This window comes from Mus caroli, unplaced genomic scaffold (genome assembly GCF_978045245.1).
Source record: "Mus caroli unplaced genomic scaffold, Mus_caroli_1 scaffold_9, whole genome shotgun sequence".
NCBI lineage: Eukaryota > Metazoa > Chordata > Mammalia > Rodentia > Muridae > Mus > Mus caroli.
The window spans coordinates 41,218,087-41,453,409 of record NW_028227264.1 but is presented as its reverse complement, the minus strand read 5'-3'; the positions used below and the strand labels follow the sequence as shown (position 1 = coordinate 41,453,409).

General features: G+C 44.8%; 1 protein-coding gene and 1 long non-coding RNA gene across 4 annotated transcripts; one reads left to right on the top strand and one right to left on the bottom strand.

Moving 5' to 3' along the window:
• Positions 1-20,325: 20,325 nt before the first annotated feature.
• Sobp (sine oculis binding protein homolog) lies at positions 20,326-193,774 on the top strand. 2 transcript variants are annotated; one of them, XM_085842802.1, is made up of 8 exons: positions 20,326-20,571; positions 20,830-20,942; positions 34,270-34,408; positions 37,026-37,211; positions 71,244-71,395; positions 124,746-124,841; positions 174,326-176,267; positions 192,695-193,774. In XM_085842802.1, the coding sequence occupies exons 1-7, from the start codon at positions 20,493-20,495 to the stop codon at positions 176,249-176,251; spliced, it is 2,691 nt and encodes an 896-aa protein (XP_085698928.1). In that variant the 5' UTR covers positions 20,326-20,492; the 3' UTR covers positions 176,252-176,267; positions 192,695-193,774. The 2 variants fall into 2 exon arrangements, with proteins under 2 accessions (XP_085698928.1, XP_085698929.1); XM_085842803.1 differs by lacking the exon at positions 124,746-124,841.
• Positions 187,427-188,742, bottom strand: LOC115032153 (uncharacterized). 2 transcript variants are annotated; one of them, XR_003837801.2, is made up of 3 exons: positions 188,442-188,742; positions 187,963-188,083; positions 187,427-187,595 (listed from the first exon to the last, which is right to left on the bottom strand). It is a non-coding gene; the product is annotated as an uncharacterized LOC115032153 (long non-coding RNA). The 2 variants fall into 2 exon arrangements; XR_003837802.2 differs by having other exon boundaries at positions 188,574-188,742.
• Positions 193,775-235,323: the final 41,549 nt, after the last annotated feature.

Genomic DNA, 235,323 nt, shown 5'->3' with positions numbered 1-235,323 from the left:
TTTGAACTCATAGACAGATGCCTGCATCTGCCTCCCATGTGCAGGGATTAAAAGCATATACCACTACACAGTGTCTTAAAAATTAACTACCCCGATGTTTTTAATTTTCCCTGTGGCCTCTAGGGGGAGATTATCCTTCTCTTCAGCTCAAAATATTCCTCCTCATTTCCTCTTTAGAGTTGGCTTAGGAATATATAAAGAAATAAAGTATTCATTTATAAAGGAATGCATTAGCTAGGTATAGTATTTTAGATTGAAAATTATGGTGTTCTAGAGCTTGGAGTACATCCTTCCAAGCCTTTCTGGCTTTAACCTTTTCCATCACATACACAGCTGTTATGTGATTTGTGAGTTGGCTCTTTTCTCTAGCAGATTTTAGTATCCTTTCACTATTCTGTGTTTTTAGTTTTAACTATAATGTACCATATGGAGTCTTCTTTTATGGTTCTATCTATTTAGTATTCTTTAAGCCTCTTGTATGTGTGTATGGGTATCTGTTTTTCAAATTTTGAGGTTTTTCTTTTAAGTTTTTTTTTTTTAATTGAAAGCATTTTCTATGTCTTGACCTGGAATTACTCTCTACTTTTCCTAATCATAATTCATAGGTATGGTCTTTTATGGTTCTCTAAAGATATTGCATGCTATGTTCATGAGTTTAAAAAAAAAAAGATATCATTTTATTTGAGTAATTTAATTCTTCTACCTTATCTGTCTTCCAGAAGATCCATTCTGTTGGTGTGGCTTTCTACTGAGCTTTGTTGAAATTTTTGTTTCCAGTTTCAGTTTAGGTTAGGTTTTTCTTTAGTGATTGTATCGTCTTCTTCCTCTTCCTCTTCCTCTTCCTCTTCCTCATCCTCTTCCTCATCCTCTTCCTCTTTCTCTTCTTTTTCTTCTTTTTCTTCTTCTTCTTCTTCTTCTTCTTCTTCTTCTTCTTCTTCTTCTTCTTGTTCTTGTTCTTGTTCTTGTTCTTGTTCTTGTTCTTGTTCTTGTTCTTGTTCTTGTTCTTGTTCTTGTTCTTGTTCTTGTTCTTGTTCTTGTTCTTGTTCTTGTTCTTGTTCTTGTTCTTCTTCTTGTTCTTGTTCTTGTTCTTCTTCTTCTTCTTTATTTTGGTTTTTTGAGACATGGTTTCTCTGTGCAGCCCTGGCTGTCCTGGAACTCACTCCGTAGACTAGGCTGGCCTCGAACTCAGAAATCCGTCTGCCTCTGCCTCCCAAGTGCTGGGATTAAAGGCATGCACCACCATGCCTGTGTTTGTATCTTCTTATTTAAGTAAATTTTCATATTATTGTTTCCTCTATTTCATTTATTTATTTGTTCATTTGTTTTTTCTGTTTCAATTAGTTCATTTCCAACCTCTCTCAAGTCATTTGGGTATTTGTTTATGTTCTCTATAAATTCTTTGAACTCTTTGAACATTTGCAGAGTTGTTCTTTTGAATTTTGTATTTTGAATTTCATCTATTTTTTTTCTTCTAGGGGACCACTACTAGAGGTCAGTGATGTTTTTGGAGGAAGACATACTGTCTTGGCTTTCCATATTGCTTATATTTTCCCAATGGACTTGGGTATCTGGACTTAGGCAGTTAGTTGTGTCTTTTGCTCACTGGGCCAGAGATTGGAGATGGGAGGCAGATTAGGTGACTTAAGGGGAGACTAGACTGGGTGAAATTGAGTCTGGGGTGATGGAGCTGCTTTCTGGGTCCCTGTAAAGTCAGGCAATCTGTGTATGTGGCTGTCCCACTGGAGGAGGGTCTTCCCGGGCTCTACTATTTCCTTTAGTTAATGAGCCATACAGATGTAATAATCGTTGTTGCTTTTGCAAAATGAGTTATTACACAATGAACTCTATTATCCAAAATATTAATTTCATTGTTGTTCCCATAGTATAATAACAGATAATAATTCCTATAGATTCTATCAATAAGGTACTTATCAGGGGGGAACCTCTCCCGATCACTACCTCCTAAAGTCATCTGTTGCCTTCGGGACTGCTGCAAATCCATTTATGTAGCTTCTTGCTTTTGACTTCTCCTTGTTGCCTGGTTGATCTTATTAGATTAAGTCTGTATATGTGATTGTATTAATCCCGTATTTTATTTTACTTTGCTTATTTACTTTTGTAGTGCTTGGGATCAAACCAGGACTCCCTTGATGCTAGGTAATTGCTCTACCACTGAATTACACCTACTTCTCACTATGATATTTTAATATTCACTGGCTTCAAGAAGTTCCAGGACTAACATGTCCACAGCCTGTTAACATGAACTCACTACCAATCTGCTCTTATCTTACCCATGGACTCCCTTTGACACATTCACCACTGGCACACTGAATGATTTTGTTTCCCTTAACTCTGTGCATAGTCAAATCTTGACACCTTTGTACATCTGCTCCTTCTGTCTAAAACCCTCCTTTTATTCTTCCTCATCTGACAGTGCCCTACTCATTTTGCTTCCGGGTTCCACTCAGATGGTCATCACTGCTATCTGTGACTCAGAATCAGCCTTCTGCTTTTTAAAATGTGCATCATACTTTACCAGGCCGACTAAACATCACAGAGTGGAGTGGGGAGAAGCTCAAGGACCTATGCCTTACTGAGAAACTGTTGGCAGGTGATGGCTGCTGAGATGGACAGCCGCTTTTCTTTACAAGAGTGGCCACTATGTGTAAAGGAATTTTAATCCAGTAGCATGGCTGCTCTGACAAGGTGTCATATCCAAAGACCTAGGTCTGTGTGATCCAGCTGGAATGGACACTTTAATACCTCTGGCTGGAATACAGACACACACTCAGTACATGCCTTTCATCCAAAATAATGAAGGTAAAATTAGTTTGTAGAAGTGGGCAGCCATGTTTGTAAGTGACATCTAATTGAGGGACAGAAAAAATGGCAAAAGATTTGACAGAATGAGTCAGAGATAGGCTCTGCTCAATTCTCATGAGAACAGCCAGGAGACACAGGCTACTTAAGAGCAGCGCAGAGTGAGTCAGGAGGGGGTGATAGTTCAGTGAGTGCAGTGCAGTTGAGTTTAGACAACTCAGTGGAGTTCAGTTCAGAGCAGCTCATGCAGTGCAGTTGAGTTCAGTTTAGTTTGCTGTGAGTTCCGTTTAGTTTGTGCCGTTCAAGCAGTGCAGGTCAGCAAAGGCAGTTGGAGGGAAAGAATAAGAAGGAGCCAGAAGATTAGAACAAATTGCTAGACTTAGTTTGAGGCCAAGCAGAGCATTTCAGTGAGAAGCTGAGAGAAGTCAGATTGAATCAGTCAGTTTGGAGAAGAGTTTGAGCCAGAACCATCCAGCCAGAGTCCAGAAACAACCAGAAAGGGTAAGCTTATTCAACAGTAAATCTCAGAGGTTGAAAACATTTTAGGCCCAGGTAAGCAGATACAGAGGCTAGAAGCTTCCAGGCTTAGGCCTATGAATAATCAGAACAGAAATGGAAACACTGGGCTCAGCCTAAGCCATGTATTTGTAAAACTTTGATATGCCTCTCATCTCATCTCAGTATCTGGTGAGTAAAAGTTACTTTTACAAATGTAGTGTATGAACCTATGCCTGTGTGCATATAGACAACACTAACTGGACTCAATAGGTTAAAAATAAGAGGAAGAAAGTGTCCCTGTGGAGCATCATTTGGATGTATGACCAGGAATGGTATATCTAGATCTTGAGGTAGAACTATTCCAGTTTTTTGAGAAACCACCCAGTTGATTTCCAAAGTGGTTATATAAGTTTGCACTCCCACCAACAATGGAGAAATGTTCCCCTTGCTCCACATACTCACCAGAATGTTCTGTCACATGGATTTTTTTTGATCTTAGCCATTCTGACCAGTGTAAAATGGAATCTCAGAGTCATTTTGACTTGCATTTCCCTGATGACTAAGGATGTTGAACATTTCTTCAAGTGCTTCTTGGCCATGAAAGACTCCTCTGTTGAAAATTCTCTGTCTAGCTCTGCACCCCATTTTCCCACTGGGTTATTTGCTTTGCTGGTGTCGAATTTCTTGAGTTTTTAAAAAATATATATTTTGGATATTAGCTCTCTGTCAGATGTGAGGTTGGCAAAGGTCTTTTCCCATCTTGTAGGCTGCTGACCTGTCCTGTTGATGTTGTCCTTTGCCTTATAGAGGCTTTTTGGTTTTTGAAGTCCCATTTATTGATTGTTGATCTTAGTGCCTGATCTGTTGGTGTTCTGTTCAGGAAGCTGTCTCCTGTAACAGTGCATTCAAGGCTATTCCTATCTTTTCTTCTATTAGATTTAAAGTATCTGATTTTATGTTGAGGGTTTTTTTTTTTTCCTACTTGGACTTGAGTTTTCTGCAGGGTAACAATATGGATCTATTTGCATTCTTCTACATGCAGACATCGAGTTAGACCAGCACCATTTTCTAAAGAAGCTTTCTCTTCCCATTGTGTGGTTTTGGCTTCTTTGTCAAGAATCAAGTGTCTGTAAGTGTGTGGGTTTACTTCTGCATCTTCACTTCTATTCCATTCACCAACTTGTATATTTTTTTTATGCCAATACCATGCAGTTTTTATTATTATTTTCTGTAGTCAGCTTGAAATCAGGGGTGGTGATACCTTCAGAAGGTCTTTTATTGTACAACATTGTTTTAGTTATCCTAGTTTGTTTTTTTTTTCCATATGAAGTTGAGAATTGTTCTTTCAAGATTTGTAAAGAATTGTGTTGCAGTTTTGATGGAAATTGCATGAACATGTAGACTGCTTTAGGTAAGATGGCCATTTTACTATGTTAATTCTACAGATTCACAAACGTGCAAAAAATTTCCATCTTCTGATATCTTCTATTTTCTCCTTCAGAGATTTGAAGTTCTTGTCATATAGGTCTTTCGCTTACTTGGTTAGAGTTACACCAGGATATTTTATATTATTTGTGGCTATTGTGAAGGGTGTCGTTTCCCTAATTTCTTTCTCAGCCCGTTTATCATTTGTTAAAAAGGGGACTACTAAGTTTTTTGAGTGAATTTTGTATCCAGACACTTTTCTGAAGGTGTTTATCAGCTGTAGGAGTTCCCTGGCAGAATTTTTGGGGTCACTTATATATACTATAGTATCATCTGCAAATAGTGATACCTTGACTTCTTCCTTTCCAATTTGTATCCCCTTGACCTCCTTTAGTTGACTTACTGCTCTGGCTAGAACTTCAAGTACCATATCGAATAGATACAGAGAGAGTGGGCAGCCTTGTCTTGTTCCTGATATTAGTGGAATTGTTTTAAGTTTCTCTCCATGTAATTTGATGTTGGCAACAGGCTTGCTTGTGTGTAAACCCTTTTAGGGTTTAGGTATGCGCCCTTTATCCCCTATCTTGCCAAGATTTTTATCATGAAGAAATGCTGGATTTTGTCAACTTCTTTTTCAGAATCTAATCAGATTGGAAACAACCTAGATGTCCCTGAACTGAAGAATGGAATCAGAAAATGTGGTACATTTTACATGATGAAATACTACTTAGCCATTAAAAACAAAGACATTATGAAATTTGCAGGCAAATGGATGAAGCTGGAAAATAACATCCTGAGTGAGGTATCACAGACCCAGAAAGATACTCATAGTATGTGCTCACTTGTAAGTGGATATTAACCATGAAATACAGGATAACCATGCTATAATCCACAGACCCCCCCCCAAAAAAAAAACCTAAGTAACAAGGAGGGCCCAAGGGAGAATGCTTGAATTTCACACAGAAGGGAGAATAAAATAGACATTGGAGGTAGGGGGAGGGAAATGGGCAGGAGAAGGGGTAGAAAGGGGAGCAGGGAGAAATCCGGGTGTGTGGAGAGGGGGTGGTTGAGAGGGCTGGGAGAGAGAAGAGAAATCGATGGGGGGGGGGCATCTCTGGGATGAGCTGGAGACCTGAGATGTAGGAGGCTCCTGGGAGTCTATAGGGGTGTCCCTAGTTGAGACTCCTAGCAGCAGGGGATATAGAGGCTGATGGCCACCTCTTGTATAAATGAGGCACTTCCAGTGGAGGGAGGGGAACCCCAACTCATCCACAAAAACTTCAACCCAAAATTTGTCCTGCCTAAAAGATGTGCAGGGATAGAGATCAGGGGATGGCCAACCAATGATTGGCCCAACTTGAAACCTACAGCATGAGAGAGAGCCCAACCCTGACACTATTAATGATTATCTGCTATGCTTGCAGACAGGAGCCTAGCATAACTGTTCTCTGAGAGGTTTTATTCAGCATCTGATGGAAACAGAGGCAGAGGTCCACAGCCAAACATTAGGCAGAGCTCAGGGAGTTCTGAGGAAGACTTGGGAGAAGGATTTGAGGGAGCTGGAGGGGTCAAGGACACCACAAGATGGTCTGAGCCCATGGGGGCTCACAGAAACTGAACCACAAACCAAAGAACATGCATGACTGAACCTCACCTCCCCCTTCCCCCACATATGTAGCAGGTGTGCAACATGATCCCCATGTGGGTCCCCTAACAAGTGGAGGGGATGAAGGGGGCTGACCCTCACTCTGTTGCCTCCTTTTGAATCCCTTTCCCCTAGCTGGGCTGCTTTGTCTGGTCTCAGTGGGAGAGGTTGCATTTAGTCCTGCTGTAACTTGATGTGCTAGGGTAGGTTGGTACCCATGGGGAGTTGGGGGAGGACTTCCCTTCTCAAAGGAGAAGAGGAAAGGGGAATGTGGGGGAAGGAATGTATAGGTGGGATTGGGAGGAGAGGAAGGAGGGGAACTATGACGATCTGCAATCTGAATATAAAGGGAGTGTGATGGTTTGCATTGGTTTGGTTCAGGGAGTGGCACTATTAGGAGGTGTGGCCTTGTGGGATTAGGTATGTCACTGTGGGCTTAGGGTTTAATACCATCTTCTTAGCAGCCTGGCCGTCAATATTCTTCTGTTTGCCTTCGGAACAAGATGTAGAACTCTCAGCTCCTCCTGCACCATGCCTGCCTGGATGCTGCCATGTCTTGGACTGAACCTTTGAACTTGTAAGCTCCCCCAATTAAATGCTGTCCTTATAAGACTTGCCTTGGTCATGGGGTCTGTTCACAGCAGTGAAACCCTAAGACAGTGAGTAAATAAATTAAGGAAAAAATAAAAAAAATTGAGCACACACACAAATAGAAAGAAGATTTAATGGGAAGACCTAGGGTGTGTTGAAGGAAAGAATAAGGGTTGACATGCTCAAAATATATTTATATATACATATACATATATGTGTGTGTGTGTGTGAGAATTTCAAAGAATACATTTTAAAGTATTATTAAAACACATTTATTATTTTTATTTCCACAGTGCTTACTAATGTGCTTGTGTTTAGTAGTCTCTCAGAACAATGCTTGTTTTTATTTTTCTTTATTTTGTTTTATTTTATTTCTATACAGGTCTCTCTACATAGCCCTGTGTGTACCAGAACTAGACCAGGTTGACTTCAAACTCACACAAACATGCTTGCCTCTGCCTCCCAAGGTCTGGGATTTAAAGCCTGTACCACCATGTCTGGCTTTATTTTGTTTTGTTTTAATTAAAGCTCTATTATTAAAAAAAAAACTTTCAAATAAAAAACATCACATACCCAACTTAATCAGTCCCAAAGTCTATACATCTCAATGAATGTCCATCAAATGCATGTTTAAATGAAATAAATCCACCACTTTATCTGCTGTTTACACAGTGAAAGACCAAAGATAAGCTTCTACCAGAAGCGTAGTTAAATTCATAAATGAGCACACACCCTGGGACCTGGGCACATTTAGACCAGCCCACACCCGCCGCACGTTACAGTTCCACATAGTGGCATTAACAATTCTGAAGCACTGCAAAACATTCCCACAATTCAAATATGTGATTAGGAATTTCAGTGGCAAGAACTGAAATATATGGGTCTGTGTGTCTTTTTAAGCGCTTAATCACCGCCAGTCAGAAACTTAGGCTAATAAGAGCATTTCACTCCTTAAGCATCCTAATTAATTGATGCTTAGCATATGGGTTACCCAATTTGCCTTTTAAAGTTTGCATTTAGAGGTTGCAAATATATCTATTAGTATGAATTTCTAGGTCAGTAAGGTTTTGATTTGCAATATTTAATGTTTGCATAATTTAACCTTTGCCTGACTTTGAAGAATTATTCCACAGACCCACATCTCCTTCTTTAATGGAATGATTTGCTACAAAGTGGCCACAGGGATGACATTGTCATGATCTTTGGGGGCCACTTCTCATTGGGTCTGGTCTAGTTTGAATCTTGAAACCCTCCTTTCCATTCTAGAAGCCAACTGATTTCAGTCTCACTCTCCTCACATTGTGGCACATGGAATGGATTCTTTGATGGTTTGACTTCTCCTGAGTCTTGCCCCTTAAGATGGAAAGAGAACATTTAAGGCAGCTTGTGAGATGGAGGAGTGTGTTGTGCAGGTTCCCAGGGAGCTGCAGAATTGAGGCTTAGATGAAGTCTTCCTGTGGCCTGGCCTCCTGAGCCCCTCGACCTGCTCTCCAATCTCCTGAGTTCCCACTCCCTTCCCATTAAAATAAATATATGTACCTGTCTGTGTACATATATGTACACATATACTCCTTTTTAAATTAAAATTATATAACACACACATATATGGGGACAGAGAAAGACAGAAAAAGACACAGACATACAGAGAGAAAGATAGAGAGAGACAGCCACAGAGATAGCCATAGAGACAGAGACAACCAGACAGCCAGGAAAACAGAAACACACACACACACACATACACACACACACACACACACACACACACAGAGAGAGAGAGAGAGAGAGAGAGAGAGAGAGAGAGAGAGAGAGAGAGAGAGAGAGAGCTAGAGCTTCTTGCTGTGTCTGTAGCCCTGGCTTGCTTAGAACTTGCTCTGTAAACCAGGTTGGCCTCTGCCTATCCTTGCCTTCTGCATACTGAGATTAAAGGCATGTTCCACCACACCCAGCTTAAAATGTTACATTTTAATTAACACATATTTATGGGGGTCAGTCTGACATTTCAATATATGTATACAGTGTTTAATAGGCAGACTAGAAAATGGCATATCTATTAACTCATATGTTCATCATTTCATATTTATCAATTTTTGCATTGGGAATAATCAATATTCTCTCCAATAGGTATTTGAACTGTTCAAATAGATAATTGTTGCCAACCATAGTTATTCCACAGAACTATAAATCATTAGCTGTTAGACTTCTTAGGCCTATGAGGAGGCTTGACAGGTAAGATATCTGTGAGTTCCAGGCCATCCAGAACTATAAAGTGAGACTCTGACTTTAAAAAAAAATATTGAGGCAAGAATTCTTCCTTAACATCTGATATATGAATTTAGTAGCTGTGATGTAATGAAACAACAACAAACATACAGTTGCTATCCCAAGATAGCTATTGAATCTTTAACTTATCTATTTAGTTTTTGATGTTTTTTTTCCTACAGAAATGTATAACATAGTCTTATACTTAAAACTTGGAAGTCATTTCCGTTCAACATTTTCCCTCTAGGGTATAATAAAAGGCAACATATGGCTCAAGAGCACACTGAAGACAAATCTTATGTGGTAGAAAAGTATTTCTTGCTACACATAATGTTTCTCAGAGGAGGTAGGTCAAAACAGATCTCTGTCCTTTGTAACTGTTTACTGAACACCATGTTTGATTGGAAAATATTAAAATAAAGTATGTTACTTCTGAAGTGTTGAGTATTTTGTTATGGATAATTTAGTTTCCATAACAACCATGCAAAAATTAGAATGAAGATGAAATTATAATTATTTAACACATCCATGAGCTTGATTTCCACCCCAAAAGTGTTAAAATGTCTGTGCATGGAAGAGCAGCAGTGTGGTATGGGTCAAACTGCTTCATCTCTTGAGGAGTCAGCAAGACGGAATTTGTTCAGATCTCCTTTTTTCCCCCTATGGTGTGAAGTAAGTAAACCTTTTTTAAAAAAAGATTTATTTTATGCATATGAGTACTCTATCTGCATGTACACCTGCACACTGGAAGAGGGCATCAGATCTCATTATAGATGGTTGTGAGGCACCATGTGGTTGCTGGGAATCAACTCAGGACCTCTGGAAGAGCAGCCAGTGCTTTTAACTGCTGAGCCATCCCTCCAGCCTGTAAGTAAATATTTTTAAGGCTTTTTAAAATTGGTTCATATCTGCAACCTCAGAACTCAGAAGGCTGAGGTGGGAGAACTCCAGAATTCAAGAGTAACTTAGGGGATATGTTGGTTTAAATATGCTTGGCCAATGGGAAGTGGCACCATTAGGAGGTGTAGCCTTGTTGGAGGAAGTGTGGCCTTGTTGAAGGAAGTGAGTCACCATGGAAGTAGGCTTTGAGGTCCTATGCCCAAGGTCTACCCAGTGCAGAATAGAGACCCTCTTCCTGGCTGCCTGCAGAAGACAGCCTGTCTGCCTTTGGATCAAGATGTAGAACTCAACTTCTCCAGTACCATGTCTGCCTGCCTGCTGCCATGTTTCCCAACATGATGATAATGGACTGAACCTCAGAAACTGTAAGGCAGCCCCAATTAAATGTTGTCCTTTTAAGAGATGTCTTGGTCATGGTGTCTCTTCACAGTAATGGAAACCCTAACTAAGACAGGCTACATAGTAACAGATCTGGGCGTGGGGAGCTGCTACATAGCAAGACTCTATCTCAAAATCAAACAGGAAGGCAGGGAAGGAGCAAGAGTGAGGAGGTTTTATCAATGAATGGCATCAGGGAAGCAAAGGAACTTAAAGAGAATTGAGATACTAAGGTGATATTTATATTTACTAGAACTTTAAACCTTTTGATTAGTTAACAATGTTTTGTGCATAAATTAGTCTTACCATATTTATTGTTAAAAGGTTTAACTTTATTATTTTTCATTATGTGTATATGTGTATGAATTGGATCTTCTTGGAGCCAGTGGTGAGCTTCTAGATGCGGGTGCTGAGAACGAGGCTTGGGTCCTCTGAAAAGCAACATGCTCTCTTTTTTTGTTTTTGTTGTTGTTTTTTGTTTGTTTGTTTGTTTGTTTTGAGACAGGGTTTCACAGTGTAGACCTGGCTGTCCTGGAACTCACTCTGTAGACCAGGCTGGCCTTGAACTCAGAAATCCACCTGCCTCTGCCTCCCAAGTGCTGGGATTAAAGTCGTGTGCCACCACCGCCTAGTGCAACGTGCTCTCTCTCTCTCTCTCTCTCTCTCTCTCTCTCTCTCTCTCTCTCTCTCTTAAGTTTTTTAATTTATTTTTTAAAATTAGGTATTTTCTTCATTTACATTTCAAATGCTATCCCAAATGTCCCCCAGCACCCCCCCACACTTCCCTACCCACCCACTCCCACTTCTTGGCCCTGGCATTCCCCTGTACTGAAGTATATAAAGTTTGCAAGACCAAGGGGCCTCTCTTCCCAATGATGGCCGACTAGGCCATCTTCTGATACATGTGCAGCTAGAGACACGAGCTCCTATAGGGTTGCAGACCCCTTTAACTCTGCTCTCTTAACCACCGAGCCACACCCCTAATGCCAAGCTTTGCCTTAGCTTTTTTCTTTCCTTTTCCTTTCTTTTCTCTTCTCTGTCTCTGTCTCTCTCTCTCCTTCCCTCCCTCTCTCTTCCTTCCTTTCTCTCTTTTCTCTTCTTTTCTCTTTTTTCTCTTCTCTTCTCTTCTCTTCTCTTCTCTTCTCTTCTCTTCTCTTCTCTTCTCTTCTCTTCTCTTCTCTTCTCTTCTTTTCTAGAACGGATCTCTTTAGACCAGGCTGGCTTCAAACACTCATCCATCTGCCACTGACTAGGCGTATAGTACCACGTATGTTGGCATTTTCAGTCACCTTTTAATGGACAGAATTGTCCTTTGAGATGGCACAAATATTATGTGTTAAGGAATATGCTTTTCTTAGACTTGTAACAGATCCGTAAAATCTCAATTAACTTTTGATTAACAATATTTTGTGTTTCAATGGGTCTTATGATATTTTTTTGGAGCCATAAGCTATTTTCATTTCTATTTATATAGAAAACAATGAGGCAAATAATGCCCTGCAAATTTACTTAAGGAGATGGAAAACTCTATTTTTCAAACTGAAAAAAAGCAAATTTGAGTCGTAAACAAACACACAAGCCACATTGATGTAAAACCCACAAAGCATTTGCTAAATAGCATCTTTTTGTTTTTTATAATCAGAGTCAATCTATTTTCTATTGCTGACATGAGGAGGTGGAAGCGAAATCTCCAGGCAGCCTCAGGGACGTGGGCCTTGCTTGCACCTTCACGCTTTCCTCCCCAGGCTGGTCTGGACCTGGTCTGGAGAGGAGGTGTATTTGCTCCTTAGCCATGACATGTCATACACTGAGATGGGAGAATTCTCTGAATCTCTAAATACTGTGGGTACAGATTATAGCAATTCTATCTTGTCTCAGAATCATGCTTGTCCCATTCTCAGTCACACATAAAACACGGTGGATGGAGAGGACTTATAGTCACCCAGGACCTTCTGGCCAGGCTCCTTATATCGCCATGTGCCTGCCTGGACCATGTTGGGCTGGTGCATTCTCTATGGCTAGCTTCTGTTGTGGGTTCCATCTTGGAAGGAAGGTGTGAGCCACATCTGTTCTTTTTCTCCTACCTTCAGAGTCCTTTAGACTTGGCAACTGTTTCATGTGCTCTCTCCCTCTTGCTCAAGCGCTGGGACCCAGCTAGGAATACACAACGACAATCTCTCCAGTATCTGTGCTCCATCTCTCATTTACTACTGCTTTTTCTCAAACACAGGGAGCTGTGATCTCTTTCTGAATTGGAAAGACTCCCCTTGTGTCTTAGGGTAACCATTGCTGTGAAGAGACAACATGAACAACACAACTCCTGTAAAGACAAACAGTTAATGGGGACTGGCTTACAGGTTCAGAGGTTTAGTCCATTATCACTATAGTAGGAAGCACAGCAGTGTGCAGGCAGACATGGTGCTGGAGAAGGAGCTGAGAGTTCTACATCTTGATCTGAAGACATCCAGGAGAAGACTGGCTTCCAGGCAGCTAGAAGGAGGGTCTCAAACCCTATGTTAAAAGTGACATACTAGCTGGGCGTGGTGGTGCACGCCTTTAATCCCAGCACTCGGAAGGCAGAGGCAGGCAGATTTCTGAGTTCAAGGCCAGCCTGGTCTACAAAGTGAGTTCCAGGACAGCCAGGGCTACACAGAGAAACCCTGTCTTGGAAAAAAAAAAAAGGTGACATACTTCCTCCAACAAGGCCACACCTCCTAACAGTGCCACTGCCTAGGCCAAGCACACTCAAACCACCATATGCCCTAACCACGCCTTGGTTTCTCTTTTTTTTGTAAATGTCATTTCACACAGACTTTATAGTCAAAATCCTTCCTACCACTGAGTCCTGATACTCAAAATCCAGGGTTTCAGACTTAAACAAAAATAGTTTTTTCTCCTAACTTCTGCTATTGCTTTAGATTTCACAAGCCCATTTTAAAATTCTAAAGTCGCTTAGCAGTGGTGGCACACACTTTTAATCCCAACACTTGTGAGGCAAAGATAGGCAGATCTCAGTGAGTTCGAGGCCAGCCTGATCTACAGGGGATGTCCCAAGACTGCCAAGGCAAATCAGAGAAACCCTGTCTCATTTCCCCCTAACTCCCCCCCCCCCAAAAAGCCCCTAACCAACCAATCAAAAAACTTGAAAGTCATATGCAAATCATTTTGTCTGTGGATTTCCTGAATAATAGCCTTCTCCCGAAGCCATAGACGCCGAAGCCTCATTTGAATGAAAGGATGCATGGGATATAAAAAAAAAATAGCAGGGACAAACAAAACACTTTTCAACATACCAAAACGTTCGTTCGCCACAGATGGGAGCTGCCTCACACCTAGCCTTTGATCTAGTTTCTCGTTGATTTTCAAACTTACTTTATTTTCTACTTAATGATGCGAGAGATTGACAAATGGACAATGGCCAGCCCACATATGGCGATAGGACTCATACTGACAGGCTGCAGCAAAACCCAGCGCAGCCAAGCCACTATCTCTGGCTGCCAGCAGAAAGGTTCAGACTTGGTCAATGCCTGGCAGCGTTCCAATTCCTAACCAATCCCCTTCTAGCTCATAGCAAACCAGGACAAGCCGAATATGCTCTCTAAAGTGATCCTATAGTATACCTTGATTCCACTCAGCCAGTTCTTCAGTTAGCTTGCCTGCAGCCTTCCCTTGTGAGCAGCCTTCAATCAGAGAACACCTGGAGCCTTTCTTTCTCTTTTTTTTCCTCTTGCCACTATGAAGCTTTCCCACTCCCATGCCTGCCTTTGACTCTCTGCCAAGTCCAAGTGATGGTGGCTGACTCCCTTGATCTAAATAAATAGCCTTTGTTCTCGTTTGGGTGGGCTTCACTTGTATCCCTGTGCTTACTACACAGAAAGCCACACATTCAGTTGTGTGCTTCGATGGCTGAGCTTAACTCTCTTTATTTATTTATTTTTTATTTTTTGTTTTGCACAGAGACATTTGGAGTAAATAAGTACTTTGATTTCCACTTTGATGAATAAGAATTAAAAATTATAACTCCAAATCACTTTGTCCTTGAGTTTTTAGGTTCTGTCATGCTTGTCTCAGAAGGGTACAACTATAATATTCTCAAAGGTGTATCTGAAATTCTCATCTTTGCAAATTAAAATTAATATGCTTTAACAAGTTAGTATCCAGAGGGACACTATTATGCATTAATTTGGAAATGAAGGATGTTTTTTATTACACAGACAATTGTTCCCCATGTGTCAGTTTCTTTTGGTTGTCATATAACTGCATTAGTATGTACAGATAAGCCAGAGGCCTTAGGGAAATAGTAATAGCCTTTAGAAGAGCAAATTACGCAGTTTTGTATACAGAAAGCTGTGGGTTACTTCCAAGTCACTGAAATGCACAGTTTGTGGTCATCACAGCACTATTTTGAAATATCAATTACAATGTTCGTTTCACAAATGAAGAACTGATCAGTAAACTAGAATGATGTATTTGAGGCCCCTCCCCTGCCAGAGAGATGAGGCCCCTCATTCTACTGTAAAGTACATCACGTTTTCACAAAGCTGATCTGAGACGGGGAACTTCTTACACGCCAGTGAAGAAGGGAAGCCCATCCTGTCTCTTCTGGCTAGGGGGTGGCCTTCACTTGGAGTGGCCAAGGATATTCAGTGCTCCTGCAGCAGCAGGAGGAGGGTCCCCACTCAAGGCTGTGACCATTTGGGCTCTCTTGGTGTTTGGTGGCTAAGCTTATGGCCAGTTGTGCCACAGACACAAAACAGAAGTGGAAGGAACCTGGTCTTCCCAGGCACGGCAGAATGCCTTTGCACTGGACATCTGTCCAGCCACCCTGCCTTTCAAATCTCCTTCTTTTACCATGCTCTGCAGCCTCACTACAATCTTGTATGGATTGCTCTCTCCCACCTCTGAAGCACTGTCCTCAGCTGTCTCCACCTGGCTCCACCCCCCACTGAGCACCTGTCCTTCAGCTCCTCTAAAATCCTTACTCCAGCACTTTCCTCCTGGAGTCCAGCTCTGTGCATGGACAGGTCCTTCTCATTTTTTCCCTGATAGTCCAGACTTTCCACACGGAGACTTTTGTGTTTTAGTTAAAGCTGACTTACAACCACTCCACTTTGCACCTAAGAGGCAGATGTAGGAGGATTGCTACAGATTAGAGGAAAATTTAGATGAGCTACCAAAATGAGGGTAAAAATTCCATCTCAAAAATAACTGATCTGAAAAACAAAACAAAACAAAAACAACAACAAAAAAACCCAACCCAAACCAACCAACCAAACAAACAAAAAACTGGGCTGGAGAGATGGCCCATTGATTAAGAGCACTGGCTGCTTTTTCCACAGGATCCATGTTCAATTCCCAGCACCCACCTGGCAGCTCACAAGTATCTGTAACTCCAGTTCCAGGGGATCGGATACGCTCATGGCAATGCATAAAAAATAAAATTAAGTAAATTATTAAAAGTAACTAATTCACCAACCAGCCAATAAAATAACACCATTTGCTTTGTTATTTGGTTGCTGGTTTTCTTTCAGACTCTAAAGTTTGTGAGGATGGGGCATGATGTCACACACTATAAACCTAGCCCCAGTGATGCTGAGGAAGGAGAATCTTAAGTCTAAGGCTTGCCTAGGCTACAAAGCAAGATTGTCACAAAAGACATGAACAACAAAACGAAGAACCAAACATTGTGAGGTTTGAGAACCTGTCAGTGGCGTGTGCTGGTGCCAGGATCTCAGAACAGTGCAGTAAATAACATTTGTTTATTGGGTTAATGAATAAAATAATAAACCTAGACAGGAACCCACTCTCAAGAAAAATGAAACAAAAGCAAAAAACAAACAACCACTTCAACAAAAACCCATGAAGAAACAGATGCAAAGGAGGCCCAGGGCAGAGTTTCTGTGTGATTTCAGGGGGTCACAGATACCCAAGAGTGCCTCTTGCCTGGGTAAAACCATACCCCAACTAGAACTGTGCCATTTCTAGAATCTCTTCTTGAATTTCACTCTAGAATTTTATTATTTTCAGCTAAACACAATCTTGAATTCTGAAATATATTTAAATTAAAAAGACCAGTCATCAGACATTTGGTCTTGATGTTTATTCTGGCAGACCCTAACAACCACGTTTCAATGAACTGAAGACGTGTTTGTGATGCCAAGACTAAATGTTCGCCTCCATTTCTCCTATCCTTTGCAGGACTTGGAAGGTTTATACTTTCTAGCTTCCCTATGAGTTGGCCAGATCTCTAGGAATAACTCTAGGCGATATATATGTCCCCAAACCTCCATCTTCCCTACAGTGACTGTGATTATGTGAAGTACATCCCAAGCCATCACATAGAGGATAAGTGCTAAAGAGATCCATAATGATCCTTAGCTGACTTTGTTGGACATTTTTGTTGTTTTAAGCCTCTGGGATTTTCCTAAGAATGGTTGCTTCTGCCTAACTCAAGGAAATCTAATACCCTGCTGATTGGTGAATATGATGTTAGTTAGATTATGTACCATTGGCAAGAAATAGATACCACTTAAAGAAGTAAGAATTCAAGGTAAAAACATTATTTTAATCTGTGAAAATATGAGCCTTGGATAAGGTAAAATGTAGATTGTTACAGGAATTTACCAAATCAGATTAGCATAAACTTAAAAACTCCAGAGATGGGATAGGAAAGAAGTTATAAGTCCACATTTCAGTAATTCTTAGCAACTTGCAAAGATTCAGCTTCCTGATGTGATCTGGAGATAACTAAAGAAGCTTCACGGGATGTTATGAATATTAAGTGAGACAATTCCTATCATGTGTTCAACATCATAATTATATTTTAATCCTCACCTTTAGCTAGAGCACAGAACTTGTTCAAGATGAACACTCATTTCAAATATCACACAGAAAAACATTTCAAGACGGTTTTAGGCTACACTAATCAATTCTGGGTGATAGCCAATACATCCATAGAAGACCACTCTGGGGTCTTCCCATTGCTCTCTGATGTGTTTTCCAGGTGAAGCAGGCCCAGATTAAGATCAAGAAGAACTCTAAAGAAGGGAGAACTCAAAGAGGTAACTGAGGAATATACAAAAGCTTGGCCCTGTGCCTATCTTGGTGATTGGCAGGGCTAATGAGGGAGAGAAATGAAGACTAATTGTATACCAGGAGGTTGGGCGTTGTGTGTCGGGTGGAGGAAGGAAGGAGTCTTTTTTTTTTTTTTTTTTTTTGGTGGAAGGAAGGAGTCTTAAAAAACATATTTATGTTATTGTTTCTACCCAGAGTTACACGTTTACAAAGTATCCAGGGACCATGATCTGACTCAACGTTCTAAGTGCATAAAGCATCAACTCCTGGTGTAACTAACTGCCTTCTATGGTACATTTGGGAAAGCACACATTCAAGAACATGTAGCAATTGCAATTCCAAAGTTCAGGTCAGGTTAACGTTTTTGTTTTGTTTTTTTCTCAGATATACTTTCTGAGTTTCCAATGTCAGTAAAGATCTACTTCATGGGTTCTGGTCCAATCGTCTTACCTCGGTCTTGTAGAGGGCAGGAAGGAACAGGTGGCTGACCAATGTCACTATTTTCATTAAACCCCTGGGCTGTTTCTTTAAAGTTACTACCTTTGAAAGAAGTGCAGCTGTTTCTAAGTATAAATCTGGGCTATAGTTTACCTTTTCTGTTTATTTGTTTCTTAACTTGTGAAACTGTATCCAAGACAGGGTATATACAACTTGTTACTTGATATCAGCTGAACAACAATGAGTCAATTGTGACAGCTCAGGCCCCAAAGGAAACAGAGAAGATGTAAATGTTTCCAAGAGACAAAGGCTTCTTATTGCATAGTTTATTTTACAACATGAGTCTGTAGTTTTACAAAGTAAGGGGGAAAAAGTTTTCCTACCACCTTTTTAAAGCTAAACACCAAGAGGACAGAACAGAAAAAACAAACCTACCAACAATAGGATGATGGAGACACCCTCTATGTATAGTGTACCCATACATACCATGTATAGTGTAATCATATATAAGGATCACATTCCTTAGTGATCGGGGAGGAGTCTGGGCTTCTCTCAGCCTCCTTAACTACTGGGTCGCTGGAGGTTTACCAACGTCTACTGCAAAATTTGAGACCCAGCCAGAGGACTTGGGGCTCTGAAGCTGGATGCACATCTCCTTGGTTTCCATCTACCCCTTTTCTTAAATCCTTGACACCTTGTTACCCACGACCCCCTGGCTTTTCACTACGACGCCTAAAAGGCAAAAGCTGGCTTTTAGAAGTTCCCACAGGCCTTCTGGATGGCTTCGGGTACACAGGTACTTTCCCTTGCACCCCCAGCATACCAAAGAGAAGATGCGAGGCCTTGCTTTCCAGGGTACCCTCTCAAATATTTGTACGAAACACATTATGCTAAAATGCAAAAAACCAGGCCTCTTAGGGTTGTTCAGCCCTTCAGAGTACGCTCCCAGATATCTGTAATTCGATGCTTAAGAGACAAAACCATGCTAAAATGCAAATTAGGCAAGGCAACATTCAGAATGAACCCCACTTGATAGGCCGAACTGAGATTTTAATGAAAAGCTTACTCATACCCCCACACCGAATTCATTCTATCTCTTAAGTACTTAAAAATGTGTAATTTTAAATTCCACCACTGTCATAATGAACACTCCGTAATAACAAGCCGGGGAACAATGGACACCCCCATATCACATTGTGTCAGGTAATTACAAAGTGGAGCGGCGCGGGAAAGCTGAACTGGGAACGTCTAGGTGTCGTCCCTTTGCAGTGTGTGTAGGAGCTTTTCAGAGCTGTGTGTTGTCTCTGGAGCCTCATCAAACGGTTCACCCTGATACCTCAACCCAAAAGACAGGGACAGGCGCAGCCGACCTTGGTCCAGGGCGTGGACAGAGGCGGCCCAAGAGGAAACACGTGAGCGCATGGAGGATGAGCTGGGCTTTGGAACCGGCAGAAGCGAGTCTGGTGGAAGAGTGTGGAACCCGATGGAGAGGAGAGGGTCCTGTCGTGCGTGGCGAGGGCGTGGGGCTTCTGGAGGGAGGGATCCTGAGCGCACAACAGTACCCACTAAGCCCAACCCTTCCCATTAAGCTCAGGGTACGGTGAGGGTGCAAGCCGGGTCACGGGGTAAAGATGCTACTTTGTAACAGAGCATAAGCTTGCCTTTGGGGCAGAGGGGGAAGGGAGACAGAAAGAGAAAGAAAATCAGGGAGCTGGAGGCTGAGTTGTCCTACTTCGAAGTCCTTCTCAGGAAGGCGAAAGCTTCCTGGCAAACAGTCTGACAGCGCGCTGTGCTGGGGACCCCTCTAAGCGACATTCAGCCTCCACACAGCCTGCCGTAGTCTTCGGAGCAGGACACTGGTGCCTGAGCGGTGGGTCCGGTCTGTGTTTCCCCCGCTCCCGGGCGCTGCAACCCCGGAGCCGAGTTCTCGCTCTGCCTTCAGGTCCCTGAGCCCTTTCAGCGCTCCACCTCCACCCTTCACCCCGCTATGTTTTGCCTCAGCGGCCTCTAGGTCACCCTCAGAAGCCAACTCTGAGCCCACCGGAGCCCACGTCACGGAGCTCGGGAGCAGGCAGGGGTCGTCGCGGGGAGGTGGCGGCTCCGAGTAGGGCCGGTGCCCGCCGCCCAGGAGCAGGCGGCCGACAGCAGCCCCCGGAGCCGCACAGCATCCGCGTCTACAACGACCGGGAAGCCACGCCCGCTCGCGAGCGGGGGGCTGGCCTTGTCCCCCCCCACCCCCCAGCCTCCCCTCCTTCGGACCCCTCCCCGCTCAGTCCCTCCCTCCGCCCGCGGCTCGGCTCGCGGGAGGCGCTGGGCGCCGGGGCTGGCGCGCTCTCCCGGGCGCACACACAGATCCACGCACGCACGCCCAGAGCAGCTGTCTCCGCCGTGGCCGGCGCTCCTCTCGCCCATGCGGACAGACAGAGCTCAGGAAGATGGCTGACGACTCCTTCGGGCCCCGAGGATGCAGCCCGGCGGCGGCGGGAGCGGGAGCGGCGGCGGCGGCACCGGCAGCGGCGGCAGCAGGAGCGGCGGCGGCGACGGTAGGAGCGGCGGCGGCGGCATCCCCGAGACTCCCCGGGCTACCCTTCCCCGTGACGGCCACTGACGGTCTCCGCCGCTAGAAGAGACCCCGCTCCTCCCTCGCCTGTCTCCCTCCACCCCCCCACCCCCCAGCCCCAGCCCCGGACCCGCTAGCACCGCTACCTCCGCCAGCGTTGCCACCATCAGCACCACCTCCACCTCCGCCACCGCCACCACCACCACCGCCGGCGGCGGCAGCAGCCATTTCATCTCCACAGAAACCAGACACAAAAACATGGCAGAAATGGAGAAAGAAGGGAGACCTCCGGAAAATAAAAGAAGCCGGAAACCCGCTCACCCCGTGAAGAGGGAGATCAACGAGGAGATGAAGGTATTTTCGGACTCGGGGGCCGGGGAGACCGAGCTCTTTATTCCGTCCGCTCCCTTCGGGCTGTTGTGTAGGCTGCGGGGGGGGGGGGGGACAGGGGCGCGCTTGTCAGTTTCTGTTGGGTCCCTGGGACGCCTCAGCTCCCCCTCCAGGTGCAAAGCCGAGGCCAACTCATGGGCTGCATCTCCGAAATCTGCCAACCTCAGATTTGATGGGGGCGGGGGGGTATACTATTTAACCTCACAAACCCTAGACTGGTACAGATGTTGCCGGGCGAGGGCACTGAACCCCAGTGGCGAGTGAGCATGGTGCAGTGGCTTTCCTGATGGTCGGTGTAGTATTTCTCCCTTTTTCGGAAATGAATCTCCGGACCCCTCCAAAGTTAAGAGCTGCAGGACCGGGCACCCGGGATACCTGGATTCCACCCCTTTCCCCGGTCCATCCCCAGGCTTGGTGATCCCGCTTTGCTCCAACTCGCCAGCTGCAGCGGTGTAGCTGTCAGTGGCGGAGGCTTGGGCCGGCGCGGGTCAGGGACGCTGCAGCCAGCGGGCTCGCCTCGCCGTCCCCGGCCGCTTCTCTCCGCCTCTGCCCCGGGTCTCCCGCTTGCCTCTGCACGCCTCACTTTCCAGTTAGCAGACCCGGCAAGTCCGGCTGAAAGCCAGCTGTCTGAGGGGCGGCCTCCGCAGCCGCCTGCCCATTGTTCGCGAAGGCCAGCTCCGAGTCCTCTCTGCGAGGCCGGGCGCCCTGCCAGGCCAGCGGTGCTCCAGAGGTGGCGAGCGCAGCCTCCTGGCGCTCCAGCTGTTCGCGTAGAAGCCCAAGAACACGGCTCAGCCTGGACTCTTCTGTCACCCCCCCCCCCCCAACCCCCGCTTCTTTATTTTCCTCAAAGTTGTGTGTTTTGCCTGGCAAGGATTTTATCTTGTGTGTGCATTATGAGTTTTTTGATTTGAAAAAGAAATCACTTTACGTACATATATTTGTTTTTATGATATTAAAATATATAAGGCTTGTTTTTTTTGCGTTTCTTGGTGTTCTCCACTTCTGCATGGAATCTTCAATACAGTCAGGTGACTTAGTCAGCTTTGGTTAAGTTTGTATTTGAAAAGCAAACTGGTTAAAATGGTATGGGACTAATTCACTGTTATTGCGGCTTGGTCATCTTCTTGGTTATAGCAAGCGTATTTGGTGAGGGTGCTGCGAGGACGCCCGCGTTTAGAAGGGGCAAACAGACACACATCTTATGTGTTTGTGAAACTAGGTGTATGTTCCTAGCTTTGCCTCTCTCCCGGGAGTTTTACTTGTATTCCACGCTTTGGAAGTAGGGCTTTTATTTTGGGAGGAGGTGGTGGTGGTGAAGAATTTAGTGTCTGGAAGCAGGAGTTATCCGTCTGGGAAAGTTAGGAAGCTTTGCCTTGGAAATTAATACCATTCCCTGTAACAGAAACCACTATTGATTCTAATGATAGACAATTTAAAAAAAAAAGAAAGAGATCTGTAAAAGTTGTTTTCTCTTCAAGAGGCAGAGTGTGTTCTGCAGTTCTGGCCCCTCCCTCCTGTCTTGCGTTTCTACATTACTTTTCCGTGTCGTTTTTAAATGGAGAGTGGGGGACGACCAGAGAAGGCCACCAGGCAACCACAGCTAGCTCTGGCCCTTTAAGATGCTGCCTAATGCCCTCTATATGGATGGCAGCTTTTAAGTTTCATAGGTTCTAGAATTACAAATTAGCTAATTTTAATCAAAACATGTGAAATGTTATCCCGGCTGGATATAAAGGCTGACTGTGCTCAATGCTTGGGGCTGGTGCTGTTGGCTTTGGCTGCAGGCACTCCGTGGTTTGGGAGATAGTTGTCCTTCTACAGTATAACAGATGTTTGTCTGAACTAGCGAGGAAGAAACAAAAACAACATTGTGTGAAGGGGAAAAATTACACAGTTTTTAGCCCATGCTGCAGGACTGAGTATGGGATTAACCTGGATGCACAGAACTTCCTCTTTTTAAAAATGTTATTTTTCTTTCTCTAAATTGCCTTCTACTATTTGAAGCCTCAATCCTTCTTTCATTCTGTGGCATTAAAAGATTTTTTCTTTTTTTTTTCTTTTTCTTTTTTTTTCTTTCTTTTTTTTCAGCACATAATTGAATTGTGGCATTTTTCTCTCTGGTTTGGAACAAAATGAAAGGGTCTGGCAAATTTGTTCAGTCATGTCCATGTATACCATGCCAGGGTGTTTAATGAATCTATAGGCATTCTTCTAATAAAACATCATAAAAAATATTTGTTTAAAGTAGCTTCTCAAAAATCACAGACTTACTTTGAACTCATGAATATTTTTCCTGATTTTAATACTAATAGCCACATCAACAACTTCCACCCCCACCCCTCCTGGTATTATTATCCCTTCAGCTTCCTGAACTGAAGTATAGGGTAACATAATAAGTTGGTTGCCCTGTATAAAATGTGTGCAACAAAATGTCATCCAGAACACAATGTAGCCTTGTACAACTTCATATCAGTGCCGCTGGGGCTGCCTGGCTGTATTTGCCTTCATCTGGACCAGTGTAAACTAAGCCCTGGTAAGTAATCACTGCCCAGCAGAAAGAAAGGAATGTATACAGCTAGCGGGGCCTAAGCTGTAAAAACGGAAACCTGAGCCCCCACTTCGGATCACATATCAAGGCTTGAAGGTAGGGGAAATGAAAGGGGAAAGGAGAGAGGAATGGAAAAGTCAGCCTGGGAAGTGGAGATCAGGAGGAGGCCCCCCTCGGGGAGATTTGGCCCAGGGATTAGGGAATTTTATCGCGGTGTACAGTGACCTACTCAGGTTTCAACACTCCTTGGATTGAGTTGCTTCTCTGTGAGCTGAAAGAAAAGGGACTGGTGTGTATGTGATTTTTTTTTTCTCCTTTGGGTAATAGAAAGGACACTGGTACAAGTGTCTATTTTAAGTGCAGCAAATGCAGAGTGTCGGGAGCGGCCGACAGAACTGCCTCACTCAGACACTTCAAGATTTTTCTAATCGTGACAATCACATAGTTAGCTAAAAATGGCTGGAGAAGCCAACCTCGCTGAGGTTTCGCTGACACCAGTGATGGCAGTGGGGGTGGTCTTCACGAGGCTGTGGGCTAATGCTGGCTGCTGTTTCACTAGATCAGATAGAGTTACATTTTCCTTATCACTGGTTTAATGGACATGGCAGTTGTAACAAATTTAAAATTTGATACAATATAATTTTGTGTGTGAAAAGTACACGACTTGGCATAGCTTGGCTATGGTGTCCTTCAGGGGAAATATCCTCCCAGCTGGAATGTTTGTCTTACTGTGAGCTTTGTGGCGTTTCTTTATCTTTTCTTCTCTGGATGCTGATTTTTCCTGGCTTATAGAAGAACTGAGCAGATTCTTCTGCTGTACATCGTTATAATTACGATGCCTTACTTAATAGGCATAGTAAAGAAGTAAAGAAGATGCTAAAAACTGAGCTAGCAATCAAAAAGTTGTATAGCTTGCTTACTTTGGGCTTCTAAGATGACTATGGGGATTCTATGTAAGTCAATGTAACTCTGATAGGCTGTTCCTTACATGTGTCATAGTTCATGGAAGTCAACACAGAAATTCCAACATATGGAAGAGTTAATTAGCTCAGGAATTTCCCCAGAACGTGGTAGATACCATATAAAAGCTATGTATTAATGAATGTACAAATTATATGTATATGTATATGTATATGTATATGTATATGTATATGTATATGTATATGTATATGTATATGTATATGTATATGTATATGTATATGTATATGTATATGTATATGTATATGTATATGTATATGTGTGTATACACACACACATATATAGTCAAGATATGTATTTGTGCATATAAATCTCAGTAAACTGTGCTCAGCAGGTCCCAAACAACACAATTCAAAATTTTCTAAACTATAAATAGAGATAATGAGTCAAATTTTTATCTTTTAAAACTTTGACCAATCTAATGTGCTCAGATTGGGTGGGCGCTCTGACCTGGAGACCTCCCATTATTCTTAATTTACTTACAACGTTTGGCTTCTTTATCAAGAACTCAACTACAGGGCTCTTTGTGTGAAATGTCACAAGATCTCACTTTTGCTGAAGGTTTCTGTCTACAAATATCATCAATAACTAATTTGTGGCTAAAATTATACTTCGGTCTTGTCTCCCACAGTTTGAGGGGTTCACATCTGTTAGGATTAGTAGGAAAATTTCCATGGGATTTTCTGGTTGGTTCTCTGATGGTCTCTGTTGGGTTTTAGAAATGTTAATTGCTGGGACAGGAAAGGAAGCTGCAGAATTGAATGACTTGATGTTATAAAAGAAAGGGATAGAAATCAGAGGATGGCCTGGAAAAGCCCATGTGCTTAAGGCTGAAATGGACTTATGTCCAAAATAGGTATATCTTAAGGCTTAGCTTGGGAAACACCATTCTGGGGCCAGTTGCAGTATGCCTCAGGATCTTAGTAAGTGGATTTGGGACCAACCTCTACTGGAGACCTTTAACACATTATATCAGACTGAGCTGGAGCCTCAGGTGTGCTATGTGGCAGGGCTAAGGACTAAGGTAAGTGGGGCATAACCCTAGCCCCTTGGGAGCAGGGTTGGAATACTGCTGAGCACTTCTCCCAGTTACTCATTACGACTGGACCGACCTTAAGAGGTGGTACGAGGGCTCTGAGAGTTAAGCCTTCTGCTCTGGTAGAATGGGATTTTTATGAGTCTCCATTGGTGACTGGATGAGTATGGTGAGTGGTATAATACCACTCTCTAAGCCTTACACAGCTTGTAGGCTCCAGATACTAGGAAATGGAAAAGGAGCCCTTCACTTCCTCCCGAATCTGAAATAAGCATTTGCAATAGAAGAAAATGAGTCTGACAGACTCATTCCCTTCTGTGTTTCCTGCCTCGCGGCCTGCCAAGCGCTGCTCCAAGGAGCCAAGCCCTGCTTTTCTTCTGTGAAAGACAGACAGACTTATAGGAACGAAGAGGGAACGGAGTTCTAAGGAAAGTCCAAAACAGGGCCTCAATGAAGAGTAAATATTAGCGAGCACAGTGGTTCTCTAAACGGGGACTTTCGGAGAAAGGCCAGACTCTTTGGATCTTGATGTCCAAGGAAATGTCTGTGTTTGACTTAAGAAGGCTTTACACTTCTATTTTTTTTTTTTTTGGAAAAGAATAAGGTGTTAGATTAGAAATGAGAAGGTGGGACATAAACTATATTCCTGGGGTCTAAAACTTCCTCTTCAGGACTGAGATATTGGCCACACTTGCTTTCTCTAATGAAATTATTGAATATTTTCCTGAAAGAGAGGGGATATTACAGTGTAGAAGGAGGCAAAAAAATAGACCACTTTTTAAAAACAGTGCTAGTTGAAACATAGAAACAGACATGGATGCGCCTATGAGCAAGGTCTGCTGAATGTATATTTTAGGGTCTGTAGACTGATAGATGGTTGTTAGTATCTCTCCTCTGACAAAAGCCTTGGGAACACCAAACTTCAGGAAAGCCAATGTCTCTGACACAGACAGGAAAAAAAATGCAACAAGTTTTGGTGACTTAAGTTGTTTTAAGGCTACTTTTGCAGCTGTGATAAGACACAGCTGCATGCAGCTGTACACCTGCCGTGCCTGCCACTGTGCCAGCCCAGCCAGTAGCTATACGTTTCCAGCATTCCTTTGACTCTTTTAGGGCAGTTGATGTCTTGGCAGTAAAGTACAATGAGGCACGTGATTGTTTACTGTACATGTCATGGAAGCAAGACAGATTTTATATGCGGCAGCACATGATTTTGGTTTTATATGACAATTGTATAACTGTGGAGTTTGGAAAATATCAGTAGAGAAGAAGGACTCTTCTCAGTTGTTCTAGGTGTGTATTGGTGTTATAATGTATCCCCAGCATTAACTATTAAGATCATTGTGGAGATGGCTGGTAACAATGTTGCAAAGTAACCCAAAATAAAGCACTGTGATTGTCTGTAAAGGACTTGAAGCTAGGAAACTATAGCCAGACAAATAAAAACAGAGTTCCCTGTATACAGTCTATACCACTCAGGCCACTCAGGCCACTTGTCTTCATTGCCCATGGTTATGGCCACCTAATGAGTCATCCGTGGGGAGTCAATCTTCTGCCATCTGACCCAGTGGGACTATAAATGTGGAAGCACTTTGTAATCTGTGAGGGGCTTTTTACACATCTCTTCTGCACTATCTAAATTCCACTTCCTGACCTTTCTCTTAGCATAACCATAAAATAAAACTAGTCCACTGGGTCTGTGTTACGAGAGACATCTTAGACTCAGCTGCTGGCCCCTCCTCAGCACAGAGCTGAGCCTGATCTAAGCGAGTACATTCTTACTCCGACTGGAATGGAGCAAGGCTTCGCCTCTCTCTCTTTCCTTATCTATCTCTCTTAGCAAGTCCATGAGACTTTAAGAGTTGACCCCACAAGTCAGGCAGAACATACGGACACAGCAAGAGAGAGAAAATATTTTCCAAAACTAATTATCATTCTATAATGCTATGGTTATATCGATAACCATGCCTAGCAGAGACTATCAGAATCTCCTCTCCCCAGAACCCTCTCGCCCAGCTTGTGAATTGTTCTGGATTGGGAGTTTCCTTTTCCTTTGAAAGTGCTTCTCATGTGCTCTGCTTTTTGATAATACATGTCAGAATGTTGTGAAGTTCAGTAATGTAACTGACAGTTTCTTTTTTATTACCATTTAAATTGTGGGTGTGACGGATATGGTTGCCTATGAGTGAAACTATAGGTTAATTAATTTTCATTGAAATTAGCTTTTTATTTTTTATAAAAACAGCACACAATCATGGCAGAGATAGGAGAAGGAGGAATAGAAATGGGCCAAGAGTGGGCTTGGTGAGACGCTTAGCTCTTAGGGGCACACAATGCTCTTACAGAGGCCTGACTTGAGTCAGAACCACTCATGTTAGGTGGCTCACATCTGCCCGTAACTCTTGCTCCAGAGGATCTGATGCCCTCATCTGGCCTCTAAAGGCACTGCACACATAGGTACACATACTCCCACACAGTATAAACACACACATACACTACAGCACAAATAATAAAAGTCATCAAATAAATCTCAGACAAACAATAGAAAGAAAAATAAAGCTCTAATTTCCCCCACTAAACAAAATTATTGTCAGCATCTTATATATTTTTTGCTGGTTTCCATGTTTGATGTACAATTTTTAAAAAGCAATGGATTTTCCTTTAAAACTTATTATAGCTTTTCAAGTTACTAAAATGTATTTACCACACATATTTTAGTGGCAAAATAGTATTTTATTGTATGATTAGACTGAAATTTATTTAACAAAGTTCCAATTGTTTGACACTTAGGGTTTTTTTTCCCCTAAGAGAACAGCATTGAGATAAGAATTTCTGAACATATATCTTTTTGTACCTCTTTTCTTAGGTTAGTTGCTAATGGATACAAATAGAATTGCCAAGTCAAATGGTATTTAAATGTTTAAAGATTTTAATTCACAGTTAAATTATCTTTTCTGAAAGTTGTAGCAATTAGAGTTCTCAGAAATATGAGTGTTCTCACGAGTATTATCGTTTTCTTTGAAGAAAACAGAGATAGGCCTCACTCACATAGCCCAGGCTGACCTTGAAATCCTTATGTAGCAGACTTAGGCCTTGAGTTTCCGATCCTCCTGCTTCTACCTCTGCAGAGCTGTGATTGCAGGCATGTGCCACAATGCCCAGCTTATGCAGTGCAGGGGACCTGACTTGGGACTCTGTACATGGTAGGTGAGTGCTCAACCAACTATATTTCTAGCTCTGAGTGTTGACATTTGTATAAGACCGCTAGTTGAATGAGAAGAGTGTCAAAGGAACATTATGGGAATTTAGATTCAAGAAGAATGTACATAGTTCATATATATATATATATATATATATATATATATATATATATATATTAGAGAGGGGCTGAGTGATGTCTTAGTGGGTAAAGTGCTTGTTGTACAAGTCTTAAGACCTGAATTCAGATCCCCAGGACCCATATAAAAACGCAGGTGCAGCTGCATGCCTGTAACCTCAGCTCTAGAGTGCCCCGGGGGACAGACACTGGGAGACTTGTGAGGCTTTATACATGCCAAATCTAACTGAATCAGTACTCTCCAGGGCCAGTGAGAAAATTTGAAAAAAAATAATGTGGAGAAGCCACTGAGGGCACTCCCACTTCCTCCTGTTCTCCATACACACGTGCACATGCGTCCTCACACACATGTGCACACACAGACACAAGAGGCCTTGAGAAAGAGATGGGGGTGCCCATTTGAAGTGCAAAGCACTCAGCCATGTGTGATGTCAGAAAGTGCTAGAGCGAGAAGATTCAGTTTTAAGCGTCAATTTTGCACATCCCATCTCCAACAATGCAAACTAATTAGGGGAGTTCAGGCCAATGATTTGCAAAGGTAAGCAAAATGTCCACAGAGACAGATGTAGATGTGTCCTGGCTGGAAATCACTTGACAACACCCACACCCTGCAGTATGATTTCGTTGTAAGTTCTTGGTTGATCCAGGAGGTAAATTCTTTGGAATTGCTGGCCCCTTGCCACTGAATCTATAGTAGAATTAAGCCTGGCATAAGAATCAGAAAATTAATTGTAACAACGTGATTGCCAAAGCAAGACTCACATAATGACACTACCAGTTGACTGCCAGCAAGGATGGGGGAACTCTCACAAGGCCCCGCCCATAAGTCTTCACTATGCTCGGGCAGTTAGTGTCTGCTGAGAGGAGGGAAGCGATCTTCTCCATGGAGAAGCCCTCTGATAGTATCCCATCCCAGGAGGCCATGCCCAAGAACACAGAACACATGCACAATAGCAAAAGGAACATAGTCGTGTGTGTTTACACGTTTCTATATGCAACGATAATAAAGGAGAGGCAATAAATTTGAGAGGGAGTGGGGAACACTGGAAGAATTGGACAAGGATGGATGAAGGGTGGGAATGGTGTACTAATGTATGAAATTTTCAAAAACTATTAGAGGAAAAAAAAGAATGAAAACACCTCTGTTTTGGTTCTGATGTTTCATGATCTGCCATGCTCTGATCTTCTGTTGTCAATTGAGGACTTCACTTCAGTTCACCAGAAGTTTATTGTGGAAATGAAACACCCATCACACAGGGCTATTGAAAGGAACACTAGATTTAAAGGATGTGGTAACACTGCTAACTGCTCTAAGTCTCAGAAATTATCATTATAATTTTAGTGACCTATTTTCCAAACCCAAATTGGACCACATGGTATGAGAGAGGATTTTTGTGTCACTTCCAAAGGCAAGAAGCAGTCTGCAAAATATAATTCAGATGCCAAAATATTGCAATTTTTGGCACATTTTGATGGTTTGTGAGAACAATGATAAAGTATTTGAAATAATGATTGCTCAGTAAAATTTATGTTGTGTGAGCACCATAATTTTGAGTTTTTTGTTTGTTTGTTTGTTTTTGCAAAAACTTGATGGTTTTTACACATAAGTAGAAGCTTAGTTATTTCATATAATTGTAAAGCTAGGAGAAACTTCTGCAGAACATTTCATATTATGTATGTGGGTGTTTTGCATACATGTATGACTATGCACCACATGTGTGCCTGGTGCTTTTGGAAGCCAGGAGAGGGCATTTGATTCCCAGGGATTGGACTTACAGATGGTTGCTAGTTGCTATGTAGATGCTGGATTTGAACTTGGGTCCTTTGGAGGAGCAACCAGAACTTTTAACCTCAGAGCCATTTCTCCAGCCCTCGAGGAACTTTTAAGGGTTTCATGCCTTAGGTCTTCAGGAAATCAAAAGAAACACTGTTTGAAGGTAGGAGGCAGAAGCAGATTTCATGCCCTCTCCCCTTAGTACATCTATCTCCACTTAATACTGAGCATTACTATTTACAGTTATTCAGAATTTTAACTCTTATCGCCTGTGTCCATCCCTCCTTTTAAACAAACAAACAATAAACAAGAAGGAACATAAGAAAGGACTAAGAAAGGACATAAGAAACATTCATCAGAAAGGACTTTTAAATTGAAAATTGGTTTTAAAAGAACAATATTATAAGAACTTTAAAATGCAAAGCAAGGTGTGCCTTTAATCCCAGCACTCAGTGACAAAGGCAGGCAGATCTCTGTGACCTTGAGGTTAGTCTGGTCTACATAGTGAGGTCCAGGCCAGCCAGAGCAACATGGTGAGACGCTGTTTTGTTTTTGTTTTTGTTTGTTTGTTTAAAGCTGAAACAATATATATTGGAATTCTCTCCATGAAAAACTTGATATCATGCCTAGGCCATAAACATTTCACAGTTTACCTCATCTGGAATGTTAGAAAACAGTGGTAAAAGTGTATTTCATTTACTTCCGTGTAGCAACATAACGCTGTCTGGCATATTAAACTCTGTATAGAAACTTAGGCCATTAAATGGTTTACTCCTTGAGGATATTTGGCTTTCTTAACAAACTGTGGGTGTGGCTGAGGTTGTAGTCTATCTCTTTTTGGGTTTAGTTTTATTATTTGTGTGTGTATGTATATATATATATATATATATATATATATATATATATATATGCTTGAATGTATGTCTCATTATGTGTGCAGTACCCATAGGGGTCAGAAGAGGGCACCAGATCTCCTAGATCTGGAGTTACAGACACTTGTGAGCCACCTTGTGGGTGCTGGCAACTGAGCCAAGGCCCTCTGGAAAAGCAGTCAGGGCTGACTGCTGAGCCTCTCTCACCCCTACAGTCAATTTCTTATTACGCCTGTATATGTTCACTTTCTCCTTTTCAATGTACCCCCCTTCCTTAAACAGTTTGAGACTTACCACTTGATCTTCTATATGCCTGTTGTTTCTGTCCCTGCGCTCAATATATCAGAACAACATGGCATTTATTTTCATTTGCAGTGACAAGAAAAGAAACATTTTACAGTCACTTCCCTGACATTTATAGTAACTTGAAAAATCATGGAATCGATCAGATTCATACTGACTCTCCTGTGATGAGTTTCTATAAGAGAACATGAACAAAACAATTTTTTTTTGTTAAAATGCCCAAATAATGTGCTTTTATTGTGAATAATGCAGTTGAGGTTTTCAGTTTTTACCTGATGTCTAGAAATTCTGTGTCTGTCTCTCAGATTGGTTCTGAAGGGATGAATGGATTTGCAGCTGGACTAAGACAAACAAATTTATGTCCTCCGCTGGGAAGTTGACACATGAATTATGCACTTGTGGCCTTTGTGTGGCTGCAGAGCTTAGACACAGTGGGGGAAGTTGCATTTATCAAGCAGGGTACTGCAAGCCTCCTAGCCTAGACTAGGAAGGATGCACAAAACCAGATGTAGTAGCCGGGAGTCGCTATGCAGCAGATCATCTGTCTTATTGGCAAGATTCTCTTAGAGATTGGGGCAAGCAGCAAGCAGACCAGTGCTATGTCTCGAGCCCAGCTTTTAACACTGTTGGGAATTGATTTTGACGTAAGAATCACCTTTGTGTGCTGAGACACTGTCACTGCTGGGTTAGTGAAAGGATTGGGTGTTAGGGGACAGTGACAGTTCATTAAAGGAATCTCCTTTGGTGAATTGGAATAGCATTTAGCCCAGTCCTCCGTGGTGTCTGTCCCTGAAGTCCCTTTGCTTATTATTCATAGCAAGCATATCATCATCACGTATTCATGGAAGAATGTCTATTTAATGTGGACACGGGCAGCCATCAGAAAGAATAAATGCCTCACTAAAGTTTGATATGGCTGGCTGTTAGCCACATGGATGGTGGCACTAAATCAATCTGGCTAATTTTTTTTTTAATTACCAGTATATTAAACCATCACAGATTGACCCAGTTGGATCTTAGAACTTAAGTGGATACTAAACAACAACAAAAAGTAGCATCCTGTGGGTGGCTCAAAAGGCCAGGGTTCTTTCCGTGGTTCTGTTTTGTCTGCTATGGAACCCCTCTGAGATCTGAAGTCACAGAATTTAAGGAAACATGGGACACATGTTGAGGGTCTCGCCACTTGGGCTTAGCTTTGGAGTTCCATTTAGGTGTATAAATTATATACCCCGGTGGGATTCAGAAATGACATCTTCAAAGGAGAATATGAGATCCTCTGAGCTACAAAGATGTAAGGACATATGGTATTCCTAGTTTGAAAGATCTGTGGTACCCTGCCTGATAGCTGTCTAAAGCACGAAGGTCAGTAGCACAAATAGGCTTTACATTTTTGTTTCTGGACCTAAAATGGATAAATTGATAGACACAGTTACTTGGCATATGTATTTAATCTGTCAACCACACCTACTATTTTCAAACTTTGATATCTTCAGCAACAGTGACAACAACCTTACATTCACATATTAGTTTATAGTTCATAAAGTAGTTTTTATCTTAAATCCAGCTGAGTAGTAACCTTCAACTTTGTTGGTACTTTTATGACAGAATGAATCTGTCACTAATAAAATTTATAGAACAAAGTATCCATCAAGCTAACAAATACCTTAGAAAATAGTTAAGAGGGACCCTTAAAGCCTACTCATTTTTTTTTTCGGTATGATCCTGGTTGACAGTTGAGGTTTGTTTGTTTGTTTTGTTTAAGATTCTGTTCTATTACCCCGGAGCTCTTGACTCTAGCTGCATATGTATCAAAAGATGGCCTAGTCGGCCATCACTGAAAAGAGAGGTCCATTGGACTTGCAAACTTTATATGCCCCAGTACAGGGGAACATCAGGGCCAAAAAGTGGGAGTGGGTAGGTGGGAAGGTATGGGGGACTTTTGGGATAGCATTGAAATGTAAATGAGGAAAATACCTAATTAAAAAAAAGATTCTGTTTTATTGGCAGTAAGAAGCACGTTAAGTAACAACACCGAATCAGAAAGTAATTCTAACTTAAATTAGAACTACAAAAAGGCCTTTTATTTTTAAAATCCTTTCTTAGGTTTTGTTTTGCATGCTTCCTTTCAATATTTTTGTACTAGTGCAGAACTTAAACTTTGCAGAATATATACTAAAGCAAGACTTTCTATCCATAGATGAAACCGACAAGTGCTTTTTTATTGTCCTTAAATTGCGACTGTCTGAAGGCCTGTCACGATTGGAAGAGTCAGTCTGTGATTTAAATGCATCACAACTCTTGAACATGATTGAAAAGCGAGCAATCCTCTAGGGGACGTGGGGCCGGCATGAAATGGGATACGGCTAACAGAATTTAACGTGTACGTTCTTTTCAAATAGTTATTGATCACAGGACTAAGTAGTGGCTGATGCTTCTCTTTCAGAACTTTGCAGAAAACACCATGAATGAACTCCTTGGCTGGTATGGCTATGATAAAGTTGAATTAAAAGACGGTGAAGATATTGAATTCAGAAGCTACACTACTGATGGAGAAAGCCGGCAACACATTTCTGTTCTCAAAGGTAAAGACGTTTGACGGCTCTTTGCTCGTGCAAAGAGCCAGGGACCTTCTCCACCTGCCAGAACTGAGTCGTTGTGGGTTTCCTTGTGTTATGAACACAACTCGTTTAAGCCCCAGCTCCTCATGCAGTGGGCGGTGACCCCATATGATATTGAGTAACGAATGTGTGAGTTGTGCAAACTTTGGCAACAGTAAACAGTTTGGGAAGATACAGTGCCCCCCCTCCCCAGATTAATTGCAGATCAATGTGTAACGCGCGGAAGGCATTTCTGGCAGTGTGTGCGTGTGATGGATCATACGACTTCACTGTAGTCTTAGATCTGAGCATGTAATATGAGTGCTTTGCCCTGTGCGGGTTGTTGTGCTGAACAGTGCCCACAAAGTCCTCCTGAAACAGCTTAGCTTTCATTCAAGACTGTTATAAGTAGCAGTGTTCTTATTATACACACAAACTTCTCTGCTCTTACAGAAGTGTAATTGCTTAATTGTGGACAGCGAAGACTTAATATTTTCTAATGTCATTCCTCAGTATGCAAGTAGACTATCTGGCTTTTTAAAAATGTCATTTGAGCAGCTGACTTGAACTGCATGTTTTGGGAAAAAAAAATCAGTAAATGGATTTTTGGATTAGGATTAGGACCGAATTTCCAATAACTTATGAAATAACTTTAAACATACTCCTGCTGTTTTGTAGTGTATATTCTGCGTGGTGGCATTCTCAGGACTGACTATAAGTCAAAATATAGATCAGCCTTGAGAAATATTGATGCTATTCTACATCACACACTGTCAGATATTCAGCAGAGATCTGCTTCCCTCTGTGTAATTTTACAAGTGCACCCATTTCGATAACACACAAACAAACTTGCCTTCCTCTTTAATAAGGGGCAAACATGCTTGTATAATTATGATGGAGTTGGCTTTTTAGGTCATTTGTTTGTGACGTGTCATCAGCAAGTATTTGATGTGTGCATGTACTTTATATACCTGTACCCCTAGTGCTGTGTAGACATTGCTTGGGTGAGAGGGGCTGGAAGTGGAAGGGTTTCAGGACTTCTTTAAATGTATCCCAGTTGTGCTTTCCTGTAAGCAGAGTTCCACAGAACACCAGAGCTCAACAGAAAACAAAAATAGACACCGCTCTGTCTCCTTCCAGCAATGGGAAAACCAGGCCAGGGCAGAGGAGCTTAACTCTGTGCTCCTGCTGCAAGTTCAGGGAAGCAGTGTTTGCTGGCTCTGAGCTCTTTGTCCATTTGATGCCCTGTCAGGCCTGGGCCTCCTGTGCAGTGCAATGCTGGGTCTCTCCGGTCGGATAGCATGAGGGGTTCGTGGTTCTCTTGGGAACCCTCCTCCTTCCTTATGTTTGGATGGGTCCTAAAAGGAAGTCTTGTTTTCACTTTGTGTGTCAGGTTTTCCATCTTTCTCTACTCCATGCTCTCGCAGAGGGGAAGAAGAGCAGAATAAATTGTAGATGATCAAAGTCCAGCTAGAGAGTGGAGATTGTAGAGGAAGGGCAGAGCAGAGCCCTGCTGACGCTTAGTGAACAGCAGTGCCCAGGACCTGAGTGGGGAGCCCACGTGACTCCAGAATTAGTAAACCTAAATTTGGAATGAGAGTCTGCTTATGGATACAAGAGGAGGGATGTGTGAAGGAGTGTCAGTAAAATGTGGGTACTACTGACTGATCCTTATCACTGCCTGCTGGCTCTGTGTTTGTGTTGTGTCCAGACCTCTCGGCACAATACCCGTTCAAACATTTCCTTTCCAGTCTTTAAGAGAGAGCTTCTTCTTCTTATGTGCCAGGCAATGAAATGTAAATGAGCCGTCCTGCAGGCATGCGGAGTTAAATGTACATGACAAATTTTATGTTAAGCTTGCTATGAAATTGTACACATCACACTCTGAAGATAGTATCATCAATTTCACTGTAAATGAAAAATGCAAGTCCTGAGCTTATAGTGTATGAACTAATAGCCTTAGTAATACTTCTCCTGGGTGATATGCTTTGCCTCTGGGGAACATGCAAAGAGTCCCGTGCTTCTCTCATGGTTGAGATTGTGTGTGTGTGCATGTATGATAAAAGGATTTCCACTTTTTTCATCTTTAACAATATTAATATTGTTACCAATCATTAATAAATATTATTAATATTATATTACCAATACCCAGTGCAACAATAGGTTTTTAATCATTGGTTTATTTGATTATCCCATGGCTTAGATTTAGAAAACAGTGGGCATAGTTGTCACTCTGGGCATTTTCGGCTTCCTCCCATAGCCAGAGTGTGATGCTTGCTTTCTATCACTTTGTTCGTGGAAAACGTTAAGTACCTCTCAATTTGCTATGGGGTTTTATGGTGCTAGAATACGGTGCCCATGCTTCACCTGGGATATCAGCTATCGCAGTGGAGCATATTTTAAAGAAAAGCCCACTGGAAATGGTTGATAGCCAAACTCTAAAGCTTCAGGAAGGACTGTGGAGTTCTGGGAAACTGCTGAAAGGCTTGAAAGAAAGACTTTGTTCTGTTACAGAACCAACGGGCCTGAAGAAATAAGGGAAGATTTACGTGCACTGAGTAAGTTCTTGGTTATATTGGGTGATTTTTCTTTTCTCTTACAGAAAATTCTTTGCCAAAACCAAAATTACCGGAGGACAGTGTTATTTCATCTTACAATATAAGCACAGGCTACTCAGGCCTTGCCACTGGGAATGGACTCAGTGACTCACCTGCAGGGTCAAAGGACCATGGCAATGTGCCTATTATTGTCCCTTTAATCCCACCGCCTTTCATAAAGCCGCCAGCAGGTAAGCATGCCTGGGATTGCCGTCCATAGTGATCTGGTACCGTAATCTGATTGTCACTGTTTTAAGATAAAACGGTAAAGGCTCAACTGAAATAGAGATGTTTGAGGGATGCTATAGATAAGTGTTAGTGTACGACACATATTGCTTAGAGTATTGCTGCTGTTATCCGAAGCATTTCCTTATCCACTTCTGCTTGGGCTGAAGCCTCCCACTGACTCCACACCTGTTCTACCACTAGACTCAGGAAAAGAGAGTTTCCTTTTCTGAAAGTCACCTACTTTGTATCTTTTGTTTTAAGAATCAAATAAATACAAGGAATGGTTAACCAAAAAGTACATATAACCAGACAGGGTGGTGCAGGAGGACGACCAGGTCTTTGGGGCATTTTCTGAGGAAAGGGATAATTTTGTAAAAGACATATGGCAGGCATGTTCCTGAACATGCCTGCCCTAAATCCATTCAAGAAACAAGTTACATTATGTATCGTCTCTACAGAATTCTTCCTAATTCCTGCAAAGCTGTCTCTGAGCACCTAAAAGGAGAGACATCTGAGTTTCACTTGCATGGAAATGTAATCAGTTGCTTTATATTTCCAGAAAATGAGATGAGCGTGCATTAGACCTTAGTGGCAGGGAGCTGAGCAGGAGGGTGTTCATTGTGGCTTACAGATGTAGTTCAGGCGACAAGAGCCTGCCAATAAAACATTGTCAGGCTTGCTGCGAAATGTGGGGATTATGCTAGCACGCTCTGTTTTTATTATTATTTTTATGTGTATGGAATTGAACATTGACAGGTACTGTGCTATAACAGCAATATTTATACTAACTAACGCTGTGTTTATATTTGAGAGGATAGACATTTGTGTTTCTGTAACAGTGAGAGCATTTTCAGGTACAAATGTCTCAAGTTTGTGTTACATTTGGCCACATTCTCTTATTGGCCTATTAAAGTTTAACAAATAAAACTGACCTATCATATAGAGGTCATTTGAGATATTATTTAATTAAAACTTATTGTCATTAAAATCATTGTTAGTCCTAATTACTAATATAATTAGTGTATCATATAATATTTCCCTTATTAGTGATCCGATTTTTCTTTGGCTGATGGTTTGATGAAACAGAGGGAACCGCTGTTTATCTCCCAAATACATATTTTGCACAAACCAGTTGGTGAGAAAAGGGTAGGTAATTTCTTAACCTGTAGCGTTCCCGACTGGTCGCATATTCTGCGGCTTAGCTGAGGGTGCCTGCTGGGTGTATTGAGTGAGTTTGATTAAGTAGGAGGACCGAACAGACTTCAGACCGAGAAGCCCAGTTTAACTCTAGCCTGTTCACTCACCAGCTCTCTGAAAGGGGGCAAGTTCTGCCAGCTCTGTTTCTTTCAGGTTCCTCATTTTTTTTTCCATTAATTTGTTTATTCACTTTACAACTCAGGCACAGCCCCCTTCCTCCTGGTCCCCCATCACACGGCCCCTTCTCTTGCCCCTTCCCCTTCTCCTGACAAGGGGGAGGTCCCCCCTAGGTACCAACCCACCCTGGCACCTCAAGTCATTGTAGGATTTGGCACATCCTTTCCCACTGAGGCCAGACAAGGCATCCCAGTTAGGGGACCAGGATTCATAGGCAGGCAACAGAGTCAGGGTAATCCCCCTCTCCAATCGTTGGGGGATCCACATGAAGACCAAGCCACATTCTGATATGTATGTGTGGGGTGGGGGTGGGAGTAGAGGTGGGGGGACCCTAGGTCCAGTCTGTATATGTTCTTTGGTTCAGTTTCTGGGAGACCCCAAGAATCAAGGAACCTAAAGTAGATAGGGACTCCATAAGACACCAAGAGAGTAAGCTAACCTGGACCCATGGGTGCTCCCATTTCCTCATTTAAAGAATGGGCTTACAGTCCTACCTCATGGGGTAGTTGCAGAGTTGAGAAAATGTACACTTAGCGCCTGGACAGCTATGGCACGAAAGTTAGCGTACACCTTCCCTTTACCCCCACACCACCACCCCCGCACCTTCCCCTCCCCTTCTTCTCCTAATTCTGCACTAGAGTCTTCATGCACATCATCTTCGTGCATAGAAAGTTGTGCACCCAAAATGCAAATACATGGCTAACTTTATTTGAGCAGAGAAAACAGCTTGAGGAATTAGCATAGCTGAGGCTAGCGCTAGGGAGGCCAGAGAACCTGCCCTGGAGTTTCCTGTGGAGCCAGCCACGTGGAATTCAAGCACACAGCTTCCATTTAACTCTAATTCCACACCAGATCAGGAAATAAATATGCAAAAGGATAGAGGCCAAAAACTGAGCCTTGGAAGTCTGAGCCGGAGGAACGCTGAGGAATTAGAAGCCAGAGTAACCAAACACCAGTGGTTTTATGCTGTCTGCTGTGGAACTCTAAGGCACTAATCCGTGGAAAACAGAGTGTAGGGAAGGACATCTTTACTTTTCTGTGTGTGCTCTGACCCCTGGCCCTGTCTGTCTCCATGTGATGGGATCCAAGAACGTTCTCTGCCTTCTAGGTCTCCCCAGGCAGAGAGACGGCCCTTGATTCCATAACTAGGGCTGGGTTAGTAAACCTTTCCTGTGAAGAGATGGGTGGTACTGTAGACTTCCTGGGCCACAGTGTCTCTCACGTGCCTAGCAGGTCACTGCTGTAGCAGGGAACACATCCTTAGTTGGTGCATGCATCAATCACGGTGGCTGTGTCCCAATAAAACCCTATTTACCAAACAATGAAAATTAAAGCTGGTGTGCGGGGTGGGGTTTTGTGCAGGGATCACAGTCTGCTGACTCCCATGCGAGGTGGGATAAGCTCAATTGTTGCGGCAGCCTCAGGTGAGCAGGGCTTCAGAGTCTGGCTGTGGCTGTGGCTGGTGTCCTGCACGGTACTGGAGGTGGTGACAAGGCAGGGGGAGCAGTGGGTTCTTGTGCTTACAAAGTGATCTACTCTAGTATTTGTTGAATGGATTTTTTCTTTAAATTTTGGTGTGGTGCGTTTGTGTGTGTGTGTGTTTGCACATGCACACTCATGTGCATGTGTGTTTCTGTGTGTGTGTATATGCACGAGTGTGTGTATGTGTATATTTGTGTGTATGTTTCTGTGTGTGTATGTGTACCAGCGAGTGCGTGTGTGGTACATGTGTGTGTTTGCACACTCATACTCATATTCATACGTGCTTCTCTGTGTGTGTATGCACATGAGTGTATATGTGTGTGCACATGTTCCCATGTATGTATGTACACCTGTGTATGTGTATGTTCATGTGCAGGGGAAGGCCAGAGGTTTCTTCTTCAATTGCTCTTTTTGCTTTTTTTCTTTTTCTCTCACTGAGTCTGGTAATCACTGATTGGCTAGACTGGCTGGGCCAGCGAGCTCTGGGGATCCAGCCATCTTTTCTCCACTTCTGCATGCCCAGCTCTGAGGTTACAGGTAGCATACTATGCCTAGCTTTTATGCTGAGGATCTGCCGAGACTCAGTTCCTCCCTCATCCTTGTAGGCCAGGCACCTGGCCCACTGAAGCATGTCCCCAACACCTTCCCTAAGATGAGAATATTAAATCTTATTTTTTGTTTTTAATTATGTGCATGCCTGTGTAGAGGAATGTGTGTGCAGACAAGGAGTCCAGAAGAGCGTATCAGATCTCTCGGAGCTGGAGTTACAGGCAGTTTTGTATCTCTTGATGTGGGGTTGAGAATTGAACCTAGGTCTTCTGGAAGAGCAGTATGAGTGCTCTTAGCTTCTGAGCCAGACCTCCAGCCCCATAAAAGTTGTGTTTATTAATTATTATTATTATTATTATTATTATTATTATTTTGAGATAGGCTCTTGATGTAGCCCTAGAAGTTACTACATAGACCATAGGCCAGACTGGACTCAAGTTCATAGAGCTCTTCCCTGCCTCTCCTTCTCCCTCTGCTTCTGCCTCTGCCTCTGCCTCTCTGCCTCTGCCTCTCTGCCTCTGCCTCTCTGCCTCTGCCTCTCTGCCTCTCTCTGCCTCTCTCTGCCCCTCTCTGCCCCTCTCTGCCCCTCTCTGCCCCTCTCTGCCCCTCTCTGCCCCTCTCTGCCCCTCTCTGCCCCTCTCTGCCCCTCTCTGCCCCTCTGCCTCTCTGCCTCTCTGCCTCTCTGCCCCTCTGCCCCTCTGCCTCTCTGCCTCTGCCTCCTGAGTGCTAGGATTAAGAAACCACTAACCCTCTCCTAATCAGCCCTCGATGATGTAGAGTTGATTGTATTAGGCAGATGTTCACCTCTTAGGATAGAGATACCAGGAATTATATGTATACTTTGAATTGCCCATGTTCATTAGCATTCAAATTCCTGCTTATTGCAAGCTGGCTGTGTCAAAATGTGATACCTTGATATTACTATATTTAAATTATCTGCCCTGAATCCTTTTTAGTTTGTGAAATTCATTTAAATTCTTTTCTTAAAACATATGTATTGCTATTAACTATTGTGGCTTTGTTTTGTTATGAAACTTTCACTGTGTAGCTCTAGCTGGCCTCAGGATGGCCTGAAACTCACAGAGATCCACCTGTTTCTACTTACAAGGGCTGGGATTAAAGGGGTGAACCTCCATGTCTATCGTCAGTGTGTGTGTTTGTGGTGTGTGTGTGTATGTGTGTGTGTGTATGTGTGTGTATGTGTGTGTGGTGTGTATGTATGTATATGTATGGTGTCTGTGTGTGTGGTATGTGTGTATGTACATGTGTGTGCTATGTATGTATGAATGTGTGTGGTGTGTGTGTGTGGTATATATGTGTGGTGTGTATGTGTGTATGGTATGTGCAGTGTGTATGTATGTGTGTGTGGTGTGTGTATATGTGTGTGGGGTATATGTGTATGTATGTGGTATGGTATGTGTGTGTGGTATGTAAGTATGTGTGTGTGGTGTATGTGATGTGTATGTATGTATATGTATGATGTCTGTGTGTGTGGTGTGTGTGTATGTACATGTGTGTGGTGTATATGTATGTATGTGTGTATGTGTGTAGTGTGTGTGTGTGTGGTATGTATGTATGTATGTATGTGTGGTGTGTGTGTGCATGTGTGGTGTGTATGTATGTGTGTATGGTATGTGCAGTGTGTATGTATGTGTGTGTGGTGTGTGTATATGTGTGTGGGGTATATGTGTATGTATGTGTGTATGGTATGTGTATGTGGTATGTAAGTATGTGTGTGTGGTGTGTGTATGTATGTGTGGTGTGTGTATATGTGTGTGTTGTCTATATGTGTATATATGGTATGTGCATGTGTGTGCTATGTGTATGTATGTTTATGTGTTGTGTGTATATATGTGTGGGGTGTGTGTGTATGTATGTATGTATGTATGTATGTGTTTGTGGTATGTGTATGTGGTGTGTAAGTATGTGTGTGGTGTGTGTATGTGTGTGTGTGTGTTGTATATATGTGTGTGGGGTGTGTGTGTTGTTTATAATATGTGTATATGGTATGTGTATGTGTGTGTGGTATGTATGTGTGGTATGTATGTATGTGTGTATGGTATGTGTATAGTGTGTGTATATGTGTGTGGTGTGTGTGTGTGTGTGTGTGTGTATGTGTGTGTGAGAGAGAGAGAGACAGAGACAGTGGCAGAGACAGAGACAGCGAGCAAGCGTGCGTGCATGTACAGTGATGATGAATAGGAGGCTATCTTTGTGAAGCTGATTTTCTCCTTCCCCCTGTGTGGATTCTGGGGCTCAGACTTAGGCCGCCATCCTTCTGCAGCAAATGCCTCACCTGCCGAGCCATCTCGTTGATCTTCAGTCACATTCTTTTATTTAATTCAGTTTTAGGGTAACTGAGAAATAGCATGTTGGATGCCATTAAATATATGAAGTTCAAGCAGGTTAAGTAGCCTCCTTGGATCACGTGTCTTCTAGGTCCTCAGGGTTCTGACTCCGAATCCCACATCCTTTTCATATAAAACGGCCATTTCACTCTAAGCTGTATCAGAATGGTAGTGCTTATTAACTTGCCGTTACTTCCAGATTCCCCAGTGCCAGGAGATACAGCTTTTCCCTGCAAGTTCATTCTAAAAGCCCCTGCCGTTGCGGAAGACGTGATTGCCTCCCTATCCTTAAGAATCTGTGGCTCTCTGAGTCTGATGAGTTTTGGTGGGAACGTCCTAGCTAGGCTCTCGGGGGCTGCCATGTGAGGCACTTGCATCTCTTGCGGGCCTTAGAGTCTCTGTCTGGGCAGGCACTGGTTCCCGGCAGTTTCGTGAGCTAGGGCAGACCCTGGATCCCATTCACGTCTTGGCAGCCAGTGAGCCCAGTGGAGTGCTCCTGACTGGGAACACAGAGGTACCACATTCGCTTGGATTTCCACTCCTTTTGCACAGCTGCGTATAAGAAGCATGGTTGAGCTCACTTCCGGGCCCAGGGAGTTGCTTTTTTGGCCCTGCTCCACCCTCTTCCTTTCTCTGGTGAAGGGAGCTCCCTGTGTTTCCATGATTACCTCGCTGTTGACCCTGCTTTGGCCTCGAATGCTTGTGTCCATTTTCCAAGGCCAAGCTGCCCCTCCCCCTCGGAGACAGCTTCTGGCCCTGGGTGTAGCATTTGTGACATCACAGGCGTTACTATGGCAACAGACTTGTTATAAACACAGGATAATAGCCCTGTTCTTGCTTTTCTTTATTCCCCCATGCCGTGAAGGGAATCACCGTGATCCTTAAATAATAATCACAGACTTTTGCTGCAGAGTCTAGGAAGTGAACCGAGAAAGGCTGCAGTGTAGCCGTTCAGAATGCTGTTAAACTATATTAGAAAATATTAAGAAGAGGCAGCCGGTTCTTCTTATACTGACACACCTTTATCCTTTTAATTTGAGCAAATTCACAAACCTCTGAGGCTAATTTTTGAAATCACCCCATGAACACAGTCTAAACTGGCAATGCATATACACATACATATACATCACATACATATACACATACACACATATACATATGCATATACATATACATGATGTATGTATTAGCAAGACGTTTGAAGTATTACTCAGATTAATTGCGTTATCACCTTGGTGCAGTTCTCATACTAGAAACTTTAGCACAGGCTCAATCCTTTGAGATTTCATTCAGAGAGAATTACGTTCCGGAAAGGCTCTGGTAACCAAGCAGGAAGACTATACAGCATTTCTCCACTGCATCCCCCCCCTCCCCTTTTGAGAATGGAAGCAAGGCACTGGGGATGGATTTTTGAATAAAAACTGCTTGCTAAGTAAGACCTTATAACACCCCCTATCAATTACACACACACACACACACACACACACACACACACACACACACACACACACACACATCCAAGCCGCTGGCTAGACATTAGGCTTTTGGAATTGCTGAGCAGGTTTAGGTCTGTTGGTTGGCCTTATTCAGAGGTAGGTGGTTCAGTTGGGACCACATCTGGGCCCCTTTTTGTCTAGGCTTTGCTTCATGATAATATTTTACTCACAAGAATTAAAAAACAAAAAAATCAATGCAACCAGTAGTGTGAGTATTTTGTTCACCAGCAGATTCTGGTATGGAAAGTCTCACTGCTTTAGGAAACTCCAAGCGTGAGGGAGTCTTGACAGGCCTCCCCAGAGGCTCCCAAGGTCCCTAGTTTGAATCTAGAATTCCTCTAAATCCCTCAATGCTTTAAAATGGAATGAAATGTGAAAAAGAGATAAACGTCTCTGATGCATTTATGTGGCCCTTTTGAATAGAGTGAGTGACTTTTCCCTCAGATGACAAGTGCCCTGACTCCTATTTCCCACCATACTCCCCAGGGGGAGGTAAAGTGTGGATCTGTCTACACAGCACACACAGGGTTGTGTGGAGGAGGTTGGGACCAACCTCCCAAACACAGCGTGATTTCCTGTACTCAGGCACATCTTGCCTTTCTCTGAAAACAGTGACCATTTCCTGTCCCCCAGGGTGGTTCCCACTCAGTGAGCTTTCTCAGTTTGTGCTCAGGCAAAGTCATGGAAATGTGAGATATTTTTCTTTAGAGCAAATCTTGAAATTCCTAAGTGGTTTTAAGAACTGGGCTCCAAGGAAAGGTTAGCTTAGCTGAGAATGTGAACCCCGGGCATGTGCTCGCTAAGCTTTATGTATACAGCGGAGGAACCCACAGCTAATAAGCATGCTACTTTCTGGCTCTTACAAGTCTTACATGGACCTATTTTATCCAGAAAAGTGGGAATCAGAATGTGGTTTGCATTATGGTCATTATTTATTTTATCTGCTATTCAATAGTCTTGGGGCCCGCATGTGAGTGGTGTATTCCAAATAACCATTAAGAAAACAGGATTTAGTAAAAATTGCATTGGCATTTATTTATTTGTCCAACTCGAAATATGATTATTAAATAAAATTACCTAGACTTAATGGGATTTGGATGAGTTACTATTTTTATACTAGATATATTTATCGAAAGACAGAGGGAGAGAGAGGGAGAGAGAGAGAGAGAGTTAACTGAAATCTTGGATGTTCAAGTAACTTAGGATGGGCCAGGAGGAATCCCCATGAGTGGCAGGAACTGAAGAGCAGCAACAAATCACACAACATCATCTTGTCACAGTTAATATTTTTGAACAGCTATTATGGGCTGCAATAACACATGATGTCACTTACTTTTCTCCAGTGACTATAAAGGCACTGCTATTAAAATTGTTTTACAAATAAGGAAAAGGAGACACAGCAGCTTGGCGGAGGTCACGTGGGTAATGCTGGTGCAGTTGATATTTGAACCTACGTATTACGTTTCTTATGCTCACACCCATGGACGTATCCAAACACTATGTCAACCTGCCAGTTGGTATTAGCTACTTATCTTGTTGCTGGGACCAAATATCAGACAAGTAAGCTTAAGAGAGTTATTTTAGCCCATCGTACAGCCCAGCATGGTGGGGATGTCCCAGCCAGTCAGGAAACAGAGAGTGGCCAATGCTTTTACACAGCTTTCTTGTGCAGCCTTAGCCCACGAAACGTTGCTGCTCAGTCAGAGCGCACCTTCCACTTCAGTTGACTTAGTCTAGTAACTCCTCACAGGTATGCCCCCAAACCCCGATTCCTAGGTGATTTTAGATTCTGTCAAGGTGACAGTCAGTCACTATCCATTACTATATCCAGAATGCTGCTTACTTTGTAGCAGACAATATGGATACTACACTACAGTCCCTGGTGACCAGGAACTTAGATTACCCTGGCATATAATGAAACCATGCCACCAAGGCCAAGTGTTGCAGTACATGCCTGTAATCCCAGCACCTGGGAGAGGGAGGTAAGAATCAGGAGTTCAAGTCCAGCCTCAGCTACATAGTGAGTTTAAGGCCAGCCTAGGCTACATAAGATCCTGTCTTTAAAAAAAAAAACAAAACATAGAAACCATGCGAGATGAACCAAAACCAACATCAACAAAAAAAAAACAAAAACAAACAAACCCAAAAATAAAACAAACAAACAAACCAACCCAATATTATTCCAGCTTGACTTTTGAATGCATGGTGTCATTTTCCTGAGGTTGTAGTGTACATGGTAGGAGTGAAAATGCTCTGAAAGTCCTTAGTAAGGAAGAGCAGAAGCCGTCGTAGCAGATCGTCAAGGCCTGCACTGTTGTACAGTCGTACTGAAATGAGGCTAAGGCAGAGTTGTTTGTGTTTCAACACGGCTGGAAAGACAACCAGCACCATGTGAACCCTGACAGTCGTAGCTTCTCTGATGCAGGTCCTGATTTATCCCCTGTATTTTTTTATATTGCTCACTTTGTAGCCCAGCCTAGCCCAGCTCACTGTGTGTAGTTCTGCCTGAACTACACTCAGAGTAATTCTCCTGCTTTAGTCTCCCAGCCTTGGGAATACAAGTGTGAGTTGCCACGCCCAGCTTTTTGTGCAACCCAGAGTTCTTGGAAAGAGGTGTGAGATAGATTCTAGTGTGACTCTCCTTACTTCCGGAAGGGATGGCTAATCTGCTGGGCAGCATCATTCAACAGGCAGACTGTCAGGGGACATGAGTTGTTGACACCAGCTCTGCTGTTAATTGCCTACATAATACTAAATAGGTCACTCAATCTCCCTGATCAAATTCTCTTGTCACACAGTCACATGATCACCTAATGACTAAAATTCCCTATATTTGTCAGTCAGACTCCATCTCAGTCAGACTCCAGAACCTCAGAAAGGTGCAAAGAGAAAACTATCTTCAACTTTAAAGTTGTCCTGTGACCTCTACACTCTCCTTGTGTCACCTACACTTGTGTACACACTCACACACACGCCCACATACACACAAGTACATGCACGTAAGAGCTCACACACACACACACACACACAACACACACACATACACACACACACACAACTATAAAGTCCCAATTTTGTGGTTTACATAGCTGCTAACCTGGTTTTATTCCTGGAGGGAGAATATTTAAATATGCCATCACACGTACTTGTTAATTGACTGAGCAAGGTTAAATTAAACTTATCTATGGATGGAGTGACAGCAGCCTAAAGCCTGTGGGAATTTGTACCTCTTGGAAGAATGTGATTTTTTTTTTAAATGCATTTTGTATTCTTGCGTATCTGAGCGTCACACCTGTGGCCACCACAGTGAGTGTGTAGTGGCTAGTTCTCTCCTTCCATCACACCATGTGGGTCCTGGGGATTTAGCTCGGGTTGTCTGGTTTGGTGGCGAGTGCCTTTCCCTCTGAGCCGTCTCACTCTCCTCCCTTTAATGATGTTTTACTCTGTTTGTTCACTGTATGTGGAACTGTTACATAAGGACATTTTCCATGCAAGAATATATTGCATTTTAGACAGTCCTCCCCCTCTTGTTTCCTCTCCCCCTCTCCCTACTCAGTTTTATTCTATATTCCTGTCATCTATGTATCAGCATAAAACCTAGGGACCAAAAATGAGAGAAATAGACGATATCTATTGTTCTGAGACTAGTTCAATAATCTGTATGATTATCTCCAGTTGTATCCATTTTCTTACAACCAACATTATCTACATTTTTGTTTTTTTACAATTTTACTTTATAATAATTTTACTTTAATTAAATTGTTGCATTATTTTCTCCTTTCCTCCTATGGTCCCCCTTCCTCTGAAGCTCAGTTTCTTTTTCTTTATTATTGTTACATAAATACACAGACACAAATACACACACACACATACACAAATACACACACACAAATAAATAGATCTAAGTGCAACCCGTTGAATCTATCTATTGTGGCTTGTATGTATCTATTTTAAGGGTCGACCACTTGATATTGGATAGCCAGTTAGGGAGCTCATTCCTGGGGGTGGGGGTGGGGCTAATTCCTCCTCTCTCAGTGGTCATTAACTGAAGCTCTTTGTCTAGGGGTCAGGCCCTAAGAGGTCTCCCCCATCCGTGTTTCGATGGCAACTGGGGTTGGATTTGTTCAGGTCTTGTTTGGGCAGCCATATTGTCGCAGTATCAAAGGTACTGCTTCCAATATCACATCTGGTAAACAACCTTGCAGCAGACTTCCCCACCTTCTGGCTCTTATGATCTTTTTGCCCCATCTTCTTCCGTGTTCCTGAAGCCTTAGTGCAGGGGTTGTGTTGTAGGTGGATCAGCTGGGGTCGGGTAACCCAGTCGGGTGTTCTCTGCATTGTGCCCAGTTGTGGATTTCTGCAATCATGTCCATCTGCTTCACGATGGGGGCGAGAGCTAGGCTTACCTGTGGGTATAAGGATAAACAGGTAAAATGTGGTTAGGATTGATACTAGTTTTGGTAAGTGTCAAGAGTAGGTTATCTTCGAGGGTCCACGACCTCACTAGCCATGGGTATTTGGCCAGGTATATAGGACTGGGCTCAATTTCCCTCCTGTTAAATGGGCCTTAAGTCCAAATAGATAGCTGTTAGCCACTGCCCAAACCAGAAGTGACACTCTTGTACCTTTAGGATATCTACATACCATGCTGATCATTGCCATGGATGGGTTGTAGGCGTCATGGCTGGGTAGGTCTATTGATCGCCTTCCTTGTTTTGGCAGCCTGCACAGCACTTCCCAGTATGATGGGAGCTAGCCCTCAGGGAGGAGACTTTTGGGAGACACAGCTTCACTGTCCTGTGTCTGAAGTGCATGGTGTCTTCAGCAATATGGTCTTAGCATCAACATCTGGGAAACAACCAAAGGCAATAGCAATAGTCTTTATTGTTCAGGGACTCCCTTTCACCAACAATTCAAAGGGAGGTTTCTCATGTCTGGTAGCAGGGTTTTGGTGACACAACCGATGACTCTTGGTAGGAGCATTATGCCCACAAGTGGTTAAGCACCCTGTCTCTGTCTCCCCCCTCCTCTGTGTGTGTGCTCACAAACACCATGTAATTTTTTTTGTAAATATCAAATATTCTCTATGCCTTCTTCAAACATCTTTAATGTCATTTATCTTTCTTCCCCACTCCTGCTCCCCAATTAAAGTCCCTCCCATTTTCTCCTTTCCCATTCATATCGCCTGTATGTTGCTCTTCACCTCTTTGGAGTTGCTTATCCCTCTCCCCCGGCTCCCCCATTACTCTTCTTGTTTCTGTGGTTACTCCAGGTTATATACTCCCATCTGAAGGATTGGAGCTAGGATGAGAGGGAATATGTGTGGCATTTGTCTTTCTGGGTCTAGGTTAGCTCTCTCAATATGATCTTATTTAGTTCTGCCCATTTTCCTACAAATTACATGATCTCATTTTCCTTCGCAGCTGAATAGAATTCCGTAGTGTAAATGCACCACGTTTTCATCAGCCATTCATCAGTTGAAGGACGTTTAGGTTGATTCTGTTTCCTAGCCGTTGTGAGTAGAGCAGCAGTGGACATGGCTGAGCAAGAGTCTGCGGTGTAGGATGGCAGGTCCTCTGGGCAGATGCCAAGGAGCGGTATAGCTGGGTAATGTGATAGATTTATTTTTATCGTTATGAGACTTCTTCTCACCGAGTTCCAGAGTGGCTGGACCAGTTTGCAGTCTCGCTAACAGCGGATACGTGTTTCCTTTTCCCCGTATCTTTGCCAACATTTGTTCTCAGTTAACCACACTTTTTTCTTTATGGCTGAAAAAATTCTATGTGTATATATGTTACATTTTCTTTATTCATTCCTCTGCTGTTGGGCACCTGGGTTGGTTCTATAACGCAGTGCTGGAATAAATATTGACATGCCAGTATCTCTGTGACACGCTGAATCGGAATCCATTGGATCAATACCCAGAGGTAGGATATCTGTGCCATACAGCAGATCTATGTTTAGCTTTTGCAAAAATTACATATTAGTTTTCATAGTGCCTGAGCTGATTTCCGTTCTCCCAGCAGTATAAGGATTGCATTCTGTCTACATCCTGGTCAGCACTTGCCTGATCACATGGTCTCTCCCCACCTCCATTCCCCCTCCACCTGTAGGGTTCCATGAATTCCAGGATGGTCTCAAACTTGCTGTGTAGTGGCTGCTGACCTCAGACTTTTGCTGCCCCTTGTTAATGCTGCCTGAGTGCTGGGAATATAGGTGTGCACCATCATGCCTAGGTTTGTGCAGAGCTAGGGATTGACCTCAGGGCTTTGTCCGTACTATTAAGTACTCTCCCAACTGTGTTGCATGCCCAGCCCCACCCTACATCCATAGTGACTGCCATTATGTCTGAAGTGATCTAAAGGTTTGATATAATTCTGGTCTGTATTTCTCTGGTGTTAGTGAGGTTCTCATATGTTTATAGGCTATTTGTAATTGATCTTTTGAGAACGGTCTGTTCATTTCATTAGCCTATTCATTGATTGGATTGTTTGATTTCTTGCTTAGTTTGAGTTCTTTGTATAATTTAGATATTATTCCTCTGTCAGATATAACAGCTAGGAACTGTTTGTCCCTCATCCAGTAGGCTGTCTCTTCATTCCACTAATTACATTTAGAACAACTTTAGAAAATATTAGATTAATTATATATAATAATGAGTATCATTATGACCTTTATACACACGTTCATAATGTATTTCAGTTGTACGGGAACAACTTTTCTCTTTTCTGTTTGGAGCAGTCTTTCATGATTGTTGACTTTTACTCTTAATAACAGTGAGCTGGAATAATGGGTCTCCAGTAAAATACGAAGCATGTGTGTTAAACGATTGCCATTCTGTTAGGAGACATCAGTGTTTTGATGTTACATATGACGAGTGGCCACTGGAAGTAATCCCTAGGACTTCAGAAGAGAAAGCTCAGTGCATTTAATGTAACTTAACAGCCACGTGCACGAAGATAGAAAAACTAAATAGTCCTCTGTCTACTAACAATCAAACAAATCTTTTCTCCAAAGATTAGTCTAGACACAGATGGCACCAATGGTGAATTCCATGAAATACTTAAGAAAGGAAGACACCCCCTAGAGCCTAGGAAAAGAAGGCAGCTGTTGCTTACCTTACGATCTTAGCACGACTTTGATCACACTACATAGCAAGGGTGTTAAAAAAGAAAGAGGTACTTTAAAGTAATTAGGTGACATTGAAATGAACTACTTCTGTTTTACAATGTAAAAATACTAAACAAAATTATAGTAAGGCAAAGCCAGGGATATAAATGAAAGAATCATTAATTGTGACTTATTTCCACTCCCACCCCCATTCCCCCTGTCTTAGTTAGGGTTTCTATTCCTGCACAAACATCATGACCAAGAAGCAAGTTGGGGAGGAAAGGGTTTATTCGGCTTACACTTCCATACTGCTGTTCATCACCAAGGAAGTCAGGACTGGAACTCAAGCAGGTCAGGAGGCAGGAGCTGATTCAGAGGCCATGGAGGGATGTTACTTACTGGCTTGCTTCCCCTGGCTTGCTCAGCCTGCTCTCTTATAGAACCAAGACTGCCAGCCCAGGGATGGCACCACCCACAAGGGGACCTCCCTCCTGATTACTAATTGAGAAAATGCCTTACAGCTGGATCTCATGGAGGCATTTCCTCAACTGAAGCTCCTTTCTCTGTGATAACTCCAGCCTGTGTCAAGTTGACACAAAACCAGCCAGTACACCCTCGGAACACAAAGCTGATAGAATTGATATAGTTTGTAAAACTTAGTCAATATGGATACATTAAGAAAACAATTCAAAACCTTATAAATCTTAATAGATACAGAAAAATAATTAGATAAAACATATCACAATAAAATTCCGTGGCAAAGAACAGACAGACCAGAGCCTCTTTAAGATGATGAGAATCCACAAAGCATCTGCTACAACTATTCAGGAGGAAGCCTGAGAGCTTTCCCCTAGAGACCAAGAGGAAGCTGACCTCTGTCTGTGGCCACTACCATCATATGCATCAAAACATAAAAATACTAGAATTCACCAAAATCGTGTGAAAAGAAATAAAAACTTTGAAATGTTATTTTGTATGGAGCCACAACTTTAATCAACAATTAAGAATTATAATCAGTGAGAAGCTTTATCAAGATCTGTATAAACTAACCACAAAACAGGTTTTTAAAACTCACGTAAATACCATGTAATCCAGCATCAAACACTTAAAGAAAAAAAAAAAAACTAGCAAAATATATCTAAGACTACTTCAGAAATTTTATTGTTGAGAAAATTAAAGAAGACATAAATAATTGAGAATTATATTCTGTTTACAGATTAGAGACTAATATTACAAAAAGACATATTCTTCCTAAATTGATCCATATTATTAATTTAGGTATAATGAAATTCCAGCACAAAATTTTGTGGAAATGAGTCTTTTAGCAGAGAAGCAGGGTGGTGGGGTGGTGGGTTGAAGTCCTGGAGGTAAAGCTCTTATTGTGGTATTCGGATCCCTCAGTAGAAACTGAAAACTTTGTCTGTCTCAAGATGATGCAAAATTTCTTAAGTTGTGCACTTAGAACACTTATAATAAAAAGAGATTGCTTTGACAGATGTTTAAAATGAAATTTTCTGCTGGGTGTGGTGGCGCACGCCTTTAATCCCAGCACTTGGGAGGCAGAGGCAGGAGAATTTCTGAATTCGAGGCCAGCCTGGTCTACAGAGTGAGTTCCAGGAAAGCCAGGTTACACAGAGAAACCCTGTCTCAAAAAACCAAACGAAACCAAACCAAACCAAAATAAATAAATGAATTTTTCTGTTGATTAAAAGATACCCTTTGCCTGACAAGGTGGCTTACCTGGTGAAGGCTCCTGCCACTAAGGCTGATGATCTGAGTTTAATGATGAGAGTCTACGTGTGTGGTAGAAGAGAAATGATTCACATTGTCCTCTGACCTTCACATGTAAGGCCTGGTGAGCGCGCTCGCACGCACACACACACACACACACACACACACACACACACACATTGTGCGCGAGCACATGCTAAATAAATGTAATTTACAAAAGACACAAAATGTGTTTATGTCCTTTGAGACTAACCAAGACTCACTATATAGCCTTGGCTACCCTGAAGCTTGCTTATTATATACTCCATATTGGCCTCAAACTTACAACCATTGTCTAAGCATTCCAAATGCTGGGATTAGAGCGATATGCTACCATATCCTCACAATCTTGTAAGGATTGTGAATCCAATTTAGCCTGGGCTATGTAATGACCTTACCTCTCTGTTTTTTAATGCTATAAATAAATAAATAAATACATACATACCATATTAAAACTTTTATTTATATATTTAAATATATAATAAATACTTTAATATTAAATATACTACATATTAAAATAAAATATATAAATTTTTAAAAAAATACGGTCTTAATGTTGAACCTTGGATAGCCTGATAAGCAAACTAGCCTCAAATTCATCAAGACCTTCCTACCTCTGCCCCCCACCACATGCTGGGATTAAAGGCATGTACTAATATATATTCTTAAAGTTATCTTTAAAAGAATGGAAAACCTAATCAATGAGTAGGAGATAATGTTTTTATTCATGTCCCAACAAAGGATCTTTTTTTAAATGTAGAGAAGGCATACATAAAATATAAAAATACTCAGTAAAAAAAATGAGGAAAAATTATAAGCAAATAGTTTACTAAGGAAATTTCCAAAGAACCTATAATATTTAAAATGGTTCCCTCTCACTATTCATTAGGGATATAAAATTTGAAATTATAATGAGGTGGGGTGGGATGCATGCTTGGTGGTCAAGAGCACTTGTTCTTGTTCGATTCCCAGCACCCACAACCATCCATAACTCCAGTTCCAGGGACTGCAATGCCTCTTCTGACCTCTGCATGCAGCAGTCACACATGTTGTGCACAGACACATATGTAAAAAAAAGCACTGATACGCATAAGATAAATAACTCTTAAATAATGATAATGGGACAAAGTTCATACACGTTAGAACTGCTAATGGAAATGATTGATGTTGTCCCAAGTGACAGAAAGGACACAGAGCAGCTTGGGTTCCTGTGCACAATCAAAGAGGGTGTAAATTAATACAGCTTCTCTTGAAAGATGATTGGAAATATCTGGTAATGCTGAAAATGCATATACATCTCATTATCTGATAATTGCATGTTAGACAGGTACTCAAAACAAATGTGGATATTTATGAATAATTTTCATTGTAACATTAACATCATAATGGAAAAAAAAAGAAACACGTTCACTGACAATGCTTAGCTTGGATTTCTTGTGTGTATAACATTTATTCATAGGGTGGTCCTATCGGCACTCGCCTTTAATCTCAGAACTCGGGAGGCAGAGGCAGGTGGATCTTTGTGAGTTCAAGGCCAGCCTGGTCTACAGAGTGAGTTCCAGGACAGCCAGGGCTTTTTTTTTTTTTTTTTTTTTTTTTTTTACACAAAGAACCACATAGCAATAAGTGCCGTGTGGGCAAGACACTTAGAGTGGTACCTTTCATGTTAGTAGACTAGGCTAAGATTAAATGAATTGGATGGATAGATATGTTTTGAAAAGAATATGACTTGGAAGTTAGTTTAAGATACTGGCCCTTAGACTATAATTTTCACATTTTAATCCTGTGTCTGATTGGTTTATAGCTGCCCTAAAACAAGTAGTTTTTTTGGGGGTGGGAATGGAGAAAGTTTCTAGTTCAAACTGGCCTCATGAGCTATATGTAAACAAGGATAACTTACCTTTGGATCCTCCTGCTTCTGCCTCCCCTGTGCTGGAATTAACAGCTGTGTACCGTTATACTGAGTTTCATGTGGTGCCTGTGATCAAACTTCGTCCATATTAGGCAAGCACTCTACCTACGAAGCTGCAGCCCAGCCTTCATCATTCTTTATTATCGAGGCGTTACCGTCTAGTTACGTGATTCCAGATGAATCGTGGTCAAGTCTAAACAATCAGAGTGTGGGTGACATGGGTATGTGTGGTCAAGAAGCTCTGGCCTTATGTATGTGGTATGTGTCTCTGATTCCCTATTGTGAGGTCCCATGTGGGCTGTAGACTGCCACTCACACACACAAACACTGAAGGAGTTTGTATAGGAGGCTTAATGCACTAGATTAAGGGGTGGGGATAAAAACTGATGGATGTAGCTTCCTCCTTTTGTCTCTGGGTGGATAGCTATGAAGTGCATTTAATAAACCCCAAAGAATAACCCGTGTGGTTGCACACCAGTCTCCCTTGGCATGGCCAATTCAGTATCATAAACTTCTGTTGCCTCCCCTCACCACCACCATGTTTGTCTTTGATACTCACTTGCTGGAATCACATGTCCAGTAAAACACACACACACACACACACACACACACACACAGAACATACAGATATACATACATGTGCTCACACATACACAGATATACACACACTTCCCGACACACCCCCACACACATTCAGACACACACACACACAGACACACAGACACACATACATAAGTCCATAGAGAGGGACCAGAAGATAATGGAAGAAAATTCAAATAGTTGTAATCTAAAGAATAGTTATCTTTCCCTATTAATGTTTAATATATAATAAAGAAATAAAAAAATCAATGTTGGTAGTTCAAATGTTGTACTCAGAAAGATTCATTTACAAAATTGTCCCGTCATCCATAGAGTTTCTTAATCCTTTTATGGAGAAGAGATAGAACAACAGCAACGAAATTAAGTTGGGGATTTCTTAGAAAGAAGAGAGGAAGGAAGAATAACCTTTACCTATACTTCTTAAATAGACAGGAGGACCTCTCCAGGTCACTGGCTGCACTGATGGCTCGGGGCTCCCTTCTGGAGGGGACATGCCATCAGACTGATAGGATCCTCTGTGATTCCTAAGGCAGCCTTGGGCTGCTGTTTGTGTTTATGACCTGGCTGAGATAATACTTGGAGAATACCCTGCTCCAGATTACCAGGGAGTTAAGATTCTAACAGGAAATCAAAGGAAACTCTTCCTTGCTTGCTAGAGGTGGGTGTGTTTCTGGACTTTCTTATTCTCCTAGGGGCATTCCCAGTGCTGGCTTCTCTAAGTTCCTGTGCAGTTGAGAAGACTTACTTTGTGGGCTTGGCCAAGAGGAATGGAAATAATGACCCCATTCTGTTCTGGAGTTTTTCCTTGCCGTTTCCCTATAAGGCAACCTTGTTCGGTGCAATTACCAAAAATGGAATCCTTGGCTTCTTGCATACCACTCTCAGTGTTACCGACTCAAGGTGTGCCCAGCAAGGTTTTGCTTTTTCTTCTTAAGATGAGGCCTCAAAAAAAAAAAAAAAAAAAAAAAAAAGTGACAGCCGGGCGTGGTGGCGCACGCCTTTAATCCCAGCACTCGGGAGGCAGAGGCAGGCGGATTTCTGAGTTCGAGGCCAGCCTGGTCTACAAAGTGAGTGCCAGGACAGCCAGGGCTACACAGAGAAACCCTGTCTCGAAAAACCAAAAAAAAAAAAAAAAAAAAAAAGATGAGGCCTCACAACAGACCTTTGATTCTAATGAACAAAACAGACATGTTTCCTATTTTACCTGACGTATAGTCTAATAGAAGAGACAGGTATTAGAACATAGCAAACAAAATCAAATCCAGTTATGTCTGAGGGCTATAAGGTTCAGACCACTGTGGGATCCTTCCAGGTTTAAAGACAAAGAAGCCTGTGCTAACAAAGGACAAGACGAGAAAACCTTTGCTAGAAAAGCTCACACTAGTCAGGGCTTTGGTAGGCAAGGAAGGAACATGTGTGACGTCTCAGAGCTTCAAGGGAACCAAGAAGCCAGATCCTAGAGAGTAGACAGGCCTAGAGCTGGCCTAGTCATGGGAGCCAAAGAGATCAGGCCAAGGACGTCCACCTTCTTGGGGAAGCAGATGAAAGCCCTAAAGAGTTTTGTGCAGGTGAGAGGAATGATCATATTTTTGTTTAGAATTTCTTGCACGTAAAGTGGAATGAACTGGATGGCAGGGAGTTAGGAAGTCACCGGTATGTTAAGCAAGAGATGATGTTGGCCGGACTTTGGTAGAAAGCAGTAAGCTCTGTGTAGGCAGGACACTTAGAGTGGTGGCTTTCATATAAGTAGACCAGGCTGAGATTTAATGAACAGGATGCATAGATACATTTTTAAAAGAATGTGGGAGGGTGAAAGGCATGAAGGAGGCCAGACTTCTGTCACTGGATTATGGGTGGATGGTGGGGCCAGGCACTGAGGTAGCAAGTGTGGGGAAGTGGGCTGGTGATGGGGAAGGGTTTGTGTGCAGCCTTGGCTAGGACTTGCTAAGATGTCTAGAAGGCACTTGTCATGAGTGAAGTGAGCTGACTGTCCTTGTTAACAATGTCCTAGCCAGTTTACCTTGGTTCCTCTAACTATGTTCTTGCTCCAGCTCCTGTACTGAGCAGCTTAACCTGTGGACCTTACATACTGCCAGCTTAGATTTTTAAACACAGTGTCTTTTGAGGAAGGACAGGCTTAGAATTACTTTTCTAGCAGCACTGAAGATGCAAGGACACACTTTTCCAGTGGATTCCCTTGTTCCTAATAATGTGCATCTGAGGATTAGTTACTCAGTGAGCTTTAACTAAGTACAGGGATTATATTATATACTTGTGTAATATATATGATGTTATATATTATATACACACACACAAACAGACACACACACACACACACATTTGCTCTACTGTTGATTTTTGCCATTTCCCCCAGGATTTTACAGGGAAAGGTTTGCCTGCCCTGTATTTGTATTTGATATACCAAGGGAATCTGTAACCAAAGATACCCAGCCTTGATTACATGACTGTCTTTGTGCCCAGTGACAATAAAAAAGGAAGTGGCTTTTAGCAACTGAGGATCTAATTCTACACAAAAGAAGGAGAACCTTCCTGGTAATTAATGGCCCACAGGAAAGAGCTTATGCCTTGGTGCTAACATAGGACAGTTAGAGCAGCTGCCCCAGGGAAAGTCTTCCTCACAAATTCTGTCTTGAGAGTTTTAATAAAAAGACATATGTGTGATCAAATTTGTGATGTACAGTAGACTTGAAGATGTTGGGACAAAATGTCTTTCAAAAAACTAAAGCCTGTTGTTTGGCTTCATCTAGACTGGTGTTTTCCATACATATTTAACCATGGAAGTCTTTTGGAAAGTAACAGTCAGGTCCCATGAGATTACTGTTCAGAGGGCTAGGCTTTGGAAAATGTCTCATATAGGACTCTGGTTTTTGCATATTCTGAAGTTGGCTTTTCTCTACTTCCTATTCAAGGTTCTTGGGGGTGATTGTGTAGGGAAGACAGACTCTACAGTAAATACAGAGATGCAGATAAAAGTTTGTCCAAGAGGCCTCTAGGTTGAAGCCTCTTCATTAACAACCCGGTGCCTTTATGGGAAGACAGTAAAATCCGCACAAGAAAGCCAGGGCCACACGTGATTAGCAGTGCTGTGCTGGAGACTCCAAGTTCAATGTGCTATTCAAGAGGGAATTAGAAGTCTTGTATTCCCTTTTAGAAACACATAGAACTCAGTGTTTTGGATTTCCCACCCCAGATTCTGGGATATTTGCATGTGCTTAATAAAATGTCATTTAAAGGTGGCACACAAGTCTAAATGCCAAATTCATTTGCATTTAATATATAACTTGTATTCAAAACCTGGATGTAACTGTCTACAGTAATTTTAGTGCCTCTACATTTTGGCCATTACTCCTCAGGGAATTTTCCACTTGTGAGACGCTGGCCTTGAGGAAGTCTCAAGTCTTGGAGTGCTTTGGATTTTGGAATTCCAGGTTAGGGTTTCTCTGTGTCCAGCTTTGGGACTTTGTGGGTTCCCGTTTTATTTTTCTTCTCTGTCAGGTGTTGGAAAAATAAGCAAGGGAGGGGCACTGCATGTAAAGCAGCTTCTGTCTGTGTGCACTTGATTCCAGAGTTAGTCTCCAGCAAGGACTCGCTAGATGGCTCTGACTTGACGAGAAACGGGAACATGAGCCGTCTGTAATTAGAATTATTTCTCAGCCATTAATATTCTTACATTTGGGTCCTGTTTAAGTTTCACTGTTCCAACCTGTTTTCATTGTTACTCTACAAGATCAGACCTCATTACCTTTCTCCTGTATCTGGCCATCTGTCCATCCATCCATCCATCCGTCCATCCGTCCATCCATCCATCTATCCATCCATCCATCCATCCATCCACCGATCCATTCCTATACCATGGCCTGTAGGTTGCTGCCTGCTAGCTATCAAGCATCCCCAGTAAAGGAGACACATGATGTTCTCATGCTACTCAATGAGGCCTGTCAGTGCAGAACTGGATCTTCCTAAACTGTGATCCATCTTGTTGGAGTGACATTTCTAAACACATCTTTGACCCTGCCATGTCCTCCTGAAAGACACAAAGGAGCTTCTTGTCCTTTGGAGTAATGAATGGCAAGTCTCCGACATTCAGGAGACACCTTGTTTAGCCCCCATTTGCACTAGTATTACCTGACCTTCACACTGCCTCAGTTAGCTGATGTCTTCAGGAAACCCTGCCTGCCCCTTCCGGTGTCCTGGAGATCTTGACTCCTCACCTAGTGCAGAATGCATCATTCTGCTTGCTGCCATGAGCCACAGACTTCCTGTCTTTCCTCTTGCAAGCAAGGCCACGTCTAGTTCAGTGTCCTTTACCTATTAGCTGCCTAGCATGAGTACCTCCAGGTGAACCCCTAATTATTCCAGAGAACACACCCTTGGTTCCTCTATCTATAATGACATAGGATAATTGCTGCATAATTAGATACTAGCTATAAGAGTTTCATTAGAAAATTGAAAAATTAATTTAAAATTCTCTCTTGTAATTTGGGCTAATATGAATTCATTTCTTTGACTTATTGGAACCAAGTTTTAGTCTACATGTAAAGAGATCTTTTTTCTTTTAGTTTCTTCTTTTAGTTCTATATTTACATAATTTCTCCCTTCCTCCTTCCAAACCCTCCCATATATCCCTGCTTTCTCTCTTTCAAATTCATTGCCTCTTTCTTTCATTAATTGTTACATGTATGTATATATATGTATGTATATATGTATGTATATATGTATGTATATAAATACAACCTGTGCCGTCCGTATAATGTTACTTGTATGTATATGATTCCAGGCTGACCATTTGGTATTGGATAACCAGTTGGTCCACTCTTCCTTGGGAAAGATTACGTCTCCCACTCCCAATATTCCTTAGTTGCCTGTAGTTCCGTGTGTGGGGTTGAGTTCCCATGGGCTTTCATCCACTACTGTTAGCATGTCTGTTGTTCTTGTTTGCCTCATGTTTAGGCTGTCATGTTGGTGAGCCTTTATGGGTGTAGATTCAGACATTATACAGTCTCACTGCAAACTTCCTGATTCTGTGGCTCTTACAATCTTTCTGCCCCCTCTCCTGCAATGTTGCATGAGCCTTAGGTTCAGGAGTGTTTTGTAGATCTATCGAGTGGAATTGGACTCCACAATGCTGCATTTTGGTTAGTTGTAGCTTTCTATAATGATGGTCTCTCTCTGTTGCAAAGACACGTTTCCTTGATGGAGGGTGAAGACTACACTTATCTGTGGCATAAAGATAAATATTTAGAATATAGTAACAGATTGTGCTGGCTTAGTAACATGGTAGTTGTAGGTTCTCCTCCAAGACCTATGGGTAGCTGCCTAGGTTTCCAGTACTAGACTAGTTTCCCCTGTTAAGCGAGTCATAAATTTAATTAGAGAGCCATTGGTTACTGCCATAGTATGTGTGCCACCACTGCACCTAAGGGTTATTGTGCAAGGATGATCACCGCTATGGTTCATGACCATGGTCATGGTTCAGCTATGTTTTGATTCACAGTTGAGTAGGACTGTTAGTGGCTCCCTTTGTTTGGAAGCTTGCATGGTGCCTTCTGGTACCATACAAACTAGTCCTGAAGTGCATTGTATCTTAGGCACGAGGGATTTATCTTCCACCCTAGCGATAACATTTTATTTGGGACTTAAGTGCTACTCAATTCAGACTAATGCAGGAAACTCATATTCTTGAAATTAGTTCAAATCTACGTTCAAAAGAAAATTTGTGACATTTTCTTGTACCTCAAAGACTCGTTCGTATGTTGACTTTCTAGTCATTGCTTTTTCAACCTGTGACCATACAACGTGACAGAAACAATTTAAACTTTTTTATTTTGGCTCATCGTTTGGGTCCACCATGCATGGTGGGGATGACAGAGTGGCAGAAATGTGTGGCAGAGGCTGTTCTCATTGTGGTGAATCAGCAGGCAGAAGCATGCTAGGAGCTAGGGGCAGGTCTAACTGCCCATGGCTAGCCTTCAGTGACCTCTTCAATCAGTCAGGCTTCCCTCTCAAGGGTTTCACAACCTCCCCAGAATTTCACCACCAGTTGGGGAGCAAGCTTCAAACTGTGAGCTTGACGGGGGTGCTTGGATTCAAGCCAATAGACTTTATCATTTAATTGCATCTATTCCTTTAAGTGGAACTACACACATGAAATTTTAGTAATTTAGGCTCCTCTCTTCGGAAAGTTATGATTGTTCGGTTACCAAGGTGGCAGACATTTAGTTGTTAACTCTGACGCTTTTTTAAAAAAGCAAACTTCTCAGGCACTTAGAAAGATCCACCCATGTGTGGATTGTTAATGTAATAATTACAAAAATTGCATCTATTAATTACAGAATATCTGGCAGTGTGGTGATATATTTGGCAACATGTTGTCAACTATTAATTCAAACTTTTTTTTTTAAAGAATAAGTGTAAGTGAGGCTTTTATTAATTTCAATGGCTTTGCTCTTAATCTGAGATAGTGAGATCTAACTAGTTCCTGGATTGTTCCTTGTATTCAAAGACAGTAAATAGTTCTACAGATGCCACCTGTGGGAGGGGTGTGGTTAAGGAGACAGCTGCCTCTCCAGCTAACACTCTCATCTCCTGTCTCTCATTTGCAGTAATTCTTGGGATGTTTCCTTTCCATGTAGCACAGCAGTAGTGTAGTGAGCATCACTACCTCAAGAGCCTTCCCACTTCTCCCCAGCAAGATGGGCAATATCAGTAAAGGGTGGAAGCATTACATCATAGGAAGAGAAATCAGGGCATTGAATGGTGGTGTTTGCACCTCACCAGTGTCTCTGTCTCAGGCTCTTTGATGAGACGTAATGAAGCATGCTGTGTTTCGTACAGTAGCCACTCAAGTTTGCAAAGCAATGCTCATTATACCTTATTTGCATAAAGAATGCAGCTGTCATAAGTGGATCTGCCTCTTGCTTTTTGCTTCTAGCAGTTCCTAGGTATATGCCATTCTTCCCTAGAACTTTCATATCTGCTGTGCTGAATGTTAGTTAGCACCTGAAAAGACTCTGAGGCCTGGGGAGATAGCCCAGTCTGTCCATTGCTCGAGGACCTGAGTTAAATCCCCAGAATCCATTTTTTAAAAATGTGGTAGGGTTTCTGTACCTCTCTGGGGATTCGGGGGATAAAGACAGGCAGATTCCTGGAAATACCTGGTAGCCAGCCAGTCCAGCCTAATGCTGAGCTCAGGCCAATGAGAGATCCTGCTTCAAAGAAAATGTGTTATATTCTTGAGGATAACTTCTAAAGTTGTCTTCTGGCCTCCACAGACATGCACATACATACATATGCATGCACACAAACACACACATACATGCACACACACAGGAACACACATATACATGCACATGCTTGCACAGACATATATACATGCACACACACACATGAACACATATGCATGCACATACACATATGCATAAACACACATATATTTGCACATGCATACGCACACACACAAACACACATACAAGCACATGTATAAACACATGCATGCACACACACAAACACAAATGCAAGCACATGTGTACACATGCATGCACACACATGAACACACGTATACATACACATGCATGCACACACATATATACATGCACATTCACACATACATGTACACACACATGAACACATATGCATGCACATACACACATGCATGAACACACATATACTTGCACATGCATACATACATGCATGCACACACACAAACACACATGCAAGCACATGTATAAACACATACATGCACATACACAGACAGACACACATGCAAGCACATGTATAAACACATGCATGCACACACACAGACACACATATACATGCACATGTATGCACACACACATATACATGCACATGCATACATACATGCACACACATGAACACATATGCATGCACATACACACATGCTCAAACACACATATACTTGCACATGTATACATGCATGCACACATACAAACACACATATACACGCACATGTATGTCCACACTAAACTATATGGTCAGCAGTAACCAGAGGCCTCTTAGGTTCTTGCTTCCCCCACTTCTGCTCCTCTGCTTTCCTCATTGGACCCTACCTTCAGCCCTCTCCCCTTACCTGTGAATACTTTTGTTTTTCAGAACAAATCACTGAGTCTAAAATATAAATATGATTTACAGATATATAGAAGCTCTTTGCTTTGAGGAAATTCATACTTCATAGTAAGATATAATCAAGCCTAACATGATCCTCCAGTGTTTGAAGTTAATATCAGTGGCAATGGAGGGCTAGTTTTTGAAGCTAGGACATTCATAGTGGCACCCTTGAACTTAGGTGTGTGGGTGGTCTCCCTTGCCCACATGGAAAGCCAGTCTGACCCATGCTCCACTGTGTTTCCTTCTCCTGAGAAGATTGGCAAGAATGTTGTTGGCCTGAGGTTAGAATAGCTGCTCCCAGCACACAGACCTCTTACTCCTCAGCGCCTACAAGGTGCTTGCTGCTACAAGTTCACATGGAATATCTGCAGCACATCTGTGTCTCAAGTTATAGAAGAGTAACCCTTGCACCGTGGGCCTTTTACTTGTTTGTTTGTTTGTTTGTTTGTTTTTAAAAAATCAATCAACATGTATTGATTGAGGAACACTTCATCTGTCTCCTCAAAGACATTTGACCTTTCTGATTTCATGCTAACTCTACCTGCAGGCTTCTGAACAGTGTGTTTGTTAGTAGCCTAATCGGTGGTAGCTTTCGTTCCTTTGTGTGTGTGTGTGTGGGGGGGGGTGTACGTGTGGATGCAATGTCATCTTACATTTGTTGAAAAGCCCTGGTCTCTAAGTACAGTGGTCAAGAGCTTGGCCTCTAGAATCAGGTGAATGCTTCTGTATGCACTTTCTGGACAAGCCGGAGCAAATCACTTCACCTTTAAACTTACTTTCCCACCTACACAGTCGGGATAAGATTAGTAGGTGCCCCGTGATGTGGTGGGAGGTTGAGATTGAGATTAGATGATGGAGAGGAGGAGGGTAAGATATACTGTGGCTGGGAGTCAGTACTGAGTGGTGGGTGGGTAGCCAGGATGTCCTTTTGGTTCAGTCTTCAAGTTTCCACAGCTCTCGTTATGGGCTCGCTTCCAGAGCATGGGGAGCTGTACAGAAGCTCTAGGAGCCGGTAGAGCGGTAGTTCTCAACCTGTGGGTCACATGACCTTTCACAAGGGTCACCTAAGACCACCCGAAAACACAGAATTTACATCACAATTCAATATAGTATCAAAATTACAGTTAAGCAGTAGCAATGAGAATAATTTTAAGGTTTGTACTGGCTGGTTTTGTGTCTTGACACAAGCTGGAGTTATCACAGAGAAAGGAGCTTCAGTTGAGGAAATGCCTCCATGAGATCCAGTTGTCAATTAGTGATCAAGGGGAGAGGGCCCATTGTGGATGAAGCAATCCCTGGGCTGGTAGTCTGGGTTCTATAAGGGAGCAAGCTGAGCAAGCCAGGGGAAGCAAGCCAGTAAGTAACATCCCTCCATGGCCTCTGCATCAGCTCCTGCCTCCTGACCTGCTTGAGTTCCAGTCCTGACCTCCTTTGGTGATGAACAGCAGTATGGAAGTGTAAGCTGAATAAACCCTTTCCTCTCCAACTTGCTTCTTGGTCATGATGTTTGTGCAGGAATAGAAACCCTGACTAAGACAAGGTTGGAGGTCACCACAACATAAGGAACTGTATTAAAGGGTCGCAGCATTGGAAAGGCTGAGAACCACTGCTCTAGAGACTGTTAACTCTGACTGACTTAAGATCCTTAGAACAGAATCATTGCAAGATGAAGTTTCTTTCTTTGCAAATAAACTGAAATGAAGACCAAGTAAAGTTTAATTTTGCCTGCCTTTAGTGTGTGTGTGTGTGTGTGTGTGTGTGTGTTATAGGAAGTCGTAGAGACGGGTCAGAGACAACTTTTGAAAATTTGTCTTCCCAATGCAACTTGGGTATGGAACTTAGGCTCTCAGGCTTGGTGGCCAGCACCTATAGTAGCCATGCCACCTCACTTTATCCTGTCCTTACATTAGCTGTTCCTACAACCAGACTGACAAGGGTTCTCCCTCGTCTCTCATTTCACAGTATGGGGAGCACACAGTGGTATCTTCAGGATACTTTGCAATGTGTCTCAAATATACTTGAAGTCCTAAGATGATTATTTGAATGTGTACATTCTGGGAACTGTTGCAGGAGATAAACACCACCAGGAAAGGCTCTCCATTTTTTTTTTTCTCAATTTTGAACTCTAATGAAAGTTGCAGTTAATATTAGAGCATAGTTGTTTGGGGTCCACTAAGACCCTCTTGATTTTCCTTTCTGGTGCATCAAGAGGGTAAGTATATGCATTCACTGCTTCAATTGAAATGGTCTAGGACCAATGACCAATGGCCACTTTTATTCTTTAAAAGTCACCAGACAGGGCAATTGCTCAAGGCCCTCAAAAATTACTCCATTTCATACTTCTCTATACTATAAAAAATAAGTACATTTTTTATTCCACCTTAGAGTGGACTTTTACTTCTGGAATATACAATAGGAAAGTGTCTTATAGCTCTCTGAGCGTTAGAGTAGAAAGAAAATGTTACAAACATTTTGTTTAATTAAATGCTAACGAGGTGGTACCAATTTTCATGATTAATTGAAACATGCATATTTGACTGATGTATATTTATATGACAGCACATGAAAGTTTTATCACGGTATACAAATTGTTCACTTTGGGAATGCCGTTTAGTGCTCTGAACATTTTGCCTTTGTTGCTACAGTGCTCATTATGAAAAATATACAGGCTAATTGCTGTAAGATCCTGGAATATAAGCCTGTCACATGGGTCTTCAGTGATATAATCCCAGTTCTCTAATGGCACAGACTTTTAGCCTCCATAGAAGATAGGAAATAAGATTTTATTTAGTTTGAAGATATTTTTAAAAATAAAGCTGGGAAGTGGTTGTGCCTGCCTTTAATTCCAGCACTCGGGAGTTTGATTCCAATCTGGTCTACAGAGCAAGTTCCAGGTCAGCTAGAGCTACACAGAGAAACCCTGTCTCAAACAAAACGAAACAAAACAAAACAAAACCAACCAAGCAAACAAAAACAAAGAAAAAAGGAAAAAAAGCATAAACATTAAAATACTAATAACCATCTACTTAGGAAAACAAGCTCAATTGCTCAGCCCTCTATGTTGCCAGGGTGAAGCATGCGCGCTGTTACCAGCTATTGTAGTTTCTTGGCTGCTACTGGGTTAAAATACTCTGACCAAAGCAAATTGGGAAGAAGAGGCTTTGCCCCAGGTCGGTTGTTAAGGGAACTCAGGGCAGGAGCTCAGAGAGGAGGAGCTTGAAGCAGAGACTAAGGGAGAAAGCTGCTAGCTGCTGGTTCACTCATGGTAATACCCACAGTGGCCTAGGCCCGCCCACCCAGCAATCGTGGGAAGTCTGTCCAGATATGCCCACAGGAGACTCTGAGACAGGTAATTCCTCAACTAAGGCTCCCTCTTCCATGTGGGTCTAGATTGTGCCAAATTGACAACAAAAACTAGCACACTAGACTTTAAGTTTAAAAACAAATGAACAACAAACAAACAAAAACCCCGTATTAGTCAAAAATAAAATTCGGCTGTAATTTCTTAAGGAAAGTTCACTAGTTAGGGATAGCCATTGTGGCAGAATTTAAGCTGTGTTTTGACTGACAAGATCATTTAATCATCAGAGTCCCTTAAATGTGGAGCTGTTATGAGACTGGAATACCTGTCATATGTGGAAATATTTTCGTGAACTTTTGGAATCACCCACTTCTCAGACTCATGTTTGGGTCAGTCACAGTTGAGAACTTTGTATCAGAAAAGGAGACATCAACATCCCACAGCGCCTTCCCAGAGCTCTTGCCTGTGAGAAGCAGAACAGATAGGAATACTGATTTAGTTAGCAAGACAGTTGCTAATTGTTGCTCCACAACTTTTATAAGAAAACAAAAGTGTCTTTTCTTCTCCCTTTAAGAACATTTCATGAGACTAACGTGTTTCAAAGTTGTACACTTTTATTTGTTAGCTGTCCTCGCCACTCTTTACTTCCCAGTGACTCTGGAGTGGAGCTGGAGAAGGGCTCAGGTTGCCCTTGACCCTACAGGTACCTGTCTTCCTCAGGGCCAGACTCCTGTGGTGGGCTAACCCCCTGCCTCCTACAGCCCCACCCTTTGCACTGTCCAGTCTCTGCTTTAGTGTATTACAGCTAAAAGAGCCAGGACTTTAAAATGTCATGTTTTCTTTCTCAAACCAGACTATTTAAAGGAAGGAATGCGAAGGCAAAATGAATGTGTGTTCTCGAGTGACTCCTTGGGAAGTGGGGTCCTTGTTGAACTGGTGAGGCCAAATGACATCCGTCATGACATTTTTACTTACAGGTTTCACCAGAGCGGAGCTCATTACCTTACCACCAGGTCATTTGTGAGAGCTCTGCGTTGTCATCTTCTTTTTCAGGAATTTAGACTTTAAGGCAGCGTGTCAACTGGAATAATAGGAACTATTAGTGCTAGTTGGTGTAGTAGTGATGGATAATCACTTTAAACTATTAGTAATCTAAGAAAGCACTTTACCTGTGGTCTCTTAGTTTTTTGCTAACTTTTCATGCCATGAGAAGCATCCGTTCATAGGTAGGTGTCATATAGAAATCCTATGAAATAGAAATAACAGCTCTTTGAATAGAACATATCCATCCAATGCAGTAATTATGTTACATGTGAATTCATATCACTGGCTTTATTAAAGAATGTTATGTTATCAAAAATGTTTACTAACAGCAAAGGTCCTCTTATACTGTCGCATTTGATAATGAGCCATAGATTCCAGTGTGTGATTTGTGAACTAGTACGCGTTATTAAAATGACCGTGTTTATCCTGCCAGTAGACAAAGTGCTGCACGTGGCTCTGAGCAAACACTTGGGGAGAAACGCCCTGTCACTGCATCACACATTCGTTTGTTTCTAGTTTTGCAGGCTGATGACCACAGTGCCTCAAAGCAGATCTTTTCCCTGGAAGTGGGATGAGTGCATGACAGGCTCTATGAGCCATGGATGTATCAACAACCCAGGGGGAGGGCCCCGCTTAGCAATTAGTCTCTGAGGGTTCACTCAGAAGTCAGACACACTATGCTGGAGTTTGTTGGGGATTTTGTGATTCCCATTCATGTCTGAATTATGAATCTGGGTTAGTACAAAACAGAGTCTATAAAGAAGGATTGCAGCTGATATGGCAACTAGAGCTACACATGTGCACACACACACACACCCATGGACAGACATACTCATGCACATACACATACACATAGACACACACAATATATATACACTCAGACATACACATGCGCACATATACATACACACATATGTGCATATACACACTCATACACATGCACACACATATGCACATACACACTCATATACATGCTCATGCATACACACATAATACACATACACACTCAGATACGCACATGCACACACATACGGACATACATGCATATACATACATATACACACATGTACATGCATATACACATATACATGTTCACACATAATGCACATATACACTCAGATACACATATATATATATATACATATACATACTCACACAGAAACATGCACACACACATAATGTACATACACACTTAGATACACACATGTACACACATAACATGCATGTACAAACTCAGATAACACAGTACACACATACATATATGTACCACATACACACATAATTCACATATGCACTCAAATACATACATACAGATATGTGCATACATATACATGTACACAGAAACATACATGTTTATACACAAAGACACTGATACAACACATTTACATGTGCATATAAGCTTAGATAAAGACATATATAAACATACACACATGTACACACATAATGCACATATACACTCAGAGACATATACACATAAATGCACATACATCACATATAAATGCACACAGACTCATACATGCACATATATACTTAGACATTCACATAAACACACTCAGACATGCACACACACACACTTGGACACACACATGTATACACACAGACATGCAGACATATATGCACATGTTCACACACACACACACACACACACACAGAGTCAAATGAGAGGACAGAGAACACTGCTCAAGATACACTGAAAGCTCCCAGGAGTCAGCCAGAAAATATTTTTAAGAATTTCCAACATTGTTTACTTCCCTAAAAGAGACCAATATTCCCAAGCCTCAGGCATTTGAGTGCCACCAGCCTTCCTGTGGTTCCTTCCTCTGCATTGTGCTTCACTTGGTATGCTTAATTTAATTCATTCTCTTTGCTCTCTTTAACAGCCCATCTGTCTTAAGCAGAAATGGATGTGACAGTCGTGGTAGCTTATGCTAGTTACGTTTCTCTTCCTATAGAAGGGGATGCCATGTAGCATCTCGAATATTAGAAATGCTTGCAAACCATCTAGACCCCATCTGAGCACCCTTGCTGACACGGTTGAGGGCTCTTCCAGGAGCTGAGGGACCCTCTTTCCCCCCGCCCCCCCAGTCTGCCTGAGAATACTCTCACAACCTCATACTGGGAATTCCCTCTTCCAGAACCCACATCAGACAGAGCCGAGTTAAATGAGCTTGTGCTTCCTGGAGGTCATCGGGGCTGGAAGGCTCACTGCAGGAGAATGCCCAGTAAGCCAGGCCTGCCTGTTGTCCACTGCCGGAATTTGGCCATTCACATTGCCTTTTTGATTAAGCAGGTGGCTTGGGAATCATGTTGTGGCAGTAAAATACAGTAGTGTTCTTTTACCTATGATGGGAGCATGTGTGGTGTTGCTGGCCCCTGACTGTCAAAAGTTCACACAAGGGTACTGAGTTGCACACACAGGTTTGCATGGCCCAAGTTGCCCCACCTACTGCCCATTTTGAAGACTTTCCACAGGTGACCCTTGAGGAAATGGGCTGTTTATTTTATAAACTCTTCCTTTATCTCTCAGGGTGGTTTGACTAGACAGATTGAGAGGAGGCTAAGTACCCCTGGAATTCCTGTAGCTTTGTAATGGTGCTCTGGTTTCTAAGTAAAATGTCTTTTGGAAACAAGAACACCCACAAGCCCCTAAGGAGAAAAACAAACAAATACACCCTGCTGCTCCAGCTTCACACCGACCCTGCCCCCATCCCCACCCCTGCCCCTAAGATTGGCAGCCATTAGAAAATGGTGAGGTCTGGAAATTGCAAGTCGACCCCGGGGAACTCGGTCAGGGTCAGGGTGTGTCTAAATATGAAGGGATGTTTGCTTCTGATATGAACGTTTTTCTTATACTTTTATTATAGAAGATGATGTGTCAAATGTACAAATAATGTGTGCCTGGTGCCAGAAAGTGGGGATCAAGCGCTATTCCCTGAGTATGGGAAGCGAGGTGAAAAGCTTCTGCAGCGAGAAATGCTTTGCGGCCTGCCGGAGAGCCTACTTCAAAAGAAACAAGGTAAGCCACCTTAGAGAGGCTGCGGGCCACCCTCGCGTGCGCATGCGCCTCCTAGCCCTAGCTGGACTCACTGTGGCCCTGCCCCCTGTGTAGTCTTTATTCTGTTTTGTCCGTTTCTTCCTGTCATGCTTAACTTTTTTGGAATAAGAAACCCCACCCTAACATACCTTGACCATCAATTTCTCTTGGCTTGGTGTTTGAGTTCTGAGAGGTGAGTGAATCTGAGGAAGAACTGAAGTCCCAGCTGGTACCCTAACCGGAGGGCATAGTCTAGAGCCCACCAGGGAGAAGTAGCAGGGGAGAGCCAGGCATTAGCAGCAGAGAAAGGCTCTAGTTCACACACACAGTGGGGGATATGGCTGCTGCGTTTCCAAAACCTGACGCACAGAGTCTAGTCAAGACAAAATTGTCAAACCTCCCTTGACACGGGATGTTAGAGTTGATTGATCATGACAAGAGGGGCAATAATGAATACATACGCTAACACTGCTCACTCATGAGAGTAATGGATTAGCACAGGAAGAGACCTAGTAAAGTTTTGACTTTTTTTTTTTTTTAAGGCAGTCTAGGTCTGAAGATGGGCTTTTAGAACAGTATTAACCACTCTGTAATAAACATTAGAAATGGGATGCATGAGGTTTTAACAAGCACATGCACACACTGGCACAAGAACTTCCCGGTTCTTAAGGACTTGCTAACGACATTTGTCACCAAGGACTGAAGTCCATTTCTAGCCTTTGATTATTTCTCATTGATCTGCAAAACGTCCTTACTTCATGAAACTGTCCACATTTTGCCAAGCATTTAGCCTTTCCCTTTCTGTAATACAAGATAAAAACCTGTCCATTCTTGAAGCAAGAACTTGCCTTTCTAAAGTTTGCAATCCTGAATGCTAATCAGGGCTCACTGCATTGCAAGCACCATTGCAGCAAATAATCTCCTGCAAATTTGGGTCACATTCATTTTGCCAGAAACCAGAATGCCTGAAAAATTAGGCTGCAGAATTCAATGAGTTGGAATTTTAGTAGCAGTCTCTAAGAATTAGGCTCACAATCTTCACTGGAACTAGGAGACAAGTAAGGAAACTGTCTGGACATCTTTGGGGACAGTCAAGAGTAGAGTTCACTTTCCCTCGGGAGGAGATTAGAATGATCTCCAAGAGCCTGGGGCGCCCATTCCGAATGCAGAACACTGAGAATAACAGTCCCAGGAGTGGACCTAGCAGTTTCTTTTTTAAAGCTCTACTTACAACAACAAAATACTTTGTATTCTGCCACAGAATATGGCTGTAGAGCAGGGCCTTTTGTCATTCTACAATATCAATGGACTGCTGGCAGAGAATAAGGCCAAGAAAGACGCAGTATCACAACACTAATGATACCACTTACACTCTGCAGTCAGTCTTTGAGGAAAGGCATCTGATGCCACTGGAAGAGCAGTCCAGAGTACACTGTTAGACAGTATGTGTGTGTGTATATGTATATGTACATGTGTATGTATATATACCCACATATTTTAAAAGCATATTGTGTGGATATGTATATGTGTATATATATATATATGTGTATATATGTATATATATATATGCTTTTAAAATATAGTGATAAAGTTTAAGATGAAACTGAATTATAAGCTTCTATGGCATGCATTTTTGAAAGATGGCTAATGGAAATTGAATGAAGAAAAAGAAATAAAAAGGGATGAAAGCACAGGACTGATCCTGGGTATGGTGGAGAAGAAAGTTTACTACAGGTATGTGGGAGAGCGTAGCCAGAGGCAGACACATCTGGGAGAGTCCAGAGTGGTCATGACCCTGGACCATGAGGGAAGAGGGGGAGGGGAAGGAAGAGAGGGTCGCCAAGTGCAGAAGCTAGGAGGCCAGAGGTACAAAGAGAACAAAAAGAAAAAGGGCAGAAAACCAAAAGGTCTGGATTATATAGGGAAGAGCCAAGTTCAGGGTAGAGGGCGGGGTCTGCCAGCCATGCCCTGAAATAGGTAGGGACTGAGGGATGCTAGGAGATCCTGGAAGCCAGGTCTGCTTTGATATATTGAATAGACACTTCAGCAGCGTGTCCTGGGTTTGAAACTTAACAGCTTAACAAGAAGCAGGGTAAGAGTTAGTATTTGGAACGCAGAGGAGGTACAGTCAGAAGTGAGGCAAGGCCCACTCAACCTCACTTCCTGTGAGGAGCTCCTGGGATGAGTCTCTAGCATCTTGCAAACCTGGGGAGTTGCTATGGTTTGACCTAGCCAGTGACTTTGCCTGCTGGTCTCTGCGGCCCCTTAGCACACATATGACCTGTCTTCTTTCACCTTCTCTCCTGTTTATGTATTCCAAAGCTCTGCCTGGTCAATTTCTCCAAATAGAGAAATCAACGTCTTACATTACCCACTAGGTTCTGCTTTTTCCCCGAGTGTTATCTCTGAAACAATATCCTATTGTATTACTATAAACATGTACAGCTGCTGCATTTCTGTTAACTGATAGGATTTTGTGGTCATTTCATTTAAGGATTAGGTTTCCTAATGGCTTGTATTAGATCCCAGAACTGCATCCGGCCATTTCTAAGAACTGCTGTTACATGCCCCAGAGTGTTCCCAACTGCAGACCGTGGCAGATAGCTACATCTCTTCTTGTATCATTTAACAAAGTTCTTAGTTTTCATTAGTAGACTTCATCTTAGAAATCCTTCCCATTTCTACATAACAAGCTTCCCTCTTCCCATGTTTTTAAATACCAAGAAGTAGATGGAAAACAGCAAATAATGCATGCACAGAATAGAGTTTTGTCTTAGGTATAGAGTAGACTTTTTTTTAAATGTGAAATTAACTATGCTGTAAATTATGCTTTATAATGACAGCCCATTTCTTGCTGGATAGCATGCTGGGATCTAAAAATGGCCTCCAAGTTGAACCCAAATTGCACGCATAACTTTACAAAGGAAAACCCTCAGACAAGGTAGATAATTAGGAGCGGTATTCAGCCGACCTCTGTTTTGTGTCTGAGCAACACCTGCATTTGTGAATGTAAATTGGACAGCTGTGCTTGGGCCCCTGTGCACGCCTCCCCAGAAATGCTTGCGACTACAGGCAGCATGGCGTTGCTGCTAAAAACAAAGATAAAAATAGCTCAACACTCCAAATGAAGGCCTATGAAAATGAGCTTTTAAAATTTCATTTGCTTCTCAAGCCTTTCTTTTTCTTTGGGACCCAGGAGGCTGAAAAAAAAATGTCACATTCGTCTCTCATAAAGCTCCGCACTTTAGAGTCAGGTGAGCAGGTGGCTGAGTTAACCAGTTCTGGTATGCTTTAAACTGAATTCAAATTTTATCTAGAAGTTATCTGGATGGCTACAAGCATGTAGGCATTTTTTTTTTTTTGCAGACTGTTCCTGCTAACATTCTGTGAGAAGCCCATGAGTCACAGCTGTATTCACTTACAGAATCCATGCAGCTATGCGTTTATACATTGCAGGATGTTGGCTCTGAGATGTGGACAGTGTTAATTCATAATGTATCTTATACCAGCCTGATTTCTACAAGGTTTAACTGCTGACTCAAAGATTTTTAAACCAGTGTAGGAAGAGCTTATATAGTCTACAGGCACTGGGCATTGGCGTAGGACATTGGGTACCAATGGGAGGGACTTATGTAATCTAGGGGCATGGACATTGGCTACTGATGGCATGTCAATCTCATTATTTGAGACAGTGACACCTTTTCTTCTTTTCCCCCTTTTATTAAAAGTAGCTTCCTTCTTTTTTCATATAATATATTCTGACTCCAGTTTTCCCACCCTCTACACCTACCAGTTCCTTCTCTTCTCCCCTCCTTCCCAACCAGATCCACTCCGTCTCTGTCTCTCATTAGACCAGAACAGGCTTCTAAGAGATAACAGCAAACACAACATGATAAAATATAATAAGATAAAACAAAAACCATCACATTGAAGTTGGACAAGGCAAGCCAACCGAAGGAAAAGAGCAGGCACAAGCATCAGAGACCTGCTGTGCACACACTCAGGAGTCCCATAAACACTTAAACTGAAAGCCACGGGACATACACAGAGGACCTGGTGCAGACCCGGACAGGCCTTGTGCGTGCAGCTTCAGTCTCTGTGAGCTCACACGAGCTTTGCTCAGTTGATCTAGAGGGCCTTGTTCTCCTGGTGTCCTCCCCCCTCTGGCTCACACACTCTTCCTCTTCTATGGGGTTCCAGACAGGGACAACTTCTCAGAGTGCTCTAGAGGCCACAGAGAATAGGACTTGAGAGTGCCTTTACCCTAGAGAGTCATAAGGAAGGAGTCAGAGGTTGTAAAGCCGCCTTGCTGCTTTTGCAGTAGATGCAGAAGCACTGAGTTTAACTTGCTTTATTTGTATTTTATGTTTGTTGTATGTGAATGCCTGTTTGGCCTGCATGCATGACTTTCAGGCCTGAAGTTACAGATAGTTGTGGGTTACCATGTGGGTGCTCAGAATTGAACCAGGTCCTTTGGAAAAACAGCCACTGAGCCAACTCTCTAGCCCGAGTTCAACCTTTTAATATCAATTCTACTTTGTAAAATGGCAGAGTGCCTAAAATGTTCTTTTTATTATCCCTCTTAAAAAAGATCTTAACAAGACTACAAATAGTACTCTGAATAGCATTTATTTTGTCTTTTTTTCTTTTTTTTTGTGAGAAATAAATATCCTGTTGTCTAAACTAGTATTCCAAAAGGAACCAGGAAATCAAAACTGAAGGAAAATGGCCAATGTAAGGCAAGGATGACTGCTTCCTTTCCTTGTTCAAACCTCAAGTTTGTGGTGTTCCGAATGGCATTGGAAAGTAATAAATACAGGCTCCTAAGAGCATCCAACTTTACCTCCTCCTTCCACTTCCCATGGATTGAGGCAGGAATAGATTCTTCTTTAGCAGATGTTGTAGCTCCCAGTGCACCATCATGACGCACAGTGGAGATCATAGATGCTAGAGATGGAGATGCTTGCGAGCGATGTCATTGCGGTTTCCCGATAGCTGCCGTCGTAACAGACACTCTGCGTGGGGACTATTGTGCAATAAGCATTGATTTGACTGTCAAACTATAGCCTGGATGCATCCCAGTGTTTTATTAGAGGTGTCTTTTAGAGGGAACCCATCACTAATTAGCATACATCATCACAGTTTTTGTCGTTATATTTTATTTATACATAGAGTGTAATTTTGTTGTTGTTGTTGTTATTTTGGTTTTTCTTTTTCTTTCTTTCTTTTTTTTTATTACGTATTTTCCTCGTTTACATTTCCAATGCTCTCCCAAAAGTCCCCCATACCCCCCCCCCCACTTCCCCACCCACCCATTCCCATTTTTGGCCCTGGCATTCCCCTTACTGGGGCATATAAAGTTTGTGTGTCCAATGGGCCTCTCTTTCCAGTGATGGCCGACTAGGCCATCTTTTGATACATATGCAGCTAGAGTCAAGAGCTCCGAACTAACCATTATGAACTGGTTAGTTCATAATGTTGTTCCACCTATAGGGTTGCAGATCCCTTTAGCTCCTTGGGTAGTTTCTCTAGCTCCTCCGTTGGGGGCCCTGTGATCCATCCAATAGCTGACTGTGAGCATCCACTTATGTGTTTGCTAGGCCCCAGCATAGTCTCACAAGAGACAGCTATATCTGGGACCTGTTTTGGTTTTTCAAATTAAACTTAAGCATGGCCTGAAAAGATTTCCTGGTTTTAGACTTAATTATGAAACCCAGTAGTGTAGAAGAAATATGTAGCAATCTCTCTGCTAATATACTGGTTAACGTGTCCAGCTTTTACTCTTTAGACACGTGCAATGTTTAATTGCAAAATGGCTGTCATTCACAAAGCTTTGAGAAGGACATTAAGAAATTACTTGCAGCTAATGTCCTCTAACTGCCTCAGTCTCTAGCCAAAGACTTGATTCTGCTTGATGTTTGCACACTGGCTTGCAAGTAAATGAGGCCAGGAGCCAGGGTTGTTCTACTGGATGCTTTTATTGGGCATAGGGAAGCTTGCAAGATCTGATTGTCTGCATTTGGCCTGCACTTGGCTTTGGCTGCTCAGTCTTAGAAAAACCTTCCAACTGCTTAGCATATAGGTTAGTCCTCTCTCCAGGCCTTCAGTTTGTAGGCTGAGGTCTAAGTTCCCTTTGGACATAGCAAACAGGGACGTCCTCAGGAAGCTCTGGGAAAAAAACAACTAAGCCAACAGCTTTCCTGTACTCTCACATTTTAAAATATGGAATGGAATTGTAGTGAGCTGCCATAATTGGGAGTCTCTGAGAGCAATAATGGGGGGGAGGAGAGGGCTAGTCCCTGGAACACTCTGTGAGCAGGAAGAAAGCCGGAAGCTCTGGCAGGTGGAATGAAGTGAAGTTGAGGGGAAAACTTAAAGCACAGGTTTCTGTGGAAAGCCAGAGAGAGATCCAGGACAGAAGTTCTGCAAGCAGGTGGGACACAGTGCCCTACGAATGCCACCCCAGGCCTCGGGGACACGCACAGATCCTTATATTAACCCGAATCCTTGAAACTTGTGTGAGAATTGTATGTGTAAGGGAGACCTGCGTGCAATCAGAATGGACAGGTGAGTATATCCTGAAAAGAAGGACTTAGCAAACACTTCCGTTTTCTAATGGGCTTTGGAGCTTGTGAAGGGAAACAAAGAATCCTAAGATGTTATCCAGAATGAATACCAGCTTCTAAATACCACCGAGTATTTCAATTAAATGTGAGGAGGTGATCAAGACTCTACGTAGCTTCAAGACTCCGTTTTCTCAGCGAGTGTGAGCCGAGTGGGGATTTTTGATAAATCTGGTACTAGTTTCCTGCTGATCAGCATACAGGATTGTTGCCACATACAGGGGAATGCTAATTCCAGACACAGTAGATCTCTGGCTCTCCTTCTGGTGCTAGCTAATGCTAGTCACTTGAATCAAGTCTTTCTCATCTGAGCTGCCAGTAATTATCCAATCCATCCAGGAGGCACACTCCCCTTTAACATTAACCACAGTGTCAGATTTCATCAGCCACATTGTGTCCCAGTGACTTCTGCTACATGGAGATAAATGTGCACATTTGGAATTTGTAGTCTGTCTGTTTGGGCAGTGGGCAGTTCAGGAAACGAACGATCAGGAAGGGATCTATTTATTTGTGCTGTATATTCGCCTAATTGATCCAGTCACATGCCAGGATTCCTGCCTTGTTACTAATAGTGCTTGGTTTATTTGAAGAACGAGAACTGCAAATGATCTGAGGAGTCGTTTTGAGGGGTTTCTCTCCTCCTAACCTGCACTCAGCACGGCTTCACTCCCTGCGCTTGCCTGCTCAAAAAAAAAAAAAAAAAAAAAAAAAAAAAGCTTCCTAAAACCCATTGGTGAACAGTGCAGGGGCAGAGTTGGGAAGTTTTGTGTGAGCTAGCCAGAGAAACCAAGAGAAAATGATCATGTGTCTTTCTAGGATTGAAGTCGCACTCTTGTTAATTCATGCTTTGCTAAAAATGTAGAATATCTGAATAAATGCATGCCAAAGAGGCCTGGGGGCTCACACCGAGATATTTTAAGATAGTTGAATGAGCCCGGAGTTTGTTTTTTTTTTTTTTTTCCATAGACATTTGCAGGGTCTGATTCTAAAATCTAGCATACCCAGGAAGGTCATATCCACAAGATCCCAAGTTTTGGGTGTGCATAGGCTATTATTAGTTTCCCTCCATTTCGATGCCTCTGTGTAGCTTTTGAACCATGAGTAAAAGTATGGGCTGGGCAAGATGTGCATAACTCTTTGTTCCTTGGCTTCCTAGCTGAAGCTCACATGATCATGGCTTGGGATAGAATAAAGAAAAAAAAATTGCTTTAAAAAGCCACTTAGTTCCTGTCGCTGCATATCAGATTGCATGGAAATCCCTATGCTACAATCCACCCTTAGGGGAGCTGTCTACACAGTGGAGTCTAATGTGTGTCAATGGATGTGGGCAGGGCTATATTCCACTAGAAGCCTGCGAAGGCTAACTAGTAACCATATGAAGCCATTGAAGTTGCTTGCACCCTGCTGTCGTTTACTGATCATCTTGGGTAAGCAATACTCCTAGAGTCCTTAACAGAGATGGAGATGATCAGAGGCTGGGGATGGGAGTCAGTAGCCAGTAAGCCCAGACTTAATGTCTCACTGCTCAGAGTCAGGCCAAGACTCACTAAGTCAGTGCTGAGACTTGCTCATGTGGGGCGTCCTTGGTTTGTTATCTTTCTGTCTTTGTCTCTAGTACCAGGCATCGAGCCTTAGGTGCTGCATATGCTAGGCAAGAACGTGCCACTGAGAGAGATAGCCCCAGTTTTTAAAATATTTTATTTTGAGAAAGGGTCTCTTTAAGTTGTCCAGGCTGGCCTTGAACTAACTAAGTAGACTAAGTAGGCCTTGAACTTGGGATCCTCCGTAGTTGCTCTTACAGGACTGTGCCGTTATACCTGCCTCAGACTTGTTCAATGTTTGATTGCTGAATTCAGCCGAGAGATGACATGATCTTTGGTGGTGAGGGCTGTCTTTAAGCTATGTAATGTTATTAAAGTAACATTTTAAGTGATGAGATTAAGCCAGAGAGTTACATTTATTCAATCATGCGGTGTCTTTGTAGGTCATCCTCCAGAGGAAATGTAAATAGGGGACTAAAATCCACTCATGATTAAGACCCTCAACTGTCGACTTGCATAGCGTTAGGAGCCCTGATTAGTCCTCACATGGTAAAAGACACTTCATCAGTTGGCTGTGGCTAAGGGTTAACTGTTCTATTATAAATTCAGATATTAATGTATTTTCTACTTAATTCATCTCCAGATAGAGGAAATATAGTTAGTAGATGTGAATTTTTTACTTCCAAATGTACTTTGGAAACATTATAGTGATTTATGAGCGAGCATTAGCGATGAGAAGGAGAAATCATTCATAAATATGGTGAAATGTATTTAACCACGTTTGATTGTGGGGGAAAAAAACTGCCTTGATTTTGAAATGATTATTTTTCTATAGCAATAGAATTTATGATATAAATGAAACATTTTACATACAGTTTTTAATCATACACATTTGAATTTTCTCTTAAATTTATTTTTAAATTATCTCTTTTAACGTATAAATTTTTTGACTAGCACATTAGCATTAAAAGCTACATCCTCCCCACTAAGTGTATTTTGGAAGCTCAGAGGTGTACGAGGCATTTAGAGATATGTGTGACGTCTAAAATATCACCAAACACCCATGATAAAGTGGTGACTTCTGTATAGATCCAATGAAAGATATTATCTTGTAATATGTCTTGATTGAATGATTTATAATTGACATATGGTGAAAAGTTTTATGATTATACATGCAACATTCTGTTTTAAGGATTTCTGGAGGCCCAGTTCAGCATCTGTAAGGATGTATGTTCCTTAAACTACTATAATGTAGTGTGCATCATTGATGTGAAAGACAAGGGGAATCTGCCTGGTGGAAAAGAAATGCCTCCTTCTTGCTCTCATTTGTTTTTACTCTAGAAAAATAAGCACTCTCAAGGTTTGTTACTTAGTCATCTAATCAGTCTAAAATAAAATAAAATGCTAAAATCTAGAAGTGATGGCTCATGCCTGTAGCCTTAGCATTTGGGAGGTAGAGACAGGAGGAATAGGGGGTCCAAGCTACCCCTGGCAATGCAGGAGTTTCAGGACAGCCTAGGCTACGTGAGATCCTGTCTCAGAAAAAAAAAAAAATCAAAAGATAAAAATAAAGCGCGAGCGCGCGCGCGCGCACACACACACACACACACACACACACACACACACACACACACACACGAGTAAAAGGAAAAGCCTGTGCCCTAAAGGAACTCTTACAGGAAGCTATATCCCAGTGGGTAGATAGATAATTTCCTGTAGTGATGAATGCTGTGAGAGCAGGTGGGGAGATGTGACTGTCTGTGATGGGCGCTTTACATCTTGTGACTATGGATGCCATCTTGGAGGAGGTGGCACGTAGGTAGGGACAGAAGGAAATGACAAAGCTAGTTGTGTGACTGGCTTGTAGCAGGAGGTGCCAGCAGGAAAGAGGAGTAGGAAAGTAGAGGTCGGAAGGCAGAAACGAGCGTGGCAGTTTTGAACAGTCCAGGAAGGGCGGGGTGTCTGGGGATGAAGGATGCAGGTGGCTAGGAGCCAAGCTGTGGAGCTGGAGAGGAAGCCTTTTGGGGTTGATTCTAAGTGCAGTACAACCCCAAGAAGTTGCTGTGCAGGGTAGTGGAGTGATCCAGTATTGGTTGCTGATTGAACTTCCATTAAGGCAATGATTCATTTAAGAACCTGCATGCAAACGGGATTTGGAAAGTTAGAAAGGCAACAGAATTCCCATCAAAGTTGGGTGTGCCTGGTAATAGAAAACTAAAAATAGCTTATTTGCTGAATTATTCATTAGTAATTATGAAACATTTCCCAGTAGCTAAAGTCAAACCAGTCCAGTGGTGTTATGGGAGGAGCTGATGGGGAGGAGGAAGCGAGGAGGGACAGTGCTGGCTGTAGTGTAGGTGGGCCCATCCCAGCCTGTGGGAGAGGTCACTTCACAGAGAGCCACTCGGGTGGAAAGCCTGTGACACCCTTAGGCTTCTCTAATGCTGCCTCCAGAAGCAATGGGAGGAAGCAGTGACGTTGAAGGACCGTCGTTGGGTATAAGGATTATTTTGAAGTTTATGTTATCCAAAAATAGACATAGTCTGCTAACTACTATAGTATGTCCTAACTGGGACTGGCTTAAATAATAAGAGACATCTGTACTTCTGTTCATACTTTGGGGTAGGCTGACATGGCGGTGCAGCGGTCTTACGATGGCACCATTGTTTACCTTTGCCGTCTTTGTATTGTGTGGACACCATAGTGGCAATTCTGGGATTTTGGTTTCTTTAAAAATCAGAGAAATAGTTTAAGAATATGTTTTCACTTGAATCCCAGGTTTTGGGGTGTGAGCTGCTTTGGCTGTCTACTGCAGCTGACTATGATATGCCTCGTGCTCTAGCAGAGGGGTGGTTTTGCCAGCTGCAGATAGTGGCTGCGATTGTGTGACTTTTGGAATTCTGGGAATTTTCAGAGGGTATAGAAATGGTAGGGCCCTGAGAGGTGGGGTTGGTGATTGTTGGTCATTCAGGGGTGTGTGGTGTGGGATGTTGTTTGTCATCTATGCTCAAAAGAGGCATGCTCAACGAAGAAACCAAAGGAAAGAAGTTAGATCCAGGGATCTCTCTCTCTCTCTCTCTCTCTCTCTCTCTCTCTCTCTCTCTCTCTCTCTCTCTCTCTCTTGCTCGCTCGCTCGCTCTCACTCTCTCTCCTTCTATCTCCCTCCACTATCCTTCTTTCTCTCCTACCTAGTGATAGGGGGTGAAACAGGTGTGGGGGAGGATAAATGGCGAGAAAAAGAACCCACAAAGTGGCAAAGGTCAGCTGTAAGAATTAGATTCAGGGATTTTCCTCATCCCTCTCCCCCTCTATCCTTGTTTCTGTTCTATCTAGTATTAGAGGATGAAACCAGGGGGATAAAGGGTATGAAAAAGAACCCACCAGTAGCAAAGACCAGCTACAGCAGAGTGTTGGCTGTATTCCAAGGCAAGTGCCCACGTGTCATGGAGCGGCTGCTAGCAACATGTGGACTCCAAGTTCCCCTGTTCTCCCATGAGTGGCTGTGTCCTAACATTTACTGCCCACACCCGCACCAGAGGCTTATCTCAGAATGAGGGGCTATGGTGAGCATAATAGAATTCTCTGGTTAGTTGGAACAGATTTGAGCTTTCCTCTGATGTGTTTGTCTGCCCCTAAGCTCCTCAGGCTATATGAGGAAGGGCAACCGTGACAATGAAAGTCTGAGAAAAGAGAGGTCACCCAAGTGACAGCTGATGGCAGGAGCTGGCACATGCCTGGTAGAGAGGTAGCCATGATCTCAAGTTATGTCATGAGGTTGAATTCTTCATGCACGGAATGTGTTGTGTCTATCTAGTCTTGTTAGGTTGGTGTCATGTGGAATCTAAATGTGGATTAAAAGTTTAAATTGTGGTCAGCACTTGGATTGCTTCAGTGAACAACCTCCTCGACTCCCGACCAGCTGTTTGTGAAATCCAGGTTTTAGAATGCTGTGTGTGGTACCAGGGCTAACGGGTTGACGTTCTTTGCTGTCTGCAGACGCTAGGATATGAGATTACAACTATGTGGTTAGTTGTTACTGCTCTCTATTCACGGACAGTAATAAAGGTAGGTTTCAGTCGGAGAGCCTGGTGCATAGTGTATTTTCATTAGTGTAAATGGCTTGGGTTAGGCTGGCCCGGTACCATCCTGCAAATGGAAAGGCAGATGCTTTGGCCTGGATGTGGGATGGGATGAGGCTGTGCTTTCAAGGGCTCACCACTTCACACATTAAAGCCACTTTCTCTGTAGTGCTTAACCATGTCTGCGACAGGGAAGGGAAAGCGAAGTGTTCAAAAGACTCGGGATGCATTCCAACACTGGACACATCACATTCGGATGGCTAGAAGAGAGAGGCTTTAAAAGCTGCACCATTCACAGATCGATCTACAGATCATCCAGCAAGTATTTGCCAAGCAGCTTCTGTGAGTTAGCGCTGGGGTGGTTTGTTGTGCTCATCGTGGCCAATGGCAACCTGGCTCCTGCCCTCGTGAGGATTGCAGGCATTCCGTTAAAGGAGGTCACAGATGGCAAAGTTCACTGGATGGGGAGTGGAGCAGAGTGCTGTGAGAGCATGGGGGGTTTGACTAGTCAAATCTGGAAGGCAGAGAGTGATGCTAGACTTGGAACATGAAGGATGAAAAACTGTTAGACAGAGAGACTGAGACAGAGACAGACAGAGACACAGAGACAGAGGCAAAGACAGATAGACAGAGGCAGACAGATAGACAGAAACAGACAGACAGACACAGAGAGACAGAGACAGAGACAAAGACAGGAAGACAGAGACAGACAGAGACAGAAAGACACAGAGACAGGCAGAGACACAAAGAGAGAGAGAGAGAGAGAGAGAGAGAGAGAGAGAGAGAGAGGAAGAGAGTACTGGGCTGAGGACACAGAGGCGTGTCTCCCTCTTCTGCCATTGAGTCCTTCCCATCAGCCTCGCCTATTTGGTGAGTTCCAGGCCAGTGAGAGACCCTGTCTCAACAACAACAAAAATGTGAGTGGCACCTGGAGAAGAACACAGGATGTTGTTCTTGGGCTTCTGTGTGCAGCCTATGTACCCACATATATGTTCCATGTACACATGAACATGAACGTACATGTACAAATTGCATGTACATGTATGTCTACAGACTCACAGGGAAAAAAATCAAGCAAATGAAATGTCCTTCAAACCGTAACTCATGTATCCATTTGTTTGTGAATTTATTCATCCTCCCAGTCTACCCCAAGATCTTGGAGACTGTGGCTGACCTGCTGGCTTCGCCTCCCCCGAGTTTTCACTTAGCTTCATGGCCTATAGTGTTAGCCAAATTCTTGATAACTAATTCAATTTGTAGAGGATAGACAGCTTGTAACCCCTAAAGCTAAGGGAATTTGGAAAGAAATGATAAGAGTGATAACCGCAAGAGAAGTGGTTTAAACTATCAGACATATCAGAAAGCAACGACGAAAACAGACAAGAGTGCATTGAAAAATGCACTGGTGAGGATGAGGGACTTCGGCGGTTTGAGACCTCGATAATGACTGCCTGACACCTGTGGGGTTTGATGGAAAAACCCACAAAAGGGCACATGTGTGTCCCCCGTGCCACCATACTGGGTTCAGGGAGATGTAGTTCTGTTGTATCTATAGCTGGTGGTGATTCTATAGCTATGTTACTACTAAAGCAGACAGGAAGTTTGACAATGAGTCCCAGGACAGAGACATGCTGACTGACACCCAGGTCCCCAGACTGGACCACAATAATCAAGTGGAAAGAACATAGCACATGTGCTGCAGTGACCGAGGGCAGTGTTTATCGTACGGTGGGAAGACATAGATTCCCTCCTTTCTTTGTAGTCTTTGTTTCAGCCTAGGATCATAACTCTGTAGAGATGTCACGATAAACAAGGCAGGTAAGTGGTTCAGATGCCGCCTTCCTGGGTTCCTAACTGGGTGATGTGCACATGAATATTCCAAACGAGAGGTGTCTGCCTTGCTGCTCAGGATGCCAGATGGAGGAGCTGGCCCTCGCCAAGGCTACCCACACCTGCAGCTGCCTCAGGTGGCTGTGAACTGCGAGGGGGGCCCTGCAGTTCAGCCGGGGATGGCAGCCCTCTCTCCGGTTCCAGGAGCGCCTGGAAAAAAAAAATCACATAGTGACAGTCATTTCCAAAAGAGGCTGATTTTAACACTGTGATGAAAATGGCTAACAGCAGGCTGAAGGTTAAAGTAAAAAACTTAAAAACCATAAAATCTGCCTGGAGGCTATTTAAGCAAACTGTTTTAGAGGCACAGATGGTTCATATACCTCTGAGCCAAAAACAAAAAGTAAAAAAGGGGACAGTGAAGCTGGCGTGATTAAGCAGACAAGCATGAAAGTTTTATTAGTGCTAAAAAGGCATCCTTTAGAAAAGTGAAAATCTGTCTCCGGAGCTCAGAAGACAAACTAAAGACCAACCGGAAACGGAGGGTAAACGGATGGGTGACCTTTCAGATAGGAAGTCAAGATGGGGACACTCAGCATGGTTGTGGGCATTGGATATCAGAAGCTGGGCTTCATGGCACTGAGCAGTGGAAGAGACATTGTACGAAGTCAGGTGGGGATCCAGTCCTGTGTCCGATTTTGACAGAGAGCAGATTTTAGAAAGGTTGGGTACAACCTAAGTGGTAATTTGACTCTCCAGTCAGTATCAGTGGATTCCAGAAACTGAAGTGCCAGGAGGCAGAGGGAGCAAGCCTGTGGTGAAAATAGGTGTTGCTGACAAGACCCAGGGAGCATCAGAAGGATGCTCTAGGGGTACAGTTCTCAGGGGCATTCGCTTACACGTGTGTGAGCATGCACACAGCACACACAGAAAGCCTGGGCTTTGTGAGTGATGACTGGGAATCCTCCAAATTTTCAGAAAAGTTAGATGATGGGGCAGTACAGAGGCCTCAGGATCACCTTTCAAGGAGCCTCCCCTGAGGAAATATGTAAACAGACAAACAGACAATAGTTAGCTTTCAATATAAATCTAAATAAAAAGTGGCCAGATATAATCCTACCAAAAGTAAGGTTGCCTGTCTTCTCAGCCATTTCACTTAATTCACATAGAATCTGCTGACTGCATTCATGGGGCCCTTGAGGGAAACAGAGCAAGAGACAAGAAATAAAGGCTTGTCTTGGATTAAGAACCTGGATGATATTCCTCAGAGTGAGGGCAAATTGGAGGCTTTCCCATCCCAAGGGCATGTATTAGGAGCAGTGTTCCTTAACAAAGGGACTGCTCATTTGGAACTAGAAACCAAGAAGAGGACTTTGCTAATTTCTTTGCATGGCTTTCACTTGAGAACTCACTGATTAGGACTCCACTGGCCACCCTTCCAAGACAATAAACAGCTTTCACTGTTGAATCTGCTCAGCATCCTGAGAGGAACCCCTGGTCCAGGCCACTGGGGGCTCACTGTGGTATCATCTTAGAAGGAAAGAAATCTTTTATATGTTTGGCTATACTAAGGATCAGTTTTCAAACAACGGATAAGAGTATGCTAAAGCTCACGGTGGTGGCTGAGCTGTGACCCACTTCCAGAGGAAACTTGTGTGTGTGTGTGTGTGTGTGTGTGTGTGCGTGATTAAATCCCAATCCCAGGTTACACACACTTGAGAAACAAAAGACTGCACACTTGCTGTGCTGGGGACAAAGAAACTAACAATACAGCTACTCTGCTCTAAGTGTGTGTGTGTGTGTGTGTGTGTGTGTGTGTGTGTGTGTGTGAGAGAGAGAGAGAGAGAGAGAGAGAGATTAAATCCAATCCCAGGTTACACACACTTGAGAAACAAAAGACTGCACACTTGCTGTGCTGGGGACAAAGAAACTAACAATACAGCTACTCTGCTCTAAGTGTACCCTGCCTCTTGACACTCGGGCAACCTTTGTGTCAACGAGAGTCTGGGTCAAACTCCGTGGCAGATGGTTTGCTACACATCACACATATTAATCCATAGAGGCAGGCCTGGAAATGCAAGCAGGTTGCTAATGACCATGGATAGTGCTTGTGAGCTCTTTCTGCTCTGGCCCTCCAGTACTCTGGTGGCATGCTTCAGGGTTCAATCAGATGAGCTTCTGGGTTGGGAAATGTTTCCTTCTTTGTGTTGATCAGCGTTCTATCCCTGTAACAAATACCAGAGATGACCACTTTATGATGACGCTTATCTTGGCTCGGTTCAGGAGGCCCTCTTCATTTTGAGACTGTTGCAATAAAGAACATTATAGAAGGAGGGCACAGTAGGGTGAAACTGCTCATCTCCTGGCCAGGAAACAAAAAAGAAAGGAAAGGACAGGGGTCCCACAGCATCCTGCAGGGGATGATGTCATCCACTGATGTCATCTGGGTTCTGCCTCCTATAGGATGTACCACTTCTCAATAGTCCCACCCCGGGGCTCAAGCCTTTACCACTCTCATCTTGGGGTGCCATTTATGGTCCAACTACAGCAATGTTGTTCTGTACAACGAAGGAAGGGCTGTGTGCTTCAGGAAGAGGCAGTATCACTTCCAGGTGAACAGGATAGAGAGAAGGTGACCCACATCCCATGTGTAGGATTTACTTTTATGGCTTCATACTTTCACTTTATTTGGTGCCATTGTAAGAGAGCAGATGAATCAAATGGAAAGGCAGCAGACACCAGGTCTGTAAACCCAACAGGGCTTCAAGCCCAGTGTCACGGGAACATGATTAAAAGACGACAATAAGAAAGAGTCCTTGGCGCCAGAAGAAACCTTATATTGGTGATATAAATTTTAGGGCTTTAAAAAACAATCCTGGATTATTTAATAAATAGAAAAGAATATTAACCACCCAAGTCCCCAGTTCTGGGAGCCAGAACAGAAGGATCCCTGGGATCCGCTGGCCAGCCAGTCTAGCCAACTCAGCGAGCTCCAGGTTCACTGAGAGACCCTGCCTCAAAAAAATAGGGTGGGAAGGTGATTGAGGGACCCCTGGTGTCACTCTCTGGCCTCCACATGCACGGGCACACGTGTGCTCAGGCATCCACTCATATATGCATGCATGCACAAGAATGAATTAAAACCCAGAGAGATAATTAGGAGGCAGATGGCAGGTGGAGCTCCTAGAACCCATTTCGATGTATTGACGGCTGAATTCAGACGACCAGAATTCATTAGGAATTTAGAAAGCTGGACAAAATGTTTAGATGCCCTAAGTGTTTCATTTAGGGCGTGGACACTAATAGTGGTGAGGGTCTAAAGAGAAAAGCTCCTAACATAAATGAGGATGGAGCCCAATTTGCCACAAGCACAGCCCCTCACCTTGGCTCACTTTGCTCGAATTTCTCTCAAAGTGATCTAGCTCTTAGTAACTATCGGTGAAATGTAATTCTTTGTGTCCATATGATTCAACTTGAGACAAGGAGATGTCTGACATTCCCATGGCTACATACGTGATTAAATGTTTGACCCGGGGCTAATAAAAGTGATGCAGACCTCCGTTTCTTTCTCCTTGTGTACATAGGGAGATGAGACAATGTATCGAATGAAACCTCTGTGGAAGCTAGTATGATGGATAGCTGCTATAGCCTAAGTTCTCTGGGGACAAGAGGGGCCTAGAAAGTGATCACCACGGCTGAGTTGCTCAAAGCCAGCTGTTCAGCAGATTCATGGAAGGATGGCCCCCACCCTGAGATGTCCTCCCAGAGAGGATGGAGGGAGCTGATGTCAGGGCTGGGCAGTTTGACTTACACATTGGGATAGTTTGGGAGGGAAGGCTGGAGAGAGCAAGGATGCATCTTTGCGCACACACTTGTGTTCTGAATGAATGCACAAATCAGCCACTTAGTGAGGGCCCCAGAGTCTGGGATGTGTCCCAGGGCTGGGATTGTGGAGCCTAGGAACCTGCATAATGGCTTCAGTTTAAAGAGTGTCTGATTATGCGAGTCTCTATGTATAGGCCCCGCATGTATTTCCTGACTCATCTAGTCAGCAAGCAGCCTTGAAGACCCACAGCATGCCAGGTGTTGTTCTGTGGCTAAGGATGCAACGATAAATAATGGGAGAACTTCACCTTTGAGGACCCCACAGTTAAATAGAAAAGATCGACAAGCAAACGGTGCTAGGATGTGAGCCATGCTAGAACAGATGTGGCATTAGAATCAGGGGCTGTAGTGTGACCTGCCCGGACCAGGGCCAGTCCCTCCGCATGGATGAACAATATTAGCGCTAAGCTCAAAATGTAAATTCACAAAATGAAGTGAGAGGAACAAGGCTAAGGATGTCATGGAAGAGGGCCCCACACACCCCACGTCATACAGAGAATATATATTGTACTTCTGCAATGTGCAGAAACTTGAAACAATACAATATGACTTTAAACGATTATGGTGGCTTTGTGAGAACCACTATTTCATTCAGGAGATAAATGAAGAAGAGAAACATGGACATTAGGGGACAGAACTCATGGTTATAGCAACAGAAAGGCCTAACATACCTTAGAAGTTTCTTTTTACTCTTTCTCTCTTTCTTTCTCTCTCTCTTTCTCTCTCTCTCTTTCTTTCTTTCTTTTGCTTCCTTCCTTCCTTCCTTCCTTCCATTTTTTGTTTTCAATACACCTCAACTGAAGTTTCCTTGCTTCCCCTTTTCCTTCCCTTCCCTCTCACACAGATCCACTCCTTCTCCATTTCCCTTCAGAAAAGAGCAGGCCTCCTAGGGACATGCACTCCACACAGCCTAACAGGATGCAAGAAGACTATGCACAAACCCTCATATAAGGGCTGGATGAGGTACCCAGTAGAGGGAAAGGGAAAGGAGTCAGAGACAGCCCCTGCTCCCACTCCTCATAGTCCCACGGAAACACCAAGCTAGCAACCGTACCATATATGCTGAGGTCCTAGCACAGGGCCGTGCAGGCTCCAGGATTGTCGCTTCAGTCTCTGGGAGCACCTATGAGCCCTGCTTAGTTGCTATCCATGGGTCATGTTCCTGAACAGTTCCTTGCCTGCACTCACCCTGAGCAGTCCCAATGGAAAGTGATGTCAGAGTACTTCTCGGCCCCTTTTAGTGACAGGTGAGAGTGCCGGGGTCCTGAGAGGTGGGTGACTTGCAGGTGTCACTCAGTGAGGTGCACATAGACACAGACACATCAGCTCAGAAGAGGGTGACAGAGGCAGGGACGGGAGGTGCAATAGCTCCTGCCCAGGGTGATAGCGACTTTGTCTCCTTCAGTGGGTAGAACTGGACACATGAGCTTAAGGAAGTAGAGCGGTGTGCTGTGTTTCACAGGTGTGCTGAGAGTGAGCTAGTCATAAGAACTCTGTTTTGTGCTCTCTTCTGCATGTGCATGCACACGATCATACCTTATTTCGTAGACAGAGTCGCTGGCACAATCCTCTGTCCTTGGTTTATCAGGAAGGGCCAAGAGAAGATTTTTTTTTACGACGCTGTTAGGCTGCAATCCGGCTAAAATGAGACTCATAAAAACGTGTCATGGTTAACAAGAATCATAAAATACATCATCGTTTCAAAAGTGCTAAAATGTGAGAAATGCTTGGGTTTTAGAATTACACACAAAACCCAGGGCATAGCTACTAAAATTCAAAAGAGTTCAGTGAGACTGTACTTAATTTCTAAGGGAGGTGCTATGATAATTTCTGTTTTGTTTCCATTGTGAGTGTGACTCATGAAGGGGCTGAGAACCTATTGGGAATACTAAGAGCATTGTCTGTATGAAATATCACAACTGCAGAAGATTAGGAGCCTTCAGGTTCTCACCATCGGATCCTTCTTGACTTTACTGGAAATCTCATCAGGTTATGTGAAGGTGTTGTCTAAGCTTACCCTGGAGGCTGTCTTAATGGGATCATATTTATCCTTTAAACTGGCCAATGACTGATCTTTTTTTTTTTTTTTGAAGTATACATTTGTCTTGTTGGAGAATTGGAAACAATGGGTATATTGATCAGATAGTAAAAAGGAACGCACAGATTTTGGAATGAGCTATGAGTTCTTTATCAGGTGATAATGAAGTAAAAGAAGCCAGAAATGGCCTGTCGGGGAAGCATTAAGGGAGAAAACAGACAGTGAGGTGGGCAGTCTTGTGAGCAGCGTCTCCCCATAGCACTGAGCCCCTGGCCATGGGTGTCACTGTGCAAGGGAGAAACACACCGACACTGTATTGGCCTGTTTCTCCATTCCACAAACAAGATGGAGCCCCAGTCTACCCCATCCAGCTGTGTTGTTAGTTATGGATTGAGGCTCATTTTTCATAAGGACTGACCAACACTGGGGGACTTTTTTGAGAGGACCCCTTGGCTACCAAGCGGGAAGAGTGGAAGGCTCTATTTTAAAATATGCAGTAAAGATCATGATATGATAGTGTATGCTTGTCATCAACACTCAGACAAGTCAAGCTGAAAGAGTCCGAATTCAAGGATAACCTGAACTACATATCCAGACTTTAAACTCCTCCTCTCCAAAGAACCTGGTTGATAAATACGTGGTAGCTAAGGTGTCCCCGCTTAAATAATGGGACTATCGAAGAGACACATTACAAGTGGGATTGAGCTGAGTGGTGCATCAACCCACATAGACAACTGTCTGAAGTGGGTGTTCTCATCCTTTTGTTTGCATCATGATCTTTGATGATCTGCAGAAAGATTTGTAGTAGACTGACCCACCCCGGAAGGATAGACACACAGTGAGAAGCGAGATGTTGGGCTGGGTAAATCTTGCTGCCCACCCCCCACGTCCTGTCTGACACATCGTACCATTTAACAGGCCTCTGCCACCGCTCAAAGGAATTTAATTGGTCAGCCCATTAGGTGTTCATCTCTACAGTGAAATTTTTAGTTGGAACCAATTTGGCTTAATTTACCAATATATGACTTCTTGTCTGGGAGAGCTGCTGAGGGGAGTGGCGGTGGAGTCCACCGGAGCTGCCTCTTGGTAGGAGTCTGGAACACACAGGGCACAGAATGGCTATTGTGGGGAACTCTGTGGCATCTGTCAGGGAAAATGCCACACTGTCCTGCTGCTATTCTGGAAAGAGCACTACAGGCTGCCATTCCAGCGAACACAGAGACCATCCCAGGGAACAGTTTCTCCTGAGTTTGGGGAATGTGCTCTGGGGTGGGCTGGGGTGGGCAGGGGAGAGGCTCTTGTAGGCGAGCCTGTCTGGGCTGCAGATGGAAGAGCTTGTTCAAGTATGGCAGCGTCTTTATGTCACAGTTAGTGGTTTGGTTTTATTTTCTTATTTTTTTTCTCTCTCTCTCTTTTAAATCTCCTTCTGAGGGAAATCTGTGATTACATTTTTTTTCTCTGCACAGGTGCTAGAATGCATTGCACAAACACAAACATATCCCACTTCATGAGAGAATTTGGAAGTCATTTTCCTTCCATCTGTCTGAAGTGGATTGTGCTCTAAAACCGGCCACCCGCCCACCCATTCTCCCACGCACCTTCTCGGTGGCAAGAAGGAGATGGCACTGTAAGAGAGCGGGGAATAAGATAGACCCAGAAGGCGTTTCAAAGGATGGTTCATTAGTACCACTGGGGCAGCTATGAACAACACATGCTAGGTTCACAGAAGAGAGCCCCGAATCTTCCTTCTCTCTTCCCATCCAATGCCTTTTTAGAATAGATTTTTTTTTCTGTAATCATATTCCCAAATTCTTGCAGAACCTGGGTAGTATTTGACCACAGATCACTGTCGTGTGTCCACAATGAGTTCTTGCTCACTCTGGTGACCACAGTCGGTCAGCGGTGCTCCTTCAGAAGGGCAGGCAGTTCCTGGGTCCCCAGCTCTAGGCAGCTGTGCGAGCTCTCACTCAAACAATCAGAGGCCCAGCAGGGCACCTTCCTAGTGCAGCTGCAAGCATCTCCTCAGGAGCTCTCTGAGGCACTGCGCCCTACGTGCAGATTCCAAGCTACATTTAACACAATTGCCCATCAGCACTTAGGAAGCAGTTACCACAGAAACCCAGCAGAGACCAATTAGTCACATGATTAAATTAATTAAAATAACCCAGGGCATCTGCCATCTTGCCTCTTTCTGCTACAGATAGCGCATGACCCAGACCAAACTGCAATTGGTTAGCAGTATTATTGTGCCACCAAATCCTAGAATTGCCATCTCACAGTGGACAGAGGCTCCTGATTCTGTGTTCTTGCCTTCAGAAGTCTGTTAGGTTGTTTTGCAGGATATTTTTCCTCCACACACCAGGCAGTATCAAATCTACAAAACATCGGATTTATTAGACAGTAGGGTTTGTGCTGGGGAAGAGGACTTGCAAATGTTGTTTGGTTGCATAGTTGAAGACCTTTGGAAGTGTTCAATAAAGTCATTCACAATACACGTGTGTGTGTGTGTGTGTGTGTGTGTGTGTGTGTGTGTGTGTGTAGAAGGGGGCTGTTGCTCTGTAACATGCACTTAAAACCATTGCTCTCCTTGTTAAAGTTACATCAGGTACATCTCGTGCAGCCTGTGCTAGAAGTTGGCCTTAAGTCGGGCTTGGTGTCTAGTAATCCCACTCGGTGGCTTAGCATTTGTAAAAAGCAGCAATAAGCTAACCCAGTAATTCAGCCTGTGTGTCCTTGATGTGTTGAGTGACCTAACTATGGGCTCTACACACTCTCCATGCAGTCAGAGGTTATCTGTTGATCAAAGGGCCATCCTTCTCTACCCCTCTGCCACCCCACCTCCTCAACAAACTTACCTGGGAACATACGATATGCACAGTGGTTGCAATTTCTATTAATCTCTGACACTTGCTAGAGACACTCCCCATCATACCTGAGAGCCACGTGCCCAAACACAATTTGTAGGTATTAAAAGAGTTAGTGGTATGGTTTCCACACATGTGTGAACCTGACTGGCAAGATGGCCTAAATTGATTATATATCTCCACTGCTTTAGTTTGTGCCTGAGAAATGTGGTACAACCTTGTCTGTAAGCCTTGACTCCAAGACAGGAGAGTCATTCGTGAAGAGAGGCCGCATGGAAGCAGCCAGCTTGTACAGATGTTTCAGCAGCTCTAGACACTAAGTTGGTTTGAACTTTCCCTCTTCCTGGGTGAAAGAACCTGGTCAGGCCTTGGAACAGATGTGTGCTTTTGGCAATTGTGAAAATCGGCTGGCTGATAAGAGAGAGCCATGTGGTCATTTAGAAAGCTGTGGCCCAGTGTATTATATAATAAGTCTCAGAGGAAATTAATCAATATCATGTCATCATAGCACTAATAATAAGAATATCTATCCACTTGAATCACATTTTATCATTTATAAAACAGTCGAAAATCTCTAGATGTCAGCTTAGTCTGCCCTCTCTAATCTTTACCAATACTTGCATTTGGTGTGCATCTTGTGTACATGACTTTGTTGGCACACATGTCTAGTTTGTGAATGAAATAGATATCAATGAAAAGCTAAAACTGAGTTATGGAAAACATGTTTCCTATTTTAGGATCTTTTTCTTTTGAAGACAACAGAAGAATGAACACATAGAACTTTATGTGCATAAGTAAAATTATTGAACACTTCTGGGAGACAAAAATGTATCTCATCTATGTGCTTGAAGTAAATAGCTAATATGAAGTATTAGTGATTCTATAAACTGTAGAGTTAGTTTATGCAAACAGAAATTTATTCTGTTACATAGGAGTATAATTTTTCTCTATTAAAATTATGGAAGATGTAGCCATATAAAAATAGTTAACATATTGTTTTGAGAGTGGCAAAATGAAGCATACCAGGCTTGGTCAAAATAAGCCAAGCATTAAGAAAATTATCACAAAGTACTTTAGTGAGTGGATGCTGAGTACCAAGTGGGAGGCTAGAAGGAGGTTTGACTGTTCTTACACACTTGCTTAGTCATGACTTTCATACCATGCATTGCCCAGAGCTGCCAGCTTTCTCGGCTCTGGCAATGGAGATGCTCGGAGGGGTGGGGCTGATGATGATGAGGGCAGCTGCTCACGCATCCTCTCTTTATCATCTCACCGAGGAGGGATGTAAAAGTGACTGCATATTTTATAGATTATTTCTCCTTTATTTCTGCCTCGGTTCTCCATGTTCTATTGATGTATTGTATGGACACAGAAATGCAGAAATGTAAGCATTTTAGATTTGGGATGTTGATTTACAAGATCAATTCTGACATCCTTCCATGGCTGGAACACTGTCAAAGACAGTCACACAGTTGAGTTCTGCAAAGCCTGTGGTTCTAGGAAACAGTAGCTGCTGATGCTGAGTCTTACCCCTTTCATTTGATCTTCCTGGCAAACCTTGGTCCCCAGTACTTACCGACACGCTCAGATTGTCAGAGAAATCAGCTCGAGATGAGTGACAATGGATTACTTTGGAAATGACTTTGTGTCTGTATTTTCATAAAGATGGAATTCCTTGGTAGCCAAGGGGCAAGGGCGGCTTGCAGCTGCTGCCTCATAGCCTTCTCTTAAATCCTGCGAAGGAGGCAGGTACAATACATTAATAAATGAAATGGAATTAATAAGTAAGACTGCAGAAGGCCAGGGTTAGCCCTAGCATGCCAATTCACGGCACTCTGGGGAGATAAAGAGAAAAATCAAAAGTTCCCTTGGCAATCGTAAAAATGAGCAAAGGGACCAAAGGGGGGAAAAAAAGGAAGAAGAAAACAAAACAAAACAAAACAAAACCGGAGCATCATCTGATTGTCTTCAATCAATAGCTCCTCAGCAGCCTCCATTGCCCCATACGCTCAGCTGCTTTTGTTTTTGTAGTACATGGCTTTTACGGGATAGCATGTATTTTTATGGATACGCACTTTCCATTGTCTGTGTTTCTTATTATCATAAACTCCCAGAGCACAGCAGTTTTGTCTGTCTTGCGCACTGCTTCATCCCCAGCGTTTAAGGCTGTATCGACCACATAAGAGATTTTTGATAAATATTCACTGAACAAATGAATTGAATTCATTTAAGGATAAATAGTCATTGAATGAATGATTAAACTTGGCTCAAAGTAAACGAGGAGCTGAATAAACTCGGTCTGGAGGTTTGAAATAAGAGGCATTAAAGGGAATGTTAATTTGCTTACCAAATTAGATTAGTTGAAGGCTTAAAGAAAGGAAAACGAAAACCTTAGGTGTTTCTTCCCTGTGAACACCATAGGATCTCTGGAATGTTCTCTGGCCTGATTACACTGAGGAGGCCCCAGAAGTGAAGTGTGTACTGGGAGATCTTCATGTTGCTTTCTCGTTTGTTCCTTACACAAATCCTTCAGTGTAGAGAACCTAAGTGGACTAGAGATGAAAAAAAAAATTAAGGTTTAATTTCCTTTAGGAAAGCCATAGAAACATGCATGAAATACAGAACAAGAGGAGATGTTACAGAAAGGCAGAGAACTCAGCTGTGTGCTTTCTCTTATATGGAGGCAAACAGCCAGGGCCACGGGTCCTTCTTCCTCTAACGATCCTCAGGGCCTTACACAAAACCTTTGCAGATGAACTCAGTGGCCCTCCAGGCTTGGGTGAGCAGGAACAGTCACCTCAGTCTCAAGCCATTGAGCGAGGCTGTCATAGGAAAACTGGCTTATATCGTGTGAGTGAGGGGCTTTGTATGGCATTCGGATAACACACTGACCTGGCTATTTGCTCCAAGTATCACCCACAGAGAGTCTGTATTCTCCCGCCCCTAGGAAACCCAGAGTCTTACAATCTGAAGTAGAATCTTTGTCCATAGTCACTCAACACTCTGGTAGATATGTTCATGTCTTTCTCTCTTTGAAAGCACTGTATTGGATACACTGCAAAGAATTGGTTTATGGCCCTTTGGGGAGAAGCAGCAATAAGGAAGGAGGTGTCTGATGCCCCAGTTTCTATCGGGTGTTATCCAGAAAAAAAGTAGAAAGTAGCTCAAAAACACTTTTTCAACTATGAAATAATACTGTGCACCATATATGAACCATTTGGGGCTTTGTTGTATGCTTTTTATCTACACTCTCTCTCTCTCTCTCTCATTCTTTGCATCCACCTTACCAATCTGTGTCTAGGAGTAGGGTTTTCAGGGCCTTAGCAAACCATTCCCATCCCACATAACCTCCCAGAGGTCCAGAAAAGATGTGAGAATTCCAGGGTATACACCCTATAGGACAACACCAAGCCAGAGTGTGGAGGCCTGACCTGAGAGGCTCAGAAGGGCTGCCTGCTTCCCTCCTGGTTTCCCACCTCTGACCACACCACAAGGGCTTCCTCTTCTGTGGTCTTTCTCTTTGCTGTCCTGGGCTCTCCACCCCCATCCACTCTTTCTCCAATATTGTTCCCAAAGCCTATCTGGTCCCCAATAGTTAGCACAGCAGTGCCCCCCTCACCTGTGGGCACTGCAAGTTACAGTTGACAGTGGCTTAGACACTAGGCTAATTCTTCGATGACATTTAATCCTCATAGTATCCTGATGAAAATGCTATTGGTGTCTCCATTTTTTATTGGAGGCAGTTGGGGTCCAGTGAGGTCTTATAATTTACCCATGTGAGATGGCACATAAATGACCATGTTAGAAGTAGACCCAGGTCTCCCTTTTTTCCTGGGCTGTGCTTCCAAAGGGGATAGCAGTGTCCTAACCACTGCTCTGTTCTGCTCTTTATCTTGTTTTCAACTAGCACACCCTAAATCTCTTGTATCTGCCTCTTGTGTACTTAGGATCACAGCCCTGTGCCACCAGCTCATTTTCCAGCTCATTTTCTCTTCCCTTCCTTTTTCCCTGCCCTCTCTCCCCGCTCCTCCCTTTCTTCCTCCTCCCCTCTATATCTCTCTTCCTTTCTTCCATTCTTCCTTCACATTTGGGATTGGACTCATGGCTTATGCACAGTAGGTAATCATTCCACCATTGAGCAATACCTGCATCACGACTGATTTCTGAGAGACTCCAGAGTGTGCTTTTAGCTGAGAAGCAGCCGCAAGGCCACTATCAATAACACACTTGCAGCTACCTGAACACTTCAGAGGCCCTTTTCTGGAAAGGTCTGTCTCCGTGCCTATCTGACCTAACAAGGCGAAATGTCAGTAAACTTGTGTGGAATCTAAACATATCCACATGTAGAACCTATCAGGGTAATGGGTCTTTGAGATGTTTTGAGAGCACCACATTGGTAAAAGGAAGTTTGGAGGAATGTGTCCTCCTGCCTTGAAATGTTTCAGCTAAATGTGTGCTGGAGGACACTATAGCAAGGGAAGCAAGAAACAAACACTTAATGGGCTCATTAAAAAAAAAAAAAGACACACAGGATGACACGTCCATAATTGTAGTAACTATGGAAGCAGATTGCAGGTTTGAGGCCAAGTCTGTGCAATGTAGTGAAGTCAAGGCCAGCCTGAGACCCTCTCCCTCAAAAAAGAAAAATCCAAGCTAAATATTTTATCATTGTTTGGAGAGCCGTTCAGAGAGGCGAGGTTTTCCTTCAGGTGTGTGAATTATTTCTGCAGCCTACCCTCCTTAATTGGAGCTATTTTCCACAGCCATTATTTCTTTGACTATTCTATGCATGTGCCACACGGTTCTGGAAACTCCTCTTCTGACCTAGTGAGCTCTCTCCAGGAGGCTGAGGTCAAGTCACTGTGGGCTGGGCTGGGCACTTCACTGGGAGGAGAGAGGCGCGTCCTTTTGACTGCCCCTGTATTGCTGGAGTTCTTCCCTGGCGGGGGCTCTGGATATAATAAAGGAGTGTGGCTGGCCATATTCATTGTCAGGTTAAGAAGCCCTTTGTTTCTGTTTAGTTTTCTGAAACAAGACAAATTATGATATTTTCTGTTAATTTCTTTCCTTAATGAGTTTCATTAAAATCAAAGCTTCCGGAAGACTGAGCCTTGACAGCTGTCTAAGGGCTGTTTTATTTACTGGGGGTTGCTAAGACTGAATAATTATTACAGCTTGATAGTTTGAAAAGAAGTAAGAACAACAGAGGGAAATAAATTCCTTGAATGGTGTGTCACGCATTTTTGTTTCTTCCTGTGTCTGCGGTTCGGTGGTATTCAAAAGAGAGCATTAAAGCTATGTATTCTTTGATCTACAAAATTACAAAATCACCATATGCTTGCTCCTTAATGGCTCCCCGATTCTTAAATATTGAATTTCAGTTAATGATTGTGTTTTAAAAGGAAGGAAGCTTTTTAGAGGTTAATACTAAATATATATATATATAAAATCTTCAGATATGCAAGCTGTTTTGGCACATGAGACCATGAGACCGTGGGCAGTTGTATATTTTATGTTATGTCTGAGGATTGTGTTAGCATGGTCACTTGCTTTCTTCAAATGATTTTTATGTTTGCCATAATAAAAAAAAAGAATTTAAATTAGGGTTAGATTTTCATGTTTGCTGTTAGAGAGATGTGCTCTTAATTAGAGGCAGACCGTTTTCCTTACTGTTTATGCACAGGTGAGAGGGCGTGTGTGTATGTGTGTGATTGTAACATTGCCGTGGTCCCTTTATGGAACTGAAGAGGGAGATGGCTTACCTAGGAGACACACCTGAAAGGTCTTTAAAAAAAAGAAAAGATTAAAATCATAAAATCCTATCAGAAGTGACCAAATACAGCGAATGTCACTGCATATTTGTGACGTGCCCCTCAGTTCACAGTGAGGAAGAAAGGAGAGGCACCTGAAGGCACGTGCGGTGTGTATCTTGATAGCTGCTCACCTGGACCGTGAGAAGGATGATTTAAAAAAATGGTTCTCAGAATGTGTGTGTTCATGTATGTGAGGGCATGTGTGTGTGTGTGTGTGTGTGTGTATGTGTAGCATGTGCATAGCAAATGTGCATACACGTGCTGCAGCTACAGGAAGACACTGGATGTCTTCTCTAGCTCTCTGTACCTTATTCCTTTAAGACTGTGTTTCTAGCTGAACCAGACGCTTGCTGTTCTGTCTAGGCTGGCTGCCCAGCAAGCTACTGGAATTTGACTGCCTCTGCCCTGCCACCGTTGAGATTAGAGACTCCCCAGTTATGCTCAGCCTTTTACCTGGGTCCTAAGGATTTGAGCTCAGGTCCTCACACTTGCACAGGGAGTGCTCTTACCTACTGAGCCCTCTTCTCAGCTCCATCCTAAAACATTTAAGATGATAATATGACAACAGAAGATCTGTATGCACATGAGAGGAAAGAATAAGAATAATAGATCATGAGGACTTGATGTTCCATCATGTCACCCAGAAATCTTTACAGTATTTGAGAAAAAAAATGTAATTGGCAAACTTATATCATTGCTTAAAAATATTTTTTGTGATTAGGAAATTCATATTCCTTTAAAAAAAAAAACCTTAATGGACCTTGGTATGGTGGCACAGGCCTTTAATCCCAGCCCCCAGGAGGCAGAGGCAGGCAGATTTCTGTGAGTTCAAGGCTAGCCTGGTTCTACAAAGAGAGTTCTAGGACAGCCAGAGCTATTACACAGAGAAACCCTGTCCCCCAAAACCAAAATAAAATAAATAAATACATAAATAAATGAATAAATAAATAAGGTGCAACCTGGTGGTCAGCCTTAGCGCTGGCTCTTCTCAGATCAGTGTGTGAATTTGGTAGTACCACACTGAGGAAGCACTCATTAGGGGAGAGTGTTTAGAGTGCATCTAACCTTCACAGAGAGGAAGTATGAATGACAACCAGCTTAGTGGCTCATGTGAGAGAAAGAGAAATAAGACAGACAGTGCAGACGTAACCACAGAGGAGAGGAAGCCTTTCATTGTTATCTTATTACTAAAATAAAAAACCCAAACTAGACAATAGGGCATCACTCATGGTTCTCTGAGATGCTCATAAAACAGTCTCCCTCCCCTCAGAGGGTATTGGCTTGTAAGGACCAGAGGCTCTGGAGTAGGAAGGTTCAGGCAAGCCCAGGGAGTCCCCTACAACTCTGTACGCTGAGTTTGACCAGCCTTAGTTGATGGGAGGACTCAGTTTTCTTGGCCCTGGTGAACCTTGGCAGTTTGTCACAGTAGCGGAGCCCCTTGGGGGTAGGGAGACTGATTTCCATTTTTTGTGTAGTTCCATGGAGTGGTAGTGTGAGGTGGCTAATTAGACCAGAGAGTCTCGGTTCCTTCAAATTCTGAGCTTCTGTGCTTAAATATGACAAAGAGACACAGAAACACTGGGGTGCAAAACAGGTATGTCTGTGCACATACGTGTGACTCTGTGCACATAAATGGATGGATGTGCACCTCTCTGTAGAAGAAGTTGTATCCATTTTGTGAGCTGTAGGCTGGCTGCCCACCAAGTAGCAAACTGAATATAATCTGGCTCTTCCATTTCTTAAATCTTTTAATACCAAGGAGCCTGGTCTCGCTCAAGAACTCCTCATTAAACTGTAAAACACTCTCTCGTAGTCTTGACGCTTGCTTGGAAGGGGCCTTGATTCCATGAAGTCTACCAGTATCTTATGGAAATCTCTCCCAGGAGGTCATGGAATCCAGGGTTGCAGCTGTGTTTTAATAAGGGCTGGATAATTTTATGACCAATAACATTTGTCGTTACACATGCTACAAGCTGGTTAATCAAACCTCAGCCTTCAGGGCATAATCCGGGTCCTCACAGGAATTTCCTTGCGGATTCTGTGCTTGGCTGGGGAGGCTCACTTCCCCTCCTTCGTACATGAATTGTTGTCTGTTGCCCCACGAGTCCAGGTTTGTGTGGCTACTCGGTTTCTCCCCGTCACGAAATATTCCAGTATCAAAAACGGAGCGCACCTAACCCAAGTGGCACGCCTTCGGGAGAATAGTGTTCAGAGCTCTTACTTGTAAGTCGTTTCTTTGTTTCTCATCTGAAGCTACCCTAGGAGGGCAGTTTTCAGTCTGTCTCTTCCATTTGCTTTGGGGAGCCAAAGTCAGGGCAACTTTGCAGACCTGAGATACCAAATATTTTTTTTCCAGCATTTCTCTGTTGCTTAGGAAACCTGTAAACTGGCTCAAACATCTCACTTGGGGAAATACTGAAGTGACATTTAACTCAGAAACAAACTGCCTTTGGTTTGCTAAAGAAAACAGCACCGGCCTGAAAGGGCAGTGGATCAAAACAGAGAGGGCAAGACGGAGGGAAGAGAGGGTGTTTGAAAGCGGGCGTTTAGATGCAGGCAACATCAATTTTGAGATGGTCAGTGTTTTTCCTTTGGGTTGGATTGTGATGAGATCAATCTATGGCCTTTCACCTGATGCTGTCATGAAGGAGTAGAATGTCCTTGTCATTTGGAGGGCAAAGGAACCCCAGGATGATGTCTGGGGATATAGTGATATTTAGTGAAGCAAACGGGCTGCCGTGGGTAACCGGAAACAGGGCCTCGTTCTCCCACTGAGTGTCTCTCTATCTTGATCTGCTTTAGGATCTGTCTGCACAGGGATGCAGGGGCATCCTTGCAGGGTCACTCTGGCGAAAGCCAGTATCCTCATGATGGTCTATGTTCCGCATCTCTCTTCACGCTGGCTTCTCCCAATTCAATACAAGGCTAAACATATCTGACTCCAATTGGTGTGTGAACGTGTATGTCACACACACACACACACACACACACACACACATACACACACACACACATTCACACACGAGGGTGGGGGTGTAAAACAAATAGGCCTGCTTCCCAGATGGTAATCTGGGTAGGAGGTTCAGACGAGTTAGGTTCCCAGGGCTCCTGGGCTGATAGATGTGAGCTGGAGAGGCTGGTAGAGGGCAGGGGAGCAGGCAGAATTGTAGACCGTGAGCTTCTTTATCCCATAATCTTCCTGGACATTGGGTATCATTCTAGGATGAACAGATCATGGTTACTAAAACCCTTGCACTAAACAATGAGGTTCTATAAAATTATAGAATGTGCGCCTAAACTCTAGATAGTAGTGCTCAGCCAGAGAGCCTAGAAAAAAAGAAAGAAGAAGAAAAAAAAAACAAAAAGGAAGTGAACCCAAATCACCCAGTGTTCAGATGTATTGACTGAATTCAGAACCTTCCAGGCAGTTCCAAAGCATTGGCAGACAGAGTTGAAGTGGGAAGGACTCCTCCCACTTTGTACTGGTGAGGGACTCGGGGCGGGGGGGGGGGGGTAGGTGCTGGGGTGAGGTTGGGGGTGATATCGTGGGGCAGGGTGAAGTGGACAATTGAAGCAGAGATTTCACCATTGCTGCAAGCACAATCTTGTGCTTTCCCCTTAGTGGGTTTTGGCTCACTTTGTGTCAGTTTATGGGTATAAACATTTTTTTAAAAAGTGTCCCCTGCTCAGGAAGCTGACATCTGCCACTTTCATAAACTTTCGGAAATGACAGACACTCGGAATGGTGAAGAGCTGGGAACTAATCGGCTGGTTTCCGTCAAAATAGAGTCCAGGGCTCCCGTTTTTAACAGAGGTACAGCATTGTCTAATCCGTGCCCTCGATGGTGATTCCGAGGGACCGGGGAAAGTGCACAATCTCACTGACTGTGAGACAGGAAAGAGGCTGTGATCATGGACTCCTTGCCACCGCCTCACCTCCTCTCTGATGTCTCTGGTTTTCTCTGGCTCTTGGCTCCACGTTTTTCCCAGTGTGGGCAGAGCACATGTCCGCTTCCCCATCATTCCTGCCTGTGTCGCCTCAGCTTCTGTCATGGCCACTCTGTCCTCACTCAACACTGGTCTCTCATTTGTATCTGTCACATTCTCTCGGCTCACTCATGCTCCCAATGGAGGGCGTCTGACAGAGGGGGGTTATCACTGTATAACAGGATGCATCATGGATTATTGGACACATCACCCAGTGGCTGTCCTTGGATCACATGCCTAACATTGCTCTCGTATGCTCAAGCTGGGTTATGTGCAATCAGATGGCTACCCTGCCCCTTGGAAGGGGGTGTGGTAGGCAGACACATTGATTGATCGTCCAAGTCCACGGCCTGGTATTTATTGTACATGAGGATTGTGCTGTAGCTGGCATCAAGGATGATCAAGAGCTGAGTCTCCTGGCTCTAAGGGACTCCCTTCCTCCTGTACTACATAGCAGGAAACATAAAAGAAATGGAGCCCGTCTGAGGTCTGAGTGAGAAAATACTCAGGATTTGATCACTCCTAATCTCAAATGTACTGGTAATGTAAATCATACACTATCATTAATAGACAGAATTAAATGTCAAGAGACATTTCCAGTTATTGGCCTTATTATATTGCCTGTGTATTTCAACTCATTTTAAAAAAAGCAGCCGCAAAAAAAAAAGAAAAAAAAGAAAAAAAAAAGAAAAAGGAAGAGAAAAGAAAAAAGAAAAAAAGAAAAACCACAGACACAAACACAACAAAGAAACTAAGTCTGGACAATGATTTTCCTGAACAATGGAAATGTGGTAAAACCCGCCTGTGAGCCCGTATAAAACACAATCTAGTAAATATGTATTTTAATGTTTCTAGCAATTCCACAAACTAAAACCATATTGAAATTGAACAACTGACTCGAATAAGCCGAAACTTGCCTCAGGCGACTCCAAACTTCCCACCAGTTGGGGTGAACTTGCATCGCTCCTAACATTTGTGAGAGGATATGGTTCTAAACAACACAGAAATGAAATCACAAGTTCTACACACAGAATAAATTAGGCCGGGAGCAGCACAGGCAGACTTAGTGAGTCCGCCCCTCCTCACACTGGCTGCTGCAGCAGACCAAAGAGCCCTCGCTGGCCTGGGATGATAAGGAGCTGCCTGCAGTTTGTGGGGACACTGCTGGGCGGTTCTCCAAGTACCTCTGCCCCTTTCCTTTTGTACTTTAACCTGCCAGGATCCTGTAAAGAATCCTGTGTTATAATTCATATCTGAGCCTTCGGTGGAACCCCCCTGGCTATGGCTTAGTGTCTTCATTTGTGAAACAGGAGAGCCATTCCCAGCAGGCTAGAAAACCTTAACGTGCTGACCCCTAGGTCTCCATTTATTAAAACTCTTTAGACCTCACTCTCTCCCCCTAACGGATTTAACGCTAAGTGAAAAGAAAGGAAGGTCTACGATTTTAAGTGACACAGGATTTTAAAAATAAAAAAGAAATCAACCCAGCTTATGTAGAGACTGGTATTTTAAAAGAGTTGTTTTCAAAAAAATCACAGAGAAGAAGGCAGGGGAAAAAGAGGATATAAAAGGGAGAACAGCCAGACAACTCATCCTTGCCCTTAATGTGTCCAAAATCGAGGGGCAGGATCAGATTTGGCTCCTGGAAACACTTGGGAAGTGAAAGCGAGGAGAGAGGCATCCATGGCTACCCAGAGGCAGCCCACTGCACAGGGGCAAAGACCACTGCAGTGGGCCAAAGACCTCGGGACAAGATGACAATTTCATTGCTATCTCCCACCAAGTACATCAGAGAATTTCCACATAAATTTTAAGCATTTCAATGAAAAAAAAAAAACCCAGAGCAGCTTTGCACGGATGGATGGATGGATGGAAGGATGGATGGAAAGATGGGTGGATACAGCAAATGTGGAATCAAGACCACATTTGAAATGCAGTAGGAGGGGCTGAAACGGAGGTGAGCTGTGTGTGCATGCCCACCTTGCCAGGCTGCCTCTTTTTTGCAAAGTATAAGCAAGTGCTTTAACTTTTCCTTACTTTTTTTTTTTTGGCTGGCGTTGCATCTTGTAAGTCAGATTCTAGCTTCTCCTGTCCATATTTTTTTTTTCCTTTTACTGCACAGAAGGTTTCCCAATTTGCAAGTGTTTGCAGCACGCCTGGGCCCGGAGCTAAAACACAATGCGTATGGAGTGCAGTATGTATTCAATCCACCAGGTTCTTTCCACCATATGGGCTGCGCAGTGTGCTTTGCACTTGAGATGCCACTGCCAGAGTTGCCGGGAGCCCGGAGTAAGTGGAGAAGAGAGAGAATACAGCCCCAGGCTCGCCACACCTGGAGAGAGAACCTGGTGTTCGTTGTTCAACAGCTTCCTCTTTTGACCCTGTCTCTGCTTTCCATCCTACACTGTCCTGTTAACGGCCTTCTCCCTTAGCCTTGGCCCCTGTGCCAGCCATTGTTAGGCCAATGTGGAATCCCAGTTGAACTTCCAGGAAGAGCAGAGGAAGTAATTAGTACTTATGCTAATGAGGCCAGCAAGATTGTGCTTAAAAGCTCATCCATTTGAGAGGGGACCTGACAGGAGGGAGAAGCCAGTTATGTGTCTTTTCTCTCTCCCACACATTTATTGTTTTATTTCCCATAAGGCGCAGAGCACAGCAAGCGTTTTTTTATAGGAAAGTAATACTACTCTGATCTTCGTGGGAGAGTCTCCCAGCCGAGCATCCTTTGCGCTAAGTATGATTTCAGGATGAGGGGACTGAGGAGTTTGGGATTGAACTTACCTTCTACCTTGTATCCTAAATAGATCCATGCAGAGAGCTTCACTTGAAGTGTAGACTTCCTAAGGAATCATAACCCCTTTGACTTCATTGGGAAGTTCATCTGTATTTCTTTTTTACTTTCCTTTAACTCAACCACCAGCGTAGGATAGAGGGCTCCCCACCCACAGGCCAGGCAACAGGATGTGTCTACATGTGCTGAATATCCATGTCAGTATAACAATGGTTCTGTTATAGTGGATTCATGAATAGGTCGGTGTCTCCACTTGAGGCACCGACTTCAAGTTTCTTGCAGCTTCCTTCCTCCCTTTTGGCCAACAGAAAGGGATGTTCACGTTCGTGTTTTCCAGGAATTGTAAAGGGCTGGCTGCTATTGATTATATGCATGATCTAGAATCTTCCCGAGTCATTTCCAGTCTGCTTGGTGAGCATCTACTTGGAGTGACAAGGCTTTGGGGTTTTAGCCTTGTATATGATCACTTAATATTGTCTAGTGGAAGGCTGTAATCACATTAGAGGAAATGGAAGCCAAGAGACTGGTGCAGACCCTGCCCTGTGCATGTGGAAATCTAGCTGGGCAGAGACATAGCTGTGGTGGTGGGTAATGAGTGAGACATGAAGACGACATGCTCAGGCTGAGTTGTAGCAGGGTGGCCATCTTCTGGCTTTGTTTTCCTACCTGTCAGTCAGGGCTAGCTGGCACTTGCTACCCACACCTGGTTGAATGAGCTGTTATAACCACAGGACATGTTGAAGATGCTGTTGGATTGTCCCAGAAACAGAATTGAGCATGTATGGTACCTGATTGCCATCTCCAATTTAAACTATGGGTCAAAGGGAAGAAAATGCCATGAAATTAATAGAGTTAATAATAGTATCGGAGGGGCTCCTTGAAATCTCGAGTTGTATCTCTGGCCAAGGAAAAGCCCAATCAGCGTGTCCCTGCGTTATGGATGACACTGCATCCCTTTGCAAGGGTGGTTACAGTCACACTGGCGTTCAATTCTCTTTCATTTGGTAATTGGTTATTTGAACACAGACTGTGACTGAGGAGTGTGATTACACACCTGTCAGCCCTCTGATGGGAAAGAGAGCGCTCTGTGAACAGAGGGACCAGCCACATCTCTACCCTGGTCTCTGTGGAGGCTTCTCCATCAAAGATGTCATTTTTCATTTCTACTGAAATAAGACAGACGTGATAGCTGTGGCCTCGGCTGTATCATCTAGCGGAAGTGCTGCCACAGATGCTAATCTAAACTAATACAGTTTCATTTTGATTATATCTTTGTAGACATCAGATCCTAACACCCGGGAGGGTGGGGTGTGATATTAAGAAGCAAATGGGCAGACTCTGAGTGGTACCTTTACGGCAGCTTCCTGTGGCGGGGTGAAATGGTGGGGAGAGCCAGAAATCAGGATGTTTGGTACAGGAAGAAATTTTACTTTAAGATGAAATCAATCAGCAAAATAAAAGGAAGCTTTTCAGGTTGCTGAGAGGACTAGGAGAGAGGTTTTGCACTTATGAAGGAGAAATTACCATGATGGGTTACACTGAAACCTGTCATCTTTCTCTTAGGGTTCAGCTACAAATGAATGAGCTTATAAAGAAAAAAGGATGTGTTGGAAATGTGAGCATGTTAAAAAATAAGTAAATGGATGAATAAACGAATGAATGAACGAATGAACAAGTGGGTGGGTAAATAAATAAGTAAATAAATAACTCAGAGGTCGTCAAGATGGCTTAGTGGGAAAAGGAACTTGCTGCCAAACCCAACAAGCTGGTTTCGATCCCAGGCCCTACATGGTAGAAGGAGAGAGCTGACTCCCACAAGCTATCCTCTGATTTATGACGTGTTCTACTCCCCATCTTCAAAGACAAAGTTTGAGTCCAGTTCTACCCTAAATAAAGACCCAATAAAGGCCACTGGGATTGGTCCTTGTGCTTCAGTTTAAACAGAAATTCTGCTAATTTACACACATTCTCCAAAATAGTGAATCAAATATCAGGTTGATTGAACAACCTTTGTTTCCTCTGCTCCCGGGTGTCGTTGATGAGACTATTGGGATTAGAAAAGGCTTGTGAATCACAGTATGTGTGCCCCACTTCCATATACAATGCATACCTGCCATGCACAGCAATGATAAGGACATACTTTGTAGTTGAGTTAGGAACAATGTTTACACAGGGTGATATTAATACGTAGGAAATACGGAATAGAGAGAAGTGATGGGAAAGGATAATCACAAAGATGAATATCGAGATCTTGATGAGTTCTTTGGCAAAAATGTGAAAGATATGGAATCTGACTGATGGCAAGCAATCCCCGTGAATCCTGGGCTGCTCGTGTGGGAGCTGTCTGAGGGTGGTGATGTTGTGTGTGGGTGGAGATGATGTACAAGAAACACCTAAGAGAGATGAAAGGAAAGAGCGGTCATTGAGATGGAGCTTATCATCAAGCTTGGTCCCTAGAGCCAGGAGTTGTCCACATGAGTTGTCCTCTGACTTCCTTACACAAGATGTGGCACATGTGCTCCCATGTGTACATAGTGGTCTACACACGCACACACACACACACACACACACAAATATACAGACACACTATAAATAAGTAAAAAAAAATATTTTTTGTAAAGGTCAATTTAAACAAAATTATCAGAAGGGAGGGAAGGGAAGAGAAGACAGAAGGACACCTGTGTAGGAACAAAATGAGCAAAAGGGCTAGCAGAGGCCTCTCCCTATCAACTGCAGCCACACTGTGTGGATGGTTAGAATCCTGATTAGTGCCTGTGTACACATTTGCAGACCTTCTTGGCTCTTTGCCAGTGGCTCCTCATGGGCATCTGCCTGCGGTTGCTAATCATGCTCTTTCAGCTGCACACGGCTTAAATTTTAATCAAAATTTCAATGTAAGAGAAGACAGTGAATCTTCATTACTTCCTGCCAGCGTATCTTTTCCTCTCTAGGAAAAAAGATGGGTTTGGGACATTTAAGTCACTGTCATCTATTGGGTACTTACTCTAGGGCATGCAAAGGATGAAGAACTGTCTCACTTAACCATTTAATGGATCTCTGGAACAGATGTTATTCTCCCATTATACTGATGTGGTTGACATGGAGTAAGCGTCCGCACACTCTATGCTGATGTCCCAATCAAGTTACTTCTTGATACTCTGTAGAATACTTGGAGCAGCTTCTGGGAGGAAGCACTCGGTTTGACTCATGTATGAGGAGGTGAAGTCCATCAAAGAGAAGGCATGACGGGAGTCTGCTCAAAGGTGGTAGAACAGGAGATGTAGGCACCGAGCTGGCTTCTCCTTATCCCTTTTGTATTTATGGGGGGCGGGGGGGGGGAGCAGCCCTTACAATGGTCACACACACATTCAGGATGGGTTTCTCCACCTCAGTTAATCCTCAACACCCTCACAGACATACTCATTGAGGCCTCACTCAGCTAGAGATAGTGCTTGGTCCAGTCAAATTGACAGTCAAGACTGGCTGTCATTTGTCACGCCCAGAGTGCTTGCCTCAAAGGAATTAGCTCTCAACTTTCCTTGCTTCCAAGTCGATCGTAATGCAGCCCACGAGAATGTCTTCTTTCCTCAGCCTTTGGTAGTTTGCCTTAATATGCCTTTAGAAAATCATACTAATTTTTAAAATCCAATTTTTTAAATGAGATAGACATGCTCTTTAACTGTATATGGATAAGCCTTGGCAAGGGATCTTTGGTTTATTGTTATCATTGGACTCAAAAAAGTGAAACTGGGTTGAATGTGTGAGTCAGATGCAGTTTCATTTTAGGTATTTACTTAATTTACTTAGGTAACTTATGCAGTTACCTGCTAGTGATGCCTCTCACAGTCAGTGCTAAATAATGATGAGCAAAATGAAGGAATGGGTAGAAGGGAGAGAAAGCCATTGTGTAAGCACCTGTCCTAGGGTTTTATTGCTGTGAACACACACCATGACCAAGGCAACTCTTAGAAGGGCAACATTTAATTGGGGCAGGCTTACAGGTTCACAGGTTCATTCCATTGTCATCAAGGTTGGAGCATGGCAGCATCCAGGCAGGCATGGTGCAGGAGGAGCTGAGAATTCTATATCTTCATCTGAAGGCTGCTAGCAGGATATTGACTTCCAGGCAGCTAGGATGAAGGTCTTAAAGCCCACACGCACAGTGACACACCCACTCCAAAAAGGCTACACCTTCTAATAGTGCCACTGACTGGGCCAAGCATATACAAATCACCACAGCACCCTTGCCAATGCTGCCTGGCTTCTGCTTAGTCGCAGCTAGTGGTTCTGTAGAAATATAGTATAGTGCACGTTATAGTTTATAGGGCCATCCAAACACTTATGATTCAATGGTTCTACATAAATAGAGTGTAGTAGATATTACAGTTTATAAGGCCACCCAAAACACTTATGATTCAAAGACATCACATAAGGCGTGGAAAAGAATTGTGCTAGCACACTTAGTTAGAAGTAAATTCTACTTGCTTTTGTTAGCAAGGGAAGATCATATTGGTAATGATTTTTATCAAGTAGTAATCCTTAGTCCTCTTTTACTAATTTCCAAATCAAACCATAGCAGCTTTTCTGTTTTACAATTAGCTAATAATCACAGGAAGAGGCTTACACTCTGGAGTTTAGTGCCCTTGCACGCACGTCTTACTCTCTCTAGAGAGAACATGTTTGTACACTTACCTTTGAATCCTGTAATAATTCATTTGTGGGATGTGCAAACGAATCAGAAAGAGATTGTATTACAGGTCCCTGTCTCCAACTTCAGCTGTCTGTCAACTTCAGGTCATCTTCTGTCCCAAATCTATAAAGGGTGGCTTGCCCCTGGCGACACACCTGTAGTCCCTGCTCTCTCTCCTCCCATCTCAAGTGCAGAGCACCCGGAGAGGTCAGGCCTGGGGCTGCCCAGCCTGCGCATTTGTATCTCACTCCTTTAGCTTTGCGCATCGGTCCTCAGACTCTGGGTAAGTGCTGGTTTCCTACCACTCTCCGTCTGAGCTGTGCTGAGCATCTTCAGATCTTCACCATGAACAGAAAAGACCAGCAGCAAGATGTCCCCCACCCACAAGGACCCACGGGGACTTGGGCAAGGGTCCACAACTTCTCTGCCTTCTTTCTAGTCCCATATGCAGCTTCTGTTGCTCATTGTCACCAGGCATCTGCTGCTGACTGTTCCTGTCTGGAGTCACCAGCCTGTGTCTGGCAACCCAACACAGCTTAGACCCAGCTTTACCACCTGAAGCACTTGAGCCTCGGAGAACCCCCTTCAGTTTCTTCACAGGCAATATGGAAGTGGTGGCACTATAATTGTAATGAGCTGAAGTCCATAGTGCTCAACATACTGCCCAACACAGCAACAGCAAAGTGTCACTACTGTCAAAGCAGCTACTGTGTCCAGTTTTCATCCTTTGTATCTGGTCACTGAGGTGGAAGCGCTGGCTTCCCAATGGACTCTGGTCTTCAGAGCCTCTTTCCAGTGCAAAGTTTTGAGGCAATAGAGCAAACAGAAGGGGCTGGCTATTTACAAGGTGGAAGCACACTTTGTTATTCCCAGTTAATGCCACAAAGGGATGTGGAAACCCAAGCAATATTAACCTCCCTTCATGTAGGCCTTAATCACAAAATATATCTCCTTGAAATAAAATTAACAACAACAACAACAAGAAAAGAGAAGCAAGACATACTTATGCTGCCATCTGAAAATAGGCCCTGGCTTGATAATCAGCCGTGGACTTCAGTGGAGCCGTCTGTAAGCCCCAGTCAAATTCTGCCTAAATGATTCTCTCCTATTTAAACGTGCCACAATCCCAACTTTTATTACTGCCATTCATCATCTGCAGAGTGGCTGGGACTTAAGATGAAGACTCCAGAGACTATCATTTGATCAGAGGTTGTTATTTATGACGCCCTCTGCCACCATCTTTACAGCCACCTCTCAGACAGGCTGACCGTTCCTGAGTGTGGAAGTGGTAATGTAGGCAGTTTTTCTTCTTCAAGTGTGACGACATCTCCGTTAACAGGTCAAGTGGCACGTGGATCATCATCGAAGCTGTCAGGGAGACCTGCATGTTTAGAATGACATCCGGACTTTGCACTCTTGAAAGACCCAGGGGGCAAAGCCAATGGATGGGCCACCCCATCTTTCTCATTTTGCTGCATCCACTGGTGTAAATCACAGTATCCCTCCATGGCACGCAGAGCATTTATGTGCACAATGCATGGCAAAAGCAGAGATTTACTCTAGAGCTGGGCTTTATTCTCTGTTGTCAAGCTGATTGTAAGTTTTTACTAGCACTCTGCAACACTCAGTATATTTCTTCCTAAAGAAATTGTATTTCTAATAGAAATCATGTTTGGGGGGCATAATTAATAGGATGTCCCAAGCCAGAGCAGTGATTAGGGTAAGACAGTTCGGATCAGAGTGAGGCCCCCAAGTGTCAGGATCAAGGCCACATCTACAGGGGGTGGCAAACTCTGGCCGGGACAGGTATAGAGAACTATAGTTCCAATGTAGGGCCATAGGCAGAGAACAGACAAGAGCTGAGGTGGTGGAGTGTTGTATAAATTATTTTAATCCTGACCTGGAGTTCCTACCCCACTTTGGGTTATTGAGCTCCTGAATAAAACACACACACAGCCATTATATTTAAAATAAGCCTTAAGCAGTACAAGAGATGGGCAGATGCCTAGATTTATGCTATTGTAATCTACTTTCCTATTGATAACCCTGAATTATTACTTACTATGTTTCATCTGGGCTGCTCTTAACTCCAATTGGCCAACCCACAGGGTCACATTTTCTTTACTCCTAACCCATGGAGCCTTCTCCTTCCCCCAAATCTGTGAAACCTAAACCTCACGCCTATGTCTTTCCTACCCAGCTACTGACTGTTGGCATCTTTATTTACCAATCAGAAATAACGTGGGGGCAGGGTCACTCAGCTTCTACCTGGGGACTCTCTCATCTCTAGGGAAACCAGTCTTGGGGGCCCCAAAATTAGCATTAGAGCACAAGCAGCATTAGGCCAGCCCATTACAGTGGGAAAATGGCTTCACGGTGGGAGCTGGCAGAAGAACAACCTCCAGAGAAGATTCTGATGGCCAACACAATCTGCAAACCTCCTTTGTTGGTTGGTAGTTACATGGGGGGACTGTGGACTGAAGCTTTATCGTAGCTGGGCCCCGCTGGTGGAGTCCCTTTGGTTCTAGGTGACAGAGCTGAGACATCATCACTAGTAATAGTTGTAACATCATGCTTTTGACAAGTATTTCTACAAGTCCAGAACAGACCTCAGAATTAGAGATGAACTTGAGGAGACCTCCATTCCATTCCATTCCATTCCATTTCATTTCATTTCATTTCATGACTCTCCTGTGACCACCCCTTACCAGGCAGGCCCTCTGAGCTGTAAGGAGACATGGGCACTGGCTTACCAATCCTCACACATGTTTTCCAGTGTCCATTGCCCCTTTTGCTAGGAACTCTAAATGTATGGCATGATAGGAACCCTGAGGCCTGTGTTCTGTAAATGTGACCCAGAGCAAGCAACTCACCCAGAATCACAATCCCAGCCTCTTGCATGGCTCACCCACCAACTGAGCTAATTAGCCGTTGGCTTGCTCTGGCCTGCATAGACATATCTGTCTCCAAGCTGGGAGGGTAGTGTGGATTGAGTGGAGGCTGGCTTGGCCTTTGGTTCTCTGAATCACAGCCGTACCTCCATGAATGATCACAATAAAGCAAGCATATTTCTCAGCAAGGTGGGAGCTGGTACTCATTGTCTCTACTTTATCCGAGCAGAACCAGTGTCTTGATAGACTGCCTCATACTAACCCAAATCACAGTCACACTGTGTGTGTCGACCAGTGTGCCAGGAAGGAGTAAGGGACAAACGTGTACCCTTTGTGGTCGGCTCAGCAAGACCTGCAGGATTAAAAATCAGTGATAGCCTAATGCTGGTGATGCTTTTAAAAACCCACAAAGGAAATTCTGAAAGAGTCTGAAGAGTGGAGAGAGTTCCACAGATGTGTCTCTTCTGGAATTGAGGGACTTGGTGCTATAATTAATGATTAAACCTGCTTCAAAGGAGCATTGAAAAGTTGCTTTAAAGATTAATTTTATAAAATTTGAAGTCCCTTCTCTCTGAGGCTGCTCAGAGACCTGCTGACACACTGCCTCACCTCTCTCTTCCTGAATCCTTTGCAGACTCCCACTCTTATCTTACATTATATCAAACATCCCCGTTACACACACACACACACATTTATGCATGCATGCATGCACATGTGTGCATGCACACAATTTAGTGACACCGGTGTTCACAATTTATAACACAGGAACTTCTTTAGCTGACAACACAGGAGAAATAAACAGTCAGGATCTATGACATCAGATTCGAGAGCCAGACTGCTTGGGTGTGAATTCTAGTTCTACTGTTTGTTATCTGTGCGAATCCATACATTACATCATCTCTCTCTCTCTTTGCTTCAGTTTCTTCATAGGTAAACTAGAGATAATATTAGCTAGCTCTAGAGTTTTCTTTTGTACGGCACTAAACACCTGTATTAAATCCATTAATATATAGAGAACGCTAATATGAAGCCTGATATATAATACAGAAGAGCTATAGAAACCTGTGCGGTATCTTAGTCCAGCTAGCAGCGTACTTCCGAATCCCATTTGGGGCCAGGCTGTTTCTGGGGGAGACGCCTTGCAGATAACGACACCCCTCTATAATGCCTGCATCCTTTTTTGAGCTTTGCCGAGGGGGTCCTGGAGTCTCCCAGCAGCCCTTGCCTGTTTCATATTTCCTCTGATTTCTCCGGTCCATCGTGAGGTCTGCACATAGAGATACGTGCCCAGCCCCCTTCTGCCCAGAGATTTCAGGGAACAGGAATAAAAGGACTAACCACAATGTCTCAGTGAGGCCAATTATTTAAGCATTTTATGGGTGCCAACCGGTAGCAAAGTAGAGGCATTTCTGCTTGCCTGCCTTTTGTTCCCCCCTCACAGGTCCCTGGGTAATAGATGCAAATGAATAGCAGAAAAAGCCAAAAGGCAGGCAGTGTGTGTGGGGGGGGGGGGGAGAGGAAGGGGAGGGAAGCAATCAGGGAGCTGGGATAATCCAATGTGGATTAAGGTGCTGGAATAATCAGAAGCTGCCAGGATGTGATGGTGGTACCCCTGCCATAGAGAATCGCAGAACGGACCGTGTGCCCAGGCTCACCTGTGGACACTCCGGGAACAAAGACATTTATGTGATTTGACAAAGAGCAATGATGACGGGTGCAAAAGGCTCCCCTGTCCAATAAAGGAAAAATGGATTTAAAAATAAGAAGTAAAAACAGAGGCTTTCTAACCACTTAGAGGCCACTCTGGTGATCCCACAGCACACTGGTGTGATGTGCTGGGGTGATGGAGATGTATTCCAGTTTATTCAGTAGCTGTGATTCGGACCGCTGTGGAGTTGGTTGCTGTTACTGTTGTGCAACCCTTTCAGCCCCACTAGGAGGGCAGCCATTAATCAGGCACCAGGTAGCTGGGTGCTTGTGCGGCTCAGAGCAGTTCTGAACTGACATCTTTAAGATGCTTATGGAAACCATAAACATGATTCAATTCCCATTATCTTCATGTTGCATATCTGTTACCATTATTCTTTGAAGACTCCAAATTGGATATTAAAAATTTATGATATATATAAAGGTTTGCACGGTGTTTTTTTTTTTCTTTTTTTAAATCACTGCTGCAAATAAGTCCTTCTCCTCTGATCCATCAGGCTGTGCGGACTGTCAGAGGAGCCTAGAGAGCCACAGGGATATGGGGAGCCTGTGTCGTGTGATGCCCATGAGGAGCATGGGAAGCCAGGAGAAGCTGTACTGGGGAACAGCCTCTCCTCCTAGACACACTAAATGGGAGGTTAAATACATTTTGTGGAAAGAGCAAAGTAAAACAGCTTCCACCACAGGAATCCAATCGAATGTCTTCACCGAGTGAATGAAGGGGTGAAGGGGGGATCCCAGGTGCAAAAAATTAGTGGTAATGTGAACTGAGAACATTCCCAGGTCTGGGACTTGCATCCAGGGATGCTCGGAGGCTGTCCAGAGGGGAGTCTGGTGCCAGATGGGAGTGCTCAGTTAGCTGCTTGCTGACACACAGCTGCACAGATCTCTGTTCACAGGGAAGGCCATTCAGAGTACGGGAAAACAAAATATTGGCTTAAAGCACAAGCAAGGGTTAATGAATCCATTTGAACTATATTTACAGATGTCTTAGGGTTCCTACTGCTGCCGTGAACTACCATGATCGAAGCAACTTGGGGAGGGAAGGCCTTATTTGGCTTACACTTCCACATAATGATCCCTCACTGAAGGAAGTCAGGACAGGAACTCAAACAGGGCAGGAACCAGGAAGCAGGAGCTGATGCAGTGGCCATAGAGGACTGCTGCTTACTGGCTTGCTACCTATGGCTTGCTCAGCCTGCTTTTTTCTAGAACCCAAGACCCTGAGCCGAGGGATGACACCACCCACAGTGGGCTGAGTCCTCCCCCACCAATCATTAATTAAGAGAATGTCTACAGGCTTGCCTACAGCCTGATCTTATGGAGGAATTTTCTCAATGGAGGCCCCCTCCTCTCAGATGACTTTACTTTGTGTCAAGCTGACATGAATCTAGCCAGCACACAGGGTATGTATCATACAAGCATAGTTTCATATTCATATATATATATGAAATCATACAATATTATATCTATCATATATCATACATATCATATATCATACAAGCAAGGCTTCATATATGATGTATGATCTCTGCTCTCAAAGGATTAGGAAGGATTGGTCTATGAGGAAGAAAAGACATGATTCATAAGCAAGATGAATTCAAATGAGGTGTCCCAGACTGGCCTGGGACAGCAGGAAAAGGTGAGACATTAGGGGCAAAGAAGAGGGTACCCAGCAGGCAAGTCTAACCTATGAATGGGTGAGGATTGATGAGAATAGAGCAGGGTTCAGTCTAGCGAGGAGTTGAAGAGAGGAAAGTGGGGCAAAAGGATTGTTGGCCACCAACCAAGTCAGGCTCAATGCCTGCAGTGGGGCTGAGTCACGCTGTCTAAGTGAGGGGTAGGGGTTCTGGGGGAAAAAAGGCAGAATGAATAGGCAGTGGTCAGTGGAGGCAAGTCCGGAGATAGCACCCAGGGGTCAGGACTGGAGTGCAAAGCAGTGTCCAGGACTCTATGGCTGAAGGACAGGAATCTATTCATTCATTCCCTTATCTCCGAGGTGCTAGACCACACTCTGGAGATTTGCAGCTGAACAGAACACAGTCTGTACACGCAGGGATCCTGATGAGTCTTGTATTCCCAGGGCTCAGGTTAGGTCTTGGAAGATGAATTCCCAGATGACTTCCTAAAGGCGATACAGCCCCGGAGGGTAAATGGTGTGTAAGAATTTTCCAGAAGGGGGAAAGGTTTCTATTTTTACCTATGAAAATTAGGGTAAAGGGCAAGAAACCAGTTGAGGGGATCTGGGCGTTCAGTTGGGAAGAACTGGCTCTCTGAGGTGAAAGCATCTGGGCTATAGCTCCGGGGAGGGCAGGGAGCCACTCCAGAGACCTCCCTACCTACCATATCGAGCAAGGGCAGGAGCAGCTGGGCAGAGCTCCTAGGGTGTGCACTCCTGCAGGACAGAGGCACTGACTGACCTTTTTGTTCATAAAGACATCCATGGTCCTCTAGAATGGCTCTGTATGGCTGTCAATTCCTCTGTATGTCCTTGACATCTAAGCACAAGAAAAGGAAACCAAACAGAGTTCTCGAATGCTTACTATAAATTTGAAAAAAGAAGTTTTATTACTTCTTGTTCGAAACATAGGTTATAAAATAGAAAGCGAATGCTCCCCTTATGTCTCTGTAAAGCTTCATCTCTACCCCGATCCCCACAACATCGAGATGGACTATTTTTGAAGTTTCCAAGTCTGGTACCGACACCACATGTGTGATCACATGTGTGATGTCAGCTGTATCTGCTGAGCTCTGGAAGAACTGGAACCTTCGCCATATTCCCTGCCTCCTGGTTCTGACTCCTGGGAAAACCTTTTCTTTTCTTTTCTTTTCTTTTCTCTCTTTTTTTTTTTTTTGGTTTTTCGAGGCAGGGTTTCTCTGTGTAGCCCTGGCTGTCCTTGAGCTCACTTTGTAGACCAGGCTGGCCTCGAACTCAGAAATCCGCCTGCCTCTGCCTCCCGAGTGCTGGGATGAAAGGCGTGCGCCACCACGCCTGGTGGGAAAAGCTTTTCTTGTTTTCAAAATAAACTGGCATCACACTGACACAGAAATATCTACACTCCCATCCACCAGGGGAGGCTTAATTCCAAAGCTCCGTTGTTTTTCTACTTCTACAATAACATTAACCTTTCCTGTTGTGTGAGGTAGGCAAATGGAGCTGCTCCTAGAATGTTCCATGTTCTCTAGAGCTATTGTCCAGAAGAAAGATTGTGCTTCAGTGTGAACATGGCACCACAGCTTTTTCCCAGAGAAAGAAATGAGTTCTTGGAAGAATTACAATTTGTTACATGGAAGATTCAGGATACAGCCATTGATTCCCAGAGAAGTGAATGCACAGGTTTAGGCAGAGGGCTCTGGAGTACAGAGTCAAGTCATTAGCCAGAGTGTCGGCTTCTAGTGTTTACTTAAATACTAGGTGCAACAGGAAAACAGATGTATGAGGCCAAGCATGGTGAAAGGCTGAGGCAGGAGGATCTTGAGTTTGAAGCCAGCATGAGCGACATAACAAAACCTTATTTCAGAAAACAGGAAGAAGGCCGGGAGATGGCTGAGCAGTTAAGAGGGACACACTGACCTTGCAGAGGACCAGGGTTCCATTTTCAGCATCCAGATATGCGTGTGTGTGTGTGTGTGTGTGTGTGTGTGTGAGAGAGAGAGAGAGAGAGAGAGAGAGACAGAGACAGAGAGACAGAGAGACAGAGACAGAGAGAGAGACAGAGAGAGAGACAGAGAGACAGAGAAAGACAGCTGCTTCTAGCTCCAGGTGTGTGTGTGGGGGGGGGGGGTCACAGATGCTTCTAGCTGCAGGTGCCAGGGAGGGAGATTGGGGGTCTCACAGCTAGTCCTAACTCCAGGGAGTATGTGTGTATGTGTGTGAGGGTGTGTCACAACTGCATTTAACTCCAGGTGTGTGTGAGTAGAGGGAGGCACAGCTGCTTCTAACTTCAAGTGTGTGTATGTATGTATGTGTGTGGGGGTGCATCACAGTGGCTTCTAACTTCAAGTATATGTGGGGACATGGGGGTCACAGCTGCATCTAACTGCAGGTGGGGTGGTGTGGAGTTACAGCTACTTCTAACTCCAGGGAGTATGTGTGTGTGTGTGTGTGTGTGGTTATATCTGCTTCTAACTCCAAGTGTGTGTGTGTGTGTGTGTGTGTGTATCGGAGTGGGTCACAGCTGCTTCTAATCCTAGGTGGGGGCCTTTCACAGCCTCTTCCAACTCGAGCTTTAGGGGAATCTGAGGCCTCTGGCCTCTATAGTCACCTGTACTCACTGTGAGAATGTGAAATGGGCGCGCCTGCTCACACACACACACAATTAAAAACCAAAATAAATCTTTAATCCCCCCCCCAAAAAAAAACACAAGCCTTTGTGGAAATCTTACAATTCTAGTGAAAATTTTTTACTTTCTTCTTCTATTTTTTTTTAATAGCAAAAATGTGAAGCTTTCTCAGAACAGTAAGTCAAAAATGTCCCTTTGTCCTGCCAGTCACATCTTTCATGACACATTCATAGTAAAATGCAACAAAATGGTTTCCCATCTATGTTCCCTTTTAGCAGCACATTAGCCAGAGTACAGCTGCTGGGGTTAAAGCACATGAAGTGAATTAGTCCATCAGCCAGTGTCTCCACTCCTTCATTTCAGAACTTGTCACTCCAGAACAAAGGCAGACATTAACACTGTCCTCTGGGCCCCAGTGGGGGCCAAGAGCCACCAGTGGGATGGTCTACTTCTGGAAGTCAATTAGCTGTGTATTGTTGGTAGGGAATTTAAGAACAATAATAAAACTGTCTGCAGGTCTGTCTGCTCTGTATTATTACAATGACCTACCTGCTCTGGAATAATTTCAGTGTCTATGCTGTCATCTGCAGGGGTAGCTGGGTTCCTCTGTCTGTACCCCACTATTAAGTCATTATCTGGCACCCCAAATAGAGCATATATAGATTAAGGCACAGGCCTAATACATGACATCTTAAGATGTTCTGAAATCAATCTATGTACAAGATTAGTGGAGCTGCAGTGGAATGTGCCTGACCTTGCCCCAAGATGCTGGGCACTGGTGAGCAAGCACATTCTTGGAGCGTGTTTATCAGTCAGTGATTGAAGATAGTGATGGTTGACCCAACTCTGTCCCGCCCGCTACATAATTGTACCCTTGTTGGGGAGATAGAAGTTAAGAAAGGAAGAAAGGAAGAAAGAAAGAGGAAGTTTTGGTCTGGGTTGGAGAGATGAAGGGAGGCATTTGCTGGGAAGTGAAGTAGAAGCTCTCCAAGTCAGCTTGCTCATCAGGAACCAAGAGGCAACCATGGACAAACCAGACATTTTGCTGACAGGCAGCTGGTCCCTGGACCTCTCAACCCTTTAGAGTAAGACCCACCTTAGGGCCACATCTGCTGAGCACTGCCCAGTGGTTCAGTGTCCTCTCGGTGCCTGTGGATACCCTCCTTAGACCAGTTGCTCTTGACTCCGTTTGTACACTCTGCTGTCATCTGAGAGCTTTTTATTATTCAGTTTTGTTTTTATGAGTTTATTAAAAAGCTACATTCTGAACCCTATGCTGGACCTATTAAATTAAATCTGCAGAAGGGTAGAAAGTAGGAGTCAGAAACCCATGCTGTTAGCAACAGAAAACAGCCTACCCAAGACGCTAGGCTGCCTAGTTAAATGCACTTCATTCCACTTAGTAATAACTTGAAATTTCATTTAAAAGCTTCATAATGCAAGTGGGTTTGCTGCGGTGAGAGGCATGTGTCAGTGCACACGTGCACACAGATATTAGGATCAGGGCTCGACATTCCTTGGACTTTGTGTATTCTCCATCCCGTGGAGAGCACATATCCAGCTAGACATTTTCTTTCATTTGCATTTTATCTATCTATCTATCTATCTATCTACCTACCTGTGTGCATACACATGCACTGGTGCTTGATCTTTGTGCATTTGTGATGACCTGGGAGTCAATTCTCTCCTTCCACCATCTGGGTCCCAGGGATTAAATTCAGGTCTCTAAGCTTAGTCATAATGCCTTGTCCACTGAGTCATCTTAGTGACCCTGGAGGACAGGATTGGACTCTGGAGTCAGCCTGAATGTCTGAACAAGCTGAGGGAGGTGAACCCAATGGCTCAATGAAGAGACACGTTTCTGGCTTCTTTTTATTTCCCAAAATCCCCAATGCTCCCCATTCTCTTTTGTTGCTGCCTAACGAAGCCTCCTAGGGATAAAGGTTTAGTATGAAACCTACACAGCACCCGAATCTTGGATAATGGGACATTTTTGTCCTTTAAACACATAGAAAGCATAGTGAGCACCTTGCATGTAAGTGAAATGAATGTATTTTTTCCTCTTATGTTGAAAATATCCATAGGCATCTGGTGTGTATGAATGTGTATACATAGTACATGCATAATAAACATATTCCACCTTATGAATATTTATACTCAAGATACATATATATTGAATATAGACATACATATGTAAATAGTATCCCTTGTAAACGATATGCAAATTGTGCTTCTGAGCATATGTATTGCAGTACATCAGGAATATAATAAACCCACCACCAAGCAAGACATATCTTGAGGTGGTATTTTCAAAAGTTGGTTACGATAGGGTCTAGTACCAGCCAGATAGGTACAACTCATCGGACAGGGCCAGGTTACTTGAAACAAATGTGGTTCCTTCCTTTAAGGGGTCCATCCACCACACAGTGACTTAAGATTTTGCTGTGAAGAAGTTAATATGGGTGTTGCCCACTGGCATCTCAAAGCCTGCTTCCAGCTCCCTCCGTCTCTGTACTCACCGCTGCCTCAGTCTGTTGGGGTTTAAAATGGGTCCCCTTTGAGTTCCATCATCCCACACAGCGATGTCACTGCAGAGCAGTCCTGCTGCACTGGCAAGGGGCATTATAGGCTTCAGGTGACCGTCCAGCCAGAGGCCACGATGCTTGCTTCTTTCCCTGTCACATAGGGCCTATCCTAGAACACATTTTAATTTTTCTCTGGCTTTATGGGGATAAGAGCATAAGGAAACGGTACTACCTCACCAAGATATTCATTTTAAAAAAAACACATAAAAATGAGCCCCAAGCAGAGCTATCCCTTCCACACAGACTCACCATAGCCCAACAACTCCTGACCATGTATGTCATTTCGTTCCCCGATTCCACCTAGAGGCCTCATGACGAGTAGCAGAAACCTTCACTAGATACAAGTGGTGCAGTTTTCAAACATGCAGAGTACATATGGATTCCTTTCGAAACAACAGCCTACAGCGTAGCTGGGGAGCTCTGAGTGACACTTGTCGGGGTAGATTTCACTCTGTCAGAGAAATGACACGTAAGCACTGTCATTGCTGTGTCACTGACTCTGCTCGCTGCCCCTCCCCCTCCGGCCCGTATATCACAACAGGTAGTTCTCAGCTGTTCCCTCCGTGCCAGACATACATTTTATCTAAAGAGACAGCAGACAGAGCTACCTGCTGCTTCCTGTGCGGCTCTCCCTGTGTTTCTCTCCTTTTTCCTACTTCACTGGGGCTCTTAAAAATCAGCTGGCAGGGAGCCAGGAGCTCATCATTTTAATGCAGTGCAAAATGGAATATGCATAATTATATGCAAGCCATATGTGAGGGAGGCAAGCTCAGCTGTGGATTTCAGGAGGGCCAGGAGATATAGAGATAGAGAGAGACAGAGACAGAGACAGAGACAGAGGGAGAGATAGAGAGAGAGAGAGATAGAAGAGGAGAGAGAGAGAAAGAGAGAGGGAGGGAGGGAGAGCATAAGCGGTTAGGGCTAAGAGAACATGAGAGCTGCAGGATGCAAATGTCCCCCTGATGAATGGATTAATGAGTGTACTTTGGACATGCCCCTTTCACCCACCTCTCCCTCACACCCCTCCAAGTCAGAAACCAATGGTGGTTAGGAAGAGAAGACTTCAGTGGGTGTTGCTGGTGAATAATGCGGATGCCTCTGTTGAAACATCAGCTTTCTCAATTGACAGCCTAGATCAAAATAACCAGCAACTTCTAATGCAGCATCTTAATTAAATCTTTTTTTAAAACTGCATTTAATAGAAGAATCATTGTTCTTATGAGATCATTGATCCTTTGGATCTTTATTTAAAAATTGAGGGAATCAATTTATCTCTAATAATATTACAGTTCAAAATATAACTATGCAATTTGCTTTCCTTATGGCCTTGCTATTAGAATTTCTTAAAAATGCTTTATCTAGAGATTGCTTAAGCATGCCAAAAACGTTTAAACACGTATGTATGTCACAGTCTCCTGACCGTGTGAGGAACTGCGTCACTACCACACTCGAGTGTTGGTGACACCCAACAAAATCAGTTGATTGGGGTCTGCTCTGTGTTCGTTGAGCTATTCCACCATGATGAATTTGCATGTTGAAACCAAACAGTCTAAACAAAAACAAATCTCAAATTTTGACACCTAAAGGGCATACTGCGTATTTAAACAAACTTCTTAATAATGTTGTTATTTCTGGATTCCCGTTTGTTTAATGATCTGAGCTTTTTTTTTTTTTTCCTACCATTATTTGTAAGTCCCTAAATAGGCCGTTATATTTCCCTTCAGGCTAGAGATGAAGATGGACGTGCTGAAACGTTTCCCCAGCAGCACTATGCTAAGGAAACTCCAAGGCTTGCCTTCAAGAATAACTGCGAACTACTTGTAAGAATGATATACTTACGACAAGTCTAGAATGTTACTTTAGCACAGCGAAAACAGTTTTTTTTTTCTTTTTGCAAGGGTTTGTTCATGATTACATAATTTATGAAATATTATATTTTTCTGTATAGAGTTCTAAGTGCTAATTCTGATATCACTGCATATTAATTATAAGATCTCGAGTTGTTTGCAAATCTTTTATATCTGATTTTAAAGCTTGAATGGCCCTTTCTTTATTAGCTTGTTTTGGATTGTAGTTTCTAAGCAGCCACTTGGAGAATGGCTCGTAAAGATAAAAATATAACTTCGATACATGGAGCTTGAAGAATGCCCCACCCCACCCCACCCTTCCTCCTACGCCCGAGATGTGCGCTATTGTAGCAGACAAAGGTGGCTGAGTTTGCTTCAGATAGGAAAGAGAGCCCGTTAGACACACAGCACTCCCTTTAGGATTCAAGTATTCCTCCACTCTCTTGCCAAACTCCATCGTCTCTCCCCTGCAGCAGGCTTAGAAGTAGTGACAGGATGGAGGGATGTTTACTGTTGTGGGGGGGAGCATCAGCTGTGACAAAGCTCGGTTCCAAGGCAAGGTTAATTTGCTGTTCATTTTAGCATTTACAGGGAGACACGATGAGAAGCAAGCAGGAATGTCTATTATATTTCTATTAAATGAATCTGTTGGGGCCTTACATCCTTGATTAGCTTTTGAAAACGAGTGCTCAGCAATGCATTTTCTGTTTACCTAAAGTAAACAGAGAATGAATTGTCATTTATTTGGCCAGTCAAACGGTGCTTTTGAAAATGAAACTTTCAGAAGGATCTAGCGTGCTGTCCCTAAATGTTCTTTGCTTTTCAATTGCATTAAAGCAAAACATTCGCTCCAACTAAATGAAAACAGGGAAAGAAGATGAAGATGCTCAGCTGTTAACATTTGAGGTGGCTTCATTTCTGTTTGGATGTTTGGCCCAGTTTAGAGGTTTGCCAGGTCACTGCATTAGGAATTCCCACGAGTGACAGCCTTTGGGTTTGGCTCTGACAGTAACTGTCCGTTAAACACAAAGCGACCAGAGAGCAGGAGAGTGAACGGTACAGGCCTTGCCCATTCCAGCTGCAGCAGCTGCAGAGTGAAAACCTCCTTCAGGCAGCACAGCAGACACGGTCACAATGGTGCCACTCAGTCTGTGTGTGCAGCGCCCTTGACCAACTATGCTGCAGGCAGACTCACTGCTTATAAATGCAGTTGTTGGCATGAAAATTTAACTCGCCTGATATTTTTTTTGAGGGCTCTTAAATATCCAGGTCTGCTGTAACATTTTATATTCCTCAGGGTATTTTCACAATGCTTTTAATGCTGTCTTGGTAACTGTGGTCATCCATGCCTGGGGGTTAGAGGGGAGCATTTGTGCTGTTTTAGGATCAGAATGCTTTTAGGACTGGCTCCCATCTTTGTAGAAAGATTGTGAAGACTAATATACCATTCTTAAGTTTCCCCAATGTATTGGAAAAGTAAATGTGCTTTAGAGTATACTGGAGAAAAAAAAATTAAAAAAAAAAATGTGAACATCATTTCCAGATCCGATTAGAGAAGGTGCACACGCTTGCATTGCCTGGCTGACAGCCCTGCTGAGTTGGCGGGAGTTTCAAGAGGTTTGGTGCCAGCTTCACTGCAGTTTCTGTTAGAAATGCTTGACCTTGTTCAGCTTACTTCCCTATGGTGAAAAAGAAGACAGAAAGCACAAGTAAGCGTATCTCTTTAAGAAGAAATTACAAACAGCGGCCAGCTGTAAGAATAGCGGTGATTGGCTGTTGCTAAGGCCTGAGCAGGACTATTCCTTTGCAAAAGAATTGTTCATTCTTAAGAGAGAAATAAAACTTTGGAGTTTTCTTACTACAGCTTGAAAGAGATCATTAAGGAATCTGACAGGGAGGATTGCAAACTCTACTCCAAAGTGCCTTCTTAGCTTAAGGGTGGTTCTGGCGTCTTCCTTGGCTAGCTGCAGCCCCAGCAGCAGCCTGTTGGGGAAGCATGAGAAAAGCTGGGATTGCAGAGGTCTTTGGTGTTCCCAGGTGACCAGAAGCACACAGCTGGAAGCTTGTCCCCCTGGGCCATAGGGATTTCAGACAGAAAAGGGCCTGGACCAGGTAGACAGGACATTGACTCTATGTTATTGATGGTTGAATGTCTCTGCGTCCCTCCTCTAGCCCACACTTCTTGGAAGAGGCAGGAATATTGAGTAACTTATGAAAGAAAGAAAGAAAGAAAGAAAGAAAGAAAGAAAGAAAGAAAGAAAGAAAGAAGGAAGGAAGGAAGGAAGGAAGGAAGGAAGGAAGGAAGGAAGGAAGGAAGGAAGGAAGAAAGCACAGTAAAACCAATGCCTGGAATACACAAGTGTGTGCAATCAGAAGGCACCAACAAAGAAAGCCTTGGCTCTAGCAGTAGACTGTGCTGTGCAACTGTAGAGTTCCTGAAGAGTATTGACTTTTCCATTAAATCCCAAACTGTGATGTGTGCCTTCACACTAATGCACTATACACATGACTGGATATTTAGCTTGCTGACCAAGATTCTCTCTTTGGTGGTAACATAGTGGTTTCTAAATTAATTTTGGAAGCGCAAGGCTATAAAGGCTAGTGATTACATAAACAATTCCTATGGGATGGGTCACAGTTCAGTGTGGTCACCTAGCTCTTCGTAGGCAGGTGTATGTGTGCGCGTGTGCGCACGTGTGTGTGTGTGTGTGTGTGTGTGTGTGTGTGTGTGTGTGTGTGTGTAAGAGGGAAATTTGCTATATAATCAAACTATGACCAAAGGAAACAACTTTCAGTAAAAGCAAGTATGAGAGATTTCTGTCAATCTTGACACTAACAACATTATTAACATTCAAGACTAAGAATGGAGAACAGTTGGAGCCAGCCATGGCGACCAGTGCTTGCACCAGATTCCAGTCCCATCGCCAGTCTCCATATGATCACTCAGGTTCTCCCTGGAGAAACAAGCTTGGGACTGCAAAGGTTCTCGTCTCCCCTAATAAAATGCTCATTCAGTGGGTGGGACTGAAGGAACTACAGCGAGAGGGAATCCTTAAGGATCTTTTGAGTTCATATTTTCTCGTTAGCCAGTTTCTTGTTAGTTCTCAGGAACTGGTTGAGCAAAAATCTTGTATTTGAACCTGGGAAGAAAAAGACCTACAACTAGAAGAAATTGCTAGATTTGAAACTGAAAGATTTGGAGGAGGGTATGAAGATAACTGAGTTGAAATCCCAACTTGTGGGTGTGTGTGCGCGCGAGTTTGTGCACGTGTATGTGCGTGGGTGTTTGCGTGCATGCACATACGTGCCTGTTGCTTGTTTGTTTCGAGACAGGGTCTCTCCCTGGAACCTGAGACTCACAGATTAGACCAGGCTGTCGGGGGTGGGGGGTGGCGGTGGTTCTCTGCCTCCCACCCCCACAGCGGAGCATTACTGGTTAGAAAGCTAGCAAGTGTAGGAAAGAGAGGGAAGTGCAGGGGAGAGTAAGCTTGTCCAATGAGGTTTCAGCTTCCGGAATCATCACCCAGAGTCTGAGTCTCTATGGCTTCTTCTGGCTGGTAGGGTGAGGGTTGTGAAGAAGGAGGAGGGAGGGAGCCCACAGCTGGGAGGCAAAATAAAAATAGCATGGGAAAGAATTCTTTCTGGTCACTTACAATGCCAGCAGAGGGAGAAGATGAAGACTATTTTAGTGTTGTGGCCTTGCGAACAGAGACGATGGGGTGGGGAGAGCTTAGCTGACTCTTCTATCTCAGTCCTTTGCAGAGGCTGGCAGGTGGGTTAGAAGATGAACACCTCACCCCCCCACCCCCACCCCCGCTCCCAGCTGCAGAAATGCCGCTGTCAGGCAGTGTTTGGCTCACAAGGATCTGTGCATCATAATAAATAAGCAGATTGGGTCATGGAATAGGGAAAAGATTCTGTCTCTGCCTAGAATGAATGAGTACATGGTTCATACCCAACATAGTCACCATTAAGCATGTGGGCTCTTGAGTAACACGTTAAGTCTTGCTTGTCCCATAGATCCAAAGGCATGAGAGACATACGACAGCCCAGTAGATGTAGCTCTATCTCTTGGCCTTCTCTGAGTTTCTGGTCTTCATATGCAAAGCCTTGGAGGAGATTGTAACTGGACACAGAGGTGTACTTAGGCTTCCTGTTGTTGATACAGATGCGCTATGCAACTGTGATTCTCCTTCTTGTCATAGATGGTATTGGTCCATGGTAAGCCACGTCCTGGGAGAGTGCTGGGAAAGTCCCAGGGTGTGAAAGGGGATGCGACTCTTGCCTCATGCAACCAGTGCGCTGAATGGAAGATGCTTTTGATCTGGGCATTTCTACAGATGGATACTGATTATAGGAGTTAGAGTGTAAGAGAAGGGGGTATATCGAGCAGAAGGAAGGTAGGTAGGAAAGCGCACACCATGTGCCCTGTATCCGGTGCAGCATCTCAGCCGAGCATACGAGCATGGAGATGGTGGAGACTGTGAGAGGGCAGCTAGGCGGCAGGTCAGTGGAGGAGTCCCTCAGACCTGGCTCATCCTGTGGAGTCTGGGCTTCGATAGTTTTACTTTATGTAAATTCCTAGTGTTTCTATAGATTAAAAATTACTATGGAAATTTTCTAATGTTCAAGATTACATAAAAGTCATGATGTATCCCATGTGCTTTCCCCCACCCCCGACTTGGACACTCATCAGCTAGAGGCTAATCTTGCACACTTGTCCCTTTTCTCTTGATATCCCATGGTGGTGGTGTTATTTCATTTGAGATAGAATTACATTGCTTTTCCCCTCCCATTTCTCTCTCTAACCCATCCCAGGTACCCTTTCCAACTTCTCCCATGCTCCCCTCAAGTTGACAGCCTCTTTTTATTTTATTATTGTTACTAACATACACACACACACACACACACACACATGCATGCACACACATGCATACACACATAACCTGCTATATCTATTTTTGTTGTTTATACATCTATGGTTTCAGGGATGACCACCATTACTCTGCACTGGACAACCAATAAGGGGGCTTCTCACCTAGAAAAGCTAGTTCTCCTCCTTCCAGTCGTCATTAGTGTCCTATGGTTCTCTGTCTAGGGGTGGGACACTAAAAATTTCTCTCTTCCACATTAAAATGTCCATTGCTGTAACCATTGTTCCAATCCTGTTGATGTGGCTGTTTCTCGGAGAGACCCTTACACTGTGAACTTCTTGGTGTTCTGACTCTTCCAACCTCTCTGCCTCCTCTTCCTCAATGATCCCTGAGCCATGGATGTAGGGACTCTGATGGGGATGCCTCCATTGCATCTGGACTCCTCACTACCCACTGGTCTTTGCCCTGTGTCTAGCTGTGGTTTCCTGGAACGGTCTCCATTTGCTGCAGAGAAGAGCTTCTCTGATGAAGGCAGGTAGCTGCACTTGTCTGTGGGATAAGGATAAGATTTAGAATGCAGTAAGACTTTAGTAAGGAATCCTGCCGAGCTAGCAAGGTGGAGGTAGAATCTTTTCTAAGGTTCATGACCTCACTAGCCCAAAGAACCTGGCTAGGTCTCCAGTACCAGGGATGACTTCCCTCCCATTGAGTAGGGCTTACATCCAATCAGACAGCTGTTGGTTATCACCAATGTGTGAACGCCACTTATTGCTCCTTTATTCATATCTCATCATGCTGGTCACTGTCGTGAGTCATAGGTGTTGCAGCTGGGTAAGACTGTCAGTCACTCCTCCCTTCACCCCTTGCACTGTATTTTCCAGAACCATGAATGCTATGCTACAGGAAAGGGACTTTCGGGTCAGATCTAGCTTGAATCACTCAAGTCCTATGTACGAAGTGTGCCGTGTTTTCAGCCAGAGCACTTACTCTTAACCCCAGAGAGGCAGCCAAGAGCTACGTTGATCATTTATATTGTTTTGGGAGTCACCTGGACTACCCTGAACAACCATTTACAGGGAAGTTTCTTGTGCCTGGTACAGGGGTTTTGTTAGTCTTGTAGTTAGTAAGACTAACTAACAAGTTAGTTTTTGTAGAGACTATTGTCAGCCCAAATGGCTTAACTTCCTTCAAGACATGTGTGTGTGTGTGTGTGTGTGTGTGTGTGCATGTGTGTGTATGCACACACGAGTGTGCATATACACCTATATGCACCGTGTATAGATTTAAGTAAATATAAGCTGGTATGATTGCACGAGGCTCACAAACAACATTGATACTATGTGTCCCTCATCTCTCTTATTTCTGTGTTGGCTTCCCTCCATCCTCCTCAATTGCCCCCCACTTCACTTTTCACTCTGTAGTTCCTGTATCCCCTAGTCCCCTCGCACATACACGCCACCATGTCTATGGTCCTTAATACTTTTCTGATTTCTGTGGTTAACCCCATGATGCATCCTTCCATCTGAGGATTTGAAGCTAGGAACCACAGATGAGGGAGAACATACCATATCTGTCTTTGGGTCTGGGTTACCTCACTCAGTACAATCTTTTCTAGGTTTATCCATTTACCTGAAGGTTTCATTAGTTCATTTTTCTTCACAGCTGAAATGTACTCCAGCTGTTGGATACATGTATTATCTTTTTATTATCCATTCATCTGTCATTGAGATTGTTTTCATTTTTCTGGCTGTTGTGAATCAGGTGGCAATGAACATGGCTGGTCAAGTATCTGTGGAATAGGATGTGTGAGTTCTTTGGGTATGTTCAGAGGAATGGTATAGATGGATGTCTTGGGATTTCCATTGCTGTGAAGAGACTCATTGACCAAGGCAACTCTTATAAAGGAAAATGTAATTGGAACTGGCTTAGAGCTTCAGAGGTTGTCCATTATCATCATGGCAGGAAGCATGGCAGCGTCCAGGCAGGCATGATGCTAGAGGAGCCTAGAGTTCTACATCTTGATTCTCAGGCACCCAGGAAGAGTCTGGCTTCGTAGCCAGCCAGCAAGAGGATCTCTTTAGCACTGGGTATAGCTTGAGCATAGGACCTCAAAACCCACCCCCACGTGATGCACTTCCTCCAAAAGGTCACACCTCCTAATAGTGTCACTCCTCTGTGGGCTAAGCATTCACGCACACAAATCTATGGCCACCAAACCTACTCAAACCACCACACGGGGTCATATGGTAGACTTTTTCCCCTGTGGATTCTCCACGCTGATTTCCAGAGTGACTGCATCAATTTGCATTTTCATAAACAGCATGAGTATTTTCTCTTTCTTCACAACCTTGCCAGCATATGTTGTCAGTTGTTTCGTTGAGCTTAACCATTCTGCCTGGGGTCCAATGGGATCTCAAAATTGCTTTGTGTTTCCTAATTGCTAGGGACGATGGGCACTTTCTGAGGTATTTCTTAGCCATTTTTATTTCTTCTATTCAGAATTCTCTGTTTAGATCCCAAGCTTATTTTTTTAATTTATTTACTTTCTATCTCAATATCAGCCCCCCTCCTCCAGTACCCCTTCACACAGGTCTTCCCCCCCATTTCTCCCTCCCCTTCTCCTTTGAGAAAAGGAAGCCCCACTCTGGGTATCACTCCTGCTTACACCCCCCATATCACTCCCCCTACTACCTTCTCCACTCCCATTCCCCTTGGCACATCAAATTCCTGAAGGACTAGGCACATCTTCTCCCTTTGAGGCCAGGCGAGGTTGCTCAGTTAGGGGACCACCTAGCCCGTTTTTTAATTGGGTAATTCCCCTGTAGTATAATAAATCATGTGTGCTTCCTTTTGTTTGGTGTGGAGGGTTTGTTTGCTTGTTTGTTTATCTGTTTGTTAGTTTTTGATAAAGGGTTCAGTGCCTGTCTTGTCTGCTTGGGAATGCTGCATTGGTGCTGATTTAGACAGGAGCTGACTTTTGGGGCTATTCACATATAAGGCAGAAGACTCTTGCTTGTGCACTGCACCATTTCCTCCAGGCCCAGTACAGCCTTGAACATCTTAGGCAAAGAGGTGTGTATACCCCAGTGCCAGGAATGCCTTCAATCTTTGCTTTCTAGCCTCTAGCTTTATGTGTATTGCTAGAACCACTATATCATGGATACACCATAAGAGCCCTTAAAATGTGATAGCAACTGCCACGTTTCGTTTGGAACTTCATCAGCTTTTCAAAATAGTTCCAAGTGACCAAAGTCCTTCTTCCTGGTTCTGTTGTTCTAACCAAAGCCACATGAGTGACCCCACTGACTTCAAATTGTTGCTTAGCTGTTATAGCCGAGCTATACAAAGACCACCAGAACTCTTACTGCAGCAAATAAAACATACAGGACATAGACACGCACGGTATACCATGTATAGACTTTCCACAAGGGGCTGTCATAGACCTAAAGGGTAGAGTGGCCCAGGAAATGCAGGGATAGATTGATTACCGTCTAGAGAGAACTGCCTTGTCTCTCTATCAAACTTCCAAATCTCTCTAGTCTTGAACTACTCCTATGTTCTCATGGGATTCTGAGCTGGCTTTCAGATCAATAGAAGACCTTCTGGAAATGAAAGCAATGGTCTTTAAACTAAGCAAGGCACTGCTCTGATGAGAATGGTCAATTTACGCTCTTGGCAAGACCAACTTGATTCTACACAGGCTGAAGGGGTGGCAGCCATACAAGCTTCCCTGTCTCATCTGTCCATTCCTCTCCTGCCATCGGAATGGTGGCCTCACTTATTCTCTGGCTTTTGGACTCTTCTTCCTGACTTGGCCTTGTGGAATAGGACCTTTCTTTTCTCCTCTACAGAGACCCTCCAGACCACACTGGAGCATCCCCTCTCACAAGTACAAACTATATCATGACTCTTTTTTCAGTTCCTTGTGTTTGGAGAAGAAGCCACCCAGGGATGGTCTAGAGTGGCCAGCTCTTGCTTGCACTCAGAGGCTTTGGGGGATATAGGAACCTCGATTTGATCTGAGGCCCTGGTTGCCTGCAGGCTCTTCTCTTCCAAAGCTTGGGAAAGCTTTGTCTTTCTAGTTTCAGGGCAGCTGCAGGGAAAGGTCTGGGCAGGATGGTCGGCTTTCCGTGCTGGCTTCTCACACCACACATGCAGACGTTCTTTGAGCCAGTGAGACAGAAGCGAGACCATGTGTTCTCCAAAGGCGACACTGTGGTTTGGCAGGTGAGAGCAGGAGTCTGTCTCTGTTCTGCCAGTTCTATGGCACTGGCAAGTTCCCGATCCAGAGCCATCAGAGTAAAGAAAGCACTCACACATCATAGCGTCAACTTGGAAACCAAATAGCATATCCTATAGGAAGCACTTAGCAGGACCCTTAGTGCCTGCTTAGCAGGAGCCTTAGTACCTGCACATAAGTAGGAGCTTTGCTTCTAATTAAATAGAGCTAGAAGGCTTGAGGCAAATGCTAGCTGGTGCTCTACTCTCCACTCAAGCCTCTTAGCTCCTATTCTAGACAGAGTGTTTTTTTTTTTTTTTAAGAAAAAAAAAAGCAAACAGGGCATTTTGTTGTGAGTTTGGTTTTGAGACAGGGTCTCAGTTAGAGCCCTGGTAAGCCTCCAACTTGCCATCCTCCTGCCTCAGCCTTGTAGGCGCTGGAATTGCAGGTCTGCACCCTCATATCCAGCTCCCAAGGGCAGTATTTTAATGGAATCAAACAAGCTTTGGGGCAGTGCACACATCCATTCAGTTGCCTGCTAGTGTCCGGGGAACTAGAAAATACCCATTGACTGCCAGTCAGTGCTGCTGATTGAGAAAGTTCTGCACTGTTTGAATCCTGCCTAGGAAGAACCCAAAACTTACTCTGATGAATGGACTGTTGCCAAGTTTAAGACTCTCCTCCACTGTATCTACAAGCTGTGAGACTTTGGACAAACTGTGGAATCTCCCATTCTGTGTCCTCCAATAAAATGAGAACAGTAACAGCTGCCCATGAAGGCTGGTGTTAGGGGTGAAGGAGTGAACTTCTGGAAGTTGCTCAGAAACGTTTCTGGCAAACACTTGGCACTTACTCACTGTTGCAAACACTTGGCACTTACACACTGTTGTTATTACTGGGGCTAATCTAAGGTTGCTTGCTTTGAAGCACATCTTAGGTTCCTTCTTAGCCAAATTTTCAGGCAAATCTGATTTTTTACATATCCACAGAGAAGCCACAGAATGAAGGGGGCAGTGGGCACTGAGTAACTGATTCTTAGACTACACTTCAACATACATATTACTCTCAATGAATATGGGCTACACCATCCAAGACCTCTTGAAGCTGCCCAACCATTTAACAGTGAAGTTTTCATCTGAGATTGCAACTGAATTGGGTCTGGTAGACCAGTAATCCCAGCACACAGGAGGTTTAGGCGGGAAATGCTGAAAGTTCAAAAGCAGCCTGGACTATGTGGTGAAATCTTGTCTTAAAACATGTATATATATATATCAAGAAAATAAAGGTAAAGGGGAAAATGCTGTTTATGCAAATAAGTATCTGTATTAGCAAATGACTGTCTCTGGCAGCACTAAGGAAATGATGTAAGATACCACACTGTGTGGGATAGCTCCAGAGAACCCGTGTGGTACTAGATCTTTAGAGAACTCTCCTCTAGATTTCCATTCTGACCATAACTTTGCTAAGTAGATGCTGTTTCAATTTATAGACAAGGAAATTATCCAGAGCACATGTACAGCGATGTTACACTCGTGTTGATGGGCAAGAGGAGAGTTTCCAGTGGACAGAGCTGCGTCTCACCCTCATCTCTCTGACATATACCTCATCCAGTGCTCAGGCCGGCCTGTACTTCAGCCTCCACAGGGTCTTAAATAGTTTTCTAGCTCAGTGTCCGAGGAGTTCAGCCTATGGTTGTGGGGTGAAGGAGTCAACTCTTCGTAGCATCTCTGTAGTAACAGGTCTTAGGTAGCCCCTAAAGCTAAGAAAGAGATCTGTGTGACAACAGTATTTTATTCAGAAACCGAGGTCAAGGTCTGAGAAATCCCAATGTATCAGAGAGTGAGAAAAAGAACAAAATCATTCATATATACATATATGTACATATGTGTGTGTGTATATATATATATATATATATATATATATATATATATATATAGAGAGAGAGAGAGAGAGAGAGAGAGAGAGACTTGGTACATTAACAGAACAGCTGTAAACTATAGAAAAAATCATATATATACATATATACACATATATACACATATATACATATATATATATACATATATATCTTAATTTGACTTGAATTTTGAAATCTGAGAATCATAGGATATACGCAAGTTCTAAGTTTCCCTTTGAAGATTTTTTTTGTACCTTTTTTATCACTAAGGTCAGTGTTTTTATGAGTTTTTAATTTTATGTGTCTGTATGTGCACGTGAATGCAGGTGCCCTTAGAGGCTAGAAGAGGGTTTGGGTCCCCTGGAGCTAGAGTTACAGGCATTTGTGACACATGATATGGGCTCTGGGAACCAAACCTTGGGTCCTCTCAAGAGCAGTGTGTGCCCTTCACCCTGGAGCCTTTTCTCCAGGTCACTGAGGCCATTTTAGGCTTTAACTGCCCTTGAAAGACCCACAACGTGAGGACTCCCCCACGTTCTGACTCAGGAGAGGGACACCCCAAATCACACAAGAAACAGTCTTGCTGCAACTGCAAGAGGATTTTTATTCGAGAGCAGCGTTCTCGGGCCCATGGTCATACACCACGCAGGGGTAGAGGACCATGGCGCCCCAGTAGCTGTATAAGGGGGTATTTAAAGGAAGAAACCACAACTCAAGGAAGTGGGGAGGGCGTTGTTGGAAAAATACCAAAGATACCAGTTAAGAGTCACAAGGAAGTGTAAAGTCACAAGAGTCACAGAGAATACCTGGTAATTGTTTTGGTTAACTCTCAGTTTCTAAGAGCCCCTAACAATAGCACATTTGCATGGCAGTTTCCAGCGTTGGTCAGGGTGACTTTCTTTGAATGAACACTCTTTGAACCCAGGAAGCAGGTAGGTGGAGGAAGGAATGTCGCTATCAAGGTATGATTAGCATACCTTGGAGCAATGAGTCACAAAGGTTACATTCCCAAGCCTCGACCTAAAGGCCTAGAATTTTGTTACTTCTTCACCCTCAGTTTTTGTTGTTGGTTGTTTTTGTTGAGACAGGGTTTTTCTGTGTAGCCTTGGCTATCCTAGAACTCACTCTGTAGACCAGGCTGGCCTAAACTCAGAGATCCCCTGCCTCTGCCTCCTGAGTGCTGGGATTAAAGGTGTGCAGCACCCTTGCCCAACTAATTAACATAATTTTAATTGCTAGGACTCAAGAATTACCTAAAATAACAGAGAATTTGCCTCTGACATTTTCTAGGAAAATATAGAACATATATCAAGTAAAGTAAGGAGATCAAACAGGATGTTTATTTATCAATATAAAACTGCACAAATAACCAGGAGGGACTTGCGTTTTTTGTCATGTGCTTGGTTTCTACTGAGAAGAAAAAGCTAACAAGAGCCTGTTGTAGGAAAGAAGAAAAAATTATAAATAGGAGAGTTGGAAAAAAAATGGCTTGTGAATAATAAAGGAGACAAGAGATTGAAGACAGAGATGTGGGGTGGTGAGAGCCACTGTAGCCCAGAAGAAGGGCAGGGACAGGGGCGGGGGCGGGGGCGGGGGCGGGGGTGGTGAGAGCCACTGTAGCCTGGAAGAAGGGAGAGAGATAGTGAAGCAGCAGACAGCCGGCCCAGAAAGCAAGAGCTGCTAACACAGTATTGGGTCATTGCATTTGGCTTCCAGTATCTTTCTTGCCTTTGGGTTTGTTTAAAAAAGTTCACACCCTGCTGTCTGGACTTAAGCATCATGATTTCATGGAGAGTCCTCTTCCGTGCCCTCCAGGCAGACCCCACACCACCCCCAGCTTCGTCTCCCCTAGCATGGTTAAGTGTGTGTGGGAACGGAGCCACTTACAGAGGACATTTTTCTCCCTTCCCCCTGGCTGGAAACTCAGAGGTGGCCGTGTTGTCTGTTGTCTGTCTTGTTCATCTCCCGACCTCCGGAACAAGGTTTGCCTCCTGCTTTTTGTTTGTTTTGTTTTATTTTGGTTTGGTTTGGTTTTCCTGGATTCTAAGATCCCCCCCCCCCACACACACACACACACATACTAAGATTATAACAACTCAGAAATGGGAGTCACACATTACAATTGATGACCTGTCACTGTTAAATTGTCAGTGCTTTCTCCCTTGAGATATTACGATAATGGCATCTTAACAGCCTGTGGTGATAGAGACTCGGTGGACTGTGAAGCGGCTCAGGAATTATTGGTCCAGTGAGTGCCTGTGCTAGCCCACATTTCTGAGTCTGGTCCCAAAGAAAAGGAAATGCCCCAAAAGTTAGTTGTGGATTGTATGTGCTGAGGTGGAGTTGAGGGACCGGGGCCTCTGAATACCCTGGCCCGCACGTCACTGCTATACCCTTTACCACAGAGCAGCCACAGACAGCTTTGCTCATCTTTGCAAACGAAATAATGAACTAGTTAAGACAGACCCCAGTCAAGCTGACTTTAAAATAAAAAAACAGTCTTTTTGTCTCCATTATCTAGAAAATTGCTTATCAACCAATCTTTCATGAAGACGTCCTGGAAAAGGAGCAGTGTTCTCTTCCCCCATGTCTTTCAATAGGAAAGGCTGTAGATTGCACCAGAATAACATAAATAACACGCTATTTTGTAAAATTATGATGCCCCATCTCCCAGCATGACCTGCATTCTTTAGAGATGTTCCCAGACAGCAGAAGAAACCACGTGCATGTGAGTGTGTGCTGCATCTCAGAATGTATGACTTACATTCTGGGCTGTGTTATGTCATAGATAAAGTTATACGAGGACCTTGGCTCCAAAGCTCCTCGACGCTGTTGGTATCCACATCTCGTGGCTTGGGTTCCTTTGAATGGAAAATTCAAATCTGAATTTGATTCTAACATGGTTTGATAAGTGTATAAGGTATACCAGTGATATCAATACCACTTTGGGGTTAGAGAAATCTTTATATATTTACTGGATAGCTTAAAATGTAAAAAAAAAAAATAAGCAACACTGGTACATAAATAGATAAAACATAAAATGTGAAAGTAAATTTATGAATCCCATGCAGGAATGTGAATCTCTACATAAAGAAAAATGAAAGCAAATGAGGTCATTATTCAAGTGTTTCCGAGTCGATGGCGTTTAACTCGTTTCAAACATTTATCCAGCACTTTCCTCAACTAATTTAATGTTTACATATGAATACATAAAAATAAATAACATGGAGAAATCAGGTTGTAATGAAATTTTTACCATTGTTTTCTTCTTAGCCTTCATGCATTTTGAGTTTTGAACAGTGTCTGACTGTCATCAAATCAGTCAAGTTGAAAATTGAGCTGCATCAGTGAAGCCAGATTTGATCATGCAAACCAAACCACCTTCTCTCCAGGGACATGGTCTCCCTGGTGTATGTTGTCTGAGTAGTTTCTATGCCTCTAATTTATTCTTTTATACATACTGCATGGAAATAGGGTCTATTATGCTATGCAGTGTCTATAAAGATTTTTCAGCCCTTTAAAATCTGTATATTTAATGTTATGGGCACATCTCAGAAGTAGAAGTAATATAAGAATGAGTGTGTGTAGCCGGGCGTGGTGGTGCACACCTTTAATCCCAGCACTCGGGAGGCAGAGGCAGGCCTGGTCTACAGAGTGAGTTCCAGGACAGCCAGAACTAAACAGAGAAACCCTGTCTCGAAAAACCAAAAAAAAAAAAAAAAAAAAAGAATGTGTGTGTGTGTGTGTGTATTTGAGAGAGAGATTTTAAAGTTTAAACTATACCCATATGAACTATGTATTTCAGGGTATTATAAGTTTCCAGGGTGCTTTGAAGATTAGACACTAGAAACACACACACATGCACAGGCACATACACATACACATACACACTAAGGTAAAGGGTCACCTAATGAGGAAGAAATGATAGACTTATTAAGAAAAGGTGGGTCCTCAGAAGAGATGGAGCCCAAGCTGCTCCTTGGAGGGTGGGTGGCCACGGAAGAGCATCCCTGGGAAGATGTGAACGGATGGTGTGCCTGGGAGAGGGGAAGCAGGTGGGGGACCGTCTGGGCTGGTCTCATTCTGTGAGTGAGAACAGTATTACCTCTCTAGGGGCACTTTCAGCAGATTGAGAGCAGAGCAGCCAGTTTTACATTTTGTGTTTTACGCAGTAGGAATCTGTATTAGACATCTGAGCCAGGAATTATTCTTATGAAATGCTCCCCCAGATTGAAAGAGGAACAGGGAAACTTGTAGATGTCAGGCAAAGCAATCCAGAAGATTTTTCACAGATGGAAAGCGAGCAAGAGAGAGAGACCCTGAAAAACACTGTCCAAAAGTCTCAACTGTCAGATTCTTCCGGCCGTCTTAACACACAGAACTGCAGAGTTCTTTTGAAGTTCAATTGTCCGATAAGTGACGGTCTTAAATAAGTTACTAGCTGTGTCTAGCAGGGAAAATATGATCAAAGTAAAGGAAGACAACTGAAGTTTAAACCTATGTGTGGTGGAGAGTAATTCTGGAGTCTTTGTGATTTAACCTGTACAAATCCAGGCTAGAAAGAGGAGGTTTCCAATCTTGAATGACTTAAAGATGGATTCTTTATTCCTAAGGGTGCGCAGCCATCCGTTCTTTCTGAAAACTGCTTACAGGCTTCAAGCATGCCCGCCCTGGTGTCTCAGACTTCACTCCAGCTGTGGGGATAGTTGGCTTTGGAGCACTGGCATGATCCATTTCTACACTGGTGAAAGGGATGCTGACTGTATGTGCCATTGCACATCATTGTAAACATTAGGTGAGGTAATAAATACTAGTGTTTGCTTCTGATGAGCTTTCAGCAAAAAAAGGAAATCGCTCTTTGATATTCAACTTTTGAGAGAAAGAATGAAACAATGAATAAAATCCATAAGCCCTTCAGTATTTAATTTAAAGATGAAAAAAAAAAAAAAAAAAAAAACAACCTGGCAGGGAATGGGTGTCAAGATGGCTTGGCTGGCAAAGGTACCTGGTGCCAAAACTGATGCCCTGCATTAGATCTCAGACACACACACACACACACACACACACACACACACACACACACACACACAGGAAAGGAACAGCTCCCCACACGTTGTCTTCTGAGCTCCACGTGAGCTGTGGCATGTTATACATCCCTCTGCAAATAAAATTTAAAAAGAACAAAAGAAGGCAAAAGACTTGTGAGCCGGAGCTCTGCTTGTGTGAGTTTCATGTGCTCTTCATATCTTGTACTGTGTACCAGACTCGAGAATGAAGAAATTATATCCAGCCAATAGGATTCCTTAAAAACTTCAAAGTCTTTATACAAGAAACTCATCCTGTTGGATTTACTGGGTTACTATAGTGGGACATTGCATTGACATAAAATGATTTTTGAGGGAAAAAAATGAGGATTTTTAGCTAATCCTCCAAATTGAATTTCTTAGGTTACTAATTCTTTATTCTAATTCCCTATTTCAAATTTTACTTTCCTTTTGAAAGTGAACAAAGTCACTGAATTTTTGGTATCTTCCTACTCCTCCCTTTTTCTGCTGATAACTTCCAAATACATGAGTTAGACATTTCACGATTGACAGTGAATCAAAAAGTCCAAAGTGATGTGAGAGAGATGTCACAGAGTGAGCTTGTTTACGCTCAGGAGTGACAAATGACTCCCTCGGCTAGGGCTCCTCCTCCACAGTTTTTATTTTACTTTTTGATACCGGGTCTCAGGTAGCCCAGACTGGCCTTGAACTTCAGATCTTTCCCCCACTACCCCTATCTCCTCTCTCACCTCCCCTGCATGCTTGCCTCTTGAATGCTGAGGTTACAGGCATGGGCCATCATACCCTGTCAGGATGCCTCTTTAAAATAGTTGAGCTGCTTGTATTTAGATGGTCAAGGTCATGTTTAAGGTTATCATGAGCTGCACACAATAGGTTGCCTGTTACACTAAGAGAACACAACACCCAGGAAGCAAAGCCTAATGTCTTTCCTCTGGCCTGACTCTTTTCTTTCTGAGCCTAGTAGTATATTATTTACTCTAATTTGATATTATGCTTTCTAAAATCATAGGGGTTTTGAGGACTTTTTTTTTTAAATCCCAGCAGGAATCAGATTAATATGTAAAGTGGAGGAGGAATGGCGAGTCTTAGTCTGTCTAGTCAGGGCGGCCTTGTGGATGCGTCTCATAAGTCCCAAGATATATCTGGCTTCTCCAGGGACCAGCAGGTCCTATTGCTCTGTGTCTAGTAGGCCAGTTCACACCTCATGGAAGTATGAACCCCAACAAACAATGACAACAACTGAAACTCAGATAGTGTGTGTGTAGTGTGTGAGTGTGTGTGTTTGAATCTACCATTCAAACAAAAATTACTCAAATTCATGGGTTTACATTTAAGTTTCTTTTGCAAAAAGCGGTCATGGGACCAATATGGCTGCCACTGGTTGGCGCTGAGCCTAGGTTTCAGGATGTCTTCTCCTTCACTCTCAGCTGTCATCATCAACATATCTTTAGCATGTTCTGGCCAAAATGTTCACATCGCTTCTTTCACGGTTTTCCTACGTTAGACTCCCCTACGCCAGTGCCCCCTACCAGCACACGGTTGCCAGAATCCTGTCGCAGATTCTTTGCACAGTTCTGTCAGTAAGCTCTAACCAGGGGCCTGCTATGTGCAAGGCACAAGATCATCTTACATTGCTACAAAATCTACTGGATGTTTGTTTTCAGGCAAGGCCTCCTGTATTTCCAGCTAGTCTCAAACTCACTATGTAACTAACCAAGGGTGACCTTGAACTTATGATTTGAAACATGGCGAGTGATAGGATCCACATGTGTAACAACATGCCTTTGTCCTTGTTTACGTGGTATAGGCATCAGACCCAGGGTGTGGGCTAGGCAAGCACTCTACCAATTACTTTACTTCTTCCCCTGACTGTTACAAGATACATAAAAAATTATATATGCATTATATATATATATATATACTATTACACATGTTGTTATATTACATACTAATATATGTATATATAATATATATGTGCATAGTTTAATCATGCAAGGTAAATTATCATTTAACATTCAGGGGAAGAAGTACTGGGATGTATTGTCATTGGTAGAGTATGTATATGTATTATATACATACATATATATACTATTATATATAATAGTATATATATGTATATAATATCTACATACTATCTACATATATAATAATATTATATTATATATACACACACACATAATATAATATGCAGATGTGTATTATATACACATATATAATATGTCTCCACAGAGTGCTAAGACTCCCATGTTTCTCCCAAGTTTAGGGCGTTACAAGGTGTGTCTGCAGTAAGTCAGCCTTGACTGATTTGACTTTCTTTTTGACACATTTTTGAGTTACCAGATTCCTGGGATCAAGAGAAAAGGACCCCTTCCTAAAACTAAGACATGTTATCCCTTTCCTTACCCCAACAATCCAGGTTTGTTTCCCTAACGAGAGTGGGACCTGTAAAGAATTGTCTCATATTGTATACAGCTTCCTGCATTCATCTCTACACAGGAAGAGTGTTTCGAATGTAATGTTCAAAGAACTGTTTTAAAATGGACATTTCAGGTTGAGAAGGTGGCTCAGTTCGTAGATCTCTTGCCTGGGATGCACAAAGCTTTGGATTCAGTCTGCAGCACTGCATAAACCAGGCGTGTTGGCACACACTGTCTCTACTCCTGTAAAGTGTCATCCTTGGCTACACAGAGAGCTGAAGGGGGGAAGTATTCTTTCATTTTAGCACAACTATTCAATGAAAAAACCTTATTTCGGAAATGTTACTACATTCCTAGGACAAAGTGAGAATCTTCCTCTGGCTGGCCCAGGATGGCAGGCAGTATGATCACACAGAGATACCCTACTCTCGTGATCTTCATTCAGAATGTCAGGGAACCAAAGATTCAGCTTCCTCTGGGCTGCTCCTTCTGCCTCATAGAATTACCATGAGAGAATCCTCATACTTCCCTTGGAAACAGAGCTATGCAAAGTCTTGGATTTTATTACAGGATTTTATACCAATAATTACTTAAAATTTAATGAATTTCACTACTGGCTTAATTGCTTTTGAGTAGTTCCACTTAGCTTATTAAAGAGAAGCAAGGACATATTCATTTAATGAGCAGCACAAGTCTTGCCCTCACATCTGCCTACATTCTCTTTTCAATTAATCAATTATAGTTCGATGGTGTGTAATTACACATTAAGAAAGTTATTGGATATCTCAGCATGCCTGTCCCAGGAGGCTCATGAATACATAATATAACACACCTGTAATGACCTGCGCTCAAATCTGAAAATTACACATCTCTCTCCTCTCCTCTCCTCTCCTCTCCTCTCCTCTCCTCTCCTCTCCTCTCCTCTCCTCTCCTCTCCTCTCCTCTCCTCTCCTCTCCTCTCCTCTCCTCTCCTCTCCTCTCCTCTCCTCTCCTCTCCTCTCTTCTCCTCTGCTATAAATTAAGATAAGAGCAATTACCATTAACTTTTGAGTTGCATCTAGTCAATGTGATATGGAGAGGAAAAAGGATTGAAAAAAGCTCATAGTGTAAAGGGAGGGGAAGGACTCTGCTGAGCTTCCTGAGACCCATGCGTGCGTGGAGAGCAGGGATGCAGGGGCCCCCATCTGAACTGTGTCTACTGAATCATACCACGTATCTGAGACAATCAGGCCAGCATAATGAGGACTCAGATAGTGACTTGCTTCCTTCAGTAGCCTGGTGTGAGAAATAGGAAAACAGGAAGAACCTTCTGGAATCGCATGCAGGCAAATTTGCTTGGCTTGTTTCAAATCAAGCCGAAGTCAGGAACTGATCCCCACTCGGGAGCACTATGCCCCTGCATAGCAACTAAGCCACGCTGGGAGGAAAGAAAGGGGCAGGGGTAGGAAAAAGGGCCTGCTAAAAATTCAGCATACACAAAGGGCAAATTTTACTACATGAATGGTCTGAGCGCTCTGGTTCTGTGAAGGGGCCTATCACGGTTATGTTCTGATTTATGTGAACCCAGTAAAACCCAAGGAGAACCTCTAATCCAAATAATATAGTCAGAGGCATTCAAAATGCCTAAGCCCCAACCATGCGACTTTAAGCGAAATGCCCTGTTAAAATAAGCTTTTGATGTCTGCACAGCTCAAACCCAAGAAGCAATCTGTTGACATTTTCAGCAAATGCTATCTTAGTGTGAGACAGAGGCAGAAGCGCTTCCTGTGAGTACTCGTCACTGCAACAGGGATTCTTCCTGCCTCCTCCCGGCTCCCCCAGCAACAGAACCCCCTGACTCCTGCTGTCCTCTGGTAAGGGAGGAACCGGCAAGGATAGATCTCTTGTGCCTAGTGGCTGCCCATCTGAACACAAAGGAGACAGTTGGACTTGTGAGCAGATGTTCCCGAGCATGCAGATGTGTGGAGAGCCCTCTGGGTGGGGATGAATTCACTTCCTTGATGTTTTTAATTCAATACCAATTCTGGGTATTTTTGTGTCCCGTTCTCCCTGCCGACAGCCACTGGTCACACACACCCCAGTGTTCAGTTGGTCTAAGCCTGCCTCCCAGTGTGCTTTTCTGAGAGTGCCCAAGACCCTCCTGCCCCTGAATGGAAGATGTGTGTCAGTGGCCTATGCAACCCGTGTACTTTCAGGGTGTGGCCTTTCCTGGTACTCCTGGTCTCCCGGGACAAATGTCTCTGCCCAAGGGGCAGTCTTCCTGTGTGGGCTGCATTTGTGGCATCTCATGGGCCTCCGTGGGGTTGAATTGTAAATAGTGGCCACCACATAAAACATGTCATCTGTACCCCTGTGGGTAGTATGATGGAACACAAAAAAGATTTATTCCAGGAACATGAACTGATGTTTATAGACATGCCAGGACTGGCTTTTAAAACAGTGGAAAACTGTCTCAAAAGTAATTTAAGTACCAAGTAATAGAAGCCTGAAAGGGAGCTGTAGAGACACAAGAAAGGCTCTGTGCTTGGAGAGAGGCAACATGCTGGTATAGCCACTAGACTCTTTCTGATGATAAGAGAATATGGGATGTCTCCTTCCAAGGTTCTATGAGAGCCTGGCCCAGTTGCCTGTGCAGTCTCTCTAACCCCTGTAATCAGTCCAGGGGCTGGAGAGCAATGAGGTACTGCTGGGCTAAGCAAATTACCTTGCCTTGGGAGAGTTTCTTTATTTACTGGGCTGTGATTCGGGCTGTGTTGGGGAGCAACATTCCCCCTTGTTGGGGAATTATACCCCCAGCAGATACCAGAGCGTTGGCTATGGTGTGGTGACCACGTGACCCGAGATTTGCTCAGCCTTTCCTGTTTCAGTATATTGTCTGTCTACATAAATCAGTCATCCTCCAGTAGGCTCGAGGGGCCCAGCATTTGAAACACTGAACGTCTTTTGAGAACCCCATCAGTTATTGACATGGTTCTTCACCATTTGTGTGAACTGGAAGTAATTTCTGCCATCTATAATACATACATGAAATATAAAGTCATCAACAAGAGCCAACAGGTTCACAAATATATAATCAAGCTGTCTGAATCCGGCTGACGGGTTCTGGATCCTGTATTAGAATTCCTATGCAACTTTGCCTGTTGGCGGTGTCTCCGGAGGCCTGCTGGCAGCTGCAGCTCCTCAGCCTCTGAGACAGGCAGCCCTTGGTGGTAAAATTTGGCCAGTTCTCTTTGTATGTGCTATGGCAATTGTTCTGTCATGTAATTTTGTTTCACTGCTCATTCTGCCCTATAAATACCCATTGCCTTTATAAAGAGTGAAACTCCCCTGAAAGCAGTGTGTGTGGTGTGTGTGTGTGTGTGTGTGTGTGTGTGTAAGGGGGGGGGGTTCATATTTCAAAGCTCAGCTCTGCCCCTACTCAACTCATACCTCTATCCATCATTTTTCCTTTACTCCACTCTGGGTCTCTTCTCTGCATCATATTCCCTTTGGTAAGGAAAGGGGAACAGATAGGTTCTGGATGCCCATGAGAGCGCCCCCTGGAGACACATGATAAAATAGCACCCTTCAACTTGGCCCTAAAAAGCTGTCTGGACCCAGGCCTGCGAACTGTGCCAGTACTTTGGAGCCTGTGAGTTTGGTGTTTTAGATTCTTTAAGCCAAACCCTGGCACGTGTATGAGAACTCACGTGCATGAACATGTGTGCACGGCAACTTTTATTGAGGGTTTAAGCTACCAAGGAGCTTTTTAAGCAAGGTGTTGTGAAAAACTTGAAAAATTAAATGATATTCCAGGTCCTAAAAGATTCTTCGGCCACCCAGGAATTTCTCCCTGGCCACAGTTCTCTGTAGGTCTCTGCCTCCTGCCAGCCTGTTCTGGCCCTCTCCTCGCCTTCACAACCCCAATTCTCGTTAAATGCATAGCCTTTACCCTTGAATTTGCCTCAACTTCTTAGCAGAGCAGATTAGAGCTAGCCTCATATTTCCAAGAAAGTCTTTGTAAGTGTCCCTTTGTTTTAATATGTTATTATAACAGCTTTTTTTAAAAAAAATGTGCCCATAGGAATAGAAAAAAATCAAAGGAGGGTTGACATTTCCACAAGGATATTAAATACCAGGGGTCCTGTCTGCCGCCCCACGGTGGGGGCCACAGATCTGACAGGAGATGCCTAAGGGGTTGGAACATAGGGTGCACAGCCTCTTGCTCCTCCTGCTGCTTTCTACTGTGAGTGGTGACAGGGACAGAGGCACAGCACCACCCTGTTGCCCACAGTAGCTTGAGTAGTCTCCTTAGCACTTTAGGGACCTGATTCAGGTAAAACCAGGTCCTTGGCCACACTACAGGGAGGAAGTTTTGGACATAGTATGAGGTAGAGTTGGAGTCTATTAAAAATAGAAAGTGCTCAGGGAAAGAGGAGGCTTTCATGAGAGCGGGATTCAGGCATCTCTGGTAAGAGTAGCATTTACATGTCTGGTGGTGACTGCAGAATTCTAGAAGCTTTTAGGATTTCACTGTTTAACTGATTGCTAGAGGACCCTCTCCTCCTCCCCCTCCCCCTCCCTTCTGCTCCCCTTCTAGCTAATTGAGATTATAGGGTGCCTAGATGGGTTTACAATCTGATAAAATGAAACTAGGAGTTACTAAGGTTGCATAGGAAGGTTGAGACATATCCTTTTGATGTTCATGGGGCTTCTTGTGACAGTCTCCTGGACACTGTAGGTTACAGCCAGCAAAGGAGAGAGGCCTTAAGCAAATGTCACTGTGTTGGCCTTCTTGGTTCTCATGTGGTGAGATGCTTCAGTCAGACTCCAGATTCAGGAGATCCCTTCCCCAATCTCCATCTTGCATCTCTACCCCAGCCACTAGCACAGGAGTTCCCTGTCACAGCTCAGTCTTGAGGGCTTCTGACCAGAGGTGAGAGAAATAAATACATGGAGCAAAGTTATCTGCATGATTGCTGCATTGGCCTTTTCCCAACAGTCTTAGAGAAAGCGAAGTGGCTTGATTGCAGTTAACAGGCCTGCTGGTCCACCCTGCAGAGTGTCTGCAGCAGCCAAGTTTGAGAGCCCCACCCCCATCTCTGAAAAGCTCCCACCCCCACCCCCGGGGAAGTAGGAAGTTTAGCTCTCACACTGCCTCTGTCAGCTACTAGGAAGCAGAGCCATCTTTCCTCAGACACCCACGATTCTTTCCCAGCCCTTCAGACACATACATGTACATATGACAGTATAATTATCACAGTCAAGAGGTTGTCTTACAGAAAGTCCAGAAAAAAGCAGGCTGGAGCAATGACAGGCTATGCAGGGAACTTGTCTCAGCTTCAGCCCCCTTCGTCACTGTGTCTGTGTGTCTCGTGTATAGATTTTAAGTCTTTAATTTCAACCCAAAAGGTGAGGCAGCCAGTGGGAAGCTAAATCCTAAACTGTATGCTGGGTGTATGGGTCCTGCCCTCTAATGCTAAGAACTTGAGAGTCTTCCATCTCTCAGAGCCTATGAGACAAGGAGGAAGCCCCTGCACAGGCCCCACCTCCCCTGCCCCACAGTCTGGCTTTCTACCTACAGATCCAGGGGAGGCAAGACTTGGGTTTTGATATTCTGGAGAGAAGGTCCAATTGTCCACAAAGAAGGGGGACCAGGGAGAAAGTATGTGAAGAAGCACCTGACCTTTGGTTCAGTCCCAGGTCGTATACCGAAGGCTATGATTGATATGGCACCTGGTTTAAAGGTTCTTTCTGATGTCACTGAAAATCACCAGCAACTCTCCCCTTCCCGCCTCGCCTCCCTCCCACTGTGGAACAAACATTGTCCGAGACGTGTCCTGATTCTTTTCAGGCAATCAGGGACAATTGGTTGCACAACAGGAAATGGTCAGTAACTTAAAGGATCATGTGTATGGCCACCTGGAATTCCTGGGACAGGCCCAACACCACACACTCTGCTCTGTTATCATTCTTTCCTGGGAACACGGGTGCTCCTCCAGCTGGCCCTTCATGCTTTGCTGCTGATGTCAAACCTTGGCACTGCTGCAGAAAAAAAATTAAGTTAATGAATATAATTTTTTCCATTTAAGAGTCCCTCTCCCACTTTTTCTTACACAGTTGGCATCTGGCACCTATTGTAGAAAGCATGTGCTTATAAAAACCAAATAAGCAATAGAGGAAAACAAGCGCTCCTAAACACAGTACTGCCCGATTTGTGGTTCATCAACTCTCTGTGTAAAGGAAGTCGGTGCAAGGCCTAGGGTCTTCTGGGTGCTGTGTGTCTGAGGCCATCAATACCTCTTGACGTTTTTAGTTTGATGATAGAAATCCTCATATCAGCACTCCGAAGTTCTCTAGGGAGCGTCTCTTGACTGAATATGAGACTCCTACAGCCTCTGAAGCAATGGACCTCTTTATAGGGATGGCTATGGAGAGGGGTGCACTGGTTTGCAGTCATAAGTACGCTGTGATTTGTGAGGTACCAGAGTGGAAGGGATGGGTCTCCCACTCCTGAAATTTCATCCCGAGAGATTATTTCCTGTTTTTCATTGCTAAGAATTGATAGTTTGCTTTTTATTGACCCTGGACCAGGAGGGCCCTGAAGGAAAGATGGATAACCAAAGGGAAGACAGGGCAGGCAGTGAGGGAAAGGGTGAGGCTGGCATCTTATGTTGTTTTCATCAAGACAACATTCAGCAGTGGGGTCATCATGTCCTTGATGCCCAGGGGAACAAAATACTAATCGTGGCTTGGTAGGAATTAGTGTCCATTCTTCTCTTGTGGTGACAATGGACTGGAGTCCCATGCAGAGGAAAGTGAAGGTGGTATTTGTATAGTTCATGTGGAAGTGGAGTTTTGGTCCTTTCTTGGGAAGATGTCATAGCTCTCGATATGATCCCTGATATCACATCTGCCCTACCTGTGTATTAAAATTAAAATCTTTTTTCCTCTGAAAAATGTTTAAGAAACATCTTTAGGAAGAAATACTTCAGGGGACTAACAAAGGAGAGTATCCATAACAGACATTTTTAAAGTTAAGTTAAAGTTTTTAAGCTGTATATTCTTTACTTGTGTGCATGTGTAAGTATTTGTGCATTGTGTGTGTGTGCATGTGTGAGTGCATGTGTGTGTGCATGTGTATGTATTTGTGCATTGTGTGTGTGTGTGCATGTACATGCCATGGCATGAAGGCGTCAGAGAACCAATTGTAGGCGTCGGTTCTCTCTTTTTACCATGTTGGTTCAGGAAATGACGTCAGATTCCCAGGCTTTGCAGCAGCATCTTTGCCCATCGAGCTATCTCAGGAGCCCACTTCTGACTCTGGAATCTAGAGCCAGGACCATACACAGTATGTGGTAATCCAGTGACTTTCTTTAGCAATGGGCATCCCTCTGGAGTTTGTTCTCCAGGATTTTCTTTGAGTACCATCTTTGGGAATACAGATAGGACAAACCCTATGTCACAGCAGAAGTCGCAGTGGTGTCAAAGAGAGTTTCCAAGGAAGAAGAAAACCACGTGGGCTTGGAGAGGAGCAATGAGTGGGTCTTGCTGTCAGGAAGCCCATTAGCCCATTCACCACTACTGAAAACAAACCCTTGGGAGTATACATTACCCAGCAGTCCCTTCTCCCTAAAAGTCACCCAGGAACTGCCTGTCAAAGTCACCTTAAGAAAGGAAGGGTTTATTCCAGGCTCACAATTTGAAGGTTCAATCTATGGTCAGGGGAAGGAGGGGGGCGTGTAATGGTGGAAGGAGGCTCCATAATAACAGGAATGTACCTGGGAAGATTTACCCTCCCACATCTTGGTGAAATAGGAAGCAAGTGGTAGACAGGAGGTGCATCAGGCTGTGAATGTCAAGGCCAGACCCCAGGGTTGGTTCCATTTCCTCTAGGAAGGTCGCATCTTCTCGAGGTTCCATAAGCTTCCAAAATCGTCAGCTGGGTGACCTGTGAGGGACGTTTTACATTTGAACCGCGACTCTTCAGCCTTCTGCTGGGATAGAGGACTGTAAATGTAAGAACTGTCTTTTGATTTTGTGCTTTCTCTGGAATCTAAAGCCTTGCAAACACTATGTGGTGCTCAGTGACTCACTCTAAAGAGGGACATTTTTCTTGATTATGTTTCCTAAGATTCTCTAGTAAGGTCCGATGTGTCTCTCACCGAACTGCAATTTCAGTAGGTTTTTGATGATATAATCTCACGTTAAAAGTCAAGCATACCCTCATATTTTTTTATTTATAAGCTTAAACATGTACAACTGTACTGATATGTTCATATGTGCATTATGAATTCCCCCAAACACATGATTGACAAGAACTGCAAATTGGCATTCCAATACTCTTATCTTAAAGTAGCCATCTTTGCTACTTTGTGTACCATAGCCCATCTTCAAAACTCCCTCCATTAAGGTCTGTACAAGCTGTTAAACAAGGTTACCTTTTATATTGCCAGCCCTTATAAATCAGGGAAGTCTGGTGGTCTTGGCATAGGTGTCCTCGGAAGGAAGGAAGGAAGGAAACAGGTTCTCAGAAGGCCTATAGCTAGAGGAAGCTGAGCATGGCCTCACATCATCACTGGCCCCAGGGAAGGACCAAACCAGATCAGAAGCATTAAGGACGACAAGGCAGTGGGTCAAGACCTTAAAGAGTTACTATATCAGCTTTCCATTACTAGAACCAAACACCTGACATAGTCGCTTTAAAGAGAAAGAGGGTTTGTTTTGCCTTAAAGTGTGGGAGGTTCTAGTCCACAGTCAAATGGCTCCATGCTCTGGGGTATGCTGGAGCAATAATGGTTCACATTTCTCCAGGAACCAGAAAGGACTAGAAGAGGGAGAGACAGGGTCACACTGTCCCCTTTAAAGGCTGCCCAGTGACCTCAGAGTTTCTCATAGGGTCCTAGCTCCTAAGGTTTCACCATCTCCCAGTAGCAGCACCCTGGCAATTGCCCTGAATGATGGACATTTGGGAGATGCTCCTACAAGCCATAGCTGACACCTGATGGATCTCAGCTGTCATGATGCGCTTTTAACTCATTTCCAGCCCTATCCTAGTTCTGCATGGAACCCTAAGCATCACTCTAAGTACAAAATGTCCAGTTACCATAAAGCCAAGCTGGGATCCAAACAGCTCACCATATTCATAGTCACCTCTTTTCAGTCACATCCCCTCTCACAAATGGAGATGGCTGTTACAGTCACAAAGCTTTTGAGCTCCATGGGAACCAATGGTAACACTTGAGCAAAGCTCCTCCATCAGACTCTTGTCCAGCTGTCAGGTATTAGGGGCAAGATGGTCACTCCTCCTCGAGGCAGAGGAATGGAGCTATCCTGGGGCTCTCTGACTGGGACAGTCCACACGGGTCTGCAGAGCTGGCCTCTTGTTCTTTTCTGGAACCCCCTCTGGATTGTCTTCTGTAAGAGGAATCTTTACTGGATCCTGCAGTGGAGGATACCTGGGAGGGAACTGGCCCCCAGAGATATCAGGGAGTGTGTGGAGAGGAGGCAGGACTAAAAAAAAATGCAGTCTTAAATCTGTGAGCTTGTGCATGGCTTCTCAGAAGACTTTAGCAGATTCCATAGGGTTACAATGTAACATCCCAGGGTCTCTCACCTGCCACTGAGAAGCTGAGTCAGAGACCTGAACTGGAGGGCAGAGGGCTCACTGAGTGCTTTCTGACAATGTTACAGAGGGCTGAAAATATCTAAAGGCCCAAATCAATCTTTCTTTCTTTCTTTCTTTCTTTCTTTCTTTCTTTCTTTCTTTCTTTCTTTCTCTCTCTCTCTCTCTCTCTCTCTCTCTCTCTCTCTCTCTCTCTCTCTCTCTCTCTCTCTCTCTCTTTCTTTTTGGTTTTTCAAGACAGGGTTTCTCTGTGTAGCCCTGGCTGTCCTGTAGACCAGGCTGGCTAAAGGCCCAAATCTTGTTCCAAACACCATCTTCTGACTGGTTCCACCATAGTGTTTCCCCACCCCCACCCCCACCCCACACACATACATGCATGTGCATGTATACACACACACACACACACACTAGGCTGGAGAGAGAATTAATAAAAAGCAATTTTGAATACTTGCCTTGAAAGGAATTAACCATTTGTCCCCCTGGAAGCTTTTAAATGAATACGTTATTACTTAGGTTCCCATTGGTAGGCTGTGAGTCCAGACCGCTGGTGGGAGCAGCTGTGTGCTTGGCATCGCTACACGGAGGGTCCCAGAAGCCTGCCCTCCCTGTTTGCTTCTCGGCCTGCCCAGGCTGTGCTGTCAGCCTTCTGGCTTTACTTCTGAAGGTCAAACGGCTCTGCCTCCTGCTGCTGCCCACCTCCCTCTGTTCTAAAGACTTCTGAAGCAAGGCAGGGGGAATAATGGGGAACACCCGTGAGGCCTTTGTTGAAACATCTGAGCCTGGGATGTTTATTGGCCATTCATTTCCCAGGGAAGGGGAGAGGGAGAGGATCCTGGCAGAGCCAAAGAACAGTAATCTTCAGGAAAGAAAGGAAAAGGCCAGCAAAGGCAACAGAAACTTCCTGCAGATGTGGAGCTTGAAGAAATCCAGAGAGAGCAAGGCTATTTTTAGTAAGAGTAAGAGTGCAAACCATGATAGACGCCACAGGCTGCTGTCACTAACATTTGGCTATAAGCAACATTTTCATATTTAAACATGACAGCCCAGCAAGTCATGGAGGAAGGAAAAAAAAACAACAAAAAAAAAATAAAATAAAAAAAAACCCACAGTGCTGTCTGCTGGCTGAATAAAAATGATGGCTTTCCCTAGGCCCAGGGGAAGGAGCAGCTAGCTCCATGAGATGGCCAGCCAGCCAGAACTGTGTTCACCTGTATCATCATGAATATTTATACGTCAGCCGCTGAGGTCAGGATGCTGAGCGGTGGTGGCGAGTGGAAAAGCTGTGCCGTGTTCCCTCTGCAGGAAACTCAGCTTGTTCAGCTCACTCTGCCCAATTAAGCGTGCACGCATAGAAATACAACACTCAAGTAAGCATGAGTAAAAATATATTAAATTTGAAGAAGTTAAGTAATACCATTGGGAAAGCCAGTGAACTTGAGGTGAACCCAAGTTACATCAAAATAGAGGATCCCCGAAACATGAGATCTGGAGCAGTTTGCCAGACCCTGGATGAAACATCTGCCTTATGTCCTCTGGGCCGTGCACAGGTGTCTCACAAGCCACTGTCTAGAGGCTTGGCACACACAATCTCTTGAAACTTTATGTAGCGAGCATGACTTCAAGTCCTGGTAAAAATTAACACTGGTAATGTGGGTTTGGAGTGGGCTGGGGACACTGAGGACAAGGCCTGAGTGACAAGCATCTCTACTCCCCCACTGCCCGTTCTGAGTGGAGTCTGCTTCTGTCCTGCTCTGGTAGTTTACTGGTCAGTTACTAGTAGTGCCCCTGATGTCTAGCAGAGTGGCTTAGAACTGAGCGAGCCACAAAAGGGAGACCCACAGGGTCCGGCCAGCAGCCTCTGGTCGGCACAGATGCAAAATGACAGATTGGGCTGGGTTTTGTTTTTTTTTTTTTTTTAATTTCCAGCCGGTGTTGACATTGGTCCACAGGCACAAAAGCTTGGACTTTTCCAGACAGCCAGCAAAACAGAGAGAGAGGAGAGAGAGAGAGAGGGCAGAGAGGGTTTGTCTAGCCTCCCTCTTTTTTTGAGTAAAGAGCAAGAAATTAAAATGTCAGCTCCGGAGTCACCAGCGTTGTGGGGCTATCCATATTTAGGAGACAGGGCTAGGAGACTTGGAGGTAGGGCTAGGGGGGATTTGGGGTTAAGTATGCTAAATGTATGCAGCGTAGTATTTGCCATTTTAAGCATGCAGTCTGATGGCATCTCAGTATAGTGGGACCGTCATCAGTCTCTGTTGCCAAAATTCTGTCATCACCCTAAACAATCAGTAAGCAAAAGCACATTTCTCCCCAAGCCTTCAGCCCCTGATAACTTCTGTTTACCCTGGGAGTTTGCCTGAGTCTTCTAGATATTTCATACAAGTGAGATCATGTGTACTCCTTTGTACTTAGTTCACACTGGTATATTTTCAACATTCAACTATATTATGTCACAAATGAGCATTCTGGTCCTTTTTATGATTGAATAATATTCACTGTATGGACATACCACATCTTCCCTGTTAGCTACTGATGGACACTTGGGTTGTTTCCACCTTTTGGCTATTCCAAGCAGGGGTTAATGGCACACTGCAGGCAGAGAGCAGCACTCTGCAGTGTAACATGCTCTCTAGGGGACTGGGGCACACTCTGTTATGGAGGGCCTTGGCCCAGAGCTGTACTCTATGCTGCTGTGTGTGGCTCCTCTGTCCCAGCTAGGGTCAGGGTTAGGGCCACTTACATACAGTGTGGTTACTGGAAGCAACCGTTGCAATTTCTAGGAGGTTCTCAGAGAATCTGCAGGGGGGAAAAGCCTCTCAGAACGGGAGAGACCTACCTTCGAGGTCTTATTTAGACTTTATTTCAAGAGTGGTGCCTCAAAATATCCCATGGTGATAGCATAAAGACACTGATTAGAGAATACATAATCCTAGGAGGGAGGCAGGTGGATCGCAGTGAATTTGAGGCCAGCCTGGTCTACTTTACATAGTGAGTTCGAGGCTAGCCAGGGCTACATAGTGAGTCCCGGCCTCAAAACAAAAACAAAAAAGTCCTTATCTGATTGTTTTGACCAGGCTTGCCGGACCTAAGCCCTGACTCCCGCAAGACTCTTATCTAGAGAAGCCAGGACTAATTCCTCAGAACTGTAGAGGTCCTGGGGATTAAAAAACATTTTCTAGAAGTTTTGAACATTTGGCTAAAATAGATGACTGATGCTTTTAAATGTCTAAGATGAATTAGCTTCTTTTAAGTCAGTTGTTCTCAACCTTCCTAATGCTGGGACTCTTTAATACAGATCCTGTATTAAAGTGTTGTGACCCCCAACCATAAAATTATTTTTGTTACTACTTTATGACTGTATTTTTGTTATTGTTATGAACTGTAATGTAAACATCTATGTTTTCCAATGGACTTAGACAGCCCTGTGAGAAGGTCATTCAAACCCCCAAAGAGGTTGTAACCCACAGGTTGAGAACCACTCACTGTTTTAAGTAACTCCCTCTGTTTGGGCAGATTAAATAACTTTTCTGGAGGAAATGACAAAGATTAGAATCTAAATTCAAATATAAGTTGCTGAGTAAGTCAGTTCATGGGGGGGGTGCTGGGGGCTTAAAATACTGCTTCTTTGGGGTATCTGAAGGTTTAATCTGGGACTCCTGAAAATGTAATAATTTAATAGCTTAATAATTTTCTAGTGCAGAGGATCAAACCCAGAGCGTTGTGAATGCTACTGAGCGTCATCCCAAGCTAAAGACCTGTTTAAAGGCAGACTCACGCTGAGAAGGAGGAAAGGGAAGGCTCTCAGTGACCACACTCAGCCCGCAGACTCTCCTGCAGACTCAGCTTCTGTGAGCCGTGAGATGCAGGGTCAGAGGTCGTTGTGTTTCATTGTCTCACCTCATGTTAAGTGTGGAAGATAGGCATGAGGGTCCCAGACCATACTTGGTCTTATGTTGTGATACCTTAAGATGTAGAAGCCTCTGCAGATGCTCCTACCCCAGGATAAAAGTCACAAGGAAGCACACACCTATTTTAGATCTATGGAGGAGGCGATGCCCCTGGAGGTTGGGGTGGAGAACAGGCTGTGAGTTGGGGTTTCAGGAAGGCAGTACTCATGTCAGCTGTTTGCAGACAAGATCACAATACACATAGATCACGTGTAGTGAGCTTGCCATTTGTAGAAGTATCTCAGTTGGGTGATGAGCCAAGTATTTGAGCTCCTGTACCGACTGAAAGTTGGAGGACTCCCTAGCGCCAGATGAGCTTCAAGGCCTTAGGACGCTGGGGCCTCCAAAAATTGCTGAGGTGTTATTTGATGAATGAAAAGCCAGTGTCAAAAGGGCATTGGATAGTGGTCTGTCTAGCTTTTTAAGTATGCACTGCCTTAAAAACAAAACGAAACACGAAGCATTAATGATGGAATCAGAAATACCTAGTTAATGACTCCTTGGAGATATATCTACTGGTGTATTTCTCAAGGGGGGCAACATTTCAGGTGATTCCTGATAATAAGCATGGTTGTTTCCGACCTATTAACATTTCCGTTGCTATGCCAAGAATTTTTTTAAAACCTCACATCCAGCAGGTTTGGTGGCACACTCCTTTAATTCCAGCACTTGGGAGGCAGAGGCAGGCAGATCTCTGAGTTTGAGGCCAGCCTTGGTCTATAGAGTTCAAGTACCACACACAGAAAAACCATGTCTCAAAAAAACAAAAACAAAATTCCTCACAGCCTGCTCTGGGCTGGGGATGTGACCCAGCCAGTAGATTTATTATTTTTAAGCAGCAAGCCCTGCTTTTGACCCCTAGTATCACATAAACCTGGCTTGGTAGCACATGCCTGTAAGCCCAGTACTCAGTACAGGGAGGGGGGTGAGTCATTCAGGGCTACATAGTACATTTGAGGCCAGCCTGAGATCCATGAAACCCTGTCCGAGAAATAGAAGGAAGGAAGGGAGGGAGGGAGGGAGGGAGGGAGGAAGAAAGAGGGAAGGGAGGAGGGAAGGAGGGAGGGAGGGGGAAGGGAGGGAGAGAAAGATGGAAGGAGGGAGAGGGAGAAAAAGAGGGAGGAAGGGAAAGGAGGAAGGCCGGTCAAAAGGGAATCCTCTACACACAAGGTCTTAGATGCCAACAAAAGGGGAAAGTCCCAGCTTGAATATGGGGTGTCTGAGGCACCCAGGGCGACCCTGTGTTGTCTTTATGTACTATACAGTCTACACCAGTGAGGCCAGAGGGGTTAGGTGGCTGGTTGGTGGTCATCAGACATCCGAAAATGTAAATACTAAGGAAGGAAGGAATTTATTTAAGTCAAAACCAAAGGATATAATTAGGGTGGGAGTAATGGACTAAAGCTAAAGAAGAGGCGGTGGGTACTTCCGATAGACTTCTTAAGCTTTTGGGTATTTTCTAGGGATTGTTATTCTGCATTTTCCAAGCCACTAGCTAATCAGAAGGACAAAGCCTGAGGTAACCTCCTTAAGGCAACCAGGGCCATTTGGGGAACAGGAAAAGGGGCAGCTTAGCTCTCCCCACTTGCCTCCAGTCTGTCTTACTGCCGGAGGTGGGGGAGCTCCGTGGGCAACCCTCCTCTGAATGACCCCCTCCTACCTGGAGCCATTTTTTTGTTCTTTTCTCCAAACTGGGAATCATAGTGTGTTCTCCAAGGGGAAAAACCCGCTGTGGGAGGGGAGTTTCTGCCTGTGCTGGGATGAAAAAAGCCTGAGTCTTTGTTAGTCTGCCCCTCAGAGGACCCGCAGAGGGGCAAATCACCCCAGGACTGGCCTCTGAGAGAAGAAGGGCATGGAGTCTGAGAACAAAGGTGCCTGAATCAAGCTAGCTTGAGGCTGCCTACTTGTTAGCCATGGAGGAGAGGCTCAGGTGTTGCTCAGACTTGTGGAACCCACCATAAAGACAGGGCTTTTCTTTCTACTCCAGAAACTGTCTTGTCTTTTCTGAAGTCAAGTCTGTATGGCGAGCTCTTTCATGGAGTAGGAGATACCCAGGTCCTGAGACCGTCTGCCATATCTCAGGACCTATGGCTCCCTGGGCTAGCCTTGGGTACTATGCATTGCTTGGATTGGGAGCAGAGACCCAGGCTTCCTTTTTAGAGACAATAGCATTGACCTATGAAGTATTTAGCACACACCATGCCAACACCGAGAGATGGAACAATAGAAAGTCACGTGGACACTGGGAGAAGATTGTCAGTACACCAGCTTTCCTCCATGTTCACGGGGGTGGGCAGCTGAGGAGGCTCTTTCTATAGTGGGTATATCTCCCATATAATTTCCTACATTGAATCCTTTTCCATTAATAAAAATGGTCTTTTGCTTTTTTAAAAGGCCGGGTATCATGGCTGGTCTGTGCCGCTGCTAGCTTTGTTCCCTTCCCCCCCCCCCCCGCCCCCCAAAGAGAGGGTACAGTTCTTATATGGAAATAAGTCAGATTGATTTCTGGAGCTGTCCACCAGGGCATGAGCTCGGATGCAAACACTGGGGTCTGCCGTCTCCCGAGTAACCAACTCTCCCTGCCCTTTGGTTGAGTCAGCCCTTGATTATTAAACCTTGCTCAGACCTCTAGGGCCATTTTCTGGACCCAATTTGCATCTGGCTTTGAGCTAGGAGAGAGTGGAGCAGGCCGGAGAAGCTCTGAGCCACAGAGAGAGGGTTACTCCAGGAGCACCTGAGATCATTGCTAGTGCTAGAGTCCTGACAGTGGTGATAAAACAGAGGGAGGAAGGCCGGGTCGGGGGGTGGGGGTGGGGGACACCACATTGTTCACCCAGAAGGAAGTTGCTTGTGAGTATCAAGGAGAATTTCTGGAGGCTCGGGGCACTGTGAGGAAGCAGGGTCATTGTTAATGAGCTTTTCCTGTGTGCTCCCGGGCTCTGAAGTTTTATACTTCGGTCTCATCACAGTGTGGGGTGACATCCAAGGGAACTCTTACACACCATGTGCATTCATATCCTAGCCTGGATTCCGAAGAGGGCGGGTGACCCTGTGACCTTAAAGGACATTATAGAACTCTCACAATAAGATTAATTTGGATTCTTGCCAATTTAAAATTCCAGTGCAGTGCTGGGGGATTCGGGAGAACGTTAGGGAAACGGAGCAAGCCCCCCCTTCTCAAAGGCGGAGTAATTATCACACGGAATCGGGTTGAGAGGGTTAGTGTTACATTTACTGTGAGCAAGCACCAAAGATGTCTTACACTAAGAACACAGTTGTCTATCTCAGTGTGACTCCCGTTTACTGCGTGTCAAGCTGCGGGAAGTCCAGCTGATGTAAATAGATTAATATTTTAAAAAGTAATACAGAAGAATGAGGTTCCAAACATGTAATGTTTAATTATTAAAAACCCATAATGGAATTCCGATGCAAACTCATCTCTCACTGGTGCTCAGCACAGAGCTCAATTAGCTGTGATGCTTGCTTACTCTATAGCTCACTGTGACTACCCAAGGGCCAGAGCCAGGGCCTCCCTCCCAAAGTGTCCAGTGGCACAGACACGGCCAGCCTAGGAAGTTCTAGGCTTTCTCATTAGAGAATCATCGTAACACTTTTTAACTGGTCAGCAAATAACTGTACAATGTTAAGAGGGAGCAGAAGAGAACTGGAGTTACTCCAACTGGTAAGGCTTGGGGGTCTGGTTACTATGCACCTTTTGGATGCATCAGACCATGAGAGATGTGTTATGTGATGCTAGCATGAGGCCGAATTCTCATACCTGTCTGAGGATGGCGCTCAGTGGTGGGACACTTGCCTACCATACACGGGGCTCAGGGTTTAAGTCCAGCACCTTATGCAAAATTTTACTTTGTTTTGGGGTACCTGGTCACCGTGTCCTCTCTTCAGAGGATAGATCTTCTGGCTCCCTGATGGATGAACTTGCCCAGAGACCTAGGTCAGAGGCAGGCCAAAGCAACAGAAAAAAAAAATGTTCGGTGAGTCAGATACATAGAGCAAGGAGATAGGCCAAACTCAGTTTTAAATCAGTGTGCCAGCGAGTCTGCTTGAGCCAGGGAGTTCTTTAATTCTATGGTTTTATTCACCCAGACAGACATGGCAGTCTCTTTGTGTAGAAATAGGGAAATATTGATATATGCCTTTGAGGTTGCCAGTGAGCCGGAGCAGTGTGTGCAGGACTCCTGCCTTGTGAAATGCTCCTGACTGCCTCTGCCGTGTGGAAAGCTCACTGGTGGCACCTAAAATGCTCCGGGATGGCACCTCAGGACGCAGAAGGTCATATGGTAGGTAACAGTATTTGTGACATCCTGTGGAGGGTATGGGCCGTGTAGGGCAACTAGAACTAAGGAGACAGAAATTGAGTTTGTCGTGACTGCAGAAGCTGAGACCACAGGGTGAAATGCAATATGGCCTTGGTCTCTGTGAGCACAGGAAGCCGGTCCCAGAAGGGGCGGGGCCCTGGGGCCCGAGAGAAAAGTGCCAGGAGGACATGAGTAACCTTGATTCCTGGCAGGACAGAGCTTGCTGACTTACTTGTAGAAGAGCCAAGCGTGAAAATCACCTTTCCTTTCTCCTGCCGTTCACACACAGCTGACAGGTGTGTACTGAGCCCTCTCCGTGCACACAGCCTGATCTACTAGAGTCTAGCGCCCCAGCGCTGCAAAATGAAGCTTTATTTAAAGGAAAATAGGCCACATCTTAAAGGCAATCGGATCACTGAAGTGGCGTTTTCCCAACTTTGTTTATTTTTTTCCCCCTGCCTGGTCCTACTAGAAAAAAAAAGTCAGAGCTACTCAGGCTGAATGAAGTTCAACACATTTCCCTTCTTCAGCGCGTCTCAGAAGCTTAAGCATGGGACTGTGCACTAAGTGTCTCCAAAGAGGGACGTGGGCTGGGCACCGTTTCCCAGCTTGCGTGACCACACAGTCCTTTGTTGAGTAGAACAGGGTCAGGTGGTGATTCTCATGGAGCTCTTCAGGAAATGGAGTTAAGGCGTGAGTGGTCAAAAAGGTGCCAGGAGCTCCGGATTAAGTCAGGAAGTCAAGTTGTATTGGATCTCGGTCATGCAAAGGCATAGAGGTTTTCTAGTAAGAGGCGCCACACGCTGCTCAGATGTAATAGCTATGCCACTCGCCTTCCTGGAGTCTGGGCTGTGATTCTGGCTTCAGAGATGGCAGGTACCACAGTGCTTGTCAGCTGGCAACTGGGAGCTCTTCTCATCTCTAGGGAGTGCTTCCAGATTTAAGAGGAGGCTCAGCTCCAGCCACTTCAGCAACCGTCTGCCCACTGTGACTCATGACCTCTTCTGTCCTGTACTTCCTGCCTTGCTCTCGATGGCTCCTGGCCCAGTGACAGTGACCTCTGTCCCCACCCTTCTTAGTCTCATGGTGTTATCTTCACTTCAAACTTCCCCAAAAGAAAATCTTACTGGTTCATTAAATTGTGCTCTCTTAGACATCCAGTCCATTGTGACCAGGGGCCAGAGCCCTAGTGGGTAGTCAGACTGCAACGGTCCTGAGCTGACTTACAGGTAGTTGGCAGGCAATGTGTTTCCTTTCTTCTTCCTATGCCTCTCCTCTTCTGTACACGCTGACCTGTTCCAAAGGCTTACTTACAAAGGCTCTATTGGATTCTTTCACTTCCCTAGATACTAAGCTCTGAAGGAGAAACCCAGCCTCACGTTTTCAGATTATCTCTCCGATGATTTTTTTTTTGTGTGTATCTTACTAGTTGCATAGGCTGTTTAGGCTAGGCATCTCTGTCATGCTCATTTCTCCTTTGGGGAGTCCAGTCTGCATTAGAGCGTCTCCTTTCAGAGGAGGTCAACAGATGATATGGTTAATCTTACAGGTGTTGTAAAAGGGCTCTCACCCAACTGCCGGCAACACATCACTGTTGCCAGCCCTCCTTTGCTTATTGCTAAAACAAGAGATGCTATCTGGCTACCTGTCTCTTCACAGACTTCTGGTGAGTAGATTGTCATAGTGTCTCTGAGCTATTTGAAGTTATCAGGAGGGGCTGTATAAATAACAGTTGTGTTTTAATGTACACAAATCGTATGCGTCTGGCTTGCTTCGCATCACCCCTGCCACCAAGGACTTTGCCCAGATGAGCAGATTAGGTTGAGGTTACCTAGGATGTGCTAATGAGAATGTGCAGGATACTCAGTGCAGGAGCGAGAGCCTGTGGGTGTTTTCAACCTGGCAGCTGCACTGCGGAATGGCTAAATTCACAGAACAAAAGTGGAAGCAAACCAAAGTCCCCAAGCAGGGGAGACAAAGGGACCAACGCGTGGAGCTGAAAAAATCCACAGCAGTCCCGCCTGCCCGCCCGGCTCCACTCACTACTCAGTTGCTATCGCATGGGGGTTAATTAGTAAAAAAAGATAAGACAATAGGGAACTCAAATTATTCCTTCTTCCCAGGTGTGTAAGTACAGCATCCTGGGTGTTCTGAATTTTTAGCAGAGTGCACCAGACAACATAAATGTCACGTTTGTGTGTGGCTGAGCATAAGGAACTCTCTTGGTAGATCTGGCCTGGGTGACTGGTGCTGGCCTGCAGCTGAGCCTTAGGCTAAAACATCCACAGTGAACTCAAGACCACAGCCTGGCCTGAAAACCTCCTCATTACGGCAATTACATCTCTGTCAAATTCCGCACAGCCACTGGGAACAGCAGAGAATGAGGGTCAGGGGTTCTGCAGATTTGGGTTTCTTGGTTGTGTTTTGTGGCATGTTTTTTTTTTTTTTCTTTGAAGTACACATTACAGGAAAATCTATACTACTGGAGTTTTCTCTTTGTTTTTATGGGATGGATTCAATAGAAGAATAGTGAGAAGACAGAAATAGGATGTAAGGGCACTTACATTTATAATAAAATCCTCTATATGGCACTTTATTTATTTATTCACTTATTTATTGCTTTTAGAGTGCTTTTATGTGCGCCATTTGTTTTGGTCCTCATAGCCTATCTTGAACATAGGAACGGGGCTCCTGGGTACAGAAGAAGTCCCCCAAGGTTGGGTAGGACAGGAGCGATCAGACCCTGCTGCTTCCCAAGTGCACCATGAGATGCCCAATGTGATGGGTAAAACCTGGGAAGATCACCCTGAGAGAATCAAAATTTCTCATCAAGGAAACATCAGACGAGGGACTGAAAAGTTGGCTCAGCGGTCTGGGGCACTTGCTGCTCTTGTAGAAGACACAGATTCGGTGCCCAGCACCCACAGGGCAACTTTAAACTCTGTTCCCAAGGGATCTGACATCTGCTTCTGACCTCCAGAGACATGGCATGCAGGCAAGCACTCATACACATAAAATCAAAACAAGATGGGAGAGAGACAAGAAACTATCTCAATAAATCTTAAGAATTGTGTGATAAAGGCAGTGAACTAGGAGGAATGGAGAGTTGGAAAGGGTCCAGTAAGGGCCAGTTCTTCACCAATCAGAGCCAAGACATGAGCAAACAAATGGCGTCCAGTATCTTTATCAACCCAGAGTAAGGAAGGCTTAGGAGCCTGAAAGTGAAACCCAGAGACCCCATTGAGACCAAGGTTAAAGCTAAGACACTTGTGATGGCATTCCCAGCTCACAGGTAGGTAAAAATCAGGAAGCACAGGGCCTGGCAGGCTCCACCCTTAAGTAGAAGCAAAGACAGGATTAGGGAAATAAAAGGGGGCATTCACAGAGTAGCTTGAAGTGGAAGTGGTTGTGGAATGCTTGGTGCAAACTCTCTAGCAGGCACTAGAAGTAAAGTGGGAACAAAGGAGAGAGGGGATGGGATGTTCCACCCTGATGAAAATATGGTTCTCTCTGAAACACACTTGAGATTTCTTCCTACGCCTTGTGCATGGCGCTGAGATGGCAGGGCAGCATCGAGGGGGAGCCCTTTCCTGGACCACCATTCTTCTAGATGGAGGGTGGGACTTCCGGTATGCAGATGGAAAGGAAGTGTCAGCCATCTTGGGGATAAACGGGATGCGGGACAAAGCAGGCACTTTCTCTATTGCTTGGGAAAGCTTTCCCCTGCACCCTCCCCTCGCCCCCAAAGAAAGGTGAATTTGGCCCTACAACCATTAAGAGATTGTTCTCTCTGCTGAAAGGGTGGGAGTAACGCCACAAAGGCAGCCATGAACCCTTTGCTGGGCAGAGACATGGGCAGAGTGCATCTGTGAGATCGGTATATATTTACCTTTGCATCATCTTTGCTCCTCCGCGATGAATGGGAGAGATGGTGCATCCCACTTTTCAACGCTGGGAGAGGATTTCTGACTCTGGAGCAGAGGGCCCAGTGCTCAGCTCCAGAATCGCTACAGTGTATCACTGAACGATCCACAGTGTGTCCTTGAAAGAAAAAGAGATTAGCTGAGCAGGGGTTCTGGGAGAATCCAGCAGGCTGGTAGAAGGACCGGGGTAGTTCCAGCTGGGAGTCCTGGACCCACTCTTCAGGACAGAGAGCTTCGGAAAGCACATCCTCTCTCTGGGCCTTTGATTTCTCATGTGAAAACGGGGAAAGGGAAAGAAGTTTGTCATTAGAACTGAGGATGATAACTTAACTGAAAGCCTCAAGGTCAATAGATTAGAAATAGCCTCTAGAGCTGGGCGTGGTGGCACACGCCTTTAATCCCAGCACTCGGGAGGCAGAGGCAGGCGGATTTCTGAGTTCGAGGTCAGCCTGGTCTACAAAGTGAGTGCCAGGACAGCCAGGGCTACACAGAGAAACCCTGTCTCGAAAAACAAAAAAAAAACAAAAAAAAGAAATAGCCTCTAAATTCTCGTTATGAAAAACAAACATCAGAATACCAGCCGTGAGATACGGCTGTCATAAAGCACATACATTGTTTTCCATGCATTTAGGAAATACTTTCATTGCTAAGGCAGAGGCCAAATGGCAAATTCATGTCTCTAGAGGGGGAAAATTGCTTCAGATGTTGCTGATAACAACAGCTTTTCTCAAACAGTGTGCTCTGTTGTGGAGCTAAAACCCACTTATTCTGAGATATGACTTCTGCCATTTTCTAATAGAGTCTACATGCAGGAAGAAATGAAGTGAGTTATAGCCTGTCTTAGGGTTTCTATGGCTTCGGCAGAACACTATGACCAAAAATCAAGTAGGGTTTATTCGTCTTACTTCCACATTGCTGTTTATCACTAAAGAAAGTCAGGACAGGAACTCAAACAGGGCAGGAACCTGGAGGCAGGAACTGATGTAGAGGCCGTGGAGGAGTGCTGCTTATTGGCTTTGCTCATCATGGCTTGCTCAGCCTGCTTTCTCATAGACTCTGGACCAGCAGCCCAGGCATGGCAACACCCATAGTGGGCTGGGCCCTCCCCCATTGGTCATTAATTGGGAAAATACTTTATAGCTGGATCTCATGGAGGTATTTTTCTCTGCTGAGGCTCCTTCCTCTCTGATGACTCTAGTTTGTGTCAAGTTAACACACAAAAGCAGTCAGCATACAGCCCAGAGACCAGTTCTTTCTTTCTTTCCTTCCCTCCCTCCCTCCCTCCCTCTCTTCCTCCCATCCTTCTATATTCTCATCCTCCCCCCCACCCCCCCCCACCCCCCCACCCCCCGCTGCTATGCTGAGGATAAACTCCAGGGCCTTGTGTATGCCACACATGCAGTCCAGGGACTTGGAGCTCCGAGGATACTGGATAAGAGCTCTCGCCCTGAGCTACAACTCCAGGCTCTCTGTGCTTCTCCTTTATTACATCATATGGATAGGCTCCCCAGTATACAGGGATGGCCCAGGCAGGGAGAGAACACTCCTACAATCATAAGTCATGAACTTTCAAGTATCCAAGCAGACATGTAGAAGACAGGGAGTGAGAAAGAATCAGGCCTGGGGGTAACATTTGAAGAGAAATCCAAGAATCTATTTGGAATACATGAAGCAGTCACCTAACCTGACAATAGCTAGATATGCATCAGAAGACATGGGTTTAAAAGCAGATACGAGGTTCCTGCCCTGTTTGAGTTCTGCCCTGACTTCCTTTAGTGATGAACAGCCATGTGGAAGTGTAAGCTGAATAAACCCAACTTGCTTTCCGGTTATGGTGTTTTGTCGAAGCAGGCGCAAGTTTGGTGCTAAGGGAATAAAACATAAAGGATAGTTTTTAGTTTCAAGCCGTTAGTTCAGCATAGACCTTGTGACCTTGTGTGGCTGGGTGGGCAGACACTGCAGGGAGAAGCTGAGTTTTCCCCGTTGCTAACTCTGATTCTTGCCCAGTTCCACAGCCCAGGGCCTTCTTGAGCATACCTTGGTTTTTCCGTTTGAATAAACACAAGCATTTTCTAAAGGTTCGGTCGGCAGCAATGATGGCCCAGTAAAACTAATATCCCGCCCTTCCCATTCCCACAGGAGACCAGTTGATGAGGCCCTTCCTTCTCCCTCCCACAGTGCCCAAGGCAGAACGGCTGTCAGTCAAGGTTCACTAGTGAATGTGTCAAGTGGATTACATGATACACAAAATATCTCAGGGCAGGTGGTGGCTGCTCCACCTGGAGTTAACAGTGGAGAAGGTGGCAGAGCCGCGGCGTGACAAGGGAGTTGAGTGGGATTCTGCCCTCTGATATGCGCAGAGTGTTTTCTGCTTGCAGTCACTTGCTGGCCTCTGTTTTCCTTGTGCACCTGTCCCCTGACAGTACTGCCCATACTAATGGCCTTGTTTTACAGATATGTGATGGGGTGTGTACTGTAAGCTTCACCCCGTTTCCAGAAATAACAACCCTGTGACTCAAATATCCTTACAAATACAAAGGCTTTATAGCTAGGCTCATTCTACTATCTGCTCATAGCTTTAGTATTCGTTTATTTTATTCTATGTCTTGCCACGTGGTTGGTTGCCTGGTACCCCCTCCCCAACCCCCCGTTTCATACAACTGTCTTCTTTTCTGTCTTGGGGCAAATCCTCCAGTGCCCAGCTCTCTCCCAGAATCCTTTCTCCCTGCAGATGTCCCACATCCTATTGTACCCTTCCCTATAGGACATAGTGTCTTGTTTGTTTGTTTGTTTGTTTGTTGATTTTTTTATTGACAAGAGATGCATGCATGCAGTGCACAAGATAGCCTCTGTACACAGATGAGCATCCATCGTCCTTGGTGCACTGGGGCTGAAGGCTGGAGATAGTCCCTTAGGTTCAAGTTGGCTCTCACAGATTTCAGCTCCCTTCTGGGTCCTCTCATGGCTGCATTACTGGGACGCAGAGAGGCAGGGATCTGGTGCCAGGAAGACCATGATTCTTCAGGTCTTTCCATGTTCGCCTGAATTTGTTACCATCGGCACAATTCCTTCTGTGAAGACGAGCAGAGTCCTTGTGACCCATCAGCTCTCAGACCCACGGGAAGCTGCCTTCTTCTGGATTACACCTGTGGCGGTCAGGATGGCCCTTTGGCCCCTGAGCACAGGGCAGGACTCCGTCTTCTGCACTGGCTATAGAAGCAGAGGTTTGGCTGGGTCATGAGCCACTGGCCAGAGCTCACCACGGTCCTGCAGACCAGGGATGTTTGTGATCTGCTTTGTGGACCTTACAGCCCCACTGAACCTCAGAGGGGCCAAAAAGCATCCCTGTTACAATAGAAAAACCTCAGTGAGAAACTTACATACCGTGTGTGTTTTCAGTGGCTGCCAAAGGCCTGGCCTGGTCCCTGGGGCAGATCCCTGAGGGAGGTGGGAAAGTGGGGAAAAGGCAGACAGGACTATCAAGCCACCCTACAGAACCTTCTTAGTTTGACAATGAACTTCTTCCCGAATTGCTCTTCCATAAAGGCCCCTCCCCTTCTTCCTAAATCCCTCTCCAGGCTCCTCCAAGGTCTGCCCGTCCTCAACGCATCTTTCTCCTTCCTCATGCCCACTTCCAGTTTGTGGGGAAACTTCGCCACCTGCTCCACCTGTGGTGGCCTCTCCCTCCTTCAGACACAGCAGGGTGGGGTCCATTTGGCTCAGGCATCTATCTGTACTGTGTCTCTGGCCCTTCTTCTGGGAGACAGTTGTGCCACGTAATGAGTCCAGTAATAGTCCATCCGCTCGGCTTTTTAATAAAACATGAATAGCTCAGTTTATGGCTTCCACTCCTCAAACAGGAGGAATCACTCATTGCAATGGTTCTGCCACTCACTGCCAGGCAGCCAGGCAGCTTCGTCAAGCTTTTCCTGAATTAGATCCTGGCTCTAGAGCGGAGCTCAGGTGGCACAGAATGGAGGCTCCTCAGGATGCTGAGCAGCTGGCACAAAGATCCATCAGCTGCCTTTCTTGTCACTGCAGAGGGCCCCTCTGTCACCCCTAGGACAGAAACTCCTGGGCAGCAGGGTGAGGGCAGGTGTCTGTGAGAAACACTGGCTTGTCGAGCCAGAAACATGCCTTGCCTTCTTCCAAAGACGTACAAGTTGTAGAAAAACAATCACTGCCGTTTCACCTGGGCAGACTGGAGTTTTAAAAGATAGACCATAACAAGCTGACTTGGCACACAGTTTTACTATTGTTAGTTCCATTTCCCAGATGGAGAAACTGAGGCTGAGAAGTCAGTACCAACTCCTTCCCACATTTTATGTGATTTTTGTAGCATCCTTGTTGTCCCGGGAGTCTGGGTCCTCCTGGAGGTAGTGTCAAGACCACAAAGAAGGTGTGGGCATTCCATCAGAGGGGTAAACAGGTGTCCAACCTAAGACCCTCCACTCATGTTATGAGGTGATAGCCTTCAGGTAGGATGAGACTTCAAAGCCTTTAAAAGCTTGAGGACCTAAGCTGCATCTCTGTTCTTCCGCACTTCCCCCTGGAATGAGCTCACAGGTCTGTGAGATGGCTTGGACTCTTAAGAGCAATGTCACATTTAACCTGCCAAGGCCTGGAGCCTCACCTCCCTGTGACAAAATGCAGTCTGACTCGCTGAACTAAAGTACAGAGCTGGTGTCATCTTAGTGGAAAGTCAGAAGCGTAGGGGGGTTGGGGGAGGGGGTTACTTTCAAGTTGTTGATGGCGTTCAAGGAGAAGCTAATATGTTTTTTGCTGTTTTGTTGCTGCAAACCATCGTTACCCAGAGAAGACAGATTTCAGCAAAAGAATTTCATTAAATATTGCCTGATGCCAGATTCTCACTCAGAAAGCAGCGGTGGGTTCCATTAAAGGATGACCTTTACTCCCTCAGCTGACAGCTGATTAATGTGTTAATTAGAAGCCCTGCCCCTCCCCCGAGTCGCCCAAACCTCCTTAGCCCAGAAGAACGTATATACTGTACCATGGCGTAACCTAGTGGCTTATATACTGTGGTTCGGACCTTGGACACTAAAGTGAAAAAGAAGTCTCGGTTGCCAACACGAATAGCTTGCTTTCTTCCCAGAGCTTTGAAGAAGTCATAGGAACCCCAAGTCGTGCCTTGATACCAGGGCGCCGGTATCATGAGCAAGGGAGAGTTTTGCTAAAGCCCTGTCTTTTGAGCAGTGGAGCAGAGCAGGTCACCACACATGTATTTCACAGGAAAGGAGTGAAGCCAGCAGACCAGGGGAACCTCTAAGTGCTGCCCTGGCAGTCTGCCACCAAAGTGGACCCAAGGAAATGTTCCTTCTTTTGTGTTAGAATTGGACCAGTCTCAGGAAAGTGAACCATCTTCTGCAGGGCCGTCAGGCTGGGGTTGTAGGGAACACACGTGTTTGTCTCCTCTGTGGTCTTATTGTCTAGCTGGTGACCCACAATGCACTTGTGATCTCTGGCGTCTCTGCAGGCCTGCTCAATGGCTTCTGCTGACTGTTTGGTCCCCAGATTGGCGATGTAAAACAGCAGCATCCTAGGACCAATCTGGGACCCGTTAGGGAGAGAAGGGCAACCAGACAGGCCAGATTCCAACAGAAGCAAGCAGGGATAGAATCGTACAAATCATTGCAAAGCTCTGGCACTTCCTTGGACTCATCTTAAAATGTCTGAGGAATTTTGGGATTTCTTTACCTAGTGTTGAGGGGATCTCAAAAAATTAAAATATTGATCTAATAGAATGTGTATCTGTCTCCAAAGAAGGGCACAGCACAATACAAAACCTTTAGCTTGTGTGATTTTGCATATGCAAATGTTATTTTATTAAAGAGAGGTGAAGTATGTATTTTCACATAACTACCATGGCCTAAATAATCAGCTTGGCTCCTATGATGAAACCTTTAATTACAGAAGTGTTGTTAGCTGGATGTGGAGTGAGTAATAGCGTTGGGTTTTACTGCCACACATGACGTCGTCATTTACTCCATAAATCCATTGACCTCATCTTCAGTGATGTGGCCTGAGAGACAGACTTGATTCATTATTTCTTAAGTGACAGGTTTTTTTTTTTCCTTTCCTTCCAATAATCTTCTGCCTCATTGGAAAAATTGCTTTTCCATATTTTGATGTCAGTGTTCTGAACTGAAATGTAAATAAAGCCTTAGTACAGCCAGATCCACAGCACCCCAAAAATAAGACAGTCAGGCCACGCTCAAATGGAGGCACTTTCAAAGACGTCAGGAAGACTAGCGATAGGGTTAGACCTTTGCTTTTATGGAAGAGTTCGAGAAAATTGGATTTTGCTTTTGCTGTCTGGAATTATTTTTATGTGGGGAAGGATGAAATCTAGTGGCGAACCCTTATTTGATCATTAGGATGGCGCATGAGCATTGTTTACTAGCAATTAGTAAACGTGAAGGGAGAATTGTTAAGTTATATTTAGATTTTTTTTTTTACCCTACTTGAAAAATAGTTGTCTTGTTTGAGGAAACAGGAATCCTCTAAAGGCCAGAAAAAGTGAAAGAAAAGAAAAGAAAAAAAAGAAATTCTGGTAATTTGAAAACCAATTAATGATTTCACAAAACTTTCCCCTCCTACTGTTAGAGAGTAAGATCCTAAGGGCCTACGCCAGAAAAGCCATGCGCTATTTTAATTAGTTTAAGTCATTGATGATGTTTCTTTTTCAGTTCATGAAGAGAGAAGGTATGTTTGGTCCCTCAGTGCAAACATACAGCTTTTATTTTAAGCTTGCTATGTATGCATGCTATGAAAACAGAAGCAGAGAGTTTTATTTCACAGTGGACTGTAAATGCTACATGCTTACATATTAACTTTTTTTTTTTTTTGAGACAGGGGCTCACTTGTAGCCCTAGCTGTCCTTGAACTCACCATGTACACCAGACTGGATTTAAACTCACAGAAATTCTCCTGCCTCTCTGATGCCCAAGGATGAAATTAAGTCATCACTGTCCCTGGTAGTCACTTTAACGTTATTTAAATATCATGTTTTCAACAGTTTACTTAAGCTTAATCTAGATAAGAAATGTAAAGGTCTCTGGGCATGGTGGTGCACTCCTTTCATCTCAGTGCTAGGCAGGCAGAAGCAGGCAGATCTCTGTGAGTTCAAACCTAGCCTGGTCTACAAATCCCAGGACTGCTGAGACTATCACACAGAGAAACCCTGTCTTGAAAAACAAAAAGACATGGGATGGTCTGACATGTTCTGTGGAGCAGTTTTCATGTATTTATAACCAAATATCCGGTGAGTCCAGGAGGATCCTAAAATGCTGTTGGTGAGAGAAAGCAGACATGAGCATTGGAATAATTATGTTTTAACCACTTTAATGGCTCCTGGTAGCAATAATTTTGGTAGTCAAGTTGCAGGAATTCCAGTCTCATCAAAATTCACTCAAGAGTGTTCTTATGTCAGATTTTTAGAAATATCTTAAAAGGACAAACAAAAACCAGCCCATGCCTAAGTGGGTATCTTATTCAATCTTACACTGTCAAAAATATCAATGAAAAAAAAAAAACCACTGAGAAGAAAAGAGTGGATTTCTACATGCAGACCCACATCTGCCTCCTATGAACCCACGATCACACGCTAGTGTGTCGCCACTTGTTTACAGAAAGGGAGGCTGCCAGTTAGATGAGAGGCATCATCAAATGCCCAACATATGTTGTTTGTGCATTGCTTATGTGACCAGTCATTATTAAAATGTATCTTTTAATCATATCAGTTTACAATGGTTAAACACAACACACTGCATGAACACAGCAGTAGAACACTCTGAAATCAGGGTCTCCCTTAGACCAGCACTGACTGAAGCCATTGCTAAACTGCAGGGAGAAGGTTTCAATACACTCACAATGGTGCTGAGTTTTGCGATCCCTTCTCTGAAGCTGTGCAGCTCGAATGCTATGGGAAAGATAAAGAAGGAAGAGAGAAAGGAAAAAAAAAAAAGATTGTGTGTGTAGAATCCTGTCAGGAGAAGTGAGGGACTAGAGGAACTACTGAAAATTTTGACATCTGTTTATCTGTTTATAGCGATGGCAAGATCACTCATATTAATTCTTGTTTAAAATGCCATACGAAGGGAAGACACTTGTGCAAACAAGAGTCATATTTGAATTGTAGATCATGTCTGTGCCATCTGTGAGAGCTGATGGTGTTGCAAAATTAATGTGTTAATGAAATCACAATAATTTCTCCAAAGTAATGGGTTCTGAAGCCGAGACGGACTATTTTTTGAACTTTGGTGTCTAGTGATTTCCAATTGGGAAGGCATCTGAGCCTTTAATTAGCTCTGCAGCCCAGCTTTAAAATAAATTTGGTGATATCTTTCTTTTGCCAGGAGTAGATCCGAAGGGGGTGGGGTGGAAGCCATAACAACTTTTGGAAAGTGTTCTCTGGGTGTTTGAAAAGTTGTTAAATAAGACTGTCTGCCAAGAAATGTCACCAAAATTCAGACTGCCGAGAAAGAGTGGGCAAACAGCTCAAAAAATAATTCTAGCTTGCTGCAACATCATGGGTTGGGAGAGCTGAACCTCACACAGACTTCATGACTAAGTCCAAGTTTCTCCTTGGAAGCCAGACATAGCGGTGTTCAGCGCTTTATGCGATTGGTTAGCACAGCACACCCTTTCCAACCACTTTATTGGATACAGTGCACAGTGGCTTTACATAAGGAGAATTTTAAGAGGTTATGTTGCCTGATTGTTGAACTCCCTGGAGATTCCTTCCCTCCAACGTTATGTAGATATGTATTTCCATGAGCCTGTTAGGCAAGTGAAAATATGAAGGCAAGTGTACTGAGTAGGTGTCCTAGGTATACGTACAGGGCAGGTGTGCAGGGCAGGTGTGCCGGGCAGGCGTACTTCATAGGACCCTGGGTAAGTGTCCTGGACAGGTGTACTCCATTTTGTCAGAGCCATCTTTGAAAGGGGGGGTGGGTGGAGAATGTGGTTGTTGCTAATTCTGAGGATCCTATTTATAAAGCAAATTCTTTATTTCATAGATCTTTCAGAAATGTACCCTGTAAAGGGTACCCTTCAACTTATTTGGGAAATGATGATAGAGTTTAATAGAGCCTTTATGTGAAACATGAAACGCCATGTACCCAAGAAAGTTGCTTATCTTACCTGTTGTGATTTCTATTGCTGTGTTGTAGGTGTGTGACTGGTGTAAACACATAAGGCACACAAAAGAATACCTGGATTTTGGGGACGGGGAGAGAAGGCTTCAGTTCTGCAGTGCAAAATGTCTCAATCAATACAAAATGGACATTTTCTACAAAGAGACACAGGCCAATCTTCCAGCCGGGCTGTGCAGCACACTCCACCCTCATATGGAAAGTAAAGCAGAAGGCACCGGGGTGCAGCTGCTCACACCAGACTCTTGGAATATCCCGCTAACAGATGCTCGGAGGAAAGCCCCTTCCCCTGTGACTGCAGCTGGCCAAAGCCAGGGCCCCGGCCCATCCTCGTCCACCACCGTTTCTCCATCTGACACTGCCAACTGCTCTGTCACTAAAATCCCCACGCCAGTGCCCAAGTCCCTCCCCATCAGCGAGACTCCGAGCATCCCTCCCGTCTCGGTCCAGCCACCTGCTAGCATCGGACCTCCACTGGGTGTCCCGCCTCGCAGCCCTCCCATGGTGATGACCAACCGCGGCCCAGTGCCCCTGCCCATCTTCATGGAGCAGCAAATTATCCAGCAGATCCGCCCGCCCTTCATCCGCGGGCCACCGCACCACGCCTCCAACCCCAATAGTCCCTTGTCCAACCCCATGCTCCCGGGCATTGGGCCCCCGCCCGGAGGCCCCAGGAACCTAGGCCCCACTTCCAGCCCCATGCACCGGCCTATGCTATCACCCCACATCCACCCCCCAAGTACTCCTACCATGCCTGGGAACCCCCCAGGGCTGCTGCCCCCGCCGCCCCCGGGCGCGCCCTTGCCCAGCCTTCCCTTCCCTCCGGTAAGCATGATGCCAAACGGCCCGATGCCGGTTCCCCAGATGATGAACTTCGGGCTGCCGTCGCTGGCCCCGCTGGTGCCGCCCCCCACGCTGCTCGTGCCGTACCCAGTGATAGTGCCCCTGCCGGTGCCCATCCCTATCCCTATCCCCATTCCCCATGTGAACGATTCCAAGCCCCCCAACGGATTTTCCAGCAACGGAGAGAGTTTCGTTCCGAGCGCCCCGGGAGACTCATCGGCGGCCGGAGGCAAGGCTGGTGGACGCTCCCTATCCCCGCGGGACTCCAAGCAGGGCTCTTCCAAGTCAGCCGACTCGCCGCCGGGAAGCTCCGGCCAGGCTCTGAGCCTGGCGCCCGCGGAGCGCGGTCGTGGGGAGGTGGTGGACCTGACCCGGCGCTCGGGCAGCCCCGCGGGCGCGGGAGGCCAGCCGGGCTTTGCGGGCGTGCTGCACGGCCCGCAGGACGGCGTCATCGACCTGACCGTGGGCCACCGAGCCCGGCTGCACAACGTGATCCACCGCGCGCTGCACGCTCACGTCAAGGCGGAGCGCGAGCCGGGAGCCGCGGAGCGCAGGACCTGCGGCGGCTGCAGGGACGGCCACTGCAGCCCGCCCGCCGCCGGCGACCCCGGCCCGGGCGCCCCCGCGGGCCCCGAGGCAGCTGCCGCCTGCAACGTCATCGTGAACGGCACCCGCAGCGCCCCGGCCGAGGCCAAGGGCGCGGAGCCCCCGCCGGAGCAGCCGCCGCCCCCGGCCCCTCCCAAAAAGCTACTGTCGTCCGAGGAGCCTGTGGTGAATGAGCTGGAGTCCGTCAAGGAGAACAACTGCGCTTCCAACTGCCACCTGGACGGGGAAGCGACCAAAAAACTGATGGGGGAGGAAGCCCTGGCGGGGGGCGACAAGTCGGACCCGAACCTCAATAACCCCGCGGACGAGGACCACGCCTATGCTCTGCGGATGCTGCCCAAGACCGGCTGCGTGATCCAGCCTGTGCCAAAACCCGCGGAGAAGGCTGCCATGACGCCGTGCGTCATCTCCTCGCCCATGCTCAGCGCTGGCCCGGAGGACCTGGAGCCTCCGCTCAAAAGGAGGTGCCTCCGAATTAGAAACCAGAATAAGTAAAAAATAAATAAAAAAGGTTTGTATGTGGCGGAGGTGAGATGCACCCATCGTGTCACTTACCGCTTTCTCCGAGCACTCTGAGTGACCAGGTACCATCGACGTTTTGATCCAATACCTATGACAGTTGCAGTGTTATTTAGTACACCATTACCAGTTTACAGCCGAGAGACAGTTAAGAGCCAAGATCACTCAAGCCCTTGAACCTGAGTTGAAGGCACACTCTGTTTTGTGACACACTATTTTCTTCTTTTCGGGTTCATACCTAATTTATCCAACTGGAAAAGGAGGCATGGGAGGGACGATTACTTGAGGAATCAGTTAGGAGGTTGCAGCGCAGTATTGAAATGTCTGCGTAACCCATCAGGGGGCGAGCATCTAGAGCTGGTAGTCCATTTGGCAGACGACTCTTACTCTAGCTTCTCAAGATAACCATATCTGTGGGCTAAAATGAAAAACTAGCCTTCCGGCCAACCTACCACGCCCCCTTTCGAGTACTCAGTGGCTGAGTTGATGAGTCTCACTTCTAGTGTAGACCTTAATGAAGTGGCAGGCATGTCTCTGTACCCTATGACTCCTGTACCCTACTTACTACCCAGTGAGCCAACAGTTCTGTGAGATGGCAGGGACCACACGTGAGCCACTGTAGCGACTCTTGCCAATCCTAGTGGAGTAGGCGTCCGGTAGCATACTAACCAAGAAGGAAGCTGTGACTTAGAAATATTTGCTCAGTCAGAGCTTGTCGGTGGCAGATCCGGTGTTGACTTCAGGCCTGTCCATTCAATCGCAGAGGGTGAGCTCTCCATCTACCCAAGCAGGCAACAAGCCAAAACATAGGTTTGTTATAATAAGCATTGTTTATTAACTCATTACAGAAAGAAGAGAAATGGGTGTTCCTCCAGCATTTAACTTAGACACTACTCCTTCCCTGGGCTGGGGACACACAGAAGAATGTGCAAAGTAGGTTGGCTCCGTCCTGTGGGGGGGGGGGGGTGCGAGGCCTGGGGGAGGGGAGCAGGACAAGTATCTTCACAGGGTATACAGGCTCTTCTGGGTGTCTCCCCATAATATTTCTTTGGAGCTATCTCCAAAGAAACAGCTATCTTCATCCTCCTAGTGGAGAAATAGGATTGGGGAACTTGTCCAAGATTATCTAACCTGTGGGCAGAGTTTCGATTCAAATCCAAGTTGTGGAAGTCCAAAGCTAAATTTCCTTTCGAGCACCGTAGGAGAATCGGCTCACTAGTCCCTCTGTCACCATGTTTACAAAAAGCATCTTATCACCTTGAGGCAAAGTTTATAAAGCACAGCAACGAGCCTCCACTTACCGACTTGCCCCGTTTACAAGATCCGAGCCCACCAACCTGTTGCTTTCATGGTGGGAACGTGAGCACTTGGCTTACAGCCAGAGTGGAAGCCCTGAACCAGAGCTAATGGCTAGTGTGAGAATCATTTCTTGGCCACCATGCCTTGAGGTCTCCTTTCCCGCTGGTGGCTTTGCCAGTGGGGCCAGAACACCAGAGATAATGTCACTCTTCTTTCCTCCTTTAGCCTACGATGTCTTCAGTCTGAAGGCAGTGGCCTTGGCCTTCTGGAAGGCATGCCAACTGAAAACGCCCCAGATAATTTAATCTGCTTGACAATGCTTTGAGTGACCCCTCCCCCCCAAAAGTGAGAACCTTCAGAAAGCACTGGGACTTGTCACTGACACACACACACACACATACACACACACACACACACACTCACTCACTCAAGGAAGAATGGGAGGGTGAAAGATCTCATTGTCATTACTGTGCTAAGAGACCAGGACAGGAACAGTGACAGTCCCTATAAGTGTCTAAAGTATCTATTAAAAGCATAAGCTGTATGGATGGCTGTTTGGGTGATCTGTGCTTCTGAAAGAGTCATCCATTGGACAAGGGTAGTTTCCATGGGCCAACGTCACTACTAAAAATATTAACTTGGCAATAGCCAAGTCTAGAAGATGCTGGTACCAAATAGCCTAATTCTTGTGATTGGAGAGTCCTTTTTATTGTGAGTCTCCCAAGAAATTATAGATCTTGAAAATCAGGCAGGGTTTTGAGGGCTGCCGAGAGGAGGCAAGGCAAGGAATTTAAGGAGGGGAGACCAAGTCAGCAGGGCACCCAAGTAAATTGCTGGCCCTGTGTCACCTCAGGGCCCAGCCTCCACCTTCTGTAATCCACTCTCTGGCCCTTCTGGTTCCCTGCTCAGAAAGTGCTGCCTTTGCTCTAACTCTCAGGAACTCTCGTGGTTGGAGAGTTGGAAATACTCTATTAACTAAGGGCTGAGTACCCTTTGTGCCCTAATAGTGAGCACTCCTTGGTAACAAGTCAAACTGAAAGCATTAAAAGAATAAAAATAAATAAATAAATAAAAGCAAGGGCTGTGGAGATGCCTCGGTGGGCAAAGTGCTTGTCACACAAGCACAAGGATCACAGCCCCATGTAAAAGGTGACATGCTATGGTGCAGACCTGCAGATCCCTGTACTGGAGGTCAAAGACATGATCCCTGGGGAGGTCTTGCTGCCTAAATTAGCTAAATCAGCTGCTTCACCTTCACCGTACCATACCATACTTTTTAGAATACATTTCAAAATCCGAAAGCCACTAGATCTGCCTTCAAAGAACTCGACCCATTTGTTCAATCTCTGTAGACTGCAGGCCCCCTCTCCCATTTTGAAATTATTCTGTCCCCACTTTCCCGACTTTATTCATTCTTGTTTGTGAGTATGGTTACAAATGATTCCAACCAGCAGATGTTTCTCCCATATGCAGAACTGATTAAGTTTAGTTAAAGAATTTTAGATGGTTGTAAACTCTTTTTAATCGCCAATGTTTAAAGTTAGGAATCCCAGTCCCACTGCCTCAGTAGCTAGAAAAAAAAATCCCCACAAATAATACTGAAAACAATGTCTGAGTATGTCTAAACTATTCTCCCCACACAGAATTCCACTGGTAGATGGACTTGTCCCTCCTTTGCCGATGCCTGGAAGCTTGGTGGGCAGCTGTATGAACTCAGAGGGATGTTTGTACTAGAATCTCTATAGTTTATGCTTATTTATGGTACATCGGGGAGTTCAGAGCAACCATGTGTAAATCTTTGAAAATATTCAAAGAAAATATCCTCATTCCTTGGTTTTCTTGGGAAATAACATTTTAAACAAAATAATCAATGGGAAAAAATGAAAACCAGGAATAACCCTTTCACCCCATTCTTTATGCTCTCCTGGGGCAGTAGACCCACACAGTGCCCTCTGCTCTGTGGTTCTCCAGTCTCTTACATGTTTCTAGAGCTGTGGAAATGGGTAGAGAGAACACGTGACTCTTCGTTCCTGGTCCAAATTCCACAATGTTCATTCCTTGCTCAGCAGCGGAGGATACACTTTGCATTTGAAGAAAGCTGGAGGAGCTTCACGTAATTTGGGCTTCTTGGAGCTTAGTCTGGTTGTAGAGCCACAAGCCCCAAACCACTGTTTCAAAGCATAGGGTTAGCTTCACGGGGGAAGCCAAAAAGGAGGTGATAATGTACTCATTGGTGAATTTGTTTCTCACACTGAAAAATCCAAGACAACAGCCTCTCTTGGAGGGCGTAGGAAAGTCGACCTAAAACCATGGATTCCTACTTCTAAAGAAAAGAAAAACTATAACAGAATGGAAAGAAGTTGGTACATGTGGGAATTCTCCATCCCTAGGCTGGCCCTGAGCTGTGCTTGCTGAAGTATTTCATGATTAGAAATACCCACTGGGTGACAGTACTTGAATTAAAGGTACTAGCCCTCGGTTTGCACTTGGAATAGTTCTGGGTGGAAGGGCTACAAAGAGCCACTGAGAGCCACCTGGAACTGGTGAGTATATATAGGACAGAGTTGGCGTGATCACCAGCTCTCTGAAAGAACAGTGCCTAGATAAAACACAGAATTGCTTATCCAGTGAACTAACTCCCAGCTGCCTGTATCCTTAGAACCAGGGGTTTGTAGAGGGAGGGACCTTAATGTGCAACTTTTAGATACTATGTCAGTGAGGTTCAGATGGAAGGTGGAATAGTGTGTGACCAGGTGGTTGGTGTTTTGGAACAAAGTCACAACCTTGTCATTGAAGAGGTACCAGAACTGAATTGAGACAAGAGAAATATTTGGTGCACTTGCAAGAGTGACCCACTCAGTCCTGTACTCAGTCCTGTGAGAGTAGATAGCAAGTTTTATGAGCTCACTCATTGCTTAGGGATGGTGAGTCCGTAGATTTAGAATCCATTTACCTCTGAAGGATTATCCTGCATAGTTAGTCAGCAGTATCTGGAACTGGGTATTTTTTTTCTCATTGCTCCAAGGGGACTGAGCTAAAAATGAGAATTTGGTGGGTTTTTTTTTTTTTTTTTTTTTTGGCAGTTTTTGCCATGGACCTAATGTCACAAAGCCACAGTTACCGAATACCTTTAAATGATTACTTTAGTGACACAATACAAAATACTGGCCCACACACAGGCCAGTGTGGAACACTTAGCTGGTGTGCAGGGTGTTCACCTCCATACCAGCACAATACAAAAAGCTTCCATAGCCGGTGAGGTCCTGTGGTGACAGAATGTAAAACAAGAGAAGATACAAGCTAGATACTATCCGGGCACCTGAACTCCCAAAGCTTATACAGTATGGAAGATGCCATCTTATGGGAAAATGTCACTGAGACCAAGGGAAGAGGCTGGCTGGAGTCACAGAAGTGGACAGCTGAGTGAAACTGGTATGGGGGTGGAGGGGCAGGCTAGAAGGTCTGGGGAGAGCAGCCCAGTTCCCCAGCATGAAGAGAAAGTGAGAGGAGGCAAAGGAATGGAAAGCAGGACACATTTGACCCACTATTAACAAGCAAGTCATTGCCCAGAAGGGCCCTGGAAATAGATGGATGGCCAGGTCCCTTGTCACACTGAAAGTAGCTACCTGTGCATCATGACTCAGTTACTCACGCCTACTTCCATACAGTAGCCCCGCGAAGAGGTAGAGGTGTCTAAGGGACCCACACACAGGCCAGTGTGGAACACTTAGCTGGTGTGCAGGGTGTTCATCTCCACACCAGCAATTCTCCTCTTTCCAGCTCCCCTGTTTAGAGATCCTGCTAAAGGGGTGGGGAGGCTACTCTATTCTCCTTCCCCATCCTATACAGAGTTCTTTGCCTCCTTCGGATGTTGTGTTAGTGCGCTTTCTATGTGGATGGATGCAAGGAGATACATTTATGTGCATGTAAATTATGTTAAGTGCTTCAAAAGGCATAAAGGCAATTCATTCAGACAAAGAGATAAACCAGCTTTAAGAGATGGTTTTTATAGTTGGGCATGGGCTGTGTTTAACGGGCCAATCAGATGGCAGCTTTAAGTACCAAGCAAGAAAAGTAGCGCTTTTCTTCAGACTTCTGGATCTCCATAGCACTGTTGGGGGGAGGGGAGAAGAAGAGGTGTGAACCCAGAATGGTGATTGCACGGTCAACAAAAGGGTGGGGACAATATGTTTAAATTTTTAAAAAATTATTTGTACATGTGAAGATGTTTTTCCTGCATGTATGCCTGTGCACCATATGTGTGCAAGTGTTCATGGGTGCCAGAAGACATTGGATTCCCTGAGAGTGGAATTACAGGGGGCTGTGAGCTGCGTGTGGGTGCTGGGAATTGAACACTAGACCTCTGGAAGAGCAAACAGTGCTCTTAACCATGGAATCATCTCTCTGGCCCCAAACCAGATTATTTTAAAGTTTGTCTAGAAAATGCTACACTTAAAATGATTGGAGCAAAAACAGACCACAAGACGAGCCTTGGGATTAATAGCTAGTGCTTTCAAATAGTTCCTAAGAGAGCGCCTAACTATTCTTAAATCGACCAAGTGTGCTGTCCTTCATGGGGAGGTGAGCCTGGCAGCAGAAAAAAATGGTCAGGGCTCTGATGGATCCAAACTTGGCTGTGCCCACTGTTGTCTCATCAGTGTCCCTTCAAACCTCCAATGGCACACTGGCTGTGTTCTGCTTTGGGTCAAGCACAAAGCAGAGTTAGATGCTAATGTTTAAAGAATCACAGGTGAGGGTGGGCTTAGGAACTCATTTAGTAAGAGTCAGGCCTAATGTGCAAAAGATACACTTTAAAAGACTGTGGTTCTCTCCTTTGCATAGCTCCCTTCCCCAGCCAAAGATTTTTGTCTTGAAAATGAGTAGGGTCCCATTTGTGTGTGTCAGTTTGTAACTATAGCCTCCTTGCAGCTGCCTGGGTCTCGAGTATTTCTAAAATATTACCACCTCAGGCTTGAGGTAACCCACAATAACAAAGTATCTAGAAGCACGCTGGCTAAGCCGCTTTCAGTGAGAGAAGAGCAACCCTGTATTTTATCCTTCTTTTCCTGCTTTAAAATTCAGACTGTAACAGAATCCCTTTCTAAAGGAATCTGTACATTCATGCTTTAAAACTTGTGCAGACTGGGTGTTGTGTGAGAAAGAGTGATCAGGTTTAAGTTTCCCTACAAAGTTCTGCATGCCGTCAACAAGCTCTTTTGATATTTTAAACCCATATTTAGAGTAATTTCAAGATATTTGGAGCGCATGTGGTTAAATGTAAAAACTTTGTCATTACGACTTGTTAGATGCGTATACTTTAAATATTTATAAGCCATTTTTAAGTACTTGATCCAAAAGCCATCTCCCATAGAATACTGTAATTGCGCCATCCAAGCACTATTATGGAAGATTTGGGGAAAGTCATAGCATGCGGGCACATTTTTCCTGCTTTTCTGGTTTTAATTCAAATGCCATTTTTAGTGGATTCAGCTTTTTTTTTTAATGTGTCAAAACTCCTAAACATGATTGGTTGTCTCTACTATTAAAAAGATAATCTCCCAGTAGTCCAAAGGTAAAATGGTCTCATTTGAACCAAGTTGAGTTGAATTTGCTTCTTCTCCTGAGAGTGATCAAGAGGCTTCCATTAGAAAGTCAGATCTCAATCTGTGTGCATCGAAGCCTGAAGCATCAGAATCTTTCTCCAAAACCTTTCAGGGGCAACCTGTTGGTGGATAGAGTGGATTTGTTACTTTTGCCTCCAGTCACAGTCTCACAGTCACTGGAAGGTGAGACTTAGTGGTCTTTGTCAGCGGGAGCCTGTTTGGGCACTTTCAAAAAAAAAGAGGAAGGGGAGAGAGTACCTTCCAAACTCAAGTTCCACTTAAGCTTCAGAGGTCGTGAATCTGAGACTGCTCACGTGCCTCCGGGGCTCACACTCTTTTATGGCCAGCAAAATACAACCTTCTGGTAAGGATGGAGGGAAAAGAAGGCTTAAGAAGGCTCATAAACCTGCCCGGACATCTATTAGCGCTTACCAAACAGGGTTTTCATGAGCTAAGTGTAAATGAGTCAGAAACATATAGATAGAATTTCTTTTAAAGTACACATGGGTTTAAAAATTAAAGCCAAAGGGCTTGGCAAAATAAGGTTTGGTTTTAGCCAAACCCCAAATGTTCGAGAGGAAAAAAAATTGTCCTAGAGTCTGCCAAACCAAAAATATACCCAGGTCCCTCCATGCCTCCCATTTGATATGATGACATCATAAACATGGGACTTAATGGCTATTTTCACATCCTCCAAGGTTCGAGCAGTGTGAATCTCAAAAGATGATTGAAAAACTATGAAAATTTTGAGTAGAAAAGCTTTATGGCCCTGAAAGATGAAGACAAGGGCTACTGGTTCACAGTCCTGTCCCGGTTCTGAGTCTTCCTTACCCATGAGCACACACTCTGCTGTTTGTCTCTGCTCTGTGTGTTTGTATATATGTGTGCGCTCTCTTTTGTACAGAAATACATTTTTTTTTTTGCGATAGAATCTTATGGATTCCAGGCTGGTCTCAAACTCTCTTTGTAGCTGAGGGTGACTTTAAACTTCGGATCCTCCTGCTTACCCAACCCCAAGTGCTGGGATTATACAACTATAGCCTCATGTCCAGTTTACATGGTGTTAAGGATCAAATTTAGGCCGTCAAGCATGCTAGGCAAGCATTTACCAGCTGAGCACCATCTCCAGCCCCCAGGAGTAAAAACCTTTTAAAATCCTTTATTTGGTATTTATAAATCCTTAATTTGTACTTAACTTATGTATTACAATCCATAAAGTCTAATAAACATTTAGTTAGATCCAAAAACAGAGGGACAGAGACAGTTCTTTTTGCTAATTGATTGTTCAGAGATAATCTTCATTTCTCTGTAGAATAAAATACCCACTTCCCACTGGCAATATCTAATTCTTATTGTGGTTTTTTTCTATTTATAAAACATAGTGGGGGTAGATAGAGAAATAAAGAGAAATGGGGGGAGTTGGAAATTTTTGGGTTAGGGATCTTTATTTGAGGAGAGTTAAGAGGCAAGAAATAGCCAAAGGCCCTTTTATTAGAGGTGCCATGTGAACATGCAAGCAGCTATGTTACGGAAACGTGGGCTTCGAGGAAGAATAGACTGGGCCCAAGTTCCTGCCATTGTACTAACTGCCTGGTTGGGGATAAACAGAGTAGGTGATATTGAAGAACCCAATGAGAAGGGTCTCTTGATGGTGCTGTTTAAAGCATATGGTTCAGTTAGCTTTTCGACCTAAGAAGGGACAGAGGCTAGTGGGCAGGGTTAGAGGCTAGAGGGAGACAGCCAGATAGCAAGATATAGGTGCATCTAAGCAAGCTGGCTGCCCTTGGACAGACTAAAGGGATGGACCACAGAGGGTGCTGGAGAGTGAGGAGGAGATGGAGTTGGGGGACAGGAGGTGGGAGGGATTGGTTCTGTATGCTGTAGAGATTCTAATCACTGTGACCTGGGGCAGAGGAGTGACAATGAGATCTGCCTTTGAGGAAAATTACTTCATCGACTGTTCATAGACTGAAAGGAAGTGAGAGGAGGCTGGCTTGGTCTTGGAATTGTGATGACAAGCTAATTAACCAGCAGTGGGTGAGAGGCCTTGGCTGCCATATCAGTGTCTTAAGTATGTGAAGCCATCAGAGCAGGACAGTGGAGAGCCTTCTTGGTCCCTAAGGTGACCTCATGGCTTAGGGTAGAAGGTAATCTCGTAGCCATCAGCATTCCTTGGTCAAGAAAGGGGATGCTCATGGGCCCTAGGTTGCCATGGAAACAGGAGTTCTACTTCCCACCCCACCCCAGCTAGCAGCAATGACCTAAGACCAGCTGGGTAAGGCGAGATGAGGGATATTGTCTGGCAGTCTTCACTTGCACGAGGGACTTAAGAATATGAAGGGTCTATGCAGAAGTCAGGTCTATTCTAGACACAAATGTCCTTTATGAGGGCCGGGAAGCCTTCAGGGACACAAAGTGATGCCTAGACTTCCATTCTAGGTCTGAAGAGTGGTAGCAAGGCTCTTGGGAACAAGGCAAGGGAAGCAGTTAGCTCTCAGACACCTGAAGACATTTTCTCAGAAATTCAATCAAATGCTCTCAGGCCATGTGGCTCAGAAGATACTCCGATCTATTTTCTCCTCAGTGGCTGTAGACCTGAAGCCTCTTTACACGCGGTAATAAGTAGACTCCTGATGGTGAAGGGAGCCAACAGCATAGCTAATTCTGGTTCAAGCCTCAGTGGTCTTTTTGCTAGACGGAAGTGACGTCAGCTCTGTAAAGTCCCTCTGTGCGTCATGACAAGATTTCAGTGAGAGGGAGCGTTTAAGAGGACATGGATGGTGTTGGTGCCTCGCTAGTAAAAATGTGGACTTGCCAGATCATTATCCCAGGGCTGGATTTGAGAACCGACTGTCCAACTTATGAGTGATGATTTGGGCAAGTTTTACAGCATCTCTCACTGCATTTTTGTCACTAAATAGATGTAACAATTAATAATCCTATACTCATCAAGTAGTTTCTAGAGCCATGTTCTGTGTGCTTCATACTGGCAACAATATTGTATGTATGCCCTTTTAAAACCTATTTGCTAGGTAAAGAGACTAGACACAGAGAGGTAAAGAGAGGCTTGTAAATAGAAGATAGAACTGGGGTTTGTCTTCCTTGGCATGTATTTAAGAGAAACAGTGATCCCAATTCAGAGAGTTATCAGTGCCAGTGAGCTCCCTGGCTCTGGGCATGTGTTTATTATAAAGACTGCCCCCGTGGCTCTGCAGCCCAGAGCTCCTACCACTGTGTGTGCTCTGGAAAGCTACAATGTTGGTCCTTGCACTCAGAGGTTAGAGAGGCCTCGGCAAAAGTCCCATCCGATTTCTCCAACCACCTGGAGTACGGGCTGAGGCAGGAAGTGGCTACCGAAGGTTACTTAAGAACCTGATCTCTTTCCATCCAGGACACCAGATCTGATCAAAGCTGCTTAAGTTACATACCCTGTGCAAGGACCAGGGTCACATTTTGCTACCCCCAGCGTGGCAGTCTCACTCTATGCAGCTTATTTCAGAGAGGAATTAGGTACAAACGCACATCTGGACCCAAGGGTCGCAAGGCTGCTGAGAAGTAGCATTGAACACAGGCTCCGACCTTGCTGGTTTGAGAGGAATCGGTTCTTTTTTTTTTTTTTTTTCCTTTTTCATAGTGCTGTTTTCACTAATGGGAAGCTCTCTCTCTCTCTCTCTCTCTCTCTCTCTCTCTCTCTCTCTCTCTCTCTCTCTCTGCTACTGTTCTTAAAGAATACATAATGTGTGAGAAAAGCTGCTCTTCTAAACCTTACCCACTTGGGAGGCAGAGGCAGGTGAATTTCTGAGTTCGAGGCCAGCCTGGCCTACAGAGTGAGTTCTGGGACAGCCAGGGCTACACAGAGAAACCCTGTCTTGAAACAAACAAACAAACAAACAAACATCTACCACAAGTCCCCTGGCTGCACATAGCAAAGTTTTTCCTTCTTTGTCACCTAGAATGCCTATGTTCAGAGAGAGAGAGAGAGAGAGCAAACTCAATTCTGACACAATGACATCTGGCTTTTTTCATCCAAGGCACAATGTTGGCAAAGGCTTTTCAAGACCCTGAGGTAGAGATCAGAGTTGTCACGCAGCTCATTTGGATTGAGCACCTGTAGCAAGGACAAAGCGACACCTGCTCAGATAGTCACAGAGGGTGTGGAGAGAAGAGCTGTAGAAAGCCTTATCAGCTGGTTGTGAGTACTAGACAGGATTTGAATAAAAACACACTTTTAAAAGTATTTTTATATTTATTTATTTTGTATATGTGAGTACACACACTGTCACTGTCTTCGGACACCAGAAGAGGGCATTGGATCCCATTACAGATGGTTGTGAGCCACCATGTAGTTGTTGGGAATTGAACTCAGGACCTCTGGAAGAACAGTCAGTGTTCTTAACCTCTGAGCCATCTCTCCAGCCCTAAAAAAAAAAATCTATTTAATTTTATGTGCATAGGCATGAGACTTCCTGAAACTGGAGTTACAAATAGTTGTGAGCTGCCATGTAGGTGCTGGGAATTGAACCTGGGTCCTCTGGAAGAGCAGCCAGTGCTCTTAACCCCGAACCATTTCTCTAGCCCTGAAGACACACTTTTTTTCTTTCTTATCAGAGGATATTTCTGATTTCTTATTTGCTAAATTGAAGGAGTTAAATGGTGCCCATCTCTAGGGCTCCTTCCAGCTCAGACGTTATAACGTACCTGCTCACTGGTCAAGCCGAGAAAGCAAGGAAATGAACAGGAACGAGGCCAGCTCTCGCTGTGAGGGGGTAAGGCTTGCAGACTTACGGTTCTGGAAGGTGGAGATCCCAAGTGGCTCATTTCTTAACCGTCCTGGCAAATTGTTTTCTCTGTGACATCATCAAATCCGGGATGTGTTGTTAGCTTTGTTTCTGACTGAAGTGGGTGCCTAAATGAAATAAACCCAAAATACTTGGTGTGGTATTAACACCTGTAATCTGGGAGGTGGAGGCAGGAGGCTACAAAGCAAGTCTGAGACGGCTTGGGTTATATGAGACTTTCTGAAAAACGGAACTTAGGTACGTAGGTAGGTAGGTAGGAAGGAAGGAAGATAGATAGATAGATAGATAGATAGATAGATAGATAGATAGATAGATAGACAGACAGACAGACAGTCAGGCAGGCAGGCAGGCAGGCAGGCAGGCAGACAGACAGATGCAGTGTACTTGGTTTTAAAAGTACATGAGCAGTAGCTTATTAGAAGCACAGGGTGAGTGATGGAGTTATAATCCAGAGGTGCGATATACCCTTGTATTTCCCTGCACAGCCTCCTCTTCCAATCACACGCCCTCCGGGAGAAGGGCTGTCCTTCAGTTATCCCTCTCAGTGACATAGAAGAAAAGAGAAGGCATCCATTTCAAAGATTAAAAATGTCCAACCTGGTAAAAAGCCATTTCAAAATTCTTCAGACAGCAACAGTTGACGTGGGAGGTGACAAAGCCTGCCCAGGCTGTGTAGCCCTGCCTGGCATGAGCTGGGTAAAGGACCCCTATCTGGCATCAAGCTCACAGTTTATCAGCGGCTGCAGGCGGCTCTGTTCATTGACCACAGGGCTCTACCCTTGTGAGTGTCCCAGAATAGCCGCTGCTACCTGAGAGCAGTCTGTCCTCGGGGACTCGTTATTGTCCCAGATAAACACCGAAGCCTCCGCCAGCACGTAATGGCTGCATTTAACTCTGATAAGTGATGGGCAGCGGGATTCAAGTGAGCGGATCTCGGCTAGGGCCAGAATAATTGGGCAAAGGCAAGGTGCCTTGGCAGTGGACATTTCTTGCCTATCACAGTCAATGCTATGGGGTTTTAAACACCTGGGAAGAAATATGGCGGCCAACAGGAGGCTTGCCTTATGAATGAGCAAGACATACCTACTAGGTTTTGATTACGCAAATTATGAGGTATTTAAGAAAAGGAATAAAAGTAAAACTTTGGATAACAGACTAAATTAGCATGCTTCTGGTCAAAGATGGTGTCTCGCATCACAGAAAGCTAGCTTGGCATGGTTGGGTTTAAAATGAGAGCTTTTATTTTTCCTGGTCCACACTTTTGGGAATGGTTGTCTGGGAACTTTCTAAAATGCAATAGCATACATCTTGGGCTTTAAATCGAAGAGGGACATGTGAGAATGGTCGTGTTTTGAGGGTACTAGCATTAAAAGAACTTGACAGCGCCGAGGCTCCACTTTGCTCTTAACCCTTTGGAAAGTTCTATGGGTAATTAAATCACCTTTTCAGTACTGCTTCCCCTGTGACCTTGCCAGGTAGACAGAGTATGTCTCAGCCTTTGTAGCGGGCAACTGTCATTCTGTGAGAGCGCTGGGTAGAGGGGAAGGCATGGCTGGTATTCGAAGACAGCTGGCCATAGAGACCATGCATCATGGCACTACTAGGCTTTGTATATGGGAAATAGCACGCGGTGTGGGACGCGGATGAGTTATCCTGCTTTCAGACAAAAGCCATCATTCAAAGAAAACCTAAAGTGTGAGGTACAAGTATGGGCACTTTCCCAGAATCCTTTGCATTCAGAGGCACTCCAGCAATCTCTGCCACAGGAGTGTATGTGCACACATTTTTATGTGTGTACCCAGGTCCAGAGCAAAAGTGACTCTAAAGCTCTGGACTTGAAGATCCAGAAAGGGCACCTTCCTTATGGAGTGACAGCAGGTTACTCTCTTGTTGCAAGACTATCCATATTGACCTTTGTCAACAGTCCCTAAGGAGCCTGAGGGGAATAAGAGATGGCAAAGAGTACCACCCAGGCTTCCCTCATCAAGCCTTGGGGAAGAGCTAGTGAGAAACACAGCCCAGAGAACACAGAGATAGCTGGGATGGGCCTACGGATACCTCTGCCATTTCTTTTAGTTTCTCCTCTATATACACATTTAGACAGTGGGGACAGGTTTTCCACCTGGATTTTTGCTGTGTGACAAAGCTCCTTAGCTTCTGACACGACCACTTTCTGAATCTCCAAGGCTATCTCTCCCCTACTTTAGAAGTTTCTGTATGTTACTTACCAATGGAAACTGGGAGAGTGGAGCCCACGTTTGCTCTCTTGCCCTAACACCAGGCTTGTAGCCCGTGCCAACAACAAGGGCATCTATCTCGTAATACCACCTCTGCTTCAAAAGTTGCCAGCAGAAAGAGACTGCCACCCTCTGGCCTTTGGGGATGTCCCAGGTGCACAAGTGTGCCAAGAGAGGAGAGGAAGGGCACGCACAGTCTCCTTTGCACGCTCTTAAAATAAGCTCTATGTAAGCAGGCTTGCAGAGCAGCAGGCCCGGGGCTGCAAAAAATAGAACGCATGCAGCTGCACCCTTTGGAACTTGGGGGGAAAACACATATTATTTACCAGACAATAATAGATACCAGAGAATAATAATGATTATTATAGTGTTTGGGATGGCAAATGCTGTACTTAAGGTTCCAGAATGGCTCTCATTATAAGCCCGATTTCCCAGTCTCTTATGAAAACCTAGACATTTTCCCTCCATAGGCTGTCGCTGGGCAGACTTGGTCTTTGTCCAAAGGTGATTTGAATACAAAGACACTTATTTGAGAGAGATTCCTTCTTTTCTCCCTCTTTTTTTCCTTTCACTTCTTGGGTTGTGATTGCATTAAAGGAAAAGGCTATATGCATCACAGAACCAATAGTCGAAACAAGAATGGTAGTGCCTCCCAGTTACTGGAAGGAAATGTTAAAAACCACTCCTCTTTCTTTTCCTTTCAAAAGAAAGACTGTGGACACACACACACACACACACACACACACACACGCACCTCCTAACTCTAGCGTGTGGTCACTCTTGGTCCCAGGCCCAGAGGTGGGGATATTTCCCAGCCTCCATGCAGTGTCCCCAGAAGTGACCCCATGTGTTCTAACCCACGTTTCATTGCTCAACTCTTTTGCAATCTCTTGAGGTCTCCAATGTGTCTCCATTACTTGATGGTTTTGTTTGGGGTTCTCATCCTCGAGACAGAAAGGGGGCTAGGAGATGCAAACGCTGTACTCGGAGATTAACTTCCGCATATCCAAACTTGCCTGTGCCAGATGAAGAGATTTCCATGGCCTGGTAGCCCCGCCCATGTCGCAAGCCCCGCCCCGTTGCATATTTGTGGCCTTTTGCATTTACACTTTGGTTACTTAATATACATATTAACTGCACACGGACCTGGCGGTGTAATGTGATTTGGGGAACTCAGGCATTTCCTCCCCTGCACACTGAGAATTTCAAGCCTTGGTTTGGGCTGATGATTATTATCGTTGCCATTAACACCAGGATTTGGACAGCATGAGCTTCAGTGGAGTCCTCAGGGTGGCTGGCTGACCTTGTTCTGCTAAAACCCTGAGCTGGTTTCCAGGGCTCCGTGGCCTCCATTTCTCCTCCTCTGAAGTGAAATTGTCACATTTTATCTCTAGGGTTCCCTGTGACTCCTAAATTGTATCATCTCTCAGAAATTATTTGCTCCGTATTCCAAGAATAATCTCAAGGGTCGTAAAGATGTTTGTGAGTCTTGTGTTTTAGCATCTCTCCTGTGCAGAACATACCCTTTCCTGTTTCTCACAACCACATTTATCGGCAGAGGGACTCCTTGGGGACATAGTGGAAGACAGCTGCTTAACTCGTTCATTGGACAAAATTGAGTTGAACACTGCCGACCAACAAGACAGCTAGTGTAGAGAAGAGAGTTAGATGGCCCAGGCCAAAGCCCCATCCCCACCCCCACCCCTGGGGATGTCACAGTTTGCCGGGGGTGTGGGGGGGTGACTTCTAATTGGTTGCCTCTCAGGAATGCCTGATGCTTCAAGAGCCTGTGCTTCTACTGAGGGGCCTGGTAGCAAACAACAGAAACCCATACGGAAAAAAAGAGGTGGGGCCTCAAGTGTGTAGGCCATGTGGGGATAGCATCCGCTGGAAATAATTTGAAAGTTCGGTTTGGACCCTTAGCTCAGGTCCATCACGCATGAGTGATTTGTTATCTGACCACCTTGTGGTCTTGCATTGTTTCGATGTGAAGAGCTGCTGGTGGCTTGCCTTTGACGGGTAATAATAGTGAGTCTCTCAGACCTCAAACACCAGCGTTCATATGGGAAGGGCTGCTGTGGGGGCTGGAGACCCGTGTCTCTCTAGGACCTTGTCTGGCTTTCGAGCGACCCTGGGTAACTCAAAAGACCTCCTCCTGGTTAATCATGTAGTCATATGGAGGCTGTGTTGCTGGTTGCAAAGGATGCTGTGGTCTTCGGGGAGGGCGTGGTCCATCGCGCTCATTATGGTTTTCCAGAGAGGGCTGGCAGACCTGATCCGGAGCAGACTGAATGAAGCGCTCTGAAATCATGCCGCGGAGCCCACAGCTCTGGGATTCATCTTAGAGTGAGCTGGCACCAGAGTTGCAGCTCTCTCACTTCTAACGGGTTCTCTGCAGCTAGACAGGGTGGGAGGAGGTGGGCGGATTGGGTAGAGATTTGGTCCAGCGCATTCTCATGGATCCTTCTCATCTTTTCCCAGGAACACTCGCTCCCAGGGTACATTGCATGGAGAGAGGGCGTGGAGCAAACCATGTCATGCCATCCAATGACACCAGCTGGTCAGCTCACCACCTCCCTCTGGCTAAAACTCAGCAAATAACACAGCTTCCTGTCATTAAACATCTTGGAGGAAGCGGCTCTCCCTGGTGGCCTCAAGGCCGGAGAAGCCAGCAGGTCTTGGACCCATCAAGCTCGGGCCCGCCATTCCTGCCCACTTCATCTCGAGTCTCCCCAGAAGAACTTAGGGATTTCGCTGGTTTAAAAACAACAAATAGCAAAACAAAACACCAACCCGCCACAAGGACCAATGTAGGTATCCTCGCCCCATCTTCAAGGCTCTATGGATGAGGCCGGAGGATGACAGGGACTGGAAAATAAGAACCTTTTATATATATATAAAAAAATCTTTTTAAGAACTGCTGTGGTTTGCTGCTACGATAAGAATTGTGATTTGCTTTTATGGGTTAGGAACGGAACTGTTCATGTTTTGGTGGGGAGAGACGGGATGGTGCTGGAGTTCTCAATGCTTCCGATTCATCTCTGCCCAGCCCACGATGCACTTTTAAATGAAGAGGTAGAATATTTTATCGGCTAATATACTTTTCATGTTATTTTTTACAAAGGCCACCTTTATCCTTTTTGATGCCATATTTTCAGTGTTACACTTTTATGGCTTTTAATTTTCGATCTGCCAGATGCAGGAAGCAGCATGGATAGTTTATACTGTGGTTTTACAGAGACCGAATGCCAAGAGAACTCGGTAAATGTTTATTCTTCTCAGCTTTCTCTTGAAATGCCCCTAAACAGCGCCCCATTTGGGAACAGAGCAAGAGTGTTGAACTGAAGACCAAAATGCCCTCAAGGTGTAATATAATCTGAGGGGGAATATTTGCTGGGCGTCAGGAAAGACTCGGATGAAATTTCAACCCTGATGGTTTTCTGTGGTCCAGGAAGTCAGCGAGACAATCTCTCTCTGCGCAGAGTCCTTTCATGATAATTAGAATGGTATGGACAAGCCGATGCAAACAAGAGAGAAAGTGAGAAAGATCACCCCGGATTCTGTTTCACTGTTTGCTTTCTCCTGTCATGGTTAAGAGAAATGTGCAATTCGATCCTCAATCAGTGGGTGGAGGATAACAGGGTAGATTTACTTGTGTGCACTTGTACAGTTGTAGCTGCGAGTCCAGAAGTCCTCTAGAACATGTGTACTGGCACTGAGTCGCTGAGACGGTCGTACAGTGCCCCAGTCTGATGAGTACGGAAAAAAGAAAAGAAAAGAAAAGAAAAAAAAATCCAAAAAAAGAAGAAAACTTAAAAAAAAAAAGTCAAATCACCTTGTGATTCAGTGTATCTGTTTACTAACTCAAATAAAAGCAATTGTTCCCTCTGGAGGGGTCCAGGTGCCCCGCCCCTCCAGGCCACAGAGCCTCAGCAGAAGGGTGACAGACGCGGAGGGAGGGCAGGAGGGGCTTTGCGGCTGCACTGGGGCCGCGGATGCGTGTACAGACTGTATTTCTATCTACGCCTTTGTACAGTCGAGTCAAGCTACTGTTTTACAGGCGCTTCTTATTTATTAGAGCCGTGGGAGCTTGGGGGGACACACCTGGCGAGCAAGCTCGCTTTTTAAACATGAAATTGGGGGACAGGGGGAAGGGAGGCGGGAGGGAGGGGTTGCTCATACGCCCAGGGAGAGATTTATAAAAGGGAACGAAAAAAACAAAAACAAAAACAAAAAAACAAAAACAAAAAACTTCCAACAATAAACTAAACCAGCCTACAACCCACCACCAAGCCACGCCCTGCAGGAAGCAGCCGCCCCTCTGGGAACTCCTTTTCCTGCCGCGTCGGAATTGTCAGACAAATAAATCTCTGAGAAACATCAGCTGCGCACTTACACGTGCTTATTTCGCTTTTCTCATTCTTAAGATCTTTGTTGTTATTTGCCTTGTTATAGAAAGTGCTGATTCCTGTCCCCTCAGTCCCTGGAGACACTTTTTAAGATGATGTAAGCTTTCAAAGGTGATGAGGTACTGGGTTCACATGGCCCACACTGCGATTTCTGGGCCAGCTACCCCAACTGTGACCAGAGACATTGTGCACAATGGGAGTTCTGGGGCCTGCAGACATTGCTGACCTTGTCAGTGGAGACTTTAGATCTCAATTCTGAGAGTCAAGTAGCTGCCATCAGTAAGTAAGCACTTGCCTTGGGTCCCACTCACTCCAACCACCATCTCTCCCCACACACACTCCGCCCCCACCCCACTTGACCTCACCTCGCCCCGCCCCTCTTGCCCCAGGGCCCACTGGGACTTTGGCTGCAGCTTTGCTCAGATGGACCCGGTTCATCTGAAAACACTAGAAGACTCCAAAGGTAAAACATGCATCAACTGTGGTTCTAATCAAGGTAAATCAAGTCTAATCCTTAGGTTCTATGTGTGAAAACAAAGCAAAACCTCCAACTTAGCAAAGCAAACAGGGCTGTCCACGATCCCGCGACTAGCTGATTTAGCATGTCAAAAAAAAAAGACAAACGCTCATTAAAATAATAGTCACCATGAATGGATCCTCCAAGCAGTTGGCTGGCTAGTGGAGTCCAGAAGCCTGGTTTCTTTCTCTTCTGGAGAATGGAGAACTCTTGCAGGCTTCCAGGGGAAGATTACATTTATGGAAGTGGCTCTGTGTAAAGTTCCTAGTGGCAGACCTAGTGAGGACATAAACATGCCAGACCCAGGGCACCTTCCGTGGCTGTCTGGGTCAAAGTCCCTGATAGCGGTATTCATCTAGACTTGGCTATACAGACAGGCATCCAGGATATTGATCTGGCTTTTGTCTGTCATCCAAGATTTTTGTATGTCATCCAGCAAACAGTTGGACCCTCCTGGAAACAAAAGGCACCTTTGTGCCCTCAGGAAAAGAGTTTGAGCCATCTCACCAACCACTGTCTCCTTCTTCTCCCTCCCTCCCGATCCTGGTGTTCTCTGAATGTATCCCTCTCTTGAACCGTCAAAACCACACACAAAGAGAAACAGAACAACTAGGGATGTAAGAACCAACCTGGATTAAACACACGAGCAGCAGCCTCACTTCCTCTTCATAGCAAGTATTCGAGGAAAAGCCTCTTCCCCTTTAACATGTAAGAAGAAGCTTGGTGGGTTTAGTTACCATCTACGTCACACAAAAGTGCAAGCTTGATAGGCCTGTGTCTGGACTGGGAGAAGTGGCTGACATCCTCAGAGGGGTCACTTTCTCAGAGGGGTCACTTCCTCAGAGGGGTCACTTCCTCAGAGGGGTCACTTCCTCAGAGGGGTCTCTTCCTCAGAGGGTCACTTCCTCAGAGGGGTCACTTCCTCAGAGGGGTCACTTTCTCAGAGGGTTCTCTTCCTCAGAGTGGTCACTTTCTCAGAGGGGTCACTTCCTCAGAGGGTCACTTCCTCAGAGGGGTCTCTTCCTCAGAGGGTCACTTCCTCAGAGGGGTCACTTCCTCAGAGGGGTCTCTTCTTCAGAGGGGTCTCTTCCTCAGAGGGGTCACTTCTTCAGAGGGGTCACTTCTTCAGAGGGGTCACTTCTTCAGATGGTCACTTCCTTAGAGGGTCACTTCCTCAGAGGGGTCACCTCCTCAGAAGGGTCACTTCCTCAGAGGGGTCTCTTTCTCAGAGGGTCACCTCCTCAGAAGGGTCACTTTCTCAGAGGGGTCTCTTCCTCAGAGGGGTCACTTCCTCAGAGGGTCACTTCCTCAAAGGGGTCACTTCCTCCCTTTAAATTGGCAGCAGTGAGCTATCTGTCCTGGAACAACATACCTTTTGTCCCAGCAGAGGATTCAAGAGGCCAGCCTGGCCTACATAATGACTTTCAGGACAGTCAAGGCAGTGTAGAGAGACACTGTCATAGAAAACAAAAACTGCAGCAGTGATCCAATTATGTCTGGACATTGCCTTTGTTTTAGAGAGGTGGTTCAACCTGTGGGTCGTGACCCCTTGTGGCTAGAGCAACCTTTTCACAGGAGTCACCGAAGACCATCAGAAGTATCAGATATACAAATTTACGACAGGTATGCAGAATTACAGTTATGCAGTAGCAATGAAAATTGTATGGTCAGGGGCCACCACAGTATGTGGAACTGTATTAAAGGCTTGCAGCATTAGGAAGGTTGAGACCCTCTCTTTTAGAGACCATGGAGTGAGTGTTGGAAGATATTGTCTGTGGCTTCTTACTGGGGGGAGGGAGGGCGGCACTGAGGATATTCTATTCTGAGAAGAAGTGTACCAGGCCATATTTTTCTAATAAGTTGTCAAATCCGGTGGAGCACACCCTATCTGCTTGCTGCCCAGGGCAGACTAGAGAAAAATGAAGCTCACAGCCTCTGTCCCGGTGTCTCCTCAGGCATAACAGGAGGACAAGGGCTGTGCACAGGACCAATCACTTCTTGGTCTCACCCAGACTCTGCCTGGATGCTTTCTAGGACTTGTATCATAGGACTTCTGGACCCTGGAGTGACAGATTTGAAAGCCACCTTCCCTTACAGGTGTGCCACAGTTATAGAAGCTCAGGAACTGCAAGTAGGCCCTAGATGTCAGAGCCACAGGCCAGCTGAGACAATCTCCCAGTCCCACCCACTCCCTCGCCAGCCTTACCCACTGCCTGTATCTGAATTGGGAACCCTGCTCTCTCCCCATGTCCTAAGCCTCGGCCCCCAGTGGCTCTCCTGATTCCCACAGCCCCTGCTTAGAGCAGCTCTCCTCCCTTCCTGCACAGTGACCTTTGCCCATATAGTCCACACTGCCTTGTCAGCCGCACACCACTCCATATCCATTCTAATTCGCAGTCTTTGAGAATGGGGATCATGTCTTATTGGTCTCACTTGCCAGTCTCAGTACAGAGGAGATCATCATTATTATCAATATTTATGGTCCATTGCTCTTGAGCCTCGCTTCCCATGCCAGCCCCACACGGCTGATTCACTGAGGCACAGTAGGTGCCTTTCCTCCAGGGTCCTGTACCTCCAGCTCTGGTGACCTGTACTGAGCAGTCTTCCATGTCCTCTGTGTTCCTCAGAGGCAAGCTCTGTGGCCCACCTCACTCTGTTTTGGACCCTGGGAACTGAACGCAATGGCTAAGTTGACGCGCTTTGGTCCTCCAGCCTGTCGGTGGAAGAGGACAGACAGTAGAGCCCTGCAGGCAGAGGCATGAGACATGAACGCTGGAGGAGCCAGTGTATTTCATCTTCTAGTGCCGGTGCAGACAAGGTCATGGCTGCCACCCATGTTCCTGTGCCAAACACTTGAGTGGAGGGAATAGAATGGTTACATGCTTCATTCATTGCCTCGGCAATCAGATCATACATTGATCCTTACCCACATCCGTAGATGGCAAGTTAGACTACAAACCCAGAGAGGGGCTCTTATTCTGTCGCCCAACGAGCAGCTGTGGCCATAGTGAAGGAAGAACCTTGCTGAGAAATAGCTCACCCATTAGGGGCTTACCCATGAGAGCAGTGTGCTAAGGACTTCATTCACACTTACTTTACCTCTCACCATCACCACTACCACCATCACCACCACCACCACCATCACCACCACCATCACCATCACCACCACCACCATCACCACCATCACCATCACCACCATCACCATCACCACCACCACCATCACCACCATCACCATCACCACCACCACCATCACCACCATCACCATCATCACCATCACCACCATCACCACCATCACATCATCACCACCACCACCACCATCACCATCACCACCATCACCACCACCATCACCATCATCACCATCACTACCACCACCATCACCACCACCACCACAATCACCATTACCACCACCACCACCATCACCACCACCATCATCACCACCACCACCATCACCATCACCACCATCACCACCACCATCACCACCACCATCACCATCATCACCATCATCACCATCACTACCACCACCATCACCACCACCACCACAATCACCATTACCACCACCACCACCATCACCACCACCATCATCACCACCACCACCATCACCATCACCACCACCATCACCATCATCACCATCACCACCACCACCATCACCACCATCACCATCATCACCACCACCACCATCACCATCACCATCACCACCACCATCACCACCACCATCACCATCACCACCACCACCATCATCACCATCACCACCCTCACCATCATCACCATCACCACATTACCATCACCACCATCACCACCACCACCATCATCACCATCACCACCGTCACCACCACCACCATCACCACCACCACCATCATCACCATCACCACCCTCACCATCATCACCATCACCACATTACCATCACCATCACCACCACCATCACCATCATCACCATCACCACATTACCATCACCATCACCACCACCATCACCATCATCACCATCACCACCACCATCACCATCATCACCATCACCACATTACCATCACCATCACCACCACCATCACCATCATCACCATCACCACCACCATCACCATCATTACCAACACCACCAACACCACCATCACCACCACCACCACCACCATCACCATTACTACCACCACCACCATCACCACCATCACCATTACCAGCACCACCATCATCACCACCATCATTATCATCACCATCCCTACTCCATGCTAAAGAAGCAGGCATGTCAATGAAGGGATTTTTCTGACCAAGACCCAACTCAGCAGGGGCTCCAGGCTGAGCAGGCTTTAGTCAGCCTGAGGAGTTTGGCAATTATAATCAAAGAGTTCAGACCACCTCCACGGTGCCTACAGAGTGAGCATAGGATAGAAAGACATCAAAGGACCTTACATTGTGTTTTGGGAGTGGAAAAAAAAACATCAGAGCTTCTTTTCCTGACACCTGGCTCAACAAGACCAAATATGTGGCTGTCCCGGTACTGTCTGAGGTACGGGCATTATGGCTCTACCAACAACTCAGAAAATGAGTGAGAAGTGACAGGCATTCACTGTTACTTGGTTATTCATGTCATATTTCCTGGAATAGGAAGAGTGGCTTACCCGGAACAGACTCCTGTCTGTTTTCTTCAAACTAGGGTTTCTTCCATGGCACGTCACAACTGGGTCAAGGCCAGCAGCCAGTAGGGCAGGATCACAATGAGGCTATGTCAACCAGGCAACCAAGAAACTGGACAGATGGACAAATGGTAAGACTTCTATGTGCCTGACACTACCACAGTCACCGAGACCAGCTTGGTCCATTCTCAGTGTGAGCCTTGTTTCTGGGCGAGGAAACTACAGCCGGGGCAGGGTGAGAGACAGCCCAGGTCTGAGCCCTGTGTCCCAAGTGTAGTGGCCACAGCTCAGTTCGTCACCCAGTTTACTCAAAACCAGCCAATGGGATCCATCTCTGGTGATTAAACCTCAGCCTGCAGCCAGTCTTTTGACAGTGGGTAAACCTCTCCTCTCTAGCAGGCAATGAAGTCTCCAAGAATCAGGGGCCACTCCTCTCAGCTTTTAGTGACGGTATATCTAAGGCTTGCTAATTGCCTGAGCATTGTTAGACCTGAGGTAGGTACCATCACCCTCACTTCCCAGGCTGAGCACACAAGAGAGACGTGGTGCAGAACCCAGAACCACACTGAGGCAGTAGAGCACCTGGACCTTTCCAGCACGCTCACACTGGGCCATTCTTCTGGGGAAGGGAGAGTTTCTGCACACGTGAGCATTCCTGTGACCAAGCCTTTTACAACAATTACTTTCATGGACACCGCCTCATTTTCCAGAATAACTGAAGTGTCAACCCTGGGGGCTGACGTAGAGGATGCAAAAGCAACCCCTTATCCTGAGTGACAGAAAAGGCAAATAACTCCATCTTCTTACCTGAGACACCCACGGAAAATTCTTTTCTCAAATGAGGACTCTGCTTTGCAGACATTACCAGTTTCCTAAGCCAATACATCGGAACGTTCCGGGAGACTCCCCCACAGCTCTCTGCTGTATTGACTTCTGATCACTGCTTGCCTGCAGCTAGCCTTGATGCATGAAGCAAGTGTCTGATGTGTGTGGACTGACTGGCTTGCTCAGTAGGTTCCTGTCCCCTCTGACAGCCACCAGCCTCAGTCTGGGCCATGGACTGACTTCTGTAGACCCTCTGTTCTCTTCTCCTTTCTAATCCCCCTGGTCTCAGCTTCCTTTCTTTGACTTCTTGAGGGTGGGGCTGGTGAGAAGTCCAGGTATTTTGAGTTGGAGGGGGTGGGCGGCTGGCAGGACAAGTGGTAGGGGAGGGAGGTGGGGAGTGCTGGTGATCCCAGCCACAAAGCCAGCTCACAGAGGACACAGGAACAGCTTGTGTGAGTTTCTGAGGCTAGAGAGCACTAGATTTTGAGGATAAAAAAGGGAAAACAAAGCAAAAACAAACAAAAATCTTAAATTTCTCCCAAGTCTCATGTAAACATACACACTTCCTTTGAATGTTCCATATGACACCATTCCTTAGGCTGTTGCAAATGCTTGGGGGAAAGGCTTTTTAGGAAAGGGCAGGTTGTGGGTGAGTGAGCTCTGGAAGTAGGCCTCTGACTTTCCTAAGGCAAGGGGGGAAAGTCAATGGTGGGCAAAGCAGGCCAACCTCAAAATGGTAGCCGGCTTGCATTCTTTCCAGGCTTAAACAAAAGGGATGGATTGTTACAAAGTAGACACATTGAAACAGATACAGTAGGGGAAAAGAGTTTTAGGAAACTGGCAGGACCCAATGGAAGCCCTTTTATCAACCTGCTCAGAAGCACCCAGGAACCAGGCCCTCAGCTGTCCCTGTTTCCGCCTCATGTAACCTTCACAGGTTGAGGCTGGATTAGAGCGCAGGTCCGAAGGCCAGAAACACAATAAGATACTTTCATACATATTGATCTTTTTAAAGTTTGTTTTCATGAAACTTTAATTCCCCACCCCCCCCCCCCTTTCCTGCCTCCCCTCCATTTTTAGCTTTTTAACCTAACTACCGCACATTTTTAGCTCTGTTCTTTGTGAAATGCTAACCCAGCCCCGGGTTTTCGTTTTCCGGGTGTCACTTTTCAGAAATTGTATATCTGCATAGCAACCCCGAGAGGGCTGCCTCTGTCACGGTATCACATGTCAGAAAGATGAAAAGGGCTTCAAATCCAAGCTCTCCACAGACTTGGCCCTCCAATGGGCAGGGCAGGCAGAGCGCCTTGGCCTCCACATAAATGGCAGCAGAGACGTTGCCGGGCCAAAGAGGTGCAAACTTTTATCTTGTTGATGACAGCAAACGACACATGACCTCAGCTCACTCGGTGGGGACGATCAAACCAGAAACAAAGGCCATATTTTTCTCTACTCTCGTCCCTGCTGTCAGCTTCCAAGTGCAACCTGAGCCTGGATTCCGAACCCAGTGTCCAGATTAGAGATTGTTGACTCAGATTTAGTGGTGAAATGTGAGCCCGGCTCTGCTGATGGCAGGCCTTGAAGGCGCAAGTTTACTTAAGCCAAGAGAGGGATTGTATGTCAGACTAGAGCCTGGCTTTTCTTTATCACAAACTTCCTGGTCTGCCTCTGTTTTAATAGTTTCCACCAGAGAGGGAGAGAGAGAGAGAGAGAGAGAGAGAGAGAGAGAGAGAGAGAGAGAGAGAGAGAGAGAGAGAGAGAGAGAGAGAAAGAAAGGAGAGAGCCCTTCTTCCATCTCTTCAATGTCATAAATCAGGATATTAACAAGTGTGTAGCTGGCCTTTGCCACGGTAAAAGACACTCAGCTTTCTGTACTTCATTCTTTCTGGTGGGCAAGGTATAATAACCAATGCAGAATCCATTCAGAACGATGAAAAATGGATTTGACCTCACCATTTAGAGACTCTTTCCCGATACTCAGGCTCCAATGCCGGTTACAAACTTGCCCTGGGCGCAGAGGGTGAGTCATTAAGAGAACTCATTACACCGGCTCCCCATTGCCCGCTCCCTGCCCTCCCCCACCCCGCTCCTTTTTTTTTTTTTTTTTTTTAACTTTGGCATCCTTCTGGCTTTTCCTTGGCTTCTGATTTCAACCCTCGTTTAGATTCTCTGCGCCTTCAGTAATTTATGTGCAAGATATTTTCCCCAACCTCCAAATGTTTTTCCATTTGGCAAAGTGTGTCCTGAAGCCTCCACACAATGTAACTGTAGAGTTCATTTCTGCTAGAAAACATAAGCCCAGTTGATGGAAAAGCCTGTGCAGCCAGAGGCAGTGACCCTGCGGCCCCAGGCTGTCACAGACTGATCCTCCAGGCCACCCCTGGGGATGCGAGGGGGAGGGCACTGAGAGGAGTGTCTTTTCCAGGTTGCCACAGACGCTTGCCTTCCTTCCACCTTCCTTGTCTCCCGAGAGGGAAGCGCTCCTTCCAAGTGCCTTTCTCTATAGCTTTTGGACGCTTCGGGGTGCCATATGGAGAATCGTTTCCTCAGTCTCCTGATGGCTTTTACATGAGCAGCCATAATTTGGATGGTTTCCTTCAGGTCTGAGGTCCCTACGGTATCTGTTATGGGGTGTGGGGAACAGTCACTGCAGTCAGCCCCGTGCTGCTCTTCATTGGTGCAAAGCTCCACGCCCCTCTTGGCAGGGAGGTGCAAACTCGGGAAGGGGCGCGGCAGAAGTCCACACATCACTGGACTGATTTCCGTTAATGACTTCTCAGTCCCGAGTCACAGATTTAGGACTTAGGCTCAAACCAAGACAGGCAGTGCCTTCCCTGACTCAGTACCAGGCCTTTTCCCTGGGGGGTCGCCTTCTCCTCATCCCCCATCCGCCAAACGTGGGCGGTCTGGGGCCCCTCTGTGACACATTCGAAGAGGTTAACGAGCCGGTTTCTGTCCAGTCACTCAGAGGCCATAACTAGACAACATTTGGCTTCTGAACTGCGAGCTATCATTCAGTAATGGGCACTTTTTCTTCCTAAACCGTTACAATAGAACAAATTCCCCCTGTATTCCTGTTTTCTGAGGGAAGCACGTGATGCTGTATTCTCTCAACTCTTGACCCAGTAATTTGTTGATTACGTAAGCAAAGCAAAGTTGGAGTGTCCTTCTAATAAGGAGGCTGGACAGGGAGGTATTTTTGCATAGCTGACCCAGCCTAACCTTCCAGGAGTCCCTTGACTCTTACCAGGGGCGAAGTGGGTAGAATGGATTGCTGGACTGCTGGACACTACTGAACTGGCTGTGAGAGAGGAGTGGGCCTTTTTGCTCCCAATCATCTGTAATAAAGATCCCCCCAAACCGGAGTACTGGAGATGGGTTGGCTCCAGCAACTCACTCAGCTGTATTTTTAGGCTTTTGTTTAATCTTTCTTGATTGATAAAGTAATTATCAAAACTCGTTAGAAAATAATAGCCAACTGGTGAGAAAAAGAACAGTTGGGAGGCAGCTGAGCGACGAAGGCAGGTTCCAGTGTAACCCATGAGAGTTCCTCTTCCTCTGCCTAGGAACTGGGTGGCAGGGGTTGAGCTACCCAGCGCCCTGGCTCCACTCAGGCTCCCCCACCCCTCAGTGTCTAACTAACTCTCCTGCTTCTCTCTGCCTCTCCTAACCTCTTCTCCATCCCTCTCGGCTCTGAAGCCTTCGGCAAGCCAACCAGAACCCCAGCAGATGTTTGTGTTTTATGAGCCAAATGGAAGCCTGAGAATCAACTGAATGCCAGTCCCGCTGAGAGGAGGAATTGGGCCATTTGATACCAGAACACAGAATGCAGGCTGTCCAGCAAGGCTGGGCCTACCAGAGAGCAGAAGGAGGCCCAGATAATGAGCTGGCATAGCCCACATGCTGGCCCATTGCTCTGTCCTTCTGAAGAGCATGCAGAGGCCTCTAATGTAGGCTCGGGGAGCTTGGGGTAGGCCTTCCACAAGCCCACCTCCCTGACTGATGGTCCAGGCTTATAATGACAGCCCCTGGTGCCAGAACACCATGTGGCACCCTGACTGGTTCCTGGCATGGGAAGGAACAGTGGGTTGAGAAAGCCCTACCATCGAACCAGCTTTGAAGTGCCATGTTGTCTTGTTAGAAGTCCCTGAACTCTATAGCATGGTGAGGCCAAGGCAGGAGAACAGACAGAGCAAGGTGGACAGATGGAAAGGCTAAGTTCTCGTGTCTCAGCTCTACCAATTACTGCTGTGTCGTTGGCTCTGGAGGTCTGTCACGTCTTCAAGGCTCTATGTCTCCATCAGGGATAGGCAGATTCTAATAACTATCACTGAGGTTACTTCTGGGATCAGTCAAGAGCGCAATGGCTCTGGAACTGTGCGTCCTCAGCTCTGTCGCTCATTTCCCCCCACTGTGTGACCAGGTGACTTGAGCTCAGTCAATGAGAGGCTTGGGGGGAGGTATCTCTCTATCTCTTTGTTTCTGCTTCAGACATCCTCCCAGTAACAGCATCTTGCCTCTGTGTCTCCACGGTAACCCCTTAAGAATGGCTGCTCTGCCGATGGCCTCCTGTCCTCAGGTCACCATTGCATCTTCAGCTCTCTGTCACCATTGTAACCTACATGGGTACTCTTAGATGTGAATGCCTTGGGGCTTCCTATTTCCTAGTTGGGTCAGAAAAGAACACGTGAACGTGTGTCTCACACTTAGGTGGAAACATATTTCGAAGATCTCACCCGATAGCATAGGAAGGGAAGGGGCTGCTCATCGTAAGCATGGGATTCCAAGTCTAACCATAATGATTTCAGGGTCTTTCTGGGCCAGTTATCAATCTACAACTATTTCCAGTAGGGCTTTTCAAATTGGAACTCAAGAAAAGAAAAGGAGAAAGAAAAAAAGAAAAATTGAATAAAAAAAAATCCCCATGTGTGTGGCTTAAAAGAATAGCATCTCAAAATAAAAATACAGACTATAATGAAAAACAAAAGCCCACTGGACTATTCCCAGGTACCTTCTGTCCCCATGCTCCTTGCTGGTGACACTGCTGGTGGTGTGAGTTGGTATGCCTGAAACCCCAAGGTTGTTGTCCCCTGAGCCCGGAGATCATGCACAGCAGACAAATGCTCTACCGCAGATTTGTGCCCCTTCTTCTTTTAATTTGAGTTATTTTATTTTAGTTTTGTGATACAGTTTTGCTACGTGGTCCAGGCAAGCTTTGAACCTGCCACCCTCCCACCTCGGCTTCCTAGATAGTTTCGACTAGCAGGCTGAGCTGCCATGCCTGGCTTGGACTCTCCCAGTGTCTGCTGTCCTTCTCTGGGTCCACTAGTCCTGCTCCCCACCGGGCAGCATGCTCTCATTCCTGGCCTTCCTCTGCTTCCCAGTGGGGATCTGCTTAGGGCCACCTCCCTGCACCACTTAGACACACCTCCTCCCTCAGGATACCTGTGCTGTCCCAGGTGACGCTCTGCCCATGGCTCTGGATTTTGCTGTGCTGCAAGGGTTAGGAGGTTGTACCCTGCTTTTGGCCAGAAGACTAACTTCCATATTGAGGTCAGAATTGAAAATGGATTCCCCCATGGAGCAGAGTCGAGCCCTGTGCTTCCTGTGCCGCGTAATTAATCAGCTGTGGGAGCTCAGGGCCCTCCCTGATTAACCATTTTCTACCCAACACCGAGGAGGCTACCAAGGTGCTCTCAGCCCTGAAGTGATTCCTATTATGTGTGGGTCAGCACGCTGCAGCCTCCGCTTGGGTGATGAAGCCAGTGGGAGAGCTGTGTCCTGCCTCCTGGGAGAATTCAGGGCCGGAGCTGCTTCATGGCGTAGGAGAGGCTGGATGCAGAGGAGCGGGGCATGAGCTGGGGACCTCAGGGCAGCAGTAGTAAGGAGCATCATTACAGCATCTTATTCACTGCCATGGCAACAGGCAGAATGGTGTCTTGCCATCTCAAAGTGGCCTGGCTAGGAAGACATCCTTTCTGGGTGAGTCTTCTCCTTTCTGCCTGGCTGCCTACATGCCGAGCAACCTCCATCGAAAATATACCAGCATTTCAGATCCACCTTCGGTCTCATAGATGACATTGCAAACGTCCCTAGGTGGGTGCATTCCCGTTGTCAAATCCTCTTGTGGTGCCGCCCTTCATTCAAGATGGCTCCTTACTTATGTGTGCATGCGATGACGTCTGAGAGTCAGAAAGCCCTCCTGGACTGTTCACACCGCCCAGTGCCCTCGCTGCTGACACCAGGTAATTTTACCATTAAGCAGTAGCAGATAAAATGTGACTGGCAGTGTCACAGGCTCTCAATTCTTTGCTCCTTTCACCCGCCCCTCTTGGCAATTTAAACAACCATAGTATTTGCTGCTTTGGTGGGTATGAGCTGTGTTCCATGAATGTAGGGGTGCCTGGCAAAACAATGCGGGAGAAAGAATGTCGTTCTGACATAATGTCGAATAACATAATGTTAAATGTTTATAGTCAGATAAAAGGAAATGTTCAACTGTGGCCTCTGTGGGGCAAAATACATAGACATGTGCACATATGTGTATTATAAACGCTGCCGTAATACAGGATGTATAGCGCTTGCTTTTAGAAATAATAATAAAATACCAACAATCTTTGTTCTAAATTTCACAGAGCCCATTCAGCTCTCCCTGAAGCAACTTGTTGATTTTTGCTGAGCTCTTGGAACTGTGCCTGGCTGCAAATGGTGATGGAGTATGGCTCAGACATAAATGTTGAGTAATGTCTCCTTAAACGTTAATGTATCGGTTAAAAGGAAACCTTAAATGCGCAGGTTGAAACTTGGCACATTCATCAATGGCACGAGTGACTTCTAAATCAGGCGATGATTTTCAAATGCTAGCAGAGTAGTTCCTGAAACATCTGGGCTAGTCACAATACACCAACACAGATAGGATGCACTTTTCAGTTTATGTATAGAGGCAGTTTTGCTTACATATGTGTCTGTGTAACGCATACATGCAGTACCTACAGCAGCCAGAAGAGGGCACCAGATACCCTGGACTTGGGTTACAGATGGTTGAGAGGCACCACAGGGTTCTAAGAATTCAAACCTGGATCTTCCTCATGCTCTGAATAGCTGTACCATCTAGTCCAGACTCGATACACTTCTAAGTTTAATCCTATTAAAATTCCAGGCACTTTAGCCATGATGAGTATCTACCATGTTGGATTTCAGGCTGTCTGAGGACATTGTGCAGTGACATGCCATTATGTCATATTCAGATATAATAAAAGACCATAGATGCTAATGCAATGTAGGAAAATAATTGAAACATAATATGTGTGTAGTGTGTATGACTTTATATTTATTTTTTCTTTTATTTAGGAGCGTGTGCACACATACACACAAGTCAGAGTGTATGTGTAAAAGCCAGAGGTCACCTTTGATGAGGCAGCTCCTTCCACCTTTATGTGGATTGTAGGAATTGAACTCTGGTCACCAGGCTTATGCGACAAGTGCCTTTACCTGCTCAGCCAATCTCGCTGGCCCCTACTTTTCTCTTTTCATATAATTATTTAAATTCTATTGCTCTTGTTGTTTTGAGGCAGAGTCTTCTTGTGTAGCCCAGGCTGAGACATGCTTAGAGGCCCCCGTTCTAGCCGATCTAGGGCTGGGATCACAGACGTCTACCACGGCACCTGGCTTTGTGTATCAACTCAGTTGCTGTTGTTTTCTTTTGTTTCTAAGAAGGGGTCTCTCTATTACATAGCTCTGACTGTCCTGGAATTCAGTATGTAAGCCAGGCTGGCCTTTAACTCACAGAACACCACCCCACTCAGCTACTTATTCAATTTATTTATTTCTGACAGGATCTCTCTCTACATAGACCTCGCTGTTCTGGAACTCACTATGATGCCAGTCTGAGCTATATACAAAGCGGGACTTTATCTCAGTAAGCTCTAACCAACAAGAGGCAAAGCAAAGAAACAGCTTCAAGAAAACGGAAAGGAAAAAGAGACAGAAATAAGAATTATGTTTGCTTTTAAAAGTCTGTTATTAAGAAAGTAATTTTCTGACACAAACTCTGGGTCAGCTTTTGTGGGTACTCCCTGCCCTGCGGCTTCCAGAGCCCTCCCCGCGGGCCTGCTGTGGTGCGTGCCCAGGAACCCCTTGGGCGTTCCCTGTCTGAGGACCTGACCTCTTACTTCTTTGGAAGGACAGGATGAGATTACCAGAGCTTTGGATCCATTTTTGGATCAAATGAAAACCGCAGGCTAGTCCTCAGAGTAGCCTTCTCCTCTTACAGAGCTGGCTGGGCTGTAAGGGCCGGGCTCCGCCTTCCCTGGGACCAAGGCTTGGTCACGTGCTGCTCACGAGGTGTGCAAGGTCCCTCCATCCTCATTACCCTCGTTTCCGTTTATTTCCTATCCATTGTAAGCAGGGCTTCAGGCTCCTTCCGGGCAAAGATCTCTGTCCGTGATCCGAGAGAACTACACAACAGGTTCCAGTTAGACCCTTTGCCACTTTGTTTTGTGATTGTTCAAACGGGTGGACGTACACATCTCCGTGCCTCAGACCACCACCAATACGCTGAACCCTTTAATAAGACCATGTGCTCACGATATAAGAATGTTTGCAGACCACACTGTAAGAAAGCTAGACCATTCATTTGCTGGGTGGGAACGTACTTCTGGACCCCTGGCTCTAATGATGCTTTCCAATAGATCCACCCCGAATTCTTACAAGGCTAATTAATTAGGAACAGCCATGCTGGGGATCCCCACTCAAAATAATATTAAAGGTACCTTGAGCTGAAATTCTTGCGCGCCAGATTTTAAAACCGCAAGGCACCGCCGTCAGATGCCTGAGCTGAGCAGAACCCTCTATTCAGACAGCAGGTGCCCCTTTCCTCTGACTAGGGGGCTTCCTCAGAATTGCAAGTGCTACTTTGCTGCCACCAAACAAGTCCCTTGGTGACCTCTGCCTTTAAAGTGTCATTTACCTTAATGGTATTTACCGAAGGCCACTTGCCACACGACCTATGACCTCCTTCTCAAGCCCACTCACTTCCCATGGCTGCAGAAACAGTGTCCCCAAGTAGACCCACCACTGAAGCGTCTAGCTCAGGCTGACTTGTATGGGTAAATCTTTATTTCCGATGTCCATTCTTTGGAGAGGGCTGTATGTGTGAGCTTCTTCGGACAGCAGGTGCCACCTAGAGGGCGTGTGACTGCTGCCCTGGCTTGGCAGGAGCTGGGTAACTCCAGTCCAGAGAAAATTCAGCAAAGCCCACAGGAATTTGGGGTGGGGTCACCAGCTGTCAACAATCTTAGCACTGTGGATTCAGCTGCAGGTTTTGCAAGGGGATCTTGGAAGGGGCTGAGGGTAGGGTGTGTTTGGCAGTTCCCCAACAGTTTGGCCCCTTGGCTTGATATGAACTAGGAAATGAACAGGGCTCTGTTTCTCCACCACAAGATGTCAGCAGTGGGCTGACCAGAAGGTAGCACAATGCATGGACCTTCGGGTGTACGGAGAGGGGTCACTGTCTGACCTTGAAATTCCTGGTTTGGGGAGACGCCTCTTCTCATTATTGGGGATGTGGTGATTTAATTAAGTTATAGAAATATCCTGCCTGTGTCTTCTTTAAGATAATTGCCTCTGCCTGACATCCTGACTATGTCCGGACTTCAGCTTGAAGGGGTCAGAGCAGGCAGGGGCTTAGGGCAGAACTGCCAGGAAAGTACGGACACAGGGTTTGCTCAAAGACAGAATAGGTCAGGACAGATTTCATTTTTAATGTCGTTGAATTTGGGCTTCTGTGCTTACTAGTTATATGGCTCTGCTTCCCGCCTACCAAATAACATAATCCCCACCTTTTTAAGCTGTAGTAATCACAGGGTACTATGGTTAAAAAAAAAACAAAAAACGGTTTGCATATTAAGGAGGGATTGTGTGCCCACGGATACAGTATGAGGGAATCGTCTCCTTAACTGAGCTGTGTCACGCATGGAGCTTCCTGTAGACTTCAAATCACGGAGAAGCTGGCTGACCTTGCTCAGGAAATGTGGCTTCTCTAGGTGTGAGTGGCCAGCCATAAGCCTCTACTCCAACCCTGACAGCATCATCTTCCAGCTAGCCTCTCCCTGGATGTCTTTCCATACCTCGTGTCCAGGGGAAGCCGGCAGCGAGTGCTCGCTCTCCCTTGAGTTTCAGTGAGCCCGCTTTTCCATATTGTAAGAGCATGAGATGCACATTCATTTCAGAGAGTTACGTTTTCCTCGGGACTCTATCCCCAGTGCTGGGGTGAGGGAGAAAACTGAGTTAAAGACTCATGGAGCTGAATGAAGGCATTTTTTTCCACTGGTGCGGGCGTTATTTATGATGTCCATGCTGGCCAGAGCAAAGCCAGGCAGGAAGAGGCTTTGTTTCCAGAGCAGTAGAAGCAGCAAGGACTAATTCCTCCTTTGCAACTCAGTTAAAACCATTGAGCCCAGCTGTATCAAAGCCCAACCCTGTCAAAGACCAAACTGTAGACTTAACCTGCTCATCCCCTGCCGTGGTGGGACCCAGAACACAGGCCAGGCTGTTTCAATTGTGTGCTGTTTCCCATGGCCTGAGAAGGAAAGGCCCTCAATAAAGTTGAATGGGATCCTGAAGGAAGGGCCACCAAGTTACATATTAATTCCTGGAAAACTGATACATTCAGGGTGTGGTTTTCCCATCCATGAACAGTGTGTACCTTCCTATTTATTCAAATTTTCTTTAGAATTTTCTGTACAAAATTTTGAGTTTTCCTATTAAGAACAAGCAAAACTTCAGTTGACTTAGAAATAAAATATAGTTTTAAACTGGAAAGTGTAATCGAGGTTTGTGGTTCCTGCCCTTTTATTGTTATTACAGGCATGCAAGCAAATATTCATGTGTGTCTTATGAGTGTTTTGATAAGTATTAACTAAAAATTAATTTTAATAGTTTTTCTACTATCATATTAAATAATGCTAAATTCTTTTTTCTTCTCTCTTTTTTTTTTTTCTCAAGTCAGGGTTTTTCTGTGTAATCCTGAGTGTCCTGGAACCTGCTTTGTAGATCAGGCTTGCCTCAAACTTACAGATAGATCAGCCTGCCTCTGCGTCCAGAGTGCTAGGGCTAATGGCTTATGCCACTATGCTCCTCTTAATAATGCCAATTTCTCAAACTATCATTTCTAGAGATAACATAAGTAACAACCGCTTTGGGCTTTCTCTTTTTGATCCCAGTAAAACTTGTTTCTTTTTCTCTTCTTTCCTTCTCACTTTTGCATTGCCAGGGACTGACCTCTGGGCTTGCACTCGTGCGAGGTAACTCTTCTACCTCTGAGCCATGGCTCCCTCGTTTGCTTTAGTTTCCTTACAGTATCCTCATGTTATCCTTCCCCCCATCTTAATGTTAGAGGGGAAAAAACCCTCTCTTTTTGGGGGTCGGTTTCATTATGTAACCCAGGCTAGCCTGGAACTCTATTTGTAGCTCAGGCTAACCTGGAACTCCCTTTGTAGCTCAGGCTAGCCTGGAACTTAGGTTCCTTTTGCCCCAGCTTCCCGAGCACTCGGAGTGTGGGTTTCTTTACTTGCTTTGCTTAAGGACATTTTGACATAAGCATTTTTTATTTTGGAGCATTTATAGACTAATAAAAGTTCTCATTTACACCCCAGCCAGTCTCCCCAAGGCTATCATATTACAAGACACAGTACTGGGATATCAGCACCCGCTAAACACTCGCCTTCATTCAGATCTCCTTAGGGGTCCAGTCGGGGTAGCCACTTTGTTATCGCGAATCCTTAGTGGTCGGTGACAATCTGTTACTCTTCCTTTGCTTTTCATGAACTGGAGTCTTGTCAGCTCTTCTCTAGACTGTCACAAAACTTCACTCTTTTCCCCATGAATAAGCTGAGGTTGTGGCTTTTAGGATGAATACCAGAGTGGTAAGTGCCCTTCTCTCGAGCCTTGTCAGAAGGCTTACACTGCTCCGGCTTTCCCTAGTGACGTTAACCTTGACCACTGGTCCAAGGCTGTCCTTGCCACAGCTCTCTAAAGGAACACTACCTCTTCAATACCCTCTTTATTCTGTTCCAACCCTCCCCCCCCCGTGTGTGTGTGTGTGTGTGTGTGTGTGTGTGTGTGTGTGTGTGTGTTACTATACCATGCTATTCATTATTTTGCTCCAGTTGTCCCAGCATGGAGCTCTTTGGGTTGGCTGCCCCTCTGGCATGCTGTCTTCCATTTCTTTGTTTTACAATAGAACATGTTCTAGGTCCATCCGTGCTTCTCCTATCCTAGAGCCCAAACTGCCCACTTCTCAATTTGGAAGCCAAGGACTGTGTGAGGCATGCACACTGGGACCAGAATATCATTGTCCCTGGCCTTTCAGCAGAAGAACTAAGAATACACATAATGCAAGTCGGGCAGTGGTGGTGCACGCCTTTAATCCCAGCCCTTAAGAGGCAGAGGCAGGGGGATTTCTGAGTTCGAGGCCAGCCAGAGTGAATTCTAAGACAGCCAAAGGCTACACAGAGAAACCCAAAGAAGGAGAAGGAGAAGGGGGAGGGGGAGGAGGAGGAGGAGGAGGAGGAGGAGGAGGAGAAGGAGAAGGAGAAGGAGAAGGAGAAAAGAAGACACGTAATGCTTAGTCCTGCAAGTGTGAGAACCTACAGTTGTGTCTGTCTCTATTCATCTGGATATTACTAAGTTACTACAGTTGTGTCTGTCTCTATTCATCTGGATATTACTAAGTTACTACAGTTGTGTCTGTCTCTATTCATCTGGATATTACTAAGTTACTACAGTTGTGTCTGTCTCTATTCATCTGGATATTACTAAGTTACTACAGTTGTGTCTGTCTCTATTCATCTGGATATTACTAAGTTACTACAGTTGTGTCTGTCTCTATTCATCTGGATATTACTAAGTTACTACAGTTGTGTCTGTCTCTACTCATCTGGATATTACTAAGCGCAACTTGCGTTTACAACACTGTCTCTGGCTATAAGCACAACCTTGGTTTATACCGCTGTCTCTGGCTAGTGCATTTTGAGCTTCTCTGTGTAATTTCCTTCTCCCCTGAGAAGAAGCCCAGCCTCTATCATCCACCATTTGATTGGCTCACAAAGAAAGCAGTCTTGGTTTTCTATCATTACATTTGGTGAAGTATTACTTATCAGGCTAAGAATATCTTCTTTCTACTTCCAATCTGCTAAAAAATATTTAATCTTGAATTGCGAAGTTACATATTTCCAATTCACCATCAACTGCAAGAGTAACATGACATTTTAAAATGACTTCATGAAGTCCTAAGCTCCCCAAATGTGTTAAAACCTAACTGGGTAGTAGAACTTTTTTTTTTTTTTTAAAGATTTATTTATTTATTATATGTAAGTACACTGTAGATGTCTTCAGACACCCCAGAAGAGGGCGCCAGATCTCATTACAGATGGTTGTTAGCCACCATGTGGTTGCTGGGATTTGAACTCTGGACCTTTGGAAGAGCAGTCGGGTGCTCTTACCCACTGAGCCATCTCACCAGCCCCTAGAACTTTTTATATATATACATGAAAATTTGGAAGTACACGAGACTGCTGGAATTTAGTAGGTCAAAAAATAGTCAAGTAATAGTCAAGCAATCCACCTTTGGTCTGCTAATAATTTGTTTAGAATTTCTGTAGGATGCTTCCCAGCAAGGATTAATACCTAAGTTTTTGCCATTCGTTGCTCTTCCATCCCGAGACTCGAGCGCTCTGAAACCAGGAATCTATTTAGCCACCACTAGGAAAGGTTAAAGCATGAAGGTCGCGACCTTTAGAAAGAAGGCAGAGGAGGGAAAGCAGTCAGACAACGGAAGAGAGTGCCACTGGGAAGCCAAGGAACAGTCTGAGCTAAAGCCCTGTGATGCTCCTCACCCCAGACCTCCACAGCTGCAAAGGCCTCTATCATTCTGCTGCCTGAGGCTGTCCCTACCTCGAATGCCATCCACACACATCCTGGGAATGGTGTGGCTGGCAGCAGACAGGACAAGCTTCACTGGAGATGCCTCTGTGCTGCCCGGGAGACTTGGGAGAATCCGGGTTTTCTAGTATTCATCCATTGGGTAGACCCTTCGCAGTTGTTCCCAGCCTGCCCCGTTCCTTCCCTCAGGTTAACAGCACACTGTCTTTCTTTATGAGCTGATGATACCACATGGCACGAGCCCTTGGCCATAACACCCTCTTCTTTGGCTTTAGAAGTTCCAAATATGAATAGGAGATTCGAGTGGGTCCAAGAAGAGTCCTTCCCGAGATAGTGGATGTGCTGACGGAGTGGTAAATTTTCCCTTTCTCATCTCTAAGATCAGGGCGGCTGGACAAATGCACACGTTATCGAGTAGAGCAGGTCCTCCGCCCACTGAGGGGTTGGGGCCACGACCAGGCCCACCTCGACCATCCTCCACAGTTAGGACGATGCCACTGCTCAGACTGCAGGCTCCGCCCATGGTGTGTGGAGCTCTGCTGCTGCTGCTGCTGCTGCTGCGCTGCGGCTGCGGCTGCTGCTGCCATGCCTCAGGGAAGAAGAGCAGGAGGCGGGCACAACTCTGCCCAAGGGCTACAGACACGATGGAGCCGGCCTTTCGGGTAGAGTGGACGGCACCAAGGGCAAGGTGGTGAGCAGCAGCGCGGAGTTCACGGAGGTTCTCCTCCGAGAAGAAGAATGTTTCATTTTCTGGGTTAAGTCTTCTCAAAAGACTTCCAGAATCTAAGCTGTCCACGTAAATCATGTTCGTGCCCATGATCTGAGCCGACCCTGCTGCTATGGACAAGGAAGCTTGTTTTGCAGAGTCCAGATGACTGCAGACTCATGCCTTAGAAAGAGAGATGTTGAAAGCTTCTATGCCAACTCCCACATAATTAAAAAAAAAAAAGAAAAGAGAAAGAAAGAAGAAGAGAAAAGAAAAGAAAAGAAAGGAAAAGGAAAAAGAAAAAGAAACAGTCTAGACACAAAACTATTGAAGAGAGTCCTTTAAAATTGCGATAGAGATGCTATCGTGTAGATCTTCCCAGTTAATGGTTTCTGGGGTGCAGAGTGGGGGACTCATTCATTTTCTTTAAGGGGCTGGCAGCTGAGAGTTTGACCGTGCTCCAATGAATATATGGGTAACACAAATTGGATTTAGCTCTCCCCCCCCCCCGGGGATGGGGTGGGGGCACATGGGTAGGAGGGTAAACCTGGGAGAAATAGACACATCTTCAGTGTTTTTTTTAATTATTAATTTCATTTATATGAGTACACTGTAGCTGTCTTCAGACACACCAGAGGAGGGCATTGGATCCCATTACAGATGGTTGTGAGCCACCATGTGGTTACTGGGATTTGAACTCAGGACTTCTGGAAGAGCAAGCAGCCAGTGCTCTTAACCGCTGAGCCATCTCTCCAGCCCCACATCTTCAGTTTTATTCAATATTGTCACAGTGTTCTCTGAGATAGCTGTATCCTCTAGCATGCAAGTATTTGTAACAACTGTAAACATGTGTCCTCTGAAGGCAGGTTGGCCCCCTAGACCCAAGGCTTGCCCTTGGTTTTTTGGTGGTTCTAGCCTCCACTTGTGATATCCCAGCCATCTTGGAGCCAGATGGCTGCTCCCACCTTCATCATAACTGTGGACCAAGAGACCTGCCTGTAAGCATAACATGATGATGCTTGTGGTGGATTATTTGTAAAGACAGCTACAGGGATATGGGAGGTAGAAGATAAAATCTACCTTCATCCACTAGAGGGACTGGTAATATCATATGCTGTCTCCGAGGACATCATGCAAGGCTGAATTAATAGCTCATAAAACTGTTGGCAGCTTATCAGAAATTTCTTATATTTGGACTCTCCCTCTCCCCCTCTCCCTCTGTCTCCCTGTCCCCTTCTCTTTCTCCCTCTCCCCCTCCCTCTCTCTAATTCTTCATCTCCTTTCTTTGCTCTTGATTGCCTGGATTTCCACAGCGCCTGGTCCCCTGTCTTACAATGCAAGGGTTTGCTCAGCCGTTTGTTTTCTACTGCTGTGATAAAGCAACATGACCAAAGCATCTAGGCAAAGAAGGGCTTTCTTTCCCTCACTTCCCCCCCTCACAGCCCATCCATCACTGGATGCACAAGCCAGGAGCAGTGCCACTCACGAGCTTGCACCTCACGACTTGCTCAGCCTGCCTTCTTACAGCACCCAGGACTATAGCACTCCGGGCCCTCTCACATCAACCATTGACCAAGACCACACCTCACAGACTTGCCTACAAGCCAGGCTGATGCAAGTATTTTCTCAGTTAAGATCCCTCTTCCCAGAGATGTCTAGGTTTTGTGTCAAGTTGACAAAAACCAACCAGCGCACTTCAAACAGCAAGCGCAAGAGTTGTCCTAGAAACCAGAGCCTTGGAAGGGGATTTGGAGTTGAATTTGCCAATGTGCCAGAAGGCACAGAGTCTCGTTGCTGATGATAAATGAACTACAAATAATCCTCAAGTACTGTGGCATCAACAAAGCCTTAGCCCATTCTCGGCTTTGATGCAGCACAGATAGAAGATGGGAACTGAGACACCTTACGGTTTCCAGACTATTACACAGTAAAATCGTGGGTTGAGACCCGTGGTGCCATGCATTGTAATCCCAGAAACAGGGAGGCAGAGACAGGAAGAGACAAGGACTCCAGGTCAGAGTAGATGACACAGTGAGTTCAAGGCTTGTCAGCATTACATAGCTCAGAACAAATAACTTAACAAAGAAAAGCAATATCAATGGGGCAGCTTAGGAAGTTGTCCTTTTCAGGTTTCATCTCATACCCATTAAATCAAAATACTGACATGGAGAAGCCAGCTGACAGCACTTTTTAAAAGACCCTCTGGTGGTTCTTATTCATATATAACTTTGGGGTATGTGTCAATCATGGCTCCTGGCTGGTAGGATGCAGTCATTATGATTCTCATTATGTAGGTGCTGGGCTGCTTCTCATGGCTTTGGGACACCAGACTAAGAATCACTCAGGCCCCACTTACTACAGATGTAGGAACCTGGGGAAGCTAGGAGCCTCTATGGCCACTATTAGCCCTTCATTCTGACCCCTGCACCCACTGTACAAACTGTGCTGAAAACCAGGCATAAGTCTTTACAGCGAGAGTAGCAGAGCTATGAGGAATACTGAAGGTGCAACCTTAGGCCAGTATGCCAAAGTCATGGTCCTAAAGCTTCAAGAGAGGAAACTGTGACTGGAATTGGGGACACTTATTAGATTGGGAGTTGTAGGGGTGTTTCTGATGCTTTGACCGGGAATCTGCGAGGAAACTCTGAAGGTCCTGTTCCCCGGTTTGCTCTTGATCGATCAATAAAGATGCCAGTGGCTAATGGCTGGGCAGAAGAGGCGGGACATCCAGGTTCCCGCAGGCAGGCTAGGAGGCACAAGAGGAGGAAAGGGAATTCGCCATGCTACGGAGGGGGAGAGAGCCATGAATCATGTGAGATCTCGAGTGGTGTGGCCATTGACCGCTTCCCTGGTTGGGCCTGAGGTAGCAGGTGGGAGATAAGAAACAAAGCTAAGCCGAGGGCAGATTTAGGGGGCTGAGCTATGAGTAAAGGGAAGGACACACTAGCCACAGGAGGCTTAGATGAGCCCAGCTACTGAGTCATAAGGCAGGTTAAAAATGAGCAAGTGTGTGTGTGTGTGTGTGTGTTTCATCTATTCATTCAAGGGAACCAGAGCAGTGGCTGGTAGCACAACCACCTGGAGCTTAAAGTGGGGTAGTAGAACCTATATACTTCTGAAAATGTTTACAAATTCTTGTCCAACTGGGTATGTGGGTACACACCTTTAGTCCCAGCACTCCGGTGGTAGAAGTAGGCAGATCTCTATAAATTTGAGGCCAGCCTGGTCTACATGGCAGGTTCCAGGCCAGCCAGAACTACATAGTGAGACTCAGTCTCTAAAAACAGCAACAAAACAACAGTATCTTTGGCCACTAGTTACTCATAGCAGAACTGTCTTTCTGTCTGTCTATCATCTATCAATCTATCATATCTATATCTAATTTTTCTATCTACTTCATATGTGTGTGCATGCATGTGTGCACATTGGACAACATGAGGTTTCACCTTAGAGTCTACCAAAGAGTCTCTTAATGGCCTGGGACTTGCAGATCAGGCTCTACTGGCTGGCCAGTAAGCCCCAGATATCCCACTTGTCTCCAACTCCCCAGATCTGAGGTTGTAGATATGCCACCACACTTGGCTTACCTTTTAACATGGGTTCTGGGGCTCACATATGGGTCCTTACACTTTGTGCAGCAGGTGCTTTGCAGCTTTGTGCTGCCTCCACAGCTATGTGCAGATATCCCTTACTAGAAACAAGGAAACAGCCTCCTTTTGCTTGCTAACAAAACTAAGCAAAACTAAGACTCCTCTTGAAGCCAATAGACAGCTCTAGTGATCTGCTTCAGGAGCAAAACAGTGCAGCCGGGACGACATAGAACCTGCTAGGTGGCTATGGGAGGAACAGGAGACTAACAGTTGGGATGGACCTGGGGAGGGTGGGGAAGGTGAACTGTGAGGCTAGATATGGAAGACATTGTTACAGTGTGTCTGTTGGGGTAACCCACATGCATTGTATCAACTGGCTAGGAAAGTGTGTCCTGTGTTCTCAGTTGTTGATTGCTGTGCATCCCACCCCCTCCAGCTCAGGATATGTATATATGTGATGCTTCCTCACTTCCCCAAAAAGAACAGCAGCCAGTCACGGGGGAGGAATCTCTCCCACTATAGTAATAGCTTTTTTTGAAGGAGAAAGAAATGTGGCATAAAGTGCACAATAAAGTGTTGGCAACTAAAGCTGGGGCAGAAGAGAGGAAAAGGAGACCTAGACAGAGGGATGGGAGCCGAGCAAGAAGGTAGAGCAGAGAGCCACGTGGAGAGACACAGTGGTGGGAAAGCCCGGTTAAGTTAGAGGCTAGCTGAGAGACGGCCCCAGCAAACGGGCCAACGGCCTTAAACAATACAGGTGCCTCTGTGACTCTATTTGTTAAATCACCAGCAGGAGCCCCCAGAAGTCCCGCAATAGAGACCCTTACTCGAGCTTCAGGATTCATTGTTCTGGCAAGGATGTTGACAGTTAAGCTGGAAGACATCCCACACAGGGAAGGATGGGCACACCTGCTGCTCCCCATCATAACTGAAGCAGGTAGGCCTGCCTGCTGCGATACCCGGGCTTCCTTTGCATGGGTCAGGTGTCCAAAATCAAATCTCTGCCTTAGTGTTTGCCAGATGTAGAGCTCTCAGCTGCTTCTCCAGCACCATGTCTGCCAGCATGCTTCCCACCATGACAGTAATAAACTAAATCTCTGAAACTGAAAGCCAGCCCCTACTAAATGTTTCCCTTTTTATAAGAGTTTCTGTGGTCATGGTGCCTCTCCACAGCCATTGAACACTGACTAAGACAGCAGCTTACCTGGGTAACCAAGAGAGCAGCAATTCTGAGTGAGAAACCAACCTAGAAAGAAAGGCTCTCCCTGATGGCTTCCCCATCTTTCCTAGGGACTTTCCCCAGCCCCACCAGAAGAAATGGGGTTGTGTTTGTCCCACCAGGCCAGACCCCTGGATCTGGGGACTCTTCTGTGAACTCAGGAGATGGGAAAGGAAGAAATGGGCAGTGATTTGGGCTCATTGTCTCCCGGACTCACTACTAACCTATTGTTGACTATCAAGCTCAGAGCCCTGAGAAGCAGGGGAGAAGATCAGAAACCGACCTGCGAGCTAGCTACAAGTCAGCTTTCTCTTCGATCTTGCCAATACATTTCAGTTTCTGGAAGATGGATTGCATCACTCATCATTATTTTTATACGTCACTGATCACCTTTCTCACTTTCTTCCTTTCTGCTTTCTTTTCTTAGACAGGATCTCACTCTGTATTCCTGGCTGGGCTGTAACTTACGATGTAGAATAGGTTGGCCACAAACTTCCAGGAGTACAGATTTCCTTCTGGTTGCTGGACCTAAAGGCATTTGCCACCATGAATGGCCTCCTTCATATACTTTAATTTTTCAATCAACTGAGGAACCTGACTGTGGCCTGCCAAACCAGTTTACCTTCTGTAAAGAAAATTAAAAATAACATAGCCTCAGATCTGAGTTGTGGCTGGCCCATTGACCTCGGTCATGTGACCTTCGTAGAGGGGATGAATACAAAGGGTTTTCATGGAACTTGGAGTCTGAGTCTACCTGAAGATCTTTCCTGGTGCTGAGGGATGAAGGAGACATGAAACAAACCAAAATGAAACTAAACAACAACAACAACAACAAAACCTACATCCTGGGGACCCTTTCCCATAGTTCCAAGCAGGGGCAGGAGGTTTTAGCTGACTAAGCACCCACGTTGCCTGCATTCTTTGGATAAAAGTAAAGTTTAGTAAACTTGGCACTGACCCATGGCAATTATGACATTCATCGAAGGTTATGTGGCTGCCCAGAAGGCAGAAGCTAAAGGCATATTTGAAAAGGCGTCCCCTCCAGCAGTGAGTTCTCTTCTGTGAACATACCCCTTGACATGTGAGGTTCGTGGGACTCAGCAAACAATACCCATGGTTGACACTTTGACACGGTAAACTGAAGAAGTACCCCATGATCTCTGACTTCCCATGCTTCTTGCTCACCTCTGTCTGGAAGTGCTGGGAGAAGCCAGCTCCAGAGCTCTTATGTCTATCTGAAGGCTGGTTTCCTAGTTCACACTCAACTGTGAGTCCTATAACCACAGAGACTGCCAACCTAAGAGACCAGGGCATACCGTAGGAGGGAAAACTAAATCTGGCAGACCCAGGTAAACTCTGTCTGGTTTTTTGGGGCTCATTCATTTCCCCTGAGGAAAACCCTTGCTCCCCATTAAACTTCTTTCTCTCTTGTGAAGAATGTATTTAAGCCTCAGCCATCTGGCCATTCTTGTGTAATGTCCATGAATTTGTGCATTGGTACTGTAGAAGAAGTCGTGTCTGCAGAGACTGAGTGGACTGGTTAGAATTTCAGTTCTGTGGAGATTGGAATATTGCAGGTCCAAAAGTCTAGTTCTCTATCTTGGGCTAGCTCTGGTCCTCAGGAACAGCCATTCCTTGTCCACCTCTGTATAGTAACATTATGTGACTAGCAGGTAAAACCCTTTTGGAATCTATTAACTTAGCAGACCACTAGCTTCCACCAACCCCAACGCTAAGGAGGATGTCTGTCACCAGATAGCATCTTGGGTCTATGGAAAAGCCTCTCCCAACTCACTGTAATTGCCCCTTGATGTACCCACCGATGTGTTTTAAACTTGTCTTGATTTAGAGCTTTCTTTGTTCGGTAAAACTTTACAACATTATAAAACTGCTTCCACATCAGAACATGGAATTTGGGGTTAAATCTACTTCTAAATCTGTATTTCTAGACCATGGTCACTCAGAATGGCTCCAGAATAAACTATCTTTTATTCACTCTAAGATGAGAGCCATAGGGTTTCTTTTTTTCTCTTTCTTTCTTTCTTTTTTTCTTTTTTTCTTTTTTTTCGACAGTGGATTTGGATGTCTTTCCTCCTGTTAATCTGTCTGGCATGTGTTTATTTCAACAACCTTGGCAACTGAACCTCCAAAGAAAACAGGTAAAGATGGTCCAGCTTGGGATGGGTGGGGGTTGGGGGTGGGTGGGAGTAGGAGCAAGACCAGGCTTGCAAGACTCCTGTCCTCTGCCTCAGACACAGGATGAAGTGTGTTAACCAGATCTCTTCTACCACAGAAAGAAAAACAGACTCAGTGACATGAAGTGGCTCCAAAAAGGGCCAGGGAGGTAGCCTAGTAATTGAGCAATTGCCTATCCTGTGTGAGTTTCTCGGTTCAATCCCCAGCACAAGGGAGCTACAGCAGAAGGCAGAGGACTTAGGTGTTGGGTGTATGGTGAAGGATCCATAAAGTCATACCATGCAACAAGTGGGAGGTTTATTCAGGGAGGTGGGGAGGGGATACAGAAGCTGCCTCTGATGGAGGTAGAGGGAAAAAGGCCCGTGGGGGTGGGGTGGGGGTGGGGAGTGGGCCTTTTATCAGAGGATGAAACACATGCGCAGGAGGACATACAACAAGAGGTGACAGTGGGAATGTGTCACCTCTCTGAAGAGGTCAGCTCAGGAACTTTGGAAAATTCCACCAGACCTCTCCCCTCCTGGAAGAGACCGGTCGTAGAGCACACAGGCACCCCTCCCCCCACAGAAGGGAAAGGATAACTACATTCCTCAGACCAAAGGGGGCACCAACCTGCAGATGAGGGAAGCCCAGAGCACACAGACACACTCCTCAGGGCAGACCTACAATTAGCCATCCGCCGCAGATAAGGAAACCCCTTGCTACCTCATTACCTAAGGACCAATCAGTTTAAAAGTCACACTGTTCTGCCTATCACATCGTGCCTAGTGGTTGTTGCTCTAGTCAACCCCTGAAAACTGTATAAAAACTGGCTGAACGGGCTGCCCGCGGTTGCCACCTCTCCTTCTGGTGCAGGATGACCCCAGTGCGTTGGAACAATAAATACCTCTTGCTTTTGCCACAATCTCCAGCTCTGCGTTGTCCACTCCGGGATCCTAAGCAAGCTAAGGCTTGTCAGAGTCTTACATGCCATGGAGGTGCCTGATTGCTAACATTAGGGGTCTCCTGTAACAGAATGGTCACTCCCTCTCTTAGACCCATTCTTGAAGGAACTCAAACCAGGTGTGACAGGGCAGAGGTGGCTAAGAGTGCAACCTGGTTTGCCATCTAGGAACAGTGTCACCTGGTAGTCAAGGGGAGCAGAGCCTGAAGTTCCCAGGATCTAAGAAATGAGGCCTTTGGTCAAAGGACAGATCTTCTTCGGCTGAAGAGAGCTGAATCTTTTTCTATCCACAGGCTGGCACCACTCCGACTTCATTTTAATCACCTGCCCGCTGTCCTTCAGCTGCTCAAAAGGGAGCTTTTTGTAGAGTCTGCTGTGCCTGAAGCCCCCAAGGCCAATCTGCTCCCCAGGAAACCCTGCTCTGCTGCCTCCTCCTTCCACACTCAGCCAGAATCAGACAGCTTCTGCTTTCCAGGTTCCACGTTTCCTAAGGCTTTGCCCAGGCGTTTCCTCCAGGCTCCAGGTGAACTCTGCTGGTCCATTTCGCCCCCAGCTTGGGACTGGCTCTCGGCAGTAAAGCAGCCTTACAAGGGATGCCGCCCAGCTGTATAATCAAACATTAGATGCCCAGATGAGAAATCATTGCTTGAAACCTCATCTGGAGCTTGACCAGCCTCTCAGCCATAAATCATATCCTGCTCTATTATAACAGCAGGTCAGTAGGACTCCCAGACACCTTACCAGAGGGGCTCTAAGCAGCAACTGTGGAGAGAAGAGTTGACTCTAAGTCAACAGCCCAGCCCAGTAGGCTCAAACCTCCAACCCTTGCGGGAGGGGAGGTTCAGCATAAAAAAGGGAGCACTAGGCACAAACCCTCTTGTCCTGAATCCCCCACCTCCTTTTGAAGCTCAGGCCTCCTAGCAGCCTTCTCCTTAGCTAGAGGCAGACTGGATTTCCAGAGCTTTTTACCCGATGCCTCTTTAAAGTGTCTAATTTTAATGAAGAAATCTTTCATCTGCCATCCTGTTTCCAAGAGACAGGTTTGGAAGGAATTTTCACAAGTCACCGAGGCCCTTGGAAATGTTTCCTGGTGGGAAATGTAAGGCTGTAAGACACAAGATGTTCTCACTCTGGGTGAGAGCAGAGGGGCCAAAAGAAGGAAATAAAACACCCCCCCCACCCCCAAGTGTTTCAAGAGCCAAGTGGAGGAAGGATACGGAGGTACAAGCAAAAGGGGACGAGTGTTTCACTGGAAGTGTAGAAAGGGTAGTTGTACCTGAGAACAGAATCCTTCTGGGGTGGGGGAGGGAGGATGCTGGGGAGTTTAAGCGAGGGGATAAGGGGTGGGAGATACTTGGGAAGGCCTCAGGGAATGGGCTGGGGAACGGAACCCACAACAGGAATGAGAGTCAAAGGCCCTAAATATATACACAACGCACACACAACGGAAGAAAAAAGCTCAAATTTATTCCCTCTGGAGCTGTTTGAGCCAAAAAAGGAAAACAAAAAACAAAAACAAAAACAACAGCTGAACTGGGGCTGAGCTATCATTGCTGAGCTGGGGCTCTGGGCAGTGAATGCAGATGTGTGTTGAGCCACAACCCTTCCAGAGGTGAGGCTGGGGCGGGACATCTCTAAGGCTCAGGCCTCGCAGATCTCTCTTCCCATCAAGGAAACGGCTTCCCCAGTGCTCACCTCCAGGGGCGCCAGAGCGTTTCTTGTGGACTGTATGCTACAACCTCCACTTGGAGCAATGGAGGCCCCTTAGGTAGGCAGTTAGTGCTAACATATTCTGCTCTGAGGTTCTCTGGATTTTCTGGACCCCCCCCCCAGGCCCCATCGGGAGAGGGATTAGATAAATATGTTAGAAACACAGGCAGAGGCAGTTGGGAATATGAAGCCATGGATTTTCCCAATCAGCTGAGCCAACAGATGTGGGGCGGGGGCGGGTAAGAGGGTGAGGAAGTCATGGACAAGGGAGAGGTATGGGGTTAATGGAGAAGAGAGTGGCTCTCCAGGGTCACTAAAAAGCCTCCTCTCAAATCTATGAGCACGTCCACTTAGAGTTTGAACTGACTGGGCCTTTTTTTTTTTTTTTAATAAGTCTATGGATTAATACTTGGACTCGACAGTGCCTTCTGCAACTGGTGATAGAAGAAGACACCATTTCCTAGCTCTCTCTGACACATAATTCTCACCAACACCAAAAAACAGTGGCTAACAAGACTGAACTACAAACCTCAACCTGGTTTGTAATGACGTTTCTAGTGCGCTTCTGTTTACCCTGCTTCTGCTAATGAGATACTACTGGTAGATGCAAATTTTTAAGAATGTTAGCTTCAGCCTGGAGAGAAGGAAACTGTAATTTGCAGTTTGTGCTGGGAGTGATAACCTTCGGAAGTAATGGGTTTCACTAATTAACTGCTACTAACAAAACATTGTTGCCAAACCTGTTAATCTAAAACTAGCAATAGAATGGCTGTTAGATCCACATTTCCCTTCCTCCAGTCCCCAGAGAGCTCAGAGAAATATTTCTCACTTAAATAGCCTTCATCTTTCCATGTATTTTATTGCATCTGCTAATAGGTTAGCCATTAGTTAGGAGCGGTTCCGAGATAGATATCCAATCAACCTCAACGAAGAGTTCAAGGAGAAAAGCAATTCCATTTAAAACATGTTTTTTGTTGTTGTTGTTGTTGTTGTTGTTGTTTTCCTAAATGAAAGGTGGAGTGGGGAAATGTGTGAGTTTGCTGAGTACTCAAATAAATGGAAGCACTAAGCTCTCTTAGTGATCAGAAGGTTCGATGTCGCGCGTCACTCATTGTGTATGTGACAGTGCACTCAATTCCCAGAACCAAGCAACAATCCTTTCACGGAGATTCTTTCTGCTGACCTGCCCACGAAAGCCCACCCCAGTTGGCTCTCAATATTTTGCTGCTTAGATTGACATCTGAGAGACCCCCTAAAGCAGGTCATCATTGAGCCCTCAACTTTGTCATAAGTGCCTCCACCCCGCAAAGCTGTGGTGGGCTCTCCCACTCTGGACTATGGGAGTCTAGTCACAGGAAGCCTGCTTTACTGCTAAGTCACAGACCTGTGGCATATTGGGACAGTGTAAAGGTGCAAAGACGTGGGCCTTGTCTGGTCTGACACCCTGGTAGCTGGGAAGATCACGTGACTTCATTATTTTCAGTATCTTGAGATGAGCATCCTGGAAAAGTTAAAGGTTTTTGTTTTTACCCCTCCCCCCAGCACCCAAGGTTAAGGGGAATATCTCTTTAAGTACATTAAGAAAAATATATTGCTCAAACAGTGAAATCTATATAAATGTACCGAAGCACTTTAAATACTCGAACTGGTTGATGCTGATGTTTCCAATAAAAAAATTAATTTTGTTTAAAATAATACTAATAAAGATGAAGTGACTTGTTCAGGGCCTTTAGCTGGGCCACTAAAAACTGCAACTAAATCTGGTTTTGTGGTTATTGGTTCAATGGCTCCATTCTGTCTTTTTGAAGCAGGGGCCAAGGGCTTAAATCAGCATTCCTGTGATCTTAGCAAAGGGGGACATTGTCTGTTCACAAGTCTGGGAACAGCCCGTGCTATACAGTGAGAGTCTTTAAGGGAAAAAAAAAATGAGGAAGGGAAAGAAGGACGGAGAGTGTAAAGGAGAGATGACCGGAAGAAGAGTGGGAGGGAGAAATTGGGCACTGAACACACATGCGCAGATCAAGTCATGCGCAAACCTGAAGGGCAGCTTCCAGACCACGTCTTGACTTGCTGCGCCTTGTCCCCACCACCACCTTGGGAGGTCAAATCATCCACTCTATATATTACTGCTCTGGTTCAGGCTGTGGAGCTGGCTCATTCCTTTTTAGGACTGAATGATTTTAGGTGTTTGGATGGTCAATTTCAGGTTCAAACTTGACGTATAAACCACAGTATTCATGCTCGGCATCTTCTGCCCATTGCCCGTTGGTAGGAAAAATAATCCCCTACTTGCCAGCAAGAATGACGCCACACAGGATCCCTCCGCACATATTTATTGGGAGAGCTTGATTGCCTCTCCCAAGCCCAGAACTGGTGCTGCTTATATAGGCCTAGGAGAGGTGTGTCTCACACCCGGATTGGTTATGCTTTCTACCTCATTTGCATGTCTCACATCTGATTGGTTATACTCTCAGTATCATACCTCATTTACATGTCTCTCATCCGATTGGTTATACTTTCAGTACCTCACAGAACCTCATTATCATACCTCATTTACATGCATACTCTCAGTACCTCACAGAACCTCATTATCATGCTCAGGCCAGGCAGTGACTTGGCAAAAAACTTTACTGCATATGTACACATTGGTTGTTTACCCAACCTTATGCGTGGTGGCCAGCGGTAGCCAGCGCCACCTTGTAATGGCATATGTGGCTTCCCACATCATTTCTAAGTCTATAGTAAGAACGTGAGCTGCTTTTCATAGCCTGGCTATCAGATGAAGGGAGCCAGCTTGCAGAAGAGATCTGCAGGCCGATGAAGGAGGCCACCTGGAAGTGGGATTGAATGGATACAGGAGAAAAGGCTACCCACCCAATTTGCACCTCCGCTTGGGGGATGGGTCAATGTGAGTTTAGAAGTGGTTTTGGGCTCCAAGGGAGGCAAAGACATTCCCCAGAGGGCCCTGGAATCCTTTGGTAAGAGCATGTGAGCCTGTGTAGTGGCTGCCTGGAGCCCAGCTGAGATGCCCCCCCACCCCCCCCATCAGCAGGGACTAGAGAGTGGATCACATAAAGGCTACCCAGCCTCAGCGTCCATGAGCTGTTATTTATTGTAGCACAAACAGAAATAAATCTGCATCAGCTTGAAATCTTACAATTTAGAAACTTTAATCATAGCCAACTTTAAATGTTATACCTGGTTCCTCCTCCCAACTTGGTGGCACACAGCACTAAGAACTGTTACTCATTAAAAATAAAAATCACACACCTAAAAAAAACAAAAAAAACAAAAAAAGAAAACATACCCTTATACTATTAAAATAATCAGGGCCAGTAGTATTCTATCACACTGTATGCATCTAAATATAATGTACTGACTGGTTACTGTTTAAAAGTGCATTAAAACATAAGATTAGATTTCTAAATAATGAACTCGTATGCAAACAGCATATAAAAAAGCTTTGGAAAATCAAATCTTATAGACCATGGCCTTTATATTAAGACACTGTCCACCACGAAGATGAATATATCCTTAAGAAGCAAAGAGCGTACCACGCCTGCAGCCTGCTTTCCACTAACGAGAAACTGGCAGGACGCATGCAGTAAGGACACAAGAGTGCTCACACTGAGATAGTGTGTCTGCACGCATCCCATGTGATGACAGGAAAGTCAGGGATAAATAACTTTAATAAACTCCCCACCTTGAGGCCCAGGAGGGGAGAGCCCAAGCTGTCTCTAAGTTTGGACACAGCATCTTTCCCCTTTGTTTCCTGCACCTTAGTGTAATGCCCATTTGCATATAACCCAGTTATCTCATGTTTGCATGCTTTGCAAACTGAATTACACGACCAAATTGCCTATTACAATTTCCCATTATGTGACACAATTACATAGGAGCACCGTGAGGTGGGAGGGTTGCACCAGTACTGGGAAGCACTGATTACATCATGCTTGCACGGAGCAGAAATGAAGGTGAAGCCCTTGCCCTAGGTGACAGACAGGCTTTAGGGCTCTCTCTCCGATGCAAACACTGTTCAGTATTCTAAGGAAAGCTACTCACTGCTGCTTATCCTGCAAACTTACATCCATAAGGATTTTTGGTTTTGTTGTTGTTTTGTTTTTGTAAGTTAGCACCCAAGCGACCCCACTTCCAAGCACGAAGCTCCACTCTTCCTCACAAGCATTTTCAAAGGATACCTAGGGTTACAGCAATGTCCCAGGATCCCACTGGGTCCAAAAAGAAGAGAAAACACTGTTGCTTTAGATTAATTCTGCAGTACGTTCTCCAGGTCTTGCTCACACCCATGCCCCACACAAACAAATGATGCACAGACTTTCACTGGCTCAATGTTTTCTCAAGTCCCCAACCTCAAGTAACTCTCTCTCTCTCTCTCTCTCTCTCTCTCTCTCTCTCTCTCTCTCTCTCTCTCTCTCTCTCTCTCTCTCTCTCGTCCTTAATTAGGACGGAAGACCAGATAGGGAGCACGTGTACATGTCTATCCATTCATCTCGCTCCCTCCCTTCCCCCTAACTAGACCCCTTGATACCAGATCTGTTGCTTGGCACAACTTCTCAGAGGGACACCTTGGTAAGGTCCCCCTAGGTACCCCCTCGCCTCATTATGTTTCATAACAGAGAGGGCTGGGAACACCCGCTAGCTTCTCACTGAGATGGGAGGTGGACTTAGTGTGTCCTTGGTTTCTGTCTGCTTCATGCAGTTCAGCAAAGGAAGAGGCTGCAAGGGAAGGGAGCAGCAGCCAGCTCCCAGGTAGGGTGAGATCACAGTTTCCCAAGTAGGCTGGGGGAATGAAGCAGAATAAAGAGGAGATTAACAAAGGCTGAGTTTGAAGAATCTGCAAATGAACCTGTCAGTTTACAAAACAAAAGCCATAATGTTTCAATCAGCATCAACTCCACCTCGCAGGCTCAGGCAGCCTGGTTTCCCAGTGCCTACGCTCGCTCGCTCATTGTTCTGTAAGAGGCTTGTCACACAATGACAGCCTCATCCTGGTGCTGTAGTAAAACACACCTTATGGCCTTCTGAAGCTTTGTGATGTTACAATAGCACTTAATTAACAAAAAATTGTCCCTGCTGGTGAAAAGGAAAAAATAGAAGATAATTATGATGAAAAGATTGTATTGAATCAATTTATTTAATTTTCTTGCACATATAGAGAATTTAAAAGTAAATTTATTCACAAATGCAGTTAAAGTATGAAACCTTTATATTAATAATTATTTCTCTGTTCGGAATGGAGAGCAATAATATAACTAACCAATTTCTATAAAGGAAAAATATTTGCTTTATAATGCAACTGATATTTTACATTTTCTTGAAGAGGAGCTGTCTTTTTTTCTCTTAATTCCTAAGAAATCAAAAATAAGATTAAACAATAACAGAAAATTAAATATTGTAGCTGAGAAAGAATGGACAATAAAGAAATCTAAGTCCGCCAAACTCTCTCATACTTTAAGAGTGATATTTAGTTCCTGGAAAGAAAGAAATTTGGCCCCTGGGAAGACCTCACGACTCATTGGCTGCCCCGGGCCTCAGGACAGTGCTCATCGGACTAGCTGAGAGTTCTACATCTTCATTGGAAGGATTGCTAGCAGCCCCTTCCCATTCAGTCTGGAAGGTCGAGTGCCAATGACCTGGATGACTTGCTTCTCTCGAGCAGACCACCTCCTACCATCTTCGGGAAGTACACTAATGTCCAAGAGCATTCTGGGAGATCTCTTGTCCAGTCAGCATTGAAGACACCTAAGTCAGTCCAGTCACCTAAGTCAGAAGGATTTCTGGGATGGTGATTGTGCTGGGAAAGGCCAAGAAATGTATCACCATTGCCCTCTATTCAGATACAGACATTCAGCACTGTTCACATCGTACCTCAGAGCTACGATGCTTTCCTCCTCCACCCTTTATCCCCCACCCTTACCACTGTTTTACCCTCTATCACTAGATATGAGAGGGAGAGGGGGAGGGGGAGGGGAGGGGGGAGAGGAGGGGGAGGGGGAGGGGGAGAATCCCTGACTCTTTTTTGGGCAAGACTACTAACAAACTGCAACCACCACCAACACCTCCAGTGATGATTTATATATGCTCAGCCCAGGGAGTGTCACTATTGGAGTAGGTGTGTCACTGTGGGTGTGAGCTTTAAGACCCTTATCCTAGCTGCCTGGAAGCCAATATTCTGCTAGCAGTTCTTCAGATGAAGATGTAGAACTCTCAGCTCCTCCTGCACCATGCCTGTCTGGAGGCTGCCATGCCCCTCCCCCACCCCCGCCCCCCTGCCCCATGATGATAATGGACTGACCCTCTGAACCTGTAAGCCAGCCCCAATAAAATGTTGTCCTTATAAGAGTTGCCCTGGTCATAGTACCTGCTCACAGCTGAAAAATTCTAAGACACCCCACCCCCAAAACCAAAACCAAAAACCACAGTCCCACCTATCTCCGCTCTAGCATTTATACACCCTCTGAAAGTTTCCCAGAATTCCAAATGCCACACAATTGCAGGAACTATCTGCAGCTGACAAAACCATGCCTCTGCTAGAGCACGAGGCAAGTCACGCTCAGCTGCTTTGAAGCTTTAATCCCACATTTGGGATTAAAACAAAAACATATTCGTTTTTTCTTTTAAAGATTTATTTATTATATATAAGTACACTGTAGCTGTCTTCAGACACACCAGAAGAGGGCGTCAGATCTCATTACGGATGGTTGTGAGCCACCTTGTGGTTGCTGGGATTTCATCTCAGGACCTCTGGAAGAGCAGTCAGCACTCTTAAACCACTGAGCCATCTCTCCAGCCCCCAAAACATATTCTTATAATATTTCTGTTTTGTTTTGTTTTGTTTTTAAGAAACAAAAATTCCAGAATTCTCACTACAAATTGTGTTAGCAGACGGTTTCTTGAGTCCAGCCATCTCAGGAACAAGTTCTAATCTTGCTGGTAGGAACAAAACTTAGTTCAGGGACCCAACTCCTGTCCTACTTCTTCAGATGTCTCACGTTTGTCTGCTAGCCAGTAAAAGGTGTAAAGAGGGAAGATGCCTCTCTCCCGTTATCTCAACTGAGGCACACAAGTCATGAATGTGCTGCCTGTCTTGACTTAATGGACTTCCTGCAGCTTGCCCATTCCTTTGTTCCCTTATCATCCTAAACTCTAGCGTCCAGGAGGGGACCTGACTGCAAAAGCTGACTCAAGGTTCCTGAAACCAGGTGATCCGGATAAAACCCAGTCACCAGTGTTAACTTTTTTTGCTTAACCCCTTGTGTCAAAGTATGATTGGTCAATGCAGTAGCCTGCCCTGCCGCTCCCCACTTTATGTCCCCATCCTATAAACGTGTTGTATAATCTTCCTTCAGAGATGAAGTTCCTTCAGACCCCAAACTGGCTACTTCCTGTGCTCATAGAAAACCTTTCATTTTAAGCTTTGGTCTCTGAGGTGAGTTTTCTCCGCTTCTACCCCAGTCCAACAATTGGAAAATAAAAACAACTGTTGTTGTTCAAACTCTCTTACCAAGTAAGGAAACACACAAGAAAGAGTCAGGCTAACGCGAGTGAAGTCACGGAACTTCAGACCTCGCTTTGGTCCCTCCTGCACCATCAGACACCGCCCCAGTGGCTTTGCATTGCTGTGAGGGACAATAACGGGCTTCAGCAATGCTTGGAAAGAATGTGGCCTGTCTTTTTAAGGACCAGCTCCAAAGGAATGTACTAAAAAATATTCTGAGCAATGCAGCATCCTTGGAACACGTGCCTAGGCTTTTCAAGTGATTCCTTTGAAGGCGAAACACTCGAGTTTTTTGATTTTGCAAAATATTCAGTCACATGATTTTACTCTCAAGGTTCCCCAGTAACTACGTACATGTGTGTGGATGGGCCAGGAGTTAGAGAAGTAGGGGAGCCCTTATTATCTGGAACTGTTCTCCAGGGAGGAGGTGAGTGAAGATGAGAAAGGGATAGGCGGAGTTATCCTCTACCTACTTCCAGCGTGCCAGGTATTCCCCATCAGTGCAAGGAAGCAGGAATATCTGTGGGTCATAAGGAGAGAAGTCTGCCTGGTGGAGAACTCGGCCCCGAAGGAATCTGGCATTCTTTCTGAAGAGGCATCATGAGGAAAAGGATGTTGTATCAATAAGCGAATCAACAACCGTTACTGCTCGAACTCTCTTACCAAGTAAGGAAACACACAAGAGTCAGACTAACATGAGTGAAGACATGCAACTTCAGACCTCAACCAGGTGCCTTGCTGGTAGGATGCATTGCTCCTTCAAAAAGCTCCAGTAGACTGTTTCCTTTCCCATTATAAATTATAGACTTATTTATTTGTTTGTTTTTAATCAAAATAAAGCATCCTCAGTTCCTGCATCACAGATCAGGGCCTCACCATCTCTGAGTGTCTTTTTCATAGTTAGTGTAGCATGTGACCACCTAAGCATGAACAACTTCTCTGCTTACATGAATGCAGCATTTTGGTGAGATGACAGAATTTTTTTTTTCATTAATCTTCTCATGATGAATTTTGAAGACTATGACATGTCTGGTGTCCTTGCTGGTGAGTTGTCTTAGCCGCTGTTCTATTGTTGTGACGAGACATGATGACCAGGACAATTTTTATAAAGGAAAATGTTTAATGGGGGCTGGCTTACAGTTTCAGAGGTTCAGTCAATATCATCATGGCAAGAAGCATGGCAGCACCCAGGCAGACATGGTGCTGGAGGAGGAACTAAGAGTTCTACACTTAGTTGGCAGGTTGGCAGGCAGCAGGAAGAGGCTGAGACAGAATGCCTAGCTTTGAGTTGTTGTTTGTTGTTGTTGTTGTTGTTTCGAGACAGGGTTTCTCTGTGTAGCCTTGGCTGTCCTAGAACTCACTCTGTAGACCAGGCTGGGCATGAACTCATACAGATCCTCCTGCTTCTGCCACCTGAGTGCTGGGTTAAAGGTGTGCTATCATGCCCAGCTTTAGTTTGGGTGTTCAGCAAGGTCACATCTACTTCAACAAGTCCTTTCAAACAGTGCCACTCTCTGATGACCAAGCATTCAAATATATAAGCCTATGGGGGAGGGGGCAATCTTATTCAAACGAAAACACTAGTTTTATGTCCACTTGACTGGAGCTAGAGTCATTTGGGAAGGGGGACCCTCAGCTGAGAAACTGCTTCCATAAGACTGGCCTGGAGAGGGGTCAGAGAGACACTCAGCAGTTGAGAGTACAGGGTGCTCTTGCAGAGCTCCTGAGCTAAACCCCAGCACCCATATGGTGGCTCACAACTATCTATAACTATAGTCCTATGGGATTTGAAGCCCTCCTCTTGTGTACAGACAAACATCTATACACATGAAATTAATTAATTAATTAATTAATCAATCAATCAATTAATAGCTGGGCATGGTAGTGAATGCCTTTAATCCCAGCACTCAGTAGTCAGAGGCAGGATCTCTGTGAGTTCCAGGCCAGCCTGGTCTACATAGTGAGTTTCAGGATAGCTAGGGCTACATAGTGAGACTCTGTCTCAACAACAAGTTGGCCTGAAGGCAAGTGTGTAGTACATCTTTTCAGTGATTGCTGTAAATTCAGTGATTGCCCATCCCATTGTAGGTGGTGCCATCCCTGGGCAGGTGGTCCTATGGCTATATGAGAAAGCAGGCTGAGCAAGCCAGCAAAAGCAAGCCAGTAAACAGCATTTCCTCTTTATTGGCTCCCGCCTCCACATTCCTGCCTGGTTTGAGTTCCCACCCTGACCTCCCTTGGTGATGAACTGTGATGTGAAAGATGAAAAGCAAAACCAATCCCAATGCTTATCTTCCCCACATTGCTTGCCTTTGTTAGGGTTTCACTGCTGTGAAAAGACACCGTGACCAAGGCTACTCTTATAAAAGAAAACATTTAATTGGGGTTTGGCTTACAGTTTAAGAAGTTCAATCCATTATCATCATGGCGGGAAACGTGGTAGTGTGCAGGCAGACATGGTGCTGGAGGAGCCGAGAGTTCTATGTCTGGATCTGAAGGCAGCCAGGAGAGGACTATCTTTTATAGGCAGCTAGGAGGAGGGTATGTCTTTTCGTCACTGGGTAGAACTTGGGCAAGGGACCACAAAACCCACCCCTACTCTCCCTCCAACAAAGCCACACCCACTCAAACAAGGCCACACCTCCTAATGATGTAACGTCCAATAAGCCAAGCACATTCAATCCATAACAATTGCTCTTCCGTGGTGTTTATTGTAGCAATGGAAACCTAACTGCAGCCTCTGGGTACAACTCTTATATGTGTCCACTCTTCTACCACAAAGACAGGGAGCCGAGTGTTGAGATCAACTAGCCAATGTTTGTTTGTGGTGTAGATTTGGCTACTGCATGGATAAACTCTATTAAACAGACAAAAATTTCAGAATTTACTTCACCTTGAATATTTGTATCTGATTCACAG

Bases quoted from the DNA above. Each gene is read 5' to 3' on its own strand.
- Sobp (XM_085842802.1), top strand. From the start codon at position 20,493: ATGCAGCCCGGCGGCGGCGGGAGCGGGAGCGGCGGCGGCGGCACCGGC. The intron at 20,572-20,829 runs GTAGGAGCGGCG...TCATCTCCACAG, and splicing joins CAGGAGCGGCGGCGGCGACG to AAACCAGACACAAAAACATG. The intron at 124,842-174,325 runs GTAAGAATGATA...GCTGTGTTGTAG, and splicing joins AGAATAACTGCGAACTACTT to GTGTGTGACTGGTGTAAACA.